The sequence below is a fragment of the Sebastes fasciatus genome, chromosome 20 (assembly GCF_043250625.1).
Source record: "Sebastes fasciatus isolate fSebFas1 chromosome 20, fSebFas1.pri, whole genome shotgun sequence".
In the NCBI taxonomy this organism is placed as follows: domain Eukaryota; kingdom Metazoa; phylum Chordata; class Actinopteri; order Perciformes; family Sebastidae; genus Sebastes; species Sebastes fasciatus.
The window spans coordinates 2,278,531-2,507,500 of NC_133814.1; the positions used below are offsets into that span (position 1 = coordinate 2,278,531).

Here is a 228,970-nt window from a genome sequence, read left to right on the forward strand (position 1 = left end):
TAAGGATTACAATTTGAATCGCCATTACGAGACTAAACATGCAGAGAAATACAAGAATTTGACTGATGCAGAGCGGGCACGGACATCTGAAGCTTTGCTAGCTAAGCTGCAAAATCAACAAGGACTTTTTACCAAGCTTCACACATCCAGGGATGGAGCAGTCAAAACCAGCTTTGGGATATCCCACAAAATCGCTAAAAACAGTAAGCCATTCTCTGATGGGGAGTTTATTAAAGAGTGTTTGGTGGACTCTGCAGCGCTAATATGCCCTGAGAAAAAGAAGCATTTGAGAATGTGCCCCTCTCCAGGCGAACCGTAACGAGAAGGGTCGAAGAAATCGCGGGAAATCTGGATATCCAGCTGCAAAACAAAGCGGACAATTTTGACTTTTTCTCCTTAGCGCTGGACGAGAGCTGTGATGTCCGCGATGCAAGCCCAGTTACTCATCTTTGTGAGTGGGATAACGAGATAATCTCATGAGGCCCCTTGGGAAAAGGAATTGCCCACCCCTGCTCTAGAGGAAATGCAGTTTGGATTTTTAGTTACAATAAAAATGTCCCGACAGCTCTGATGGAGCTGGACTCATCCTGAGGACGACTGCTATGTTCCACATGTAGTAAAACAGTAAAACTGAATAATATGTAGAAACCTCTGAAGGTCACTTCCCGTTAGATCAGGGGTCAACAACCTTTCCTATCAAAAGAGCCATTTTAGGCAAAAAAATCTGTCTGGAGCCGCAAAACATTTGAGCATTGTGATGAAGGTAACACAGTTTATAGTCTAAGTATATAGTATATAAGTCTAATGCAGTGAGGGCCAAAGAGACAATGTACTACAGAGTATTAGGGCCACATTGAGGGAAAAACAATCTGAGATTTACAGAATAAAGTCATAATATTACGAGAAAAAAGTCATAATATAACAAGAATAAAGCCATAACTTTACGAGAAAAAAGTCGTAATATTACAAGAATAAAGTCATAACTTTACGGGAAAAAAAGTCGTAATATTACAAGAATAAAGTCATAACTTTACGGGAAAAAAGGTCATAATATTAAGAGAATAGGGTCATAACTTTACGAGAAAAAATTTGCAATATTACAAGAATAAGTCATAAATTTACGAGAAAAAAGTCGTAATATTACGAGAATAAAGTCATAACTTTACGAGAGAAAAAGTCGTAATATAACTTGAAAAAAGTGATAACTTTACGCAAAAAACTTTGTAATATTACAAGAATAAAGTCATAACTTTACGAGAAAAAATTAAATAACATGTAAAATTACTACTTTATAATATTATGACTTTATTCTCGTAATATTATGACTTTATTCTCGAAATCTCAGATTAATTTTTTTTCCTCAATGTGGCCCTAATACTCCGTCGTACCGTTGTATCGTTGTAGCATAGACCTACAACAATGATAAATAAGAATGAAAATGTAAACAAAAAACAGTTATTCATTTCCATTTTTAAAACTCCACAGGGAGCCACTGGAGAGGGGCTAAAGTGCCACATGAGGCTCCGGAGTTGCAAGTTGTAGACCCCTGCGTTAGATGCTCACTGATCCTGTTGTCCTGTCTCGAGATGTAAATAGGCCTCATTAATGAATGTTTCAGACGCCGTGCCACGTGTGTAAAATGCGCACAGCGCCTCTTTCAGTGTGGAGACACACGTATCGATAATGCTGCTGTGCGATAACGACAAGTATTTAATAAACTCAAAAGAAGGAATACTAAATATTAACAGTCGGCGTGAACAAACACATCAGTTTGAGGATAAAATAAGATAGTTATAAAAAAAAGACTTCCAGTCATCCCCATCAGTAGCTGTTCATCAGACTGGACCCAAACCTCTAGTGGACATTTGGCACTTTTGCAGGTCTGTCTCTCAGTGTGAACACATTTTTTGCCGGGATCTTATCTTCTTCTTTAGGAAAAAAACAAAACCCTGCCATTATGTAATGGGAAAGGGCCTCTCAGTCTGTAATCCTTCTAGGAAAAAGAATGTGGAGTCAGCTGGAGCTCAGCCCCACCTTCCAGTCTAAATGGGGGAATTCCTGCGAGTAGACACGTCCTTAGTCATGTCGTAGTCAGGGTCATGTTCTGGGACAAGAGAGAAAGAAAAAAAGACACAGTCCTGTTTTCAAGTGGGAGACATTTGTGGCCAAATCTGGGCAGGATGGGAGAAACAACACAAACAGAGCCACGGGGGTTTGGCCCTCGGCCCGAAGACGGAGACAAAATTGATAGTGTTTATGTTGAGGAATTCATTGCAGGGGAATTCAGAGGGGTTGCAGGATGTGTGTTGATTTGTATCAACATTTTTTCCTAAAGCATTTTTCACAGGGTGTTGAATCCATCTCTCGTGACATTGTTGGAGAGCTAATCAAAGCAGAACATGTTACAAATATTCCAACACAGAGGCCAAAAGTTCATCGCCATCACTACATCTAAAATTAGAAGAAAGATGTGGTCTCTTAGGTCTTAATATCACAGCGTTATTGAAAGATCGGTTCACCTAAATCACATGTCTTCACACCCTATACAGCGGTGCAGCTTTTAGTAATGCAGATACTTTCAGTTTTATGTGCCAGAATTTTCAGATTTCCATCTTTGAGATTTCTGGCGCCGACAGCACTCAACAGCAACTTGACCTTCCAGAAAAATGTCCTTGCTGCGGATAATCCACAGACCTCACTTAGAAACATTTTTATTGGAACTACTTTCAACCAAAGAAACACTCCCTATCTAAACTGTTAACAACTAAATAACCAGGAGACTTCCTCTGGAAAAAAACACTTGAATTTTACTTTCAGAACAAACAAGATTCCATCACCTCCATCATGTTGAGGTACTGGCAGAGGTGGATATCTTAAATCTTTGCTACATAACATCAAATCTATTTGCAAGGCTAGGTAGATTACTTTTTTTCAATAACAATTACTGTAAGGCAGTTTACATGTTCTCCCCGTGTTAGCGTGGGTTTTCTCCGGGTGCTCAGGTTTCCCCCCACAGTCCAAAGACATGCAGGTTAGGTTCATTGTTGTCTAAATGTCCCGTAGGCGTGAATGTGAGCGTGAATGGTTGTCTGTCTCTATGTGTCAGCCCTGTAATAGTCTGGAGACCTGTCCAGTGTGTACCCCGCTTTCACCCAATTTCAGCTTGGATCGGCTCCAGCCCCCCAACCCTCCCACTCCCTCCACCCCCGCGACCCCGAATGGGATGAGCGGTTACAGATAATGAATGAATGAATTATAATTTAAAATTCAGTAAGTACATTACAGTTACTAATAACAATTAAAGCTGCAAGCAGCGATGAACGGGCCCTCGCACCTTCCCGCACGTCGGGGGTACTGGCGGGAGCCCGTTCAACGCGGCCAGGCACAATGAAACCAGAAATCTGATGAGCGCAATGATGCCTGCCACAAGACTCTACGACAAACGGTTCATGAGTTATGAAGGGGGCGTAGCTAACGTCTTGGGGCGGGGCTATGAGTCTATTTTTGCATGTAAATGTCCTCAGGACTGGACCCCTATCATTCCTGAGAAATTTACTACAGTGGAGTTACAACAACTTCCTGTTTCATGGCGAAGTGCTCAAAATGACCGCCACGCCACGTTCAGTGACAACTCACCATTTTAATAACTTTTCATCATTAAGGTCTGAAGATGGTCCTGACCAAATTAAAAGGCGATCTGATTAAATCTGTAGGAGGAGTTCGTTAAAGTACACGCTATATAAAACGCTAAAAATGGGCTAAAATCGAACATTAAATTCAAAATGGCTGACTTTCTGTTGAGTTTTTGGCATACCTCCAAGAGGCTTTTTTGTGCGTCTCCACATGTTATATCTGTCTGCCAAATTTCATACATGTAGGTGAAACCTTAGCGAGGGGCTGCATTTTTCCAACTGTCTAGGCGGTGCAAGCAAGCCATTTTAAAACAACCGAGCCCGAGACCCTTAAAATATTAAATGTTTCACCGTGTCTGATAAGTGGGCCAAGTTTAACAACTTTTTGAGCATGTTAAGGCCCTCAAAAAGGCGATTCATTTGAGAGAGGGCCTTCGCTGGGCCATAATAATAGTCTGTCACTTTGCAATTGTGGGGGTTCGGCTTGTTTGCTTTCTTAGCAGGAAGTTAGGACACAGTGTTAGTTTTACGACCTACAACCTACAACTTTAAAGCCCTGATGAACACATTGTGGACTATCTCCCCAGCACCAAGTGGCACACTAAAAAAGTTAGTGACTAGCTAGTGAACATACTGTAGCAGCCAGAGAGCCAGATATTTCCCTTGGGAGTTGGTGGAGACCAAAGCAGAGCTTAAAGGAGGGTGATTGTTGGTCTCCAGCTTGCCACTAACACAACTGAAACTCCTGTTCAATGTCTGAAACTCTTCCACACTTCTGAACTCACCAGCCACTTGAGAGAAGACCAATAGTTTACTTGTAATAATCCCATAAAGTAATCGAAGGGCATTGAAGCCCAGAGGTTTCTGCCAAACTGGCATCATCAGTGTAAGACATTACCTTATGCAGTTTTAATGTCTGAGCCTCTATGAACTGCCAAGGTGATCAAATGAAACCTAACACCGCAAAGTTGGCAAAGTAAAACAGAGCCACCACGCTGTGCTCTTAAAAGCGATCAAACAACGGATGCATCCCCGTTGACGTCGCTCCTCTCTGATCCCCGTGTTTGACAGAGCTTCTGGTCACCCTCATTGTTAAAAGTGACACCAGGCAGACGCTCTTCTCTCTAAACCAACAGCGGTATAGACAAGCTCCCCGGTCTCTGGAGTTCATTGGCCGTGGAGATGGAGGAGGCTGGAATGGTTTTAATCATTAGCATGGAGGCAGCTGCTGGGGCCCTGTGTGCATGACACTGTTGTATACTGCTACGTGTGCACGACCAAGAACACTAGCATGGTTATTTATGTTAGCAGAAAGCAACAGTTCTATCTTAAAGGGGACATATCATGTTAATTTTCAGGTTCATGCTTGTATTTTGGGTTTCTATTAGAACATGTTAACATGCATTAATGTTAAAAAAACACCTTATTTTTCTCATACTGTCCTTCTGAATATACCTGTATTCATGCTCTCTCTGAAACGCTCCGTTTTAGTACATTTCAACGGAATGGCAACGAAATTGCGTTGCTAGGAAACAGCTTGGGTCCATGTTTACATCCTGTCAGTTGATGTCATTCATATACACTGTAACAGGAAATAAACTGGTACACATTTAGAATGCTTACGTTTAAAACCATGTAATGGTCTAAATATCGTATATTTGTGACATCACAAATGGACAGAAATCCTAACGGCTTGTTTCAAACGCACAGTTTGTGAATACGGGCTGTGTGTATTTCTCCATGGATTGAGTGTTTTGATATTTTAACAGTATTTATATATCACTTAAACCTGGTTTATAATATAAAAAACATGAAAATCTCACTTTTTACAATATGGGACCTTTAAGAAGACCAGGCCAACATGGCTTCCTATAAGGAGAGTGAATGTTGTATTTTCCAGCAATCAAACATTGGATGCATCCCTAATAGAAAATAAATACTTGTGGCTCACTGAGTTACAACGTTTTCACTGTTAATATGGCACACGTAGAAATTTACTGGTTCTGTTTCACACAGGATGGATCAGGGCTCTATGGTTAACCTCTCTGACCTCTCATGCCATTTGATTCAAGGTCAAAAGCAGGCAATTGCCCTGGAGCCCCAGGTCCTTAGGGGGCCTGAAGGATCCAGGTTCACCGTGTGGCACTTAGTTTGTGGTATTTCAAATAATAATTGTAAATGAAAACTTCCATACCAGCATTGCTGCACCTCCAAAGCATGATACACTGAAATGATAAGGTCCTTAAAGGGACAATTTGTAACTTTCAGAAATGCTTGTTAACAGCGACACCTGTGGACGTTAAGTCAACGAAAGTCAGCATCGGGCTTGCGCTTGCTCGCTCTAAATAGACATGATGAGCATCGCTCAAAACAGTGAGGCGACACACGTCAGCTAAAACCACAAAATCACTCTATATTTCAGCTGCTTGGCAGTAATGTTAGCTGACCAGACGAAGGTCTCTCCATGAATCAATGCTGATCCTAGCGTTGGCTTTTCCTGCCTCAGCCTCCCGACCGTGGCCGGAGTGAACAGGGGAGACACCGGAGTTTTGGTCGGGGACGATAACGTTTCTCTCTGTGGAGCCCCGTCACTTCACAAGACACGGGAAACCTCTGTTGGTCTGGAGGAGCTGCAGCAGTTATTTCTGCACAAACGTCCACTGTACATTCACTAGATATTCTCAGAGCTACTAACTCTTCTGCAGTGTGGAGTGTGCGCACATGCACGTGTAGAGGTGGAGCGACAGCGAGAACGCGCGCGGTGTGTGAGTGAAGGCAAGCAGGCAGAGGAGCAGAGACTCCGGCCACACGCGAGCGCGCATACACAAGCGTGCATGGGATCCCGACCCGGTAGATTTATACGTGTAAGAATTTACAAACAGTCCCTTTAAAGGTCCAATATTGTACTAATTTTTTAGGTTTATACTTGTATTTTTTTGTTTCAACTAGAACATGTTTACATGCTGCAATGTTAAAAAAAACTTTATTTTCCTCATACTGTCTGCCAGAATATGCCCGTATTTACCCTCCATCTGAAACGCTCCGTTTTAGCATATTTTGACGGAATTGCAACGGAATTGCAACAGAATTGCGTTGCTAGGCAACAGCTTGGGTCCATTTATATGCACATTTAGAATGTCTACATTCAAAACTCTGTAATGGTATAAATATTGTATATTTGTGACATCACAAATAGACAAAAATCCTAACGGCTTGTTTCAAATGCAGAGTTTCTATATACGGGCTGTGTGTATTTCCCTGTGAATTGAGCGTTTCGATACTTTCACAGTATTTATATAGGACTTAAGCCTGCTTTATAATAAAAAAACATGAAAATCTCACTTTTTATAATATGGGACATTTAAGACATCACCTGCCTTATTACCATCTTGGAGAGATTCTTTATTTATCAGATGCACAACAGTTACAACAGAGCAGTCATCTCTGGTTCCCTTCAAGAATGCTCAATAAATATGTGTATAAAAATGGAAAATCACACAAGTAGAAGAAAAATGAGACTCTCTCTACTTCGGTCTTAGTGCAAGTTAAACAATATAGGGCTTGAATATAAACATAATTAAATATAAATACAGTTTGAAAGAGATGTTTTCGATTAAGACTTCCGGTCTAGCTGGCGACGTGATGGCAGCATAGAGTGACAAGCTCCCGACAGTAAAATTAAAAGTTGCCTGATAAAACTAAAATTTTTTAGGAGACGTGTTAAAGCAAGTGTGAATACAGCGGGCGAGCGAATATATGCCTAAAATGGGGAAGAAAAATCACGCACAAAGTAAGGAACCCGACGAAGAAGAAGACTTTGTCACGAGCTAGTAGCATTAGCAACATGGAGGAAGACACGCCGGACACTGCCGCGGGGCCGAGTCCCGATGCCAGCCTGGGCTTAATCCTGAAAGAGTTACGAGAATTCAGGAATGCGTCCGGTAGGCAACTACATGGCATAAAAGAGGATATAAATAAAATCTACAGAAGAGTGGAAGAAGCGGAGGAGCGGATCAACACGGCGGAGGCCCGAACCCAGTCATCGGAGGATGTGCTGTCAGAGCTGGTGAAACTACAGATACAAACGGAGAATAAACTGACTGATTTGGAGGGCCGGGCACGACGTGACAATGTCCGAATATATGGGGTAAGAGAAGGAGATGAAGAGGCATGACTTCAGTGATTACTTTCGTGGAAGACTTGCTAAGGAAAGGTTTGGAGTTCCCCTCATCTACAGAGCTAAACATCGAGAGGGCTCACCAAGCGCTGGCTCCAAAACCTCCGGCCGAAGCCCCACCAAGACACTGGCGGTCAAGTTCTCCAGCTACAGAATGAAGGAGGAGGTGATCAAAAGAGCTTGGCAGAAAAAGAGATTTGACTTTCAAGGTAAACGGATCCACTTGGATCATGACTACGCACCGGAGCTGCTGAGGAAGCGGAGGGAGTACGCAGAAGCGAAAACTGTGTTGAAAGAAAGAAAGATAAGATTTCAAACTCCGTACCCGGCCAGACTGAGAGTGTTTTATAAAGAAGGCACTGTGATTTACAATTCAGCAGAGGAGGCAACGGCGGACATGGCAGACAGAGGGATGCAGGTGACGGTTCTGAAAAAGCCGACCTCGCTTCTGGACCAGATAACTCGGCTGACCTGGCGAGTCAGCGGAAAACAAAGAAATCGGGAGAATTCAGGCTCCGGGCAGGGATTCAGGGACCGGCTCCGGGCATTCCGACACTTGATAAGTAAGGTACTTTGGCTACGACAGGATTATATTTAGGTACAATAGTTCTTCTAAGAATCTTGAACAATGTTTTAAATAATGTTATGGGAAGGATTTTATTTTCAAACTTATTATTTTTATTAAGGGCATAAAGAAGTCAGACATGTGGTCGGGACACCTCTCACTGGACATTATGGACCTATACATCACAGGCTGAAAAGGGCCTTCTTTCACTGCTAGGAGGAAGAGACTTTCCCTCTATACTCACTTTCCAACTGAATCAGGAGGCCGTAAACAAGGCCTTCATTTTGGAAGTCAGTGTTGTTACCTGTTATGGTTTTGTTTTTGTGTTATTGGTTATTGTTTATGCTACTGTTCCTTGTAGCACCAGGGGTGTAAGTTATGATTCATGTCTAGGCTTGAGGGAGCTTAAAGTATACTTAAAGATACACAATGTCACTTAAAATAACTACCTATAATGTAAATGGTCTGGGAAATCCAATCAAGAGGAGCAAAGTTATGGCCAAATTGAAGAGGGAGGGAGTAGAAGTAGCTCTCCTTCAGGAGACTCATCTTACGGAACAGGAACATGAAAAACGTAACCCTCCTATTATCTTTGGGGTCAATTTGACCCCATTCAATGTTTAACGTCTCTAAATAAATGAATGACATAATTTTTTTTGCTTCATATTTAATGACTTTTCCTAATTTAATGGGGACAACTGGGTAAACATAAAATTAACATGATGATATGTTTTCAATGTCCTGTACACATGCTGTACACATCGGTGTTCTTTGGGATCAATGTGACCCCAGGCTGTTTTAGCTGTATAAAACATATAAGAAATATCAATATTTTACACACATTTGTTTTGGTTGTTTTGGATGATATTGAGGTCACTATAACATGCAATTTTATAATCTTCAAAAAGCTTTAGGGCCCTAACCTAACATAACCATAACTGTAGTAGTGCGAGAACCACTGATAGATCACACGACATGGGGGAGGGGAAACATCATTCTCGCGAGAGCTTTGATATTTCCCACGCTGTGGGGGCGGCAAAATATGGTTCCCGTGAAGATATTGATAGTTCACACAACATAGGGGTGGAGCAAACATGTAAAAGCTTGCATAGCAGCCTTCTAAACCTTTTCTCTTGGTGCTCTGTGTGTTGTCTCTTTCTGCTATCTCTCAACTGAAAATGACTTCTAAGGAAAGGTTTTCTGTCAATGAGGTGTTGTCACATCTCTTTGACCATGAAAGTGACATAGAGGAGAATGTGTCTGATCAGAGGATGATGTTGAAGAGGACCCTGATTATGAGGCATCCTCCTCTAATGAGAATGAGACCCTCAGTGTTGACCCTCCTGTTGTCTCTCAACCACCAGCAAACACACTACCTTCCAAAAATGGAAAATTATTATGGTCTGTCTCCCCACTTGAACAGCAGGGTAGACTTAGTGCTTTTATTTAAAGGACTATTTAGGTAGTCAACAAACAAACATAAAGTACCTGACACATAAACTTGGGTAACAATTTTAATTATAATCATTTTCTGGAGGTTTAAATTGCTGGGGTCAAATTGACCCCAAGGATAAAAGATGTTAGTAAATTTGAAGGTAACAGGAGGGATGATGGAGGTTTAATCAGCACTCATCCACCTGTAAAAAGGGTTCTAAGAGAGGGGTATCAATTTGAATTTCTAGCAAATTAAACTTTGAATTCACATTTGAAAAGAAAGATATGGATGGAAGATTTGTTCTGGTCCGGGGGTATCTGCAAGGTGTTTTAGTTACTTTTCTGAATGTCTATGCTCCCCCAGGATCTGAATGGAAATTCTATAAACAAATCTTTGAATTGATAAGCTCTGAGGCCCAGGGCATCATAATTTGCGGGGGGGGGGGTTTTAATGTCAGACTTCACATGACCCTGGATACTTCAAAATCTGATTATTCAGGAGAAAAGAAAACTACAAAAAATATAACATTAATGATGGGGGAGCTAGGACTCTCAGACAAATGGAGGGATTTGAATCCGACAAAGAGGGACTATACCTTTTATTCTCATCCGCACTCTGTCTATTCCAGGCTGGACTATTTTCTTACATTTCAAAGAGATTTATTTCGGGTGATAAATTGCAATATTGGGACCATGGACTTATCAGACCACGCCCCAGTCTCTATGGATTTATTACTAGGTTCTGAAAAGAAGAGCCCTATCTGGAGGTTAAACACAGGGATTCTAAATCAAATGAGACAGCAAATAAAGAAAGATATTAAAGACTATTTTGAAGAAAATGACAACGGGGAAGTTTCCCCACCAATTCTTTGGGAGGCCTGCAAGGCCGTTCTTAGGGGGAAAATTATAGGCTATTGCTCTAAATTGAAAAAGCAGAGAAAAGAAAAATTGGATCGGTTACAAAAAGAATTAAAAGAATTAGAGAATCTACATAAAAAGACACGGAATCAAAGAACAAAATTGGAAATAGATAGGAAAAAGAACGAAATAAATGAAATCCTCTCAAACGATATTAAAAGAAAGCTGATTTTTCTAAAACAAAGATATTATGAAGCAGGAGGAAAATCGGCTAAATTACTCGCTTATAAATTAAAAAAGCAACAAGCAGAAAATACAATTTATAAAATAAAGGATCTTACAACAAATTCCATACACTGCAAAGTAGAGGATATACAAAAATCATTTGAAACTTTTTATAAAAATGTATATACGCAGCCCAAAATAGATGAACTGAAGGTGGAAGCTTTTTTGACCTGATAAAACTACCAAAGGTGACAGATGAACAAAATAAGTGTCTAATTAGTGAAATTAAGGATGAAGAAATTAAAGAGGCAATATCAAATTTAAAACCCAATAAAGCACCAGGACCAGATGGTTTTCCTTCTGAGTGGTACAAGGATATGAGAGATCTGCTGACCCCCATAATGAAGAACACGTTTAACCATGTACTCAGGACTGGCATGACTCCTCCTTCTTGGAGAGAAGCTGGGATTTCTTTGATACCAAAAGATGGTAAAGATAAACTTGAATGTGGAGGTTATCGGCCGATAAGTGTACTGAATCAGGATTATAAGATCTTTACCTACATTTTGGCAAGGGGGAGTCATCATTAAGGCTCTTCCAGCTGCTGGAGGAACTAGATAACCACTATCACCTGTTTTGGGCCTGTCCAAAAGTAAATTCTTTTTGGCGTAAGATTTACACAGAATTACTATATTTGGTACAAACGTAATTTTTAAGTGGGACGAACTCCTGTTTGGTCTTCTACTTTCATCATCTACAAATATTAAAACAAAATACTTATTTGGAATATTGAGTGTAGCTGCTAGAACAGCAATTACTAAGAAATGGCTTAAACCAGATACCCCATCATTGGAGAACTGGTATGATGTAATTTATGAAATATTTGTAATGGAAAGAATTACTTTTTCAATGAGGCTTCAAGAAACTAAATTTGAGGAGATTTGGAAGGATTGGAAAAACGCCCTTCTTTTGTTTAATTTTTTTTTTTTTCTAAATGTAATTTGTTTTATTATTATGATTTATTCTATCTTATTTCACATGAAAAGCACCCCATGTTCTATTTGTGTGTTTTATAATTTCATTGTAAAAAGTGGAAAAGTTGGTTCACTTCATATTTGTATTTAAGTATGTTTATGTAAATGTCTGATTAAAAACCAAATAAAGGAAAAACAAAATTAAAAAAAAGAAAGAAAGAGATGTTTTCACAGCAATATCAAATAGATATTAGAGAGGGTGGGACGGGAAGGCATATACAGTGATAATTATAGATAATTAACATTATAAAGAAAAGTGAGTATTTAAAGTATGAAATATATATGGTCCTGGATGGGTTGGCAGGCTGGCGGTCTTGACCGTCCGTCGTAGTTTGAGTGCATCCTCATGTTCTAGTATGAGTGTTATCTTTTTGCTTAAAGAACAAACAAAACAGAGCAACTTTCTGTGATGAAACAGTGGCCAGCAGATGTCCAGCTCCGCAAAGTCTGTATACAGAGCTGCCACGAGGAGCAGATAAACGTTTGAAATATTAATTATTTGATCGTTATCTGTCAGGCAGATCAAAACAATCTCAGGCTAAACTCCTGAAAGCACGCAAACGGAGGGAGAAGGAGACATATACTGGAGGGAAATCTGGAAATACACAAAGCAACAGGACGGGCAATAAATCACTAATATGATTTTAAAACACTTTCTTGATAATTTGATGATTGCTTGATGGCCTTCAGGGTGTTCCGTTTATTGAAAACCTCATTGGTCCTTTTTCTTATCCAAATTGAACCTTTCACCTGCTTGAAAATGTCCCAGTTATCTTGTGTCTACATAAACATGTCAGCAACTTTTCATGACCCCTCTACTAAATATAAACCATACCGAGATGAATAAACAAGTTTGATTACAATCATTTCCAATGCTAATAAATTATCCTTAAAGGGACTGTTTGTAACTTCTTACACGTATAAATCATTGCGGGTCGGTGTCCCATGCGCGCTCGCGTGTGGCTACGCTCTTCAGACTCAGACTCCAACACAAACTACACGGAAGCACCAAAACCTCTTGGTTGTATCTAGTGAAGCCCGTCTGTTAAACAGTGTTGGCCGCGGTCGGAGGACGTGGGGGAGACCATAGCTTTGGTCTTCAGGACCGGAGTCTCTGCTGTACTCTGCTCCTCTGCCGGCTGCCTTCACTCACACACCGTGCTCGTTCTCACTCTTTCGCTCCACCTCTCACGTGCATGCGCGCACACTCCACACTGCAGAAGAGTTAGTTTAGCTCTGAGAATATCTAGTGAATGTACAGTGGACGTTTGTGCAGAAATAACTGCTGCAGCTCCTCCAGACCAACAGAGGTTTACCGTGTCTTGGGAAGTGACGGGGCTTCGCAGAGAGAAACGTTATCATCTCCGACCAAAAACTCCGGTGTCTCCCCTGTTCCCTCCGGCCGCGGTCGGGAGGCTGAGGCAGGAATAGCCAACACTAGGATCAGCATTGATTCATGGAGAGACCTTCATCTGGTCAGCTAACATTACTGCCAAGCAGCTGAAATAGAGAGTGATATTGTGCTTTTAGCTGACGTGTGTTGCCTCACTGTTCTGAGCGCGAGCTCAAGCAACAGGACGCTGACTTTCGTTGACTTAACGGCCACAGGTGTCGCTGTTAACAAGCAATTTCTGATTCTTACAAACAGTCCCTTTAATGCTTTTTAACCTCCAAATTCCACTTTTTGGTCGTAACTTTATTCATAAATTGAGCCGTGCACGATGAAATGTTGATCAAAAGTTATAGTGGAAAAGTTCTATTGTAAATGTGACCATGTGAGGTTATTTAGGAGCCTTTGCCCTGTTTAGACAGTGGTGCTGAGGGTGTATTTGGGAGAATGTAAATGGATGATAAATCTTTTGGGTGCTGGGCTGACAACCACCCCCACCCTCTTTTCTGTTTTCCCATACCAAAGCTAATCTCTCTCTCCATCTCCTGCGGGCCTCCTCTGTGAAAACATGCATGTGTTGATAATATGAATCTGCGTTATATGTCATTGTAACTTATTTAAAAAAAGAAGATGAAAAAAAAGAGAAAACCCACTTGAATTGATGGAGCGAGTAGGTGGAGGTGGGGGTGGAGGTGGGGTTGGGGGGGGCGATGATTTGCAGGATTAGAAAGCATCGCTCATTTGGCTTCATCCGGCCCGAGGACATGGAGCTGCTGAAAGGGAATTAGAGGGTTGAGTCCTGTGTCACAGCCCTGTTAACCTCCTCAGTGACCAATGTTATTGTTTTGCCGCAGGAGCCCGGCGACAATTGAAAAGCGCCTTCAGCTAGTAGGTTTAAGAAAAAGCTGTCCATAAGTTATTTAGAAAAGCATTGATAGAAAAAAGGAACCACCCTAACTACTACTGAAACGTGACAGTGTCAGTGTAGGAAAAGTACCAACCAATCTGTGATGTATATTTAGATCTTCCGGCAGTATTCTCAGCATGCTGTATATTTACTCTATCCTGTGTTGCTAATGAGTCAGAGCAGGAAATGTGGTGTCATGACTACCCAAGTCAAGGATTTCTCTGTTTGCTCAGCCTTTCAACGTCCATCGCTACGGAAGCCCTGAAAGGCAAGCGAGATTTTTTTTTGTTTTCTGGTGATCGATTTTCTCCTTTTCTCTCTCTCTCGTGTTTATGACTCTTAAAAACAGGTGACATAGAAAACAATAATAATAATAATAATAATGTTGTGCGATGTGTATGGGTGTATATATGTATGTACATATTAAATGTTAAATGTAAGATTTTTTTTTTATTATGGTGTTATGTTTTGATATGTTTGTTATGCTATGTTTGGAAAAAAGGAATAAAAAGAATTAAAAAAAAAAGAAAAAAAGAACAGGTGACAAAAATGTTTTGCCAGGATAATTTTTCTAAACAGATAAAACAGGTGGGGAAATAGTTACCATGGTAACTGACCCAGAGTTTAAGGGCGTTTTCATATTAGGTACGATTGATCCATACCGTGCCCGAGTACGATGCCCCCTCCCCCCCTCTCCACTCAGCTTTCACATTAGTAAAGTTGTTCCATTCCCAAGTACACTTGCGTCATCATCCATGTGTATTTGTATATGTTGATTTTAGTGGCGGAGCATCGTAAAACACTTCATTCAAACTTGACAGAAACAAAATAAAACTCACCAAAACCGTCGTCGTTAGTCTTTCCAACAATCACCAACTCTGGTTTGGTCGAAATAAACTCTTATTTCACAGAGTTAAGAGAGAGTGCTCTAAACGTTGTTCCCCTCCGCTGTCTCTCTCTCTCTCTCTCTGCCCGCTGAGCAGCTGAGCGTCTCTCGTCCTTTGGCGGCAGAGACCATTAAACCAGCTAAATAAAATAACAAACATCGCCAGACCCCATCGCCTACTATTGTTTATATTTTAAGAAACATCTCGCCGGCCTTCCTGCTTTATCAATCATAGCCCTAAAGACATAGATATGAAACAGTTTTAAATGTATACAGATTTCGGAGGAGACCGGCGGCGTTGAAAAAAGCCTGACCTTTCACAACTACTCCCTGACTGACTGCTAACGTTACTCGCGTTAACTTGCAGTTCGCTTCCGTGTTTCGGTACAGTTGGCTTTCACAGTCGCTGCATACGTTGATCCGTGCCCGAGTACGGTACGAGCATTCACGCTAATCAAACGAACTAGGATTTTGGGGACAAGTGGACTCGGATCCGGGCCCGGGTCACTGATGTGAAAGCACCCTAAGTCTTCTCTCTTTCTTGAACTGATAACTTTCTGGAGTTTCCCTCATCTCGGGGGTTAACTAACTCAGAGTTTTCACTTATCCCGCATTCTGAAACAGACCTCTGGAAGAAAACATGAACGCTTCGTCCTATTTAGAACGTAGAACAGGGTTTTGGTGCACACTGGTGGTCGAAACAACAAGTATTACAACAACAAACGGTGCTTGTGTGAGCTTTCATGAAAATGCGTTGCCGTGGCGTGGCGGAGAATTTACATGATTCGCCATTATACAACGAGCTGTTGTAACTCGACCGTACAGGACCGCCAGACCTGAGGACATCCAAGTGTTAATATTGAGTTAAAGTAACTGTGCCACCTACTGACCACAAGAATCATTCGCTTTAATTCGATGATATACAGCAACATAATGATAATAATGATAATGAAATCAGGCAATTCCAGGGACATGATTTTATTTCGGTCCATTTTTCTTGTTGTAGGCTTTAGATCTGCTCATTTTTATCAGTAAGCTTCCATTTTAATGGTCCCATATCGTGCTCATTTTCAGGTTCATACTTGTATTTTTTGTTTCTACAAGAACATGTTTACATGCTGTCATGTTAAAAAAAAACTTTATTTTCCTCATACTGTCTGGCTGAATATACCTGTATTCACCCTCTGTCTGAAATGCTCCGTTTTAGCACATTTCAACAGAATCGCAACGGTATTGCATTGGAATTGCGTTGCTAGGCAACAGTTTGGGTCCATATTTACTTCCTGTCAGCTGATCATATTTACATACACTGCAACAGGAAATAAACTGGGACACATTTAGAATGTTTACGTTTAAAACCGTGTAATGGTCTAAATATTGTATATTTGTGACATCACAAATGGACAGATATCCTAACAGCTTGTTTCAAACGCACAATTTCTGAATACGGTCTGTGTGTATTTCTCCTGATATTGAACGTTTTGATAGTTTACCAGTATTTATGTAACACCTAAACCTGCTTTATAATATAAAAGACATGAAAATCTCACTTTTTACAATATGGGACCTTTAAACTGGGAAAGTCATGGACAGTCACCAAGCAGGGAATCCCTATTGGTTGTGTCACGGGGAATGTAGGATCCAGTGTTTTTGGAGCTTTTTTTCTTTTTAATTGAAAGAACATTACAAGGCATAACAATTACAGAGCAAATAAGTAGTCTTCAATATTTCATCCATTTTTCTCTCCCACCCCCGACAATAAAGGAAATAACCAATATAACACTAATAGTTATAAGACTTAAGGCAGCAATGACACCAAAATTAGAAATACACTAGACACATGAAATAATACAACACATATAATATTCACATATATATATATATATATATATATATAAAACAAAAAAAAGATAAAAAAATGTACCTTTTATTCACCAGTTAAGTCAATTAAGAGTAAATATTTGTGTGACAATTTGTATTAGGTTTTGACTGGATAGGGACAAAATGATTTGTGAAAACCTGGAAAACGAAGTATACATCATGCCACTTTGATGTCTTTCTCCTCTGTGTTTCTGTTTTCTTAGAATCAGAAAGAAGACAGCGATTTTGCACAACTTTGGCCCTCGGGGGGTCGTTCCCCACGTCGACACGGTTGTGATGCTGTTATTTGGCTACAGAGCGATGCTGTGCCTGGAGCTGTGTCTGGTGTTGACCCAGGCAGACCGGTGGACAGGATGTTCCTGAGCGTTCCCGGGCTCCGGGCTCTCTCTCCGCGGCCCACGGCCTGTTTGTTTTTCTGGCTGAGAGCTGCCATTCACCCCCCACCCCCCCATCTCCTCCTGCCATCACTCTGCCTCAGCAAGAATGTAAACACATGGAGGATATACGTGCACATGTTCTGTACGTGCTATATATGCATGTATCCATGTACAATGTTTGCACAACACATGAGTGCAGATGTCAAAAAACTAAACAAATTTCTTGGCATCCTGTTGCACATGGATGAGAGTTTGGTCTACTAATCCTACTGTACTGATACTATTGGAGAGTAATGATGCAATGTTAGTGAATCCATGAAGCCATGACTTCACAATTACTGTCCTGTACTCACACATATTTCCTTGTCACTGAATGTTTTTACAGCTTCAACACCAGATCACCTCTTTACCGAGAAATGTTTGTACTCTTCACCTGAAAAATGGTCAAAGCTCCAACAACTCCCAAACAGACCGGAGACCCAAACAGTTTATGCACCAGCACCGCAACCTGTTTAACCTTCCACATAGCACCTGTCCTGTCCGCTAAACACTTCCAAACCCATTTGCAGAAATCGTAAACATTTGCAGCACTGTGTTTACCTAATATGTGTAAGGACACCACCCCCACACCCGGCCTGGACTGATGTGGGGAGCAGCAAGGAGATACACGCAGGCATGTTAATGTGGCTGACCTCTATCAACTTTCACTGGAAGTTCACTCCCTGGAGTTATGTCTATTTATTTATGTGGGCTGAGGTGAAATTTATGTAACACATTCACACAACAGATGGTCAATTTGACTGGTGGGAAAAAATTAAATATTATTATATTCTTATATTTCAACTTTATGAACATTTTCACCTGCTGTTTAAAAGTCAGAATAACCTGACCTTTAAAGGGACTGTTTGTAAGAATCAGAAAAGTCTTGTTAACAGCGACACCTGTGGCCGCGCTTGTGCTCACTCTACATAGACATGAACGAGCATCGGTCAAAACAGTGAGGCGACACATGTCAGCTAAAAGCACAATATCACTATATTTCAGCTGCTTGGCAGTAATGTTAGCTGACCAGACGAAGGTCTCTCCATGAATCAATGCTAATCCTTGTGTTGGCTTTTCCTGCCTCAGCCTCCCGACCGCGGCCGGAGGGAACAGGGGAGACGCCGGAGTTTTGGTCGGAGACGATAACGTTTCTCTCTGCGGAGCCCCGTCACTTCACAAGACACGGGAAACCTCTGTTGGTCTGGAGGAGCTGCAGCAGTTATTTCTGCACAAACGTCCACTGTACATTCACTAGATATTCTCAGAGCTAAACTAACTCTTCTGCAGTGTGGAGTGTGCGTGCATAAACGTGAGAGTGGAACGAAAGAGCGAGAGAGAACGAGTGCGGCAGAGGATCAGAGTACTCATGTGCGTTTTTGGTGCTTCCGTGTAGTTTGTGTTGGAGTATTGTCTGAACAGCGTAGCTGAAAATGGCCATGCCAGTTTTTCCTCTCTAAAATTTAGCCTAACTTTGGAGCGTTATTTAGCCTCCTTCCTGACATGGTAGCATGAAATTAGGATTCCTTAGGTTTTTTAGTTTCATATGATATCTGTAGCTTCACTCTAGTCCTAAAACTAAACCTGCTACAGCCTCTGAAAGACAGTAAAGTCGGTCGAGGTCCATTTCAGCATTGATTCATGGAGAGACCTTCGTCTGGTCAGCTAACATTACTGCCAAACAGCTGAAATATAGAGTGATATTGTGCTTTTAGCTGACGTGTGTCGCCTCACTGTTTTGAGCGATGCTCGTTCATGTCTATTAAGAGCGAGCACAAGCGCGAGCAACATGATGCTGACTTTCGTTGACTTAACGGCCACAGGTGTCGCTGTTAACAACACATTCTGATTCTTACAAACAGTCCCTTTAATGTAGCTTAAGCCACAGGGCCTTTAGAGGGCATTTACAGTCAAAAAAGAATCATGGTTTAGCAGGGAAAAGCAAAGAGCACCAAATATTCACTATATTACACCTCTTGAACTCAAAATGAAATCCTTATGATTGTCAGTCAAATAAGGGGAAAAGGCTAAATGGTTTGAAGACAAAAGCAGCATGCAATATGAAGAGGTAGCTAAAATGAACTGAAGGAGCAAACATCAGCGATGCATCATGTGGAATTGTAATAGGGTTTTTTTTTTATTACATGGTGATATAGTTTCCAAATGTCCCTGTGATATGGATGTGACAGAATCCATCGCAGTGAATAATATATAGAATATGATTGTGTTTCAGGACCTCACAGTGCACCAGCCATGCCATTAGTATTGACTGTGATTTACGAAAGAACCGGTGAACTTAAATGTATTTTCCAGCTCCCTAAGCATGAGACTATAGAGCTGTGACAGAGTCATACGTCCACATTGTGCCCCTAACCAACTAACAGACAGTAAAGATGAGTTTTAGAGCCGAGGGAAAATACATATATCAAACATTTTCATTCAAGGACACTTTGAAAATACTTTTATGGCAATAAAGCCATTTGAAGGAGACATGGCCTCAGGGTGTGGTATGGTGGACACGAAGGGAAGAAGAGGCTGAAGAGGAGGTAATATGAGAGTTCAATGCACCCATTTGAAACCCACGTAATGTTTTTGATGGGCGAAACCTCTCCCGAGGTTCCTGCTCTGTTAGGAGAGCTTATATTCATCAGAGCTTCATTAGATGGAAACGGTCATCTTTAAAGGGACTGTTTGTAAGAATCAGAAATGTCTTGTTAACAGCGACACCTGTGGCCGTTAAGTCAACGAAAGTCAGCGTTCTGTTGCTCGCGCTCATGCTCGCTCTACATAGACATGAACATAGTCTTCAATGATATTCATTTGGCTCAGCTAAGCTCTGTCTCACCCGCTTGCTTCTGTTGCTTTGGTGCATCAGCTCATTTTCCACAAATGTGATGAATGTTTCTCATTATTTTGAGATAGTGTGTCAAAATATTGAGATAGTGATTCAAAATATTGAGATGGTAAATCAGAACATTAAGATAAGTCAAAATATGGATAATGTTTCTCATTATTTTCAGATACTAAGTCAAAATATTGAGATGGTAAATCAAAATATTGAGATGAAAGTCAAAATATTGAGATAATGAGTGAAAGTATTGAGATGAAAGTCAAAATATTGAGATAGTGAGTCAAAATATTGATATAGTAAATCAAAATATTGACATAGTAAACCAAAATATTGAGATAGTAAATCAAAATATTGATACAGTAAATCAAAATATTGAGATAATGAATCAAAATGTTTGGATGAAAGTCAAAATATTGAGATAGTGAGTCAAAATATGGAGATGGTAAGTAAAAAATATTGAGATAGTGAGTCAAAATAATGATATAGTAAATCAAAATATTGAGATACTAACTCATTATTTTTGAGATAGTATCTCATTATAATGACTTGCAGCATCTTTTTTTTATCTCAGTGGCAGAAATGGGCTTCCATACTAAACAGAGCAAAAAGTAGAGTTAATATTGTACTTACATACCATGTACATGTGCATGTACATGTTGCTATCTGTTTGCTGGATGTAAAATAGGCAATTTTTTTGCTAGAATGTTATCCATATCAACTTTACATGGTGATACTATGTCAGATGTGCTCCTTTTTATGCTGCTTTAAAAACAAGTTAATGAAACAGTCAACTAATGATGTTGTTATTATTCCCACACTTCCATCCCTTCCTTTGTGGAAAAAAACGTTTATATGAAATAGTTTTCCCTGAAATATGTACTGAGACAGGCGTCATGCGGGGCACGAGGCTTGTGCAGGTAACTTTGGCTCCCTGCTCTCCCCATTTGCTTGCCTGTGTTTGGCTTTGAGTGCTGATAGTTTACACTAGGTCCCCATTAGTGTCAGCCATGCTGGCTGATGCTCAGTAACTGTGTGAGATAGCTAAACAGAAGGGAGGCGTCAGCGTCTTCCCTCTCTGTCTACAGTACAGGTGTTTTTTGCTGCTGTGTGTGTGTGTGTGTGTGTGTGTGTGTGTGTGTGTGTGTGTGTGTGTGTGTGTGTGCGTGCGTGCGTGCGTGCGTGCGTGCGTGCGTGCGTGCGTGCGTGCGTGCGTGCGTGCGTGCGTGCGTGCGTGCGTGTGTGTGCGTGCGTGCGTGTGTGCGTGTGCGTGTGTGTGCGTGTGTGCGTGTGTGTGTGTACTTCATCCATGTATTAGGATTTGTGCTCATAATGGCTACATTAGACCTATAGACAGTGTGCCCATTTGCTCCTGTGTGATCAATTTTCCTGGACAGCAAAGTTAGTCCAGTTATGTAGCTGGCCTTCCTCGGGCCTTATCTTGATTGGTTGGGGGAGGACGCAGCGGGAGAGGCGGTCTCTTGGGTGAGGATCCACAGGCGCTCTCAGTTGTCTATAGGGACTATGGATAGATCCACCTCCTCCTCAGCCTGAGAGGTCGCCACGGACAGTAGGACTGGAACTGGACTTCTTCATTGAGGATAACCTACCGAATTAAATCTATCATTAACATTTGTGGAAGACAAAGATCAGTTTATTGGAAGAACCAGCTTGGATTCTTTGAAAATAATTGGAAAAGATCAAGAAGATTTTGAGTAATTAAATGAAACTTGACAACTATCACACTAACTGGAGAACAAGAACAATTTCTGGTCTTGCAAACCAATCCTTCATCCAACAAATTCTCAATATTCTGGGGCTACCTGGTGCGACGAGGCGAAGAGAGCTAAGCGGAGATAAAACGAGGATGAGTGAGAGGCCTTGCAAAGTGCAGGGGTGAGGTATGAGGTTGCAAACCAGCTGAGAAACTAGAAAACCTGCTGCTTTCAATGTAAACACACAGTAACCATGCCAACCCCGCTGCCGACCTGGCACAAGAGGACCCGGACCACAGCCGGACACACGTTCCTGCGCTTATTCTTCTTTGTTATCTTCAACCTCCAGGTAAATTAATACTTAACACACACACATGCATGCACACACAAATTAGGCCTTTCAATTAACTTGTATTTAAGTCTTACTTAGCTTTGGACTTCACAGTGAGTCACAGTCAAAGGTGTCCAACACAGGTGGAATTATGCCTCATGGTCTCTAAAACTATAACATTTAATTTGAATCCTCTTAGTCCCTCAATAGACACGTTTTTGTCGTTTTTAGTTTTTTTGTCTAAACCTAAATAAGTTGTAGTTGTGTTGCCTAAACCTAAGGAAGTTGTAGTTGTGTTGCCTAAACCTAAAGAAGTTGTAGTTTTGTTGCCTAAACCCAAAGAAGTTGTAATTTTGTTTCCTAAACCTAAATAAGTTGTAGTTTTGTTGCATAAACCTAAAGAAGTTGTAGTTTTGTTGTCTAAACCTAAAGAAGTTGTAGTTTTGTTGCTTAAACCTAAAGAAGATGTAGTTGTTTTGCCTAAACCTAAAGAAGTTGAAGTTTTGTTGCCTAAACCTAAAGAAGTTGTAGTTTTATTGTATAAACCTAAAGAAGTTGTTGTTGTGTTGCCTAAACCTAAAGAAGTTGTAGTTGTGTTGCCTAAACTTAAATAAGTTGTAGTTGTGTTGCCTAAACCTAAGGAAGTTGTAGTTGTGTTGCCTAAACCTAAAGAAGTTGTAGTTTTGTTGCCTAAACCCAAAGAAGTTGTAATTTTGTTTCCTAAACCTAAATAAGTTGTAGTTTTGTTGCATAAACCTAAAGAAGTTGTAGTTTTGTTGTCTAAACCTAAAGAAGTTGTAGTTTTGTTGCTTAAACCTAAAGAAGATGTAGTTGTTTTGCCTAAACCTAAAGAAGTTGAAGTTTTGTTGCCTAAATCTAAAGAAGCCTTTTTGTTTGTTTTAAAAAATGTGACGTTTCATTCAATTTTATAACATGTTAGAACGTGTTGCTTTTAAGTTTCACTTTCACTTTTACAACGTAGTGGGTGTAATAGGTCCCTACTGACCCATATCTATGGTGCTTATAGCGACTGATAACACCTATTTAATGACCTGATAACAGTCGAATCGGGCGCCTTGTCTTGGTGGTACCGCTTTGGACGGAGTCTTGTCAAGACGAGCCTCAGCAAATTGAAGCATCCTCTGTGTGACATGAGAAATCTTTGTGACCCAGGTGGCGGATGAGCCACCGCAGGCAGCCAAAAAGGACACGGGGGTTTGTAGAGTTCAGCTGCTTCAGCTGCCAAGACAGGAAAGGTACTGTCCTCGGTCCTTACATTATAAATGACAGAGATAGCAGCTGTGGTCTGAAGTTTGCTTCTCAAATAAAGAAAATGCTAATTTGTTTCGTTAATGACAGGGCATTAAGGAATAATCATGATTTGTGACCATTAATTAATATGATAGCTGTCAAATACAATAACCTTTAGTCAGGGACACACCCACGGACTGACATCAACAATAAATAGAGAGGTTTGTTTGCGTTGCTGCAGACATGACACTGATGCAGAAAGCCAGGTTGATAAATTGCCTGCATCAATTACAGATTGCACACAGGTGAAAATGTCCCCTGTGTTAGTGAAGATGGTGCTTATTGAATACTCCCACCAAGTGGGTAAATACAAACACTGCAACATCCACTACATTCACCACATCCATTCAGGTGCAGATTGAAATGGATTGTACTATAACATTTTATAATTAATTTGATTCGATCAACTAATTTTATTTCATTAAATCAATTTTATACAGATAGGATTTCCACTCTCAAGTCAAGAAACATTTAGAAGTTATGATCATTAGTTCAGTTAAAATGTTGAGTTGACTGAACTTAAAGGTCCCATATTGTAAAAAGTGACATTTTCATGGCTTTTATATTTTAAAACAGGTTTAAGTTCTATATAAATACTGTGAAAGTATTGAAACGCTTAATCCACAGAGAAGTAAACACAGCCCGTATTCAGAAACTGAGCATTTGAAACAAGCCGTCAAGATTTCTGTCCATTTGTGATGTCACAAATCTACAATATTTAGACCATTTCAAAGTTTTAAATGTAAACATTCTAAATGTGTCCCAGTTTATTTCCTGTTGCAGTGTATGTGAATGACATCAGCTGACAGGAAGTAGATATGGACCCAAGCTGTTGTCTAGCAACGCAATTCCGTTGCAATTCCATTGAAATGCACTAAAACAGAGTGTTTCAGACATAGGGTGAATACATGTATATTCAAGCAGACATTAAAGCATGTAAACATGTTCTATTAGAAATCCAAAATACAAGTATGAGCCTGAAAATGAGCACGATATCCCCTTTAAAATTATGATTATTACCTCCGTCAAGGCCGAAGCCTAGGAAGGAGGTTATGTTTTCACCCGCATTGGTTTGTTGGTTTGTTGGTTTGTTGGTATGTTGGCTTGTTGGTTTGTCTGTTAGCAGGATTACTCCAAAAGTCGGGATGGATTTGAATGAAATTTTTTGGAGGGGTGAGGTGTGGCACAATGAACAATCCTTTAGATTTTGGTGGTAATCCGGGGGGGGTAGCGACGTACATGAAACCTGCCTTGGCAGAGATCTGCGCTCTCTGACTGCACTTCTAGTTACTTATTAGCATACTTTCCCCTTTCTTTCGATGGAAGCTTTTTCAGCATCTTTTTATACGCGTCTCAAATGACTCCCGTGTATCTAAATTTAACCAATGCGAACCTGCAGTATGTGAAGGATCCCATACTCTTTCTGTCCAAAGAATTTCTATCACAAATTGCAAATAATGTAATTAATTAGGAGGTCAAGCCTAATTACCAATTCCGGACAATACACGTAACTTTAAGGGATAACGTGCCACCTTTTATGTGGATGTCCAATCATCGCTGATGGTAAATGTAGTCCACCGAAGAAATAAATTCCCCAGTTTACAGTTTCCCCAGTTTGCTTATCTGATTTAGATCCTCTGTCCTACCAATACCCGTTACAATCTTTTATGTACACTTCAATGCCAGCATTCTCTTAAATGTAACTAATCTCTTACTTTTTTACATCCACATGCAGGTAACAGGCTCAGTGCTTGAAAGTCTGATAGCGAAACGGACCAAATACTTGGAGAACTGCAACAGCACTCTGGCAACAAGCGCATTCTCAGAAACTGGTGAGCCTCCTGTCAAGAGTTCTAACGTTAATGATCTTGATTGATTGTTATTACCTTTGTGAAAACTTGATTAATCTTGTTTTACAGGAGTCTTCTGTAAAGGAATGTTCGACAGATTTGTGTGTTGGCCCCATTCATCTCCTGGGAACGTGTCCGTCCCCTGTCCGTCGTACTTACCGTGGATTAGTGAGGGTAATGTTATGGTTTACCACTTCACTTCAAAAACAACTCATGTATGAGGTCACAAAAAGGCAATTTCTGAAGAAATTGCGATGTGAATGCTGGATGTTGAAAATCGGATACTGCACTGCATTGCTGGCTTTAAAAGTTGAATAATACAGATAATGTATGAAAGATGTCTAATATTTCAAGGTTTGTTGAAAAGCTGATGCTAAGCTGCATTGTTGGCTTTAAAAGTTGAATAACACCCATAATGTTTAAAAGTTGTATAAAACTTCTAATGTCTGAAAGATGTGGAAGGTTTTAAGGTTTGAATGGAGTACGAATCAGTAGAAAATACATGAAAAAGCAGCGAAAGCAGTATGAATAGTTGGATGAGTGGGAAAGGGATGAAGAATGCAAAATATAGGGTGAGCAAAGAAAGATGTTCAAATGGGAGTTTTAGAGCAAGTACTTAAATGAGCTTAAGTGTACTGAGAAGGATTCGAGGTTTCCTTAAACATCAGCGGAGGTCTAACGCCTGGCACACACAGGGAATGTCAGGAGCGCGTGGCGTCTGCGTGGCGTCTGCGTGGCGTCTGCGTGGCGTGGTGGCTGCGTGATTCACGCGTCAGGCGTTCACACCAGCTGTGTTTCAGCTGCGTTTCTGCTACTGCAGCTGCTGCCAGCTCTTTCTTTCTACATAGAGTTTGCCTTTTAATGGCCATTTCATTTCATTATAAATATCATTTATATTTATTTTAGAGAGAGAAAGGTTAAGAAACGTGTGGTAATTTGTAAATAATAGTAATAATTGACAATTAAAACAAACTCCATACTATATTCATTCATGGAGCTCTCCAAGTCACTGCATGTTCTAGAACACTGTCCGACACATATTTCAGAATAAAAGCCTTGTGTTAACAAATGAAGGAATTATGTCCACAGAAAAAACACTTGAGGGCTTTTATTTCAAAATGAAAGCAGGAAGTGTTGATTTAAACCCCTTACTTTATCAATTCATGGAGCTCTCTAAGTCACTGCATGTTTCACATCACTGTCCTGCACATATTTCAGAATAAAAGCCTCGTGTTAACAAATGAATGAATTCTGTCCACAGAAAAGACACTTGAGGGCTTTTAAATTGAAATAAAAGCAGGAAGTGTTGATTCAAAAATAAGTATTTACTTTTTTTACATGTCCATGACATATTCTACAGATAGACATCGAAACTGTAGTAATGTAGCTGATATGATGTCAATATACAGTCAATAGATCACTTTCACTGTCTGTTACAGCTGAGACGCGCGTGTGATGCACATGTGACGTGCGCGAGACGTGCGTCTCACGTGGGCAGGGTGGCTGCTCTCACCTGTTAACACAGACGCCGAAATAAAAAACAACAGGTAACGCAGCCGCCACGTGCTCCTGACGTTCCTGGTATGTCCCAGGCTTAAGTCCTGACAAAAGTTGAGCTATATGCACTTTCATTTTGAAATACTAGGGGAGAGACAGAATCTGACTGTCTGATGTCCATAGGGAGGTTATTCCATAAGAAGGAAATGGCCTTTTGGACTGCTGACTTGTTTTTTCGCTCTGGGGACAGACAGGAGCCCTGTATAGGCCCTTTTTACAGAAGCCATTTTTACATGTCATTGCAGGGTAAACACAGGTGTCATTACACAGGTTTAATTAATAACATTAATTACATATTATATTACATCATATTATATTATATTATATTAGGGTTACATTATTAATAACTTGTGGCCCTGTTCCATGTAGGTGGGCCAGGGCCCTGGTATTGTGCATGCTGGCTGACTGGAATGACTGTGACACACTTAATAGAATGGGACCATAATTACTTTGATTAATTACATATATGTTTACATTGCTATGACATGTCAAAATGGTTGCTGTGAAAAGGGACCAAAAGGACTCTGCCGAACGCTTTGATGACATTTTTATGTGTGTAGAGGCAAAAAGATGAGCATGGGATTAGGTTAGAAAACTGGTACTGTTTGCTGTTCTCCAGAAACTTTTGGTCTTGGTTAGCATGCCTATGGGGCAGTTGCTTGGAGTTCTTGTCATTTTCAGGCTCCTCGAGCCGAATCGTGCCAGTCTGTTTGATTACATAGTAATATGGCTGCGACCAGCACAAGATTTCCTACATTTTGACCTAAATGATGTATGAAGAGTGAAAATTGCATATCAATATCAATGTGTCTTTCAATTACCTGCAGACGACTCCAGGAGAGCACACCGAGAATGTTTAGAAAACGGGAGATGGCGACGGAGGGAGAATTCCTCCGAGCCTTGGAGGGATGAATCAGAATGTAAAGAAGACCATTACTTCAAAGACAAGGTGAGGAGGAGGAGGAGAGGAGGAGGATGTAAGATACACAGTTTCTGCTCCCCCCTAAGTGTTGGAGCTGAAAATGTCTCTCTTTATTACAAACATCTGAAGAGGTGTTGTTATTATTCTCTCCATCAGGAGGATGAAATGCTTCGCCAGACATCCCTCAGGCTCATCTCTGTCATTGGCTATTCCCTGTCCCTGTCCTCTCTCACACTGGCAACTCTCCTGATGGGCATGTTGAGGTCAGTGGCCGGGGGTGAAGGGGTTTCTGGTGGTCACGCAATCAAAATTGTACATTTTGTGTGGAGAAAGGGCAAAAAAAATTCAAATTCTACTTTATTACAAGTTGGATCTTATTTGCACTGCTTTGGTCCTCATTTCTCTCCTTTATGATAACATTATATATATACTCACCAAACTAAGTACAGAGATCTGAGGAAACGGTGGCAACAAGGATGTGAAGTTTGACTTGCAGTTCAAGGATTATCTTTATCTTACAGTCATGTTTGAGTTGTAAAAGTGTAATGCCAATGGTGCATTATTACAAAAACAGGTCTATTGTGGGTCTCAGAGAGTGGTCTAAAACTCCAAAGAGTACATGTAATAGTTTAAAAGTGATACATTTTAATCTGTAAAATGTGTGTGTTAAAAAGTGCGTTGCTAAATTTAAAAATTTGTAATCTGCAAATTAAGTCAAGTCATGTGTTCAATATTTCAAAGTACCTGCATCTGTACATAGGTCTTGTTTTGTTTTTGTTTTTTCTTTTCAATTTCATTACAATGTGATGAAATTGGAGATGTACAGTCCTGAAAGCAGTATTAAAGCCACCGTTTAGTCATTCTGATAGACAATCAATAAGGTATGGGACAGATTCACCAGCTTTAGAAAGAGGAGGCACAAAGAGACATTTACAAGACTATGAAGATGATAAATCCTTATAAATGACATTGTAAAAGACAGGAACTGCTTCCTGTAGTATGCATGATCCTTTTTCATCCCCTCTTATGACATAACATATACCCTCAGTAATGCTTTTACAGTAGCGCAGGACGCATGGATCAATGCCTTCCCTTAAATTGCTTCTGTATCTGCTTACCAGGAAGCTCCACTGTACCAGGAACTACATTCACATGAATCTGTTTGTGTCGTTCATCCTGAGAGCCACGGCTGTCATCTCCAAGGAAATCGTATTATACGTCATGTATTCCAAGCTACCCAAGGACGACCCTGGATGGAACTCCTACTCGAGCTCTGCGGTATAAAAAAACATTCTTATTATTCACATATTAGCAGATACGTGAGAACCTGGCTTTTCTTTTTTTGGGGGGAAAATTCTTTCCAATTTTAACATAACAAACATTACACCGGTGCCATAATATTAAAAAAATGATATCTTACATTTAACATTTAATATCAACATATACACATCGCTTCCCACTCCCACACAGAGACAGGTCCAGCCTTCTTCCCACCCCGAGAGGTAAAGTTACAGAAAAAATAACATAAAAATATGTTTTTAAATAATTGAATTAGTTAGTTAGAATTAAAAGTAAAAAGTACAGCAATAATATAATTCATGGTTGTAAGATAGAAACCTTAAATTAATTAATTAATTAATTCAATAAATGTAGAAAAAAAGAAAACAGCACATAGAAAATAATAATTAAGTAAATACCATAGAAAGGTTAGGTTAAGAAGATTCTATATAAGTGATCAATGGATCCCATATCCTATAGAAAAGCTGTGGGCTGCCTCTTATAGCATAGGTTATTTTTTCCAAGGGAGCACATGGATTTACCTCATTAATCCACTGAGTGATATCAGGGGGATCCTCATGATTCCACTTAGATGTGATACATCTATTGGCAGCCGTGATTGCCAGGTTAACAAAACCCCTTATCCTCTGAGAGGGAAGATTCAGATCGGTGAAGTCCCCCAACATAGTAATCACAGGGGGAAAGAGATATTTTCCTCCAAAGCAGTTTGAATCAGCCAAACTATTTGCAACACTAATAAAACATATTTCTCAACAGATAGCGTTGATGTGTAAATTCTCCAAAGTGTGCATGGAGTACTTTGTGGCCTGTAACTACTTCTGGCTCTTGGTGGAGGCCATTTTCCTCCACATGCTGCTCTTCACAGCTGTGCTGACCAAGAGACGTCTGCTGAAGAAATACATGCTGCTAGGATGGGGTAAGCCCAACACATCCTCACTGCCAACACATCAAATACCGCCGCTTGGTCAGTGGCCCAACCAGGGAATGAAAGTAGCACCTGCCACCTGCCAAATACAGGCTAAATGTTGGCTGTGGCAGGTGAAAATTTCAGGTCACCTGCCACCATGGCAGACATGTTTTCCTTATATTAGGAAATATTATTCTTAAAAAGCAATTCCAAAGCCTAACTTAAATATATGGTGACACTTAATTTTACAGATCCACAAATGTAACTGTAATTAGGTGATAATTAGCAAGTAATTTCTAAATTTCTTTGGAATTACTGCCAAATTACCCCAATATTACCAATACATTTATTGAAAATTACTTTATTTAATAATTATATTCCGCTATTTCTCAATAGCTGGTAATTTATTTAATACATTTCCAAGAAAAGAATTTAAAGTTAATTGATATGCTTTATTTCCATGTATGCTGGTAAATAGATAATTATTAGCAAATAACTTCTTTGAAATTTCTTTAAAAACTCCCTGAAACATGACATCAGCTACCAGGTTATATCTGTGTCGACAATAAGTCACACAATGGTGAGATTTGTGTCTGATCAGAAGTGTCTTCTATTAGTTTTGGTTTTCCACCTCCGATGAAGAGCAGCGCCTAAGGGCCCTATTTTAACGATTATATACTATTTTAGTATATGATTATTAAATCAGTAATTGGCAGTAATTCCAAAGAAATTTAAATTATCACCTAATTACCATGAAATTTGCGGACCTGTAAAATGAAATGTTACCAAATATAGTCATGGATTAAGGTTACATGATATTCCATAATTCTACAGTCTGGTACCACTGACTCAGTGTTTACAATTTTAAAGCATTCTACCTAGATTTCAGAAGTGGCAGACAAAAAAACATGAGTGGCCGGTAGAAATGTGACCTGCCACAGTGGCAGGTGAGGAAAAAGGTGAATTTCAGACCCTGGGCCCAACGCTTCAAACTATGACGTATCCCTCTCGTGTCACTTTTGGGAGGGTCAGGGCACAGCGTGTCACTTTCCGCCCGTTACGTGCATAGCGTCAGTTCAAAAGAAACTTCTGTGTTTACAGGAACCACACAGTTTCCGTTTGTTACATGCATACAGTTTTACTTTGTTTTTTAGGTTTATTTACGCAACAAAAGTACTTGGTTAGGCTTACACCGTGTCCTAACTGGATGCGACGCGAGCGAGCGTCAGCGACAAAATCAGCTTGATTACACAGTTTTTCTATTGGAGTGTCTTAACTAGCCGCAAGCGACGTGACGTTTTGAGCTGAACCTTTGGTGGACACCCTGTTCCTATTTATTTCTGTCGCTTGCATTGAGAGCGCCGCAACATGGACGAGGAACGGCTGATTAGTTTATATAAAATGAGGATGCAAACGAGGATATTAACTTGATTATTGTCACTTTGAGCACGAGCATTGAAGCTCGCGGTTATGTGCGTAGTGTCCGCCAGAGAAAAATTAAAGGTCTCATATCGTGCTCATTTTCAGGTTATTTCTGCACAAACGTCCACTGTACATTCACTAGATATTCTCAGAGCTAAACTAACTCTTCTGCAGTGTGTAGTGTGCGCGCATGCACGTGAGAGTCGACCGAAAGCGCGAGAACGAGCGCGGTGCGTGAGTGAAGGCAAGCAGGATGAAAGTCCTGTTTGTTTGACCCATCCAACTTCCCCTCCCGCCCGCCCTAAGTGGACTATCTCACACTTTATACTACATCAGTTTCCTCTGACTGTCTAATAATGACGCAGATGGATTTACATTGGGGTCAGATTAAAACCTGGTATAGACGCTAAAGGGTGGCTTGGTGCGTCAACATCACATGCCGAAGGGAACTGACCAAGCGGTAGTATTTAAACATGTTAAACATAATTAAACATGTTGCATGTTATGCTTTTCAGGAACACCTATTTTGTTTGTAACACCATGGACAGTGGTCAAGATTGTATATGAAAACACAGAGTGAGTATTTACTTACATACTTCACAATGAATCAAGTAAACTAATACAAATGTTCTCCATTTCTTGACTTTTTTAAACTCCTTTTTATTCCTAAGATGCTGGTCGATTGTGAACAGATGGTTCTGGTGGATAATAAGGGGACCGATTACTTTATCGGTGCTGGTAAGTGAAGTTTCTGAACCAGTCCTTGCAAGCCTTTCTAAGAACCACAGTACAGTTATTCAACCTGATGTTCATGTTAAGTTACAGAAACATCACGACGCTCCTGTGAGTCTTGTAAATGTCACTCTGATTTCATACTGTGTCTAACACTCCCTGTCTTGTGAGGGCATGTGAGATAGAAGCTGATGTATACTGTAGTAGTCACAAGCATGAGTACTAATTTCTCAGTGTATAAATTTGCATTGAGGGCTGTGTATTGGCAAGAATCTGGCGATACGATACGTATCATGATACAGGGGTTACGATTCAATATATTGCGATACTGTAAGCAAGGCGATATATTGTGATTTTTTTATCTAGTTTTAGGAAAACTGTCATAGTATAAAGAACACACCATCATATGCAAAAAAATCTGGTTAAAAAAAGTTAACTTTTTTGTGCAATCAGAACAGTGGGATTTGCATTTATCACAGTAACTGTAACATCCAACATCACTTTGAGATGGCACATACACTGAGAGGGTGCATATCTTTGCAAATTAAATAAAGTATTGAGTTAATCTTTGTATTTAAACATATTGATTAAAGGTCACATATTGTAAAAAGTCAGATTTTCATGTCTTTTATATTATAAAGCAGGTTTAAGTGCTATATAAATACTATGAAAGTATCAAAATGCTCAATCCACAGATAAATACACACAGCCTGTATACAGAAACTGTGCGTTTGAAACAGCCGTCAGGATTTCTGTCCATTTGTGATGTCACAAATCTACAATATTTAGACCATTTCACAGTTTTAAACGTAAACAATCTAAATATGTCCAAGTTTATTTCCTGTTGCAGTGGATGTGAATGACATCAGCTGACAGGAAGTAAACATGGACCCAAGCTGTTTCCTAGCAACGAAATTCTGTTGCCATTTCGTTGAAATGCACTAAAATGGAGCGTTTCTGATGGAGGGTGAATACAGGTATATTCAGACAGAAAGTATGAGGAAAATAATGTGTTGTTTGAACATTAAAGCATATAAACATGTTCTAGTAGAAAGCCAAAATACAAGTATGAACCTGAAGATGAGCATGACATGTCCCCTTTAAAAATTGTTACAGTGTTTTTGAGAATCGATATAGTATCACAAAATACATTGTTGCGATATTTGATTTTTTTTAAATATTTTCTTACACCCCTAATTCTCAGATGCACATTTTCATGTGAATTTAGTCTCGTCAGCCACGAAGTATTTTGTTTTATCGGATGCATTTCCATTAAATCTCCCCTGGATGTGTGTTGCAGGTCATTTTCTTCATATTCATCAAGATTCTGATGCTGCTGTTGTCCAAGCTGAAAGCAGATCAGGTGAAGTTTACAGACTACAGATACAGGTATTCTTTCCTGCCCTGACTCACTGCTTCCAAATCCACATGTCAGGAAACATGTTTGACCTTGAGAGAGCCATTTCATAAGTGATAGATAGATAGATAGATAGATAGATAGATAGATAGATAGATAGATAGATAGATAGTAACTTTATTGATCCCGAGGGAAATTCAAGAAGTGAAGTCAAGTGGTGTCTTTAAACAGTACAGCAGGTTCCTGGTTAAACATTTAAATGTCAATCACTCCCATGTACAGCACAAATTCAAATGTCATGCCTTTGAAGCCCCCCTCCAGTGTATTTTGGCATTTCTATGATATTTCATATTTATTTGAATCATTTCCTGACTAAGTTGATCAGCCACACTGTGGCACAAATAACTTCATTTTGTGCTCAAAATTTAAAAAAGACGGTTGTTGGTAAAATGAGAATATGACGTATAGCAGAAGCTGCAGGTCAAAGGTCACGCTCCAAGCTTGTTCAGGCGCTCGTTTGAGTCTGAGCAGCAAAAGTCTGCTTATCTGTCTGTCAGTTTCTAGTTAGTTAGCTAGTTAACTGTAGTTAGCTAGCCCAAGTTGTTGCATTAGCTAACTGAGAGTTTTCATTTTATTTTTTAGTTTCCTCCACCTTACTTAGTGTGTTTATTTTCACAATGGCATTTGTGTGCACGGTGAACGGCTGCAGTCAACGCAGTGAATTACACAAAATCCCACCGACAGAATCAACATAACACACCGACTGTCTCTCTCATTCGCTCTCTTCTTTACCGTCTCCTCCTGCTGGAGATAAATTAACGGAAAACATCTGATGCTGTTTTGGAGGTTTGCCGGCCTCTAGCAGGTCAGAATGACGGGGAGCACAACTTTCCGCCCAAAAGAAAACACAAGAAAAGTCCCGTTAGAGAAATAAACGAATCACAGTGCAGCCCGGTGTCGGTGCTGGAGCTGAGGGGAGAATGGCCGGTTTTAGCACCGCCAAAACATCCCGAAACAGCATTTCAAACGGCGGACCTCGGCAACATGCCTATCCGTCCTCCGGTGAGCCGTGGCCGGCGTGCAGCGGTGCGGCTCCTCGGTGCAGCAGCAGCTAGACGGCCGCCTCGCCAGGAGGAGACGGTGAAGAAGAGAGAAAGAGAGAGATAGAGTCGGTGTGTTGTGCTTATTCTTGTCTAATTTGTGGTCTGATGAACAGTAAGTTCATCTAAACTGGTTTCATCTAAACTGGGTTGAAAAACGATGCAATCTGGTTGCCATGGTAATGAATTACATCTGACCCCCATTCTCTGTTTGAGAAAGAACGTTAACCAAAAAACAGGAAGTAAAACTGTCTGGAGGGGGGCTTTAAGCTCTGGCCTCTTTACCATTAATGTCACCACTGGAGTGAAGCTCATGCATACATTTACAAAGCTTTACTTTGTTCCCTATTTTGTCCTTTGGACCTTGAATCATGCGTCAGTATAAATGTTGCAAACCTTTTACTTGTATGTGTCCTAACAGTCTATAATTATGCTTCTCTGTATGTTTTTGTTTATGCCCTTCAGCTTGGCCAGAGCAACACTGGTACTGATTCCTCTGCTGGGAATCCATGAAGTGGTCTTCACTGTGCTGATAGATGAATGTATAGAGGGCAGCAGTCGCTACGCCAGGAACTTCATCAACCTCACCCTCAGCTCCTTTCAGGTAACACCTGTAAAGTTCAAACATACATACATGGCAAGTCATTTTGTTATAAATCCACATTAACCATAATTTGTAATGTGTAACCTTTTTCAGGGATTCTTGGTTGCTGTGCTGTACTGTTTTGCTAATGGAGAGGTACATTTATTCTGTATGTACTGTAATTTTTCTAAACTTAAAGAAGTTGTAGTTTTGTTGCTTAAACCTAAAGAAGTTGTAGTTTTATTTCCTAAATCTAAAGAAGTTGTAGTTTTTTTGTCTAAACCTAAAGAAGTTGTAGTTGTGTTGCCTAAACCTAAAGAAGTTGTAGTTTTGTTGCTTAAACCTAAAGAAGTTGTAGTTTTATTTCCTAAACCTAAAGAAGTTGTAGTTTTGTTGCCTAAACCTAAAGAAGTTGTAGTTCTGTTGCCTAAACCTAAAGAAGTTGTAGTTTTATTGCCTAAACCTAAAGAAGTTGTAGTTTTGTTGCCTAAAGCTAAAAAATTGTAGTTTTGTTGCTTGAAGCTAAAGAAGCCTTTTTGTTTGTGTTCAAAACGCGTGTTGCTTTTAAGTTTCACTTTTACAACCTAGTAGGTGTAGTAGGCCCCTACAGACCCACATCTATGGTGCTGATAGCAACTGATAACGCCTATTTAATGGCCTGATAATGGTATAACTGGTGACACATTTCTTTATGCTGGAATTTAGGTCCAAGCTGAACTGAAGAAGCGCTGGCAGCTTTTCCTGTTCACCAACCACTTCCAGCTCACGAGCTGTTTTCGGAGTGTGCCCCTCAAGCACCTGTGGAAGTGCACTCGAGGGCGCCGTCCACCGCGCTCTCAGCAGAGTGACTCCTACGACGAGGGTGGCCCTTCCAGAACACATCCGCACCTGCTTCAGGTGGCTGTACATGGAGGAGATGTAGGACTTGGATTTGGAGAAGTTAGAAGTCAGGGACTGAGGGGCTGTGATACAACAGGGCTTGAATTTCTCACCAGGAAGAGCCTGTCCAGTAGTGATGGAGAGATGACGCTCGGGGAGACCATGGAGGAAATTCTGGAGGAAAGCGAGTTCTGATCACCTTTAGCTTGTTGACTACTTTTATCACCTGAGATGGATGGGTTATTGACGAGCTGCCCCATTTTTGTATCAGTTGGTTTGTGATAATTTGATTAATTGCAAATTTGTTATGGTACTTAATATAAGTGCATGTTTTCATATTGCAGTGCAACACCAACTGAATTGGGTCTTGTTGCCCTGTAGATGGGCCCTGTGTTAAGTCTAGACCTTCATTATTGTTTTCATTGTGCTCATAGGGTGTGTATTCCCAAATAAAGCCACCCTTATAGTTGACACATGCAGACAACCTAAAGGGCTGGTTTCACCCAAGCCCCCAGGCTTGTTGATCCCAACTTTCGTAGTGGCCAAATGGCGGTACTGCAGCTACCGTGATGCCAAACAGACTTTTTCCCATAGACTTACATTGGGGAAAAGACGTCTGTAACTCAGCGGATCATTTTTTCTGAGGTGAAATCAACTTCCCAGTACGAACACTCTAATAGCCCTTATTTAAAAAAATAAGTTTTAAAGTTGTAAAACACAAATAGCCAAATCCAGAGTTATTTCCTTCCTCTGTTCATGTGAGTGAGACCCAGATCGAGGCCGGAGCGTGACGTTGGGATGCCGTGACCGAGTCATGTGACCGAGTGGACGCTACTGCGCATGTTCCATGTGCCCAAGGTCCGGGTACTTTTCCAGACGGAAGTCAAGCCATTTTGTCTTCATGCGCCACTGAGCAACTTTCATAGGAATGACCGGGGCCCCGCCTCCAACGCTGTGTCCAGTTCCTTTAATACATCCATGGTTTCACCAGAAAGTCCCTGTGGAATAGGCCGTGATGGAGGCTTGATGAATACTCACATGGATAGTTGGTGAGCTAACTGTCAGTTAGCAAGCTCATTAACTTGGTCGCTATAGTGGGACGATGTCACATTGTATATATTTAAGATATGTATTTGTACCATCAACTCCTGTCTAAAATCTACAACAGAGGAGGGTAAAATAAAATTGGATGGTGCCCCCTCCCCAGTTTTGAACTCTCTTGCCCTATTTTTTTCAAAGTTCAGCATTGTCAGGGCGGTTTGCATCGGTCATAGCCACACATTTCTGTATCAAAATTCACCAAAGTTGAATTGGACACAATTGGGTTGCCACTGTTTTCCAGGAAGTAACATCTTTTTTTCCAGGATGTGTAAGTTTCCATTTCATTGGATGTTTAATGTGAGCTTGGAGACAACAGGGTAGATACACTGCACCGTGTGTACGAGGTTTGAGTGTGTGGGGAGGGGTTCCACAAACCTGGGGCCTCCTAACAGGTTAATCCATCCATGCCTTCTCGTTCCTCATGGTGATGGAATTTCTGAAACATCATGCAATTTAGGGAGGTATACTTCAAACTGGGAATGTTGAGAATTCTAACAATTCTCTGGGAATATAAGGGGAGTTTCAGAAACTGGGTCACTTGAATTAAATTAAATGAATTTCATGCATTTTACAACGTTTAGTACATATGAATTGCATTTGATCAATTGTAACAGACACCAGACAATACTAAAATGTTTACTGTAGATTTAAAGGTCCCATATTGTAAAAAAGTAAGATTTTCTTGTCTTTTATTATAAAGCAGGTTTAAGTGCTATATAAATACTGTTACACTATCAAAACGCTCAATATACGGAGAAATACACACAGCCCGTATTCAGAAACTGTGCGTTTGAAACAAGCTGTTGCTAGGCAACAGCTTGAGTCCATGTTTACTTCCTGTCAGCTGATGTCATTCACACACACTGCAACAGGATATAAACTGGGACACATTTAGAATGTTTATGTTTAAAACCGTGTAATGGTCTAAATATTGTATATTTGTGACATCACAAATGGAAAGAAATCCTAACGGCTTGTTTCAAACACACAATTTCTGTATACGGGCTGCGTGTATTTCTCCGTATATTGAGCGTTTTGATAGTTTAACAGTATTTTATATAGCACTTAAACCTGTTTTATAATATAAAATATGTGAAAATCTCACTTTTTACAATATGGGACCTTTAAAGACATTTTTTGGAAGACTATCTTTTTTTTAAAATTCAGGCCAATCATTTGATTTATTCAGAGGAAACGGTTATCTTTGATGAGTGCTCTACAGTTACAGCATAAACATACAATGAATTTCATACAATTGTAAGCATATAATGTACACTTTTCATATTTGTACGTACAGTAAACCTCACAGCGAACCTGATACTATACAAATGCAACACCATTGTTAAGCATTTTTTTCACAAATTTGTGTTTTATTTACCATGTAAAATATAATACAACAATATAACTGACCTGACATAGTAGGCTATGTCTGAAATGATGTCTGGTGAATGAATGATGAAAGATGAAATGATGAATGTCTTGAATGAAACAATATTCCATACAATGCAGCCACAAAGAAAACATTCTATAAAAATTATATTAAAAATTATCATTAGTACAATAACAGTACATATGTTACAATTTGTTGATGTTAATAGTGATGTTTTATATCAAGTTTTCAGAATGTATTTTACAATATACAATTTGCCTCATTTTGAAAGTTACTGTAATTGTATTAATAATTATCTTTTTTTTTCAAAGGTCTGTTTGAGGTTATGTTGTATAGAATGTTGTGTTTATGGCCGTATGTGGCTTGCCATTTACGTGAAAAAATTAAAGCTGTTTTAAAGTGTTTTTGTGCTTCACCACTATATTCACATGTATTATCCTTGACAACATAGTAGTGCTTGTTCCAGATAGGGAGGTGGGGGGGGGGGTTCCCAGTAAAATAACAGTAAAGAACTGGCAGCAGGGTTGCCTTTATGTTACTGTAAAATGAACATTATTATACTGTTGCTGAAATTTACAGCTTTGTACTGTTAATGAAAAATACAGTTTGAACTTTTTTTTTTTATTAATTTCACAGTATTTTACAGTTAATTTACTGTTTAAAGATACATTATATAGTTGTTTTTCATCTTTTTTTACATTATCTTACTGATTTGTTTTAATGCACTATTTAGGTTGTATTTTTTACATACATTTTAATAAACATTATTTTTTGCCTAGATGAATAGACTTAGCAGGTTACAGACATAGGATTAGTCACACTAAATACAATTTAAGGCACTTGTTAGGAAAAAGGCTATAATAGACTTGTTTACACTTTTCCCAAAATGTCTGTCTATAGCTGGCTACAAGCACAGAATGCAAACCATAACAACATGTGAGTGAAGAACAGAGCTAATTCACTGATTTTCCAATCATGTACAATGTACAAGCCTCACATGTGCAGATCAGGTCCCAGAATTAAAAAAAATACTGCATGAAACTGTTACTGATGATACTTTAGACAGTTGATCAGCAGTAAAGGGCTGTTTTTTAAGAATGCATTATAGTTCAAATAACACAGGAAAGCACTTTAACTATTTACACTATAAGTACATATACAAACACACCACCTAAACCCTATAATGTTTCAGTTGGAATATTATTGGAATATTATAGGCCTAAGTTGGCAGATGCATAACCAAAGTATAATAAATAAATAAATAGCACTGGTTTGACAGCTTTAGTTGCTTTACAGATCCTGACCGTAGGATAAGATAAGATAAGATAAGATATTCCTCTATTAGTCCCACAGTGGGGGAATTTGCAGTATACCGCAGCAAAAGGGATATTGCAGAAACGAGAAGCATCAGTAAAAACAAAAAGCAGGATACAACACAGTAAAACAAAAAAAAGCAAAACAAAAGTGAAACAAAATATGAACAATTTAAATAGAAGGAAATATAAAAATAGGAACAATATAAACAAGGGGAAATATTAAAAATAGGAACAATTATTATTATTGAAACTATTAAAATAATTGCACAAGTGTAAAAATGATACTTTACAGTGATTGGAATTAAATTCCGCCTGAAAGTATTGCACAGTATGAATTACACCTGAGTAGCGGTGATATTGCACAGTCGGTGTACAGTATAGTGCAGTTATTGTCAGTTTTTTGTTATTGTAGTTATTGCAGTTATTGTCATGTATTGATACAGTTTTACAAACATGTGCACATGCAGGAAATATTAAAAATTGGTTTATGCATCTTTCTTGCCAGAGAACTTCAGTTTCCGCTTCTTCAGAGGCCAGACGTGCTGAATCAAGTGCGCATGCGCGAGAGTTTTGCGGTTTGCGGAGGGTGGAAAGAGGAGACATCTCGCGTCATATCTTCGGGGTACAACACATGCGCAGTAAAATCTGGTCCGCACTCTCCGAAATTGAGCCAATCGCAACGGACGACCGCAGCTTCAGATACACTACGCATGCGTCAAACCCCAAACCCAAGACTAGGGTCCGTCCGTGTACCATCCTCCTACAATAAGCCTTGTTCTAGACACGACTCCACGGCAGACAAACACCGCCATCTCCTGGCTCCACCTGTACAGTACATGGATGTATTAAAGGCGCAGTACAGTTTAAGAAAAACAATAGCAGCGCAGCAGCAGTAGACAAGTACGGACAGATCATTTAAACCAGACAAGTTAAACAGGCGGTAAACCGGAACTGGTAAATATAACTGGTTGAAGACTTATTAACGTTTTTCCTCAGCACTGTGTGGTTTCCTGCCAGGATACTCTCCTTTGGGTTACCACCAACAAGACGTGTCAGAGATGATGAACTCGGTTGTTGTGTTCAACCTCCAGGAAGCATAATGTGCATTGATCAGCGACACCGAATAAGACTGTTAGCCACAACGGAAACATTGTTGTCTTCCTGAGTGTAGTGTTGCATCCAGGTGCAGTCTGTCTGTTTTGATATCGCAAGTAGGCACAAAATGGAGGCTAATACGTTGTTAAGTTGTCTGCTGGATGGTATGGAGCCGTGTTAGGCTTAGACTGGTTCTGTCGGACAGAGAGAAAGAGGATATGTCAGGAATAGAGTGAGCTCAGCTACTGTTGGCTCCAAACTCTAACGTTAGTGATATTAGGCTGTGCGTACAGTCCAAACCGGATGTTTGGTTTTCTGAACCGCCTCTACAGCCACTAAAGTAGAGGTAACACAACATGAGCGACTCTGGGGATCCAGCCGGTGTTCCCGCCTCCTCCGGCCGCAGCAGAGGGACCGGGCAGAGTTTGACGGCGGGCAGAGGAGCACTCCCAGGCCGGGTCAGGAGTCTGTCCTCCCCGGCTCCACCTGGAAGACTGACGTCCCTCAGAACCAGGGACCTGACTCTGGGGGGAGTCTTCAAAAAACCAAAGGTAATGAATGACACACCAAAAGGGCTGGAAACATGAATATTAATTACCCTTTATGATATTAAAGCACTGATAGACTGGACACCAGAAACTGGTACTTCATATTAATATCAAAGGTCCCATATCGTGCTCATCTTCAGGATCATACTTGTATTATGTGTTTCTACTAGAACATGTTTACATGCTGTAATATTTCCTCTTACTTACTGAATATGCCTGTATTTACCCTGTCTGAAAGGCTATATACCTATAATGATATATATATATATATATATATATATATATATATATATAAGAATCTTGCAATACAATACAGTACGTATCATGATGGGGTTACGATTCAATACATTGCGATACTCTAAGTAAGACGATATATTGCGATTTTTATTTGATTGCAAATTTAAATAAAGTATTGACTGAGTTAATCTTTGCATTATTAAAACTATTAATAAAAAATCGATAGTGTTTTTTGAGAATCGATACAGTATCACAACACATGATATTGTGATATTCTATTTTTTTTCTCGATATTTTCTTATACCCCTAATATATACAGTATATTATTCATATTCAACATTAATTATCAGTAGTTATTCTCAGACGGATATCACTGTTTGTTGTATGTAGAGGTGTGTTTGCGAAACGGGGAAGATCGAGACAGACAGCCTGCCGCGCCGCGAAGCTTTGAATACCTTCAAATATTTTTCATATATATATATATATATATATATATATATATATATATATATATATATACTACTTCCTGTCAGCTGATGTCACTGCAACCAGAAATAAACTGGGACAAATTTAGGAAACTGAAATGGTCTATGTGCTCAGTTTCTGAATACGGACTGTGTGTATCTCTCCATTGATTGAGTGTTTCAATATTTCACAGTATTTATACAGCACTTAAACCTGCTTTATAATAGAAAAACACATGAAAATCTCACTTTTTACAATATAAGACTTTTAAAAAATGCCTAAGTAGAGAATCAAATTAAGTCGAAATGTCTCACATGAATGTCCAGTTAATGGATTCCCATACACTCTACACTGCAACATGTTGTATAGGCTACTATAGCCTATAAAGGCCCACTGCAGAACTCTGAAAACTCCTTTAGGCAAATAAAGCCATCCTTTTGACTCGTTGGTCTGTTTGCACAACTACATCAACCAGTGTGCAGCTGGAAGATGCACAGATAACCCTGTTTCAAGCCCATAATATTAATAATAACTTAGCTCTTTCATACTGGATGATAATGTGATACTGTTTACATTTCCTTCTTTCACTGGAAGGTCAGGGGTCAGGTTCAACTTCAGGCTCCCAGTAAGAAACTCTCATTTGGTTTAATAGCTGCTTTAATGTTAAGAGGAGGGTCACAATTAAATATTTAAGGGATCCTACTAGTTGTAAATCAGTATCATCACTAACATAGATCATAGTCCTGTAATACTGAACCTGGTAGCTAGAAAATCATTTCCTGCATATTAAATGTATCCTGTATTTGCAGCACCTTTGTTTAAAGAGATACTTGGCATTAACAATGTTCTATATTTCTTCTCTGTTCTCTTTTTTTTGTCAAAGAAAACCTTTGAGCCAAATGTCCACGCTGTGAGGAAAAGCAAAGACGAGTGAGTGAGCATCGATAAGATGATTCCAGTCTCCTGTTTAACGATGAACGTTTTAAGCGTTGCATATTTTGTACCGTTGGCGTGTAGTGATTATAAATATCATGTCCAGGTTGAAGGGAGAGATCTCTGTGGCTCCAAAAAAGGAGAGAAGAGAGAGGGATGAGAGGAGGAGAGAGAACAGAGGGAGGAGGAGAGAGAGGCCTCAGACTATCCAGTCTCACTCCATCTTTGAGCAGGGTCCCGCCGACACCGTACGCAAAACAGGTGCACTACTTCTTCTTCTGCTTCTTTCTCTCCAGCGTGCACACTAGAGGTCTGATGCAGGTGCACTTGTTCCCCATCTCTCTGTTCAGGCTGGCGTGGTGCTACAGACCTGCATGACTCCGCCACCTCTCCTGTGTGTAAACTGGTGAAGAAAGAGAGGAACGTCTCAGAGGAGGATGAAGATGAGATACTCAGTAAACTACAGAGGGATGATGTGAGTACTTCCTACTAGCTGCTACACCTTAAATGATAAATTCACAATTTTTCAAGTCTGTCTTAAAACAAGTCAGGTGCCCGTATGAACATTTTTCTTGCTGTAATTGTTCCTCCTGAGGTTTATATGAGGCTTCAGCAGTCCGAGTTAGTCAACTCAATTAGGTCTCATCCACAGTTAGTCTTTTTGTGTTACTATCCCTCCCCTGCAGCTCAGCAAGGAAACGCTGACTGTGGACACACAAAGATTGAATTTGGTACCGTTTCTCTGGGGTCAACAAGCGATCAATGGTTCTCGACTGTGCTTACAGTGCTACTGGGGGCCAAGAAATCTGCCGGCTCCAAACAAGCACGGCACCATGGGCGCCGGAACTAAGGGGGCCAAGGGGTCACTGGCCTTTACGTCCCTGTCCCACTTTCTCATTAAGATCCCAAATCACTGTGTCTCCGCAAATGCCCCCAGCATTGTAAAAAAAGATGTTTCAATCGTTCCCGCCACCCCGTGTGTTTCAAGACTGGAGGGTCTCAGAGGTGTTTTTTACTCTACAGATAATCTCTCATTTGAATCTGGTCAGCAGCTGTCTGCACGGCTCCGTCTCAGCTGTGTCTCACGTAACCGCAACCTGAACTCAAGTGTTTATTTACGATTCAAGTCTGTCTTTTCTCGACAATAATGTACAGGTATGCGCGTAAACGCAAGATTGAGATTGATTGGAAAGGCCCTAGCGTGAGTTTTACAGCACCCCTCGCCGCTGCCGTTGAGCTCTCGCTCACCCTGCGGGGAGGGACAGGATTGCCGGCGCGACTGTCAACTGGAGCTGACTGTCCTCAGTGCGAGGTGTCTGCAGCGATGTCGGCACCCCGTCTCGTTTACCATGCTGATGATGTGTGACTTTTTGCCATCAGCATTCATAACCAGACAACCTTTATGATTAAATTGTTTACTAGAGCACCAAGTTCTTCAGAGACCTAGCCTCGTAATGTTGCTCTCAAAGTGAACCAGATTGATGTATTTAACTTTAAAATGTACAACATTTTCTTCCAGGGAAGCACCCCTCCTCCCCCCACGGAGTTGTGGTCGTGTTTATTTGTGCTTTAGAACGTAACCGCTATGAAACAATCAGAAAATAACGTTTTATTTCTCTGATTCGCTGCTTTGTTCTCACTAACGCCGCTCCCTTTCTTCATTCACTCAATTGCTCTCTCTCTCTCTCTCTCTCCCTCCCTCGCCCGTTGAGCGGAGGAGGAGGGGCCAACTTTGACAACAACGGTCACATATTATACTTTTAAGACGGACTTGAAAAATTGTGAAACTACCATTTATAGTTGCATTTATTTTCTTGGCCACTTGGGGGCAGCACATCAAGCTGAAAACACAACATATGACATATTTATCACCTTGAGGTTGTTGTAGCTATTGTGTTAGTAGTTGCCTGTTTACACATGCAGCAGACACAGTGCAACAGAAGCATTCATTGTGTTCACCTGATGGTTGTAAGTCCAGAATTTGCTCTCCTTGTATGTAGCTCTGGTTTGTTCTCCACCAACTCCTGAGAAATATACCTGACTACGATTGACACCTTTCACATTAGAATATTGACTTAAACATCATAACATACACTAAAGCAGGGGTCCCAAACTGCTTTTCCTCTCTTTTATTTTAGAGTAATTGTTTATTTTATTTAGGCTTATTTCATACTAACATTTAAGAAGTTGCACCTAGCTGTTAGGGATGCACAGATACCGATACCGGATGGGATATCGAGCTGATACTGACTCAAATAGCTGGATTCGGTATCGGTGACAATGGGTCTGATCTATTCAATTTAGATCTATGTTTATATACCATAGATATTATATAATATAATACTAATTCCTGTTTAAGTTTTGACCTTTTTTTTTTGCTGCATTAAAAAGGTTTACATTTGAATTGTGATTACTGTTAATTTTTAAGATTTTTTGCCAAGTTACTGGTGTACGATTTATTACTTATTTATTATTTAAGAATACAAATTTATTTTTTTATAAATAAAATAAAAATGTGTATTTATTTGTTACATTTTATTTTACAAAGTTAAGAAAAAGTCAAAACTGATGTTGCCTTACACATAAAAGAATGATGCCAGTCACTTCCACACAGTGAGGTTTAAAGGTTATTAATTAAACACTGGTATCGGATCTGTACTCTGTATCAGCCGATACCCAAAACCCAGGTATCGCTAACGGTATCGGGACTGAATAAGTCGGATCGGTGCATCTCTACTGGCTGTGCAACACAGCACTCTAATTTACTGCGACAAAACTCACACAATAATGTCTCTTTCATAGACCTGGAGGACAGAGGGACAAGTGGAGAGATGTGTCTGTTTCCGGTCTCATCTGCCAGCAGAAAGCTGCTGTATTCCAGGAATACAGTCTCAGCTCAAAGTTTTATGGTTCTGCACACTGTTAAGCTGCACAGCGTTAGTTTGTAATGACTGACCCAGTGGTAGTAATAATAGCAATCACCCATCTCAGCATTGGTCGTAACTAATGTTATATGTTGCACCTACAGTTCATAGATGATCCAGGTCTGAGGAATGATGCCAAGCTGAAACCCACCCAGCTGCCTCTGTGTCAGTCCAGTAGCTTCAATAAGAGTCAGACACTGACAACCACCACAACATGTGAGAAAACCACCTTTGACTACTACTGCTGCTGCTGCTGCTGCTGCTGCTGCTGCTGCCTCACCACTAACAGTGTCACACTACATGCCTGTTAACAAGGAGCTCATTTCAGTCAGGACACTCGCGTCCAGGTTTCAACCATTTATTGCAGCAATGTGGGTTTTTTTTTGGCGTTGTGTCTCTATACTCATGTGTTGCTCTGGAACAAACAGACTGTCCCTGAGCTCACAAAAACCCCTGACAGAGTCTGAGATTGCTGATCATATTAAGGAAAATGTGACTAAATCCTGATACAGGAGGAGGCTTGAGAGATGTAAGGAGCTCTGACAGCCGGCAGCAGTGTAGCAGCATGGACGCAGAACTCAGCGTTGTTGCATGCAGGCTGAATGAGCATCAAATGTCTATATGGATTGCTTCTTGTAGGAGATAGGATGAGAAAGAGGTACATGCGTGACTGAATAGACCAGGGGTTAGCAACCTTTACCTCTACTATAAGAGCCATTTTAGGCAACAACAAAAAAAAAAATCTGTCTGAAGCCGCAAAACATCTGAGCATCGTGATGAAGGTAACACAGTTTATAGTCTAAGTATATAGTATATAAGTCTAATGCAGTGAGAGCCAAAGAGCTAATGTACTACGGAGTATTAGGGCCACATTGAGGGAAAAAACATCTGAGATTTACAGAATAAAGTCATAATATTACGTGAAAAAGTCATAATATAACAAGAATAAAGTCATAACTTTACGAGAAAAAATTAAATAACACGTAAAATTACTACTTTATAATATTATGACTTTATTCTCATAATATTATGACTTTGTTCCCGAAATCTCAGATTCATTTTTTTTCCTCAGTGTGTCCCTAATACTCCGTCGTACCGTCGTTCCATAGACCTACCACAATGATAAATAAAAATGAAAATGTAAACAAAAAACAGTTATTCATTTCCATTTTTAGAACTCCACAGGGAGCCACTGGAGAGGGGCTGAAGAGCCACATGTGGCTCCAGAGCTGCAAGTTGCAGACCCCTGGTATAGAGTATGAAACATGTGACTATAAGATGACTTCCATGCCTTCCTTGGACTACCACGAGGCTGCATGTCTGTGCATGATCAATAAGTAACCTGTTGCAGTCCATTCTTGTGTTGAAGTGTTTGTTGGTTGGTCATGTCGGCAGGTCCAGAGAAATCTCCTCTGTTCAGACCTCCGTCCTGCAGAGCTCCGTCCTGCAGAGCTCCGAGCAGAGCGGACTACAGCAGCAGAACAGAGCTGCCCAAACCAGAGCAGCCGTCCGTGGTAGAGCTGCTGCAGGACCTCAGCCTGTCCGGCAGAGAGGAGCTCTTCTTCATGCAGTTACCTGACAGTATGCCGGGGTCCAGAGTGTCCGGACAGAAGGCTGACCCCCCTCCTTTAGGATCTGCAACAGAGAAAGCTGCCAAGAAGGAAGGCAAGCCTGAAGACAAGAGGACGGCACATCTACAAGCACAAGTGAGTTAACAGAGAAAACACTAAGGAGTAACTTTTGAGCACAATATGTGGTGTGTTGCATCTATTCCATCCATGCAATTAAGTGTCTTTATTTGTGCACATATTAAAGCAGCAGTGGGTAGAAATGGAGCAAATATGATTTAAAAAAAATTATTTTTATAAAACAGTCACTATATCCTGACAGTAGTGCATGAGACAGGTAATCTGGAAAAAATCATGTTCCTCTGTGTCCTCCGGTGCTCCTAACGGCATCTGCAAGATTTCACAGACCGGCGGAAAACAAGCAATCAGAGCTGATCTGGAGCCTTGCCGTCTCTGAGCAGCTGTCAATCACTCACAAACTCCGGTCAAACTAGGCAGCGCTGATCAAATATGAATCAATATTCTGTTACTGTAGTGCCTATTTCTCTCCTCAGATGTTCTCAGAATCATCTTGTAGTGTACTGTTTAGCTGTAAAATGAGAAAGTTTGTGACCCGGCAGCCATGTTGAGATCAAGTTGAAGAAATACCAAGCACCGCCCACCAGCCAGAGCACAACCAATAGGAACGCTCTCTCAATGAAATGACCTGTGATTGGTCAAAGTCTCCCGTCACGGGCTAGATGTTCTAAAGTCTGAAAACAGAGCCATGAGGAGGAGCAGAAGTCTAGTTTTCTCTCAGAACACTTGAATTACAATATGCTGAAAGGTTATTATGGGATTTTTGCCCAGTGATGCCAAAAATATACTACATAGCAGCTGTGAAAAGGTTTGCACAATGTTCCAGAAAAGAGCCCTGTATATCCAAAACGTTTTTGTAGAGAAGTTTAATATCAGGCTGTTCAACATATATACATTTTTGTATATTTATTTTGGCATGAAAATTGTCAAATGTACAGATATTTAGTAGTAGTAGCAGTAATGGTTACTTTTCAGTCCACAAAAATGCTACTATCAGCCAGTTCTGAACAGGTTGTGTCTGTCTGCCTGTCCTCAGGAGGGTGCGGGGAAGGACAGCTGTCCTGTGCTGTCCCAACTCCCAGAAGGATTTTTGGGTAAACTGCAGATCAGGAAGTCAGGAAAGGTGGAGCTGAAGCTAGGTCACATCGTCATGGACGTCTCCGAGGGAGCCGCGTTCTCCTTCCTGCAGGTAAAACCTCTGACTTTACTCCAATATGTCACTTTGCTTGTTCAAAAGGAGCAAACTTTAGGCAGGATTATGTGGAATTTTGATTAAAAAAAAGCCTTTGCATGGCTTGTTTATGAAACAATTTTTAAAAACGGATGGTTCTGACTAGGGCTGTGTATTGGCAAGAATCTGACTTGTAGGTTTTCATCAGGGGTCACAACACACAAAACCAAAATAAATGCATCACATTTCCCTTGTCCTCATTACAAAAATTTGATTTTTGATCATTTTCTAATCCCCATCTGAACAGTATTTGTCCTGGTATCAGACACACGTCTCCAAGGAAGTGGTATATCAAACATATCTTCCCAGTAGAGTTGAAATTTGTAAAACATTCCATTTAAAGGGACTGTTAGTAATCTCTTACACGTATAAATCATTGCTGGTCGGTGTCCCATGCGCGCTCGCGTGTGTCTACGCTATTCAGACTCAGACTCCAACACAAACTACACGGAAGCACCAAAACCTCTTGGTTGTATCTAGTGAAGCCCGTCTGTTAAACAGTGTTGGCCGCGGTCGGAGGACGCGGGGGAGACCATAGCTTTGGTCTCCAGGACCGGAGTCTCTGCTGTACTCTGCTCCTCTGCTTGCCTTCACTCACACGCCGCGCTCGTTCTCGCGCTTTCGCTCCACCTCTCACGTGCATGTGCGCACACTCCACACTGTAGAAGAGTTGGTTTAGCTCTGAGAATATCTAGTGAATGTAAAGTGGACGTTTGTTCAGAAATAACTGCTGCAGCTCCTCCAGACCAACAGAGGTTTCCCGTGTCTTGTGAAGTGACGGGGCTCCGCAGAGAGAAACGTTATCGTCTCCGACCAAAACTCCGGTGTCTCCCCTGTTCCCTCCGGCCGCGGTCGGGAGGCTGAGGCAGGAAAAGCCAACACTAGGATCAGCATTGATTCATGGAGAGACCTTCGTCTGGTCAGCTAACATTACTGCCAAGCAGCTGAAATATAGAGTGATATTGTGCTTTTAGCTGACGTGTGTCGCCTCACTGTTGAGCGATGCTCGTTCATGTCTATGTAGAGCGAGCACAAGCGCGAGCAACAGGACGCTGACTTTAGTTGACTTAACGGCCACAGGTGTCGCTGTTAACAAGCATGATCTGATTCTTGTAAACAGTCCCTTTGAGTTCACTTCAGTATGTTGTTGTTGGTTGGTAGGTAGGTAGGTGTAGGTGTAGGTGTAGGTGTAGGTGTTGTTGTTGTTCTCCCAGTAGAGAAAGGTCACTTCAGAATTTTCCTATGTAAAATATTCTGAAAAAGAGCAAATCGGGTGAATATAACAAATTCTCTGCTAATTACAGCACTGAACGGATTTGTTCATACAAGTCATTTTTGTAGTGTCTTCTTGATACTATGTCTCAGGTTTAAATGTTTTTTGTTCTATGACACCATGTGCAACTCACTTTGGTCTGACCAGTCACTGGCAGACCAGTCAATGCATCAATATGACTACCAACACACAGGGAGTATCTCATATACCACCTTACGTCTGAACCCTCCATTTAAATGTCGTGGCCTCACTGTTTTGAGCGATGCTCGTTCATGTCTATGTAGAGCGAGCACAAGCTCGAGCAACAGGACGCTGACTTTCGTTGACTTAACGGCCACAGGTGTCGCTGTTAACAAGACATTTCTGATTCTTATAAACAGCCCCTTTAAGTAAAAAGTGCATCAAATATATCACAGCAGGTTTCATAAGAATATACATTTCCATCTTTCCTTCCTCCTGCAGCAACTGGTGTCTGTGCGTCTGTCTGACGGTCGGACCGGAGACATGATGGTGTTGGGAAACGTCCACCACAAACTGGTCTTGTCTCCTGACTTCCAGGCGTTACTGAGACAAGCTGCAACACAGCAGCAACAAGGACCCTGATTGGCTCTCATCGACTCCACAGAAACCCAACAACACGGCTGGAAGTCACTCACTCTTCAGCGGTTGTGTAGGATTCCTGATCTGATGTTTTGTTACTACACCGACCAGAGGTCTGTACTACGAAGCCAGTTCAACATACCCAGGATATCTTCTCCTTATCTGGCTTCACTAACTCTAACAAACGAGATCCCGCTAAGCGGTTCTACGACGGTGAATCAACTCGGTAAATCAACCCAGGGTTTCTCAATCTGGCTATGAGCGCGTTCACATGAACGGGGCGGTGTTTGCAGCATGTGACCAATCACAGACATGGACAAGTCTACTGTCGGCAGAGCCAAGAGCAAACTATATTAGACAAATACGAAGAATTTAAACACATAACTAGACTAACATTAACACAGTTGAAGCTGCCAAATGCAGGAAGAACAGCTGGAAAAGTAAAAAAATTGCCGATGTGTGAATATGTAAATTAACTGATTTACTAATTTAACCTAGATGGAGCAGTGATGTATAAATAGCTTTCAGAGTATAATGGATGACAAGATTATTCTTCATTGTGGCATTTAACAATGTAATGGTATGACTATTTCAGTCTTCTTTCAGCTGCGTCCTCGTCTCCGGCGGTGTGAAACAGATTGAGAGCAAGTAAAAAAATAAATCTAAAAACATAATTCAAAGTGGTAAACACCCACAGGACACAGCCAGCTGTCCTTCCTGCATCTGTCAGTTTAAACTGTGTTGTTTTAAGTCTGGATTATGACTTTACCTTCTTCATATGTGTGTAATATTATCATACGATCAGCGTACCGAGCTCTGATTGGTCAGTAGGAGGTGCTTTCATACGAGTTGATCTCTTATCTGGAACATAACCTGCTCCGGAGCAGGTCAGGTGTTCAGCATCAGTTACCATGGTGATCTACCTCGGTAAGAAGTGATCCACCGTCGTATAGGACTGAAAACCCTGAAGGGTTAAAGGTCCCATATTATGCTCATTTTCAGGATCATACTTGTATTTTATGTTTCTACTAGAACATGTTTACATACTGTAATGTAAAAAAAAACTTTATGTTTCTCATATAGTCTGCCTGAATATACCTGTATTTACACTCTGTCTGAAACGCTCCGTTTTAGTGCATTTCAATGGAATTGCGTTGCTAGGCAACAGCTTGGGTCCATGTTTACTTCCTGTCAGCTGATGTCGTTCACATACACCGCAGCAGGAAATAAACTGGGACACATTTAGAATGCTTAAGTTTAAAACTGTGAGATGGTATAAATATTGTAGATTTGTGACATCACAAAAGGACAAAAATCCTGACGGCTTGTTTCAAAAGCACAGTTTCTGAATACGGGCTGTGTGTATTTCTCCGTATATTGAGCGTTTTGATACTGTCACAGTATTTATATAGCACGTAAACCTACTTTATGATATAAAAGACATGAAAATCTCACTTTTTACAATATGGGACCTTTAACCCTGAAGTTACCTCGCTAACGCCAAATCCTGCTTCGTAGTACAGGCTTCTGGTCACTGTTCATTCTCTTTACCTCTTGCTTAGAGGTTTTTAAGGCAGCTATGTAGGTTACCCTCAGTAACCTGTTTTCATCATGTTTATGGTATGATTTATTTTTGTAAATTTGTAACATCTTGTTATGCCAAACAATCTCAATGTTTCTGTTTTAAAGATTTATCAAATAAAGGCTTTTTGCCTTTATTTGATATTCATGGGAGTGGAAGAGAGGGGGGGTGACATGCAGCATACGATTTCTGGCCGTTGTGGTAAGGACTCGGTACATGGGATGTCCACTCTGCCAGGTGAGCTACCAGGGCGCCCCAGAGACCATCTCTGAACAGAGACAGTGGTTGTCATCATGTATGGCTTAGGGATGTTAATAATTAACCGTTAACCGACATTAAGATTTTTAACCGATTAACGCTATCGGTTAAAACGGTTAAAAGAAATATTAAAAATGAATTAAAAAGCAGGACACAGGAAGTTGGCTTGGAGGAGTCGTAGCATTTATTCACCGATAAATAAACTGTACACACACTGTCTGCTACAGCTACGTTCACAGCTACGACACCAGCTACAACACCACCCCACGCTCACACGGTCTGTCGGACACTCGCTAACGTTGCGCCAGGCAGACACTCAGCTGAGCACCTCGCAGCTAAACTAAATGATCCGATGGAGACTTTTACTGGGAAAGTGGCTGCATGGGTCCTCGACACTATACGCAGCATCGTAGCTGCTACAGTAACTCTCCCTGACGGTGAACTGGGGACTCAGTTGTCTGTTGTGCTCATACACAGCAGTTGGCGCACCGCTGCATGCGAGGCGCTAATCTTGTCGGTTAACGGTTAATAGTCGGTTAACGAGGGTCGGTTATCGGTTAGGAAAAAAAAATCTAAATTGGCGTCCTTACTATGGCTAAGTTTCTAGACTTTGGTCCAACAAAACCACCGAGTTACTGAGTGTATTTTTAGCTTACAGATGCTTTGATAACTGAATTTTCGTATGTTTTAGTGTAACAGTGCGACGAGGAGATAACTATGTTCCTTTTATTAATGCTCATAGACCTGCCTCTCACCATGTGTGTGTAATGTTTTGTGTTCAGTAGACTAAATGGTGCAAAATGTACATTCCCGGACCGCTCAACCAGTAGCTGCACTGATTGCACTATTCTGATTTCCAGCTGTACCAGGTACCCAGGATATGCTCAGAACTTAGGTCATAAAATAACCTTCAGAACAGCTTTATGATTTTGTCTCCCTGGGAGAGTTCAAAACTGTGTATGAGTGCAATTGTTATTCCATAACTGGATTTTGTATCATGTGTCTGTTTGTAACATGCTCTATTTTTAACTGTCTGTTTCTGACATGCTTTATTTGATCATTTTTGTAACCTTGTAACGGTGTGCTGTCTTGGTCAGGTCTCCCTCCACTTTAATCTCAAGGTGGTTAAATAAAGGTTTAATAAAGATTTAAATATTAATTTAAGAAACTGATGTGCAGCTGTAACTTTTGTAGTATTTAGCTTAACTTAGATATAGTAGTATTTTCAGTATTATTAATATTAGATGTTTGTTTTGTCTGTTTGTAAACCTGCATGTTTTTTTTTTGCCATCTCAACATCATTCACTTCTCCATCAGAGAATATATTCAATAATATAAACTTGTTATGCATTTTAATTAATTCAATGAATAAATTTTTTAAATAAAATTATAAAGATGCAGTGTCACGCTGGAATATGACCTACATCAACACAAAAGAACGGCAGATATTGTAGCGACGGGTGCAGGAGTCTCAGGAGAAGACTGTGTTCTTGACACGCTCAGTGAGTAACGTCCAGGTAATGTTCACTGTTGTTCACTGATGTTCCTGTTTAATGAAGAAATTCACTTCACAGCATAAAGACTTTTATGCAGACGGACCTTGTTGATGATATGATGACTGGCTCTCTGGTGTGGCTGCCCCGAGCATACAGCGTGTGAGCTGTAAAAACGTGCAATGGTCACCCATGCATGATGACACGTTCTGTTCCACCTGTGTCCAATATAGAGTTTACCTGCAACACCTCTCTACACTGCCACCCTTGGTTAACTTAAAGGTCCCATATCGTGCTCATTTTGAGGTTCATACTTTTATTTTGTGTTTCTACTAGAACATGTTTACATGCTGTAATGTTCAAAAAAAACTTTATTTTCCTCACACTATCTGCCTGAATATACCTGTATTTACCCTCTGTCTGAAACGCTTCGTTTTAGTGCATTTCAACAGAATTGCAATGGAATTCCTAGGCAACAGTTTTGCTCCATGTTTACTTCCTGTCAGCTGATGTTATTCACATACACTGCAACAGGAAATAAACTAGTACACATTTAGAATGTTTACGTTTAAAACCGTGTAATGGTCTAAATATTGTAGATTTGTGACATCACAAATGGACAGAAATTCTAACGGCTTGTTTCAAATGCGCAATTTCTGAATACGGGCTGTGTGTATTTCTCCGTATATTGAGCGTTTTGATAGTTTAACAGTATTTATAAAGCACTTAAACCTGCTTTATAATATAAAGGACATGAAAATCTCACTTTTTACAATATGGGCCCTTTAAATACTTGATAACCCCCTTTAAGGTACATTTTGAACAGATAAAAAATTTGCGATTAACTCGCAATTAATTGGTATTATATCGAATAACTAACTATAGACAATCGTAATTAATCCCTTATTTATAAGCAGTATACAAACCTTTAATAACTGGTTTATAAACTCACTATAATGTTGTAAGAAGATTTAAGGACAGGTTAAGGGTTTATTAATATACAGTATTTGTCAATAATTATAACCTGTGAAGACATATTTTATGTCATAACTGTATTTATATTGTCATTTATTATCTGTTTATACAGCAGCCTTCACTTCTGGGTGGAGTTATAGTTGTTAACTTATACATTAATAAACACTTTGATCTGCTTAGAGCAGGGGTCAGCACCCTTTACTGTCAAAAGAGCCATTTTAGGCAAAAAAATATATAAAAATAAAAAACTGTCTGGAGCCGCAAAACATTTGAGCATTCTAATGAAGGTAACACAGTTTATAGTCTAAGTATATAGGGTATAAGTCTAAGGGAGTATTAGGGTCACATTGAGGGGGAAAAAATCGGAGATTTCCAGAATAAAGTCATAACTTTACGAGAAAAAAAGTCGTAATATTACGAGAATAAAGTCAAAACTTTACGTGAAAAAAGAAAATAACACGTAAAATTACTACTTTATAAACTTATGACTTTATTCTCGAAATTTCAGATTTATTTTTTTCCCTCAATGTGGCCCAAATACTCCGTCGTGTCATAGACCTACAACAATAATAAATGAAAATGAAAATGTAAACAAGAAACAGTTATTCATTTCCACACATCTTTTTAAAAATCCACAGAAAGCCACTGGAGAGGAGCTAAAGAGCCGCATGTTGCAGACCCCTGGCTTACAGTGTTATAAACCATTTATTAAATGTTTATATAATTCTTATAAATGATAAGGGGGGGACTTGAAATTATTGAATTTCAGCTAAATCATATTGTGACTTTGAGGCTTCCGTAGTGCAGACAACACAGCCTAAACGTATTCTTCTTAATGTTGTTGCTTTCACGTGTAATTTTCAGGCACAATAAAAGGTCATTTTGTAGAAAGATGTATGTAAATTTTTATTCAGTAAACACACAATACAAAAGAATAAATGCAGTAGTTAATGCGGTCTGAATATAGTAGCACTAAATACATTCTACAAGCAAAAGAAACTCTGAAAATATGAAAATATGTCCCTCATAATTAACAAGTGTGTGTCCCAATACAAACATGAAAATCAGAAAGAATTGATTTTAGGACGATTAGCTGACTGGCTGAATTTCCTGAAGCATAAAGGAAGCTTCATACAGTGAAGTCATCCGAGGGGTGGATGACCCTTTATGCCACCAGAACATTATCATTTGGATGAAAGCGCTGTGGGGTAAAAAAAGGTAATTTTATTATCAACCATGACACTTTTTTTTTTTTTTTACAGCAGTTAATTAAACAAAAAGCATCTCGTATAAAGCTCGACTGGAACATTGCATAATTTGGAACTTTAAAACAAAACTTGGTGTTTAAAAAAAACTAAATGTCAGTCAATAATGTTGCTTGTGCCATAAATGACAAAAAGCATTATTTCACAGTTTGAGGTTGTGACTGTACAAAGTTATTATGCTAAATCAGCAACAGCGATGAGACAAAAAATTCAGTCCGGTTGCGTTCATGGGAACCGTGGTACCATCTGATCTTTAGAGGAAACACTTCCATAGGTGACATGTTCAGGATCACGCTGCTGGGATTATACTTTTTATTTATTTATTTTGTCAACAAAAACCCCTTGAAAATTCCAGGAACCATCCATCCATGATCTGTAACCACTTATACCAAATGCACTATTACCTCCTTTTTGCAAAAAACTACAGTGACCAGATGTGTTAGGAAATTACAGACCTTTTTTTTTTTTTTTTTTTTAAAACTATATATTTGTGAGGTGCTTTTAAAGATGTATGCCTTCAGTAGGAACCGATGGCTTGGGGGGATGGGGGCTGAGAGTCACAGACAGCGTAGGTAGGTATATAGAGACGAACTAACACATTGTTGGTTTAGGACTTTTCATTGGATTTGTTGACAAGACAAATAGAATAACACCAGACGTATTCTTTACATTAATACTCTTCATGAAATACCAAAAAATAGAACCATGTGATTGTTTTTGGGGTCTGCAACACTAACCTTTATATTCCCCCTCAAGTATGTTGTGGTTACACTCAGGGTTGTGAAACCTTTTAAACATTGCAGACAGAACAGTATCTATGCCTCCTATAATCACTTTAACACTTCACTCACATGTCTAAGCTTCTGAAATCATTACATTTCATCAAGTAACTCACTTTAACTAACCTTCAACAATCCATCAACTCAACTGACCAATCAGAGCCAGGATGTGTATTTGTAGAGTGACAATAAGATCACATTGTGCCTGGTGCAGTTTTCAAGTTTTTTATGGGTTATTGTGAAATGATCTTGATCCGTCTGAATGCTGTCAAAGCTTTTGCCCTGTTGAACCTAAGAGGCATTCATGACGACTGGGAAAAATGAACCAAGCAGAGCCTGGCCCCGGGTCATCACAACTACTGTCTCCAGTTGTCATGAACCCTCTTTCTTCTCCGCTAGACTCCAGTAGATAAACACATCTTATGTCTTCTTAGTAGTCCTGACAGTTTTCACAGAGCTACTTTTTGTCGTCTTCCTGCTCGTTTTTGACTTTCCTTTAGCGGTGACCTTCGTAACCGCTTTAGCCTTTTTTGTTCCTTTCTTGGCCGCCGGAGTTTTAGCAGCGGATCTTTTCTTGGCGGTCCGGGTCTGCTCTCGGATCAGGTCCTCTCGTCCGATCTCCATCATGTGGTCCTCCCACGACTTCATCTCGTTCTTGTAGCGGATTTTGTCGTCCTCGGCCAGCTGCGTGTAGGCCTGGAGAAGTGGAACAAACGGGAGGAGATCTGAATACAACACTGAACTTCTTGTTTCACACGTGTGTGGCAACGTGAAGAAGCCTTTAGAAGAATAAAGGATGTGTAATGATCGTGTGGCCAACCTGTTTCTGATGACTGAACAGATTCTTCCAGTCCTCCAACAGTGACTTCATCTTTGTCTGAAAGAACGACATCGGCAGAAACATCATATCAATGACTGTTGTTCAAAGCCATGGAAATCTCTTTTGCAATACAAGCACATAATCATATGTATCCCAGCTGCATGTCATTCCAGACAGAATTTAAATTGCCTTAAAGGGACCGTTTGTAACTTCTTACACGTATAAATCATTGCAGGTCGGTGTCCCATGCGCGCTCGCGTGTGGCTACGCTGTTCAGACTCAGACTCCAACACAAACTACACGGAAGCACCAAAACCTCTTGGTTGTATCTAGTGAAGCCCGTCTGTTAAACAGTGTTGGCCGCGGTCGGAGGACGTGGGGGAGACCGTAGCTTTGGTCTCCAGGACCGGAGTCTCTGCTGTACTCTGCTCCTCTGCCTGCTTGCCTTCACTCACACACCACGCTCATTCTCGCGCTTTCGCTCCACCTCTCACGTGCATGCGCGCACACTCCACACTGCAGAAGAGTTGGTTTAGCTCTGAGAATATCCAGTGAATGTTCAGTGGACGTTTGTGCAGAAATAACTGCTGCAGCTCCTCCAGACCAACAGAGGTTTCCCGTGTCTTGTGAAGTGATGGGGCTCCGCAGAGAGAAACGTTATCGTCTCCGACCAAAACTCCGGTGTCTCCCCTGTTCCCTCCGGCCGCGAGTGAAATATAGTGATATTGTGGTTTTAGCTGACGTGTGTCTCCTCACTGTGTTGAGCGATGCTTGTTCATGTCTATGTAGAGCGAGCAGAAGCGCGAGCAACAGGACGCTGACTTTCGTTGACTTAACGGCTACAGGTGTCGCTGTTAACAAGCAATTTCTGATTCTTGCAAACAGTCCCTTTAAGTTCATTTCAGTATAAACAGGTGTTGTTCTCCCAGTAGAGAAAGGTCACTTCTGAATTTTCATATGTAAAAAAATTCTGAAAAAGAGCAAATCGGGTGAATACAACAAGTTCTCTGCTAATTACAGCACTGAACGGATTTGTTCATAGAAGTCATTTTTGTAGTGTCTTCTTGATACTATGTCTCAGGTTTAAATGTTTTTTGTTCCATGACACCATGTGCAACTCACTTTGGTCTGACCAGTCACTGGCAGACCAGTCAATGCATCAATATTACTACCAGGGAGTATCTCATAAACCACCTTATGTCTGAACCCTCCATTTAAATGTCGTGGTGCTGTGGGTACTGACCGGTGTGGTGGTTCCTCTGGCCTCCTCGAAGTGCTCCGACATGAAGATGTTGAACGAAGAGCGAGGACGCTTGGGCTTCCCCAGGTTGGTCAACTCCTGGATCACAGACACACACACACACACACACACACACACACACACACAGAGGTGTCATATGTATTGTTTAACAAGATGACAACAGCTGATGTAATGGGGTTCAGTACTCAGATGATTTGGGGATATTACAGTTCATGTTCCACTCCCGTAGTAAGAGCTGAACTCAGACCTCTGGTTGTGTGCACCGTCCTGACACACTGCTTGCTACGGTGTGAGGGCTGGTGTGAAAACAGGACAAAATACTGTCAGCTAGTGTTGTCAAAGATATTGATATATTTAGTAACGATTACGATAACGTCATGATTTTTTATTTTTTCGAATAGTCGTTAAATTATAAGGAAAAATCGATTTGTTTATGCGACTATCGTCCTGTTTTAAAAATATATATATTTTCCTTTGTTTAAACCACCGCTGGCGCTGGCAGTAACATTACTACCGGTAAAACGTGTGTGGCACGTTCAGTTCGGCTCTTTTCTGTCAGCGCAGGTAGGTGTGTGTGTGTGTGTGTGTGTGTGTGTGTGTGTGTGTGTGTGTGTGCGTGCGTGCGTGCGTGCCCCTCCTGGTTTCAGCAGGTATATCAGCTGTTCGAGCAGCGGAACATATCGTCATTCAAAGCCGACAGAAACAAAATAAAACTCACCGCGAAATATAATCAACTAATTCCCAATGATTAGCGAATAGTATTTTTGCTTGGAATGCACATCCCTGGTATCCATACTAGAGCTGGGACGATCCACCCATCTCCCGATTCCATACAATCACGATGCTTGGGTGTCGTTTCGATACGTATTGCGATTTTTAAGTATTGCAATTCTACAAGTATTGTGATTCGATATTACGATTTATTGTGATTTTTGTTAACTTTTTTAACACTAGACCATGGGGAAGAAGCTGAATCAGACCCTTCTAGGGACTTTTACTTGGAAAATCTCTAAATACAATAAAATGTTTGATTTTCAGCATGTAAGTAGTTAGAGATATCCTGAAGTCAAATATATCAGTCATTGTCAGACATTATTTATTACATTTTTTCCAGCAACCCAAAAATGTCCCTCACAAATTAGTGGCATTTTCTTTTTAATTTATAAGGGGCATGTAATGTTTTATACTTCAGGTGAATATAATCCATCAATCTTATTTCGATATATGTATTTTGTATATACAGTTCCCTTTGTTAACACCTTATTTTGAAAACCAGACGTAGTCACACGTGTCTACTTCCTGTAACTTCTCCAAGGTGGTCTCTAGTTCTCCCGTCAGCTCCGTTCTCTTTATCCATCCATGGTCAGCTCCATCGGGGCCGTTTGAATGCAGAGAACATAAATGTCAGTATATTGGTGCTCTACAGTTGTAGCGTCGGCCCATTTGACCACGGAGACGAGAGCGACGGCCGGCTCGACCGCGCTGTTACCGCGATACGATAAAGTTCCCTGTGTCCGTGACAGAGTTAGCATGTAGCCGTGATGTCTAGCTCTGCTTTTCCTGTCAATGTGTGAAACCCAAAGTGTTTCCATCCTTTACTGGATGTGTAGTGTTTACCACGCTGGATTTAACATGTGAGGGTGCAGGTCGTATCCACGCGGACTCTCTGCTGTTTTCTACTTCCTCATTTCGGCTCGCGGCAGCCGGCTGGTTTGTTTTGATATCTCTGATATCTATCTTTTAATAAAAATATCGAACATAGTATCGAATACCAATATTTTTCAAAGTTATTGTATCAAAGTAAGAAATTCCAGTATTATTACAACACTACTCTCAGCAAAGTCAGACTTCTAAATAGTTTGAATATCAATTCTAAGATGTGTTTCTAATACACGAAAATCTATCTTGAAGCTCTTAACAAAAGAGCACCTGTCCACTACTATCTCTCTTACCCTCTTTTTGCGGATGGCCTTCCTCTTGGCCAGCCTCTGCCTCTTCTCCAAGGCTTGTTGCTGGACCTGTGCTGGGGTCAGCTGGGCCTGGTAGCGCTGGAGGTCCATCTTAAACTGCTCCTTGGCCCGCAGAGAGGCTTCTTCAAAAGGCTACAAGGGTTGAAATAGACCAACAAAACTTTGGTCACAACAGCAGACTGACAAATATGTCCATATGTGGAGAGACTGTATGACAACAGAAGATAAAGTGTATGTGTATCACAGAGATGATTGGCCACTTGCAACACAACCACTGCCTCACTCTATAATGTATGCACTCAAAGAACTATTAAAAACTTGAATAAAAGACATACAGTTCAACAAGTAAAGGCTTAAAAATACCTGTTTCTGTTCTGGGCTCATCGTTCTCCACTGCTGGGCGATCTTCCGGACAACATCCACCATTTTGATTTCTTAGGGCGATAATTATATGATCATCAACAACAGAATGTAGCATTTGAGTCCTTGATTTACGACAGAAAAATCTCAGATTAATCTAGCTCAGCTATGTGCTCTGAAATTACATTTCGATGTGATTTTAATAAGCTTCTTTCACAATGCTTATCGTACTACAAGCTGTGACTGCCATGTCAGTGCAGCAAGTTTTAGTCTTTTTTAGGGGGGTACAGGGGGTCTTTAGGGGGAGATAGCAGGTCAACAGTAGATGTCACATAGAATTGGTGTACATCATCTGAAAGCTGGAAACCTGAAGATTAATCTGAGATGCAGCTCAGCACTGTGTGTCAAGTTATTTTAGTCATGAATGAGAAATAAATATGAATTAATTAATTAAAATAAATGGTGATGCTGTATAAGGGTTCAGAATATTATGACAGAAGTATATGATGGTCATCCCCATGCTCTATTATGTCTCATATGTTGTTGCAGCAATTTTTGGGTTGATACCATTTGTTACACAGATTTGGTGCTAAATTTAACAATTGTTTACCACTGGAGAATTAATAAAAATTATCAATAATCCCACCAGAATACCACATTAAGACACCAAGACCTTGAGGAAAACCATAGAAAAAGCCATGCTCTGATTTGGTATCAAAAACATTTTGACATTTGGAGATTTCTGCAAGAATTGCAATTATTCGGCAATTGGATGGCGAGCACTTGTGTTGTGTAAACTGCTCAGAAACCCCCTTATTGTCAATGTAGCTAGGAAAGCCATCCATCCTCTGAATGCTCTAGGTCTCTAGTTTGATCCATCCATCCTCTGAATGCTCTAGGTCTCTAGTTTGATCCATCCATCCTCTGAATGCTCTACAGTAGGTCTCTAGTTTGATCCATCCATCCTCTGAATGCTCTACAGTAGGTCTCTAGTTTGATCCATCCATCCTCTGAATGCTCTAGGTCTATAGTTTGATCCATCCATCCTCTGAATGCTCTAGGTCTCTAGTTTGTGGCTGTAAAGTTTCATGAGGCTGTGATTATCCTAGAGGTCACCACAGGTCATTTTATACAGCGATTTAAAAAAAATGGTCTTGCTACAATGAAATGTCTCCTATGGGGACTAACATCATCACACATGAATACAGTTGGGCTCACTGGATCCACAAGAGTCTCAGCTTTACAGTGATACCCAACTTATGTAATTCAAGACTGTTTAGGGACCCCGGTATGCAGAAATATTCAAACACATAATTTCAAACAACACACATCAATCAACCCATTTTCATTTACATATAAAGGGTTCCCTTTGAAAATGGCCAAGCCAGTTTTTCCTCGCCACGATTTAGCCCAACTTTGGAGCGTTATTTAACCTCCTTCCTGACAAGCCAACATGACCTGGTTGGTACCGATAGATTCCTAAGGTCTTTTAGTTTCATATGAAATCTGTAGCTTTGGGTTTAAGAGTGAAGCTGCCTTCTAAAGAAGTATCAAGTGTTGCAGATTTACCTGGGCTTTGTCTGGTCATGGCTGGCTGCTGTTGCACGACATATCTCATGTATCCGTTCAAGGGTCTCTTTGGAGGCCCGCTGGCCTGAGTGGTCAAGCATTTCACCGGGTTGACGTATGCAGCAGGGAGGATACTGGTACACCTACAACATAAATATGATATAATGCAGAGAACACCCTAGCACCAGAACACACTAGTTTGAACATCTCTAAGGCTGAAACAATTGGGCAACTAATCGATTAGATTATTGGGGGGGTGGGGGAGGATCAGCAACTGTTTTGATAATTTGTTTCAGTCTTTTTTTCAAGCAAAAATGATGGAAAAAAATTCTCTGGTTCCAGCTTCCTCAAGAAAATAAATAACTTTGTTGCAGTTCTAAACATCTCTGTTTGTTAACTCATTAATTCAGCTAATCCCACAGACCAAAGCACTTCTTTCAATAAACGTGGATGGAGGTATTAGTTTCATTCACGTTATGTATTGCTTAAAGAACCAGATGTATGTTGTGGCCTCAGACTACACTAAAGGCAGACACCATTAAACTGCAACAGGCTTAAAGCTGCTGCACCTATTGACACGGGATTCTTCATGTTATCTGACTTTAACTAGCAGTCTTTCCTATTAACACACAAACGCCCTATATTCAATACATCCATGCCTATATTCCTGTTAGATATTAACACTGAGAGTTCCTCACAACCAAAGCCCTTGTTATTAAATTAACACATCAAAAAGTGTCTGTTATACAATCAGAACATAACCACATGTTAGTTGATTTAACACTAACCTCTCCTAATACCAATGGTGCCCTTATACCCGTTAAAGTATCTCATATTAATGATTAAAACGTGCATAGAACATGGCAAGAGAGCAAGCTAAAGCTAGCTACCACAGTGCAGTGTCTGTAGGCTAGCTAACACAGTGCAGTGTAGTAAGGGTAGGTGTAGGTTTAGCTACCTCGCCAGGGTGCTTGTTGTGCAGGAGAACACACTGAAGGACTTCGCCAACAAGCTAACACTTGCTGTGATTAAGTTGAACGGAGCCATGTTGGCGTCAGTAGCCGTTAAAGGACGTTAAGCAGAGGAATGAGAGAAACGCGGTGAATCCAGCGTGTCTATAACACACATTAGATGTTTCTCATTGGAGTCGAGCAGCTTCCCTCCATTGCTGCAAAGGCGCCTTGAGACTCCCCCGGTGCATTGTGGGAAACTGTCAAATCACCCGGATGGGCGTGATCTAGCAGGACGGACCAGTAAATACTCACTACATCCATGCAGTGGACAGTGCAGCGAGGGAGTAGGGTAGATATAGTATATAGTAGGGTAGATATGGTATATAGTAGGGTATATAACAAGCAGTAGACGTTCTTTGAGCGGACTGCAAGAGAGGGGCGTAACGTGAAGCAGGAGGCGTAACCAAAGAAGGTATATTGCTAAGAGGTGAAAGTCAGTTGTTCGTTCCATTGCAACATCACATCGCTTCCACCATTTCGGACTGAAGGCGACTACGTGGGGGGCTATTAAAACCATAGAGTAAAACATCCGCTTAAAAAGTGCCATATAAAAGTAAAAAGTAAATTATTTCTATTCTATTGTCATTTTCTACCAAAAAGGCATATGTCGAACAATAAAAATAGTTTAAATATAATAAGCGTTGTCAGTCCAAAACGGCGTCAGCGGCTGTTGTCTAAAAAACACCCGAGTTTCGTCTCTTTGCCAAAAAACTTGGAAGTTACACTTAAAGCTAAAGCTGCGGCTGACTAATACGCTACCTTGCTAATACCACCATGCTATCGTGCCACACTGGTTACAGAAGATGAGCCGTAGCCTATTAAAGTTGTCACTCATCTGGCGATAGTATTGTGCTTTTCTGCGCTGTAACAAGAGTGTGTAGATGAAACATAAATAACAATAAATTCCTTCTAATTCAGCGGCTAGTTAGCTAGCTAGCTAATGCCGCCTTGCTTCTCCTTTGAGTTTTAATGGCGGTTGGTGAACCATGTTAGAGGTGCACTGCCGCCATCTACTGGACTGGATTGTGGAGCAGTAGACTGGCAGGGAAAAAACAAAATGCTCTAGTCTAGTAACGGTTTCTCTTTAGTAATTAATTAGAAGATTGCATACTTTCCATGATGTCTTTCCGAACATACTCCACTATGTTATATTGTGTTGTCCAATTTGCATGAATTAGTCCAGATATTAATTCCCTTCTTCCATCATCATACCTGTTGCAATCTATCAGTAGCCTACATGTCTGACAGTTTCCATTTCATTAGTGTGTGCGTAGTCCAATAGGGTCATTGTCTATTGCACATAAATAGAGTAAAACATTATTATAAAAATGATTTGATGTATAATTACCACCACCACTCATAGAGAAAAAAATATTATAAAAATAAAGATTTGATGTATAATTACACCACTGCACATAAGACTAAAAAAATTTAAAAAAATAATGATTTGATTAATAATTACCACCACTGCACATAGTTAAAACTATTCTAAAAATATGATTTGAGGAATAATGACCACCACTGTACAGAGTAAAACAAATGTTAGGAAATATAACGATTTGATGAATTACCAGCACTGCACATAGTGAAAAATATTATGAAAGTATAAATATAATGTTGTGATAAACTAGCATTTGCAAAAATAAAAACATAATTATAAATGCATCATTTTAATACACTACACTCTACACAAATATGGGGCCAGGTACTATTCTGGCATAGAGAAACTGAAGGCTTTCTCCAATGTACCATTTATTGCTGGCTACCATAGACTAGGTAGTAATTACAACTGACTTAATCATATTAATGCCAAACAAAATGATCACTAAATTAGACCATGTCAACCGAACAAGATCACAAAATACAAACTGCCTTCCGCATATCAACATTAAGCTCAGTGATTAAAAACCATAAAGTCATGATAAAAACAGTACCATTCTTTAATTAAGTACAAAAGTTGCCACACAGGCCTCAAAGACACAAGTGTGAGACTGTTTACACAGGAACAGAAAATTTGATTTTTTTACCATTTCTATAGCATAGATAGATATACAGAGTGGAGGTCAAACAGAAGAACACATTTAACCCTTAGGTACAGGCTTCATTAGGTTAAAAATCAGATCTTTGTGCCTGTGTAAAGCCAACATCAGTGCTATTCTCAGGGGGGAAAGAGTACATCATTTTAATGACCGATTTACAATGTGATAATTCTAATTTAAATGAAATGTTCCAGAGGATTTTAATACTATACAATTAATAACAATAATAATAGGAAGAAGACAGTAATACATGATTTCACTTGAAATTGCTCCCGTTTTCAGGGAAACTGCAACAGTACATCGTTTCATTTCACTTCGTCTGCTACAAGATGTAAAAGAACTAAAAAAAAAAAAAAAAATCACCCACTACATGACATGTGTCAGAATGAGGGGCTTACATATTTGGCATTTACCCTTCCACATTCCCATGGTTCAGTGTGTTCCTTGCTGGCTGCTGATGGGCGCAGTAGAGACTGTACCTGGGCTTTTCCAGTTATGGAGCATGTTTGTCTAACATGTATGATATTCTGCTGCACTATTACTCAGCTCCTCTGGAAAAAAGGCTTGTCGCTGAATGGCATATGTTGGGATTTATGTCCTACAATCCACTAGTTTTACTTCAAAAATGAAGAGTGCTATTAAGCAATTTGTAATAAACTTGTGTTATAAATAAAAATTTCCTTGATGCAAAAACAACATGCCAAACTTTAAAATGTCACGGTATCCATGAAATGACCATAGGCAATCTTTCTCATCTGCTCAAAGTAAGACCCTCTGCTTCCTTTTGAAAAACAAAGAATGTGTAAGTCATGGTCTCAGATTAATAATAATGTTAATAACAGTTCAGTTTGATGGAAGTTACCCAGGATTACTTAATGATTCCATACTATAATTTACAGTGTGTTGTGACTTTTTTAAAAAAAAAGGAAGGAAAAAAAGAAAAATTCTCAGCATGTTTTTCTTCATCTTTTGTTTTTTCTTTACATGGCATACTTTTGGGTCCAATCTTTTGCTAGTTTGTTGTATCTGAGAGGAGGAAAGAAGAGAGTGAAGTAAGTGACTGATAACCACTGACAACATCAGGGGCCTGTACTACAAAGCAGGATTTATGGTTAGCGAGGTAACTTCAGGGTTAACCCTTCAGGGGTTTTCAGTCCTATACGAAGGTGGTTCACTTCTTACCGGGGGTAGATCGCCATGGTAACTGATGCTGAACACCTGACCTGCTCCGGAGCAGGTTATGTTCCAGATAAGAGATCAACTCATAAAAGCACCTCCTACTGACCAATCAGAGCTCGGTACGTTGATCGTATGATAATATTACACAAAGACGAAGAAGTTACAGTCATAATACAGACTAAAACAACACAGTTTAAACTGACAGATGAAAGAATGACAGCTGGCTGTTGAATTATGTTTTTATATATATTTTTTTTTTTACTTGCTCTCAATCTGTTTCACACCGCCGGAGACGAGGACGCAGCTGAAAAAGAACGCTGAAATAGTCAGACACGCCACATTGTTGTCAAAGGGCATAATGAATCTATTCATCCATTATACTCTGAAAGCTTTTTATAATATCACTGCCCAATCTAGACGACTATATCTGACTTTTGAGTATTTGGTTAAAGGTCCCGTATTATAAAAAAGTGTGATTTTCATGTTTTTTATTATAAAGCAGGCTTAAGTCCTATATAAATAATGTGAAAGTATCCAAACGCGCAATCCACAGGGAAATACCCGTATTGAATGCCCGTATTCAGAAACTCTGCATTTGAAACAAGCTGTCAGGATTTCTGTCCATTTGTGATGTCACAAATATACAATATTTAGACCCTTTACACAGATTTAAACGTAAACATTCTAAATGTGTCCCAGTTTATTCCTGGTTGCAGTGTTTGCAAATGTCATCAGCTGACAGGAAGTGCACATGGACCCAAGCTGTTTTCCGTCGCAATTCCGTCAAAATGCGCTAAAACGGAGCGTTTCAGACAGAGGATAAATACAGGCATATTCAGACCGATAGTATGAGGAAAATAAAGTTTTTTTGAACATTACATTATGTAAACATGTTCTAGTAGAAACACAAAATACAAGTATGAACCTGATTATGAGCACGATATGGGACCTTTAAATTAATAAATCTGTTAATTTACGCATTCACACATCTGCAATTTTTTCTTTTAACAGCTGTCCTTCCTGCATTTGGCAACTTCAACTGTGTTAATTTTAGACTGGATTATGTGTTTACCTTCTTCGTATTTGTCTAATATTATAGTTTGCTCTTGGCTCTGCTGACAGTAGACTTGTTAATGTCTGTGATTGGTCACATGCTGCAAACACCGCACCGTTCATGTGAACGTGTTCTTAACCAGACCGAGAAACCCCTGGGTTGATTTACCGAGGTGATAACCACCGTCGTAGGATCGCTTAGCGGGATCTCGTTTGTTAGGGTTAGTGAAGCCAGATAAGGAGAAGATACCCTGGGTATGTTGAACTGGCTTCGTAGTACAGACCTCTGGTACACATGTCACCTGATGTTGTTATTGATATTAAAGGACAATAAAGGACCACCCTGAGCCTGAGTTTATACTTACTTGTCTTTGTCGTTCTTGTACATGTGTGCTATGTCTGGAACTAAGGGGTCGTCTGGGTTTGGATCACAAAGCAATGAACATATGGACAATAAAACTGGAATGAAGAGGAATTTAAAAAGATCTCATTAGTCAACAATGTAGATAAAGGGTTTTTAAAATGAGCCTACCCCCAGATAGATCCCTACTTGTAGTCACCGGGAGTGATGAGTTTCGTGTCCCTGTGCACCCAGTCAGCATGGACTGGGAAGTGGGAGGGGAGGGGATGCTGTACGAAACTAAAGATTTAAATTCTGGACAGCACTTGCATTCATTAGTTATTCCCACAAGAGAAACAAGAAGAAAAACACTGGGATATTTGTGCACTGAAGAGTCTATGAAAAGTATTACGTTGATCAAGGACGAGAGTAGAGAGAGAGAGAGAGAGAAAGATTTGAAAAGTGTGGTACAATAAATCCACATGAATAACTTCCTCAAAAATGAATACACGCTTTAACATTTGGAATCAAATCGTAAACATGCAGGTGAGTATGGATTCCAGTGTATTATTGAATTGCCTTTACTGTACACTGCTGGAAAGCCCCGCAACAGTTTCTTCAAGTTGAATGAAATATAAAATACAGAAAACATAAAAAAAACTGACGTAAGATCAAAATAAAGACATAATGGAGTTGCTGTTGCAGTTACAGTTGACACAGTGATAGACTGTAAATTACCTTTAGACACTGTTAGTGCTGGAGACCACTGTGACCGTAGAATGTCCAAACAGATACTCCCGTTGCTGTTTATATTTGGGTGATAAATCTTAGTTGTGAATGCTACCTGTGAAAAAGAAAAAAACAACAACAGTCACACAGGTGTGTATGAGCAGAGAAGATTATTTTCCTTCCAGATACAGATTCCGATACCTAAACTTACGGTATCGGCCGATATCGAGTACCGATTCAATACCAGCGTGATAACGTGCGGAGAATAGTGTGCATATTTAAAACCTGCTAAGAATCAGTATGTAGTATGGAATTGGGACACGGCGACAGTTTTAATAATATCATGTAGATGGATGCAGTGCTATTCTACGTTATTATAGACCGAGTACGTTCGATGAGCATAGCCTGGTTGAACCCCCTACTGTTTAGCAAAACGCTGCCTAGAAACGCAAATGGCAGGAATTCAGAGGCTCAGGAACTATATTTTATGATGTTTCAAACAGAAAAGCGAGATCAGCAAGTTATATCCATCCATCCATCTGCAACCGCTTATCCCGTTAGGGGTCGCGGGGGGGCTGGAGCCGATCCCAGCCGACATTGGGCAAAGGCAGGGTACACCCTGGACAGGTCGCCAGTCCATCGCAGGGCTGACACATAGAGACAGACAACCATTCACGCTCACACTCACACCTACGGGCAATTTAGAGTCCACAATTTAACCTAACCTGCATGTCTTTGGACTGTGGGAGGAAACCGGAGTACCCGGAGAAAACCCACGCTAACACGGGGAGAACATGCAAACTCCACACAGAAGGGTCCCAAGCCGGATTCGAACCTGCAACCCTCTAGCTGTGAGGCGCCAGTGCTAACCACTGCACCACCGTGCAGCCCCTAGCAAGTTATATATGAACAAATAATATTTTGAATTTGATGACATATAGGGATGCACCGATACCGATACCAGTATCAGGTATCGGGTCCAATACTGTGCTCGTGTACTCGTATTCGCAAAACGACACCGATAAAACGGCACCGATACCACTTTACAGCAGCGTGACGTTAACCTCTCTTCACCATCTTTCGGGTCCTATCACATGCGCTCCACCTCCCCGACGGTGCTGGCAAGACGGGCCGGTGGTGCACCCGACCCCACGGGGTCGGGATCCCAACTCAGCCGGCGCGCGGTGCATCCCTAATGACATATGGCATTTTGTTAGCAAGAGGGCCATGGTATAAGCTTCATAATGCCCACCAAGTTTGTATGTTTCATAACGGATTCTGGAAGAAAACCACCTTCTGCTTGTTCTTAGCCTAGGAACAAGCATCCGTTACAATCATGAAATGTACAACTTGTCAGGTATTATACTTTACATAATTGATGAGATAGAAGAGGTTTCCAGGACCAGAGGGTTTCCTGACTGTACAACGACCACAATAAATTACACTGAATGACGGGCCAAAGCTTTGAGTAACCAAACCGGCTCTTACCTTTGGTGGCTTGAATGGGTAGTCGGTGGGGAAGTGGATTGTGAGAAAGAAAACTCCTCCTTGGTAAGGACTGTCACCCTGACATAAAGACATGTCAGACATTGCTGTCAGTCAAATATTTCTCACTGAAAAGCATTCAGCTGGAACCAAATAACAGGAGCTAAGAACAGGGGTTTCAGGAAGCTCAAGCTCTCTTTGAGTTATCTGGATTTTGAAGCCTAACACTGGTGATTTGGGTTTACTGCTGTCACAAAGCCGTTGTTACCAACCAGCTGTATGTGTGTCCACATTGAAAAAGGGAAGTTCGTAATTAATTACAAGCCAATCACACACACAATGCTGACAAATCAAGAGCAGTAACTTAAATGTGATTTACTCTCCATAGGAAATTATGGCTTTGCAGCAGCAGACAGTAATAGACAGCAGGGTAAAATATTTCGACTATCCACTTTATTCTCGGGGGCGTTACTGTAGAAATGATTATGGGCGTAACTTCCGGTGAGGTAGCAAAAGTAGCAGTAAGCTAGTTAGTCCCATAGGCCAACGATAGTGGCTAACCGCCAACGGCGCTTCTTTTGAAAGAAATTTGCCTTCAATTTATCAAATCCTGCTTTATTTTTAACAGATATTTAACGTTAAATATTGCATTTTCTAAAAATGTCTTTGCGGAGCTGTGGTACTTGTGCGCTGTTCGCGGCTGTACTAACAACCAGACGAAGCTGAATGTGTGGCTTCAACAACAGTGTGTTGAACTTGAATTTCTCATATCTGTTTGTTTTAACAACTTTTTTTAAATCAGATTTTATGCATGGTGGTTTTTCGAATATATTTGGGTACTACAAGTGCCAAAAAACATGCACATTTAATTTCCTCTTTAAAGTCCTTTATCATACAATCAGTATTTGCTAATAATGCTTAAAAAATATAAAGTAATACGAGGTGAAGCAAAACTATCGAAAGGAAATGCAAAAAATGCTCCAAACAAATCCCCACTGTGGTCTTAAAGGCCTATGTCAAACAATGGTAAACAAGTCCCAATAGCTACTAAGAGACCATTACTAATGTAGCACAAACACAGCAGTCTGTATGAGAGGACTGAAAGCCTTAAAGTGATGGTGTGATACTCACCGGACCCATTATGGTCGCCTGCCAATGAAACACTAAAAGCAATTTAAAAGAGAGAAAGAGAGAGACACACAAGAAAATGTGAGCTGTACACGTCACAGACAAATGTTCATCAGCCATCATTCATCATAGACTTGTGTCGATTGGCGATCAGCTCTTCTATCTACGATTGAGGAGATGATCGACGATTAGTTTTTCCTACGCCGATATTAGGGGGATTTTAACTGATTTACTATCAGAACTAACAGTAAATTCTAAAAAATAATCTCTAGAATCTGCGCCCTACTGTGCAATTAGAGTCGGGATGCACCGATTTATCGGGTGAACATCGGGATTGGCCGATATTCGCCTTGCTGACTGCAACCGGCCTATAAAGATGACATGGCAAATAAGATGACCCTCGCCGATGGCAGTGGCAAACGTTTATCTGTTGTGTTGCATCAATTTTGCGCCGTGTTGTGTTGGTTAAATGTCGTGTTGGTTATTTGCGGTCGGTCTTGGACAACAGTAACTAGCTGCTGACTCAGAGAAGAAGCCAAGGGCTAGACACGACTCTGACATAGACGGTGCTGTACGCACGTGTGGTTTGTTTACGAATAAAAGTGAAAGAAAAAGGTTGTCCGTGTGGGAGTATTACACTGTCTCAGAGCAGGGTCTGAAATGAACTTTTTTCACTTCCTGCCACACAGAAATTTTATCTGTCTCTTTTGAAATCTCTGCGCTAAATGAAGGAATAACATTTTAGATCTGATGTCATTCAATGTTCAATATATTTTACATAAAAAACATTGTATGCATGGTAAATGACAGTGTTCGAATTACACCGTGGCTTCTGGGTGAGCCCTATTATTGGGGGGTGGTAGGGTACTATACACTGTACTGTACTGTACTGTACTGTAGGATGTCCAACTGAATGCTTTGAGTATGATTGTCCGATCATAGTTTTGCAACTGCAACTAGGCACAGGAGGACTGTCAGGCTTTGGAGTCTTCCAGCTGAGGTGGAAAACACTTGTTTCAGTTCAGTTCAAAGATTCATAGTCACTGAAGTTCATTTTTTTTTTTTTCCTGAGTTAAGCAATCGCATCACTGTTCAAATGCACTTCAGTACACACCTCAGTAAATGAAACGCACCAGCGCTCAAAGACATTTTAGTATGTAAAACAGTAGGTGAACAATTCACTGTTAAAACAACGATACAATAAGAGAATGCATCACCGCTCATGAGATGCGTGAGAAATGATGACATGAAATGTGCACGTGTACTCACAGTCATCCCCCACTGGTCCAGCAGAGCACTGTGCTGGAGGGTCTCTCTGCAGGTCATGCAGCTCCTGCTCAATGCAGTAGAAATACGACTGTTAGTTATTCAGCTAAATGGGTCAAATGTAATACTCTTCTTTTTTACTTCAATAACTTGAGATCACATTTGAAATGAATTTTGTGGGGACTTTTGTGATATTTCTCCTGTTGACTCCTCTCTCCCATAATATCAACACAGTTTTGTTTCTTTTTTTTTGTCAAACTATTGGTTTAAGGTCAACTTTCACGTAAATACAATTGCTTTTTCCCCCACTAACTTCTCTCTTCTTCCAACTGGTGTTAGTGCCACCATTGTGTTAGGCGTACTCCGGCGGTCCTTGCCTGGGTAAATGTCGATGTCTTTCCACAACCCCAGTTTTAAGACAGGCTTGCTGTTCATTTCCGAGCTCAAACTAAGATATACCTGGCAACATAAATTGGTTATCTTCTCAGATGTTAGGCACAGAAGATATAACACTTACTATTCATAGTCCTGGTTAGTGCCCCTTTAAGACAACATTAAAAGTAATGCATTTGAGAAGTTTGGCTTATTTTGTGAATAAGAATAAGGTTTTTGTAGAACCGGTTCATCAAAGTAAGGTATCTGAACGGAGTTTGCTGGTGTCATAAAGATTTGAACAATACAAAGCCTTAATCCCTGACCAGGACAATTTTCAGTTTTTTGGATGAATAACTTCATTGTGATTTAGCCAATTATTACACCATCATAAAGCATTTGAAAAGCAAGAAAAAATATGTCAGGGTATTGTAAGATTGTAAATGTAAGTAAAATAGTTAAGATAAAGGTTCATTATTTATTTGATATGTCACTAATTATCAAACATCAGCAGCATCAGCATTGCGCATCAGTTAAAGGATGCACAAGGATTTGTGTGTGTTGGGTAAAAAAAATTATTAGCTACACAAGGATATTGGCCAAATAGCAGACATCCCTTCTTGATTCTGCAGTGGCAAATAACTTGCCCCAAAAGGGCCTGCATTTTCCTGAAGCCCTCCTCCCCTCAGGTTACCTCCTGGTTGGAAAGGAGTAGCATGATGGAGAAGATCGTTCAAGATCTTCCCTAAGGGGAGCTATACCCGTGTTAAAGCTTTCATAAAGTGCACACAAGTTAGTTAAAGGTCTCATAGTACAAAAAGTGAGATTTTCACATCTTTTTTTATTATAAAGCAGGTTTAAGTGCTGTATAAATACTGTGAAAGCATCACAACGCTCAATCCATGGAGAAAGACACAGCCCATATTCAGAAACTGTGCCTTTAAACGAGCCGTCAGGATATCCGCAACTTTGTGATGTCACAACTAATTTCATAGTTTTAAACATTGTAGATGTGTCCCAGTTTATTTCCAGTTGCAGTGTATGTGAATAACATCAGCTGACAGGAAGTAAACAAGGACCCAAGCTGTTACCTAACAACGCAATTCCGTTGAAATGTGCTCAAACAGAGGCTTCGTCCGAAATCGCATACTATGCACTACATACTCGATAGCTGCACTATCGTTCAACATACTTTAGTGTGTCTAAACAGTAGTGTGTATCTTTTCGGACACACTGAGTAATAATTTACGTCGTCACTTCCTGAGAGCCTCCTTGCCGGTTGCAGACTTGTAACCATGGTAACCCTTGTCAACCTCATGTGACAAAAAATGACAGTTTGTAGAATCAAAGTCTGAACTAATTTGAGATATATATTACAAAGTGAAATCTTATACTTACAGTTAAATTGAAGCGTTATTGACGTGACTGAGCTGTCTGTCAACGTCCGCTATGAACGTTGTTTACTAATTACTGCCGCATTGCATTGTGGGATATTTATGTTGCCGTAGTGTCCAGCCGTATTTAACTCGCGTACTATTAGTTTCATACTAATGTTTCAGACATACTAAAACATCTCACATACTGTTTCAACCTACTACATAGCATGTTAGTATGGAATTTGCGATGCAACCTATGTGAAAGGCATCAGCTGACAGGTAGTAAACATGGACCCAAGCCGTTACCTAGCAACGCAATTCCGTTGAAATGTGCTGAAACAGGGCACTTCAGATAGATACAGGGTAAATACAGGCATACTCAGGCAGACAGGATGAGAAAAATGTGTTTTTTGAACATTACAGCATGTAAATATGCTCTAGTAGAAACACTAAATACTAGTATGAACCTGAAAATGAGCATGATATGGGACCTTTAAATCACGTGTATGATTCATCACATCATATTATTTCCTACTTTCCGATGCAAATTGTGGCCTTTGTGGTTGTTCAGAGCTTCCCTGGTGTCTATCCACTTCTAATATTCCACTAAGGCAGTTCCTCCTGACTGACAGCATTAACTAAATGTATGGTACCATTTGTGATGTCACAAATGTACAATATTTAGACCATTACACGGTTTTAAACGTAAGCATCCTAAATGTGTCCCAGCTTATTTCCTGTTGCAGTGTATGTAAATAACATCAGCTGACAGGAAGTAAACGTGGATCCAAACTGTTGCCTAGCAACGCAATTCCGTTGAAATGCACTAAAACGGAGCGTTTCAGACAGAGGGTAAATACAGGTATAATCAGGCAGACAGTACGGGGAAAATAAAGTTTTTTTTTAACATTACAGCATGTAAACATGTTCTAGTAGAAACACAAAATACAAGTAGGAACCTGAAAAGGAGCACGATATGGGACCTTTAAAGGCTGATGACTTCTTAAACTACTGCAAGATACAGTCTTTTCTCTACATCATGGAAGGAATAACAGGAAAGGTGAGGTGTGCATGGTAAAGGTATGACAGCCATAACACGGAGAAACAGACAGGAAATGAATGACACTGTGTGTTGAGCAGTAACTTCCTACTGGTCACTGCAGGACTTGTACTGTATACCACCAAGAGGACAAGGAAGTTACAAGTCCAACAGGGCTGCTGTCCGCTTACTTTGACAAGTTAGAGAACAACACACAGTGAAACAGCTTCAACAACACTGACTGACTGACATGGAAGCAGCCAGAGAGAGTAACGTTAGTTACTAGGCTACCGTTAGCTCCATTATTAGCGAGCTAGCAGTGAACAGTGTAGTAGTCATTGGCTGCTGAATCTGTTCTGGCAGGTGTCAACAAACCAGTTATCTCCCCAGAAACGCTCCGTAGCCAGAAGTGTCTTTAATGTTGGTCATTAACGTTGTTAATAATCCTTTTAGTGTAAATTATCATGTGTATGTTAGCCTCTGCTGGGCCAGTTAGCTAGCATTAGCTGGCTAACCCAGCTAGCCCATCACATTACCTTCTGTATTCTCTTCAGAGCCATGTTGACTGATCTGATGCAGTTTGCTCCTCAACTCACGTCCAATCGCTCTCTAATTGAGTTTCAGTATTATTGCTGTTGAAGTCAGCTGGCTGTAGTTTATTCCCTGAGTACTTCCACAGCCGGGGATGTGTTTGTGTTTTTATAAAAACCCTCTTTTGTTTCTGCCTTCTCCTGTTTACGGTTGCTCTTCCGAGGTGCATCATGGGAAACGTAGTTCTGAATATTGACATTTGGTGTAAGTGAATACATCCGTGGGAATGACCAGTCTTCTACTTCTTTTTGGTTTAATTTACAGAAGAATCTCTCAAAACATTTTGAAAAACATATCATACTAACAAAGATTGAGATATTACAACAATCCCAGTTTTTTGGCAGATGAGATATTCATAATTAATTTGCTTATTATCCTAGCAAAATATTATATACATAAAATGATATGGCTTAAAAGAATACCCTTTTTTTTTTAAAGATACTGATTTTAAAACATTTGACTATGATTGAAAACCTAAAACTAAAAAATTCTAAATTGACTAAAACTATTAAATTGTTTATAGACATTTAAACATTTAGACATTTAAAAATTGTTTAGCAGACCCCAAATGTTTTTTTATTTTGTTTTGTTTTTATTCATCTTCCTTTCCTTACAGTTTATTTGTTGTATAATTCATAATTTATTTGTATATTATTTTTATACTGTAAAATATTGATATCACAAATACACAATATATAAATCATTACACGGTTTTAAACAGAAACATTCTAAATGTGTTCCAGTTTATTTCCTGTTGCAGTATATGTAAATAACATCAGCTGACAGGAAGTAAACATTGACCCATACTGTTGCCGAGCAACGCAATTCTGTTGCAATTCCGTTGAAATGCACTAAAACGGAGCATTTCAGACAGAGGGTGAATACAGGTACATCCAGGCAGACAGTATGAGAAAAATAAAGTTTTTTTTAACATTACATCATGTAAACATTTTCTAGTAGAAACACAAAATACAAGTATGAACCTGAAAATGAGCACGATATGGGACCTTTAAATATATTAACACATATTTCTAGGTCGCATCACCAGCGTGCTATCTAAAAACACACACTGGGGCGCCTTTATGCTGCCGTTGTTTCGTTTAGTGTGAAAAAGCAAAGCCAGTATAACGGCAGATCTTCTTTACAGCAGTATTGCAGCATCTCTGTGTAAAAGGGGCTCTGGAAACACACAGCCAGTAAAGTGATTCCAACTCCCTACTGCTGCTGGCCAGTGGCTAACACTGTGATGCTAACACACGCTTACTGCTATCAGTCACACCGGAGGAGCTGATGGGCCACGGCTCCAATGGTTTGAATTTGGACAACAGTACGTATTTTACAATAGGTCTACATATTGCTCCTTTAAGGAGCAATGAAAGGACTTTGAAATAAATCTGGAGAGAAGATGTGTAGCATCTAAGTGCAATTTTGCTTGTCTTCCAACAGGTGGGGCTGTTTATGAAGATTAGAACTGTTTCCATGATGCCTGAAACTAATAATGAGTCAGTCAAAGTTGACTGTTTTTCTGGAGCTCCTAAAAGAGGGAGTGTATCACTCCAGTGCTACATCCCTGTCTACAGCCAGCATTAAGGGATGATGGTATCCACAAGCCTCAAAATCTGAAACAAGAGTTTTCAGATACTCACAAAAAACTAATAATCCTTTCCAGGATTTGCACAAATATCCGTTCATCCACCCTGCACAGATCAGCTATCAATCACAGATGTGTATATACGACCAAAGAAAGGGAGACAAATTCTACAGAAATCTCCTAGTCATGATGATGGATTCACATGCACACCTCACCTTTCCTGTTATTCCTTACATGATGTAGAGAAAAGATTGTATCTTGCAGTAGTTTAATAAGTCATCAGCCTTTAAAAGGTCCCATATTGTGCTCATTTTCAGGTTCATGTATTTTGTGTTTCTATTAGAGCATGTTTACATGCATGTGTGGCGGTACTGAGTTCCCCAGACTTTAGTTGTTCAGTCAGAAGACTGAAAAACAGTTCCCATCCACATAATAATATAAAATAGAATGCCTTCTTAATAATAATAATGAACAAATGCCTCTTCGCTAATGAACAAATGCCTCTATATTAACAAACAATTAAGGAAACTGAAATATTGGTTTGTGTTTTTCCTTTTACCCTCCTTTAAAGTTTTCCCAAATAAAATACACTAAAAGAAATGGGTATAAAGGGTTTCATTGAAAATCAACAAATGAATAGAATACAAAAATACAGCCTGCAGGCGTTAGGCTATCGTAAGGCAAGCCAGCTGTTGCACAAATAGCACCTAATCGTCCCAGTGCAGGTAACCTAATTGGTTGGCACTTAACTTGTTTCCCCAACTAGGAGTCAACACTCTCAACAAACAAAACACAAAGATCACAGAATCCCAAAAGGGCCCAAAACAGACCAGAGTTTCCGGTAAAGCTGATAACACATGTTGCATTGAGTGAAGGAGAGATCAGAATGACACTGGGTGTGCAGTTTCCCTCCTCTTTTAAGCCCTACAGAAAGGGCGTCGTTACACCCTGATTGGCCAAGAGGGGAATGCACCAAGCTGCTCTCAACTATCATTTAAGAGCCAGTCCCCACACCCTGCGCAACAGGTGAACTGAATAACCCTCTAATCACTCAGCAACTCAACCAAAAAAACACCAGGGAAAAGGGAAACAACAGCAAACACCAGAGAATTGGCAGCTGCCACACTCCCTCCCCCATATAATAAACACTGCCTCCAAGGTGTTTTACACACATCCTTTAGACAGTTATTTACCTTTAATACAATGTCACAAAAAACCCATAAATTCATCCTCATCACTAGTGTCACTGTCCAGAAAAATGCGCATGACCGCCTCTCTCTCCTGAGCCTCCACTTCAACAGAGGTTGGGCGACACTCCTTCAAATCACACACATTAACCACCCTTAGATCCTTTCCGGTGTCCTCACGCACAATCCTGTAATTCACAGGGCCTACCTGCTCAACAACGCGGTACGGACCAATCCATCGTGGGGCCAGTTTAGCTGTGTAATTTTTGGAAGCCTTGGAGACAGGATGGGCTTTCATCCAGACCCTATCCTTCATTTCATATGTGACATGTCGCCTGTTTTTGTTATAGGTATGAGCCTGTTTCCTTTTTGCCTGTGCCAGATTGGACTCTACCAGAGCTTGGACATTTTTCAGCGCACGTGGGACCTGAGAAGAGGGCTCAAAAGCTCTGGCAAAAGGTCCCTTCAAAGATCCTCTAAGCAGCAACTCAGCTGGGGAAAAGCCGGTGGCTTCATTGACTGCGGAGTTCAGGGCAAAACGCAACTCCGGTATGAAACGATCCCAACTCTTATGCTTCTCTCCAACATACGAAGCTATCATGCTTTTTAGTGAGCGGTTAATACGCTCAGTCATGTTAGTCTGTGGATGATAGGCAGTTGTGAGTTTATGGACAACCCCCCAGCTATCACACAACTCTTTGAAAACCTCTGATGTGAACTGAGGTCCCCGATCTGATAAGACATGTTTTGGGACACCCCAACGTGTAAAGATGTCCTTCCGCAGACATTTGCTGATTGTGGAAGCAGTAGCATTACATAAAGGGAACAACTCAACCCAACGACTATAATAATCTACCACAACAAGTAATTGGGTGTTTCCCAGGGAACTACGAGGCAGAGGGCCCATGAGGTCCAAACCAAGCATTTCCCATGGCTCCGTTACCTTTGTCTGCTGGAGCAAGCCAGCAGGCTTCCTGGACTCAGGTTTATATTTCTGACAAATAGTACAAGATCTTACATATTCTGCGACATCTGTCCATATTTTCGGCCAGTATGCAACTTCACGAATCCTTTGCTGGGTCTTATATCGTCCAAAATGACCACTCAAAGGGTTATCGTGGTATGCATGCAAGACGACTGGACGAAGTGACTGTGGAACATATACCTGGTATAGGTCACCACGGTCAAGATGTTTGGTTTTCCTGTAAACCGTATCCTCCAAAATGACAAAACCGGAGTCTGCTTCACCGCCAGGTTTGTCATCAGTGAGCAGTGCCTGATATATTTTCTGGATGTCTGGATCACTCCTCTGGGCTTTCCAGACATCCTCATCAGTCAGAGGAAAAGGTACAAACTTCTCATCCCATGTCAGGGAACGAGTGTACAATGCAAGGGAGGCCGGACCAGTGGCCCGCGACAGAGCATCCGGTGCGTTGTTCAACTTACCCTTACGATATTCAATCGTAAAAAAAAATTCCTGCAGACGCAGTGCCCAGCGTATAAGCCTGGAGCTAGCTTTATTGGTGTTAAAGACCCACAACAACGAAGAGTGGTCAGTGACAACAACGAAAGGTTTCCCTTCCAGATAGTGTCTCCATTTCCCCAGACTCCACACCACAGCCAGACATTCCCGTTCTGTCGTGGAGTAATTTTGCTCTGACCTTGTTAGAGAGCGGCTGCCATAAGCGATAACCTCTTCTCTAGAGGAAGTGTTCGATCTCTGAGCCAAAACTGCCCCTAGACCCGTAGAACTTGCATCGGTGTAGACGACAAATGTGTTACACATATCAGGGTGACCAAGGACAGGAGGAGAGGTCAGATGGTCTTTAAGACATTGAAATGCCTTCTGACACTCCTCTGACCACTTAAACACGACTCCTTTCCTTTTCAACGCATTAAGGGGCTCTGCAATCATTGAAAAGTTAGGGACATAACGGTGATACCATCCAGCCAGACCCAAAAACCTTTGAACTTCCTTGAGGTTTCTAGGCACAGGGTAGTCACAAAGTGCTTCTGTCTTTGCTGGATCTGCTCGCACTCCCTCCTTGCTCACTACATGACCCAAGAATTTAAGCTCGGGACAACAGAAGTGGCATTTCTTAATATTGAGTGTAAGGCCAGCCTGCTGGAGGCAATCAAACACTCGCTGGACGTCATGAAAGTGATTCTGGACGTCTTTGGAATAGATTATGATGTCATCCAAGTACACCATACAGCACTCTCCTAGGCAGCTCCTCAGCACTTGAGTCATCAGCCTTTGGAAGGTAGCTGGAGCTCCCTTCAAGCCGAAAGGCATAACCCGAAAATGGAATAATCCAAAACATGTGACGAATGCCGTGAGGTGCTGGCTTTCCGGGTCCATTTCTACCTGCCAATAACCACTGTTGAGATCTAAGGTGGTGAACGCAGCTGAACCTGCCAGAGATTCAAGTATCTCAGAAATCGTTGGTAGAGGATAGGCATCTCCCTCGCTACGTTCATTAACACGGCGGAGATCAACACAAAATCGGGGTGTTCCACCATCTTTTCTAGGCACCACTACAATCGGGGATGCCCAGGGTGAATGGGAAGGTACAATGATACCCTGTTGAAGCATCTCTTCGATCTGCTCCTTAACCATCTTCCGCTTTTGTAGGGGTAATCGATAGGGGCGCTGGGTAACCACAACATCACTGTTTAATTTGATTTTATGTTTCAGCACAGAGGTACGGCCTAAAGTGGTGGTGCAGACCCGCGGGTTGTTTAGCAAGAGTTGGTACAATTCCTCAGCCTCCCTCCCTGTTAAACCACTGTCTGCAACAGCAGTATGGAGCAGACTGAGTAAGTCATCACCTTTAGGAATACAAGCTAGGTTACACCAGTCATCACTAACAGCAGGCAAGAGCGGTAATGTAGGTGGTAAGGTAGTATACAAAGCAACACTGCTCACACTCAGAACACCCCAACCATCGCTAGGGCACAGGACAGGCTGGAAAGGGAAAACCCTGGTGGTGTCATCACCAGCAAAAGAGTATACCTTGTCCCGGACGTTGACCTGGAGCCCACTCATGCTCATAAAATCTAAACCAAGAACTAATGGATACACCAACACATCTGCATCCAGTACTGCGGTAGGTACGAACCAACTGTTACCATGCATGCTGAACTCCAGCACTTTACATCCAATAGGATTTGCTTGCTGGCCATTCGCAAGATACATTGGTCCACCCTGCCATGATACAAGGGACTCATTGGGGCCTTTGATCTTATTCCACAGACTCACATGCAATAAAGTGTAGGTAGCACCTGTGTCCACAAGCGCTTTCCCATGACGCTGACGTACCGTGATGGGCACAACCAACTGTTTTAGACTAGTGGGCGGGTGAGATGGAGATCCCACCACACTAGTAGACTTTTGCTTCTGGCGGTTCTTGGCTGCAGGCTGACTAGCAACAGTAGCCATGGAACCTTTTTTACTGGACTCTGAAGTCTGTTTTGACTCTGACTTTTGCTGTCCACTGTATTTTAAGCTACCTGGGAAGACATGAAACTGAGGGCAGAACCCTGGTGCATGCTCACCATGGCAACGCCAACACAAAACCATTTCAGGTCTCTTTATAACCTTCTTTTCAGTTGTACCATTAGCTTTGTGAGATTCGTTCAGAGTTCTCCTGTACCTTTTCTGGTTTTCATAATCTACATCTATTTGACTCCCAATGCGGATCATCTCATCTATGGAGGTAACCCGACCATGGAGCTGACATGCCAGAAAGGGATTCATAGCCTTCAATATTCTTTTTAAAATCTCATCATCTGTGGCCGAAGAGTGCCAACGTTTGATAAGTGCTTGAAAGGAGAAAACAAAGTCTCGTAGTGACTCATTTCTTCCTTGCACCCTGGTTCGAATCTGTTCTTCCAGAACATCAACATAGTCCTCGGGAAGAAAAGATGATAGGAAAGCTCTCTGAAATTCCTCCCATGAATGGATTTTCTCCCTAACAGTCTCCCACCAATCACGTGCAGAACCATGCAATACACTTCTCATGGTCGCTAGGATCTCACCATGGGTAAGTGGTTTCAGAGACAGGAAGTCACTGCATCTTTGCAAATACACCAAAGGATCTTTCTCATCCTGAGGACCGCCATAGCAAGGGAAAAACATCTTAATTGGAAGTTTGCCATCAGTCACTCTACAACCATCATCCTGGAAAATTTCACCCTTAGGAGCAGCAGCTCCTGAGCAATCTGAAGGAACTCCCACAGGTGCGGAGGTAGGCAACAAAACCACATTTTTAACAACTGGAGAAACAGGATATGTGTGTGCTTGAGACGAAACTGCAACAGGTGTGACTGCTTCTTTAAGGACCCATTCCTCTCGCTTATGTATTGAATTGACCTGAGAATTGAGTGCACACTGTTGACGCACAAGAGACTCAAGGGTAGCCTGCACTGAACCCATCTGCTGTCGCAATGTATGCACCTCGGTCACCAGAAGTTGTACATCCTTGTTTTCAGTGACCGCGGATGTAATGGAGGTCATCAAGTTTTGACGGTCAGTAATCAGGGACTCTTGGAACTCAGACTGTGTTTGTTGTGCATTCCACTGAATGGCATTTATGCACTTTGAACCAAAATCCCTTACTTCTGCGAGCAAATGGTTACTTGTTTTCTCCACCACATTTGTTATGAGAGTAGTACACATTTTTAGAGCTTTATCGATGGGTATGCCCTTTGAAATGTTTGACAGCCACTCACGTTGCCAATCCACTGTATTTTTAAACACAAGTTTCATCGACTCTACAGCATTAGCAAAAATGACTAAATCCGAATCTGAGTGTTCCTGGGTGGGAGGAGCTACAGGAACTGGGGATGAAGGCAGAAGTAATAAGCCCTCTAAAGCCAAAAGAGGATGAGTGTCCACAGACAATTGTGGTTCTACTGGAGCATCTACCCATCCCTCTTCATCATCATCATCATCATCATCATCCCGTAAGTGCACCTCCTGCCCAACTACAGGCATATCCAAGCTAACATTTAGAGAAAGCTCGGATTCCAATTCCGCAAGCGACGGTTCAAATGCGGTCATTGTAATGTCTGGATCTTCCCAAGACATGATGGATAGTCACTAGTAATTATTTGGACTAATAGTCAAGCCACACTCCAAATACACATTTCAGAAATAAACACTCAAATACACTTGCTAAATAGATATCAGAAGATTGAGGGTTCGGGTCCCTTCGTGGTTGCCAATTATGTGGCGGTACTGAGTTCCCCAGACTTTAGTTGTTCAGTCAGAAGACTGAAAAACAGTTCCCATCCACATAATAATATAAAATAAAATGCCTTCTTAATAATAATAATGAACAAATGCCTCTTCGCTAATGAACAAATGCCTCTATATTAACAAACAATTAAGGAAACTGAAATATTGGTTTGTGTTTTTCCTTTTACCCTCCTTTAAAGTTTTCCCAAATAAAATACACTAAAAGAAATGGGTATAAAGGGTTTCATTGAAAATCAACAAATGAATAGAATACAAAAATACAGCCTGCAGGCGTTAGGCTATCGTAAGGCAAGCCAGCTGTTGCACAAATAGCACCTAATCGTCCCAGTGCAGGTAACCTAATTGGTTGGCACTTAACTTGTTTCCCCAACTAGGAGTCAACACTCTCAACAAACAAAACACAAAGATCACAGAATCCCAAAAGGGCCCAAAACAGACCAGAGTTTCTGGTAAAGCTGATAACACATGTTGCATTGAGTGAAGGAGAGATCAGAATGACACTGGGTGTGCAGTTTCCCTCCTCTTTTAAGCCCTACAGAAAGGGCATCGTTACACCCTGATTGGCCAAGAGGGGACTGCACCAAGCTGCTCTCAACTATCATTTAAGAGCCAGTCCCCACATCCTGCGCAACAGGTGAACTGAATAACCCTCTAATCACTCAGCAACTCAACCAAAAAAACACCAGGGAAAAGGGAAACAACAGCAAACACCAGAGAATTGGCAGCTGCCACACATGTAATGTTCAAAAAACACTTTATTTTCCTCGTACTGTCTGCCTGAATATACTTGTATTTACCCTCCATCAGAAAAACTCTGTTTTAGTGCATTTCAACGGAATTGCAACGGAATTGCGTTGCTAGGCAACAACTTGGGTCCATGTTTACTTCCTGTCAGCTGACGTTATTTACATACACTGCAAAAGGAAATAAACTGGGATACATTCAGGATGTTTACGTTTAAAACCGTGTAATGGTCTGAATATTGTATATTTGTGACATCACAAATGGACAGAAATCCTAACAGCTTGTCTCAAACGCACAATTTCTGAATACCAGCTGTGTGTGTTTCTCCGTATATTGAGCGTTTTGATAGTTTACCAGTATTTATATAGCACTTATACCTGCTTTATAATATAAAAGACATGAAAATCTCACTTTTTACAATATGGGACCTTTAAAGTAATTTTAAGTGAAAGATCCTATGAATGAAGATCCCCAATATAACAAAAACAGATTAATATGACATGCATAAACGATAAACGACTGTAACTACAGTACTGTAGAGTCAGTGTAAAACTAGCAAGGCGTAATTTATCAGTGTATCCTCATAGTTCCATTGATAATCAATTACATATATGTCAATATGTGAATACCATTCTGTAAAGAAATGTTGTAAAAGACTGCTACGACTGTCTGTCTGTGTGTGATTCACATTCAATTTATTATAGAATACAGACAGAAATCATGTGCCAAATCAGAGTAGTAATACTGCCATTTGTACATTATGTAAGGCAGATGTAGGCCTACAGCATAAACACTATAATTATGTTGTTATGAGAAAGAGAACAGACTGGACGGCACTTAATTTCACTATAAACAGAGCTGCTATCTGTTTACTGAACCCAGTATGTGTGTTTATGGGACTTTAGGCCAATAAGAGTGATAGCATGAACTTTCTAACAGATAAGTGTAATTGTCAGTGCAATTAGGGACATGGACCTATCTGGAATTATGGTAGAGAAGGCTCTAAATCTCATAGGATTTCTCAGGGGGGATAATTTGATGTCAGATAATTTATATCACGTACATTCCATTACTTTGTGCACTGCTGTATTTCAATAAAATTACATTTCAGTTGTTTTGTCACACATTTTATCTGGGAACTACTACTTCTACTACTACTGTTATCCATTAACACTAGGGTTTCATTGTAAGAAAGGGTTGTCTTTGATTCTAGCAGATTTATTATTGAAGGGTCATGAAGCACACCACACTTCAAATAAAGTGTTTAAAGCAAGGACAAACCACAGGCAGACAGCTAAGAAGATTTAACATAATATAATAGAAATATAAAATAATGAATAAACCTGGTAGAGTATTCATTTCTTAGTACAGTTTTTTTTAAGTGATTGTATTATTTTGTGTTTCTGCAGCTTAGAAAGCCATTTAAAACTGCCCCAATAACAGAATTTAATGCAGAGTTCTGAACATTCTATCAGATACAAACTGCACAAAGTTACGTTTATTCTGATAAGAACATGTTGTTATTGTTGTTAGTCATGTAATATATAATTTTAAAGCTATTTTTGTGCTCTTTATGCTGGAACTATCCACATCAGATTAATATGAAGATAGGTATAAGGGCATTCAGAATTGCCCCATTTGCAGCATTAGAGGTCAAATTTAGTGACCTCAGTGTCATGTCAATGTGACTAATGGATAGATCATAGTCGCTTTACAATGATATATGACTTCATGATATTCTGTGTTGGTGACCCTCTTTTATACTGGATGTGTAAAATGAATGGAAAACTATAATGATGGAGGGATGAAAAAAGGAGTGATAGCATATAGAAAGCTCCCATTGCTGCAATGCTATCATGCATTTTTCAACACTAGGGGACCTTTAAAAAAAAAATCACCATTTTAATCATATTTGCTCCAATCTTGCCTACTGCAGCTTTAATAGTAGCCTAATAACAGTGCATTAGTCTACTTTTATAGTTCATACTGTCGTTTTGTGTAGCCTCTTTATTTAGTCACATAGTAAAGAGAAGTATCAGTAATGAGAGGGATCGAGGCACAGCAGATAAACAAATACCTAGAAAGATCTATTTCAAATGCAAATCGGGCACGACCGACCGGCACGACTGCTGCTGCAGCTGCTGCCGCCGCTTAAAGGTATATGTTTTTACGACAGTAATGGAAAGTGTCGCAAACGAGTGGGAGGCTTTGGGCGCTGTGGCTGTTCATTACGTAGAAAGGTAGCCGCCTACACTGACCTGGATATCTCTAGCAGAGGACAACTCTACAGACCCTTTTTTAATAACATGGATTTTAGGACGACAATGCATCGATTCTGTGCTCATCTTCATCGGATAGGCCTTCGTCTGGAGGGTGTGATGTCCCTCTGGTCTGCTGAGTTGTGACGCGAGGAAGGAAGGAAGGACTCGCTCAGCAGCCTTATGGACACTATCGATGACTTAGCAATCAAAACCAGGACTGAATATCCGCTTTATGCAATTTATACACTTTATTGTCTCCGCTATCCATTTGCCTGCTTCTCTGTTTGCTGACGGGAACTGGATATCGCTCTTGAGTGTGTCGTAACATCACCATTACTGAGAGACAACAGTATTTACCTCTCTGAAGCAAGGAAGTGGAGCTGGCTGAGTCAGGCTAGCTGAAGTTGATGAAGATAAGACCGGAAGTTGGGTGACTTTGCCTTCACAATAAAGGTGCTTTGACTTTGAATAACGACGTTTGGGGTCAGACAGAGACGTAACGCTCGGATGGAACGACAGCCGGCTTTTTGTTAACAACAGAGATCTCTGCCTTTATTATTAACGTAGCACACTACAGCATCGATACGTCTCCATTCGTTTTATTTTGGAAGCGACGAGCGGAAGTCGCGCTCGGTTCTGTTGCGTTTGACAGTGAAGGGAAGTGGGATGTGGCCAGGATGTATTTATGCTTCTGTATAAGATATGAAAATCATTGAATTAGCGCTGCTTCGGGAGCCCTGTTTCAGCAGCGGACACCGCAGGGGTTACGGCAGTCCGTCCATGAGCTGGTGGTTGTCGGCGGTCGAACACGGCGAACAGGACCGAAGCTGCTGTGCTGGTTCCGTCTGGACTGGACCGTTTCCATGAGGGCTTCTCCACCTCACGCCCTACCAGTCTGTGTGCGGGGCTCTAATATGTGCTTATTACGTAATAACAGCATGTGAATCCATAGTCACAGCGTTTACTTTTTTATTTTATTTTTTTCTTGGACTTTGTGCTTTTCAACCTATTTTTTTTTTTAATATATATATATAAATATATATATTTTTTGTAAATGTCAACAACTCAGCGTCAAGTGATGATGGAGTCCTCTCTGGCTCTCGGAAGACTGGAACTGACCCCCGGTTCAGGCGCTGTTGGGGTTAGCCTGACCCCGCGGCTCTCCGGCGGTCACCCCGCCAAAGAGAAGTGCGGTCAGCGGCCGCTGGGTCCACAAGGCCCGGCTCACCTGAACGGCTGCGTCCCGCTGTCACACCAGGTGGCGGGGCACAAGTTTGGAGTGGACACAGTGGGTGAGTAAACTGCCGTTAGAACTGCTGTCACTAAACATCACTTCCTTAATCAACTTTTTTTTTTCTTATTAAGACCTGGAAACTGTATGTTCCTTGTCACACCTGTATGTGACCCGAAACATTATGAATTGGTTCAGAGGAAAATTCGGCCTATAAATAACCAACCAAAAAGGTTCATTTGACCTAGAAGTGAAAGATGATATTTGTGGAAGACAAAATGCCATAGCTCTACCAGGTATGATTGCTGTCAACAAGAGCAGTAAATTAAGAGAATTTGTCATATAAATTTGGTATTTTTTGTGTGTGTCATACATGAGGAAGCAGCATACATACAAGTTCGGATTTGTGCACTTGTGGGAATGAATTTGATTATTTTTCTCACTCTGTTATCTAGACCAATTACAACTTAACATTTGGGTCCCTGCACTAAATCTGATCTGAGATCATTTGTGGATTTGTAACCATGATATCTCTGCTCCATGGTCTCACACTCACAATCATGTACAAAGGACACCTGCCATTATTAAAGCCTCCACTGTGTGTTTTCAGGTGAGGTGCTGAGCTGAATTGATTGTGCGTGACACGGTCAGCAGCTGGTGGTAGTTCCAGTACCTCTCAGTGCTGGTCAGTCAGTTTACCTTGATGAAGATGCATCTTTATGTTGTGGGGTAGGCATTCTCAACAGTGCTCTGATGTGGCCTGCAGTCAGCCAGGGCAAACCTGTTTATCCACAAGTTTTTTTTTGTTGGCTGAACTGTTCCTGTTCAACCTGAGCCATTTCGATGTAGTGTACACATTGTTTTCTTTGGTGTGATCCAACATTTACTTTCTTTCCATTTGTTTCATCTGTGTTCACTGTGTTGAACTACGGGCTTACCAGGGCTCTAAACAAAAGTTTCTTCCCGTCTGTAATCATTATGATATACAAGCTTCAGTTTCAGTCTCAGCTAATAAAGCTCATAATCAGTTATAACTTCATAAGTTCTTTGTGACACTACAGACGGTACACCAGCTTCTATCTATCTATCTATCTATCTATCTATCTATCTATCTATCTATCTATCTATCTAGCTTCAGTTAAGTGTCCGTCAGTCAGAATGTGATTTTGCTTTGTGGGTTAGTTGGTAATAAGTCATATGGAGCAGAACTTAAAGGTCCCATATTGTAAGAAGTGAGATTTTCATGTCTTTTATATTATAAAGCAGATTTAAGTGCTGTATAAATACTGTGAAACTATCAAAACGCTCAATATACGGAGAAATACACACAGCTTGTATACAGAAATTGTGCGTTTGAGACAAGCCGCTAGGATTTCTGTCCATTTGTGATATCACAAATATACAATATTTAGACCATTACATGGTTTTAAATATAAACATTCTAAATGTGTCCCAGTTTATTTCCTATTGCAGTGTATGTAAATAACATCAGCTGATAGGAAGTAAACATGGACCCAAACTGTTGCCTAGCAACGCAATTCCGTTGCAATTCCGTTGAAATGCACTAAAACGGAGCGTTTCAGACAGAGGGTGAATACAGGTCTATTCAGGCAGACAGTATGAGGAAAATAAAGTTTTTTTTGAACATTACAGCATGTAAACATGTTCTAGTAGAAACACAAAATACAAGTTTGAACCTGAAAATGAGCACGATATGGGACCTTTAAAAGGCAATAGAGAGGTGAAGTCCCGCCCCTTTCGGTAGACGACCATGGGACCATATTTCGGAAAAAAATATTAACAGTAGTCAACGGAGAGATAAATATTTTTTTGATCCAGTTTGAGATGCTCCATGAATCACACATTATGATGTTTGTCAAATTAAAAGATAATTTTGCAAGGCAATAGAGTGACAGTTTGTCGTAGTATCATTTAATTTAGTGTGAAACCGCTCAGTGAACTACATCTCTCGTCTCGCACAATATACGGCACCAGCACTAGCTAACTAGCGACCTTAGCTACGTGTCATGCACAGGCTCCAATGTTTTGAATTTGGACTTTTGTACCCATTTAAGACGCTAGCTGTCAGTACTACATATTGCATATCACCATACATTCTCTGGTTCCAGTGTGAAGATTTGTTGTCTTTATATCACTTTAAACAGGGTTCAACATTAATGGGTTTTTTTTTCCTTTGCCTGGTCGGTTCAGAAATCTACTAATTTTTGCTTGCCCCCATACAAATTGTTTTCTTTATTAGCGGTTATCAAATAACAATAAAGACTAAAAATAATTGTCATGTTTAATCTACATGTTTATTTATTGAGATGGAAGCGAGATGGCTCACTCCTAAGCTACTTCCATCATCTGCTGCAGAAACAATTCTGTGTTTGATAGAATTACTAGCCCCGACGTGACATTTTACTTGCCCCGGGCAATCGGTTAATTCTTATTGTTGAGCCCTGCTGTAAACTGAATATATTTGGTTGTGGACTGTCTGTCAGGCGAAACAAGACAATTGCAAAAACATAACCCTGGCCTCTCAGATGGGAATTTTTCACTGTATATGTGACATTCTATAAACTAAACTATTAATCGATAAATTAAAATAATGTCAGTCTTTTTACCAAAATATTCCAAATGGAATATGACAAATGACAGCAGGGCTCGACACTAACTAAAAGCAACCAGGCATCAGCTTTTGGTTGCCAAAACTGAAAATGTAGAGCCATTTTTTAGTCACCTTATATTTTGTGTAATTAAGACACTATGCAGTTATTACGTCAGCTTAATAAGGAAATGAGACATGTATATATGTCATGTATGTTGTTCATACTTTGCAGCATAATTGCCAATTTCTCAAAATGGTTGCCAATGGCAACCCTTACTGTCGAGCCCTGGTTGTTTCTGTTTGCTGAACAGAAATCAAGCAAAAACACTAAGTTAGTGCCATGTGCACTTAGTTGATAGAGAATCAAACTTATAAACCATATCAATAATGTAATCTGAATACTCTGTGCAATGTTGGGAAGGTGTCTGTGTCTTTAATATTTTGTTGAATAGTTCTGTCTCATCTCTGTCTGCTGTGTCCATCCCCAAATGCTAGTAGAAAGAGGCATTCAGAGAAGCAGTGATACAGTGTATTTGACAGTAATGTGGAATGATCTTACCTTAGCCCTTCCTTGGGCAGTGAGCAATCATTAACACAGGCCACACGTTCCAACTAACAGGCAGGGAAAGTAGTATCGACACAGTAGCCTACTGAGACTGAGCCAGCAGTGTCTTTAAAGTTTCCACGACAGTTGTAGAACAAGCACTGGAATCCTGTTGAGCTTGTACTGTTGCTGACTGAAAATGATCCTGCTCACTCCTCCTCCCACTGCTCTGTTTCCCCAGGCCTCCAGTCTATAGGTCTGTGTTTAAATGTGTAGTAGTGATGGGCAGTTATGTGCCATGAAGGGCTGAAAGTGTGGAAGGTTTTCATTGATCTGGTCTCATAAATCCGGGAGCAACCCTGTCAGTTAAAAAAACAACTAGGTTTAATAAGCTAGAAAGGGCCCAGAGCCTGGGGGTATGTCACTATACTGCCAGGAAACATGAAACTTTAAATGCAAATCTGAGTTATTTTGCCAAGACTGCAAACGGGCCAGCTGCTGATTGATGGTTCATCTCTAGTTGTTAGATGAGCGGAGCATTTTAAACGTCAATATCGCAATCGGTCATATTCATTTCATTGTGGGAAGCCAAAAATCGTGATCGCGATTAATATTCGATTAACAGGTGGAAACAGTTAAGAAGAGCAGAAGGAAGAGACAGGAGCTGGAGCTGTTCCTAAATAACATCTAATGCTATATATATATATTTATATGTGCATAGTGTAATGTGCATATATATGTATATAATGTAATATGCATATATATGTTCATAGTGTAATGTGCGTATATATATATATATATATATATGTGTAATAAAAAAATAAAAATTGAAAAAATATATACTGTTATTATTTTTTTAAATAAAAAAATATTTAAAACAATGAAAATATTTAAATACAAAATATATATTTAAATATTATCTATATATAATAAATAATCAATAAATCAATCAATAACTTTGATGGGGATTTTGATGTAAAAATACTCTGATGCTGATTTCTTTTTTTTTTTTTTTAAATATTTTTTTTATTAGCAAAAGGCTTATATATATATATATATATATATATAAATATATATATATATATATATATATATATAAAAATATATATATATATTATTATTATAATAGTAACGATTGAAAAAATAAAGAAATGATTAGAAAATTAAAAAAAAGTAAAAACAAAAAATACATATTGAATATAATTTATATATTTTTATTTAGGATGGATTGACAGAGCTGTGACAAGGTGCTCTCAAGAAACACAATTTCACCAATTCAACTCAAGAACAGCAGCAACAGCAGCAGCGCCAGCAACAGACAGCTCAGCCAACAAAAAGGGGGCACATAGAAATCACAGCATTTAATTCTTACACTTCGGTTCTTGTACGGCTAGCCAGCTGGTTGTTAGCTTAGCTTAGCTTAGCTTAGCATAAAGGCTAACAGGGGGAAAGAGCTAGCCTGGCTCTGTCCAGCAAAAGTTGGTTCTACAGAGGTTATGCTAAGCTAAGCTAACAGTCTCAGAATCCGGTTTATTTCACTAAGTATATACATATATACTTAATATACAAACTCTGTTTTTTTATGGAGCTCTCTCAATGTACTTACGCAGAATATAAATAATAGCATAAAATAATACAATAATGAAAATAAAAATTCAAGTGTTTATGCAAGTCACGTGTTCAGGAGTTGTAAACAATACAAATAGTGCAAAGAAATAAATCCTGGATGGATATTACTGTACATGGACTAGATGATTATATACAACATGTACTAGTAGGATGAGACCCAGCCCATTGATATGTGTCCTCTGTAGTGGACATTTTGTCAACATGCATATGCTTTTACTCTTTTGAGCTACTCTATCAACCCCTGATATGTCATGTGATAGGCTGCTGGGATGTCGGGAACTTCCTCTTTCTTTCCATCTAAAATGGATGTCATAGGTGCAAGCAGCCAAGCACCTTTTATGGAAAGAGGAAATCAAATATTGTTTATCTATTTTTGTTTTTGTTTTTTTTACTATGATATTCATATATTTTCTTGTTTATCAACATGTCAGGAATGATATATTTAGTTATGAAAGCAGTTACATGATTTGTCTTTTGAAATAATAGCCCCTTTTATGAATGTCAATTGTATTGGACACCGAGACCATGTTTATGTACTTAAAGGTCCCATATTGTAAAAAGTGAGATTTTCATGTCATTTATATTATAAAGCAGGTTTAAGTGCCTTATAAATACAGTTAAACTATAAAAATGCTCAATATACGGAGAAATACACACAGCCCGTATTCAGAAATTGTGCGTTTGAAACAAGCTGTTTGGATTTCTGTCCATTTGTGATGTCACAGGGTGAATACAGGTATATTCAGGCAGACAGTACAAGGAAAATAATGTGTTTTTTGAACATTAAAGCATGTAAACATGTTCTAGTTGAAACACAAAATACAAGTATGTACCTGAAAATGAGTACGATATGGGACCTTTAATGACTCCACATTGTTGTAAGAGACAGAACTGAAGCAGAGGGGATTCTTTACCGGATAGTTGAGGGAACTTCACATTTACAGTAAATGGGTAATTCCATGTCATGTAACACTCATAATGCACACATATTGCTGTATATCACTGACATTTATCAGTGATCATTGAGGTTTGAAGATTTCCCAAGTAGAAACGCAAACTGCCTCTAGAATGCAAAGTTTGTGCTTCTGAGTATGGTAAATAGGACTCTGGAATTGTCCCAATGATGCGCTACTACCTGGCTGTATTTAAAGGGATAGTTTGGGTGTTTTGAAGTGGGATTGTATGAGGTATTTCGCCATAGACAGGAGTTACCGCTCAGAAGCAAAGCAATGAACTGCAAGCCCGTTCTCATTACCAGGGAGTCAAATACCGAGGCTTTGTCACAGCCGTGTGTGTGTGGGTGTGTGTGGTAATATCATAATGTAGTTACAGGGTCTGATGCAAGACAGAAAGGCAAAGGTGAAAGTCCGGCTATGTTACTCCCTAGTCCTTACCTGTCAGCTGCTCCATGCTAAGTCTTCCTTTTGAAGGCGGGGCAGGACTTTATAACCTTTTAACGTGAAAGCTACAGTTTTCGAAATGATTCAGTTCTGTATTAGATTATAGAGATACACCGATCATTTATGCATCATTCTTTTATATGTAAGAAAACATCAGGCTGGACTTAAACATTGTTTTCTTAACTTTGTAAAACAAAATGTAACAAAAAAAATTCACATTTTATTTTAATTATACAAATTGAATTTTTATTTATTATTACATTTTAAGTAATACATTGTACACAAGCAACTTGATAAAAAATCTTCAAAAATATCAGAATTTTGTTTTTATTATTAAAATAATAAATCGTACACCAGCAACTTTGTAAAAAATCTTCAAAATTATCAGAAGTTTTATTAATTATTAAAATAATAAATCGTACACCAGCAACTTCGTAAAAAATCTTAAAAATTAACAGAATTTTTATTTATTATTAAAATAATAAATCGTACACCAGCAACTTGGTAAAAATGTTTAAAAATTAACAGAATCTTTATTTGTTAATAAAATAATAAATCGTACACCATTACTGAAATCTTCAAAATTAACAGAAATTACAATTCAATGTAAACCTTTAAATGCATATACCTTTGGGGTTTTTTTGCTAAAAATATGCGTTAAATTTTGGTGAGGAAAACTGTCATAGCCGTTTTCAAAGGGGTCCCTTGACCTCTGACCTCCAGATATGTGAATGAAAATGGATTATTTTGGTACCCACGAGTCTCCCCTTTACAGACATGCCCACTTTATGATAATCACATGCAGTGTGGGCAGTACAAATGTGTTATTTTGGCCTATTCTAAAATAGTGTATTTACGTGTTCTTTATGTTATGACAGTTTAACTAAAATAAGTTTTAAAAAATCACAATATATAGCTTTGCTTACAATATATTGAATCATAACCCCTGTATCACGATTACGTATCGTATTGTTGCCGATACACAGCCCTGATGTTGACAGTAGCTGAGTGAAGGGATGACTGCCTCCTGCTTAGTCTCAGGATTCAGACTGATGACCTTCCAGACACAGGCCAGATGTGGGTTCACACCACCACCCCCCTCCTTTATGTGCTGCTTTATTTTTTTATGTTTATAGAGGTTTTGTATATTGTTTACTATTTGCATGTGTGTGTGTGTGTGTGTGTTTGTGTTTGTGTTTGTGTTGTGTGTGTGTGTGTGTGTGTGTGTGTGTGTGTGTTTGTTTGTATCTGTGGGTTCTTAGAAGAATCTAGAGACTAAAGAGCAGACTAATCCTTTCCACTGCAGGTTCACTCAGTCCATCTGTAATCAGCTGTGGTCAGCATGTGATGATGTAACAGGACACTCATCTTTTCCTCACTATCTTTCTTTCTATACTGGAAATAGGCCGACAAAGAGAGACACATTTATATACATACAACAAAAAAACAATGAAGAATAAATTAAGTTATTGACTTATCGTAATTCTCATACATCTTCATGTAATGGTCGACTCGTGGCTTGTTCTCAAATAATAGCATGTGCTGTGGTCTGTACAAATAAATAACGGCTTGTGTTTACAATAAAGTCACATCAGCAGATTTGTAATATGGACTGTATTTATCAGGAGTCTCCGAACCCCTCCGTGCTTAAAGTGAACATGACTAAAAACACTCCTAATTCAGTAAGAAATTAGATTAGTATAGTCGTGTTTTAAAATGCTTAGAATGGACTCTGAGATACCAAATGGCCCCACATAATTTTTTTCCTGTCTACATGTTCAGAAATCAGATGTTAGTCAGGTGGTGTACACGTTGTGTGAGTATGAGTTTCTCATTGACCGCTCACGGAGACCTACAATATTACACTGGCTTATCTATATTAAGGGCAAAGTCCCTCGTGTTGCTCTTTCTCTTTCATTATTTTCCTCTTAGTAGTATTGTGATCCTACAAGTATTGCGATTTATTGCAACTTTTTTAACACCAGACCATGGGAAAAAATTGAGTCATACACTTCTAGGGACTTTTACTTTGGAAAATCTCTAAATTAATCCAGTAAGAATGTTTGATTTTCAGCATGTATGTAGTCAGAGATGTCCTGAAGTCAAATATATCAGGATCATTGTCAGACATTATTTATTACATTTTTCCAGCAACCCAAAAATCAAAGAATAAAGACATTTCCCTCACAGATTAGTGGTATTTTCTTTTTAATTCATAAGGGACATGTAATGTTTTATACTTCAGGTGAATATAATCCAATCAATCTGATTTCCATATATGTATTTTGTATATACATTTCCCTTTGTTAACACCTTATTTTAAAAAACGGACGTAGTCGCACGTGTCTACTTCCTCTAACTTCTCCAAGGTGGTCTCTAGCTCTCCCGTCAGCTCCGTTCTCTTTATACCTCCATGGTCAGCTCCATCGGGGCCGTTTGAATGCAGAGAACAGAAATGTCAGTATCTGGGTGCTCTACAGTTGTAGCGTCGGCCCATTTGACCGCGGAGATGAGAGCGACGGCTGGCTAGACCGCCACGTTACCGCGATACGATAACGTTTCCTGTCCGTGACAGAGTTAGCATGCAGCTTTAGCCGTGATGTCTAGCTCTGCTTTTCCTGTCAATGTGTGAAACCCAAAGTGTTTCCATCCTTTACTGGATGTGTAGTGTTTACCACGCTGGATTTAACATGGGAGGGTGCAGGTCATATCCACGCTGACCCTCCAACGTTTTCAGTTTTGTCGTTTCGGCCTCGCAGCGGCCGGCTGGTTTGTTTTGGTTTTGGTGAAGAACAGATATGATGTCACGTTACTCAGACTACAACAATAAAAGCGCTAACTTCCTTCTACCTCTACATAGACTCAAATGAAGCAAATATATCGTTTCTGGCATTAAAAAAATTCATAATCGTTATAGGGTTTTTTCTTAACCCTATTCAATATTTAAAATTAACCTCAGTTTGAACTGTTAATGATTAAATGAACAATTCTTTTTTTTTTCCATTTCCAATGATTTACTTCTGTTCCGAATGAACTGCTGACGGACATTAAATTGAGGTGTCTCAGTGAAAATCTTCATTGTAACTGTTCTTCAGTACTTCAGGTTGAGAACAGATGACTGGGTGACTTTGTCAGCTGTTATTATTCTTTACTGCTTGAATTTCAGTTCTGTCTGTTGTATTTGTTGCAGGTATTTTGCAGCATCCAGATGGAACAGTCCTGAAGCAGCTTCAGCCTCCTCCCAGAGGTCCACGAGAGATGCAGTTTTACAGCACGGTAACATACACAATGCATTCATAACCCCTATACACAATCACATACACAACAATATCAACAAGGGGTGTAAGAAAATATCAAAAATATAGCGAATATCGCAATATTATGTTTTGTGATACTGTATTGATTCTCATCGTTTTTTAGATAATACTATACATATATTTATATATTTATATATATATATATATATATATATATATATATATATATATATATATATATATTTATATATATATATTTATATAGAGAATATATTTATATCTAAGGCATTTCGATGCCTCCGCACCGGCGACAGCTTTCAGGTTGTCAGTCTGTCTTCACATTTGGTACAACCGTCCACTTGGACTCAAGGATGAACTGCTAAGATTTTGGTGGTCAAAGGTCACTGTGACCTCACAAAACATGTATTTACTGTAGCCATAACTCAAGAAGTCATATGCTAACTAGAATGGCACTTGGCTTATTAACTTGTGTGTGTGTTTCCGTGTAACGTCTTAGCGGATTCCTCTCTCATTCAGCAGCCTTGTTATGTCTGTATATCGTTACACTACGTTGTTATCATCCCCCCATCTACCGCTTTGTTCTTTCTCACCGCGGACGGACAGCAGCTCCCGCACCTCTAAGTCTCGCCACACATCCACACACACGTAACTCTCTGCTCTCAGAAGGAAGGAGGCGGGGTCACGCGTCATCAGTTACACCGCGCATGTGTTATACCCTGTGGTCTTAATGATCGGAATTCTTAAAAAAAATCCTGAATCTGACTCATGATATGGATTTAGGATTTTTTCAGGATCTTTTCAATATTTTTTCAGGATTTTTTCGCCACCAAAATGGAGTGTTCATTGTGCCACACCCCAACCCTCCAAAAGATTTCATTCAAATCCATCGCAAAGTTTTGGAGTAATCCTGCTAACAGACAGACAGACAGACAGACAGACAGACAGACGCTGGTGAAAACAAAACCTCAAAGGCCTTGGAAGGAGGTCATTTTTTGTTTTCACCGGCAATTATGACAATTTCACACACATGTCTAACAGGATAAAATGATGAAGTGATGACATTTTGAACAGACATGGATGTAGACTGACACTTGACCGGTTGGCGGAGGAATACAACCACAGGGCGGTAACTCTAATTGTTTGATGAATTACTCCAATGTTCATAATTGCTGGTGATACGTACAGTATCGTATCGCCAGACTCCTGCCATTACACAGCCTTTACACCACTACTTATAATGCAGTAATGAAAGAGACTTGTGTAAGGTCTCTCACCCTCTATTTAGATATGTAAATATGAGTATTTACCTCTATTGTGACTCACTTACTGACTTGTCCAACAGCACATTCAAGACATTCCTTATTGGTCTATGTAATCACACAGTGGCACATGTGTGTCTGCTGCTTCACAGCTTCAGTGTTTGCTTTAGAGCTTAGCAGCACTGTCAGCCTCAGCAACTCTCATACAAACAGGAGTGAGTCATGGTATCATGTCTTCCTGTCTCTAACCTAATCCCAACAACACACACACACACACATCTCACACTGACCTGACATCCTGCACAGGGCTGGCTGGGAGTCTAGTAACTAGAACACGACGTATTTAACTATATGGGGCTGCTGTAATACTGTATGTTGTGCTGAACTTTCACCACGCTCATGCTAATAAATTCAGATATTTTTTCACTTTCCATCAGAATTGTTTTCTTATCGGGGTGGAAAAGCCTCAGGAAGAAAAAAAAAATAATTACATTGAAATGATACTGCATATGCCCTGTATTAGTGATGAAATGATTAATTGTACCCCCGCTACAATGTAGTCGGGGGGTATATAGTGCCCGGAAGCGTCCTTCCGTCTGTCCTCGTTTCCGGAGCAGAACTCGGAAACTATTAAACTTAGAAACTTCAAATTTGGTATGATGGTTGACAGTGTGGTCTAGTTGTGCCTTTTAGGGGTTAGAAGTCCAGGGGGCCAAAAACGTTTTAAAGGTCCCATATCATGCTCATTTTCAGGTTCATACTGTACTTTCTGTTTCTACTAGAACATGTTTACATGCTGTAACGTTAAAAAAAAAACAACATTATTTTCCTCGTACTGTCTGCCTGAATATACCTGTATTCACCCTCCGTCTGAAACGCTCCGTTTTAGTGCATTCAATGGAATTGCAATGGAATTGCATTGCTAGGCAACAACTTGGGTCCATGTTTACTTCCTGACAGGAGATGTTATTTACATACACTGCAACAGGAAATAAACCGGGACACATTTGGAATGTTTACGTTTAAAACCGTGTAATGGTCTAAATATTGTATATTTGTGACATCACAAATGGACAGAAATCCTAAAGGCTTGTTTCAAACGCGCAATTTCTGAATACGGGTTGTGTGTATTTCTCCGTATATTAAGCGTTTTGATTGTTCAACAGTATTTATAAAGCACTTAAACCTGCTTTATAATATAAAATACATGAAAATCTCACATTTTACAATATGGGACATTTTTGCCAAAAGCTGTGATTTTTTTTCCGACTTCGATTTCTTTTCCAGAGCAATCTCGTTCCATTAGTTCCAAAAGAACAAAACCTTTGGCCCTACTTTAGTAGGGGTCAAGCAGTGAGCGGGGGGGTACGTGAGCCATGTTCACTTTTGTCTCGTTGATACATTTATTAGTCGATCAGCAGAAAACTAACCAGCCGTAGCTTTGATACTTGATTGAAGTCATGAATTAAGCCAAAATGGCAAACAGTTGCTGGTTCTTTCTTCTCCAATGTGAGAATATTGAAGCCTTTTTCCAGACCACCCCAAAATATTGAACCATCGCAATATTATGTTTTGTCATATTGTATCAATTCTCAAAAACTTTTGATTTTTAGTTACATGCAAAGATGAACTCAGTCAATACTGTATTTCAGTTGCAAAGATATCTGCCCTCTCTAAGTAGTGCTATGATGTTGGATGTTACAGGGACTGTGATAAATGCAAATGCAGAACTCACTGTTAAAAGTAAAAAAGATTTACTCAAATTTTATGCATATATCGCCTCGCTTACAGTATCTTAATATATCGCAATATATTGAATCGTAACCCCTTTATCGTGATAAGTATCGTATCGCCAGATTCCATGCCAACGCACAGCCCTACTTTGGACCAGGGTCTGAAATTAGCACCCGCCAAATGCGGGTAAAATGTTGGTAGTGGAGGTTAAAATCGTCAGGCCATCCGCCACTTTGGCAGACGCTGGGGTCGGGAATAGAGAATTGGTTCTCGTTGAGAACTGTTTCATAGTTGTCCGATTCCTTGGCACTTCATGCCTCCGTGACTATTGATTCCCGTTAGATGCTTTCCGACAGTTACGCATGCACAATGATGCAACGGCATACGCACGCTGTATCACGGTTCAGTTTGTTGAGGACAGGAGCCATGGAGGAGAGAAAAAAAAACGCTCTAAAGCATGGCGCTACTAAACCTGAGAGGACGCAACTTATTTTTCCCTGATAATGCAACACTGTGAACAACAAATCTGTGCTGAAATCAGCAGGAGGAGAGTTAGTAACGTTAGCTGTTAGCAGCCGGTGGGCAGCACAGTTCTGGCTGGATAAATAAAGGAGCTACTTACATCAACGGAGGTGCCATTAAGTTGTTATTATTATGAGGCGTTCAATCTCTGCTCAGTAAAAAATGACCATTTACCATCTTGTAAAATTAAGTTTTTGGCGAGAAATTTGAATAAATCCAGTTGTTTGTCGGAGATGTTTTCACATCAATATAAAATAGATATTAGAGAGAGAATTATGACCTGTTGAACTTCCTAACACTAGCAAAGCATGATTTTTTTATTCAAAGCAAATATTTAAATAATCATTTGAATTGTGTGTTTTTATGCAAACAACCACTATAGATGACAATAACAAAGTACAGTACTGAGTACAGTACCCTCCCACCCCCCAAAAATAGATCTCCCCCAGAAGTTATGGTGTATTCGAACACTGTAATTTACCATGTATATAATGTTTTTTTATGTAAACATATCGAACATCAAATGACCTTGGACTCTGGGAACTTGGGATGGATATTTGTAACAACCACCAGTAACCACCAGATTAAACGGTAATGAAAATAATTAGTTGCAGTCCTACACTAAATATACAGTATCCACCTAGTTCAGGGGTCTGCAACCTGCGGCTCCGGAGCCACATGCGGCTCTTTAGCTCCTTTCTAGTGGCTCCCTGTGGAGTTTTAAAAATGGAAATGAATAACTCTTTATTGTTTACATTTTCATTTTTATTTATCATTGTTGTAGGTCTATGGTACGACGGTACAACGGAGTATTAGGGCCACATTGAGGGAAAAAAAAAAATCTGAGATTTCGAGAATAAAGTCATAATATTATAAAGTAGTAATTTTACGTGTTATTTTTTTTTTTAGGTTAAGTTGTGACTTTACTCTCGTAATATTCCGACTTTTTTTCCCCGTAAAGTTATGACTTTATTCTCGTAATATTACGACTTTTTCCCGTAATATTATGACTTTATTCTGTAAATCTCAGATGTTTTTTCCCTCAATGTGGCCCTAATACTCCGTAGTACATTTGCTCTTTGGCCCTCACTGCATTAGACTTATATACTATATACTTAGACTATAAACTTTGTCACCTTTATCACAATGCTCAAATGTTTTGCGGCTCCAGACAGATTTTTTATTAGTTTTTTTCACCTAAGATGGCTCTTTAGATAGTAAAGGTTGCTGACCCCTGGTATAGTATGATGGTGGTAATGTTTGTGTGTGTATACGTGTGTTCTAGGTGTATGCAGAGGACTGCTGTGATCCATGCCTTCTGGAGCTCCAGAGCCATCTGCCCAAGTACTACGGCACCTGGTCCTCTCCTGACAGCCCCAACGGTAAGAGACTGAACTCTGTGTGTGTGTAGCCATCTAAGTCCAAGTCCAAAATACATGCAGGTTGGGTGAATCGGCCCCTTCCTATGAATGTTATATGATATGATATACTGGTAATTATAGCACGACCGATACTGGATTTTTGAAGCCTATATATAGTGATATTTGGGAGTTTAAAAAAAAAATCCCTATTTTGGCCAACATTATTTGGCATAACATAAATAATTTAGATTTTACCATTGTGATCAAGATACAAACTGTTTTGAAGGCTCAGTCTAACATGCAACTGAATGATACCCAGTGTATGCTGGGTAGGGATGTCACGATACCAGATATCTAGTAGTCGATACCAATACCAGTGAATTTCCACGATTCTCGATACCCAATTCGAAACCACGATACAACAAAAAAAAACATAATGACAATAAATCCCCTGTACTGTAATTCAACACGCACTCTTTTAATAAAAACATTTGAACAGAGGCATGTAGCCTTTAAGTAATAAATAAAAATAATTGACCCATTTCGTTCATTTTGCCGTATCAGCGGCATGCTGTCAGTTGAAAGTCAGACGACGGACGCTACATACTGACCGTGAATGCATCTGGTCCGTCAGCTCAGAGCAGCAGGTGTCACACACGGGAGAGAGTTGAAAGACCGAGAAATGGCAGTGGATTTGTTGTCGAAGTGAAAAGCGAACGCACCTATTTGGCAATAATTCACGTTTAATCCCAACGCTACAGTATAAGGGAACCATAACGTTAATGAGGTAATCGCCGCGAGGCGGATGGAGGCGGATGGAGCCGTGAAAGCCGGTGTGCACGGAGCAGCGGCACCAGGTAGACCCCCACAGCGGAGCCCCGCAGCAAAAGCTCTACCGGAGAGGCCAGACACACCGCCACCCTACAGTAAAGATCAGAGTCAGCGCTCTGCACATGTTAACTTATCTTTTCTTGTAAAATGTCCGGTGTAATCGGTAACACCGGTGTATTCACAAGTTTATTAACCGGTGGGAAAATTTTCCTCACTGTCACATCACTACCAATGACCATTACAGGCATCGTACAGTACCTTCGGTACTGTGGAAAAAGAGTACCGTCACTTTTTTTGAATCTGGGCATCGACTTGGTACCGAAGTAACGGTTGTCGTGACATCCCTAATGCTGGGTTAGGTCCAGGTCCAACTGGGTAAAAGTCCTATCAGTTTCACTTCAAGGAAAGATAGTATTTGTGCAGTTTCAGCTATGAAAGCCAAATACCATGAGCTACTGTTATTTCTTCTAAAGTCTTCTAAATAGTTTGTGATGTTGATGTGATATGAGGGAGGTTTTTATTGGCTAAAGTCCTCCCACATCCCACTGTAAACATTTCTCTCAGACATCTGATGTTGAAAAAAAAAAAGAAAACACCTAATGACAGATTTTTTTTAGATAAAAGCCAAAATCAGTCTCACATGAACAAGCTAGTAATAACTCCATACCACGCATCATCACTCTCTGCCTCAGACCTGTACCTGAAGCTGGAGGACGTGACTCGACGCTTCGTCAAGCCGTGCATCATGGACGTGAAGCTGGGCCAGCGGAGCTACGATCCGTTTGCCTCGCAGGAGAAGCGGGAACAGCAGATCAGGAAATACCCGCTGATGGAGGAGATAGGCTTCCTGGTCCTCGGCATGAGGGTGAGTTTGACCTGCTGATGTGCTGATGTGCTGGTGTGTGTGTGTGTGTGTGTGTGTGTGTGTGTGTGTGTGTGTGTGTGTGTGTGTGTTGTGTAATGATTTTTAAACTCTGAGTTGGGTAATATCATATTTTTCTTTCTTTTAGTACGATTAGTAATTTTTTATCCTTTTTTCATGCTGAATGACGTATTTCCAAGAAACTTCTGAGCACATATCTGGTAAACACCAGATTTAAAGTGGCGCTTTTGTGTGATTCTTTGTGGAGAAACTCAGTTTCACAGATCTGTCGATTCAATTAGTCGACAAAATCGTAACGAGTGTTAGTCGACTAAGAATTTCTGTGGTCGAGGACATCTGAGAAACGACCTCTAACGGCACGCCACTTAGACCTGATCACTACAACAACTAGGAAATGTACATGCTTGTACATAGGGATGCACCGATACCGATACCAGTATTGGGTATCAGGTCCGATACTGTGCTCATGTACTCGTACTCGCAAAACGGCACCGATACCACTTTATGGCAGCGTGACGTTTACATTTCGTCACCATCTTTCGGGTCCTCACGCTACACCTCCCCGACGGTGTGGGCGAGACGGGCCGGTGGTGCGCCCGACCCCGCTGGGCTCCAATTCCACCTCAGCCGGCGCACGCCAGCCCTCACTTTCTTTGCGACACGGGGTTTTGCTTGCACCCTCTAACTCGCGCGTGCGTTAGACTCCTTGGTCCGTGTTTCAAGACGGGTCAGGTGGGTTGCCGACAACGCCACAGACCCCTGGCGCCTTTTACGTGGGCCGCGGCACAGCGCGGTTGGCACTGAGGACAGTCCGCCCCGGTCGACAGTTGCACTGGGAGCAGGGAGCCCCGTCACGGTGTGGCGAGGTCCAGACGGGGAGCGCTGTAAAGCTGCGGCCGCCTCGTATGCGGGACTTCCCAGCCTGTCGTGTGTCGCTCACACCCTCCAGCTGGCTGTTAACGAGGGTCTTTTGGCACTGATCGTATCGGTACTCGGTATCGGCAAGTACCCAAATGTAAGTACTTGTACTTGTACTCGGTCTGAAAAAAAGGTGCATCCCTACTTGTACACGCAAACAAGCTTTTCATCGTGATTGGAGTTTGATTAACACCTTCTATTGCATTAAATCATTTAAATAGGCCTGTATTCTATGGACGTTTCTCAGGTGGAGTTGAACCCGCAGCCTCTGTAAATGTTTTGGGATGTCATTACTTAAATAGTGCATGTTTTATGCAGGGTCACATTATAACTTTTTTTTCCTTAGCTTGTTGGTCTCAAGACTAAATGCACCATTGAACTACAGCAACGGAGATCTTCACTGACAGAACAGAATACACATACAAGGCAGTCCCAGCCACTGAACTGCTACTTCAGTAATGCAAGTGCAAAGTTAATGATGAGCACAAATATGCTGCAAGTTTCAAGGCGACTTTTCATTTCTAGAATATCAATTAAAACCGGGCATGTCAGGTACTTGCCCGATAGCCAAACTTACCTCTTAAAAACATATATCAAATCAACAGGGATTTGGACAATTGGACAACAATCCCGTCAAAAATTCTGGATGTTATCCTCTTAGGGTCTGTGTCCATATATTGCCTCCACGCCGGCGACAGCCGTGGCCGAAGGCATCGTGTTTTTTTGGGTGGCCCTCCGTCCGTCTGTCCCCAAAAACATAATGACGTCCGGTCTGGTGAACACGTGATCTCAGGAACGCCTGGAAGGAATTTCTTAAAATTTGGCACAAACATCCACTCGGATTCAAGGATGATAACTATCGGCAGTTGCCGACAATCGGCATCCCTGTTAAAGGTCACATTTTTTATCACTATTATATGTTATTTTCTTTTTATATATTATTTATTTTTCACATTTTCACATTTTCACAAACTCTACAAGCCAACCTACTTACATACACCGTACAGTTTTTTGGGTGAGCCTTTCTTTTAGGGGGCTAAAATACGTTTTGCTGCCGTCCCCCGTCCACAGCACTGTATTGCTTTGTTCCCGTACCGGTACTCCGGTCTGTTTCTCCATGCTGGGGGCGCGCCAACCGTCATCTACTGTCGTAAAGTAATACAGCAACTATGGATAAGTACCTCATACAGCCCCACCTCAAAAGCCCCAGCCCTAGTAACACAATAACAGCAGTGATTGATAACACCTTTCATACACACCGTGATGAACAACATGAGATACTATTGAACATCCTAAAATGAGTCAATGTTTAACCCATGCGATATGTGAAATATGTTTGCATTGTTGACCGAGCTGAACAGCACATAGTTCACCCTGTCATGTGTTTAAGTACACACACACACACACACACACACATGCATAAATGCACAAAGTTGACCATCCTTGTAAATAGCTGTTGTTCATCTGAAGCGGTTTGTTGAATCTCCAGAATCTGGCTGTGGAGCAGTAAACACGCCTCATGTCAGTGTCTCATTATTTTGTCCGCATGGGTGAAGACAGGAAGATAACTTCTTATCCGTTGGAAAGGAAGAGAGTCAGATAGCGAAACCTTTATCGCTTCGATCAGTTTCCATTGCAACCGACTGACAGTATCGTCATCGGTCTTCCTGCCTGCAGCGAGAAACAAACAAAAACACCCAACATTAACTACATGAACTGTTTGGTCTCCAGTTAGAATTTCTATGAAGTTATTGGTATGTTTGAATGTTTGAAACGAGACTGACGCTACTATTAAAGGTGCTATTGATAGGTCAGCCACTAGATATCGCACTCTCCCTCCCCCCGTTCCATTGCATTCACTTCACAACAAGTTGTTGCCAGTTTATTGCACTACCTGCATATTTTACGGTCAGACAGTCACATTAAAGGGACTGTTTATAACTTCTTACACGTATAAATCAATCCGGGTCGGTGTCCCATGCACGCTCGAGGTGGGCTAACATGGTCAGACAAGACTCCAACACAAACTACAGTGAAGCACCAAAACCTCTTGGTTGTATCTGGTGAAGCCCGTCTGTTAAACAGTGTTGGCCGCGGTCGGAGGGCACGGGGGAGAACGTAGCTTTGGTCTCCAGGACTGGAGTCTCTGCTGTACTCTACTCCTCTGCTCCTCTGCCTGCTTGCCTTCACTCACACACCGCGCTCGTTCTCGCTCTTTCGCTCCAATCTCACGTGCATGCACGCACACTCCACACTGCAGAAGAGTTAGTTTAGCTCTGAGAATATCTAGTGAATGTTAACTAGTGGACGTTTGTGCAGAAATAACTGCTGCAGCTCCTCCAGACCAACAGAGGTTTCCCGTGTCTTGTGAAGTGACGGGGCTCCGCAGAGAGAAACGTTATCGTCTCCGACCAAAACTCCGGTGTCTCCCCTGTTCCCTCCGGCCGCGGTCGGGAGGCTGAGGCAGGAAAAGCCAACACTAGGATCAGCATTGATTCATGGAGAGACCTTCGTCTGGTCAGCTAACATTACTGCCAAGCAGCTGAAATATAGAGTGATATTGTGCTTTTAGCTGACGTGTGTCGCCTCACTATTTTGACTGATGCTCGTTCATGTTTATGTAGAGCGAGCACAAGCGAGAGCAAAAAGACGCTGAATTTCGTTGACTTAACGGCCACAGGTGTCGCTGTTAACAAGACATTTCTGATTCTTACAAACAGTCCCTTTAAGTGATGAATCTTTTGTGTCATTTTGCATCGGTGTGTGAATGAGTATTTAGATCCTGATGGGCAGGTTGGCTCCTTGCATGGCAGCCTCTGCCATCAGTGTATGAATGTGTGTATGAACGAGTGAATGCTGACATGTAGTGTAAAGCGCAATTTGGTAAAAAGCAAACTGAACTTTTGAATTTGAAAGTCATGGTTTTAGCTGAACAAAATCCATTAAAAAAAAAATAATGAGAAAAAAAATGTGAGAAGCCTCTTCAGCACTGGTAGTGGATGAAGGTATGGGTACGGCTGGGTATTATTCAGGGCTGAGAGGAGGTCATGAACCGTGTTTTGAGGAAATAAGTAATATATTATCTAACTGCTGGTCTTTGTGCACCTGATGAAACAGCCCATTGATTGATGGGTTTGTCCTTGAGGGCCTGGTTGTGTTTGTCTAACCTGATCCTCAGTGTAAATGACATCACCTTTATGCCTGCATGTCCCCACCCTTTGTAAACCGCTCGTAAATGTACCGCCCACTCAGTGCTCTGACGTTTGCTCATATTAATCTCTATGGAGACTGCATGTACAGGAGGTGAAGTTAATGTTTGATCTGTGCTACAGCACCACAGGCTGACAAGTGGCAAATCATAAAATGACCATGATATGTCCTCAGAGAGATTAAGAAAACAATGCTGAATTGAAATTCTGGCTTCTCCGACAACAATGCTACCGCCAGTATGTTCTCCTTTGATATTTCCATTCCGGTTCGGAACGTCTGTTTTTTGTTCTGACCGGTGTGATCCTGTCCGCTGCCCATTTCAACACCCTGAGGGGGTGCACCCTATTTTTTCCTGAACAACAAACAACAAACCTGTGTTCTAATCAGCAGGAGGGGAGTTAGTAACGTTAGCTTTTAGCAGCCGGTGGGCGGCACAGTCCTGACTGGATAGCTAGCGGAGCTACTAACGTTAACGGAGGTGCCATTGAGTTATTATTATGAGACGTTCACGGTCTGCTCAATAAAAAATGACCATTGGGTGAAGGTAAATTACAACATCATCATGATGTGTTCAAATGTAATCTAGTAAAATTTAGTTTTTGGCAAAAATCTTCAATATAGCCATTAGTTTGAAGGAGATGTTTTCACATCAATATAAAATAGATATTGTTGAACTTCCTAGCAACTTACCATGATTTTTTTTTAATCAAAGAAAATATTTAATTAATCGTAATCATTTGAATTGTGTGTTTTTATGCAAATGACCACTATAGATGACAATAACAAAGTACAGTACAGGTCTGTGTACACTACCCTCCCTCCCCCCAAAAAATAGGGCTCTCCCAGAAGCCACGGTGTAACTTGAACACTGTAATTTACCATGCATACAATGTTTTTTATGTAAAATATATCGAACATTATATGACATCAGATCTAAAATGTTATTCCTTCATTTAGCGCAGAGATTTCTGAAGTGGCAGATAAAAAAAAATACTTGCCTGGGAGAGTGGCAGGGAGTGAAAAAAGTTAATTTCATACCCTGGGTACAAGTATCTCAAAATTGTACTTAAGTACGGTACCCTGACATACAGTATTAGGTGTGCAGCAGAGTTTTCTGTGAGCAGAACACGCATTTTAAATGTAAATATCGCAGGCGATCATGCTCATTTAATTGTGGGAAACCAAAATCGGGATCGCGATTAATATTGGATTTATTGCACAGCCCTAGCCCCGAGCTTTAATTTAATCGGATGGTTGAAAAACAGAGAGAAATCGGTAAAGTTTGACTATTTTGTACCCTTGAACCGTGAGTTTAGAAGAGCACTGACCTGGGAAAATTTTCCATTGTAAACTCTGCTGTGTGTTTGTTTAGATAGAGAGGAGACTAATTAGTGGTAATGATGATCTTCCTGATGGAGGAATGATAGTGTGGGAGGAGGAGAGTTAGAGGAAGATTGAAAGGAAAAGATAAAAAATAGGTGATGTGTAGAGTTGCTTAGGAGAGAATCGTCACTCAAGCACACAGCAGAGGCTTGGGTCCTGTTCTTCAAATATTACCCAGCATGCTGTCTCATTCTCATCCAGCTAATTTGGTTCTGTGAACACAGCTTGAGGATTGACTTGATGATCCTGGATAAAGTTTTATTGAATAATAGTGAACTCTTATGAGAGGTCAGAATTTTCCCAGTTGAAATTTCCAACTTTCTGACCTCCGAGCGATCCAGGTGCACGACGCCAAACGCAAACAAAAACCATGTCTGACCGTGACAAAGTGATGTTTCTTCGGTGTGTTCACACAGTTTAACTCTCAGCAGTGCAGCCTCCGCATTCTTTTTTCGGCATTTTTTTATGTTTTCCCGAATAACTTTTGTACAGAGATTGTTTATCGTAACCAGCTACCGAATAACGTGGCGACATATTTTGACATCAATTTACATGCAGAGCACGTTTTACTATATAATAGCATTATTTTAATTCAATACAGGCAAATATACTTAAAGCAGAAGTAGTTGAGAATGGAGCAAATATGATAAAAAATATACATCTTTATAAAATAGTCACTCAAATGTCCCTGGGTATCCTCCGGTGTCCTCCGGTGCTCCTAATGGCATCTGCAAGATTTCACAGACCGAAGGAAAACAACCAGTCAGAGCTGATCTGGAGTCTGCCGTCCAGCTGCGGTCTCTGAGCAGCTGTCAATCACTCTTGAACTCCGATCAAACGGCCGGAGCACAGCCAATAGGAACGCTCTGTCTCTCTCTGAAATGACCTCTTGGTCAAAGTCTCCCGTCACGGGCTAAATTTTCTAAAGCCTGAAAACAGAGCCATGAGGAGGAGCAGAAGTCTAGTTTTCTCTCAGAACACTTGAATTACAATATGCTGAAAGGTTATTATGGGATTTTTGCCCAATGATGCCAAAAATATTCTGCCTACTGAAGCTTTAACGTCGCCCTTTAGTTGGCGGTTTACAATGTGCTATTCCGTCGTTGTGCGACGTCAGACAATTGCTTCTTTGTGAAGTCGGGGTAAATAGATTCGCCTCAAGTTTGCAAGTAGGATCTCCAACTTCCAGGGCCGTCCATTTGACTTCTTCTAGTTGGAGGTCAGAAATTCGAGTGGTTTCGAGTTGTCTGCAACGCAGCGTTATTTTGAAATAAAGGCAAAATGAGTAGTAGTTGAAACTAGGGATGCTACGATACCACTTTTTTTCGAACCGGGTACGAGTACAAGTACTTACATTTGGGTACTCGCCGATACCGAGTACCGATACGAGTACTTCTCTGTGCCAAAAGACCCTCGTTAACAGCCAGCTGGAGGGTGTGAGCGACACACGGCAGGCTGGGGAGTCCCGCATACGAGGCGGTGCGCCGCAACCGGCTCTAGGTCGGCTTGGAAAGGCTCGGGGTGAAGGTGGCTCACGGCCGCAGCTTTACAGCGCTCCCCGCCCGGACCTCGCCGCACTGTGACGGGGCTCCCTGCTCCCGGTGCGACTGTCGACCGGGGCGGACTGTCCTCAGTGCGCCCCACCCGAGTCGTGCCGCGGCACATGTAAAAGGCGTCAGGGGTCTGTGGCGATGTCGGCAACCCACCCGACCCGTCTTGAAACACGGACCAAGGAGTGTGAGTCAGAGGGTGCAAGCAAAACCATATGGCACGATGAAAGTGAGGGGGATCCAGGCCCAGCGGGGTCGGGCGCACCACCGGCCCGTCTCGCCCGCACCGTCGGGGAGGTGGAGCGTGAGGACCCGAAAGATGGTGACAAGAGGTTAACGTCGCGCTGCTGTAAAGTGGTATCGGTGCAGTTGTATCGGAGCCGTTTTGCGATTACGAGTACATGAGCACAGTATCGGACCCGATACCCGATACCGGTTTTGGTGCATCTCTAGTTGAAACCATGATCATGAGCAGCTACATAAGGTAGGTGTGTGCTGGGAACCCCCCCCAGCATTTACATTCTAAACTGGATAACCCGGGTCCCAGGGGCAGCATGCATTCCAGCATGTATAAACATGCTTTTAAGTTTGGGAACTTGCCCTAATGTGGCGCCACGCCACCCTGTTCTGTCTACCTGTTGGTTATCTGCTCTGCACTGAGCTTGCATCATGATAATGGCTCAGCATGCAGCAGGCTTACAATAGATTTTATAGATTGATCTGCAGTCATAGTTGGTCAGTTTGATGTTCTGGAGCAGGGGTCTGCAACCTTCAGCTCCGGAGCCACATGCAGCTCTTCAGCTCCTCTCCAGTGGCTCCCTGTGGAGTTTTAAAAATGGAAATGAATAACTGTTTTTTGTTTACAGTTTCATTTTTATTTATCATTGTTGTAGGTCTATGGTACGACGGTACGACGGAGTATTAGGGCCACATTGAGGAAAAAAAATGAAATCTAAGATTTCAAGAATAAAGTCATAATATTGCGAGAATAAAGTCATAGGTTTACGAGAAAAAAGTTATAATATTATGCGAAGAAAGTCACAAGTTTAAGAGAAAAAAAGTCGTAGTATTATGAGAATAAAGTCATAATATGATAAAGTACTAATTTTACCTGTTATTTTCTTTTTTTTCTTGTAAAGTTGTGACTTTATTCTCGTGATATTACGACTTTTTTCTCGTTAAGTTACGAATTTATTCTCATAATGTTACTACTTTTTTTCTCTTAATAATATGACTTTATTCTGTAAATCTAAGATTGTTTTTCCCCCCAATGTGGCCATAATACTCCGTAGTACATTTGCACTTTGGCCCTCACTGCATTAGACTTATATACTATATACTTAGACTATAAACTGTGTTACCTTCATCACAATGCTCAAATGTTTTGTGGCTCCAGGCAGATTTTGTTTTTTTTTTGCCTAAAATGGCTCTTCAGATAGTAAAGGTTGCTGACCCCTGCTCTGGGGGGCAGGTGTGAGTGCAGCTGTAGACCACTAGATGGAGTCAATGTTTGATCAGTTAGAGAGAGATTTTTTGCCATTCCTTAGTCAGCATGCATGTTATGTTCTGAGAGATGAACACCATAACAGTGAGAATAAAGACCGTACACAGCAGTTGGCTGCAGCAGAGTGTTGGCATGAACAACTCATGTTTAGGCCTATACATTTTATAAGACATATGATGACCTGTGAGGGAGCATCTGAGCAATAGGAGGTGTGTTATTTGCTTCTTTTTTTATCAGTTCACTACAAACTAAATTAATCTTTGTTCAGTCATGAATGAAATAGTGACACGTGTATCCGTGCACAGTATGAGAAACAAGGACAAACACAGTGCACACGCTCTTATCATGATGTATTGTCTTCTATTTCAGGTGTATAAGATGTGCAGTGACACGTTTGACTCGTACGACCAGCACTACGGGAGGGGACTAGTTAAGGACACCATTAAAGACGGTACGTTTACGTACGTACGTACCGTGCGTGCGTGTGCGTGTGCGTGTGCGTGTGTGCATGCATGACTCATGAGTTTTATGAGTAGTATCACAATTTTTTTTTTATGAATCGGGAGATAGGTGTATCATCTCAGCCCTACCAATATGTGTAACCTTCCTCTCCTCTCCTCTCCTCTCCTCTCCTCTCCTCTCCTCTCCTCTCCTCTCCTCTCCTCTCCTCTCCTCTCTACTCTACTCTCTACTCTCCTCTCCTCCAGGCCTGGCGAAGTTCTTCCATAACGGTGTTAGTCTGAGGAAGGATGCCGTGTCAGCCAGCATCTGCAGAGTACAGCGTATCCTCCGCTGGTTTGAGTCGCAGCACCAGCTGACCTTCTACGCCAGCTCCCTTCTCTTCGTCTACGAGGGGCTCCCCTCCTCTTCCTCCTCGTCCTCCCTTTCATCCCTCCTCAGCTCCCCGTCGATCAGTCCGACCGCGGGGCTGATCGACGGCGGCCAGGGCGGGGAGGGGAAGGCGAAACAGGAAGGGGCAAAACAGGAAGACGAAGTGGCCGAGTACAACAACAACAACATTCAGGTGCCAGCGCCCTGGGACTACAGCCTGGCCACCATTTACACCAACCACAGGAAGGGCGGCCACCACCACCACTGTGCCAAGGATCATCTCCACGGCAACAGCAGAGACGGCGACGCCGTGGAGACGACGGTGAGCTCGGTTTCCGGAGATAACATCTCAGTGCTGTGCGGAGAAGACAACTCTACTTGGAAACGAACAGGTGAGCAGCAACCACCGAACGGAAACGGAAACAAATCACAACTGGAAGGGAAGGATGAAGATGAAAAGAGGGAGGACAGAGGCAGGAGGAGGAGAGAGGAGGAGGAGGAGGAGGAGGAGCTGAAAGGACGAGGATGTGACGCAACAGAGGGGAGCGGAGGAGCCAAGGAGGTGGAGGTCAGGATGATCGACTTTGCCCACGTTTTCCCGAGTGAAAGCCACGACCGCGGCTACATCTACGGCCTAAAACACCTGCTGACGGTGCTGGAGCAGATCCTATGTGACGCCGCCTAGAGCTCCCACTCCTCCTCCCCACCTTCTCTTTACCTCCTGACCTGCTCAGTGAACCACCGTTGCCCTTCTGTCAACCCTCCTTTCTTCTCAAAGGACAGACATCTTCAGAGGGAAGAATCAAAGAAATTAATATTAGACCGAATCATCATCATCATCATCATCTCACCTGTTTGTGATGGTTCGTCGGTCATGTTTGTGTGTGTGTGTGTGTGTGTGTGTGTGTGTGGGGGAGAGAGAGTGTCTGTCTGTGAGCAAGGTGGAGATAGTAGAGGCTGTCAGTTGTGTTTTTCCCTGTGATCAGCAGCACTACATGCACTAATCAGTCCATGAAGGCATCGCTACCCTGTACTTAAACACAACATCTTCAGCTGCATGATTTACCGATGCTCAGACCAGCTCTTCAATGTCACGTGACTTCCATTGGAAATGCAGTCATAGAAAACATATTTTTATATCATAGCCACTCAAAATAGCTGGTAGGTTTCTGTTAAAATTAGAGGTGCAGCGATCCGACTTTTTCAGTCCCGATACCAGATACCTGGGCTTTGGGTATCGGACGATTCCGAGTACCAATCCGATACCAGTGTTTAATTAACAAGCTTTATGCCTCACTGTGTGGAAGTGACTGGGGTCATTCTATTATCTGTAAGGAAACATCAGGCTTGAATTAAACATTGTTTTCTTAACTTTGTAAAACAAAATGTAACAAATAAATACACATTTTTAATTAATTTATACAAATTTAATTTGTATTTATTATTAAATAATAAATAAGTAGTAAATCGTACACCAGCAACTTGGTAAAAATCTTCAAAATTAACAGAATTCTTATATATTATTAAAATAATAAATTGTATAACGACAACTTGGTAAAGAATCTTCAAAATTAACCAAATTTGTATTTGTTAATAGAATATTAAATCGTACACCAGTAACTTGGTAAAAAGAAAATCTTCAAAATTAACAGAATTCTTATTTTATTATTAAAATAAGAAATCGTACACCAACAACTTGGTAAAAAAATCTTCAGAATTAACCAAATTTGTACTTGTTAATAAAATATTAAATCGTACACCAGTAACATAGTCAAAAAAAAATCAAAAGTCAAGTGTAAATATAGAAGATTTGATCCTTGTCACCTCAAATGCAACCTGGGCATCCACAGTGGTGAACTGGATTTGGTTCACGTAGATTTAAACTATACTATATATCAAACCAGAAGTCTTTTCATTGGTCGACCAACAATTGGTCAGTTAAATACGGGTTCAGAACGGCCTCTTGAAGTTGGTGAGCATCAGGTAAAACAAGAAGTCTGGAGAATGTGGAGGTTTAAGTCGGGTCGTCATTTTGTGTTTTTGTTTAAACACTGTCTACAGGTATCTAACTCAGGTAAATTTACTGTAAGTTAATATTACTACTATATCCTCTCAGCAAGATGATCCTCGTGCTGTCTGGTTGTTCAGTTCTAAGCGATTGTTTTATATAGTCTTACTCGATGTTTTATTTTATCTCATGATTGTCTTTATCTCATCAATGTTGACCTTACAATGACCTTCCGTGTTGTATTTTTTTTACCATGGCTGTTTTAATTGTTGTACATGTTCGGCTGCCAAATCACCTCCCCCCTTCTGAGAGCCTGTGCTCTCCGCTGTGTTTATTCTGGTTATTTGGTGTGTGTGTGTGTGTGTGTGTGTCGTCCGTCCCCCCCCCTCTGTCCTTGTTTTAAGAACGGCATTATATTACAGATGTCATACCTTGTACTTCCCTTTTTTTTCCTTTTTTTTTTTACTTATATCAAAAGGTAACTTTGCTCATGGGTTGAACTTCAGTGCCAGTGCTCCAGCATTAACCACGAGCTTCTCTATGATTTTAAGCCATTATAATAAATTGAGTTATAACTGGGCAACAATAGGAAAATCAACCATTTCCCTCCCAAATTATCACCCAATCCGACTGTAATCAGATCGTTAAATAGGCGTTATCAGTCGCTATAAGCACCATAGATGTGGGTCAGTAGGGGCCTACTACACCAACTACGTTGTGAAAAGTGAAACTTAAAAGCAACACATTCTAACATGTTGTAAAAGTGAATGAAACGTCATGTTTTGAACACAAACAAAGAGGCTTCTTTAGGTTTAGGCAACAACACTACAACTTAAGGTTTAGGCAACAAAACTACAACTTCTTTAGGTTTAGGCAACAAAACTACAACTTATTTAGGTTTAAGCAATAAAACTACAACTTCTTTAGGTTCAGGCAAAAAAACTACAACTTCTTTAGGTTTAGGCAATAAAACTACAACTTCTTTAGGTTTAGGCAACAAAACTGCAACTTCTTTAGGTTTAGGCAACAAAAGTACAACTTCTTTAGGTTTAAGCAACAAAACTACAACTTCTTTAGGTTTAGGCAATACAACTACAACTTCTTTAGGTTTAGGCAACAAAACCATAACTTCTTTAGGTTTAGGCAATAAAACTACAACTTCTTTAGGTTTAGGCAACAAAACCACAACTTCTTTAGGTTTAGGCAATAAAACTACAACTTCTTTAGGTTTACGCAACAAAAAACACTTAGTTAAGTTTAGGGAAAAACATGTTTTGGATTAAAATAACTACGAACACAAACACAACTACACATTGTTTTTTTCACACAGGTTACGAACTCTGGTGTCCTGGGTGAAAGCCTCCACCCGTTATGGAGTTTCACACTGTCTATACTACACCGCCTGACTTAAACTTCTGCTCCTGTCATAGTTACTACGGTCAATAGAGGTCACTGTCGTGTTCTTTTATACCTTCTTTTGGTGATCTACCATGTGAATAGATGATAAAACCTACCAGTTGGTGTAGTAGGCCCTTATTGACCTAGATCTATGGGGCTTATAGTGACTGATAACGCCTTTTTAATAGCCTGACAACAGTCTTATCGGCTGAAATTATGGAGAGATAATTGTTTGGAATTGGGTTTTTTTGGGGGGGGGGGGCGTTTGACAGAAGCAACATGTTATACTGTATGACACATGATGTGCTGTGATTGGTTAACATGATAGCATGATATAACTTCCCTAAGGGTTTTATGATTGTAGTAAAAAGATATTTGAAACATGCTGCTTTAATGCGAGTCGACTGACCGACTCACCGGAGAGTGACAGAATGCTAAAGAGAGAAAGACAGCGACTGAATGGTTTCATAGTCATGTTTTGTTTTTGTTTTTTTTGTTCTGTTCTGATATGTTTGGGCTCGGCGCAGTCGGGCAGAGTACTGAGTACTGGTTGCTAGTAAAACGGAAGTCAGCAGATCCTTTTTACACTAATCTCAGCTTGAGTCCACATATGTTTGGTAACATGCACTACTAAAACACAATAGAAACTGAACAATAGACCGCAGATTTGAAGATGTCGCCTCAGTCTGATCTGCAGTCGGTCCTGTATATTTAATCAAATCCTTAGGCCCAATCCCAACGTCTACACTCACAGAATCACAGACTTGGAGGTGCGTTCCTGCAAAGTCCGTGAGGGTTTAGGGCTGTCAAATCATCAAGTCCTTGAGGGCTCTATCTCGCAGACATTTTGAGCCCTTTACGAACACTTTCCGCAAGTCTGCTTTTCTGCAGGGAATTACCCACAACTCATAGCGTTGTGATGGTAGCCTACATAATACACAAATATTTATTTTAATTTTGCTTAAAGGTCCCATATTGTAAAAAGTGAGATTTTCATGTCTTTTATATTATAAAACAGGTTTAAGTGATATATAAATACTGTTAAAATATCAAAACGCTCAATATACAGACAAATACACACACAGCCCGTATTCAGAAATTGTGCATTTGAAACAGCCGTTAGGATTTCTGTCCATTTGTGATGTCACATATACAATATTTAGACCATTACACGGTTTTAAACATAAACATTCTAAATGTGTCCCAGTTTATTTCCTGTTGCAGTGTATGTAAATAACATCAGCTGACAGGAAGTAAACATGGACCCAAGCTGTTGCCTAGCAACGCAATTCCATTGCAATTCCGTTGAAATATGCTAAAACGGAGCATTTCAGGCAGAGGGTAAATACAGGTATATTCAGACAGACAGTATGAGGAAAATAAAGTTTTTTTTAAACATTACAGCATGTAAACATGTTCCAGAAGAAACACATAATACAAGAATGAACCTGAAAATGAGCACGATATGGGACCTTTAAGGGGGACATTGGGATTGGGCCCAACTTTCCAGTGTGATGACAGCAAATGAGATGCGTCATCACAGTTCTCTGTCTTTAGGACAAATAAGACCGACTATTTAATGATTTGATTACTATGTTTTTAAGCTCATTTTTCTGTAAATTGTTTTCACCTTATCATCCTTTTAAATGCAGTTGTGTTCGTGCCACAGGTTTACTGACTCTCTACACTAACATAGGAGCTGCTTTTAAATGTTAAATGTCACTGCCAGTACGCCCACTTTTGATTTGAACCAATAATATGCACAGGTCTCTTCAGTTTTATGTAGCTTGTAATATATGAATATAATGAACATTATGATCTTTTTGTAAATGAACTCGATTAAATTGTATTATGATTTGAATCTGAATCGAAAGAGACTGCGAACTATTAGAATATAATATTTTCTCTAACGTCATTTGTTTGAAATAATCAAAAGGAGTCTTTTAAAGGATGTTTACAGGAGTTCTTCTTTTGTTTTTTTAATCACTGCCTTATTTTCTGTCGATGTCTCTGTGCTGTGAATATTGATTATTGATCATTCCGGCAGCTTTGTGAATCTCCTCTGTGTTTTTAGCCTGTTGTGTCCATGGCTAACCAACAAAAAGTATGTGTATACCGGGCATTGTCGATGGAATCGGTTGAATGATTGGCTGACTCATAGCGATGCAACCTTTGACTTTAACTCCCTTCAATCAGTGTCAAAATCAGTTAATGTGACTGAGACAGGTGGGCAGATTTACATCATTACGTTCCACACGTTATACCCAATATTCACCAGATTACAAGCACCAAGAGTTTTAGTCCACAGAAGGATTTTCAGAGCATATCATTCATCCTTTACATTACGGCTGAGGCGGCAACATAGTGTGTTATATTGCTGAATATGTTTTCCATTCCACATCATGTCTGCTTTTTAATGTTTTACAGTCATTTTTTTAAATGCAGACTGATTTGAATCACCACACAACAGTAACATAACCACAATAAAAGCAGACAAGCTGTTCCCTACAGAGACTGGAGTGTGGCTTTTACAGTGCGTGTAATAATAATAACAATAATAATTATATGAATTGGTAAAATCATCAGTTAAAACAATTACAGATTAATTACATTTGCATTTAAATTATGTCTTTAACTGTAATAATTATTTGATTTTAAAATGGAACTGCAACATTCATGTTATGTGTTATTTATTTGTCTGCCTGTCAGAATCACTCACATTTCATTGACAGTTTTCATTGATTTGTTTTTTTGCCACTTGAAATGAAACTCAGCAAGAAAAGCTTCGATTGGCCTGATTGTTATGTGTTGGCGGGAATCTGACCAATCAGAGCTTCTGCTTTTGCTCAGTGACTCATTTAATTTTTTTGGTGGCATACTGCTCCTACTACGTCTGCCATACCATTTATGGTGTGCTCTTTATACTACGACAGTTTTCCTAAAATGAAATAAAAAAAAAATAGCAATATATCGTCTTGCTTACAGTATCACAAAATATCGCAATATATTGACTCGTAACCCCTGTATCATGATACGTATCGTATCGCCAGATTCTTGCCAGTACACGGCCCTAGTAAGCAGACACAAAGGAAAACGATCTTTTCAAATTGACTTTGTAATTCCATTTTAAAACCCGGCTGATTCATTCATCATCTGAAGACAGAATAAAAGGAAATTAAATTTTTTTTCAGTTAGGATTTCTTTTTTTTTTACTTTAAATTGTATAATCCAAATGCAAATCAATTCATACTTGTTGTAAAGGATTACATTAATTCATTATAATTAAACAAAGGTTTACCATTCACTATCATCACTGTGATGATGATATCATCTAAGAAGGAGACTAAATAATGATTCAAAGTAAATGCAATTAGTAGTAAATAATTTTGTTTCAAACGTGCATAAATACTAATCTGCTCATTCAGACCTTTTAATTAAACAAAACAAGAATTGTTGCAAAATGTGGATGTCGCATGCTTGGAACGTACGGCTAGAGTAACACTGCCCACCTCCTCTGCCCTCAAAATGTCCCAGCATGCACCTGTACCCATACTGGAAACTCCGATTACACCATTTATATTTGGTCCTGAGGATTTAAATATGATACCAAGTATGATGTTGTAGAGCATTATATGTGTCATCTCAGCTCATCAGTACTCCAGCACACTGACTGACTGATTGAGTGTGCAACATCAGTCCAGCTGTGGTCAGCAGATGATTTCTATTCTTTAAATCCAGGACTTTAACAGGTTGTGGGGTGAAACTTTTATTTGTCGATCATGCACTGCAGACTAATGGAATAATAGACGATTTATGACATCTGTTTTACAAATTTCATTTCTCATGTTAACAAAGTACCTATAACCAGTTGCTCTCTCCATTAAAGGACTGTAAAGGTGGTTTGACGTGTTTTTACCAGATGTGGGCTGGGCCAATCTAACAGCTAATGGGATGCTTTGAACAATGGACAGGCCTACTGGAAAATCTGAGTAAAACATGCCAAAACCAGTATGCTTCTTTAATAGAGTCCATGAAGAAAAAAGTGAAGGGGGAGTAATGGGAGACTAGTGTCTTCTAAAGCCAATCAACCATGTGACTTTCCCTCTGTTTCTATTTGTAATGCTGCATTTATGTCATATAAGATCACACAATGAATACTATATTTAACTACATTTATCAGACATTTAGAGTCAACGATAAACCTGCATGTCTTTGGACTGTGGGAGGAAACCTGAGCACCCGGAGAAAACCCACACTAACACTGGGGGAGAATATGCAAACACCAAGCCGGATGCCCTGGATGAGATAATGATTTTCAAAAGTATATACGAAGTCTTTCCTGTTTGACACAAATGCAGCATTGGGGGAAAGAAAAAAGGTTTCGTGCACTGATATTCTCCCAACACTTTTCTTCTGGGTGACAACTCTTGATCCACTTCCAGTTAAGTGTCTTCATGTGATGCCTGATGGAAACTTTGGGGGTGTAAATGCAGTTAGTATGGCTGACTGTGCGGATGCCACTGATGGGATGTATAAAAGCTGAGCAGTGTGAGTGCTTGTGGCGTGGTGTCAAACAAAAAGGTCCAGTTCAGCTTCTCTACCAGTGTTGGATTTCTGTGAATCAAGACCTGGTCTGCACGGCTGGTTCCCTGTGATGGAACGTGAGCTCTTAAACTCCTCAATGTGGAGTGTTTGATTGATTTTGATATACTGGATTTAAACATGTCTTACAAATGAGCCTGAAGCAGAACAGGAAATATCACCAGTGTACATAAAGGAGAGGAAGTCCCTCCACAACTACAAACCTGATAACTCATTATTTTTTCAACAATAAAAATATTAATCAAACTGTTTAATGATGAGCTGCCTCGTTCTTGAAGTCCTTTTGTATTTTGAGTCATCTTGAACTACGTTCTGCTTTCTATGTCAAACCAGTGTGACTCACCAGTCTCTTACTGGTGAGTCCCTATATATATACAATATCCCCTATATGAAAATGTAGTTTATTTTATGAAGTAAACTTAAAGGTCCCATATTATAAAAAAGTGAGATTTTCATGTTTTTTTATTATAAAGCAGGCTTAAGTCCTATATAAATACTGTGAAAGTATCTTAACCCTTAATCCACAGGGAGTTACACACAGCTCGTATTCAGAAACTCTGCATTTGAAACATGCTGTCAGGATTTCTGTCCATTTGTGATGTCACAAATATACAATATTTAGACCCTTTACACATATTTAAACGTAAACATTCTAAATGTGTCCCAGTTTATTCCTGGTTACAGTGTATGCGAATGTCATCAGCGGACAGGAAGTACACATGGAATCAAGCTGTTGCCTAGCAACGCAATTATGTTGCAATTTCGTTGCAATTCCGTCGAAATGCGCCAAAACGGAGCGTTTCAGACAGGATAAATACAGGTATATTCAGGCCGACAGTATGAGGAAGATAAAGGGTTTTTGAACATTACAGCATGTAAACATGTTCTAGTATAAACACAAAATACAAGTAAGAACCTGAAAATGAGCATAATATGGGACCTTTAAGTAAAGCTCAAGTATATTTCCCAAGTATACTTTATGTACTAAGTAAACTAATATCAGTGTACTAGTAGTATACTTTTAGGTGTACTACTTCAATACTTCTTTGGACTAAATTGTCCCACTTTAGTTTATAAAAGTATACTTTTAAGTGTACTTTAAGTGTAATATTAAACTTCGAGTACACAACTAGTTAACATCTAAGTTGTATTTTGTACTGCAACTATATTATGAGGTGAACTATACTACAAGTGAACTTATAGGTATGCTGTTAGTTTACTAGTTATATACTTGTAGCCCACTTTTTAGTTTATGAAAGTAAAGTATACTCTCAGTAAACTACTATTTTATTAGTTTTTACTGCAAGTATAAGTGTAAGTTTTCTTTACGTTAACTTATAGTACTCCAAATAAACTACTTTTCTGTATACTTTTCAGAAGCCAAGTATATTTGGACTTTTCTGTATATTTGTTGGTATAAGCCAAGTATAATTAAGTATAATTTTGTTAAGTTTAACTGATAAGTACATACAAAGTAATCTGAAAGTATACTCTTATTTTAAATTTAAAAGAAGTATACTAATAGCACACTTGAATACACTTTTTTTTGTAAGGGTAAGCTACAGGTATGTTTAAGTGTTCTTTAAATGTAAGAATAGTAAACTTTGAGTACACAACTAGTTTACATCTAAGTTGTGTTTTGTACTGAAACAAGATCATGAAGTAAACTATACTACAAGTGTACTAATAGGTATGTTGTTAGTTTACTAGTTATATACTTGTAGCACCGCCAAAAGCGCCTACAATGGGCACGTGAGCATCAGAACTGGACCACGGAGCGATGGAAGAAGGTGGCCCGGTCTGATGAATCACGTTTTCTATTACATCATGTGGATGGTGACGAGTTGGAGGTGTTGACTCGGCCTCCGAATTCTCCAGATCTCAATCCAATGGAGCATCTGTGGGATGCGCTGGACAAACTAGTCCGATCCACGGAGGTATATTGGTACGCAGGTTAATGTGTGGAGTTATTATTAGCACACAACACAACACAACACAACACAACACAACACAACACAGAGGTGTAGAATGAAATCATTGTATTATTGGTCACATACAGCCTGAAGAAGACTTTTATGACATGCCTGAGTTGAAGAATCACAACAGTTAAATTCATCGAAATACAAAAAATAGCATTCATACAATAAGTAAGGCGTTTGTTGGCATGAATGTAAGCTCATGTAGTGATTGCTAAAATACTAAATCAATCATTATTCTCACAAAATATTCCTTAAAGGACCAATATGTAGTACGAAAAACATCATCCAAAATAAAACTAATGTTACTCATAAAAATAGACAATATTTTTCATAAAGTGTTGTGTCATTTCTCAGTTTTGCATCGATGAATTTTCATATAAAAATATATTTTATAAAAAGGACAAACCGTGAGCCAATTTGTCAGAGCAATTCCTCAGCATTAAACAAATCCCTGTGTTCAGAGGACCTCTACAGAAGCTCATTGTGTAATGGTCCGCTCTTGCTGACCAGAGGAGCATGAAATTGTAAATTAAGTAGAAAATTGTTATGCAAGATCAAAGACTTCCATGTTGTTTGGTAACTGTACTACTGGCCTGCTTGTTCTGATGCTACTTAGTGTGATGTCTATGAAGCACACAGTCCTATCGGTCAGTTTTGCTCAGAATAAGGCACAATATTCAAATCAACTTCAAACTGATAAATAGGCATGATAGTGTCTGAAAAGGCCATCTCATTAATGGCTGAAGGTTCCCTGCAGGCAACATGTTGCGAAATAGGCTTATGATGGATATCGATCTCATGCCTGACTGGAGTCAAGGCGTGGTTAGCCTAGCTTAGCATCAAGACTGGAAGCAGGGGGGAAACAGCTAGTCTGACTCTGTCCAGAGTAAAAGAAACACCTCTAAAGCTCACTAATTAACACAATGGGCCTCATGCAGGACATACTAACAGATTCGTTCTTAAAGCTGCAGTAGGCAGAATATTTTTGGCATCATTCGGTAAAAATCCCATAATAACCTTTCAGCATATTGTAATTCAATTCCTATTATATATATATACATATATACGTATATATATATATACATGTATATATGTATATATATATATACATACATATACATATATATATATATATGTATATATATATATATATATATGTATATATACACATATATATATATACATATATATATATATATATATATATATATATACACATATATATATATATACATATATATACATATACATATGTATATACATATATGTATATATATATATATATACATATATGTATATATATGTATATATATATATATATGAAATTCTAAATGTATTCATATAGCCTAACGACATCATCGTTAATTTAAATTGGCCATTGATGCTATTGTATAACACTACAATATCAATATGAACATCGCAAACTGCAAAACGACTTCAATTACGCACTAATTGAAGGTTAATTAATCTGTTCATATACAGTAATAAGGTCAACGGGAAGTGTAGTCAGGCCCCAGGGTCAGGCTACGCGGTCAGGCCCCGCGGTCGGGCCCCAGGGTCAGGCCCCATGGTCGGGCCCCAGGAAGAGAGTGTGTATTTAGACAGCGTGCTGATATATTGGCAGAGACAGATGAATGCCATGTATGGTATCATTGGGCCGTTAATTATGCTAACTTACAATTGTCATGAACACGCACTCATTAATGCACAGGTGGCTTTCATAATTTTTTACGCAGGTCATTTACACAGTTATCTGAAGTTAGGAGCGTTTGCTGAATCTGACGTGGCACACTCGTACGAGCCCAAGGTACGAAAAATTACGAAAAAAGTTAAGAGAAAGTTAAGATAAGAATACGAAAATGTTCTGTGAGCAGCTTCCTGAAGTCTCGTTGTCACAGTGAAGTTGCCATGTTTGGTACCATCGTGTCTGTACAGAGACCAAAACCAAAACCTGTGTTTACTGACTATCTGGCAACTGGGGCTATAGCAAGAGATGCAATACGTAAGTGCGGGACGGATGGATAAACTGTTGTTCGTCAAGAAATAGTTCCATCACTTAACTCTCCCTAAAAACCACAAAATGTAATTTTTACATTTCTCTTGGTGTACAGGTTAAAAAACAACATACGTTGTGGAGATAACACGGCCTTGTTTAGTCTTGTTTTTACTTTGGACAGAGCCAGGCTAGCCGTTTTCCCCCCGCTTGCAGTCTTTATGCTAAGCTAGGCTAACCACATCCTGATTCCAGCTCCTATACTTAACGCACAGGCATGAGAAGAATAAAAAGATAAGACAACAGTACCAAGAGACGCACACATGAAACCTCAATGGATTGGATATTTGAAGTGAAAATCCCTTTTTTTTCTCTCCTTCAACATGCACAACTATCCTGATCTTTCTACATGTGCAAAACAAATTGTTCCTGCAGATTCAGGCTGTTAGATTTTCTAAATGTTTTGGGATAGCCATGGAAGACTGGAGGTGGAGGAAGACATTCTTTTTGCTGCGACTTGAGACGAGTTTTTCTAGGATGTAGTTCTCTACTCACTATAGTGTCTTCAAGGCCTGTGGGTAGTACTTGAGGAAGATCCTGCGGGCGATCTCGTACGTGTCTCCCTGAGGCTTGGTCGGGTACTTTCGGCCGTTGTAAATGAATCCCTTTTCCACCTGGGAGACGGCCTGGTTGAAGGCGTCCTGCTTGAATGGTTGTCCGGTGTTCAGACATTCTACCAGGGTGTGAACGAATAGACCCCATCGCTGGGCGTAGTAGTCCTCAATGAGGCCTCCCCACTCTTTGCTGGCGTAGTCCAGGATCTCGCCACTGGGACCCCACAGAGTGAGCTGGTTTCTGGCGTTCATGTCGTAGAGCTGCGCCTCCTTCTCGTCGAGGGCGAAGGATCGGGCCCGCTCCAGCCATGTCCCCAACAGGAAGTTGCGGTCGCTGTTCAGCAAACGGTTGAGTTCGGGCAAGAGGTCGTGGACCAGCACTCCGCCGGCGGTCAGCAGCTCTGGCAGCTTTTGCCTCTGGAAGGCATCTGCGATATCCTGGTAAAAGGAAGTTGTCAGGACTTGCAGGACCTGCCGGGTCACATCCACGAGATCGTACCGGAAAGTCTCCTTGGACACGAGAGATGGAGCTGCCTCAATGATCAGTTTCCAGGCTTTGTACAAATCGACCGGGTCATACCAGATGCCAGAATTCATGTGAAAGGAAGGCCGGCGCACCAGCGGGCTATGGTTGTGGTTCCGGTAATGTGGCACCGTGCAGTTGTAGACACTGGCGAACAGGAGCCGCCACGCGGCGGTCAGGCTCTCTTGCGTGCTGCCGTAGCGGCGCATCGCATACAGCGACACCCACTTGGACAAGTTGACCGGCTCCTTGCGCCAGGCCAGCTCGCTCATCAACTCGAACATCACGGGATTCTGCTCGATGCCCTCAGGCGTCATACCTAGGCCCACCAGGGTTGAGTTTGGGAAATGTAAGGCTTTGAAGGGCCCCGAATTGATGCTTTCCACCGTGCCAAAGAATCCACTGTTGCCCCCAAAGTTTTGCAGCATGCACCAGATGAAGGGCTGTCCGTAGAAAGACTCCGTGTACGAGAAAATTGGCTCGGTCTCCGCGAACAGGTCAAGCACGATCATTCTTCCGAGGGGCACTCCGTGTAGTAGGGCCTGAATCTGGGCCGGCTTCCAGAACGCTGCGTCACTGAAGAACAGCCAGCCTTGCATCAGCCAAATTGCCTGAGGATCGACTGGGGAGAAAAACATTTTTTATTTGGATGAGGGACAAGAAGAGGGGACAGTTCTCGAACATGGCTGGATATCAGCAGGGAGCCCAGGGGGGGCTTCTCTGTGTGAGACAATTGGACAACACAAGGTCACACATGGGTCATCAAACTAGGGCAATTATTGTACTTGTTACCCAAAATATCAGCAGACACAGTCAGATTTAAAACCTCGCAATGTGAACAGTATATCAGTCGCCCAGACACTCACCTGCGGTCATCGAGGCGAAGACGGAGCGGCTGACTGCAGACAGGTAGGTGGGGTCAGAGGAAGGCGGAGTCATCTCATTGAAGGTGTCAGTGTTGTAGATGTGATCCGTACCAAACTGCTTCACCACCTGGGACAGATAGAGGGACCCGATCTGGAGGAACAGCGGGTCACGAGGGTCTAACATATAGGAGCACGAGAAGCTGCAGTTGAAGTGAGCCCAAGGCCCCAATCTGGTTACGTTGGCTTTTGGATACAACCTGAAATACAAAGAAACACTTTAGTGATTCAAAGGTTTGGACTGAAATATTCACTTGACTGTTGTAATGTAATGAGAGTTTCAACAAATGTAACAAAAAATGTTATCAACCCTGCCTTTAAAGCTGCAGTAGGCAGTATATTTTTCGCATCATTGGGCAAAAATCCCATAATAACCTTTCAGAATATTGTAATTCAAGTGTTCTGAGAGATAACTAGACTGCTGCTCCTCCTCATGGCTCTGTTTACAGGCTTTAAAAAAAATCTATCCCGTGACGGCAGACTTTGACCAATCACAGGTCATTTCAGAGAGAGAGCGTTCCTATTGGCTGTGCTATGGCTGGTGGGCGGTGCTTGGTATTTCCTCAAAAGATCTCAACATGGCTGCAGGGTGACAGACATTCTCATTTTACAGCTAAACAGTACACTACAAGATGATTCTGAGAACATCTGAGGAGAGAAATAGGCATTACAGTAACAGAATATTGATTCATATTTGATCAGCGCTGCCTAGTTTGACCGTTTGGTCGGAGTTCACGAGTGATTGACAGCCGGCAGCTCTCATAGACGGCAGCTGGACAGCAGACTCCAGATCAGCTCTTACTGCTTGTTTTCCTCCAGTCTGTGAAACCTTGCAGATGCCATTAGGAGCACCGGAGGACACAGAGGGACATCCTTTTTCAGATTACCTGTCTCATAAACGACTGTCACGATATAGTGACTGTTTTATAAAAATATCTTCTTTTTTTTTTATCATATTTGCTCTATTCTCACCTACTGCTGCTTTAAGTATATTTGCCTGTATTGAATTAAAATAATGCTATTATATAGTAAAACGTGCTCTGCATCTAAATTGATGTCAAAATATGTCGCCACATTATGCGGTAGCTGGTTACGTAAGTACAAAAGTTATTCGGGAAAACATTAAAAAATGCTGAAAAAAGAATGCGGAGGCTGCACTGCTGAGAGTTAAACTGTGTAAACACACCAAAGAAACATCACTTTGTCACGGTCAGACATGGTTTTTGTTTGCGTTTGGCGTCGTGCACCTGGATCGCTCGGAGGTCAGAAAGTTGGAAATTTCAACTGGGAAAATTCTGACCTCTCATAAGAGTTCACTATTATTCAATAAAACTTTATCCAGGATGAACAAGTCGATCCTCAAGCTGTGTTCAAAGAACCAAATTAGCTGGATGAGAATGAACAAGATCCTTTTAGCCTAACAACAGACAGCATGCTGGGTAATATTTGAACAGGACCCAAGCCTCTGCTGTGTGCTTGAGTGACAATTCTCTCCTAAGCAACTCTACACATCACCTATTTTTTATCTTTTCCTTTCAATCTTCCTCTAACTCTCCTCCTCCCACACTATCATTCCTCCATCAGGAAGATCATCATTACCACTAATTAGTTTCCTCTCTATCTAAACAAACACACAGCAGAGTTTACAATGGAAAATTTTCCCAGGTCAGTGCTCTTCTAAACTCACGGTTCAAGGGTACAAAATAGTCAAACTTTACCGATTTCTCTGTTTTTCAACCATCCGATTAAATTAAAGCTCGGGGCTAGGGCTGCGCAATAAATCCAATATTAATCGCGATCCCGATTTTGGTTTCCTACAATTAAATGAACATGATCGCCTGCGATATTTACGTTTAAAATGCGTGTTATGCTCACAGAAAACTCTGCTGCACACCTAATGCTGTATGTCAGGGCGAACGTATACAGAGTTAAATAGTCAAACTCTACTGATGTTGACTGTACTACTACCGATACTGACTGTTTTATAAAAATAACTTATTTTTTTTAAATCATATTTGCTCCATTTCTACCCACTGCTGCTTTAAATATCACTATTGGTATCAGCCTCAGACATCAGCAGTATTATTCTGAAATGTTGAAACATTGAAACACACAACAAGAGGCGTGAGTCACCTGAGGATTCCCTCGGGGATGTTCCCAGAGAAGGCCGGCAGCACAGGAATCATGCCAAAGGCTCTCATTCGCTCTAAGATTTTAAACTGTAAAAAAAGAGAGGAAATGTCAAGAGAGAGGATCCATTGGTGGCAGCTGGTAAGATGAAACTCATCAGCAAACATTGTTTTAATATACAGATCAACAGATTTAAAAGACACATTTCAGATGTGTTCACTTTGAATGTTACCACCAAATTAGATAATCTGGCCAACCAGAGGTTTGTACTACGGAGCCAGTTCAACATACCTAGGGTATCTTCCCATTATCTGGTTTCACTAAACGGGGCGGTGTTTGCATGTGACCAATCACAGACATGGACAAGTCCACTGTCAGCAGAGCCAAGAGCAAACTATAATATTAGACAAATACGAAGAATTTTAACACATAATCCACACTAACATTAACACAGTTGAAGCTGTCAAATGCAGGAAGGACAGCTGGCAACAAAAAAAAAATGCCGATGTCTGAATGCGTAAATTAACAGATTTATTAATATAAACCAGCGGTCTGCATCCTGCGGCTCCGGAGCCACATGCGGCTCTTTAGCCCCTCTCCAGTGGCTCCCTGTGCATTTATAAAAATGGAAACATTTCCATTTTTATTTATCATTGTTGTAGGTCTATGGTACGACGGAGTATTAGGGCCACATTGAGGAAAAAAATAAATCTGAGATTTCGAGAATAAAGTTATAATATTATAAAGTAGTAATATTACGTGTTATTTTCTTTTTTTCTCGTAAACTTCTGAAATTTTTTCTTGTAAAGTTATGACTTTATTCTCGTAATATTCCGACTTTTTTTTTCTCGTAATAGTATGACTTTTTTCTGTTAATATTATGCCTTTATCCTCGAAATCTCAGATTTGTTTTCCCTCAATGTGGCCCTAATACTCCTTATTTGCACTTTGGCCCTCACTGCATTAGACTTATATACTACTGTATATACTTAGACTATAAACTGTGTTACCTTCATCACAATGCTCAAATGTTTTGCGGCTCCAGACAGATTATTATTTATTTTTTTGCCGAAAATGGCTCTTTAGATAGTAAAGGTTGCTGACCCCTGGTCTAACGGAATACTCAAAAGTCAGATATAGTTGTCTAAATGGGGCATTAAAAAAAGCTTTTAAAAGTGTAATGGATGAATACTTTATTCTTCTTTATGGCATTTAACAAAGTTGTGGCGTGTATGACTATTTCAGCCTTCTTTCAGCTGCGTCCTCGTCTCTGGCGGTGTGAAACAGATTGAGAGAAAGTAAAAAAATAAATCTAAAAACATAATTCAAAGCGCTAAACACCCACAGCATAAATCCAGCTGTCCTTCCTGCATCTGTCAGTTTAAACTGTGTTGCTTTCAGTCTGGATTATGACTGTAACTTCTTCTTATGTATGTAATATTATAATACGATCAGCGCACTGAGCTCTGATTGGTCAGTAGGAGGTGCTTTCATACGCTGCTCCGGAGCAGGTTATGTGCTCAGCATCAGTTACCATGGCGATCTACCCCGGCAAGAAGTGATCCACCTTCGCATAGGACTGAAAACCCCTGAAGGGTTAACCCTGAAGTTACCTCGCTAATCGTAAATCCTTCTTCGTAGTACAGTACAGGCCTCTGGGGGTTCGTTGTCACTGTATCACTTTGTCTTGAGATCTCAGCTGTTACGTTACAATGTTTTCATAAACAATAGACCTTAAACTGTTCAAACTGAACTGAAGAGCGATGTGAATATAGTATCTTTCATTGGTCAAAGTTTCTGTACGATCCAGGTGAGAACCGGTGCCGTCTAGTGCTGCTCTCAGCCCCTTCATTCTCAGTTTTTAATACTCGGTGGTGCCAAAGGTACCAGAAACATCCTGAATTCTACACATAGTGGCTTCCAACAGTGTTGATAAGCGTGGAGGTTTCAGTACTTGGAGGTAGAGCTGGTTCACGTGCCAGGACTGCGGCAGAGGCCCACCAAACTTGAACAAGTTTCCCATACGGTTCCAGGCCAGAAACGCCGGGCCAGAGAAGAACTCCTCGATCTCCGACTGGTTTAACCCGAGAGCTCTGTAAACCTGAGAGGTACACAACAAGTTAATCAGCTGATGTTCACGTGTTGCTGCTGTTCATATCAAAGGTAGATATCGTATATATATAAATTATAAATCAGGCTTAACAGGAGCCAATATTATGAAACACAGTACATTGTTACCAAGAGCTGTTTTTTTAACAGCATTCCTGTTTAATGTAGATTCTGGGTTCAAAGGAACATCATGACTTCCAGCCTTTGCTCTTCTTACCTCTTGCCACAGGGCTTCTTGGCCAGTGAAAGCCAGCGGCAGGTTGATCCCATTGAGTGCCATCCAGTCGATCTCTCTCTCCCACCTCGGCCAGTCCCACCACACAGAGGAATAGCTTAAAGTGCAGACGTTCTGGTAATACCGGAATCTGGATACAAACACACAAATATATATAGTTTATTATAACAGTGATGAGTCTTAAAAATTACAATGTTCAAATTACATAAAATACTAAACAAGTGTGCAAAAAAAATAAATGATAATAATCCTTAGTAAGTAAGACAAAAAATCAGTAAGACAAAAAAAAAAATGCTTTGTTTGTATTAGGCAAAATAATGCGGTCTCAAATACATCACTTAAAGCAGCAGTAGGTCGAATATTTTAAGGCATCATTGGGTAAAAATTCCATAATAACCTTTCATCATAAAAAGGCTTTAAAAAATCTAGCCCGTGACGGGAGACTTTGACCAATCACAGGTCGTTTCAGAGAGAGAGAGAGAGAGAGAGTTTCCTATTTGCTGTGCTCCGGCTGGTGGGCGGTGCTTGGTATTTTCTCAACTGATCTCAACATGGCTGCCGGGTCACAAACGTTCTCATTTTACAGCTAAACAGTACACTACAAGATGATTCTGAAAACATCTGAGCATTTTTACATTTAGCCAGTGACGGGAGACTTTGACCAATCACAGGGCATTTCAGAGAGAGAGAGAGCGTTCCTCACAAGTCCTCCAACTTTATGGAACAATTCTGAATCGCAGTAGGGTTAGGGTGGACAGTGAAATGCTCCACATTGGACTTTAAATGAAACGATAACTACGAGGAAGTGAGTGCTGCTGACTTCAAACACACACAAACATGTTTCAGGCTGAAAGCTCATCCACCCGACGGCCACCGTTTCATTTCAAATCCAACGTGCTGAGAACAGAGACGATAAAAAGACAAAAACAAACGAGACAAATCAATAGAAAATGCGCTTTACTTTAAAGGTCCCATATTGTAAAAATTGAGATTTTCATGTCTTTTATATTATAAAGCAGGTTTAAGTGATATATAAATACTGTGAAACTATCAAAACACTCAATCCATGGAGAAATTCACACAGCCCGTATTCAGAAACTGTGTGTTTGAAACAAGCCGATTTCTGTCTATTTGCGATGTCACAAATCTACAATATTTAGACCATTTTGCAATTTTTAACGTAAACATTCTAAATGTGCCCCAGTTTATTTCCTGGTTGTAGTGTATGTGAATGACATCAGCTGACAGGATGTAAACATGGACCCAAGCTGTTGCCTAGCAACGCAATTCCGTTGCCATTCCATTGAAATGCACTAAAACGGAGTGTTTCAGACAGAGCGTGAATACAGGTATATTCAGACGGACAGTACGAGAAAAATAATGTGTTTTTTTAACATTACAGCATGTAAACATGTTCTGGTAGAAACACAAAACACAAACATGATCAATGAAAATGAGCACAATATGGGACCTTTAAAACCAGGCAGACAGATCCAGTTTGGTCATTTTCCATACGATAAAAGTCACTAACACTGCTAAGTTTACTCACTACAACTATTTCCTACATACATTTTAGTGTGTTTACAATGTGCATACTAGTACTGGAATACCGACTGTCAATTTCTATTGGAGCTGTTATATATGTTATATAACTTCTGCTAAAATAACATATAAATCACTGTTGTTTTTAAAAGCAGTGGAACCTAAGCCTTAGTTCCCTGCAGCTGGTGAATGATTGAAGCTTCCAACCGGCTCAGAGTTGCTCTTTGCCACCACGTTACAGTCATGGGAAAACTAAAGTGTGCCATGCTTGCCATGGTTTTTTTTTCAATCTAACTACTGTGCACATGACATAACTGGAGTGAGCTGATGCGGGTCTAATGCACAACAGATAATTGAGAGGAAGGGTCCTTTAAAGGGCCCGGATGCGGCACAAGTATCCATAGTGCTCACAGTAAACAATGAAAAAAAATGTGTGACCAGTGACCACGCTCCATTTGTCATGCACCCGTGGGTTTGGATGTGCTGTTGTGCAGTGGAGGGATTATATCGCACACAAATACCGCCATCATAGAATTCAGACGCATACATAGATCACGGCATCCTCTTTGATACCAGAAGTTGAATATAATTAGTGCCTTATTTGCTGGGAAGCATGGGAAATCTGATTTTTAGATGTTCTCAGCTGTTGATAATAATAATAAAAAATGAACTATCACAGCACCTCTAAGGCTGTGACTTTAACAGGAAGGGCTCCTCTATCTGGTGAAGTCCTGAGGCTGCCACTGAGAGGAGGTGATGTACGGCACTGTGGAGTGGATTTGGTCGGAAAACAAGATTTCAAAAGTGTTTTGGTGATGTCAATAAATTTGCATCAGAACATCCACAGAGGCCATTAGATAGATAGATAGATAGATAGATAGATAGATAGATAGATAGATAGATAGATAGATAGATAGATAGATAGATAGATAGATAGATAGATAGATAGATAGATAGATAGATAGATACTTGCCTATGTACTATGCATGTTACTGGAGGATTCCACTAGAGGGCACACCAGACAACTCAGACATATAGAACTTCTGGATTTGCATAATGAAACAATAAACATGGCGACACTCGAGGAGGTTACTATTGTTATTCTGGGATCTAAAATGGTACCGACCTGTCGCCAGCTAGTTTGACAAGCATAATTGCTACTGTGCAGTGATGTATCTTCTGTGGTGATGCAGTTGAAGATGTTTGAAGAGAAACTCCGCCGACACTGTCTTAGTTGTATAATAAATGTATTACAATAAGTTCAGTATCGTAAACAAGTAACACGTTACTTGGAGAGCCTCCAGCCGAATAATGAGAGAACTCTCCTGAACGTGTACAGAGAGCTCCTTAAATATCGAGCTTGTTTAAACACTTAGTTTCCACATATGGTTTTGGGAGAGGGACAAATAAGAATAGAAACACCTCTTTTAGAAGCCACCATATGTCTCTTCAACTCTGACCCAGGACCCCCAGGATCCTGCTGACCTAGCATTTGGCATATATTTACCTTGACCAGCTCTAAATCAGGAAGGCCCAAACAACAACTAACATTCCAATATACTCTCCTAATACAAACCCATACATGTAAATATGCTGCATCTAACAGCAGACACCTCAGCAGCATTAATGACACTTTGTACAGATGCAGGTAATTGTGGACTTGGTCTGTTAGCTTGTCTTCAAAACTTTCTGCCATTGTTGTCGCTGCTGATGTGCCTATTGACCCCTGACCCCGTCAAAGACATCACCACGCTGCCCCTACACTGCCCCCACCGTTCATGTGCATATTGCATCTTGCGGAAGCGTAGCGATAATTTCTGAGTACATGCACAATCAACACTCCATACGGACATTTCTCAGACGTTTGTTCTAGACATTTTTCTGAATTTTTTTTTTCTGACATTTTTCTGACTTTCTTCAGAATTTTTTTTACTTCTTTTCTGACATTTTGCAGATATTTTTTTTTTATTTTCTTTTTTTTCTAAAAAAATTGTTTTACTCAAGTTTTCAATTTCTCAATTTCACATAAATGAGGTTTATTAACCATAAATTAAAAAAAAGGTTGTGTTAATGAGTTGGAATGAAGTTGGCCAAAAAAGGTGAGGATTGGGTGATAATTTATACTGCATGCCTTATATAAACAGGTCTCACTGACATGTGCTGGGTGCTGGGTGCTGATCACTGACCTGTGCTGTGTGCTGGGTGCTGATCACTGACCTGTGCTGTGTGCTGGGTGCTGATCACTGACCTGTGCTGGGTGCTGGGTGCTGATCACTGACCTGTGCTGGGTGCTGGGTGCTGATCACTGACTTGTGCTGGGTGCTGGGTGCTGGGTGCTGGGTGCTGGGTGCTGATCACTGACCTGTGCTGGGTGCTGGGTGCTGATCACTGACCTGTGCTGGGTGCTGGGTGCTGATCACTGACTTGTGCTGGGTGCTGGGTGCTGGGTGCTGGGTGCTGGGTGCTGGGTGCTGGGTGCTGATCACGTACCTGTGCTGGGTGCTGATCCTCAGGACTCCGGTGACCCTCGGTAGAGGACGAGGCAGCTCCAGCTGGTCACCGGACCAGGAAACATGGCAGTTACAGAAGTATTTCAGGTAGTTGTAGATGCCTGAAGCCAGAGCCACTCCGCTGCTGCCGGTAGCCACCACCTTGTTGTTCCTGGTGGACCGGAGCTCACACACATCCAGGCTGTCGTTGGAGAGGCTCCGGTTCACCGACACCATGAACTCTGTAGACCTGGTCCCGATCAGCCGCTTCAGCAGCTCCACCACCGCTCTGCTCTGGACCTTGTCGCTGGCTGCCGGTCTGATGTGGTCCAGAGTAGGAAACCTACACCGGGCGGTCACAAAGAGACAGAACACGACGAGCAGGACCAGACTACAGCCGCTCCTCAGAGACATCTTGATCCTCAGTCAGAAGAAGCCAGCTAGTTTCCTCATACCAGGTTTAAAAACAACTGTGTTCCTCCATCAGCAGATAACCAGGAAGCATTGGTTTGCTGAGGAGCTGCTGGCCAATCAGAGAGAGAGCTGCTGCATCGCATTATAACCAACAGCCAATCAGAGCACGCTGCTCCCATAAAACCAATTCCTATGAGAAGAAGCCACTGTCTGTCATGTGATCAATCTGTCACATGATTATGGTGAATTTTACAGAAGTGGCCTGATTTCAGGTACAAGCCAGATGTCATATGATAATGTCATAAAAAAGCACAAACCTTTTAACCTTGGTGGAACATTAATGTTGACTGCTGATACAAAGTTCAAAACACAGACAGGACAAATGTTTTTAAAATGTTATAGAGGCAACTGTAGACAGAGCAAATATTAGAAACAGGCTCTTCTGTTGTTAGGCAGGCTCATTTCCACTTATTATCCAGAGTTCAACGTGGTCAGAAATCCCATATTCAATAGCTCAATAGTGCACTGTATGCATCAACTTTTTGCTCAATAAGCACAAAACACTTGCATCAATTGACACCTCCTATACATACCAGCTGATAACACAACATGAAAACAGCACACAGTGTTGGCAGCTGACAAACCAACCAACCAAATTAAAGATCATTACTGAGGTCACTGACTTGTAATATTGTATCTACAGAGCCAAAGTTAAAGGTTACCCTTACCATAAAGACATTTATTCAAGTGTGCTAGTAGTATACTTCTTCTTAAACTTAAAATAAGAAAGTATGCTTTCAGTTGACCTTTTATACTTGTTTATACTTATCAGAGATATACTTAAAAGTATACTTGGCTTACACTGACAAGTATACAGAAAAGTCTAAGTGTACTTAGGTTATACTTGTACTTAATCTTTTGATAGAGGTATACTTAAGAAAAGTATAATTAAGTATTCTTGCCTTATAGGCCTAGGTTTGTAACCAGATGTGTAATACATTTACTTCAATTCATAAAGATTTTTCTATGTTTTTGGATTTCACCGTGGAGGCATGCAAGAAAAAAGATCAAGTCAGATAGCAAAAGGAGCAATTTTTCTTTATGTAATACAGAAATCATTAGCTAAGTACTATAAGTATATCAAATGTACTCTCATAAACTAAAAAGTAAAGGATGGAAACACTTTGGGTTTCACACATTGACAGGAAAAGCAGAGCTAGACAGAGCAGAGCTAAAGCTGCATGCTAACTCTGTCACTGACAGGAAACGTCATCGTATGGCGGTAACGCAGCGGTCCAGCCGGCCGTCGCTCTCGTCTCCGTGGTCAAATGGGCCGACGCTACAACTGTAGAGCACCAATATACTGACATTTATGTTCTCTGCATTCAAACGGCCCCGATGGAGCTGACCATGGATGGATAAAGAGAAAGGAGCTGACGGGAGAGCTAGAGACCACCTTGGAGAAGTTAGAGGAAGTAGACACGTGGGACTACAAAGGGTGTTAACAAAGGGAACTGTATCTACAAAATACATCTATGGAAATAAGATTGATGGATTATATTCACCAGAAGTATAAAACATTACATGTGCCTTATAAATTAAAAAGAAAATACCACTAATTTGTGAGGTAAATGTCTTTATTCTTTGATTTTTGGGTTGCTGGAAAAAAATGTATGTGACTGATATATTTGACTTCAGGACATCTCTGACTACATACATGCTGAAAATCTAAAATTTTTACTGGATTCATTTAGATATTGTTCAAAGTAAAAGTCCCTAGAAGTGTATTATTCAACTTTTCCCCCATGGTCTAGTGTTAAAAAAGTTAACAAAAATTACAAAAAATCGTAATATCGCATCGCAATACTTAAAAATCTCAATATATATAGTATCATGATAGTATCGAATCAGGAGATAGGTGTATCATCCCAGCCCTAGTATATATATATACTTTATATGTAGCAGCGTCGTCATGCAGAAACCTACGTCAGGTCACGATGTGGGAAAAGGTTTTAGAAGGACTTGAAGGAAAAATAGCATTTTGATGCTAAAACATACCTTGACCAAAATGTGAATGTTGGGATTTGAATACATGAAGAACACCACTGGGAAGATACAGGATGATACAGAGAAAATAGAAAGAAGCTGAGAGGGATGTTGAGCCACTCCTCTTCGGTAAAACAACACAAGAGCTGTTGTTGAGCTGGTTTATCAGGTCTGAAGGGAATGCTGTTCTGGGAAATCGTATCAGTTTTGGCAGAGTTCACCTCCACATTCTGAGGAGGAGCATGTCAAAGAAATCTATTTTAAGGATCTTATCAGTATTGTGTGTTAATGAAAACACCTGCATACTTACAGCATCTGCACCCAATCACAGCCAGTGCATGGTCTGAGCCTGCTCCAGGGCTTCTCCTTACATGTGATGACAGTGCAGTTGTTTCCTGGTCCGCTGATGTTGGTGGAGATCAGGTGGTAAAGAGCAGTTTCATTGTTTGGTTTGACAGGAAGCTGTGCTTGTGTTTCTGCAGCTCACACCTCTTGTGTGTCAATCAAGGTACGATTTGAAGCACAATGAAGGGCAGCATGCCAGTAAACACTTATATGAAGACAAATGAGAAGAATATCAGTATACATATTTACTAGGGTTGGGGAAAAAAAATTCACCTATGTATTGCTATTTTGTTTTTTTGTAGGATTTAGAAAAAAAAAATGTTAATGCAAGAATTGATATATTTGCCTCATTTGAGTCTATGTGGAGGTAGAAGGAAGTTAACGCTTTTATTGTTGTAGTCTGAGTAACGTGACGTCAGTGCTTGAAGTGGAAAAACAAACAAGTGCCGGTACTCCCCTCATTCACATGTTGGTGTGTGTATCGGCCGGTGTCAGCAATCTCTTGCAACTTATTCCTATTTATTCATTATTTCTTTAAGCATGTTAAACTGTACGTATGTTCCAGAGTACCTCTACTACTAACAAGTATAGTGTTGTATCGCAGCCTGATATATGTTCTTCCACGACGGCGCCGTCGGTCGGTCGAGAGACAACGTCAAGTCACATTTTCGCTGTACAAACGTAGTCATTTTAAGCCCAACCATGTTGTTTTTTCCTTGACCTAACTATAGTGGTTTGTTGCCAAATCCTAAACAAGTGCTTTTGTTTAATTCACAACATTACGCACGTGTTTACTGCGACCGAGAAGTGACACCGAGGGGTCTGATGAAGCGTCAGTAGGTGGGTAGGATGTGTTGACATTACTCCTCTATATCTCTATATAAATTTATATGCAAATAGTTGTTTGCTGCTATATTAAAGTGGCAGTAGGCAGTATATTTTTGGCATCATTGGGCAAAAATTCCATAATAACCTTTCAGCATATTGTAATTCAAGTGTTCTGAGAGAAAACTAGACTTCTGCTCCTCCTCATGGCTCTTGGCGGCGTCAAAAACTTCTCACTTTACAGCAAAACAGTACACTACAAGATGTTTCCGAGAACATCTGAGGAGAGAAATAGGCATTACAGTAACAGAATATTGATTCATATTTGATCAGCGCTGCCTAGTTTGACCGTTTGATCGGAGTTCGCGAGTGATTGACAGCCGGCTCTCATAGACGGCGGACCGCAGGTCAGCTCTTACTGGTTGTTTTCCTCTGGTCTGTGAAAGCTTGCAGATGCCGTTAGGAGCACCGGAGAACACAGAGGCACATGATTTTTTTCAGCATACCTTTTTCATGTACTACTGTCACGATATAAAAATAACTTTTTTTAATCATATTTGCTCCAATCTCGCCTACTTCAGCTTTAATGCTCTCGATATCGATATAGAGAACCTTTAAATTTACTTACAATGTTAAAATGAAAGAACTGAATTAATATAAACCTGAAGGAAAAACATGTTTTTTGCAGGTCTCTGTGGGGATCGGGGGTTATTGACCTCCCGGTGTTTCTAAAATTCTGCATATTACCCGACACTTTTATAATGAACCAGTTTAATACAAACTATATGCCACACAGTGATTTACCTGCTTTACCCAGAGAGAGAGAGAGAAAGAGAGAGAGAACAGGACACAAGATGAATCCTCTGGTCTCTGTTTATTATTGATCACAAACACATTACCTTCCACATCACCAGTCACTGACCAACATCAGTTGCATGTGTAACAGTTTCTTCTGCAGCCTTTTTGGCATCAGAATGCAAATGAACTGAAACAGTTCATGTAAATCATAAAAACAATGAAAATCAAATATCAATAACTTTGATTATCAGACTAACATGATTGCTGTAGTGAATCTAAACGGTTTAAAAGAGAGATGTTTCTAGTGCAGAGCGGCACTTTAAAATCTTAAAAACCAGACTGAGTAATTTGCACACTGCGATGTCAAAATTTAAGCTAAGATATGTTGGAAAAGTAGTGTACATAAAAAAAGGGATGTTGTGTCACACTGCTTTCAGGAGGGACATTATTCTCCACATTTCTAAAGCAACTGGAAGTTTTTCCAAAACAATTCACTTTAGGATATTTTAGGCTAAACGTAACGTTTCAGTTCTTCAACTGGTTTACAACAACACCGATTCACACAGAATGAGCACTGGGAAGTTACAGATCAACAACTCCTAGATGTTCTCATGATAACAAATCATTACATCCATTTCATCTATATACCGTGATTCTATAAATTAATTCATAGTGAAATTAAAACGAAAATGAAAAATGTGATTTCAGGATATACTGATCAAATACTGGGAGGAATCATATTGCTTAAAGGTCCCATATCGTGCTCATTTTCAGGCTCATACTTGTATTTTGTGTTTCTACTAGAACATGTTTACATGCTGTAACGTTCAAAAAACACATTATTTTCCTCATAATGTCTGCCTGAATTGACCTGTATTTACCCTCTGTCTGAAATGCTCCGTTTTAGTGCATTTCAATGGAATTGCAACGGAATTGCGTTGCTAAGCAACAGTTTGGGTCCATGTTTACTTCCTGTCAGCTATTAGTTATTCACATCCACTGCAACAGGAAATAAACTGGGACACATTTAGAATGTTTATGTTTAAAATCGTGTAATGGTCTAAATATTGTATATTTGTGACATCACAAATGGACAGAAATCCTAATGGCTTGTTTCAAACGCACAATTTCTGAATACGGGCTGTGTGTGTTTCTTCGATAGTTTAACAGTATTTATTTTGCACTTAAACCTGCTTAATAATATAAAAGACATGACAATCTCACTTTTTACAATATGGGACCTTTAAGTCATATTACAAATAAAGCCAAATGTTGAGTCATTACAACTCCACATTATGTCATTTCATGGCAAAAACTACACTTAATAACCAACAGTTAAAGGATGATTCCAGTTTGTTACGACTTAATTTTAGTCGCTGAGATCTGACTGGGACACTGTATGAGAAGTCAAAGCAGAAGCAGGAAGTTGGTGTGTAAACGTGTCTTCTAAATACATTCCATCTGACTGCTCGTGTTTCAGGCCCCTTAATTTAGCGATGGCACCACAATCAGAGATTTCACCGATGAACATGACTTGGCCTTTAATACTGTGTTTACCTATGAAATGTATTATAGAAAAGTTCTTTTCTGTCTCAGTATTGTTATTATCTTGCACTGTCTTGATGATTTTCTTGATTCTTTTGGGATGGAGCGACAGAGGTGCAGCAAAACGTCAAATACTAAACACGGGATTTCTACAACGGTTGTGTGTAGATGCTCTGATTACACGGGAGGAAGACGACAGCTGGTCTTACCCTCCGTTTCATGACTCTTTGAAGGTTTTTCCACTGCCTAACTATTCCAAGCTGTACATTAACGTAAGGTACCTTCACAGAACACAGATTTGAAGTAGTTTATCTCAACTCTTGTTCAGTTTGTCTGACCAGACGCCACCAAACCACACTGATAAAAAAGCTGCTTCTCAGTCTTCCTCCAACAAAACTGTCTGTTAGGAGACGACATGACACCAAAATGCAAAGGTTTAGGGGTGTAGACAAATCCGGCAGCTGATTTATGTTTTGCATTCTCTTCATCGCAGTAACGGCGACTCGTCCTCCAGATTTGTCTACAAGAACACATCAGACCTGGCCAAATGTGTTCGGTAATGGATATCTCTGAAGGAAAGCTGGCAGAGGAGATGTTGTTACAGCAGAGGTGAACATGCTGAGTGCTGAGTACAGTGATGGTTCTGTGCCACAGCAACAGAAGTTCCAGTATGGGTACAGCTTGGCACACGTGCACTGGAAAAACCCTTTACAATGACCACATTATAGCTCATACACAATAAAAGTTTCACAAATGACCACTAGAGGGTGACAGAAGGCTGCACTTGGGCTCATGCACACACACAAACACATACACAGAGGAGAGGAGGGAGGGCTCGGGACTCGGAGGCCAGATCACTCGTCAAATCGTCCCTCCAGGATGCTCTCGAATGAGAAGGGGAAAAACTTGAAGCCCTGGCCGCAGTAAAACTTGTTCTGGAACTCCACCCTGAGAAGAGAACAAAGTACGGATGAGAACAGGGGTTAGATAACTATGGTTAAATACATCAACACAATTAAAATGCCAAAGTGTTTCCTGTTGAATGTTATCAGGGTGAGTTGAGGAAGATCAGTTTCCTGTATTTATCTGATATTATTCATGCATTGGCCAACACATTTGACCCTTATTCCCCCACCAGGCAAATATATAACAAACAAGGATTAACATGACTACAGGTGTCAGGATGTTGAACAGCATCTGAAACCCTCCCTTCCCTTACAGTGCCAATGTTGAGTTTGGAGGCTGCGACTGACAATTTTGGTAACTTTCCGAGGGACAACACTGGTTCATGGTCAGGAAGTAACAAATCAATACATCCGTTTGACCCATATGCTGATTCTACAAACTACTACAACTACTACTGGGAGGAATCATATTGCTTTGTAGTCTTATTACACATTCTACTAGAACATGTTTACATGCTTCAAACATGTTCAAACTAGAAAACATAATGCCTCTGGCCAGCGCAGAGGCATAAACACCTGTTTTGTGAGGTCACAATGACCTTGACCTTTGACCACCAGCACCAATTTCAGAAAGACGACAACAAAACGAAGCATGTGCTGATGGCGAGGGAAGAGCCAGACGAGCGAGATATTTTCCAGCCGTGTTTGCGGTCCAGTGTGTGGAAACATTTTGGCTTTTGCGAAAAGGGGAGATGTTCTTGATAAATCGCTCGCTGTTTGCAGAAAATATGCGAAGGCCAGATAAAATACAACGGCAACACGGCCAATCTTTCAACGCACCTACTGAGTAAATGTAGGGCTGTGTATTGGCAAGAATCTGGCGATACGATACGTATCACGATACAAGGGGTTAGGATTCATTATATTGCGAGATATTGCGACACTGTAAGCCAGGGGTCTGCAACCTGCCACATGCGGCTCTTTAGCCCCTTGAAAAAAAAACATGTTCCTCTGTGTCCTCCGGTGTCCTCAAGTGCTCCTAATGGCATCTGCAAGATTTCACAGACCGGAGGAAAACAAGCAGTCGTAGCTGATCTAGAGTCTGCCGTCCGGCTGCCGTTTCTGAGAGCCGGCTGTCAGTCACTCGCAAACTCCGATCAAACGGTCAAACTAGGCAGCACTGATCAAATATGAATCAATATTCTGTTACTGTAATGTCTATTTCTCTCCTCACATGTTCTCAGAATCATCTTGTAGTGTACTGTTTAGCTGTAAAATGAGAAAGTTTGTGACGCCGGCAGCCATGTTGAGATCTGCTGAGGAAATACCAAGCACTGCCCACCAGCCGGAGCACAGCCAATAGGAACGCTCTCTCTCTCTGAAATGACCTGTGATTGGTCAAAGTCTCCCATCACGGCTACATTTTTTAGATTTTCTCTCTTTAATTACAATATACTGAAAGATCATTATGGAATTATTGTCCAATGATGCCAAACATATACTGCTTACTGAAGCTTCAACTAATTACTTTTTAATGATTCATAAATCATAGATCATTTACTAAAACTCAATTGATCAGTTATAAGCATTAATGAGAACAACTTTTGGGTTGCCGGTTGCCAATGCCATTGACGAGATATTGCGACACTGTAAGCCAGGGGTCTGCAACCTGCAGACTGATTGGACAATTTGACCACTTGGATTGGACCAAAATCCATTTATCAACAACTTATTAATGACTCATTAACATTTCTAACTGGATATTTAATGATTAAAACCCTTAATGGATGCATTATTAACATGTCTAACTGTAGACTTGCTGGATTATTATTAGGAGTTATTATTTGTGGATTACCAACATTTATAACTCTATTATTACCAAATAGAAAGGACCTACACAGGTCAATGAAAAAATTTAGTTAATATTAATGGCTTATACATGATCTATTAAGCAGTAAGGTTATGAAGTCATAAACCATTTCTAAAGGTTCTGTATTAGAACGTGGTAGCAAACCGTGAGACTGGCTCATCAGATAAACTTGGTAGCTGCAGTTCAGAGCGTGGCATTGGGGAAATCCAAGTGGAACTCTTTCCACATGCAGGAACACACATTTCTGGCTTTAGCAAACTCCATGTTCCCACAGCGAACACACCAGATGCTCAGCAGTAAGCTAGCAGGAAGCTGAGCCTTTTCAAATCCTTGAACAGAATAACACGTCTCAACTAACACATTTACACACGCACAGATGACGGCGATGTAGAAAAGAAGTGTGAGAGTCAGTGGATGGGACGTTTATGAGCAATACGGTCTGCACACGCTCAGATTGCTACTTTATGTGACCAAATATGGCTGCTGAGAGCCAGACCGGTCTGTCAGCGACACCCCCCCTCTTATATCACTACTATTTTGAAAAATGTTCTTAACTGATAGCCGACCCTCGTTAACCGATTATTAACCGTTAACCGACAAGATTTGTGCCTCGCATGCAGCGGTGTACCAGCTGCAGGAGCACAACAGATATTGGTTGACGGGAGTCCCCAGTTCACCGTCCGGGAGCGTTAACTTAGCAGCTACGATGCTGCGTGTAGTGTCGCAGACATTTATTTTAGTGTAGCAGGTTGTCAGCTGTGTGTCTGCCCGGCATAACTTTAGCAAGTGTCCAACAAACAGTGTGTGTATTTGTGCTACGTTAGCATCTCTAGCATTGCCGGAGGCTTCGTGCTCGCCGCTGCACACGTAGTCTACGTAACTTTAGCGAGTGTTTGACAGACTGTGTGTTGGCGGTGAGTGTGAGGTTGTCGGTGGTGTTCTAGCTGTGAACGTAGGTGTAGCAGTGTATCTACAGTTTATTTGTCGGTGAATAAATGCTAAGAAACTACAACTCCTCCGCTCCGCTCAAGCGAGCCGGAGACCGGAGCCGACTTCCTGTATCCTGCGACTCCGGCTCCGCCTCTTCAGGTGGGCTGTTAAGGTGGACCAGCTTTTCTCCTTAAAGAGACGAGCCGCTCCTCTGAGCCGCTCAGCTTTTGAGTTAATTATTAACATTTTGTTTAACCGTTTTAACCGATAACGTTAATCGGTTAAAATGCTTAATGTCGGTTAACGGTTAAACGGTTTATTATGGACATCCCTAATCTCTACCAATAAAACTAGACTCTGATGTGCCGCCTGCTCATTCAGCAAAAGTGTAAAATGCTGTATGTGCTATATTTACACCATATTATCCCCAAAACATGCATCATTCGGTGACATTTTTGGCACACATTGATGATGCCACTATCATCCCCTCTCTCTCTCTAATCATCCAGACGCCCATTTCCAGCACCTTGTTGTGCATATCTGAATTGTCTTGACCAGGGATTAACCCGGGTTGACTGGCTTGGTTTGAATTGACAAAAGAAGGGTTGAACATGGGGTCAGATAACCCTGGTCCAGCCCTGGTCATTTGTGTGAAAAAGGTACTAGACATACCTGCCAATCGTCCCGATTTTCCCGAGAGACTTCCGTTTTTTATCGCCCTCTCTCCGGTTTCCTCCTGGTGTCACAATTCTCCCGTATTTCTCCCGATTTATGACAAATGTTCACACCTTTTTTTCCTTCTTCGTTATCTAAATCTGTTTCTGGCGCTGTACATCCCTACTGTTTTCACCCGGACAACAATACAGCTACACCTAATGTTGTTTACTGGCAGAAAAGAGCTGCTAACGACACAACGCGGTTTGAGGTGCGCTCGCCGCAGTAACAGGTGGTGTTGTCACGTTGTGTCTGAAAAGGCCTTCAGTGAGTGAGAGCCGGAGAGGGAAACGGAGAGAACTAAGAGAAAGATTACTCAGGCAGGAGCAAAAAATTTATGAATGAACGAATAAAAGCTGATGATTAGTTTATACCAGAGATTTATACAAGTTCATGCCAGAGGGGTAAATTATTTAGTATTCTTTCCTGAGAATTAAAAGTAAAATTTAAAGTATTGAAGATAAAAAATGCTGTTGCAGTGTACTTATTATTTTGCCATTTTTATTTTTTTAAAGTCACCAGAAAGCAGGAAACAAGTATGATTGTGAGACAAACGTCAGGGTTTTTCTACCCGTGAAATGCATTTCATTTTCTGATTCCTCTTCAGTAAATTGACAGTACTGCAGTCAATGACAGAGTTATTTTTTCCTCTGTAGAGTACCATATTTTCCCTCAGCACACTAAATGTACTTGCATCCACAGTTAGGATACTGTAATTCTCACATCCTGACAACGTCTGATGTCTTCATTTGAGAGGAAAAAAACTAAGAGTGGAGTTTCAGTTTCGTGCTGGTTCCTTGGCCTCTGGGAGTGAGGGGAGTGCCCAGGAATGTCTCCCAGTTGTGGCAAATATTTGGCCTGCCAGAGCTGTGAGAGGGCAACACTTAAAAAGAGGAAAGAAATGAGAGATCCTCTCATCTGCCTCTGCGCACAGCTGTACCCAACACACACTAAACTCCACTTACGCTGGTGTCGGTTGTGTGTGTGTTTGCGCAGACAAACTCATCAGCATGTGTGTGTGAAGAGTGGACGGCGGAGCGGAGGGTCCCAGCTTTACTGCTGTTTACTTTGAACATGACTATTTCCATTCACTCACCTCTGTGAAAAATACTCCGCTACTCTTTTTAACCTTAGCGGAGACCTGTTGAGCCGGCACACTGCTGCTTTATTAACAAAGTGACCCACATTCATACAGTTACACAGACTGTATAACCACAGCCTCTTTCTGTGGGCCACTGCAAACTCATTGCACTCATTGATCAGCCGATTAGTCTGTTGTCAGGTTATTAGATAGGCTTTATCAGTCACTATAAGCCCCATAGATGTGGGTCAATAGGGGCCTACTACACCCCACTAGTAGGTTTTATCATCTATTCACATAAAAGAACACCAGAGCGACCTCTAGCGACCGTAGTAATTATGACAGGAGCAGAAGAGGAAGTCAGGCGCTGTAGTATAGACAGCATGAGGGGTTTCAGCCAGGACACCGGAGTTGGCATCCCGTGTGAAACCATCAACGTGTAGTTGTCTTTGTGTTCATAATTATTTTAACACAACGTTTTTCCTTAAACTTAACTAAGTGTTGTTGTTTTTTTTGCCTAAACCTAAAAAAGTTGTATTTGAATTGCCTAAACCTAAAAAAGTTGTAGTTTTGTTGCCTAAACCTAAAGAAGTTGTAGTTTTGGTGCCTAAACCTAAAGAAGTTGTAGTTTTATTGCATAAACCTAAAGAAGCTTTTTTGTTTGCGTTCAAAATGTGACGTTTCATTCAGTTTTACGCATTTTTTGAATGTTGTAAACTGAAATTCTGACCACATCTTACACATGCTCCTTCAACAACAGAAGGAAATAATGAAGACTTTTTTGGCATACTGTACTATGACTTATTCAACATACTATGACTTTTTTAATGATTTTTAGGACTTACTATACTGACTTTGTTCGAAGTACTATACTGTGACTTTTTTATTACCTTTTTTCAACATACTATACTACGACTTTTTATGATTTTTAGGACCTACTATACTGACTTTTTTTTACATACTATACTATGACTTTGTTGGACACACTGTACTATGACTTTTGGACATACAATGACATTTATCGACATACCATACTATGACTTTTTTATGACTTCTATTGATATACTATACTGTGACATTTCGACATACTATACTATGACATTTCAACATACTATACAATGACTGGAAACATTACTGTCTTTTGAAGGCCATTGCAGGTTTCAGGTTTGAAGATAGTGGACATACAGTGGTATCATATGAATCTTGAGACTGTGATGAGTCAGTTGGCAAACGGCAGTGTTATGGCCAGGCTGTTTGTGCCCCCTCTGGCACTACGCACAGCACGTGATGCACGTGTGCCTGCAAGAAAGCTTTGTAAAACATGACCTCCAGCCTGGAACATACAGCCAGCCTATATATGTAAGGCAGTAGTGGGGTTACACAACACATACTGTAGATGTCTTGGAAGAACAACACAGTCTGGATAAAAGGCTGCTGAGCTCATATTTGCAACACTTTCCACTAGTTTACAGGAACAACAGACAGACAGAGGACAGACGGACGGGTTCTACTTAAACCTACTTACAACAATCAGGCCTGAGAGCAGCAGTGGAGCATTAAAACCGTATACCTCTGTCCAACCCGACAGGATATTCTCTCCCTGTCTTTGTTTATCCGTCTCATAATCATGACGCAAGGCTCTGTGCTACTAGCAGGAACCAGACCAGAAGGATTAAAGAAAATACACTTTGCAGCTTTCACTTAATAGGTTTAAAAGGAATGGTCTGTCAAACAGAAATGCAGCAGGGTGCACCTGATCGCAACTCCATGTAGCCACAAACGAGCCAATGAGAAATCACTGAGAATAGGCAGAAATGTTTCAACGCCAGACAACAGAAAGACCTCTGAACAACACGAGTCCTTTAACTCAGCCCTAATATATCAATGGGTATTTTCCGTGCAGTGATCAACCAACACCAAACACAGTTTCAACTTAATATGTAATGAATAAAAAAGGGAATTTCAGCACCAGGATCAATATCAATGATCCTGTAGTAATTTTGGTGACTTTCTTATCTTTGACTTGCACCACTATCAGAACGAAGCATATTAAAGGGCTGTATTGCCTAAATTGCAAAAAAACCCCACATTTTAACACTATCTGCATACCACTATACCACTAATAACACGTTCATTTTATTTATTTCTTTAAAGGGACTGTTTGCAAGAATCAGAAATTGTTTGTTAACAGCGACACCTGTTGCCGTTAAGTCAAAGAAAGTCAGCATCCTGTTGCTCACGTTTGTGCTCGCTCTACATAGACATGAACGAGCATTGCTCAAAACAGTGAGGTGACACACGTCAGCTAAAACCACAATATCACTCTATATTTCAGCTGCTTGGCAGTAATGTTAGCTGACCAGACGAAGGTCTCTCCATGAATCAATGCTGATCCTAGTGTTGGCTTTTCCTGCCTCAGCCTCCCGACCACGGCCGGAGGGAACAGGGAAGACACCGGAGTTTTGGTCGGAGACGATAACGTTTCTCTCTGCGGAGCCCCGTCACTTCACAAGACACGGGAAACCTCTGTTGGTCTGGAGGAGCTGCAGCAGTTATTTCTGCACAAACGTCCACTGTACATTCACTAGATATTCTCAGAGCTAAACTAACTCTTCTGCAGTGTGGAGTGTGCGCGCATGCACGTGAGAGTGGAGCGAAAGAGCGAGAACGAGCGCGCTGTGTGAGTGAAGGCAAGCAGACAGAGGAGCAGAGTACAGCAGAGACTCCGGTCCTGGAGACCAAAGCTACGTTCTCCCCCGCGTCCTCCGACCGCGGCCAACACTGTTTAACAGACGGGCTTCACTAGATACAACCAAGAGGTTTTGGTGCTTCCGTGTAGTTTGTGTTGGAGTCTGAGTCTGAACAGTGTAGCCACACGCGAGCGCGCATGGGACACCGACCTGCAATGATTTATACGTGTAAGAAGTTACAAACAGTCCCTTTAACGCATTTTCACAGTTTGTAATTTTTAGGTAGCTAGAGTGAAGATACTGGTATCACATGAAACTAGAAAACCTAATGAATCCGTTGGTACCAACCGTGTTATACTAGCTTGTCGGGAAGGACAAATAAATAACGCTCCAAACTTACGCTAAAGTTTGGCGAGGAAAAACTGTCATTGCTATTTTCAAAGGGGTCCCTTGACCTCTGACCTCCAGATGTGTGAATGTAAATGGGTTCTATGGGTACCCACGAGTCTCCCCTTTACAGACATGCACACTTTATGATAATCACATGCAGTTTGGGGCAAGTCATAGTCAAGTCAGCACACTGACACACTCACAGCTGTTGTTGCCTGTTGGGCTGCAGTTTGCCATGTTATGATTTGAGCATATTGTTTTATGCTAAATGCAGTACCTGTGAGGGTTTCTGGACAATATCTGTCATTGTTTTGTGTTGTTAATTGATTTCCAATAATAAATATATACATACATTTGCATAAAGCAGCATATTTGCCCACTCCCATGTTGATAAGAGTATTAAATACTTGAAAAATCTCCCTTTAAGGTTCATTTTGAACAGATACAGATAACAATTGTGATCGATTGACAGCCCTAGAATAGAGATAGAATAGAAATATTTTTACTTTTTGGATGGGTCAAGTCTCTCTCTGGCTCTCTGACTTTTTATCAAGGATTTCTTAGGACTTCTCTACATGTACAGTTTACACGGGTGGATAAGCAGGGTGGAGGTGGTGGTGCTAGGAGGCGATGGAGCTGCAGGGTGTGAGGTTATCTGGAGGCCTGTACGCTCACAGTTTGGTAAACTACTTTTGGGTCAGGAATGTTTCGTTTTGCTAGCATTCCTCATGTGCATGTAAAAAACTGAAGAAGCACAGCTTTGGCAGAGATACCTGGTTCAAGAGGTGAACGATGACGAACGGCCTGCTGGGCGCATGTTTTCTATCAATATGGGATTCATTTTGTAGGCATATGAGAGTGTTTCTGCATGTGCTCTGTGCATGTGATGTGTGTGCACATGGGTGTGTGAGTGTGCTCACCTTGCAAATACTCACATATACTGTACATTTAATAGCATGCATGTCGGCTGTATGTGTGTGTGGGTCTCACCAGTGCAGACGCAGGGCGTGCAGGAAAGCCGACAGCCCCTCCATGATGAGCAGGATGGCAACAGTGAGGGTGGCAAAGGCCGAGAAGATGATAGACAGGGCGAAGAACCCGGCCCCGCTCCGAGAGGACAGACCCAGGTGCATCACCATGGTCCAGAGCACCTCGGACAACTCTGCACACACACACACACGCACACAGACAGTGAAGACAACAAGGTTCACACCCAAATATATGCATGTCAAGCATCTTTAAATGCACCGTTATTGAATCAATCTACCTATTGTATATGGTCAAATAGGAAGGCGCTGCGGTCAAAAAGTTACAAAAATGACGTCCTAGCGTCTTCTCCTAACCACTTCTCCTTGACCTCGATGGAAAACGTCATGAGGTCAAGGAAAGACGTGAAGGAGAATTCATAAAGACAACCGCCGTGTTGAGAGACTACGACTGCTCTAACACTATAGGCTCCGTAATTATGATGCGACAGCGGCGGATGTTACAGCCCGGACACACCAGGAACATCAGGAGCGCGTTGCGGCTGCGTTACCTGTTGTTTTTTATTTCGGCGTCTGTGTTAACAGGTTAGAGCAGCCACACTGCCCGCGTGAGACAGCAGCAACAGACAGTGAAAGTGATCTATTGACTGTATATTGACATCATATCAGCAACATTACTACAGTTTCGATGTCTATCTGTAGAATATGTTACGGAGATGAAAAAAAAGTAAAGACTTATTTTTAAATCAACACCTCCTGCTTTCATTTCAAAATAAAAGCCCTCAAGCGTTTTTTTCTGTGGACATAATTCCTTCATTTGTTAACACAAGACTTTTATTCTGAAATATGTGTCGGACAGTGTTCTAGAAAATGCAGTGACTTGGAGAGCTCCATGAATGAATATAGTACGGAGTTTTAATTGATGATTATTACTATTATTTACATATTACCACACGTTTCTTAACCTTTCTCGGTCTAAATTAAATATTAATTATATTTATATTGAAATGAAATGGCCATTAAAAGGCAAACTCTATTTAGAAAGAAAGGGCTGACAGCAGCAGCAGCAGCAGAAACGCAGCGCAGCCGCAGCCGCAGCCGCAGCGCGCTCCTGACGTTCCTGGTGTGTCCAGTGACGCTTGTCTGCCGTGGTGAAACTACAATGTTCTGAAGATGGACTACAAAAGGCGCCGCTACCCCCCTGTGCGTTGTTAAATAGGTCTTTCAGTGACAGACTGCTTCACCCACGATGTGTGAAAGAGAGATACCACAGGTCCTCCTGCTGCTGGAACACTCTATCAACATATAATAAAGGATTATCTGACCTAATGTGGACAACCGGTGAAAAATATCACTTCATTACCAAGGACGGAATTGAAATAAAAAAAGGAATAGCCTATAGACTGCACTGTCCATTTATCAATCCCAATTAGTATATGACTGAATGAAAATAATATGTATTATCTCCTTTCCTTTGGTAAAGGATGCTCCAGTGTATCCTCTGCTAAAGGAGATAATAACGGAAGCATCGAAGCACCTTTCCTCAGCATTTAGAGGATTCAAACAGCTCTCATCATGGCTGCTGCTAAGATACTTCCTGGTCAATTTCACTCCCTTATAGGAACCTTCCTGAACAAAAAAAGACTTTTCGACCGCAGCCATGCTCTTTATCTAAAAATAATGCTTCACAGAATGTGTATCATAAAACTGTGCATGCTTTTGTGAGTGTGTGTGTATGCAGGCTTTTACTCACGTGCATGAGCCAGGCTGAGGGCCCAGAGGCGCAGGTAGGAGGCTGTGTTGGAGATGCATCCCAGACAGTATTCTATGGTGTGGATGGCCTGGTGGACAGCTACGTCACCAAAGTCAAACTGTGGTGGGAAGACAAGATGGTTAGCACGCACAGCATGGTTTCATACACACACATATATATATATTTATATATATATATATTGGCATTGAGCTGATTACTGTCACTGTAAAGCCCCGGACACACCAGGAACGTCAGGAGCGCGTGGCGGCTGCGTGATACATGCGTCGGGCGTTCACACCAGCTGCATTTCACCTGCGTGTCAGCTGCTGCTGTCAGCCCTTTCTTTCTACATAGAGTTTGCCTTTTAATGGCCATTTCATTTCATTATAAATATCATTTGTATTTATTTTAGACAGAGAAAGGTTAAGAAACGTGTGTTCATTCGAGACTCGTCTGAAAGCGTGTGTTTGTTTTTGTTTGAGCCGGTGGGTGAGCACTGCTGGCGTCTCCTGACTGCCGCTTCTCCCTCTGTCAGCTGTCTTTCCTCTCGTTTTGCTGCTGTTTCTTCACTGTTCTCCTGAGTTTTGTTGTGTTCCGTCTCCTTCCCACTCTTGTTCTCCGTCTTTTGTTTTTTGTTTTTTGTTTTCCCTCTGCTCCCGTTCGCTGCACTCTCCTCGCCGGTTAGCTGCTAACTCGCTAGCGGAGCTGCTCTGCATGTTTCTCTGTCCCCCTCAACTCCTCTCGAACACTCCACCACTGGAATTACATTAATCATCTGGCTGTTCTCCTCATCATCTGTAACCATCTGTATCGTGAGTACCACCGCCCCCCCCCCCCCCCCCCCCCCCCTGTCTAACGCTACCCTGTGCTGCCTCTACCGTCCCTCTCACCACCTGCTAACCGCTAACCCGTCTGCTAAACCATGGAACCATCAACCCTACTCACCCCTCTCCTGTTGCTTCTTACACTACCCCCCCTGTTATTCAAAGGACCCCCCTGGTTCCCACAGTTGTTTTGTCCCCCCATTACCTCCTCCCCTCCCCTCCCCTACTCTCGCTGTCAACTCCTCCGCCTCAGGAAAAACTACCGGCTATCCTCCACTGCTCTCTCCTCTGCTCAATCTGCTGGAATCCTCATCTGTAAACGCTACCTTCACCGTGGCCCCAAACACAACCGTCATCTCCAGTCCTCCATTACCCCCACCCCCCCGACTTACAACATCCAAACCACTCACCCCCGCCGCCCCCCCTCCACTGGACCCCGCCGCACTGTGAACCTGGCCAACCTCAAACCTCTCCAGCGTGCCCCCATCACACCACCCTCCCACTCATCCAACTTTGCCCTCCTCAACACCCGTTCACTTAACAACAAAGCCCCCATCCTCCATGAACTCATCCTGGACAATTCACTGGACTTCCTCCTGCTCACTGAAACCTGGCAACAACCCAATGACTTCTTCTCCCTCAACCAAGCATCCCCCCCCAACTTCGGCTACCTCTGCAAACCCCGCCCCTCCCGGCGTGGAGGGGGCCTCGCAGTATTATTCAACCGGAACCTCAGGACCACCGAACTCACTTTCCCTACAGTCACATCATTCGAATCCCTCGCCTTCAAAACCTGCTCCAACACAGTCATTCTCATTTACCGCCCACCTAAACCAAATTCATCCTTCCTCTCCGATCTGTCTGAACTCCTCATCCTAGCATCATCCCTCCCCTTACCCCTACTGCTACTGGGCGACTTCAACATCCACATGGACTCCCCCACCTGTAAACTTGCCTCTGATTTCTCCACTCTACTGGACAACTTCAACCTCACCCAGCACATCACCTTCCCCACACACAATAAAGGCCATATTCTGGATCTCGTCTGCTCTGCCAACGTCCCGGTTCTGAACATCCAACCATCCCCCTTTCCCCTATCTGATCACAAACTCATCCAATTCACAATCCCTTCCCCATCACCCCGTCTGAAACTCCCCAGAGTCATCTCATTCCGCAACATCAAGTCCATTGATCCCCTCCATCTCTCCGACCTGCTAACTGCTGCCCTCCACCTGGACCCACCCCCCACCTCGCCTGATGATCTCACCAACCACCTCAACGCCACCCTGTCTGCCTCCCTCAACTCACTGGCCCCCCTGAGAACCAAAACTGTTTCATTCAACACCTCCTCCCCCTGGTTCACACCCCACCTCAGAAAACTCAAACAGACCGGCCGCCAACTTGAACGCCTCTGGAGAAAATCATCACTCACTGTTCACCTCGAAGCCTACAAATCTCACCTCATCACCTACAAAGACGCCATCACTGCTGCCAAATCTGACTACTTCTCCACCATCATCAATGACCCCACCCGTAACCCCCGAACCCTCTTCTCCACTGTCAACACTCTCCTCAAGCCTCGTGCCAACACCCTCTCTGACCCCTCACCCGATCTATGTAACTCATTCCTTCAGTTCTTCAGCGACAAAATCACCACCATCAACAACTCACTGCTCCCCGTGTCTGACCCAGCAGCAACCACACCGACCCCTATTCTCTCCATCCCTCTGGACCCCCTGACCGTTCACCCCCAGCACTGCCTCTCCCGGTTCGACCCTGTTGACTCAGCAACCATTGCCAAACTCATCAGCACATCCAAACCCACCACCTGCTCCCTGGACCCCCTCCCGACCCCCCTGCTGAAGTCCTGCCTCCCTGTCCTATGCCCCTACCTCACCGGCCTCTTCAACTCCTCACTGTCCCATGGAACTGTCCCCTCAGCCTTCAAAACTGCTGCTGTCACCCCCACACTCAAGAAACCTGGTCTGGACCCCTCCTGTCTCAATCATTACCGCCCTATCTCCAACCTCCCCTTCCTCTCCAAAACCCTTGAACGCCTCGTCTCCACCCAGCTCCAATCCCACCTGCATTCCAACAACCTGCTTGAACCCCTCCAATCTGGCTTTCGCCCCCTCCACAGCACAGAAACTGCACTCCTCCAAGTCCTCAATAACCTCCTCACCTCTGCTGACACCGGAGCCCTCAACATCCTCATCCTCCTGGACCTGAGTACAGCCTTCGATACCGTGAGTCACAACATTCTTCTCACCAGACTCCAAGACCTCGGTATCGAAGGTACTGCACTCAGCTGGCTCCAGTCATACCTCACCAACAGATCGCACTTCATCTCCCTTCACAACAACTCCTCTGCCACATCCACAGTCACACAAGGTGTCCCCCAAGGCTCTGTACTCGGTCCACTCCTGTTCATAATCTACTTATTCCCCCTCGGTCAGATCCTACGCCACTTCAACCTGGACTTCCACTGCTATGCTGACGACACTCAGATCTACCTCAGCACCAACACCCCTCACAACCCACCGCTCTCCCACATCAACTCCTGCCTCTCTGCAATTAAAGCCTGGATGCAACAGAACTTTTTAAAACTCAACAGCGACAAAACACAACTCCTCCTCATCGGCTCCAAATCCACCCTCACCAAAACCAACAACCTCACACTCAACATCGATGGCACTTCTGTTTCCCCCTCCCCCCAGGCACGTAACCTTGGCGTGATCTTCGACTCCACCCTCTCCCTTGAGCCCCACATCCGCCAACTGGTCAAAATATCCTTCTTCCACCTTCGCAATATCGCAAAAATCCGTCCGTCCCTCACACCCCCTACAGCAGAGAAACTCATCCACGCCTTCATCTCCTCCCGCCTTGACTATTGCAACTCACTCCTCTACGGCATCAGCAACACCTCCATAAATAAATTACAACTGGTCCAGAATGCAGCTGCCCGACTCCTCACCCACACCAAATCATGGCATCATATCACCCCAGTCCTGAAAGACCTTCACTGGCTCCCCGTCTCCCACCGGATCTCCTACAAAATCCTGACCCTTACCTACAAAGCCCTCCACCAACTTGCACCCCCCTATCTCTCTGAACTCCTCTCCCCCTACCAACCTCAATGGTCCCTCAGATCCACCTCAGCTGGTTTACTCTCCACCCCCACGTCCAAACTCCGCAGCTTTGGGGACAGAGCATTCTCCAGGGCAGCTCCCAAGCTCTGGAACTCACTCCCCAATCTCATCAGAGACTCTGATTCCCTCACCACATTCCAGTCCCGCCTCAAAACACATCTCTTCTCATCTGCTTACCCGTAGCCCCCTCCCCCCCCCTCCCCATCAGTCCGTGTGTCTGGATGTGATTGTGCCTGTGTATGTCGCTTCTTGTCGTTCGTCTCCTGTCTGTCTGTCTCACACCGTTTTCCCCCCCGACTATGTTAAAGCGTCTTTGAGAATATTATAAAGCGCTATATAAATCTAATATTATTATTATTATTATTATTATTTGTAAATAATAGTAATAATCCACAATTAAAACTCTGCACTATATTCATTGATGGAGCTCTTCAAGTCACTGCATGTTCTAGAACACTGACAGGAACATATTTCAGAATAAAAGCCTCGTCCTAACAAATGAAGGAATTCTGTCCTTAGAAAAAAACGCTTGAGGGCTTTTATTATGAAATGAAAGCAGGAAGTGTTGATTTAAAAATAAGTCTTTACTTTTTTTCATCTCCGTAACATATTCTACAGATAGACATCGAAACTGTAGTAATGTAGCTGATATGATGTTAATATACAGTCAATAGATCACTTCCACTGTCTGTAACATATTCCACAGATGTCTAGATATCGAAACTGTAGTAATGTTGCTGATATGATGTTAATATACTGTCAATAGATCACTTTCACTCTCTGTTGGTGCTGTGAGACGCGTCAAAAATAGGCGAGACCTCTATTCGCAGCTGAGACGCGTGTCTCACAGTCTCTTAGTGTGGCTGCTCTAACCTGTTAACATGGACGCTGAAATAAAAAACAACAGGTAACACAGCCGCCACGCGCTCCTGACCTTCCTGGTGTGTCCGGGCTGTCACTCAATGTGTACATGCAGCGAATCAAGCACCTTATGGCTTTTAATCACTATACGGCTTTGCTCAGGGACTTCTCAGTGGTGATAATGAGGGGAGAGCAGTGCACAGTCGTTCACTTCTCCTGCCAGTCCAAAAGGTCGAACCGGCAACCTTCAGGTCACAAGCCCACTTCCCTAAAACCTTCAGGCCACCACTGCATCCACTGAGTTTCAACTAGAACAGTCATCGTCATCGTCATTCATCATCATTCATCATCATTCATCATCATTCACAGACATCTTTTGTTTCTGGTGCTTTTACTAGCGGGTATATCTATATTCTCCATGGTCATAACAGGAGCTTTAATGAGGTACTGCAGTGATTAAGTGTTGCACTGACATAAAGTCTCCAAACATACAAAAAGAACGGTCCAAATTGGTGCAGCAGAGGCCGAGCACCAAGAATATTGGATCCCACACTACCCTAATTCATGTCTCTCATTAAACCCTCCCTGCCTGGGAAACACGTCTTTCAAAAACCACTGTTTTCACAGGCTAAGTAGTACTAAACTACAACACGTAAACTGAATTTGACATGTGAAATAGAGGAAAGCAACTTCAGGGATTATTTTGTCCACAGCTTTGCTCCAATCACTAAACTATCTCCCTTTAAGAATGAATATTTCTGTTTAGTTTAGCTTTTACTTTTGTACTAGCATTGGGTGCGTTTGTCAAAATTGATGTTTAAAGATTTTGTGATTCTTTAAAGCTGGCACGAGGAGTTTTGTGTCGATTTTTGGCGGTCCCTGTGGACAAAAGCGGTAGTGTGTTTCCGAGCACCAGAGTCCCTTTAGAAAACTTCTCATTTTACTGCAGCAGGGTCTGAAAGTCTGCCTAGTTCCTAATTCTCCCGTGCCTCCCTTCCCTCCAGCGGGCCCAGCAATACGGCCTGAGCCTCCAGCAGCGTGGTGTCGTCGTCGTAGCGAAGCAGCGAGGCAAATAACTTTAAAGACACAGCCAATGTTCTTGCTGATGGTCTTATGCAGGTCACATGGAAGCATCAGTATTACATCGAGACTGTTTCATAACCAGTTAAAAGTTCCTCACAGTAACTTTTAATATATATATTTTTTATAAATTAAACAGTTGATTAACGCATTAACAAAGTTGTGTTTAATATACTGACTACGATAGTAAACCGCAGGAAAAAAAGAGACTAAAACAAACACTTTACTTAACATTGAGAGATGATTATCACCCACTCAAAGTGTGGCCAATAATAACAGCTGTACTGTCAGTATGGATGGAAATTCCATTATCATTTTAATGAGTGGCTGCTTTGACCTTTGACCCCTCTCCTGAGCCTTCAGCTATGGTCAGGCAGAAAACAAAGAGCTAGTCTGGCTAGTCTGGGTTGTTTGAGTTTGTTTCTTCTTTTTTTTTTCCTAGCAAGATCACAGCGCAGGGACTTGTTTGTGTGTTGTAAAGCCAACAGAGTTCCTCCGTTCTCTCCTTCCTGGAGCAAGACGAGCCTTTCCTGTATGACGTGTTCAGGGAGGGGGGGGGGGGGAACACTGGAGACTAATGCTCTAAGTTTGCTCTTGTTGGGTTTGGCTTTGCGCTGGTCTGGTTTCCTCTTTCCATGCTTCTCTTTTGTTCTCGGAGCCATTAAATAGAGTTCATGGAAGCAGGACTCATTGTTTCCATTCAAAGGGTCTCCGACATAAGTGGCTAATGAAAACAACACCGGCTAACATGCCGTAATGGCAAAATACACGGAGGCTATAGCGGCTCTGATCAGAAATGTTGTGAACAAAACATTTCAGCTGAGCAGAGTTATATGATTTCACAACGTACATTCACAATCTACAAGAGTTTAGAGCAGGGGTCAGCAACCTTTACTATCTAAAGAGACATTTTAGGCAAAATAAAAAATAAGAAATCTGTCTGGAGCCGCAAAAGTTTGAGCATTGTGATGAAGGTAACACAGTTTATAGTCTAAGTACTGTATATAGTATATAAGTCTAATGCAGTGAGGACCAAAGAGCAAATGTACTACGGAGTATTAGGGCCACATTGAGGGAAAAAACATCTGAGATTTCCAGAATAAAGGCATAATATTAAGAGAAAAAGTCATACTATAACAAGAATAAAGTCATAACTTTACGAGAAAAAAGTCGTAATATTACGAGAATAAAGTCATAACTTTACGAGAAAAAAAGTCGGAATATTACAATAGTCATAACTTAACGAGAAAAAAAAGTCGGAATATTACGATAATAAAGTCATAACTTTACGAGAAAAAACTTTGTAATATTACGCAAATAAAGTCATAACTTTACGAGAAAAAAAAATTAAATAACACGTAAAATTACGACTTTATAATGTTCCGCCTTTTTTTCTTGTAAACTTCTGACTTTATTCTCATAATATTATGACTTTATTCTCGTAATATTATGACTTTATTCTCGAAATCTCAGATTTATTTTTCTTCCTCAATGTGGCCCTAATACTCCGTAGCACTGTCGTACCATAGACCTACAAAAATTATGAATAAAAAATAAAATGTAAACAAAAAACAGTTATCCATTTCCATTTTTAAAAATCCACAGGGAGCAACTGGAGAGGGGCTGAAGAGCCGCAGGTTGCTGACCTCTGGTTTAGAGTTTAGTTTTCAGCATCCACACACTTCTTAAAGACTGATTTTCAGTTCCAGAAGAAAGAAAACTCAGGTGCTGATATAAAAAGATAACTTGGAGCATGTTTCAAAAGCAGGGCTGTAGTGCTAGAGACAGAGACATCAACCTAAAATTAGGTTAATTTCAAGAGCAGAGCTACTTGGGCTATGATGACCCAGGCTTGTCTCAGTCTCATAGGTGTTTTAACAAGACACCCTCTTGTGGGTGTTTCGTTTGCTGACTTGACTTGTCTCCTAGAGGCGTATTTGTCTTCAACCTAGCCATGGCCGTCACTGGAAACTGTTCAGAAAAGGGCAGGCACTTTGAAAAAATACTTTGCAGGTGCCGTCAGTGCTGAACTTTGCTCTTCTTTCAGGTAAGAAATACTCTCTTTTTTCTTTTTTTTACCTTTATTTATTCAGGGGGAGATTCACTGAGAACAATGCTCTCTTTTTCAGGAACGCCCTGATCACATTCACACCTGGAAGCTGCCCAGTACAACCACAGTGCGATCTGCTGGCCACTGAGCAGCTCCACTGGAGCAGTTGAGGGTTAAGGGCCTTGCTCAAGGGCACCTCAGTGGTGGATCTAACTGATGCTATTGCAGCATCTACATCAGGGGTCAGCAACCTTTACTATCTTAAGAGCCATTTTAGGCAAAAAAAAAAAATAATCTGTCTGGAACCACAAAACATTTGATCACTGTGATGAAGGTAACACAGTTTATAGTCTAAGTATATAGTATATAAGTCTAATGCAGTGAGGGCCAAAGAGACAATGTGCTATGGAGTATTAGGGCCACACTAACAGAAACAAATTGGAGATTACGAGAATAAAGTCATAATTTTATGAGAAAAAAGTTGTAATATTACGTGAAAAAGTCTCAATATAACGAGAATAAAGCCATAACTTTACGAGAAAAAAGTTGTAATATAACGAGAAAAAGTCACAATATAACGAGAATAATGTCAGAACTTTACGAGAAAAAAGTCGTAATATAACGAGAATAACGTCATAACTTTACGAGAGAAAAATGTCATAATATTACGGGAAAAGGTCACAATATAACGAGAATAACGTCATAACTCCACGAGAAAAAAGTCGTAATATTACGAGAAAAAGTCACAATATAACGAGAATAACGTCAAAACTTTACGAGAAAAAAGTTGTAATATTACGAGAAAAAGTCTCAATATAACAAGAATAAAGTCATAACTTTACGAGAAAAAAGTTGTAATATAACGAGAAAAAGTCACAATATAACGAGAATAACGTCAAAACTTTACGAGAAAAAAGTTGTAATATTACGAGAAAAAGTCTCAATATAACAAGAATAAAGTCATAACTTTACGAGAAAAAAGTTGTAATATAACGAGAAAAAGTCACAATATAACGAGAATAACGTCATAACTTTACGAGAGAAAAATTTCATAATATTACGGGAAAAAGTCACAATATAACGAGAATAACGTCATAACTCCACGAGAAAAAAGTCGTAATATTACGAGAAAAAGTCACAATATAACGAGAATAACGTCATAACTTTACGAGAAAAAAGTTGTAATATAACGAGAAAAAGTCACAATATAACGAGAATAACGTCAAAACTTTACGAGAAAAAAGTTGTAATATTACGAGAAAAAGTCTCAATATAACAAGAATAAAGTCATAACTTTACGAGAAAAAAGTTGTAATATAACGAGAAAAAGTCACAATATAACGAGAATAACGTCATAACTTTACGAGAGAAAAATTTCATAATATTACGGGAAAAAGTCACAATATAACGAGAATAACGTCATAACTCCACGAGAAAAAAGTCGTAATATTACGAGAAAAAGTCACAATATAACGAGAATAACGTCATAACTTTACGAGAAAAAAGTTGTAATATAACGAGAAAAAGTCACAATATAACGAGAATAATGTCAGAACTTTACGAGAAAAAAGTCGTAATATAACGAGAATAACGTCATAACTTTACGAGAAAAAAGTCGTAATATAGCGAGAATAACGTCATAACTTTAAGAGAAAAAAGTCGTAATATAACGATAATAACGTCATAACTTTACGAGAAAAAGTTGTAATATAACAAGAATAAAGTCATAACTTTACGAGAATAAAGTCTAAATGTTACGAGAATAAAGTCATAACTTTACGAGAAAAAAAGTCGTAATATTACGAGAATAAAGTCATAAGTTTACGAGAGAAAAAGTCATAATATTACGAGAATAAAATCATAACTTTACGAGAAAAAGGAAAATAAAATGTAAAATTACTACTTTATAATATTATGATTTTTTTCCTTAAATCTCAGATTTATTTATTTTTTTCCTCAATGTGGCCATATACTCCGTTGTACCGTCGTACATTAGACCTACAACAATGATAAATAAAAATGAAAATGTAAACAAAGAACAGTTATTCATTTCCACTAACTTTTTTAAAAACTCCACAGGGAGCCACTGTAGAGGAGCTGAAGAGCCGCATATGGCTCCGGAGCTGCAGGTTGCAGACCCCTGATCTACATGAACCTCTTCACGAGCTGCCATTGTTGTTTAGAACCAACAATCGCTGTGTCTCACCGCGCCCGTAGCTCCTCACACGTCAGTCGCGGTCCCTGCTCTGGTTTGCTGGAATCAAACGCATTGCTTGAAGCCTGACAGAGATGGATTTCCGAGTGACCTTATGACATCACAAGAATCCAGCTGCCGTGCGAGGGGTAATTTGTCTCTGTCTGGGTGAGTGTTTTGACTTGTACTTGTTTGGATGGAAACACACTCTATTATTGTCGAAACAGACACAGTAACTGTCTCAACAGGCAAAAATATTGTGTAGTGTGATCCCGCCATGAGACAACAGTATTAAGAATATTGAATGGCCACTGTTTTGTTTTGTTTTAAACTAGGGCTGTCAATCGATTCAAATATTTAATGGCAGTTAATCGCATGATTGTCCGTAGTTAATCGGGATTAATCACAAATTAATCACACATGTTTTATCTGTTCAAAATGTACCTTCAAGGGAGATTTGTCAAGTATTTAATACTCTTATGAACATGTGAGTGGGCAAATATGCTGCTTTATGCAAATGTATGTATATATTTATTATTGGAAATGAATTAACAACACAAAACAATGACAGATATTGTCCAGAAACCCTCACAGGTACTGCATTTAGCATAAAACAATATGCTCAAATCATAACGTGGCGAACTCAGCAGCTGTCAGTGTGTCAGTGTGCTGATTTGACTATGACTTGCCCCAAACTGCATGTGATTATAATAAAGTGGGCATGTCTGTAAAGGGGAGACTCGTGGGTACCCATAGAACCCATTTACATTCACATATCTGGAGGTCAGAGATCAAAGGGACCCCTTTGAAAATGGACATGCCAGTTTTTCCTCACCAAAATTTAGCGTAAGTTTGGAGCGTTATTTTACCTCCTTCACGACAAGCTAGTATGACATGGTTGGTACCGATGGATTCCTCAGGTTTTTCTAGTTTCATATGATACCAGTATCTTCACTCATAGCTTTAAACCTGAGCCGTTACAACTAAAAAATCGAAAGCAATGGCGTTAAAACAAATTTGCGTCGACGCATTATTAACAGCCCTCGTTATAAACCTCAAAGAAGCCTATAGTTCCTACAAAAGCCTATCATTTTCAGTGTGTGTGTGTGTGTGTGTGTGTGTGTTTTTCCTCGTCAAAATTTATGGTATGTTTGTGGAGCGTTCTTGACAAGCTAGCGTGACACGGTTGGTACCGATAGATTCCTGAGGTTTTCTTGAGGTTTTCTTGTTACATATGATGCCAGTATCTTCACTCTAACTTTAAAACTGAACCCGCTACAGCCTCCGGAAGATCCAATAGTGGTCTGGATTTTTAAGAGGTTAATTAAAAGTTTCGTTAATGCGTTATAGAAATTAGTGGCGCTAAAACAAATTTGCGTTATTATTGCGTTAACTCTGACAGCTCTATTTTAAACTAATTACGACTCGCACTCAACCCCTGACTTTGACCTGATCTTCACTTCATCTCAAAACCGCTCGTACTTGGATTTGTCTCGGATTCTATTTCAGTGGTCTTGGCACCAGCTTTATTCAAGGGTACGCTAAAAAAATATCCAACTTAACAAGTCATTAAGTCTCTCATTGAGTTTTAAAAGCTTTTTTTTCTCTTTAGAAGTGAGGGCATCTGCCAAAAGTTTTAACGTGCAATGAATAAATGTCAAGAATGTCAAAGCTGATGTCATTTTCTTGAAACTAGATGTCAATGAAAAACTGCACTGAAACAAATGGAACTGTAGCAATCTCAAGAATGAGTATCTCACTAAATGACCTCGTAGTGAAATTTCACAGACAAAAAGATACATCTTTACAGTCACACACATAAACATGCCTGGTACTGGGAGGTAGACAGTACATCAGTACAGAAAGACCACCACTTGGTACTAATGGCACAAACAGATCAGGCAAGACAGCATCCAGACATGCTATAAGAAGATACCAAAACTCAGGTTCTTACCGGCTCTTCCTCTGGGTGCTTGAAAGTAAGCAAAGGTCAAAGGTTAGTGGCAGAATTCAGGAACTGCATTGATCCACAAGGGTCCATCATACTTTTTGCAGTTTATTTGCTAGACTCTGGAGTTCTGGAACCTCATCCGAGCCTAAAAGGTCCAGATAAAGGTATTTAAAGGGTTTCAGGTCGGGTTAAGGCCATTTCGTTGGGTAAAGTTTTGGGCTCAGGTTGGGCTTCCCTTTGGTTATTTTCAAATGTAATTTAATAAGACGTTTCTCTCTTTCTCTCTCTGACTGTTCTGCATCCATTTGTCATGTTTTGCAAATAGACATGCACTTCCCGGGGGGGGAGACCAGGATAATGCAATTCATTGGCTACACAGTGTGTAGCCAATGAATTGCATTATCCTGGTCTATCTTAAATTTGGCACCACTTTGGGTTCAGTCGGGTTGAATCTGAAAGGATAGGTTCAGATTTTCTTGTTAATACGATAATCTCATGTCATATGTATTCTGAAAGAGTTACGGGTCACTGTAATCTACACAAATCAGAGTGTGTATCTTCCAAAGTTACAGTCTCTTGGTATATTCTTATGTTATATTAAGTCTTCGTTGTTGAGCCAGGGCGGAGGGATACAGCGCATCCTGGGAGTCATATGTAGGCCTGTTGCCAAGACGCAGCGCAGACAGGCACTACACACGACTGCCAGGATGAAGATACCCAATTAATTAGGATAATTCTAGACTTTTGAAGACTTTTATTAGCTTTGGCTGAACTTCACAATGTGTTTTTGCACAGATCAAGGATTGTGGATTCCCAAATAACCAGCACTGCCAGAAACCACTGATTAGAAGTTCAAAGGTCACGTGTGTACTCAAGAGAGCCAGAGAAAAAACACAAGAGAAAGGGAGACCTATTTCAATCAGTTTACCACAGATGTTAACATCTTCTGTAGTATTCAGTGAGTTGTCCAACCCCCTATAGAAACTACAGTCACTTGCTACTCAACACTATGCAATATTAAATCCCCATAAGTATGTTGTTTAAGCCATGGCTACATGGAATATCATACACTTGGAATACTGATGACAGAAAGCAGTCTTATTATATTACAGTTATGTAATCTGTTATCGCAGCATAAACACGCAGAGAGATTTATTACGCAGGAGACCGGGGAGACACCAAACCTCTGAGTCACAGAGAGAAAAAACTCTGGCTGGTATATCAGAAATTCCACTCGCTGGTTCTCATGAAAACCACCTCGCTGTTTATGTTTCTGAAATGGAAAATCCATCTCTTATCTGCTCCGATCCATCCCTGCCCTGCCTTTCTCTCTGCATGCTGTTGTGCCAACATCGTCCTTGTCTCTTGTTACTACTCGGGAGAAGAAGACTGCTCTCTGATATGAAGGTACGACAGGGACTAAAGCAGGGGTCTGCAACCTGCGGATCCGGAGCCAGATGTGGCTCTTTAGCTCCTCTCCAGTGGCTCCCTGTGGATTTATAGAAATGGAAATGAATAACTGTTTTTTGTTTACATCTTCATTTTTATTTATCATTGTTGTAGGTCTATAGTACGACGGTACGACGGAGTATTAGGGCCACATTGAGGAAAAAAAAATAAATCTAAGATTTAGAGAATAAAGTCATAATATTATGAGAATAAAGTCATATTTTTCAAGAAATAAAGTCGTCATATTATGAGAAAAAAATTCAATAACACGTCAAATTACTGCTTTATAACCTATGACTTTATTCTTGTAATATTATGACTTTATTCTCGAAAAAACAGTTATTCATTTCCACTAATTTTTTTAAAACTCCACAGAGCAGATGTCATTGAGTTCAATGATTTCTTCTTGAACTCTGAGGAGGAGGAGGTCCTGCCAGATCTCCTGCTGCTGCTCCTCAGCCTCCAGCCTGAGGAGCTCCAGGTGATGATCCTTTAATCGCAGCAACACACGGCCTGATATGGCGTGTTTAATTATGGCTTTCTGGAGCGTGTCCATGTGGGACTCGAGAGGGGCTAAAGAGCCTCATGTGGCTCCGGAGCCGCAGGTTGCAGACCCCTGATCTAGTATATCTACTATTTTGTAAGCATTCTAAGGGAACTATATACTTCTCTGAAAAATGTGAAAATTACAATGAACCTTTATTATCTATATCTAGTCCAGAAGCGAATCCCAGCCCGTGTTAAACATAAGGAAGAACTTGTAGTATTCTCTGCTAAGTTAGTGGTTGGATGATGTTTCAGTACCGGTGTAATGCAAAGTGTAATGTGCTACACAATCTGCCCACAAAACGTCAGCTAAAAAGGCACGGTAGGTAAAAGGTCAATGCTGAGAAAGACGTTATTTGGGGTATGGATTTCATATGTTTTTGCATACAGAAAATTGAAATAACCCATGAAATTAAAGAAACAGTACTAAAAGTGAAACAAAATCAAGGTCTGGAAGGGGGATGGAATTTGAATCAGTGATGTCTGGTGATATTTGGTGAGCTCACCTCATCTCCTTCCTCTGAGTGCTGTGAGAGGTGGTCATGGTCCATGATGCCAGCCTCGTCCTCCGTTGGCCCGTTGCCCACCCGCACCCCTCCGAACTTCTGCGTGCCCTGTTGGGTGAGTCCGGTGCATGATGAGGACACGCCTGTTTGCTCTAAAGTCTGCTCTAGATTCTCTGCGGGGGTTTCTTCCCTCTTCTGGGACTAGATACAAAAGCCACAAGAGCTGTGTCTAGCTTAAAGCAAGCCTTAGGTTCAACGCTTTCTTCTTCATTTGCTTCATTTGTTTTTAAAGTAACAGGGCACCCAGTACAGTGAGTTAAAGGCTTTCATTCCAAAATGAAATCCATCCGCCACTTGTGAAACATGACACTGCTCATTGGTTGAGTTAAACCTCAAGAAACACAGTCGAGGACTTTTATTTTGTAATGTACAGCTTGTAACTGTAAAACTTTAAATGGCAGAGAAGAAATTCTGGTCTCAGTATGACTAAAATCATTTTCTGTTGAAGCTACCAGCAACATCCTGATACCGTCTAATATTTACTCGTCTAAAATGGCTTTTATGTGCTTGACAGCAGGCTAGTTTGCTCTGGTGGCTAATTTGGATCTGGAATGTCAGCTAGCTATCAATTTTTTTGATAACTTGATAACTTTAAAGGCAGGGTTGACGATGTTCTCCAGTCTCCACTATTTGTTCTATTGGTTGAAATGGTCTTTACACCCCGACAGCGATCTATTACTGATGAGCTCTGAAAAAGGACTGGAAAAGAGCCGTCATCTGTAGCTGCTGTAATCCTGTAAAAACGTCTACCAATCACTGACTCGAGGTCCGCTTGGAAAGAACCAATCAGATGCCTCCCTGCTCGTTCTCTACCCTTGGCGTGCACCAACCTGAACTCAAAGCGTGTCGCCGCCGTCAAGTTTACTGGAGAATGGAAGAGAAAAGTCAGCCCTGCAGTAGCACTGTCATACTTACTTGTCATGAGGTAGCGTTGTTGAGTTGAGGTTTAGACGGAGCTCCTGAGGTGATGCTACTTTCAAATTATGCTAGCTTTCCAACATCGTCGACCCTATCTTTAATGTTAATGTTGCGACACGAAAATCAGAAATGTCACTGACAAAATGTCTTTAATTTAACTTAAACTATAATCAACTTACTAAAATGTAACAAAAGCTAATATATTTTTGGCATAAGACCGGGTGTAAATAAAGGCAAAAATGCCAAAAAGTAAACTAAAAATATATAAATAGACCAGGTGCCAAAATGTACACTGACTAGCACTCCACTTACTTAATATGTAGGATTCATCTCATGAACATGGTTAACACGACCGTAATTCTTTAAAGGTCCCATATTGTAAAAATAGTATTTTCATGTCTTTTATATTATAAAGCAGGTTTAAGTGCGAAATGAATACTGTGAAAGTATCAAACCGCTCAATATACGGAGAAATATACACAGCCCGTCTTCAGAAATTGTGCGTTTGAAACAAGCCGTTAGGATTTCTGTCCATTTGTGATGTCATTACACGGTTTTAAATGTAAACATTCTAAATGTGTCCCAGTTTATTTCCTGTTGCAGTGTATGTAAATAACATCAGCTGACAGGAAGTAAACATGGACCCAGACTGTTGCCTAGCCACGCAATTCCGTTGCAATTCTGTTGAAATGCACTAAAACGGAGCGTTTCAGACAGAGGGTGAATACAGGCATATTCAGGCAGACAGTATGAGGAAAATTAATTTTTTTAACATTACAGCATGCAAACATGTTCTAGTAGAAACACAAAATACTACTATGAACCTGAAAATGAGCACGATATGGAACCTTTAAAGTTGGTACTGATCTTCAGTCTGACTGCATTTCTGTGAGGTTTAAGAGAGCCAGTGAGCACCAGGCCGATACACCAGGTATTTCAAGAAATTCATATTTGTTGGATATACGGCAATTTTGGATAAAAACTTGTCAAATTTACGTGTAGAATAAGAGGATAAAAGTGGCAGATCATCAGCTGTCAGGGTGCCCTCAGTTCATTTCTACCAAATTTTCCACCAAAATATGAGCGTTTCCAAGGCAGGCTTTAAGCATGTTTTCATGGCAACCACGAACACAACCAACCACATTAACAATGTGCATTGAAATGAATGGCAGAATAGGAGTGGAAAAAAAAAAAAAAAAGGTTATACCAAAGGTTATAAATGTTATTCATCAAAGGTGGCAGTAAGGTTATATAGGTGGGGTCAGATCCACATACCAGGTGCTTTTTCCACAGGTGCTGACGCCGAAGCACCAAAGTTTTCACAATCAGCATACAGGGTACACATGCAAGGGCAATCAGCACCAACAAAATCTGGATCCCCATCTACAGATTCAAACAGAGAGAGGTTAACAAGGTGATGGTGGTGATGTGTAGCAATGATCAGAAGATGCTAATTCCCTGAAAGGATCCTGGTGAGGCCTGACTATCTCCTCCTCCCCTCACTGCTGGGACAGAAAACACGGCATTTTTTTTCTTTTGTCTCATTCTCATTCTTGCGACGCAGGTTTGTTACAGTTATTTGTTGTTCTAATCTAACAATAGAGGAGGCAGAGGAGCAGAGGAGCAGAGTACAGCAGAGACTCCGGTCCTGGAGACCGGAGTCTCTGCTGTACTCTGCTCCTCTGCCTGCTTGCCTTCACTCACACAGCGCGCTTGTTCTCACTCTTTCGCTCAGCTCTCACGTGCATGCACGCACACTACAAACTGCAGAAGAGTTAGTTTAGCTCTGAGAATATCTAGTGAATGTACAGTGGACGTTTGTGCAGAAATAACTGCTGCAGCTCCTCCAGACCAACAGAGGTTTCCCGTGTCTTGTGAAGTGACGGGGCTCCGCAGAGAGAAACGTTATCGTCTCCGACCAAAACTCCGGTGTCTCCCCTGTTCCCTCCGGCCGCGGTTGGGAGGCTGAGGCAGGAAAATCCAACACTAGGATCAGCATTGATTCATGGAGAGACCTTCGTCTGGTCAGCTAACATTACTGCCAAGCAGCTGAAATATAGAGTGATATTGTGCTTTTAGCTGACGTGTGTCGCCTCACTGTTTTGAGCGATGCTCGTTCATGTCTATGTAGAGCGAGCACAAGCGCGAGAAACAGGACGCTGACTTTCGTTGACTTAACGGCCACAGGTGTCGCTGTTAACAAGACATTTCTGATTCTTACAAATAGTCCTTTTAAAAGGAAGTAAAAGAATGTTCTCTGTGGTTTCGATCTTCAACTTCACATATATAAACACGTATAAATGCATATATACTGTACATAACCATATTGATCATTCAATATCTATTCCAGCATTTGTTAACAACTTATTTTGAATACTTTACTGGATGTGTAGTGTTTACCACGTTGGATTTAACATGTGAGGGTGCAGGTCGTATCCACGTGGACCCTCCTGGCGTTTTCTACTTTCTTGTTTCGGCTCGCTGGGGTTTGTTTTGGTCGACGGATACGGAACGGATATGACGTCACGTTACTCAGACTATAATTACAATTAAAGCGGTAACTTCCTTCTATCTCTGCATAGACTCAAATGAAGGAAATATATCAATTCTGGCATTAAAAAAATACATTTCAAAATCATACGACCAGCTGTATCGGAGGTATTTCCAATACTGGTATCGGAACAAAATATTATTTATTTATTTATGTAGTATATTACTATTAATTATGCTATTATTATTGTTCTGCTATGAGCTGCTGTGCACCTCTCTACCAGGGTTCAACCACACTAGTGCATGAGGGAGAGAGGCAGGAAGCTGGGAGAGGCAGGGGGGTGGATGAGGGGAGGGAGCACCTGTCCCCTGTAGAGGGGCTTGTTTGTGGGGTCGTTGTAGTTGAAGAGACACATGTTGATGAAGTGGATGAGCAGGCTGGGCGCGTCCTTGGAGGTGAAGGCGTCGTAGGCCGTCCACTTGTAGAAGACCAGCAGGACGAGGTAGCCGAACAGAGTGGACATGAAGACTATCTCTGGGATGAAGCCCAGGAAGATGTTCAGCGGCTTCTTGAAGTACCTGCAGAGCGGCAAAGTCAGTTAACAACACAAACAAAGCAGATTTTAAGAAGTCGGTGATGGAGAATCTAGCGTGCCATTTGTTGAGTGGTTTCACTTTACTGATGATGGCCTGCAGTGAAAATATCATCAATCAGCAGGTGAATGTGAAGGAGTTAGATAGCACTGGCATTGTCAGCCAGAACAGTTTCCAGTAGGGTAATTGTTTCATCATACTCCATCAGTGTTACTGTATCCATTCAGACGGATATAATAACAGTGTTTCATGTGGGGGCGATGTGGACATAAGAAAATTTGTATTAAAACACAGTTTAACCCCCTGAGACCCGCGGTCCCGACTGACCTAACTGTCTGTCAGAGGCTGTAGCAGGTTCAGTTTCAGGGTTAGAGTAGAGATATCATATGATATCATATGAAACTAGAAAAAACCTAAGGAATCCATTGGTACCAACCAGGTCATGCTACCATGTCAGGAAGGAAGCTAAATAACACTCCAAAGTTGGGCTAAATTTTAGCGAGGAAAATCTGGCATAGCCAATTTCAAAAGAGTCCCTTGACCTCTGACCTCAAGATATGTGAATGAAAATGGGTTCTATGGGTACTCACAAGTCTCCACTTTACAGACATGCCCACTTTATGACAATCACATGCAGTTTTTTTCATGCAGTATAAATGTGTTATTTTCTCCTATTCTAAAATGATGTATCTGAATATTTCTGCATACTGGGGTCCCTAAACAACACAAATTGGGTATTACTGTAAAGCTGAGACTCTTGTGGATCCAATGAGCCCAACTGTATTCATGTGTGATGATGTTAGTCCCCATAGGAGACATTTCATTGACCTCACTGTATAAAATGACCTGTGGTGACCTCTAGGATAATCACAGCCTGATGAAACTTTACAGCCACAAACTAGAGACCTAGAGCATTCAGAGGATGAATGGATCAAACTAGAGACCTAGAGCATTCAGAGGATGGATGGATCAAACTAGAGACCTAGAGCATTCAGAGGATGGATGGATCAAACTAGAGACCTAGAGCATTCAGAGGATGGATGGATCAGACTAGAGACCTAGAGCATTCAGAGGATGGATGGCTTTCCTAGCTACATTGACAATAAGGGGGTTTCTGAGCAGTTTACACAACAGAAGTGCTCGCCATCCAATCGCCAAAAAATGCAATTCTTGAAGAAATCTCCAAATGTCAAAAGTTATTGATCCCAAATCACAGCATGGCTTTTTCTATGGTGTTCTTCAAGGTCTTGGTGTCTTAATGTGGTATTTTGGCGTGATTATTGATCATTTTTATCAATTCTCCAGTGGTAAAAATAGTTAAATTTAGCACCAAATCTATGTAACAAATAGTATTAACCCCAAAAATTGATGCAACAACTTATGAGACATAATAGAGCATGGGGATGACCATCATATACTTAAATCATAATGTTCTAAGCCCTTATACACTTTTACAATTTATTTTAAATAATACATTTATTAATGAATTTATGTTTATTTCTGATTTATGACTAGAACAACTTGACAGACAGCACTGAGCTGCATCTCAGATTAATTTTCAGGTTCCCAGACCTGCTATCTCCCCTTAAAGACACCCTGTACCCCCCTCAAGAAGACAAAACGGGTCTATTGTGGTGCTCAGAGGGTTAAAAAGTCATTTTCCATTACCTTTTAAGGGACTATAGTACTGACAAAAAGTGAGGACATTGTTTTAAATTTGAAGTATAGTACAACCAAGGCTTGATCCTTGGTATTTGAATGCAGTTTGGGTCCCATCCAGACTTCCTGTGTTTGGATGTTTTTTGGAAGCACACACCCACAGCCTAACTGCACCTATGCAATCACGTTAATTTAGGCTGCATCATTTTATCTGTCTAGATATTATGCACATGAGCATATAGTCTAGCTAACAAGATGCCTGCCCTGTTTACCTAAATTGTCTGCTTTTTCTTTTCTTTGTAAAATATCAGAGTAAGCCAATTTTCCTCAAAATTGTGCCGTTTACTTGTAAGATGAACTCATTGGCGTTCACGGGTCAAGTGACAAAAGTGTAGTGCAGCAACAACAACAACCACGTACGTACTGAGGAAGTGGATCGGACGTTTTCTTTTGTTTTTGTTGCTGTGGTGGACACAGGAAACACTGTTATTAAACCTGAGACATAACTCACATCCAATCACACAGAAATCATACATACTAATAAAGGAATATCTTATCTTATCTTATACACACGTAGGCAAAATTGTTGGTACCCTTCCGTTAAAGAAAGAAAAACCCACAATGGTCACTGAAATAACTTGAAACTGACAAAAGTAATAATAAATAAAAATTTACTGAAAATGAACTAAAATCAGACATTGTTTTTGAATTGTGGTTCAACAGAATCATTTAAAAAAACAAACTAATGAAACTGGCCTGGACAAAAATGATGGTACCCTAGAAAAGATGTAAAATAATGTGACCATAGGGACATGTTAAACTAAGGTGTGTCCTGTAAATAGCATCACAGGTGTCTTCAAACTTTTAATCAGTCAGTCTGCCTATTTAAAGGGTGAAAAGTAGTCACTGTGCTGTTTGGTGTCATGGTGTGTACCACACTGAACATGGACCACAGAAAGCTAAGGAGAGAGTTGTCTCAGGAGATTAGAAAGAACATTATAGACCTTCATGTTAAAGGTAAAGGCTATAAGACCATCTCCAAGCAGCTTGATGTTCCTGTGACTACAGCTGCACATATTATTCAGAAGTTTAAGGTCCATGGGACTGTAGCCAACCTCCCTGGACGTGGCCGCAAGAGGAAAATTGATGACAAATTGAAGAGACGGATAATACGAAAGGTAAGCAAAGAGCCCAGAACAACTTCCAAAGAGATTAGAGGTGAACTCCAAGGTCAAGGTACATCAGTGTCAGATCGCACCATCCGTCGCTGTTTGAGCCAAAGTGGACTTAATGGAAGACAACCCAGGAGGACACCAAATCATAAAAAAGCGAGACTGGAATTTGCCAAAATGCATATTGACAAGCCACAAAGCTTCTGGGAGAATGTCCTTTGGACAGATGAGACAAAACTGGAGCTTTTTGGCAAGTCACATCAGCTCTATGTTCACAGACGCAAAAATGAAGCATACAAAGAAAAGAACACTGTACCTAATGTGAAACATGGAGGAGGCTCGGTTATGTTATGGGGCTGCTTTGCTGCATCTGGCACAGGGTGTCTTGAATCTGTGCAGGGTACAATGAAATCTCAAGACTATCAAGGCATTCTGGAGCGAAATGTGCTGCCCAGTGTCAGAAAGCTTGGTCTCAGTTGCAGGTCATGGGTCCTCCAACAGGATAATGACCCAAAACACAGCTAAAAACACCCAAGAATGGCTAAGAACAAAACATTGGACTATTCTGAAGTGGCCTTCTATGAGCCCTGATCTAAATCCTATTGAACATCTGTGGAAGGAGCTGAAACATGCAGTCTGGAGAAGGCACCCTTCAAACCTGAGACAGCTGGAGCAGTTTGCTCACGAGGAGTGGGCCAACATACCTGTCAACAGGTGCAGAAGTCTCATTGAGAGTTACAGAAATCGCTTGATTGCAGTGATTGCCTCAAAAGGTTGTGCAACAAAATATTAAGTTAAGGGTACCATCATTTTTGTCCAGGCCAATTTCATTAGTTTGTTTTTTAAAATGATTCTGCTGAACCATAATTCAAAAGCAATGACTGATTTTCATTAGTTAATTTTCAGTAAATTTTTATTTATTATTACTTTTGTCAGTTTCAAGTTATTTCAGTGACCATTGTGGGTTTTTCTTTCTTTAACGGAAGGGTACCAACAATTTTGCCTGCGTGTGTACATGTATACTGCTGGAACCAGTGGAATTCACTCCTCATATGTTAACTTTTTCTTCAGCATCAACATCAACAGGTTGCTGTCTGTGTATCTGTAGTCACAGAGCAATAAGGAACTGGAGGAGGACTTTTTTTATGGTGTAGATTCACTAAAATCTAAACAGATTTTCCAAAAAACAGAGCCCACTTTCTGTGTACGTTACATAAAGCATGATGTGAAGTCTGATTTCAAAATCTCCAAACATTTTCCAACAAAAATCTGTTTGTTTCACACCATCGGTAATTTTTTTTGACAGTCATTTTCGGGCCTCAGTAGGCTTCAAACGAATTTCATGTCACTTTCAGTGTGGTCCAATCTGCGTACTTCAGTACTTACACTTACTATTTTGAGTGCATAAGTGCGTTCACACTGTGAAGTACGGCAAAATGCAGTGCACTCGAAGTACCCGGATGTTGTACTCAAAACGGTCAAATCGTTGAGTGTGGAACGCTGGACACTTTTCACACTCAATTGTCGCCATCTTGGCTACGTAGCGGAAGGGGCGGGACCACGACCACTATTCAAATATGTGAAAATGGCGGCAGATGATGCAGGAGCTTTTGCGTTGCTAAACAACGTACCTTATGTAGATGTAGATGTAAGTTATAACATTTCACGTCTACTCATTTGATTTCATTTTCTGTGTATTCTGGATCAACAAAGCAGGCAGATATTTTGGCGGGTAGTGGACGGGTAAAACCTGAAGGAGGCAGAATTGCAACACAAAGAATGCCAGCTGCCGTAAAACCCCGAAGAAGAAGAAGATATTTTGGCGGGTAGTGAGCCGCGGTGAAATGTTGCGATCTTCATTTCCGGTATGTGCGCGGCAGAGTGTTTGATTTGAGACAACCCTACCCCGTTGAAATTCACGCACTACTCAAGTAAGTACAGAGTGCACACAGTGCACTACATTGAAGTGTACTTCAGGAAGTATGTGGATTGGAACACACTGTTTGTCCGCTAATGGCGGCCATCTTTGGTAATAGGTGGACTTCCCTGGGTTTGAACTTCTCTCTCAAGCCCTCTTTTTTCATTCTTCACACAACTACTTCCGTTGTTTCCTGTGCAAACAACTGAGGGAAATACTGTCCAGACTTGTGTATGATTCATTAGATCTCGCCCCCCTTTCACAGGCTTTTCGAGTGTGGCCATTAAAATCAGGTAGAAAACCCTTTTGCTCGTAGTGACGATGCTATAAGCCTGTAAATAACGGGAGTGAGAACTGAGAAAGACACCCAGTGGTTCAGGTGTATATGATCAGCATAGCTGTTGAGTGTAGTACTTACAGGTGGTTTAAGAGACTGAGAGACACTCCAAACAACATGTGGACGACGCCCAGGATCACAGACATCTTCATCTTGAATGAGTTGAGGAAGGTCAGCTTGTTGGTGGCAACATTCCAGATCTGCAGAGATTACACAACAAGGTCAAATGTTTGAGACCAACTAAGGTGTAATCATTCCTTAGTTTTGTTTTTTTGTTTTTTTGCATTAGGGTGCACAAAACCAAATACATTGGAAACTCAATATTATTTGCTCCTTTGTGGTAATTATTTCGGTCATTCGGCCTACTCATTCCTACTTAAGATGTCAATCTTATAAGCATTTTTTAAATAGGCTCAATAATTTCCTAAAACAGCTGGGCACAGTAACTTTTAAGACATGTCATTCACACAAGAGAAAATAGTGCATTTGTTGGGGACTATTTTCAGTGGCGGATTAATCCGATAGTAGTATAATAGTGTATTTGGGATTGAGTCAAAATAAACTACAGTGTGTGTGTGTTCATGGTAATGAAGGAACATGTCACCCAGTGTGGCTCATTGATGTGTTTTTAATAGTGTTTGGACAACAATGGAGCTCTATGGCATGGAGGAAGAAGAGATATCAGGGTTTGATACACACACTTTGTTTTCACTGTGATTCTAACCAGAGAAAACAACTTCCAGCTACTTATTTTTGTTGTTCTAGTGAGTGTTAGGATTTTTACCGGGTCAATTCCGAGTGGATAAGGCCCACCGAACACACCAGGAACAGCTGGGTCTAACTGTAGAACTCCATTTCCATCAAGTGTCTCGAACCTAGGACAGATCAGCAGGAAATGAATGAATGTATTGAAATGAAGAAGATTATTTTACATGCTGCAGGTTTTAGAAGGAAAAGTGATACACTTTAGAACACAAATCTACCATATAGAGTATAGTAGTAAGATAAATAAAATCATGTCTGTGAATGGTATATATGATGACAGAACAGAGAGTGGGTATACCTGAATGGATCTGACTGGTGTAAGAGGGTTTCTAAATGATCATGCAATTTCAGTTTTCTATATACTGAATCTGCAAGTTTATTTTGCAGGTGTGTAATTTCCTAATTATGTCTTAGGGAGGTTTCCTACTGTGCAAAACTGTGCATTATGTCTTGATGAACAACGGTTCTCAGTGGGCAGAGCAGTGAGCACAGGCTTTAGTATATGTTTCTGAACAGGCATGATGGTGTCAAACCAGGCCAAACTCACTGTGACAACAAGACTTCAGGAAGTCACTGCACTTTGTGCAATTGTCTGGCAATTAATGGTTCCAGCACGTAACTTCCCCAAAACCACAAATTGCCATTTTTACATTTCTGTTTGTGTACAGATTAAACAGACATAATTAATAATAATTAGTGAGTTTTAGAGTTGTTGGTATGTATATTTCTTCACTTTGAACTGAAACAGGCTAGCTGTTCCCCCTGCTTCCAGTCTTTATGCTAGGCTAGGCTAACCACGTCCTGACTCCAGCCCTTTACTTAACAAACAAACACAAGATTGATATCCATCTTTCTCATCTCATTCTCAGAAATAACTTTTGACAATTTTTATCGCAAATATTTACAAAACATAGGCGTGGTGCTGAGCTTAATCTATTGATCTGTGGTAGATCAACTTGAAGAAAACATGAGTGAAAGGAATTAGGGATGTGGGTCATCTTCAAACAGTATGAGTCCAAGCAGGTGTTGGTGGCTGACTTACGACCAGTTGGCTCCTTTTGGGCCGAACATGGGCCTGACGCTCCATCCAGAGCCGAACATGTTGAGTGACTTTGAGAAGCAGTCGTTGTAAATGATTCCGGTGTACATGGAGAAGACCCCCATCAGCAGGATGATGTAGCGACCAGCAAACACCATGTTGAACATCTACGGAGACACACACACGATATAAATATCACATGTGTCTAATATGTGTATTGTGAGGTTGACCTGTAAATGACTTGTTTATGTCCTACTGTACCTCGTTGTCACTCTTCTGGGCGACGAGGCGACTCTCTCGGATGACCAGGTAGAGGGCGGCGCAGGTCATAAGCGCGCCGTGACCCATGTCGCCAAACATCACCGCAAACAGGAAGGGGAAAGTAATGATGGTGTAGGGAGCTGTAAACAGGTGACACACATCAAGAGACCGCGACGCAATCAAAACCACTCACAGTCGATCACCTTTGGATGAATTAAAATATAGATAAATGAATTTCTGTAAAAACCTGGATTGATTTCCCGGTAGTTCCCGATTCCGTAGGCGTCGACGATGTTCTGGAAGCCCGACGTGAACTTGTTGGTCTTATTGAAGGTAGGTGGAGTTTGCTTGGTCTGCATCCTGTTGAGAATGGACGGCACTGTCGAGCCGCTCCTCTCCTGTCAAATAAAGCCCTCGCTCATCAGTCATGTTGTAAGGGTAAAGCCAGATGACCTGCAGACGCCTCCACACAACCTCATGTCTTATAGTAAATTCATGTCAGTTTTAAAGCCTGTATATGTTTGGTGTTTGTTTTGGCACTTGTAATTAACTTTTACTCATTTGTCTGCAGGACAGCGCCCCAATATTGTTCTCCAACTGACGCGCATTTGTACCAACTGACGATGGCGGTACTGTAATTTGATTGGTGCAATCATATTACAGTTTAGTTGGGGAGGAACTGCAAGCTGTGTGCTATCATTTCAATTCCATCAGCCTAACAGGCTGGGTAGAGTTTAGGTTTGAACCAGCTGGACTGCTTAACTCCGTCTGTGACCAAAGCACTCCAACTGTTAGAGCAAAATATGCACAACAGATGTCATCAGAATTAATATTTTCTTACACAACAAGTGAGGAGGATTCAACTTTAACACAGCGAAAGACTAGCAGAGATGTCCTGGTTATTATATCAGTGGGCAAATATGGCATCTGAGAAGTGAAGCCAATGCTGAAGTGCCTTAAACTTACATTCTTTCTAACAGCCAGCAGGGGGCGACTCCTCTGGTTGTATAGAAGTCTATGAGAAAATGAGCCTACTTCTCACTTGATTTATTACCTCAGTCAACATTGTAAACATGAGTTTATGGTCTCAATCACTAGTTTCAAGTCTTCTTCAATACAGCATGATGTTCATTTAGTAAATTATGTTCCCATTTAGAGTCCAATAGACCATAAAGCAGGGGATGCTTTAGGGCGGGGCTACCTTGTGATTGACAGGTCGCTACCACAGCGTTGTCCGGTCTGGGAGTTGTCCGTGTTTTCTTCTTACAACTTTAACCCTTTCACAGTGTGTTTTCAGTTTGTGACAGTTAATTATAACCTTTTTGGTCACCTAAAAATGTAATTTTGGTCGTAGTTAGCTCCACCCTCTTGTGTCACCGTAACCAAGATGGCGACGGCCAAAATGCCAAACTCAAAGCTTCAAAATGGCGGTCCACAAACCAATGGGTGACATCACTGTGACTACGTCCACTTCTTATGTACAGTCTATGGGCTATACAGTATACTGATATTTATGTATGTATGTATGTGAACTGCTACTGACCATATAACTGATACATGTTTTCTTTGTTTCATCACAGAATAAGAAAAGCATACTAGTGGATTGTAATATTGCTCTGTTTAGCAGCACGTAGTAAAACATATTGTAGCTCACAACAACAGGAAGCAGAGAGCTTGGGGGTGGAGAGATTTTACTCAGGTAGAAGTCAAATTGCTGGTATAAAAGCATAAAACGTATAAGATAGCTCGCATGACTTTACAGATGCAGAGAAATATTTGATACCTCTACACTGCACAACAAAAAGCAAGAATATGAAACACACCAAACCAAACTCACCGTCCCTCTGCGCAGAGCAAACTGGATGGAGTCCAGGTCCGAGACGGGACACCACACCTCAGCGATCAGACACTTCTGGGTGACGTCGATGTTGCACAGGTTGAGCGTGTGGTAGATGGCCTTCATCTTCCTCACCTTGATGAACCACACCCGCATGGTCTTGGAGGCAGCCTGCAGCACTCGCTGACGGTGGTCCTCCGTTTGGTTCAGCACCTACAGGAGCAGTAGATTGTTGTCTGGTCAACACTGGATATTTGGATGGTACGGGATTTTTTTAAATTTAATTAAAAGTTATTTCGGTGTGTTCTGTCTGTTTGTGTGTTGTGTCCAATAGCCTTTAACCCTTTGAGACCCACAAACCCGTCCTTGTCTTTTTTTAGGGGGTACAGGGGGTCTTTAGGGGGAGATAGCAGTTCAACAGTAGAATTGAGAATTGATAAAAATGATCAATAATCCCTCCAAAATACCACATTAAGACACAAAGATCTTGAGGGAACATCATAGAAAAAGCTACGCTGTGATTTGGGATCAAAAACTTTTTGACGTTTGGAGATTTCTGCAAGGATTGCATTTTTCAGCGATTGGATGGCGAGCACTTTCTGTTGTGTAAACTGCTCAGAAACCCCCTTATTGTCAATGTAGCTAGGAAAGCCATCCATCCTCTGAATGCTCTAGGTCTGTAGTTTGATCCATCCATCCTCTGAATGCTCTAGGTCTCTAGTCTGATCCATCCATCCTCTGAATGCTCTAGGTCTCTAGTTTGATCCATCCATCCTCTGAATGCTCTAGGTCTCTAGTCTGATCCATCCATCCTCTGAATGCTCTAGGTCCATGAGGTTCATGAGGCTGTGATTATCCTAGAGGTCACCACAGGTTATTTTATACAGTGAGGTCAAATTTCAAATTGCACTATATGCAATTCCAATAACCAGACTGTTTAGGGACCCCAGTATGCAGAAATATTCAAATACACCATTTTAGAATAGGAGACAATAACACATTTATACTGCATGAAAAAAGCTGCATGTGATCATCTTAAAGTGGGCATGTGTGTTGGGAAAATACAAACATGTCTGTAAAGGGGAGACTCGTGGGTAACCATAGAACCCATTTTTATTCACATATCTGGAGGTCAGAGGTCAAGGGGACTCCTTTGAAAATGACCAAGACAGTTTTTCCTCACCGGAAAACCCTTCCAATTTCTCTGATAGGTAGAGTGAATGCAATTAAAATGATCTGTCTCCCTCAACTGTTATACCTCTTTCAAAACATACCTATATATCTTACTAAGAGCTTTTTTTAAAAACTTGACTCCATAATTCTACCATTTATCTGGAATTATAAATCCCATAGAATTAGGAAAGACCACCTGTGCAAGCCTAAGGGGGATGGGGGACTGGCTCTACCAGATTTCAGGCTATATTATTGGGCAGCAAACATTCGATGTGTTTCCTATTGGCTGGATGAAACGATTGTTCTCGACAGCTGGCTGGATATGGAGCGGGAGGACTGTCTACCCAGCTCACTTGGTGCTATTGTAATGTCTCCCATTCGTCTCAAAAAAGCATGTTATAATTACAATCCGATTATTCATAGCACTACTCAAATTTGGAAACAAATAACCAAACATTTTATACTTAGAGCTCTATCCTTTACACTTCCGATATCGGCAAACCCGTCTTTTACCCCTTCAACCCTAGATGGAGCCTTTGATCAATGGAAAGAATCAGGACTGAGTAGTATTGGGGACTTGTACATTCGGGGTACGTTTGCTTCCTTTCAGCAGCTTCGGGAGAGGTATGGGCTGTCAAAAACAGATTTTTTTAGATATCTCCAGATTAGACACTTTGTGAAAACTCATCTTCACAATTTTGAGGGTGCAACACCTGATAAACTAGACCAGTGTCTGAGAGACTGTATAGTAGATAAACATCCAGTTTCATTTGTATACAATACATTGCAAGACCTTCAACAAGTAGATGTGAGCTCTATAAAAAAGGGCTGGGAAAAAGACCTCGGGATAGAAATAACGGAGAACATTTGGGACAAGATTTTGAAGTATGTTCACATCTGTTCTTTGAATGCCAGACACTGTCTGATACAGTTTAAGATTCTGCACAGGCTACATTACTTTAAAGTAAAGCTACATAAAATCTTTCCAGAAATGTCACCAAGATGTGAGAAATGTGCCCAAGCAGATGCAGATTTACTTCATAGCTATGCCCTAAAATACAGGACTTTTGGGTTGCAATATTTTCATTCTTTTCTAAGATTTTTAAAGTCCAATTAAAACCTGATCCACTTTTGGTTATACTAGGAGCTTCCGAAAGCTCTAAAATCCTACAGAACACACAATATCATCTCCTGTCCTATGGTCTCCTTTGTGCAAAGAAACTGATTCTCTTGTTCTGGAAAGGGACAGAGGTGCCAACATTTAAATCCTGGATAACAACACTGACTGATACCCTCCACCTAGAAAGGATCCGATACACCCTTAAAGACAGACTGGAGGTATTTGAAAGGATTTGGAGACCGATGATCTCCTTTATAGGAGGGACAGACAATTAAGACGCAATAGACACATAGTCTTTAGTACCCGAGGTAGCACTGCTCAGGGATGGGAGGGTTCGGAGGGGGGGTGGGTTACACCTGTTTATGTATATACTGTATGTCGCCAATGTCTCCCTGATTTGTTTGCCTTAGGGTGTTGTCTGTGTTTTTTTTTCTGTTTTGTTTTGTTTTCCTATCATTACGTATGTTTTTTTGTATTTGCTTGTCTCCATTTTGTTTGCCATTAGTTCCTAGTTTTGTCTGTTTTTGTTGATATGTATAAAAAACGAGGCATGATAAACACCCCACAAAGTTTGTATCACTGATATGCACATGCTTCTTAATAAAAATATTTGAAACAGTTTTTCCTCACCAAAATTTAGCCCAACTTTGGAGCATTATTTAGCCTCCATCCTGGCAAGCTACCATGACCTGGTTGGTACCGATGGATTCCTCAGGTTTTCTAGTTTCATTTGATATCTGCATCTTCACTCTAGCTTTGACTGAACCTGCTACAGACTCTGAAAGACTCAAGGTCTCAGAGGGTTAAGACACTTGTTGTTGCTTGTTGTCAGGGTTTTGTGATATGAACATAATGTGAACTAAACATCTGGAATGTGAAGTGTTTGTGATGTAAACATGTTGACATATAGTAGATTGATTTTACTGTACTGGCTCCCAGACTCAAGTCACGTTTATGCACAGAATCAGATTTTCTATGTAAACCTGAGTAAAATGCTCTATTGTAGCGGGGTGTGATACATTGTATTTGGTTGGCAGGCTGAGACTTGAGCAGACCTCTCAAGCAGAACCAGGCCTTTTTTCCAGGCTTAATAAGGGCAAACTTCAGGGAACCACAACGCTATGAGACAGGACAAAAGCTCTTTCACAGATAAGAACTTAATGCACGAGAACACACCCGTCTACACTCTGAGGGCTTTTGTTATTTGATTAGAAATACATTTTTCTCGAGTAAAACTGAACACAGATATCCTGTTGTGCAAAGATTCTGATTAATGTCTTGTTGTTTAGTGAGCAGCCGTGGAACAAAGAGTACAAAGACCCTTTGAAAGAATTATTCAATTAAAAAAAAAAACTGCATTGCTAATGGTAACAATAAGCAGGCTTCACTCCAAGGTCAACCACCTCTATTGGAACTCTCACTTTACTCGATTTTCATTTTTATTAACCTTCTTTTGGTTTATTTAATGTGTGTGTGTAATGCAATAGTGACGGGAGGTAAAGAGCCATCATAGTGACACACATACCATCTGGAGGTCGTCGATGCGACTGTTGACTCCAGCCAGCATCTCCTTCCTCTCCTGTGGAGTCTCTGGACACGGGTAGAGTGAGGCCCGGAACCTGGAACAATACACCCATCAATTCACAGCATCTAGCACATGCCGTACTGTACTTTCTCCATGTTTACTGTGTTTACATGTTAACCATTGAAGGTCTTAAAATGTAAACCTCTAGGACTCATATCTTGTGATATGTGACAGTAGGGACATGCCTAAACCTTCTGTCCATAAACTGTGACATCTGTATTTTTGTGGGATAAGAAATTTTGCATTTAGAGCTGAATGTAATGTTCAGCTTATTTTAAGGCATCTAGCTCTGTAACACTCACCCCTCACAGATCTTCTTCACCCTGTTCTTCAGCTGGTCACCTTGGAAGAAGATAATGAACACTGATTTGTGGACCTGGTCTCCCTGTTGAAAAGAGAAGAAGAAGTGTTCAGATAACCTGCACTCACTTAGACAACTCACAGATGTATAAGTTTCTAACATGTGAGCATATCAATTATCATACGTTATGAATGGGTATGACTCATTTTTGTATACTTCTTAATAGGTCTCTGTACTAGTCTCTATGATTGTGTGTGCTGACCGTGGCGGGGTCCTCCAGAGGGTCCTCAATCTCTGCCTTCCTTAAGAAGACGTTACCGCGACACACTCTCCACAGCATCCTCTCAAAGGTTGGAATCCTCTCCCTGCTGATCACTCCTGCCACAAACCTGCAACACACCGAACGAACAAGCGATCAGAGTAGATAACACAAAAAGACCATAGTGTGCACACAGTCAGCCTTTTGATTGATAGCCTGTGCCTTTTCAGGCATACTGTATACTAAATTGTATATTGTATATACTGTTTAGACTTATTGTATTGTGACTGAAAAAAATACTACTACTACTACTACTATTGGTTATTTTTCATTACTAGCAAATGATTTAAAATTATTCTGATGTAAAACACGGTTATCTGATAATATGACTACTGAGGGACGAAACAATCTGGGGAAAATTTGACAGATTTTTCAAATAAATCACAAACTAATTAGTCAAAAGAAATGTTTTGACTACAAATGTCTTTAGTTGAGGACATCTTAGTGATCACCAAAACATGTGCAATGTGTCCTGTGCAATTCAAATGACTATTTCAATATTTGCCAAGACAACTGGAGAATGTGCGTTAGATAATATGATTTGGTCCTCGTGCTTTACCCCAGTCTGAGCGGGGCCCCGCGGCCCCCCTCACTGCCCTCCATCAGGGCTGATGACTCCTCCAGCAGGTTGGGATCCTCCATCTACCAAAGACATGAGGGAAGACCTCAGTTACTTCATTTACATCGATTATCTATCGTGCTTCTGGGTGGGTTGTGTGTACGTCTGAAAGGGTGAAATAAGCGAACCTCATCAAAGAACTGCTGCGTCCGACGGAGGATGTGTTTGAGCTCCGTCAGCTCCAGGAAATTCTTCTTCAGGGCTTCCTGGTTGGTGTTGATTTCCTTCAGTTCGTTCTCCAGCTTCTCAAAGGTGGCCTGCCAGTCACATACACAAAACACACTGTGCTCAGAAAATAAGGCCTATTTAATAGGCTACGTATATTTCGAATAATAGTAATAAAGGGCCAGTGTGTAGGATTTAGGGGGCTCTATTGGCAGAAAAGGAATATAATATTAACAATCATGTTTTCTTCAGTGTATAATCACCCTAACCACAGGGAACGTCAGGAGCGCGTGGCGGCTGTGTTACCTGTTGTTTTTTGGCTGGACCGCAGAGGGCCAGCCCTACAAATGCAAAAGTCTGTCACTGACTGACTGACTGACTGACTGACTGACTGACTGATGAAGTTACAGGATTGGTCGGCTAACTGTTGGAGTTTCCTCATTGGCCGTTGCTCTTTCAAAATGAAAAGGTGGAGAACAGTTCTGTGTTTATGTTTTCTGGGGAGCGTGTCAGCGGTTCAATGTATCATTACATAGTGCTGTTGTTGTACATGTGCTATTGTTTATGTTCATTTAAGTTACATTATGTTGTGCTTCGTATTGTGTTACCGTACATTCACACGAAGCACGGAGCAAAATTTGCGCCTCGCTTTCCTCCAGAAATAACCACTGTTGCTGCTTTGTACATGTTGTGGAAGTCCCAGATATGTCAGAAAACCAAACGTCGTTGTGTCTGGGTTCATAACGTCACCTGGCGGTGAGCTGTACTTACATACTGTATCTGTATCTAGCAAGCCACACGTCGCTACTGTGGTATGAACCCAAAATAAACAGACTGTGCTGTGATTTAATTGCAATAATATATAATAACGACGTTATGATGTAGATTTGTAAAAAAAAAACGAATTCATGCTTTGTCAAGTCTGTCCGCAACACAACAAGCAAACAACTTTTAAAATGCTTGTTTTCTGAACGGAGTTCGGATTGATCAATGCCAGGCTATACTAACATTGTAGCTACACCATCATCACTCAACATAACGTCATCTAGGCATAAATACGTCAGCGACGTTGTTGTAAACGGATCAAAGGTGAAGCCAAAATAACTACATAATGATGCTGATTAGTAAAAAGTCTGAATTCATGCTTTGTAGGGTCTGTCCGCAAGACGACAAGCAAACAACTTTTAAAATGCTTGTTTTCTGAACGGAGTTCGGATTGATCAATGCCAGGCTATACTAACATTGTAGCTACACCATCATCACTCAACATAACGTCATCTAGGCATAAATACGTCAGCGACGTTGTTGTAAACGGATCAAAGGTGAAGCCAAAATAACTACATAATGATGCTGATTAGTAAAAAGTCTGAATTCATGCTTTGTAGGGTCTGTCCGCAAGACGACAAGCAAACAACTTTTAAAATGCTTGTTTTCTGAATGGAGTTTGGATCGATCACTGCCAGGCTATGCTAACATTGTAGCTGCTCCACTAACACTCCATCTAGGAATAAATATGACAGCAACAACGTCAGTGATGACGTAAACGTTTGCGAAGTATGTATATATTGTTACACACCACTTATATGATGAATGCTTTTGATACACATGCTTTAATAAAAAAATGAAAGACTTTTAACCTTGCATATTGTAGGTCACGCTAATACCTTTTCACCTTGTGTAAAATGTATAATATACTGAGTAGTAAATGTTACCATTTACTATTACTGATTGCCATTTCCTTCATTATAATGAAGGAAATGCAGCCGCCACACGCTCCTGGCGTTCCCAGTGTGGACGAAGCGTTAGAATTGTTGTGTTTGTTTTGAATGAGCCGTTTATATTTACATTAGGACTGTGTACAAGAATCGGCGATACGATACATATCATGATGGGGTTACGATTCAATATATTGCGATACAGTAAGCAAGGCGGTATACTGCAATTTTTTTATCTAATTTTAAGAAAACTGTCAGAGTGTAAAGAACACACCACCACATGCATAAAATCTGAGCAAAAAAAGTTAACTTTTTTTTGCAATCAGAACAGTGGGTTTGCATTTATCACATTCATCTTTGCATGTAAACTATTAATTAAAAATTGATACAGAGATTTTGAGAATCAATACAGTATCACAACACATAATATCGTGATATTCGATTTTTTCAATATTTTCTTACACCCCTGATCTGCATTAGGTTCCTCTCCACGCAGTCCGCCATGTTGCGCCACCATGTTGCTACACTAGCACAGAACGGACAAACAAACACTGGCTGTAGAGGGTGCCACCGTAGTTTTCCTACACGCTTGGCACACGGGAGAAGTTTCAGTTGGTTGCAATCTGCAACCTCACCGCTAGATGCCACCAAATCCTACACACTGGACCTATGCCTCGGGCTGGCACTGGGAGTATATAAAACTCAGAATCCATCAAAATCCAGCTTTGAATTAAATTCACGTTTGTCAGATGTTATCCTTCTCTGGAAACTATGTATGGGCAGCACTTCTAAGCTCAGTGTCCTTTGGCTATTATCTTTTACAGCCCTGACAAAGGCCATATAAGCAGTACCTCAGAACACAGAGCCCCAAGAGGAGGATGTGACTTGTCTTGTCACACTGTAGGCGATGCTGAGTGGGGTGTTTTTGGATTATGACAATGCAATTCTTTGGGTAATCAGTGTCCCCCTCCTCTGACCATTGATAAAATGAATGTAACAAATTCATCTATTAAAATAATAATGATTGATGATGAGTGATAATGATTACATGCTGCAGTCGGATTACCTCTAGATCAATCATGTCCCTGGGAAAAGGCACCTCTGGATTTTCTCCCGTGTCCACAGTTGGGATACTAGCTTTCTTGATCTCCTTCTCCACAAACCCTGTTCAGCAGAGAGAAACCATGGTTCAATATCTTACCCATGTAAAACCAAGTTCTGTATGTTTTTCCAGATCAGATGAAGAAAAACGTTATAATTTTCTCGCTGAAACTCCTGTAATTTTGAAAAGTGTTACAGGTTTACTGCAGGTTTCATGGCCCTGGGAGTGGTAAAGCTCACTCTATACATACGTAAAAACAAAAATATCTAAACCCTATTCATGTGATCTTAATCTGACAGCAGCAGTAAAGGATCAGAAACTGAAACAGGGCTGAATCATAGGCAGGGACTACACTTTGCCTTTGGCCGGGCCAGAGGGTTAAAGGAATAATTCACCCACAAAAAAATTCTTGAAGAAAACTTTATTTGTCTGGCATGACTCCACGGTAAACGGAGGATCTGAAAACGGAGTAAATCTTAGATGAATTGAAGTACATGGGGTCCAGGTTTAACAACAGCAAAACTTTATCAAAATATCTGTTTACAAATTCTCAAACAACTCGTGCAGTATAATCTAGGGCCGGGACGATCCACCTATCTTCTGATGTGATACTATCACGATACTTGGTTGCCGATTCAATTTGTATTGCAATTTTTAAGTATTGCGATTTCTATAAGTATTGTGATTCGATATTACGATTTATTGCAATTTTTGTTAACTTTTTTAACAAAAAGTTGAATCATACACTTCTAGGGACTTTTACTTAGGAAAATATCTAAATGAATCCAGTAAATATGTTTGATTTTCAGCATGTATGTAGTCAGAGATGTCCTGAAGTCAAATATATCAGTCACTGTCAGGCATTATTTATAATAAATATTATATAATTTCCCTCAAAAAAAGTGATATTTTCTTTTTAATTTATAAGGGACATGTAATGTTTTATACTTCTGCTGAATATAATCCAATTAATCTTATTTCCATATATCTATTTTGTATATACAGTTCCTTTTGGTAACACCTTATTTTGAAAAGCGGACGCAGTCCCACGTGTCTACTTCCTCTAACTTCTCCAAGGTGGTCTCTAGCTCTCCCGTCAGCTCCGTTCTCTTTATCCATCCATGGTCAGCTCCATCGGGGCCGTTTGAATGCAGAGAACATAAATGTCAGTATCTGGGTGATCTACAGTTGTAGTGTCGGCCCATTTGACCACGGAGATGAGAGCGACGGTCGCCTCCACCGCCACATTACGATACGATAACGTTTCCTGTCCGTGGCAGAGTTAGCATGCAGCTTTAGCCGTGATGTCTAGCTCTGCTTTTCCTGCAATGTGTGAAACCCAAAGTGTTTCCATCCTTTACTGGATGTGTAGTGTTTCCAGGCTGACCCTCCAACGTTTTATACATTGTCGTTTCGGCCTCGCTGCGGTTTGTTTTGAACGGATATGACGTCACGTTACTCAGACTACAACAATTAAAGTGCTAACTTCCTTCTACCTCCACATAGACTCAAATGAAGCAAATATATCAATTCTGGCATTAAAACATTAATCTCAAAATCGTAAAAAAAAATTGCGATACATAGGTGAATCGTTTTTTCCCCCCCCACCCCTAGTATAATCCATGACTCGTATGTCCGGTTGTATCTTCACTACTTCCCAAACACATGCAAAATTGTACTATTTAAAACACTTCCTCCACTGCTGTCTCGTGCTTACGAAGGCGCACTGTGAGTCTGGATGAGTAGTGCACCTGCATTACTATATAGTTTTGCCGTTGGATCTAGGGATGTCCATAATTAACCGTTTTTCACCGTTAACTGACATTAAGCATTTTAACCGATTAACACTATCGGTTAAAACGGTTAAAAGAAATGTTAATAATTAACTCAAAAGCTGAGCGGCTCAGAGGAGCGGCTCGTCAATTTAAGGAGAAAAGCTGGTCCACCTTAACAGCCCACCTTAAGAGGCGGAGCCGGAGTTGCAGGATACAGAAAGTCGGCTCCGGTCTCTGGCTCGCGAAGTTGTAGTTTCGTAGCATTTATTCACCGACAAATAAACTGTACACACACTGCTACACCTACGATCACAACTAGAACGCCACCAACAACCTCACACACCGCCAACACACACACACGGTCTGTTGGAAACTCACTAAAGTTACGTAGACTACGTGTGCGGCGGCGAGCACGAAGCCTCTGGCAATGCTAGAGCTGCTAACGTAGCACAAATACACACACTGTTTGACACTCGCTAAAGTTATGTCGGGCAGACACACAGCTGACAACCTGCTAAACTAAACTAAATGTGCGGTGGAGACTTTTACTCGGTCCGCGACACTACACGCAGCATCGTAGCTGCTAAGTTAACACTCCCGGACGGGGAACTGGAGACTCCCGTCGGCCAATGTCTGTTGTGCTCCTGCAGCCGGTACGAGGCACAAATCTTGGCGGTTAACGGTTAATAATTGGTTAACGACGGTTGGTTATCGTTTAAGAAATTCACCCTAGTTGGATCCCATTTTACTCCATTTTCAGATTCTCTGTTCATCGTGGAGGCATGCTTGAAAAAAAATTCAAGGTAATTAAGGCGAGTAATTGATATACAAATGGTCATTTTGTGGGTGAAGTATTCCTTTAATTTCTCTTTTTACTTACTCAGTTTCCTGTCCATCTCCTCACATCTCCTCACTTCATTCACAAACTTGCGCTGGAACACGTTTACGTCTGGATTCAGCTGAGGGCGGGAAAACAAAAAAAGAGGGCAAAATTATTTTGACACAATAATTATGGATATTTAGCTAAAACTCAAAGTGACTAATAATGACTGAAATAATGACCTGAAAACTTCCATGTAGGAATTTCTTATTTATCAGCAATACATGTGTGATGTCATGTGAAAGACAGCAAACGAGCAACACCACGTCCTCGCACGTTTTTCACTGGCTTTAATTTGATGATTGAGATTATTTCTCTACCACTGAGACACTGCATAGCGAAGAGAACATTCATACTCACGTCTCTAAACTGGACCATGCCCAGTTCTCCCAGCTCACTGACGCAGCAGTAGGCTGCCTCTGACTGGAGAAAGAGCTGGGCCAGGGTCATCTCCTCGCTCCTGAACAGTTCCCCCATGATGAGCACACTCCACCACAGCTAGAATAAAGAATCACTGCACCTATGACAGGAAGACACGTACAACTATTAGCCTCAGATATAAAGAAATCGGTGAAAAGGTCAAATCAAATGACACATACAAAACCTGTTTTTTCCTAAAAGAACTGCTGGAATTATTTAATAAGAATTAAAACAAAATGCTGAACTGTACTGTCACAACACATACTATGCTGTACCATAGTGTACTACAGTACAGTACGACACAACAGAGCAGTGAGGGTGAGCAGGACAACATTCTGTATACAGTTAGTACCACACTATTATACTACACTTTACTGTACTACTTTGTGTTGTATAGTTACAAAGGCAAGCTTACCAACAGGATAAAGTGGCCATTGTTTTCATAATCGATTAATCTCCTGATTATTTTCTTGATTATCGATTACAAAATGTCAGAAAACAGTGTTTGTCAGTCATAAACAACTGCTCCGGTGAACCAGAACCTCATGTGCCCCAAAGAACCCTTTTTTTTTTTTTTACTGTGTGGCAGTTACCTGATAGAGGTGTCAAAGCAGCTCCTGTATTTACCTGATCTTAAGACCCTGTCCTACAGAGCTGCCCTGAGTCAAAACAATATTTTACAGTTTTTCTCATTCACTTTTTCAAAACAGTAAATTCAAATCTCTGAACAACTAGTTTGTTGCTCACAACAGATTATAATTTCTCATTCATTCAAGCAAATTGCACGTGTTTTGGCACGTTTGCTTAAAAGTGGCAGTACAATAACCACTCACACATGTCTTGCTAAACAAAACCGACGAGTTGATTCTCAGTGAAACTATCGTCCTCTCATTGTTTAAGCCATCACGCGCAAAATGATCCATTCAGTTATCAAAATCTGTCAGACATGCATGTACATTATATTCCATAAATATCTATGACGAGGAGGTACAATTTGTTGTTTTTTTAACTGAGCTACTAGTGAGCTAGTTTTTTCATTGTTGCAGGGATGTCATTTTGTGGGAATTATTCTGTTCACTGTACATGACTTTACATGAAAGATCAAAAGTGAATTTCCTGTTTACAGTACATGCAACACGTTGCTACACAAATAAATTTGCTGTATACAAACAAATGTGCATATCTTTTTTTCTGTGTAGCTACTACAGTATTGACTTTTCCCAGTAAACAAATTTTACGTGTTATTTAATTTTTTCTCGTAAATTTATGACTTTATTCAAGTTATATTTCAACTTTTTTTCTCTTAAAGTTATGACTTTATTCTCGTAATATTACAACTTTTTTCTCGTAAAGTTATGACTTTATTCTCGTGCAACTACTTTTTTTCTAGTAAAGTTATGATTTTATTCACGTTATATTATGACTTTTTTTATCATAAAGTTATGACTTTATTCTCGTGCAACTACTTTTTTTCTAGTAAAGTTATGATTTTATTCACGTTATATTATGACTTTTTTATCATAAAGTTATGACTTTATTCTCGTGCAACTACTTTTTTCTAGTAAAGTTATGATTTTATTCACGTTATATTATGACTTTTTTATCATAAAGTTATGACTTTATTCCCGTAATATTACTATTTTTTTTCTCGTAACGTTATGACTTTATTCTCGTAATTTTACTACTTTTTTCTCGTAAAGTTATGACTTTATTCTTGTTATATTATAACTTTTTCCTCATAATATTATGACTTTATTCTGGAAATCTCAGGGGTTTTTCCCCTCAATGTGGCCCTAATACTCCGTAGTACATTGTCTCTTTGACCCTCACTGCATTAGACTTATATACTATATACTTAGACTATAAACTGTGTTACCTTCATCACAATGCTCAAATGTTTTGCAGCTCGAGACAGATTTTTTATTTTATTTTTTTGCCTAAAATGGCTCTTTTGATAGTAAAGGTTGCTGACCCCTGAACTAGACAAAACTGACATTCTAGTATAGTACAGTAAGTAGTCAGTGTCAATAAAAAAAAAAGCAGAATAAAACAGAGATTCGTATATAGTATAAGAAACATTTCCAGGGTTGACTGTGTGCATGATGAATAAACATCTAAACATTTTAACCAGTTTGACTCACACTATGACTAAACAACTTTTCATTTTGGTGGCATTGACCGACTTACTGACACAATAACTGGTTTAAAAGCATGAATGAAGGGTTCTGGATGAGTTACTAACTTTCTAGCAGACATGCAATAGAGTTGTGATGTCCCATCAAACAGTTGTGAGAATTGCACTGACGGTTTAGAGAAATGTTGAGACTGTTTCCGAAAATGAGACAAAGTGATTGAGGAAAAACTGTAATATGTTTATCATTTAAAGGTCCCATATCATAAAAAAGTGAGATTTTCATGTTTTCTTATTATAAAGCAGGCTTAAGTCTTATATAAATACTGTGAAAGTATTGAAACGTTCAATCCACAGGGAAACATAACACAGCTCTAATTCAGAAGCTCTGCTATTGAAACAAGCTGTCAGGATGTCTGCCCATTTGTGATATATATAAATATACAATATTTAGACCCTTTACACAGATTTAAATGCAAACATTCTAAATGTGTCCCAGTTTATTCCTGGTTGCAGTGTATGTTAATGTCATCAGCTGACAGTAAGTACACATGGACCCAAGCTGTTGCCTAGCAACACAATTATGTTGCCATTCCATTGAAATGCACTAAAACTGAGTGTCAAGCAGACAGCATGAGGAGAATAAAAGTTTTTTAAACATTAAAGTATGTAAACATGTTCTAGTAGAAACACAAAATACAAATAAGAACCTGAAAATGAGCATGATATGGGACCTTTAAGTGTTTTGTTGGTGTTGTTGTTGTCATGTCAAACATTCTCTGGTTCCAGCTGGTCAAATGTTAGGATTGATCAGAAAAATAATAAGTATATATAATAATAGAACAATGGGCCTAGCTTACACATTTCCACCAACTAAGATACAGCATGGAGCAGTAGGCCTACTAAATATATATATATATAATATATAATATATATATGTGTATATATATATACAGCAGTCTGATGTATAATACGGAAGTGAATGGCGCTTATTGACCGAGGATGAACGAGGCTTTATAATAACAGCTCATACACAACGCGATGACGTAGTCTGAATATCAGGATGATATATTCCAAGTCATTGATAAAATTATAAAAACAGTCGTGCTTTATAAAATCGAGTCTGCTATGAACCCAAGCACAGCAGAGCCGAGCCGAGCGGAGCATCGCTGGTGTCGCAGCATCCTCTCTCTCTGTCTGCATCTGCAGCTCTGCCCTTCACTGCTCAAGGACGCCATGATGCTGCTGCTGGAGGAGGAGGAGGCCTCCAGCTCTGTGTGAGCATCTGTCACCTCCTCTCACACACTCACTGTGTCCGCTTCTACTAATAACACTCTATTCATGACATATAACAACAAATACTATTGTATTTATGCTTTTCCCCCCTTCTACACCGACATGGAGCACCCATCTTAAAGGCCCAACACTAGAATATGATGGAGGTGAGCTGGTTAACAGGCTGCAGTATAACGTTATAGAGGACAATGTAGTCATATTTCACAACGCGGTTCATGAAAGAAACATACATTTAATTACGTACAAATATATAATTTGTGACCATGAAGAAGCGCCTTCGACAGAAGCAGTATCGTTGACACATTATCATCCTCCTCACGTCACAATATTATTATGATTGATAGAACTATGGTTCATAATTCTGACACTCAGTCTGAAACAATCACATCACTTAATCTGACATGAAAGATTTTCAATAATATCTATTTCCTCACCTGTGTATCGTGTAATTGCTCGGCTCTATCTCTCCTGTATCAGTGCGGGATGCTGCGGGATGCTGCGGTCCAGACGCTCCAGACGCTGCGTCAAGCTGCTGCAGGCAGTCGGAAATACACCCGCAAATAGACCATTTCAAAATAAAAGCAGTGTATTTAATTGACAGACGTACTTTTTTAAAATTGACTCCAAACACGACAATGACAACAATGCATTTTCAAATAATCATTTTATTAATCACCCACCGTGGTGCCTTCTGTCGCTCAAAATCATGATAATAGAATCATTATCGTTATATTTTGAAAATCCCACACGGAAGCTAATTTTTAAAATCCGTCAATTTTACATGAATGATCCATTACTAGCAATGACCAACACTGAACACATTTATACATCTAAAGGATGAATGAAATTATTAAAAAACATATTGCACACACCCCGGTGGAAGAGGAATCAGAGGGATCAGAGGGATCCTCCTCTGTTGCTCTTTCTGCAGTTTCTTCCATTTTTTTCTCTGTTAAAGGTGTTTTGGAGAGTTTTTCCTGATCCGAACTGAAGGTCTATAAGGGCAGAGGGTGTCATATGCTGTACAGATTGTAAAGCCCCTTGAGGCAAATCTGTGATTTGTCATATTGGGCTATGTAAATAAAATTGAATTGACTTGAAGGATAAAAAAGACACTTATTATTTTATAGATCCAAGTAATCACACAAACACACACTGTAGGCTATTAGAGGCCTTCAGAATAAGAAATATGAATTATTCAATGCAATTTATTTTTATATAGCGTCAAATCATAACAGACGTTATCTCAAGACGCTTTACACATGGAGCAGGTCTAGACCGTACTTTATAATTTATGGACCCAACAAGAGACCCCCCCCCCACCATGAGCATGCAATTGGTGCAACTGTGGCAAGAAAAAACTCCCCTTTAACGGGTAGAACCCTTGGGCAGAACCAGGCTCTGGGTGGGCAACCATCTGCCTCCACCGGTTGGGTTTTGAAAGAGAGAGAGAGAGAGAGAGAAGGAGAGAGAGAAGGAGAGGGAGAGGGGGAGAGGGAGAACACATTAGGTAACGAGGGTTATGATATTGTAACTCTAGTTCTATAAGCACAGGCGGAGCCCTCTACTGGACTAATAATCTCCTCCAATCATGCAATCGCATTCACCCACAGAATTTTGCATAAACGTAGCCGGCCAAATGGGACATGTCTACCTGAATATGTGAGGACCCCACAGTATATGAGACACTCACTGTCACTGTCAGTCATCCCACAACCTCTTTAGCGACCTCTTTTAACGACCTAACCACATTGATACTGATCGGCTAAGGATTAGACATCGCAGCCCACCTTCTTCTTTATAACCGGCTGCCACAGCGGAGAAGTATGGGGGGCCCTATAGCCACCTCATATAGCACACAACTGATCTGGGTAAAGCCACAGTCTAACTGTGCAGGGGTCAAAAACACAACAATAGACACCCTGCACACCACATTCCCTGGGTAATCAAGAAGCGGGGGGGGCGGCGGTGCGGGGGGGTGCAACAAAACTGACACACACACCCTGTGCTTTTCACCAGTATGGAGATGGCTGCTGGAAACTGCAGCTCCTGACTCTGGATGTGTTAATCCTGGATAGAGGACAGTGATTTTTCTCTGCAGTCCTGACTATCCGTTACATTGCTGTGTATCATTTGGATAAGCAGCTCCTGAGGCAGGTTGAACTTCCTGAGTTAGCAGGAAGTACATCCTCTGCTGGGCCTTTGTTGTTATGATGGATGGATATACGGTGTTCACGTTACAGGTTACGTACCAGGAATGTGTGTTTGCATGTGTCTGACTGGCCGCCTGCATGTGCCTTGCAAATGTTCAGCCAGGTTTTTTGATGGATGACCCTTCGTTTCTTTCAGCGGAACTCTCGGCTCTGATACCTCAACTGTGTCAGTCAAATGAATGAGGGGACTGCACCTTTTTATACGTCAGTCTGAACGTGACCTAACATTGTCAAACACGAAGCTGTGAGAGTGCTGAGACTGAACCAAAGCAGTAAAGCTGTGGGCCAGAAAACCAAAAAGCTCTGTAGACTTGAGGGGACCTACAGAACTAGTGATAATTCCCCGTTGGCTCGTCACTCATAGTGCACCTTTCATGTTACACATTTGATCCATTGTTATTATAAAAATATTGATTATAGCATTTTCTGCCATTAATCAATCATGCTGTGGAGAGTCTCAAACTCTGATTAGATGATTATCATGTACGACACCTTATGACACCACATTTCTTATTAGTAACACCTCAAATAAAGTGCTACCAAAACCACTCCTCTAAGCGTCCTGAGAATAAGGTCTAACAGATGTGATGGAATAGTCCACAACTGGCCAAGTGTTGAGTCAGTACTAACAAGATCCTGTAGAATTTTTTCCTCTTACAAACAGCCACAGCAGAGTTTCACCCCCTCTCAGTTCCACATGGTGCAGGGTTTAAACCAGGACACTGGCTGGCTGCCAGGGAGCAATTTTGGAAGCGTGGAACTCCCATAATGTACATAAATTACCGCGGCAGACTTCTATGAGAAACAGCTTTTATAGCTTTCGGCCTCATTCCGGGGGGCCATGTGGTTTTCATAACTTGTATGCATTAGAATGATTTTTTTTTCTCCATGTGTTATCTGGCTGTGCAGAAGAGAGCAGAGCATGCCACTCAGATGCATATTGAGTAAAATATCAAGCTGGCTCTTTGGAAAAATGTCTTTCCATGGATTCCAAATAAAAGATTGACTCTTTAAAATCTTCAAAAAAATCTTGCAGCTGCCGGACGTTGACCGATACTAAGAACTAAAAAGTCTGTGCTGATAACTTAATTTAGGAAAACAATCAGTTTTCACTATCCACTTGCAACTACTGACCGTACAAATCAGTGTCTCACTGTACTTGTATCCAGATGCAGTCCTGCCCATATTCTTTCCCTGATGTTAACCACATTTAACTTTAAAGGGGAACTGCTCCCATTTTCAAAATTCATACAAGTTATTCCTATGGTGTAAGACAGTCCAAAAAAATATTAGTGGACATGAACAACTCTCTCCCAAATCCAAAAACTACAGTGCTAAAACTCAAATTTCTGATGTCATCAGGTATAAAGTGTGAACTGCAGACAATGACTGGGGAGAGATGTTCTAGATGACACTGAGAGCACCCAGGGTAATGTTCTGAGTATATGGGAACATTTTCTGTTTCACAACTGACAACACTACAATAGAATAAAGCTCATTTGGGTATAAAAAAAGAAAACAAATATTCTGTGGGTCCACACAGTTTCCCATTCATTTTCTATGAAGCAGCTCCAGGCTTGATGACAGCACAAGATTGAGACTTACTTCTCTGGTTTCTGGCTTTGAGAGAGAGAGTAGCTCATGTTCACAAATATTGATTGAACTTTCCTCGACCATGGAAATAACATACTAGAATTCTTCATTTAGGTGGTATTCCCCTTTAACATTACCTTCATTTGCACAGTGGGCTTCTCCGGAGTCGTAAAAGTGAAGCCAATGCTGAAGTGTCTTAAACTTGCATTCTTTCTAATCTCTTTCTAAACTCTTCTGGTTGCAAAAAGAAGGCTGATTGTATAGAAGTCGATGTGAAAATGAGCCTACTTCTCACTTGATTTATTACCTCAGTAAACATTGTAAACATGAGTTTATGGTCTCAATCACTAGTTTCAAGTCTTCAATACAGCATGATGTTCATTTAGTAAATGATGGTCCCATTTAGAGTCAAATAGACCATAAAGCAGGGGATGCTTTAGGGCATGCATACAGTGTCTTTTCAAAATAAACTTCCACCGTAGGTTTACTTAGTTTTTAGGTTTTGGTTAGGTTTAGGCAACAAAAGTTATTGGTTAATGTTACGTGCCGTGCTGTGTTGCATGTATGTTATATTTTTCTGCCCTATTCTCTGTCTCCTCAGGTGCCGCCCTCCTCCCCTGTGCAGCCGCAGTCCAGGGAAGCACACGGCTGCAGCTGATCAGTAATCAAGGCGGAGAGTATATAACGGCAGGAGAATGGAGGACAAGTTGCCAGTGGGCCAAACGGCAGTATTTGATACTGTGTGTGGTGGTTGACGTTGTGGTTGGCGGGTGAGTCGGAGTCGGCATTGTTATATTGTGAATCAAGTGTGTTTACTGATATATTGTTAGAAAGTAGTGTTAACTTGTTTAGCACCTGATCATTTGCTGTCTCTGTGGAGAGGTAGATTTAAGTTGTGTACCTTCGGGTTGTTTTGCGCTGCACTTTTAAGCAGTAGCTTTAATTTGAGTGTTTTAATATTGGGTTATTGCTGTATTTATTTAGATGTGTACTTAACTTCTGCTTTCTGTTAGAAGTAGTTTTCATTTTGTGTTTGTACATTTTTTTCATATTTTTGTTAATAAATTGTATGATTATTTATCACACAATCTTGTTGCCAGTCCTCTCATTCCCGGGTTTACAAATTTATTTTGTTACTCCCTCAATCCCCTGGACATTAAACTGAGCAGAACGTAACACATGGGGGCTCGTCCGGGATCATGGCATCAGACTCTAAAATCGATGCTCCGGAAGTACAGTTATGACACTGGGAAAGACTGGGATGAAGGTGTGCCTTTTGTCCTCTTTTCCATACGTGATGCAAAGCAGGAATCACTTGGAATCTCCTTAGGAAAATATTGTGGATTGGGTTAAAATAAGTATGTTTCTTAAGTAACTAGCATCACCAAAGTACGGAAGTTACCTAACAAAATGATGGTAAAATAAGTCAACGCTGACTTAGTTTCACACAGGAATTACATTTATTTTTATATAGCGTCAAATCATGACAGAAGTTATCTCAAGACACTTTTCATATAGAGCAGGTCTAGACCGTTCTCTATAATTTAGAGAGACCCAACAAGCGATCCTCCCCTCGTCCCCCCCCCCCCCCTCCCATGAGCAAGCACTCTATGCAACAGCGGCAAGAGAAAACTTCCCTTTAACGGGTAGACAACTTGGGCAGAACAAGGCTCTGGGTGGGCGGCTATCTGCCTCGACTGGTTGGGTTGAGAGAACAGCTGTCTCCTGGGTGAAAGTCCTGTGTTTTTTACGTTTATACAATATTTAGACCCTTTGCACAGGGTAAACATTCTAAATGCGTCCCAGTTTATTTCTGGTTGCAGTGTATGTGAATGTCATCAGTTGACCGGAAGTACACATGGACCCAAGCTGTTGCCTAGCAACGCAATTCTGTTGCAATTTCGTCGCAATTCCGTCGAAATGCGCTAAAACAGAGCGTTTAAGAAAGAGGGTAAATACAGGCATATTCAGGCCGACAGTATGAGGAAAATAAAGTTTTTTTGAACATTACAGCATGTAAACATGTTCTAGTAGAAACACAAAATACAAGTATGATCCTGAAAATGAGCATGATATGGGACCTTTAAATTCCCTTGCCTTGCTGTACTGAATCACTGGAATACCCCCTCTCAGTCTATACCTTTGTAATGGTCTTGCCTTTGTCTCAGCCCATTTAGAACTTGTCTGGACTTGAGCTTGAACCTAAATAAGGTCTTGGTCCTCACTCAACCCCCAAGAGGATCTTGTTTATTCATGAAACCCTGGAGGGTGATGAGGTGAAAGTTATGTTCTTTCTGCTTTGCCAGATCAATTCCTATACATACATAATGACACAAATGAACCAGCGACATCATCAATATATACAATGGATTTTAGCTTGTGTTTTGGGGTAAGGTAATCTGTTGTCATGGATGAAACTGTACATATAACATGAGTTTTGTGAAAATATTGATGATGTTATATAATCTTCTAAAGTCAAGATGAGTCTTTTTTCCTTCATGACAAAGCCACTGCTAAATGTTAGCATGTAAGTTCTTTGTTGGAATAGTAGTTTGGCAAGATAATTTAAAGGTCCCATATAGTGCTCATTATCAGGTTCATACTTTTATTTTGTGTTTCTACTAGAACATGTTTACATGCTGTAATGTTTAAGAAAAACAACTTTATTTTCCTCATACTGTCTGCCTGAATATACCTGTATTTACCCTCTGTCTGAAACGCTGCGTTTTAGTGCATTTCAACGGAATTACAACAGAATTGCGTTGCCTGGCAACAGTTTGGGTCCATGTTTACTTCCTGTCAGCTGATGTCATTAACATACACTGTGACAGGAAATAAACTGGGACACATTTAGAATGTTTACGTTTAAAACCGTGTAATGGTCTAAATATTGTATATTTGTGACATCACAAATGGACAGAAATCCTAACGGCTTGTTTCAAATGCACAATTTCTGAATACGGCCTGTGTGTATTTCTCTGTATATTGAGCGCTTCAATACTTTCACAGTATTTATAAAACACTTAAACCTGCTTTATAATATAAAAGATATGAAAATCTTACTTTTTACAATATGGGACCTTTAAACTCGTGGTCTCCATATAGCTTTATTCTGAACTTTCAACCACATCTCAAGGCCTTCATCCCTGAATGGCGGTGTCCACGAGCCTAGTGGTCCATGACTAATGGCCCAACACCATTCACTGATGAAGGCTGCGAGATAGGCCTATTGTTAAAAACTCTGGAAAAAGCTAATAAAGACCTTAGAGCAACACTTACACATCTTATTTCCAATTGTGGCTTTTTTATGTATTTTTCCTTCCTGGTGTCTTTCATCCATTATAAATCTGACCAGCCCTCCCATAAAGTGAACATGCTCTGCATAGAAGAGGGGAGAGGAGTGGAAACAGTAACAGATCCTGTCTGACATTCCTCCTTCTGCTGTGCCTGAGCTTGTATACAAGCAGATCAGTGCAGCTCTGCTCTAACTATTCCAACCATGCTGATGGGACAAGGCAAGACCAAAGGGGTGTGTTACTGAATCATCTAGGGGGCTGGACCTACCAGCTGGAGGTGGACTCTTAGTGGTGTGTGTGTGTGTGTGTGTGTGTGTGTTTAGGGAGGAGATGGGGAGGAGTTTGAAGAGAGGGGGAGAGTCCAATGGAAAATAAGGGGGGAAAAAAACCCTGCCCGCTGTAGCTTGACTGGAGGGTTTCTCTGCCTGGTGTGGCATTCACATCCTCACGCTCATGTGGTAACATCCAGCATCGCTTGGCTCCCCTGCACACTGGCCTGATTCCAGGGATTTGAAGTAGAAAGGACAGACAGACAGACAGAGGGACAGAGAGCATATATGCTGGAAAGTTAGTTTCAAAGTAGGAGGGGAAAAGAACAGCGGTCCAGAGAAGAGAAGAAAGTGAAAAGCAGGTGAGAAAGTAAACTGTCAAAGTAAAGGTTGATTAGCTGACTGCACACTACAAAATCCACTGACATGGCAGCCATGGAAGCGCTGGAATCCACGAGTGCTATGCTGGAGCCTCAAAGCCTCACCGAGATCTCAGACGACGAGGTCAACCTCCCGCCCTCGGACGACGAAGACGATGCCCTCGCCGCGGCCAGGAAAGAGCTGTCCCACATGGGCACGGAGGGGGACGCCGCCGAAGACAAGGACGAAGCGGGCAAGCCGGACCAGCAGGTGAACGGGGTCATGGTCCTGACTTTGCTCGACAAGATCATCGGGGCGGTGGACCAGATCCAGCAGACCCAGAGCGGGCTGGAGGCCAGGCAGCAGGACATGGAGCGTTCGGTGACCGGCATCCAGGGCGAGCTCACCAAACTGGCCAAGAACCACAGCACCACGTCCAACAGCGTCAACAAGATGATGGAGAAGGTGCGCAAGGTGAGCGTCAACGTCAAGACCGTGCGGGCCACCCTGGAGAAGCAAGGAGGCCAGATCAAGAAGCTGGAGAGCAACGAGGCCGAGCTGCTCAAGAGACGCAACTTTAAAGTCATGATCTACCAGGTGAGAGAGTGCATGTGTGTATAAATACATGTATCAATGTGTGGTTTATGGTTTGTCTGTGGGGTATGTAAATTATATGGCACCTTATTGGTTTAGGGATGGGTGTGGCCCACTGCTGAACCAAACAAATACTTGGGTTCTTGAATGGGAATGAAAGTCATGTCACCACCATGTCATCACTTCATAAAAAATCCTACTGAAAATGGTGGATGTGGTGGTTTAATGTGAGTGAACGGGAGAGTGTTTGCCAAAGACATTTCTCAATTTGAGGTGCAGAGGATTTCAGGGAGTGGTTGGATGTTACCTCAAAGTATTGCTGGCAATGCTCAAAGTGTGCTATCTCTCATCACTGAAACCGCAATACCAAAAACATGCCACTCAGAAAGTACTGCTTTTCCCAGGACAGATCATATTTAACAGATATAAATGTACTCTTTTATTCTTTAAACAAGAATATTCAATATATTTAGTTCAGCTTCGATGCTTGTATGTGATGATAATTATACCCTAAACCTAACCTTAAATATACCCTGAAGGGTTTTTGTCGTATAAATGTGACCTGACCTGAACTCTTGTGTGCCAACCATCCGCCCCGACCACCTCCCTACAACTTCTGCACGGTAGAAAAACTTCATCGACTGGAAAAAAACGTTGATCATATTCAGGCAGAAATAATGTCACATTCAAAATGTATGTGGCAAAACAAATTATATAAGATGTACCTAATGATACACATCAGTTGAAACAATTGCCGGATTGTTTATTGGGGGGAAAAAAACAGCTTCAGGTCATTTTCCAGATTGGTATGTGCTACATTTTCCGAGTATTCATGGATGACAAATAGCTCCAAGCGACGTAATTTTCTTTGATCGACGTACAAGCATTTGTTTTAGCCTGGGGGCACAACTCATTATGTTCTTAAACAACACACAGAAGCAGTGATCGCCCAGATGTTGCTCTACACCACCCCTGCCCCACCCCAAATCTAACTGTACATTGGTTCAGTGCTCAGTATCCCTACAGGTGGCTTCCAGATATTTTCCTTCCACTATATATATATATAGGACTAAAGAACACAAGCCAACCTCACCGGCTGCCCAAATCATACGGAATCCATTCGTTAAGTCATTTCACTCTTTCCCCTTTTTTTTTTTTTTTTTTAAACAAAGATGGAAAATACCACAAGCACGCTCAAGGTCCTGTTTAAAGCCGAGGAGAGAGGAGAGCTCTGAACGGCAGATGTTTCATTTGAAAAGACAAGTTTTCTTTTTTTTATTTGAGGGGAGTTGAGGGGAGCCCTGTTTCTTTTTTTAGCCCGCTGTGTGATGTGTAATAGCTTGCAGCTTTTTGCACAGTGGCGCGAGAACATTCAGAGTTTCCACCCTTGACTCAGACATCGTGGCTTGGACCGACCTCACTCTCTCTCTCTCTCTCTCTCTCTCTCTCTCTCTCTCTCTCTCTCTCTCTCTCTCTCTCTCTCTCTTAGTCTCTGTCCAACAGCTGGACACAAGTCAAATGAGAGCTCCATCTTAAGCAACCCACACTGTCTGACTGTGAATGCTATATTGTAACATGCTTATATATTGGCTTCCTTGTCCTGGCATATACCAGCGAATACATAATGATCTGCAGATGAGCAGCATGAAAATGATAATCTCCGTCATCACATCTGAAGGTATGTTGATGACTGAACTGTTTCTCAATCTTAAAAGGATCGTAAATCAACGTTTTAATTAGTATCTAATAAAGTCTTGAAGCTGAGGGGTTCCAAGTTTCCAGTACTTGAAATACCACACTGTGAAAAACAAAGCGGATTTTGCTAGCGTTGCCCTGTGGCGAGAGAAACTCCCCCCTGAAATGCTCTCTGTCTCTGGCTCCCTCGCTAACTCGAAACACTGCCTTAGTTTACGGCTGCCAACAATGACATAATGTCAGATTCATCTTCATTAAAAGAAGCAAACCGCAATGGGTTGTTCTGTTTTCAATTTTCTGTTGTTCCTCTGTTGCCCTTCAAGGGCAGATTCTTTCAAAATCAGCAGTAGACGGAGAAAGACTCCACCAACGCCCCCCCGAACTGTAACACTGTTTATCTGGCTACTTGCACAGTGTGTCAACACATAAATACTTGGCCTTTGTTAGGACTCACCAGCACTTATACAGTACCATGAACAATCACGTCAACGCCACCCATAACAGCAATTTGAACACTGTAGAAGTACAAAGACAGTAGTACAGTAGTAGTAGTAGTAGTAGTAGTAGTAGTAGGCTAGCCCTTACAAAAAATAAGTTTATTCAAGTATGCTATTAGTATACTTCTTTAAACTTAAGTTAAGAGATTAGACTTTCAGTTTACTTTTTATGTACTTATCAGTTAGTTAAACTTAACAAAATTATAGTATACTTGGTGGCTTATACTGAAAAGTATACAGAAAAGTTTAAGTGTACTTGGCAAGTATACAGAAAAGTCCAAGTATAGTTGGCTTATACTGAATCCTAAAACTAGGATTAGTCTAAGGTTACATGGTTTTAATTCACCTAACTATTGAATATATATTCACTCCTACAGCTAGGATCTACTCATTTACAGTGTTGACGTTGCAATACGAAGTCAACATTCCCATGTAGGTAATAATCTTATCCCTGGGGGGGTTCATGAGCTAATGTGAGTCTATTTGTAGGTTAGTGACCTAGCAACACATTCTGTTTACTGATCTTTTCCAGACATTTTTTTTTTTCCAAAAATGCTCCTCACTTTTCAGTTTGTGTTAGGTGGGAAACGAGTTTAGATTCAGACAACCCTGATTCATACTGTACTTGTGCTGTTTGCGCCCTGAGGAAAAGCCCCCGCCCTGGACCCGCTGCGGATAATAAAAACACACGATCACTGAGCTGTGTTTACCGTTACATAGGGTCAGCTCACACAGGGGAGGACACAGCGCCAGGGCTTTGTAGTCTGAACATAGGGGTGTTTAATCTCTGCTTTATTAGCGGCTGTTGACCCACCACCAGTCTTCCCTCCTCCACTCCCTCCTGGGCCCCCCTTCACCTAGTGTGGTCCTAAAAAGGCTTAGACTGGAGGGAGTCATGACTTTGCTCATCTTGTTTTTCTTATGAAAAAAAACCTCAGACACGGTAAATATGTATACATGCATTTTAATACATAACTATAAAAGCTTCTATAGGAAGACTTAAAGGTCCCATATCGTGCTCATTTTCAGGTTCATACTTGTATTTTGTGTTTCTACTAGAACATGTTTACATGCTGTAATGTTCAAAAAACTCTTTATTTTCCTCATACTGTCGGCCTGAACACCCCTGTATTTACCCTCTGTCTGAAACGCTCCATTTTAGCGCATTTCGACGGAATTGCAATGGAATTTGCAACAGAATTGCGTTGCTAGGCAACAGCTTGGGTCCATGTGTACTTCCTGTCAGCTGATGACATTCACATACACTGCAACCAGGAATAAACTGGGACACATTTAGAATGTTTACGTTTAAATCTATGTAAAGGGTCTAAACATTGTATATTTGTGACATCACAAATGGACAGAAATCCTGACAGCATGTTTCAAATGCACGGTTTCTGAATACGGGCTGAGTGTATTTCCCTGTGGATTGAGTGTTTCGATACTTTCACAGTATTTATATAGGACTTAAGCCTGCTTTATAATAAAAAAAAACATGAAAATCTCACTTTTTTTATAATATGGGACCTTTAATGAGCGGATTCCACACAAACATGCACTGGATATGTTTCTCCCTGGTGGTTTCAATTATATGAATCAGTCAGATTACATTATATTTCATTGTGTCACAAATCAAAACCACTTGTGGTTTATTGTCAGCAATGCAAACAATATCCCATAATGCCACTGGTATGCTGCACAATAGCTCAGGCTACTGTAGGATGTGTAAATCAGCAGCAGCAATGTCAGCACATCTGTTTGGAGTATCTGTCGCCTTGTTAGAGCAGCTGTCCTCCTCTTGGGAGTGTGTGTGTGTGTGGCTCATTTAAGCCTGAATATCCAGTAAGTCTGATATTTAGTCCCTCACACCTGTGCTGCCAGAGAACAGAGCTTATACTTCACTTACCGCGGATCCAACCTGGAATGTGACAACTCTACTCCAGTGTGTGTGTGTGTGTATTTGAGAGAGAGAAACGGAGTAATGAACATATTAGTCGATCAAAGCTGCTCTATCCAGTTTTTTTTTTTTATATGAACAGTGGATCAAATGGTCAAACAGTGCAACAATATTAATGTCTTGAAGGAGAAACTGTCTGAGAATGTGTTCCTTCATCCCAGTCTGTACAGCTCATCGCCTTCTCATTATGACGGCACACTTTTCAATCTGCATTCCCTCACCAAAAAGTACTTCAAGTTTATTTTATGAAGCATACTTCAGTAAAGTTCAAGTATATATTTCCCAAGTATACTTTTTGTAGTAAATATACTAATATCAATGTACTAGTAGTACACTTATAAGCGTCCTGCTTTAATACTTCTTGAGTTTAACTAGGCCCACTTTTAAGTTTATAAAAGTATACTTTTAAGTATACTAGTACCTAGTTTACTTCTAAGTCTTATTTTGTACTGCAAGTATAAGTATACAGAATGTGTACTAGTTTTATACTTGTAAGTGTACTACTTCAATACTTCTTGGGACTAAATAGGCCCACACTTGAATAAACTTTATTTTTGTAAGGGTATCTTTGAAAATGATTTATTCCAGATCTGTTTTGATGATGTATTTAGATGACCTGATCAATCGAGAGGACGGATCTATCGGAGAAGAATGAAAGGAGAGGGAAGTGAAGGAGTAGCCTGAGGGAGTATAGGGATGGTGTTTTTAGGGCATGGTGGAGTGAGGAGTACACGATGTGGAGTGAATTATCCTGGTGGGTGGAGGAGCGAGGGAAAGGGAGGAACAGGGCGGTGATTGAGGAGGAGGAGGCAGGAGGAGGTTAAACGCATGCAGAGCCGGGGATGCCTGTGCTATGAATCAGCTGTCTAAATATGGTCCCTGCTCTTCATCTGCAACACGCCCGTCCACTCCCTGTTCATCTCCTCTTCTAGTTTATCTTTTGCTCTTATACTCGCCCACATCTATTATTCCACCCTCCTCAAAGTGCTCCTCGAGTCAATCGGTCAACAGTATGTATTTCTCTCAGCCATCAGTCTCTACTGGTACATGGGTAGTATACTTTCAGTTTACTTTTGATGTACTTATCAGAGATATACTTGACAAAAGTATACTTAAGTATACTTGGCTCATACTGACAAGTATACAGAAAAGTCTAAGTATGCTTGGTTTATAATTGTACTTAATCTATAAATTATAAGTTAGTATACTTTACTATTTAACTACTGAATATACTCAAAAGTGCACTTTCATAAACGATAAAGTTGGCTACAAGTATATACAAATATACTTGCAGTATAAAAACGATTAAACTAGTAATTTACTGAGAGTATACTTTAAAGTGCACTTTCATAAAGTAAAAAGTGGGCTACCAGTATAAAACTAGTAAACTATCAATACTTGCACTTAAAGTATACTTTTATAAACTAAAAAGCGGGCCTAAGAAGTATTGAAGTAGTACGTAGTTGAGTACTTTGTGTACTCAAAGTTTGCTATTCTTACACTTAAAGTACACTCAAAAGTATACTTTTATAAACTAAAAAGCGGGCCAATTTAATCCCAAGAAGTATTGAAGTAGTACACTTACAAGTATACTACTAGTACATTGATATTAGTATACTTATTACATAAAGTAGATTGAGATTATACTTGAACTACACTTAAGTTTACTTCATAAAATGCATTTGAAGTATACTTCTTTTTTTTTGAAGGGTAAGCATGTTTGTGATAAGTCATCTGTAATGTTTTGTATATATTAAATATCTGCCTGGAGTTCATCATTTAAAAATCAAAACACGATAGGTCCAATCAGCGCAATGCTAGTAATAAAAGTAGTATCACCGTGTTCTTTTAAGGAATGTTTCAGTCATTTTGATATTTCTCTGGTTTGAGAAAGTAATGAACCTGCAGGAAGTTTTGTTTTGGTTCCTACAGGAGCTCTTAAAGCAACAGGTAATCTGAAAAAAAATCGTGTTCCTCCGGTGTCCTCCGGTGCTCCTAACGGCATCTGTAGGATTTCACAGACTGGAGGAAAACAAGCAGTAAGAGCTGATCTGGAGTCTGCCGTCCAGCTGCCGTCTATGATGGCCAGCTGTCAATCACTCAAGAACTCCGATCAAACGATCAAACTAGGCAGCGCTGATCAAATATGAATCAATATTCTGTTACTGTAATGCCTATTTCTCTCCTCAAATGTTCTCAGAATCATCTTGTAGTGTACTGTTTAGCTGTAAAATGAGAACGTTTGTGACCCGGCAGCCATGTTGAGATCAAGTTGAGGAAATACCAAGCACCGCCCACCAGCCGGAGCACAGCCAATAGGAACGCTCTCTCTCTCTAAAATGATCTGTGATTGGCCAAAGTCTCCCGTTTTAAGGTTTTATTTATTTTTCTTTCTTTCTTTATTTATTTATTATCTATCTATCTATTTATTTTTTATTTATTTATTTATTTTATCCGTTTTGGGTTTTTTTCCATTTTGTTTTATCCATATTTCATTTTATTTTATTTTGTTATAAGAAAAAAAAAAAAAAAAAGAAATATATAAATTATATAACAAAAAAAAAAAAAAACCTTCTCAACTGGCCGGGCATGGGCCATGCTGCCTCACCGCCAACTGGGCTCCTCCTCCATCTCCTCTCTCCTCCCTCCAATGATAACTGCCTATGGATAGAAAAGGGCAAAAGCCCTGAGTTATCGACCAGGCTCACAAATTTACGTTTACGTTTTAAGTCTCGAGGTGCAGAAGTCTAGTTTTCTCTCAGAACACTTGAATTACAAAATGCTGAAAGGTTATTATGGGATTTTTGCCCCAATGATGCCAAAAATATACTGCCTACTGAAACTGTGCTGCTTTTTTTGTGGTCTGACTTGAGCTTAAAGCCAATTTTTTATCAGCAAATTGCCTAAAATACAAATATAAATCTGTCTTTTGTTCCCCTTTGTACCACAGCTTGTTCTCACAGTCTGTCAGAACAGCTTTTGCTCGTCCTTCTCTTCTTCTTCTGCGCCGTACTTTCCACCAAAACACCTGTTACCTCCACCCTCTCCACATTTCAATCAGCAACACCTTGTCAAACATGCAGCTCTTATGTAACTGTGATCCCAGCTTCATCCAAATGATTTACAAATGAGGAACGTTTTCCCCCTCAGAAGAACCAGATCTGTGAAACACATTTCACCAGCAGCCTGGGAGCAATGCATGCAAATGAATCAAGAGTGAACCCATTCTTCTCACACAGGTCAATCCAGGTCCTTATATGGACATTGTGAGGCAAAAAATGTTCCCAGCTCAGTTTACAGGCCAGATTGTGTGTAACATTGTTTCAGCTGGGAGCAGTGCTTTTTGGGAGCGTGTTGGTTGAGTACTGTAGGTATATGAGGGGTGTGAATGCCAGGCAGGATGGTCGGGATATTGACGACAGCTCGTTGGCAAAATGGGGAGGAAGGGAAAGAGAGAGGGAGAGGATGATAAAGGAGACAGAGAGGGAGGTAACAGAGGGCTCATGGAGACAGAGAAAGAGAAGGGGAGAGAGACGCCGTCTATAAATAGCAACTATCACATACTTGTTTGATTGTGAGAAGGAAAGGGCCTTTAGGAGATTGTGTTCCTGTTTGGTTTTTGAAGATCAGAGGCCGGTGCCTGGACAAGTGGTGCTGACATTAAAAGGCCTCAACATTAAATCATGACGTTCAGACATTTGTCATCCGGTCATGGAGATTTTGGTGTGTTATGCAAGTCGTGGCTGATGGAGCCTCTTTGGGAGTGGAGAGGCTACAGAGGCCTGGTAAACTCACTTCTTTCTAACTCCACACCTCCACCTTCTTTGCATTTTCATACTTGTAGTCTTCGGCCTTAAAGGGACTATTTGTAAGAATCAGAAATTGCTTGTTAACAGTGACACCTGTGGCCGTTAAGTCAACGAAAGTCAGCGTTGTTGTTCTTCTACAGTGTGTATTGTGCGCGCATGCGCGAGAGAGTGGAGCGAAAGAGCAAGAACGAACGCGGTGTGTGAGTGAAGGCAGCAGGCAGAGGAGCAGAGGAGCAGAGTACAGCAGAGACTCCGGCCCTGGAGACCAAAGCTACGGTCTCCCCCATGTCCTCCGACCGTGGCCAACACTGTTTAACAGACGGGCTTCACTAGATACAACCAAGAGGTTTTGGAGCTTCCGTGTAGTTTGTGTTGGAGTCTGAGTCTGAACAGAGTAGCCACACGCGAGCGCGCATGGGACACCGACCCGCAATGATTTATACGTGTAAGAAGTTACAAACAGTCCCTTTAAATCTGCAGTCTTTGAAGCAAATAAAAAGTATTTTTTTATAAAACTGTCACTATATCCTGACAGTAGTGCATGTGATAGATAATCTGAGAAAAAAAAAATCATGTTCCTCTGTGTCCTCCGGTGCTCCTATAACGGCATTTGCATGAATTCACAGCGCCGAAGGAAAGCAACCAGTCAGAGCCGAGCAGTCACTGTTAATCACTGCTCGCGAATCTCACGAACTCTGATCAAACTGTCAAACTAGGCAGAACCACATGAGAGAGTGCGCTCCGGGCCGGTGGGCGGTGCTTGGTTTTGGCTCGACTGTGGCCGGGTCACAAACCTTCTCATTTTACAGCTAAACAGTACACACTACAACATTTGAGGAGAGAAATAGGCATTACAGTAACATAATATTGATTCATATTTGATCAGCGCTGCCTAGTTTGACCGTTTGGTCGGAGTTTGTGAGTGATTGACAGCTGCTCAGAGACGGCAGACTCCAGATCAGCTCTGACTGGTCATTTTTGTCTATGAAATCGTGGAGCACCGAAGGACACAGAGGAACATGTTTTTTTTAATTAGTAGTGCAGATGACCTGTCTCATGCACTACTGTCAGGATATAGTGACCGTATTATAACAAATAACTTTATTTAATCATATTTGCTCCATTTCTACCCACTGCAGCTTTAAATTATTACCACGAGTGATGCACAAAGGACAAAAGGAACATTTTGCCTATACAGTACTGCAGGTATAGAGCTCACTGTGTAAGAGACAGAGACATTCACAGACCTCAGAATGGAGCCATTCTGGTTCACTTTTGCCCTTCAAATCCTGTTTGGATCTAGCACACGGATAGCATGCAACTGTTTACATCTTTTGTGTAAATCTCTGGTACTTGTTTGCACATTATAGGCTGTAGATTCTCTCTGCACACAGTAATAATTCATTCAGTCTACCACTACCAGACACTTCAAAGTTTCCGTCTCACTGCACTGCTTTCACATATCTTCACATATTCAGTTAAAACTGTTCAGAAATACCGTCCTAATTTTTCAGCTGTGGTGAAATGCATGACAAATCTGTTGTAACGCTGCTCTCTTGACATCAATAGAACATTATCTATCAGATCATTGTCTTACTCCAAATCATTTCTTATTTCTAAGAAGCTTTTCCACATGAGTCAGACGTCGATGACTCACAGTCAAAAGCTGTAGCTATTAGTTTGTTTCCTCATATGATTCAGTCCGTCATATGATTCCAGCTTTGACTCCTCTAGAGTTGCCTTATCGGCCCTGAACAGAGGTACGCTTGTGATAAAGCCATTTCATCTAGTTCTATCATGATCTGAATGTTAGGATGACTTCCCTCAAACTTTAGTGTCTATGCATTGGTCAACAACATCAAGTTTATGGTGTTTTTAGTGACTGCAAGAGTCATAATTACTGTGTAAAAATCAGGCTCATTACTCTCAACAGGCTCATTTTATTAAATGTACTTTGGTTTAAAACAGTGGATTTCACCTCCCAGAAAGATTTAACTATCAAACATTGTGGTCATTATTTATGTTATGATCTCAACATAAGAACTCACGTGACAAATAATCCTTAATTCAAGGTCCATTTACCAGATTTCTTTTCCCTAGAGCAGGGGTCAGCAACCTGTGGCTCTTTAGCCCCTCTCCAGTGGCTCCCTGTGGATTTTTAAAAATGAAAATGAATAACTGCTTTTTGTTTACATTTTTATTTTTATTGATCATTGTTGTAGGTCTATGGTACGACGGTACTTCGACTATTAGGGCCACATTATGGACAAAAAATAAATCTGAGATTTCGAGAATAAAGTCATAGGTTTATGAGAAAAAAAGTCGTAGTATTATGAGAATAAAGTCGTAATATTATAAAGCAGTAATTTTACGTGCTATTTTTTTTTTCTCATAAAGTTATGACTTTATTCTGGCAATATTACGACTTTTTTTCTCGTAAAGTTATGACTTTATTCTCGTAATATTACGACTTTTTTTCTCATTAAGTTAAACTTTATTCTCGTAATATTACGCCTTTTCTTCTCGTAATATTATGACTTTATTCTGGAAATCTCTGTTTTTTTTCCCTCAATGTGGCCCTAATACTCCGTAGTACATTTGCACTTGGGTCCTCACTGCATTAGACTTATATACCATATACTTAGACTATAAACTGTGTTACTTTCATCACAATGCTCAAATGTTTTGCGGTTCCAGACTGATTTTTTTGCCTAAAATGGCTCTTTTGATAGTGAAGGTTGCTGACCCTTGCCCTAAAACTTCCAGCTACATCTCTTGGTCTTCATCAGCAGATAGGTTGCATCTGAAATTCCACACTAACGCACTATTTAGTACGCTAAGATAGTATTTGAGATATTTTAGTTATGTCCGAAACCTTAGTATGAAACCAATAGCACGTGAATTACATACCGGTGAAATATTACAGTACACTGGACACTACGTCAGCATAAATATCCCACAATGCAATGCGTTAGCGACAACAATGTTCATAGATGTTGACAGACAGCTCTATAATGTCAATAACGCTAAAATTTAACTTTAAGTATAAGATTTCACTTTGCTAGGTGTAGACATTTATATATTATAAAGGTCCCATATTGTAAAAAATTTGATTTTCATGTCTTTTATATTATAAAGCAGGTTTAAGTGCGATATAAATACTGTGAAAGTATCAAAACAGCTCAATATACGGAGAAATACACACAGCCCGTATTCAGAAATTGTGCGTTTGAAACGAGCCATTAGGATTTCTGTCCATTTGTGATGTCACAAATATACGATATTTAGACCATTACACGGTTTTAAACGTAAACATTCTAAATGTGTCCCAGTTTATTTCCTGTTGCAGTGTATGAAAATATCATCAGCTGACAGGATGTAAACATGGAACCAAACTGTTGCCTAGCAACTCAATTCCGTTGGAATCAACCAATACAAAATCACTGTTCCCCTTTTAGAATGAGTGGCTTCCGTATACTGTGTATGACTGTGCCCATCAGTGGCCTTACATTCCTGTTCGCATAAAGCGGAGGACACGTTGGACAGTGAAGGACGGGAGCAAATAGCAGAGGAAGAAACCACTTCTTCTGCAGCTCCATAAATCTCTCCATAAACACCAACCTCCCCCCATTGTTATTGGAAAGAGTAACACCGGGTGGCCATGGAAACGACCGCTGTCATCCCCTCGCTGTCCACGCTCCTGTTAGTCAAGCATGGGGGAACTGTACATAGACTCAGAGAGGGCCAGAGAGGAAGGACAGCGCTGCCAAGCTTCGGCATGCTTGGCACATCTTAATTAGGTCCCTCTTTAGTAGAAGTCAGGTGAAGGTTGTGATGGAGCTTCAAAGTGTGCAAGTCAAATTAAAAAATGATGTAAGCTCATCTTGTGTATTTGCTTAAAGGAGCAATATGTGGTACTGACAGCTAAGGTATTAAAATGGGTACTGTGGTCCAAATTCAAAACATTGGAGCCGTGGCCCGTCCGCTCCTCCGGTGTGACTGATAGCAGTTAGCGTGTGTTAGCATCACGGCATTACAGCCCGGACACACTAGGAACGTCAGGAGCGCTTGGCGGCTGCGTTACCTGTTGTTTTTTATTTCGGCGTACGTGTTAACAGGTTAGAGCAGCAACACTGCCCGCATGCGCGTCTCAGCTGCGTCTCTTCTAGAGAATAGAGGTCTCGCCTATTTTTGCCGCGTGCAGCGCTCGTCTCACGGCAGCAACAGACAGTGAAAGTGATCTATTGACTGTATATTAACATCATACCAGCAACATTACTAAAGTTTCGATGTCTATCTGTACAATATGTTACGGAGATGAAAAAAAAGTAAAGACTTATTTTTAAATCAACACTTCCTGCTTTCATTTCAAAATAAAAGCCCTCAAGCGTCTTTTCTGTGGACAAAATTCCTTCATTTGTTAACATGAGGCTTTTATTCTGAAATATATGCCGGACAGTGTTCTAGAACATGCAGTGACTTGTAGAGCTCCATGAATGAATATAGTACGGAGTTTTAATTGTGGATTATTACTATTATTTACAAATTACCACATGTTTCTTAACCTTGCTCTGTCTAAAATAAATATAAATGATATTTATAATGAAATGAAATGGCCATTAAAAGCAAACTCTATGTAGAAAGAAAGGGCTGACAGCAGCAGCTGCAGCAGCAGAAACGCAACTGAAACGCAGCTGGTGTGAACGCCCGACGCATGAATCACGTAGCCACTATGCCATGCAGCCGCCACATGCTCCTGACGTTCCTGTGTCCGCGGCTTTAGCCTCTGGCCAGCAGCAGCAGTCGGAATCACTTCATCGGCTGTGTGTCTCGATACTAGTTGCCTTGATAACCCAGCAGCACACGGACCACAGAGAGATGTGCCGAGGCTTTTCAGGTCGGGTAGAATCTAACGTTGTTATCTCTGTTGATCCAGTTCGTTAGCTTGCTTCCATGGCTGCAGAAGGCTGTTTTTGCGTGCCAATTTGTTTCATATGTGGCAACGGGGTGTTGGACGGGATCACACCGGCCAAAACAAAAACAGACGTTCCAGACTGGAATGGAAATGTCAAAGGAGGACATACTGGCTGTAGTATAGTTGTCGGAGAAGCCCGTGTTTCAATTTAGCATGTTTCCTTAATCTCTGATGACATATCATGGTCATTTTATGATTTAATACTGTAAATATACATATTGGGTCCTTTAAAGTTGTCTTTGGATGTGGGGCTGGAATGGTACACATGGATGGATTCACTCACAGGAGGAATTATTAATGATGGGGTTCTGAGTTTACTCACTACTTAGGATTGTGTGTGTCTATAGGTACGCATTTTGCATGTGTGTGTGTGTGTGTGTGTGTGTGTGTGTGTTTTTGTGTGCTACATGAAAGTACATGATCAGAATACCCACAAACCAAAGTATGTCGTAAAAGCATCTTCCAGTGATAGTCGACAATGGCAAGCTGTATCTTGCAGTGAGAGCTGAAAGGAGTGAGAATGAGCTGCCTCACACACACGTGTCTGCAGCCTTGGAAACACTTCAAGAAATCCTTATTTGTGCTAGATTCATGTGTGCATCCTCACAAAGCTCCTCTGTTGAAGTAGAAAAAGAGGTTCATGCAAACTGTTGTGGCTCCTGAATACACAAAGAACTAGAGACCATCTTGCGATGGGATCACACCAGCCACGATGCCAAATTGGACCAGGGGTCGTAAAGTGGGGAGGCCCCCTTCCCTAATTCCTTCCCCCCCGACTTCTGAGGCCCTTGGTCAGACCTAGAGGTCTTCACAGGTCCACCCAAACTCTAGAACCCGAGACCCGACCTGGGACCCGGTCAATCGGGTCTGGGGTCGGGTCCCATTCCATTACCGGGTCTATTTAACATTATGTCTAATATCAGAGTGGATCTGAGAAGACCCGGCTGTGATCAGACAGTGCTGATCATGATGGAAGTTCTGTGTGTGAGGGCAAAGTGCATAATGTGGGCACAAGATGGTACCAAATGATCTGCATGAGTGAGTGCCCCTGCTCAGGAGGTGAAGGGTCAGAAAGCAGAGGTCAGACTCAGAGAGCACATGTCGCAAATTAGCAATGCTAACGTTAGCAGCCACGGCAACGAGCAATCTTTATCATGGTTCAAAAGGGCAAACAGTCAAAGTTATCTTTATTATGTTAGATCTGGGGTCAGCAACCTGCGGCTCTGGAGCCACATGCAGTTCTTTAGCTCCTCTCCAGTGGCTCCCTGTGGATATTTAAAAATGAAATGATTAACTGTTTTTTGTTTACATTTTTATTTTTATTTATCATTGTTGAAGGTCTATGGTACGACGGTACGACGGAGTATTAGGGCCACATTGAGGAAAAATAAATAAATCTGAGATTAGAGAATAAAGTCAGAAGTTTATGAGAAAAAAGTCATAGTATTATAAAGTAGTAATTTTACGTGCTATTTCCTTGTAAAGTTATGACTTTATTCTCGTAATATTACGAGTTTGTTTCTCGTAAACCTTTATTCTGGAAATATCTGATTTTTTTTCCCTCAGTGTGCTCCTAATACTCTGTAGTACATTGTCTCTTTGGCCCTCACTGCATTAGACTTATATACTATATACTTAGACTATAAACTGTGTTACCTTCATCACAATGCTCTAATGTTTTGCGGCTTTTTGTTGTTTTTGCCTAAAATGGCTCTTTTGATAGTAAAGGTTGCTGACCCCTGTGTTAGACGTAACAAAACTGCAAAGCTGAGTTGTCATCCGTCACCGTGACAGAACATTTCTGTGTCTTTTTGGGTTTGGGCACAAATGTTTGGACCCGTGAAGACCTCTACGCTGAGCACACCCATCTTCGAACCCGGCCTTCTTTTTGATCTAAACTACACACCTATAAAGTTTCGTGACTTGCATCTTGCACGGTTGCGACGCTATTGCGGTGACAAAATCTGTCCACAGACAGACAGGAATATAAACACCTGGCAAAGTACTCCAAACCTCCTCTGTGGTAGTGCTACCTCTACAGTAGGTGTCTCCAGGAGGACCACATGTTGCCATGAAGACACACACACACACAGACTCACAAGATTAAAACAATACCAGCATCTCTATCATGGCTGGTAAACATCCTGTGATGCCTTAAGCACTGTAGGAAATGTTGTCATCACATGTTGGCCACAAAATAACACAAGGAGACACATCTGGCCAGGAGAGGAGAGGAGAGGATGGAGGTGATGAAAATATGAACAATGGAAGTGATTAAAAGGAATAGTTCAACATTTCAGGAAATACACTTATTTTTACCTTCGCCAAGGCCTAAGGCCTAGGAAGGAGGTTATGTTTTCACCGGCGTTGGTTTGTTGGTTTGTCCGTTTGGAGGATTACTCCAAAAGTCCGCAATGGATTTGAATGAAATGTTTTGGAGGGGTGGGTTGTGGCACAATGAACAATCCATTAGATTTTGCTGGCGATCCGGATCATGATCCGGCTTCAGGAATTTTTTTTAATAACTCCGCTCAGCCTGTGCATTAACACCACAGGCTTTCAGACATGCGCAGCGTAACCGATGACGCGTTCATGACGCGTCACCCAGCCTCTTTCCTTCTGCCAGCTTTCCGCATCAAACACGTGTTATTACAGTTGACTTCGACCAAGGCACACTTGGTGACTGTTGCAAAGAGTGATGACGACGCTTTATTTTGAATGATGATGTTGAATGATGGTACACATATTGAGTATGTAGAGTGGATAATATGATATTTTGGACGAAGCCCTGATCTGCTGCCTCGTTTTATGCCATCGGTTAAGGTCTCTAAAAACTTCCTGGAGCAAGTGAACTGAACTGAATAAAAACAAGTGAGTTTTTGTGATGATCTGGCACAGGAATATTTTGGTTTCTCTATGTTTGGTTGCCATGGAGCCGTGACGCTGATCTGTCTCATTCCTCAGTGATCTGAGAATGAAAGTTGACTCTCCGACCGCTGACTGTACGGAAACCACAGAAGGTAGAGAGAAGCGAAAGAAAGGGGTGAAAGAATGAACGCCCAGAAGGAATGAATATAATGCAGGAAAGTAAAAGAAAGGCAAAAAGAAAAGAAAGGTTGCCGCTGTGCTACAGTGCAACAACAGGCCTGGTGACTCATCCCTCTCTCTCTCCCCCTCAGGGACCTGTGGCATGCCATCACTTTATATAGCAATCTCTCTCTCTCTCTCTCTCTCTCTCTCTCTCTCTCTCTCTCTCTCTCTCTCTCTCTCTGGTCCCATGTCTCTGATTAAAGGGGACGAGTGGAAAACCGGAGGAGAGTAGGGAGTTCTCTCCCCAGAGTTTTATGCTGTGTGTGACCATCACACTCTTTCCCATGGCACTCACATGAGAAATGTACTGAAAACACACACACACACACACACACACATACACACACACACACAGTCCCTTGACTGGTTAAAGCAATGTATGCCTACACATCCATCACCCAAAGGAGCCGGTCTGACTGGATTAGACTGCTATATCATCTGGTTGATATTGGCTTTAGTTAGCAGGCAATGTAAACCATCTGTTATACTGTATGACAGAGGTTAGGATATCATTTAACCTCTTAAGCCCTATAGGGTGCTGGAAGGTGTGGTTCGCCTAGACAGACATACCCAAAATAAATCAAGAATAGCTCCACAACTACCAGGTCTATATACATGATCTTAGTTTCTATGGATAGGTTAGACCTCAGAGGATTCATCCCCAGTGTCAGTAACATTGTGACTGTTACGATGCCCGAGTAAACTGTGATGAACCAAAGGAAAAATGTATGGCAACTTTTTGACTTCACTCTAAGAAAAAAATCCGTAGAAAAACAGATAATATCCTGGCAGAAAATTACCAGGCCATTATCCATTAAGTTTACAGACATTTTCGACAATTTCTGTTGATTTAGAGGATGTCCTCCGTACCATTCACGGACACTTCTGTTAATCCTAAAACAGAAAATTCTGTAAATTTACAGTATTTCCTCCGTACCGAGCCAAATAGCAGGCCCAACCGTACATTCTGGAGGGAAAACAGACGCTAACGCTAGCATTTGTACTTTACCTATCGGTCTTTGCGCACCAACTGAGGCTAAAACTGGGGCTAACTCTACCTGACGTCCACTGAAGTCTAAAATATAAGCATTGATAAAACCTAAATTACAATACCAAACTTGCTTTAGTCTCAAAATATTCCTGGCGTATCTGGTAACGTTAACGGTCAACAACAGCTGAACTAAACAACAAAACAGCTTTCCAGCTAAAACGATACTGAGCTAACGTTAAGTCCTTAACATAAATCAGTGAGAGAAAGGTTTCTCCACATCCAAACTAAATTTGCAGTGTGTGATGGTCTCTGCCTCTTCCAACTTTGGTTGCTAGTGGAGGTTAAAAATACGGGTAAAACTCCTGTGAAAAATCGATACAGAAAATTCCTTCATATTAACACGGTACATTGGGCCGTATTTTTACAGACTTTTCTTACAGTGTAGAACTGTGCCAAAGCAAATATAAATAACACAAAGCACATAGATTCTACAAAGGTTTTATTAAAGATAGGACCAGGAGGACTCTCCATTTGGCACACTTGGATACCCAAAGTGTGCCAAATGGGGTTTTCTACCTCTTGAAAGGGAATCTGGCTCTAAAATACTACTGATATCCACTACAGGAGGCTAAGTGAAAAAAATGGAGCCTTTGGACATGACATTTACCTTTGTCTTTCAAATGAAACTTAATAAGCACACCCTTTCTCAATTCAATACACTCTAGGGGGTTTGTTGCAGCAACCTCACTTGGTCTTTTATGACAAGTAATTTATGGTGGCTAATGTTGTGGCTTGTGTTCTCATGGACTTATGAAACATCATCAGTCATGACCCAAGTACTGTCCCGATTCAAAGTCCACATTTAGCCAAGATTGGTCTCAGTGTGTGGAAGTGTTCTGGCTCTGCCCATTTTTTGGCTATTCCATGACGCTTTACGCCAGTCACACCCACAAGTTTTGTTTTTTGAGCTAGAAATTACTTATTTAGATTTGATATATGTGGTTGATTGATCGATGGTTGAAGTTGATTTGAAAGAATCTCTACTTGAAAGTTTACTCTTTACTTAGTGGCACTGATGTCGTGGATACAGAGTTTGCTGACTGCAGGACTCTTGTGCTATTTTGACATAATGTTTTAGCCTGATAAATATTTCAATTGTTTTATTACAAAAGTAAAACCACAAAGTGAACAAACCCTTAAAGCTGCAGTGGGTAGAAATGGATGGAAATGTTACTCTAATGCCTATTTCTCTCCTCGGAAGTTTCCAAAAACATCTTGTAGTGTACTGTTTAGCTGTAAAATGAGAACGTTTGTGAACCGGCAGCCATGTTGAGATCTGTTCAGGAAATACCAAGCCCCCAAGGCCTATATGGAAAGGAGGCTGGGTCATGGGCGGACATTGGTCTTGGGGTAAAACTCATATGCAGTGTAACTGAACCTCGGTTGTGCGTTGCGATTGGCTCAATTTCGGCAAGGGCAGACCAGGTTTTACTGCGCACGTGTTATAACCCCGAAGATATGACGCATTGATGACGCGTGACCCGGCCTCCTTCAATAGGCCTTGCAAGTCCTCAGGAAGAGTGCTGGTCGTTGATCCCAACTTTCGTAGTGGCCAAACGGTGGTACTGCAACTTCTGTGTCCGTCATTTGATGCCATTGGGCCCAAAAATACTTTTTCCCATAGACTTATATTGGGAAAGAGATGTCTGCAACTCAGAGGATAATTTTTTTTAGGTGAAACCCCTCCCCATTACAAACACTCTAATAGCCCTTCATTAAAATTAAGTTTTTAAAGTTGTAAAACGCACTAATAGCTGAATCCAGAGTTATTTCCCTTCCTCCGTTCATGTGAATGAGACCCAGACCGAGGCTGGAGCGCAAGCCGTGACGATGGTGTGACATTGGGATCCCGTGACCGAGTCATATGACTGAGCGGACGCTACTGCGCATGTTCCATGTACCCAAGATCCGGGTACTTTACCAGACGGAAGTCAAGCCATTTTGGCTTCATGCACCACTGAGCAACTTTCATAAAAACGAACAAGGCCCCGCCTCCAACGCTGGATCCAGTTCTCTTAATACATCCATGGGAAATACCAAGCACCGCCCACCAGCCAGAGCACAGCCAATAGGAACGCTCTCTCTGAAATGACCTGCACTCTAAGAAAAGTCCGTAAAAATACGGGCCAATGTAGAGTTTTACCCGTATTTTTAAATACGCATTGTATTGTGGGAACAAGAACCTTCGCTAGCGCCAAAGTTGGAAGAGGCAGAGACCATCACACACGGCAAAGTTTAGTTCGGATGTAGAGAAACGTTTCTCACACTTTACAAAAATCAACAATTAATGTCTAACCAAAGTGATTTATGTTCAGGACTTAACGTGATCTCAGTATCGTTTTAGCTGGAAAGCTGTTTTGGTGTTTAGTTCAGCTGTTGTCGACCGTTAACGTTACCAGATACGCCAGGAATATTTTGAGACTAAAGCAAGTTTGGTATTGTAATTTAGGTTTTATCAATGCTTATATTTTAGCCTTCAGTGGACGTCAGGTAGAGTTAGCCCCAGTTTTAGTCTCAGGTGGTCCGCAGAGACCAATAGGTAATGTACAAATGCTAGCGTTAGCGTCTGTTTTCCCTCCAGAATGTGAAGGTTGGGCCTGCTATTTGGCTCGTTACGGAGGAAATACTGTCAATTTACAGAATTTTCTGTTTTAGGATTAACAATGGTGTGGAGGACATCCTGTAAATCAACAGAAAATGTCCGTAAACTTAACGGAAAATGTCCTGTAATTTTCTGCCAGGACATTATCTGTTTTTCTACGGATTTTTTTCTTAGAATGTGTGATTAGTCTCCCATCATGGGCTAGATTTTCTAAAGCCTGAAAACAGAGCCATGAGGAGGTGCAGAAGTCTAGTTATCTCTCAGAACACTCAAATTACAATGTTCTGAAAGGTTATTATGGATTATTACACGGCTGTGTAGAATACTCGATTATGATTGGTCAATTACAGCGTTCTGCTGTCTGTAATTTTTGTATAACAAACCGTTGCTATGTTTAACAGACCGTTGCTATGTATAACAGACCGTTGCTATGTATAACAGACCGTTGCTATGGGTCAGACTCTGGTGGACCGTTTTGTGTCAAAATATTGATTTCTTCAGTAAGTAGCCGTGTAATAAGCAGGATGATGTACAGCTAGCAGGTCATTGTTGTGAAAGAATCCCCTTCAGGGCGATGAGAGACCACTCAACTTCACGTCGGGGTGCAGCATCACCCTGTCGGGGATTCTGTCACAACAATGACCGGCTCGCTGTACATCATCCCTTGCAAATTTGCCCAATGATGCCGGAAAGATTCTGCCTACTGCAAGTTTAAGTGAGTTGAACATCAAAGTTCATTCTTGACCTCGAAAAACAGCAGTTGAGAAACCAAATCTCACCACAAGGTCCATTCAGTGGAGCTTTCGCTATCATCACATGATCTGCATGATCAAAATTTATATTTTCATGACAACTTGGGAAACCCCCGTTGTCTGATGAACATCATGTGAACAGCTAAATGGACCTTGTGGTGAAGTAAATTGGTATTTGTGATTCCAAAGCTCCAGAAAAAGAAACACAACGTCCTCATTTGCTTCTTCGACTGCTCCAGTTCCTCTTTACATCAGCAGCCGTATCGTGAGGATTCCCCCGTTTTCCTGGATTTACCGGAAAATCCCCTCATTACGTGTACATGCAATACGCATACTATACATGTGCTGTTTGCATCCTATTACACACACATGCATCTGGCCTTTCCACAGCAGCAGGGGAGTTCTTGGTGGTTTGAGTTTAAACAGGAAAACAGAAACAGAGAGGGGTGTGTTGCAGCGGGATTCCTCTCTCTCTCACTCTACATAAGGCTGATGAGTGGTTGCAGTGTGGGCTGAGAGTGGAAAGCTTCCATGGAGTGCTCCTTGTCCCCACACATACAGTACATATGCACAAGCACACGCACACACACACACACACACACAGGCAGAGTCAAAGAAGTGCACGATTGCACATATGAAGACCTTCAATACAGAAACACACATGTTCATGTGATCATAGAGCACATCAACACACTCACACACATTTACACATTTATAAGCATGTGTGTTCATACAAGTCAACACACACACACACACACACACACACACACACACACACACATACGTGTTTATAGACAATGTCAGGACTTTTGAAAAAAACGTGACAAAATGGGGACGTGCCTTTCCCAAGGTCCTAGAGACCTGGGAATCAAAGTATTTCCGAGCAATGCTTCCACTAATACATCCATCTGTTGAGATTTTGTCTAAGGCTATATTTTGGTCAGACCTGATTTTAATGCTACGGAGGCTCTAGAACACTGTGGTGAGCTCGGAAAAATGAAGACGCCAAAAATGTCCTCATTTTTCTGAGCGTCCTGATGGTGAAGGTGTGTTATCATAGAATTGTCCTCATTTGTCATGAAAACAAGTACACACACACACACACACACAAACATCTCTTTCCATTCATCTGGAAACCTTATGGTTCCAGTCATGCTCACCACTGTTACCATGGAGACACAAGTACAACTGAATGTTTTGGACTGCCAGTGGAGGCAATAAAAATGAAAATGGTTAGTTCTGGCAGGATTTTTATTTGCAGACTTTATACAGAAAACAGTCATCAGAAACGACGCAGTATGACATGAAGTACTCAAGCACAGATTTTGCTGAAAAACATATTTTCAGCCCGAGGCTGGAAGTGTACACACACACACTTGGCACACACTTGGCTGAGGTAACTGCTCTGGCATTGTTGTTGCTGCCATGGTTTCCCTGTGCTGGTTGATAGTCACAGCGGCTCACCACCGGCTACGCCCAGAAAATTCAAATATGCCCACATGAAACATCCCTGGCATCTTTGAAAGGAGGCTTTCAGGAAACCCGCAGGCACCGACAGGAAGACGGGCTTAGAGTCATAATGTACAACAAAGTTTAGGTAATGATATTAAAAAAAATAATATCAGGTCACCTCCATGGCACTCCTGCTTAAGGCTGGCCCCACACTAAAAGATGTTTCAGATCTTAACAGATGTGTAAAATGTGAGAGAGCCCACACATAACGACATGTTCTGTTAAATTTAACAGTTTTGTTCCTATAGTAAAGCGGTCAGCAACCTGCGGCTCTTTAGCTCCTCTCCAGTGGCTCCCTGTGGATTTTAAAAAATGGAAATGAATAACTGTTTTTTTTTGTTTACGTTTTAATTTTTATTTATTATTGATGTAGGTCTATGGTACGACAGTACGACGGAGTATTAGGGCCACATTGAGGAAAAAAATAAATATGAGATTTCAAGAATAAAGTAATAATATTATTATAAAGTAGTAATTTTACGTGATATTTTCTTTTTTTCTCAAAAAGTTATGACTTCTTTCCGTATTCAGAAATTGTGCGTTTGAAACAAGCCGATAGGATTTCTGTCCATTTGTGATGTCACAAATCTACAATATTTAGATCATTACATGGTTTTAAACGTAAACATTCTAAATGTGTCCCAGTTTGTTTTCTGTTGCAGTGTATGTAAATTACATCAGCTGACAGGAAGTAAACATGGACCCAAACTGTTGCCTAGCAACGCAATTCCGTTGCAATTCCGTTGAAATGCACTAAAACGGAGCGTTTCAGACAGAGGGTAAATACAAGTATATTCAGGCAGACAGTTTGAGAAAAATAATGTGTTTTTTGAACATTACAGCATGTAAACATGTTCTAGTAGAAACACAAAATACAAGTATGAACCTGAAAATAAGCACGATATGGGACCTTTAACATTTAGAGAATTTGAACAGCTCTTATCACGTCTGACACTTAAATACTTCATCATTTCACTCAATTAGGAACCTTCCTAAGCAAAAAAAGACTATTCGTCTGCAGCCCTAGTGGTAATATGAAAAAAAAAAAAGAAAAGACAAAAAGACACAGTTGCAAATTTTAATGGACACCTGCCAACATGGAAAACTGAAAGACTAAAAGTAAAACCAACTTTATCAGAGTGATGAGCTGTAGGGGCTCAGGCCTCGGAGCTTGTGCTGTGCTATACAGCAGCAGAGTGGACAGAAGTCACCGTGCACACTCATCATGAAAGAGAGACACTGCGTTGTGCTGACAACACAAAGAGCATCAGCCAGCTGATCTCAGCAGCAGACACACACACACACATACTGAAAATGATAGGCTTTTGTAGGAACTATATGCCTCTTTGAGGTTTATAACGAGGGTTGTTAATAATGCGTCAACGCAAATTTGTTTTAACGCCATTGCTTGTTGCCGTTGTAACGGCTCAGCTTTAAAGCTATGAGTGAAGATACTGCTATCATATGAAACTAGAAAAACCTAACTAATCCATCGGTACCAACCATGTCACACTAGCGTGTTGTGAAGGAGGTAAAATAACGCTCCAAACTTACGCTAAATTTTGGTGAGGAAAACTGTCATGGCCATTTTCAGAGGGGTCCCTTGACCTCTGACCTCCAGATATGTGAATGTAAATGGGTTCTATGGGTACCCACGAGTCTCCCCTTTACAGACATGCCCACTTTATGATCATCACATGCAGTTTGGGGCAAGTCATAGTCAAGTCAGCACACTGACACACTGACAGCTGTTACTACAGTTTACATGTCTATCGGTAGAATATGTTACGGAAATGAAAAAAAAAGTAAAGACTTACTTTTAAATCAACACTTCCTGCTTTCATTTTAAAATAAAAACCCTCAAACGTTTTTTCTGTGGACAGAATTCCTTCATTTGTTAACAAAAGGCTTTTATTCTGAAATATGTGCCGGACAGTGTCCTAGAACATGCAGTGACTTGGAG

At 40.8% G+C, this 228,970-nt stretch overlaps 8 protein-coding genes across 18 annotated transcripts in view; 4 read left to right on the forward strand and 4 right to left on the reverse strand.

Annotated features, from left to right (window-relative positions):
- Nucleotides 1-21,783: 21,783 nt before the first annotated feature.
- glp2r (glucagon-like peptide 2 receptor) lies at nt 21,784-39,112 on the forward strand. The gene is made up of 13 exons (XM_074619852.1): nt 21,784-22,317; nt 25,346-25,442; nt 25,530-25,634; nt 27,845-27,966; nt 28,096-28,202; nt 29,061-29,217; nt 29,995-30,154; nt 32,083-32,143; nt 32,239-32,305; nt 33,600-33,688; nt 35,222-35,360; nt 35,454-35,495; nt 36,045-39,112. Exons 1-13 carry the CDS (start codon nt 22,222-22,224, stop codon nt 36,411-36,413), a joined length of 1,611 nt encoding a protein of 536 aa, XP_074475953.1. The 5' UTR covers nt 21,784-22,221; the 3' UTR covers nt 36,414-39,112.
- Nucleotides 39,113-40,855: 1,743 nt separating this feature from the next.
- On the forward strand, nt 40,856-53,985 carry LOC141758436 (DNA-directed RNA polymerase III subunit RPC4). The gene is made up of 8 exons (XM_074619858.1): nt 40,856-41,671; nt 43,254-43,300; nt 43,410-43,564; nt 43,654-43,778; nt 46,332-46,443; nt 47,623-47,933; nt 48,910-49,062; nt 50,840-53,985. Exons 1-8 carry the CDS (start codon nt 41,477-41,479, stop codon nt 50,978-50,980), a joined length of 1,239 nt encoding a protein of 412 aa, XP_074475959.1. The 5' UTR covers nt 40,856-41,476; the 3' UTR covers nt 50,981-53,985.
- Nucleotides 53,986-56,165: 2,180 nt separating this feature from the next.
- Nucleotides 56,166-64,548, reverse strand: tfam (transcription factor A, mitochondrial). Its single transcript, XM_074619862.1, has 7 exons — nt 64,268-64,548; nt 63,310-63,452; nt 61,744-61,814; nt 61,363-61,512; nt 59,393-59,488; nt 58,150-58,206; nt 56,166-58,025 (listed from the first exon to the last, which is right to left on the reverse strand). The coding sequence occupies exons 1-7, from the start codon at nt 64,354-64,356 to the stop codon at nt 57,750-57,752; spliced, it is 882 nt and encodes a 293-aa protein (XP_074475963.1). The 5' UTR covers nt 64,357-64,548; the 3' UTR covers nt 56,166-57,749.
- A 1,690-nt stretch (nt 64,549-66,238) lies between these two features.
- ube2d1b (ubiquitin-conjugating enzyme E2D 1b) lies at nt 66,239-77,093 on the reverse strand. 7 transcript variants are annotated; one of them, XM_074619866.1, is made up of 8 exons: nt 76,865-77,093; nt 73,545-73,608; nt 72,279-72,310; nt 71,151-71,228; nt 69,672-69,777; nt 69,154-69,329; nt 68,959-69,052; nt 66,239-67,387 (listed from the first exon to the last, which is right to left on the reverse strand). In XM_074619866.1, exons 1-7 carry the CDS (start codon nt 76,886-76,888, stop codon nt 68,999-69,001), a joined length of 534 nt encoding a protein of 177 aa, XP_074475967.1. In that variant the 5' UTR covers nt 76,889-77,093; the 3' UTR covers nt 66,239-67,387; nt 68,959-68,998. The 7 variants fall into 7 exon arrangements, with proteins under 7 accessions (XP_074475967.1, XP_074475964.1, XP_074475965.1 ...); XM_074619863.1 differs by having other exon boundaries at nt 69,144-69,329; XM_074619864.1 differs by having other exon boundaries at nt 68,959-69,010; nt 69,126-69,329.
- An 8,075-nt stretch (nt 77,094-85,168) lies between these two features.
- LOC141758428 (V-type proton ATPase 116 kDa subunit a 1-like) lies at nt 85,169-197,304 on the reverse strand. 3 transcript variants are annotated; one of them, XR_012591875.1, is made up of 23 exons: nt 197,177-197,304; nt 193,256-193,415; nt 192,896-192,974; nt 190,205-190,302; nt 187,387-187,515; nt 187,199-187,281; nt 186,583-186,709; nt 186,322-186,404; nt 185,960-186,053; nt 182,142-182,354; nt 180,552-180,702; nt 180,305-180,444; nt 180,047-180,210; nt 179,024-179,114; nt 178,321-178,439; nt 172,922-173,138; nt 171,345-171,452; nt 169,092-169,292; nt 166,594-166,611; nt 154,482-154,599; nt 152,733-152,904; nt 142,808-144,110; nt 85,169-86,081 (listed from the first exon to the last, which is right to left on the reverse strand). XR_012591875.1 is itself a non-coding variant. In XM_074619847.1 (22 exons), exons 2-22 carry the CDS (start codon nt 193,370-193,372, stop codon nt 144,017-144,019), a joined length of 2,523 nt encoding a protein of 840 aa, XP_074475948.1. In that variant the 5' UTR covers nt 193,373-193,415; nt 197,177-197,304; the 3' UTR covers nt 141,675-144,016. The 3 variants fall into 3 exon arrangements, 2 of the variants coding, with proteins under 2 accessions (XP_074475948.1, XP_074475947.1); XM_074619847.1 differs by lacking the exon at nt 85,169-86,081 and having other exon boundaries at nt 141,675-144,110; nt 169,092-169,199; XM_074619846.1 differs by lacking the exon at nt 85,169-86,081 and having other exon boundaries at nt 141,675-144,110.
- On the forward strand, nt 87,905-122,901 carry ipmkb (inositol polyphosphate multikinase b). Of its 3 annotated transcripts, none has more exons than XM_074619853.1 (7): nt 87,905-89,257; nt 98,571-98,656; nt 103,459-103,555; nt 105,058-105,230; nt 114,183-114,264; nt 114,521-117,462; nt 117,640-122,901. In XM_074619853.1, the coding sequence occupies exons 1-6, from the start codon at nt 89,020-89,022 to the stop codon at nt 115,327-115,329; spliced, it is 1,485 nt and encodes a 494-aa protein (XP_074475954.1). In that variant the 5' UTR covers nt 87,905-89,019; the 3' UTR covers nt 115,330-117,462; nt 117,640-122,901. The 3 variants fall into 3 exon arrangements, with proteins under 3 accessions (XP_074475954.1, XP_074475955.1, XP_074475956.1); XM_074619854.1 differs by having other exon boundaries at nt 117,670-122,901; XM_074619855.1 differs by having other exon boundaries at nt 117,700-122,901.
- On the reverse strand, nt 127,075-137,698 carry naglu (N-acetylglucosaminidase, alpha). The gene is made up of 6 exons (XM_074619850.1): nt 137,191-137,698; nt 133,141-133,288; nt 132,769-132,915; nt 130,818-130,903; nt 128,628-128,884; nt 127,075-128,383 (listed from the first exon to the last, which is right to left on the reverse strand). Exons 1-6 carry the CDS (start codon nt 137,601-137,603, stop codon nt 127,179-127,181), a joined length of 2,256 nt encoding a protein of 751 aa, XP_074475951.1. The 5' UTR covers nt 137,604-137,698; the 3' UTR covers nt 127,075-127,178.
- Nucleotides 197,305-204,248: 6,944 nt separating the features above from the next.
- Nucleotides 204,249-228,970, forward strand: part of cavin1b (caveolae associated protein 1b) — a 33,734-nt gene continuing 9,012 nt past the window's right edge. The window contains exon 1 of the mRNA XM_074619856.1: nt 204,249-205,070. Within this exon, the coding sequence (XP_074475957.1) occupies nt 204,540-205,070 (531 nt within the window). The 5' untranslated portion in view covers nt 204,249-204,539. The remainder of the gene's footprint in view (nt 205,071-228,970) is intronic.

Coding starts and splice junctions, on each gene's coding strand:
- naglu (XM_074619850.1), bottom strand. CDS start 137,603: ATGTCTCTGAGGAGCGGCTGTAGTCTGGTCCTGCTCGTCGTGTTCTGT. Junction 130,904..132,768: donor TGAACCAGCTCTACCTCCAA/GTACTGAAACCT, acceptor CTTTTTTTACAG/TTTAAAATCTTAGAGCGAAT. Junction 128,885..130,817: donor ATCCCCGAGGGAATCCTCAG/GTGACTCACGCC, acceptor TTTGTATTTCAG/GTTGTATCCAAAAGCCAACG.
- ube2d1b (XM_074619863.1), bottom strand. CDS start 76,888: ATGGCTCTGAAGAGAATACAGAAG. Junction 73,609..76,864: donor CTCTGAAGAGAATACAGAAG/GTAATGTGATGG, acceptor TGCATTGAGCAG/GAGCTGCATGACCTGCAGAG. Junction 69,330..69,671: donor AGCACTAACAGTGTCTAAAG/GTAATTTACAGT, acceptor TACTTTTCATAG/ACTCTTCAGTGCACAAATAT.
- LOC141758436 (XM_074619858.1), top strand. CDS start 41,477: ATGAGCGACTCTGGGGATCCAGCCGGTGTTCCCGCCTCCTCCGGCCGC. Junction 43,779..46,331: donor GTAAACTACAGAGGGATGAT/GTGAGTACTTCC, acceptor TTGCACCTACAG/TTCATAGATGATCCAGGTCT. Junction 46,444..47,622: donor ACTGACAACCACCACAACAT/GTGAGAAAACCA, acceptor TCATGTCGGCAG/GTCCAGAGAAATCTCCTCTG.
- tfam (XM_074619862.1), bottom strand. CDS start 64,356: ATGGCTCCGTTCAACTTAATCACAGCAAGTGTTAGCTTGTTGGCGAAG. Junction 63,453..64,267: donor ACAACAAGCACCCTGGCGAG/GTAGCTAAACCT, acceptor TTTATGTTGTAG/GTGTACCAGTATCCTCCCTG. Junction 61,815..63,309: donor CATGACCAGACAAAGCCCAG/GTAAATCTGCAA, acceptor TATCGCCCTAAG/AAATCAAAATGGTGGATGTT.
- glp2r (XM_074619852.1), top strand. CDS start 22,222: ATGCCAACCCCGCTGCCGACCTGGCACAAGAGGACCCGGACCACAGCC. Junction 29,218..29,994: donor ACTCCTACTCGAGCTCTGCG/GTATAAAAAAAC, acceptor ATTTCTCAACAG/ATAGCGTTGATGTGTAAATT. Junction 33,689..35,221: donor TTTACAGACTACAGATACAG/GTATTCTTTCCT, acceptor TATGCCCTTCAG/CTTGGCCAGAGCAACACTGG.
- ipmkb (XM_074619853.1), top strand. CDS start 89,020: ATGTCAACAACTCAGCGTCAAGTGATGATGGAGTCCTCTCTGGCTCTC. Junction 103,556..105,057: donor CTCTCCTGACAGCCCCAACG/GTAAGAGACTGA, acceptor TCTCTGCCTCAG/ACCTGTACCTGAAGCTGGAG. Junction 105,231..114,182: donor TCCTGGTCCTCGGCATGAGG/GTGAGTTTGACC, acceptor CTTCTATTTCAG/GTGTATAAGATGTGCAGTGA.
- LOC141758428 (XM_074619846.1), bottom strand. CDS start 193,372: ATGGGGGAACTGTTCAGGAGCGAGGAGATGACCCTGGCCCAGCTCTTT. Junction 187,282..187,386: donor CGCAGCAGTTCTTTGATGAG/GTTCGCTTATTT, acceptor TGTCTTTGGTAG/ATGGAGGATCCCAACCTGCT. Junction 186,054..186,321: donor GTGAAGAAGATCTGTGAGGG/GTGAGTGTTACA, acceptor GTATTGTTCCAG/GTTCCGGGCCTCACTCTACC.